Consider the following 214764-nt stretch of genomic DNA (forward strand, 5'->3'; position numbering starts at 1 on the left):
CTTAACACTCAAACTTCAGGTAAACTGACTTATTCTGGTCTTTGGCTCAATTGTGTTTTTTGCCAAAACACCATCCTGGTCACCAGCATCACCACCTACAGTCCCACATATTTTTCAGAAGAAATAGCGGTAGTGACAGGTTGGCTAGGTAGCTAACATTAGGGGTTGGTCTGTGTAGCAAACGTTAGCAGTTGGTCTTACCTGTAAATGTTTCTTTAAATTAGATGTTGTGTTCTTGGATGATGACAGTAATTTCAAAGCTGAAGGCAGAACTGTCACTGTACTGTGATTTTTGGAGCCTTTTTTCACTTGAAGCCATGGTAATGAATTTAGATTAGTTAGTTTCACTAAAACTGGTGTTGTGAGACTTGGAATAGTAGTATATTTTTCTTTATTTTACGATGTATTTTAAATTGGAAACCTGCTAATTATACCCCCAAATGGACTAAATTTGCCTGTAATCTGATTATGTCTTTTTTCTGGTACTGGTAATGTAAAACAGTTGCCTTTTTTTTTGAATCCTGCTTACTCCCCAAGACTGATCAGCATGATACAGAAATTTTCATTATCAATCTCACACATTTTCTCATGTGGTGTCATTTATCAACTTGTCTTGTTGATGTTACTGCCTCTTTAATGGCTTTACATTGAGTGAATCATTATTCTCCTAAATTAGAGAGCATGGTAATACTCCTGTCATGACATAAGAGAACACCATGACCACGACAGGATGTAAAATATGGGATGCATCCTCTCTCGCTGCATTGCTTTTCAGAGGATCACTCTATTGCAGCCGACAGCTGTCCAGGGATAGCTGTCCAAACTAATAAAGCAGAGCAAAATGGTCATTTGAAGAGCCTTGGACCAGAGTGCTCGAGTGGATGAGCAGCTACAGAAATTCATCTTTCTTCATCTTAGATCCCGATGATTACTCCTCTCCCAGGGGTTACACATGTGAGCATTGATTCTCTTAAAAGGCTGTTCAAGTCAACACATATCCTGTGGAGCAGCTGAGAGCTGCCATTGACACAGAAAACGATCGTGTGGCAGAGCATCACAGCTTTCTGGCGGACTGTAATTATGTCCGTATTGGTCCTTCACTGTGAAAGACCCGCATCTCCTGTGGGCCCATTAGAGGCTTTTGAAAATGAGAGGCAGGATGGCACACACAAACAAGTAGTTCCTCCTGACCTTTTGACACCCACAGGAATCCCAGGGTCTCTTGTACTGTTTATTAGTCACAACACCAGCCGCAGTGACAGTGTGTACTGAAAATAGCTTTTTAAATAAGGGCACAACGGCTGCCTGCCAAAGCTCAGATAATAAACCCACCTGAAATTACAGCTTGGAGAAGAACATTAAAGAGGAACATTAGGGAACGTGTTGCTATTGATTCAAATCAGAGGGGGAAGCAGAGGAGGAGTTTTTTTTTTTTTTTACAGCACATACATAATGCAAGCTTCATGAATTGAAATAATTAGTTTTTCAGGTTTTGTTTCTGCAGAATATGGTTTTCAAACATATTACATTGCAGAAAAGTATGCAATCTACTACAATCTTTACCTCAGCAGTTTAGTTTTATTGTTCACAAAGTGCCAAATGACTTTGTGCACAACAAAAACTGTAATACACTGATAAAGACTTTCTAGATGAGCTGCTGAATGCACAAAGGCAGTAGACTTTCGTAAACAAACCAGTCTTTATCAGGACTCACAAATGCCAGCACTGCAGTAGGGCTGGGGAGCTAAGCTAGCTAAATCTACAGTTAAGACAAAACAATCTAGGCTTCAGCAGAAAATGTCTTCACTGTGCTTCAACTTTTCAAACAGCTTTGGTAGTGAAGTTATGGTCTCCCTAACCCTTCAGATTTTTTGGGCTATATAGAGACAGTGGAAACAAGCTGTGAACACAACACTGACATATAAAGCTGTTGTGGCTAAACATGTGCCTGTTTGCAACAAATGATGAATGAAGGTGCAACATTCACTTTTTCAGCTTCTGATCTTGACTAACACCTGAGGGCAATATCATGCTGTTTAACTGCTAAATGCTCCACATTGTTCCCCAGCTAGTCGCTAATTTTGTCTGCTATCTGGTGCTGGGTAGCATAAAAATGAGTTTTATAGCTTCTTTGTTGAAAACAGTTGCCTGCTGTGAGAGTAAAAGAGTAAAGATGCGGGTCACAAAATCAAAATAATTGGATGAAATTTGTTTAAACACTGTAGTGTTGATAGAAACTCCCTATGGGTTTGTCACTAATCCCGTTCAGGTACCAGATGTGCTTGGCCAGCCAGATCTGCTGTGATGTGACGGACATATTATGATGTATGATGGCTGTATGTTGGAAAATATGCAATGTACATACAAGCAGAACTCAAGGCACCAAGGTTATGTCATTTAAGTACTGTAATAATTGGAAAAATTTGTTACCAACTGGCATGCATGCTAGGTTAATTGGTGACTCTAAATTGCCCGTAGGTGTGAATGTGAATGTGAGTGTGAGTGGTTGTCTGTCTCTATGTGTCAGCCCTGCAATGAACTGGTGACTTGTCCAGGGTGAACCCCGCCTCTCGCCCAATGTCAGCTGGGATAGGCTCCAGCAGCCCGTGACCCTTTGGGAACAAGCGGTTGCAGAAAATGAATGAATGAGCTACAAAATAGGGAAGTTCATGTGAACGCCACACAAAGTCAGAGCAATAATTCAGAAAGCCTATGAAAATTTTGGTACATGACTTGTTGTCTATTGACATCATGTATGCAGAACATGATGGGCTATTAATTTAGTTGCTGGCCACATAGCGAAATGTTGATGAGGTAGAAAAGTTATTGATTAGCAATAATCCTGTTAACCGGAAAATACATATTTTAGGTGTTTTAGGTAATGTATTGGTGCAGCAATCTGCAGTCTGGGGCAAAATCACTTTGTACTAAAAAGCATCAAACAGTCCAGTAAACTTGAGAGAGAGTTGTATAAACAGAACTAATGGGTTCTGTCTGTGTATGTGTCCAGTACGGTGAACATTCAACATAAATGTAAAGTGAATGAAGTCAGTAAAATCACACAGGCCAAAGCAAAACCAGACTTTCTGGACTGGAATGGGAATTTCAAAGTAGAACATTCTGTTGTCAGACAAGCCAGTAAATCAACTCCTTTCACCTTACACAAAGTAATTTAATTCATTGCACTTACATAAATATTGATTATAGCTGCTCTAATACACTGGGGGAAATATTTGTTTAGTAGACTGCAGTAATGCACCCTTCAACAGGCTCTAGTTGTTGTGCGTGCAAGTCAGTGGTTTTTAAGGTGGTGGTGGGGGGTGCAGTGACAGGTGCAGACACCAGGTAACTGACATGATGCAACGAGACAGGGCGATGAGTCACCCGGCCCTCAGCGAGCTCCTCTGCTTAACCTGCAGCAGCTTCTATACGATCACCTATTTATAGCCCTTCCACAGCAGTCCCACAACCACTGACACACTGGGAAATCTGGCTTCGTCTCAGCTCTGTTTTGCTCAGAAGCATATTGAAGACACAATGCTAAATCCTCCGCCGTTTAATAGACGGTTTAATAGGTTTAATGGAAAATCCTAAAGCGGAGAGCTCTAACATATGCAGGCTGGCCCTGTGACACACCAGGGGCTTTCAGCTCTGGCAGAGTTGGACACATTAAATTGTTAATTCTTCTTATTAGACTGATGGGATAGACTGTGAATAAAACCATTTCCCTGCAAGTCTTACAGCAGACTGTCATGGCTGGCTGACTCATCACCTGGTATACCTGCAAAGACACTCCACAGGATTAATGTGCTGTTCATTAGTTTTAAATGGTAATCCTCTGAGGTATTATTTCTCAAAAATTACTTAATCCCTTTAAAGACAGACAGACAGACAGACAGAGACAGAGTTTCAGTATCAAATCATGCCTGTTTTCAGTCTGAAAATCAATAATGCAAACAGAGCACACAGCTATTATATATTTTTTTTAACAGCAAGGACTTCTGGCACAGCATCCCCACATTAGAGGGAATCCATCATATTAATGATCCCAAGGCCACTTCATTATTCACAGAGAAGCAGCTCAGCTGTCCAAATAAATTATCATTGGTGTTCCATTAATGGAAGTTTTCAAATCTTGCTATGGAGGATGCCATTAATCTGCACGCGGCGTCTCTACCGAGTGGAACAGTCGGCTACTGTACCACTGCCAGCGATCTGTGAAGAAGAGAAGCTCCCCACTGTCCTCGTTCGCTCTCCTTCTGTGGGAGGAAGTCCAATTATGATTGACGTTAACTACTGCGCCTCCACGCCGGATCTCTCCCAAGTTGCACGCTTTGCATTTTTCAAGCACTGCTAAAGGAATATGTGCTTATAGGTGAAGGGAAGCGCTACAAAGTGGTGCTTCTGTCTGAAATTGTGGATGACAAACTCCGACCTCTCCCCTCCTGATGGAGCGCTTTCAGCTAATTCGACACATATTGCATTTGTGTGTTGGAAAATTGCGAAGCCAAAAAGCCTCCGCCAGTCCCTCGGGACTCCCTGCACATCCATTCCCCCCCCTTGCACCGGTCGGCACACAGACGTGGGCCAACTTCCAGACACATACTGTTAATATTCTGATTGAACATTTGTAGAAGGACCTTGAAAAGTCACATACTGTGCAACTTTCTAACACTTTAATGAAATTGCTTCTCATAATGTTGGCATTCACCGACTATTATGTTTTTCATTATGACAACCTACTGTAGGAGTCAAACTCATTTTCATTTTCTCGGGATGTAAGAGGGCAATAAATCCATTTCCTATAATGCCCTGCAGACCGCCTGGCTTCACTATCAGACCTTAACAAATAACTAAAGTGAAGTTCTGTATTACAGCTCTGAAATTAATTCTGTGGCAGCAAGATAGCAGCGTTTTATTGTAAACAAACTGAGTTATATAAAAGAGCTTTTGTTGTGCTTGTCGGCTCTTAAGCTCAATTTGCTCCTTTGGAAGAAATATCCACTGCCTGAAGCTGTTCAGCTGGATCTTTTATTTATTTCCCCACCTACCTACTATCTTATTCATCACCCACTCTGATTTACATACTCTCTCTCAGCCCAGAACAGGACGTGACGCTGCCATCCCCTTCGTGGCCAGCTCATTGTACCCCTGAGTCAGGTGGTGGTGAATATGAGGCAGTATTTAGCTGCTGCCGTTTGCTTTTCCACTGAGAGTTTTCAGTTGGAGGCTTGCAGCGTATCTCCAGGTCTGGTAGGAGCTCCAGCCCTCTGTTACTGCCAAAACCTTCCCATATATGCCGCACCTCCTCCTGCTCTTGCACCTGAACCCGGCGCTGCAGGGATTGAAGTCCCACTGCTTTCTGCAAACTGACCTCTTTGGCCAAATGCATGAGGTCCTCACACAGCACCTGATGTTTGCAGTGGAAATAACCACAGATATAAAAACTGCTTGACTCTTTTTGACATGAGACAAGTGAGACAGATACAATGCTGGTCTGAAATTGTGCTGTAAATGCACAAATATCTCGATATTATGCTGCAAATAGGAACTACCAAGTATCCAGACAGATTTAGAGGAACAGTTCATCCCAAGATTTTCCTCTTACTGGTCGTGCTATTTATCTATCTAGACTGTATTATAGATATCAGTCATAGAGATGTCTCTAGGGCTGTGATGACAACCACATTACTGCAATACCAAGGCCATGTAACATCTACCACAGGGTTGAGCTCATAGCCATCCTGATCGAAAATTTTATTTTGAAGGGTCAGTTTCATGTCATTCTGTTGCACAGTGTGTTTAAGATCAGCATGTGGATCTATTAATACATCAGTGCTGCCACACAAGACAAATCAGGAATACAGCCTCTGATTGGCTGACAGACTCAACCCAAGGTGTCATGAGACAAGACTCTTCTTGATTCTACTTTTTTACCGCAGTGAGAAAAAAATCCATACTGTCTGCCTTCTTGAATGGAACTCGATGGCACTCAGCTTGCTCAAAGCACCAAAACACAAATAATCACAACAAGATCTGTGAATTATCTTGAGTAACTGGGTTGTAATTTCTGGACACGTGGTTGAGTTTTTTTAAATCTATTTTTTGGTGCTTTGAGCACCACAAGCTGAGTGCCATCTGGTTCCTTTATATTTTTTGAGATGGCAGACATGTCTATGGCTGATATCTCCAAAACTAGCAACCAGCACCAAAACTATCAAGATGGGTAAGTAGCACTACAAGACAGTGGAAATACATATTTGAATTGAGGTTAACTGTCTCTTTAATTGTATATTTTGGCCTTAATGTCATCATTCCCACGGGCTGTGTCAGTGGTCAGAGGTCCTCTATTGGCACACGCTTTGTTTATGTATTTAATCAAACACGAAATAATGCACAGAACAGCCACATGGGAAAAGCTGCTTAAATCCCTCTTTTCTTCGCAAAAGCCGGCTAGGCCAGATCAAATTAAGTGGTTTGATACTTTCTCTGCCAATCGGATTAGGCTGATTAATTCCCAAAAGTGTTTAAATGATTAAAGCTGGTTAATGGGCCTTAGGAAAGTTCACGGTGTCAAGAGTTGGCTGAGATATCAGATGGAGGCGGAGGAACGTCAGGAGAACACTTTCTGCTTCAGTGTTGCTATTCGTCAATCAACTGCACATGAATACCTGCATATTCAGCTCCAATAATCTTTTTGTTTCCTGAAATTACATGACTCTGAGGGAAAAAAGTACTTGACAAATAGTGCATCTGCTCTGTAGTGACACAGTGCCTAAATATAGAGTGGAAAATGGAGCAGAAGAAGGGGGCACAGTGAGGACCATAAATATTCACAGTCCATCTAGAGAAAAAGCTGGCAAAAGCCTGGTCCGAGGAGAAATCTTCTCTTCTCATAAACCATGCTTAATGTGGCACCACTGAGCGATTCTGGTTACGCTTTTGTGGTGCCACATTTTAGATTTGGACGTGTTGTTCTTGTGCCGTTTTGATGCAGGTCTTCATTAGAAAATGTTACTCTAAATCCTGCTGTGAAGGCTGATGGAGCGTGAGAGAGACGAGAAAGAGGAATAATGGATAAACGGTTGCAGGTTCTGGTCCCCTCCTCGCCTCCTTTACTAATATACTCGTCTCCTGAGGGAGGGGTATCCATCATGGAGACGGCGGGGCTGTTATGCCACGTCGCCTCGTGCATGTGAACACAAGGTGACTCAGGGAGGGACGCAGCTTATGTGTGCCCAGTCTTATAAATGCAGCCCCATGTTTCCCCCATAAAGTGTCCATCAGCACCTTAATGCATCTCCCAGTGAAAGTGACAGAGCCTGGGCTTGCACATTATTAACTCCAGACATTTTTATGAGCCTGTGGAACAGAGTGCTCCTTCTGAATAAGATATGTGTCCAGGGTTCGGTGGCTGTATATCAGTCTTTTAGTTCTTGGCGTGGCATTGCAGCTTCACTGTTTTTAGTGTGTTTTTACATGTGTCTAAACCACAGACGGTGGCCCTCTAAATACTGTAGTTATGTCATTATTATTCTCCAGTGGGATCAAAATAAATAAGGCTTAGTTGTGCTGCTGTGTGGAATCTATTATGTCACCCATTTGCTTGCATGGGAAATACATCTGTATTAATGTTATGTAAACAGTGTTTACAATGATAAATTGTGGCATGGAATCATAAGCAGCTTAGCAGAGTGGGGTTAAAGGCACAAGCAAATTGGCAGGCTCATGATAAATGCATGGGATTTGTCTGAAATATTAATCAAATATAAATGTGCAATGAATTTAATAGTGGCTTATTCCTAGGCTATATTTGGAACCGTTTCACGGCCACGCACATCATAGAGACAAGGGACGAGGAAATTAAGGTAACTGGCACTTTATCTGAAACAGAGCTGAAATTATGTGAAGAAGGGGAATCCTGAAAGTCATATATCAGAAGTAGAAAAATCATCTGTGTGATGTGTGTTTTTAACAATACTGGCTGTTCTCAGTGGCGAAGAATGACACTTTAACATTCAGTTAAGCAAGCAAAAAATACAAGCAATGAAACTATTTCAGGACACAGAGCTTATGAGGATGGGAACTGGGGGAATTTAACACGGGGGACTAGTAACCACTTAATTCCTCCAATCAGAAACAAGCTAGAGTGATAGACTTACTCTGCACATGCTCAAATTTAAACTTACATCAATTTTATCTCCAATTTATTAGTTAAAAATTAACATGAACAAACTATGTTAATCTAACTGTTGCTAACTAGTGTGAGACATGAACCATGTTTGGAAGATACTGGCCCAGTGTAAGCACACTGTTAAGCACCAGTAATGTGATTACTTTGAGGTGTGCTTTTATTTAGCAACTCTGGGTTAATATGACGTTTTATTTTTCAGTATTACAATTGTCATCGACTGTCCTGTACTGTACTCTTCATCAATGGGGCAATTGTAACACTCTGACTTTAATATTATATTGCATAGTGCATTATACTGTTATACGTGGATTGAACGAGTTTACCTGTTTTTTGTTTTGTTTTTTTCTGATGTGCACTAGAAGTCAAGACTCAACCTGTGTGTGCAGGAGAGCAGAGAGAAAGGCATTTTTAAGTGTCTGTTTGTTCAGCTGTCAGTACTTTTGTCGCTTCTAACTGAATATCTGTGGTTTGAAGTTTAGTTTCTCTCTGTTTGTACTCATGTGTGCTGTCAGTTCGATAGGAGTCATGTTACTGCTGATGAAAACCAAACATTTTGTGATTCATAATTTACTTTTTTTTTTACAAATAGAGACAATAACAGCACTTTTATTGGTAAGAATTTAAAGCCCATAAAGAGGGCGCTGGGCTGACACAATGAGTAAAACTGAGTTGAGCCAAGTAGCACAAATGTATGAAAAAGAATCAGATGAATCACAGAAATTACTGATGGAACCAACAAGTCTTCATTGTCTCTGCCTGCAAGGGGTGAGAATCATCGTAACCACTGTCACGTTCACATAAATACCGTCATTTGACAAGGGACTTAATGCTGATTGTACTCATTCCCACTGAAAACAAAAGCCATATATTAGTGGTTGTTTGCCCAGTCTAAAAGGGGCTTTTGCAGTAACCTTATTAGTAAAAATATATCAATTGTATTATTAACAGTATGCATCTTATATCAAAAGATGACTAGTGTATTTCAAGTATTCTGTAAGTCATGAAGGAAAATGTAAAAAATGTTACAGTTGTCCCCGTTCTCCCCTAGGACCTAAAACAGTGGCTCCCAGGAGGCAGCCAACCTGTTTCCAAAGGACTCTCTACAAAAAAAAGCACCTCTGAGGGGGGCGTAAAACACCCCAGCCAGCACACGATGAGACACTGGGATGGAGGAAGACGCCCAGGCAAGGCAAGAAGAGTTTGGAAATGTCAAATCCGTGTTCGGTATTGGAGTGTGCAGCGCGCCTCACGCAGCCAATCAGTTGGCTGGAGTGAGCTCAGCCTCTGCCGGAGTTGTTTTGGAGCCTGAGCTCAGTGTGATACTGTGCGTAAAATCTACCTGTCAGACGCAGCGGCGGTGCCATGGCGGGCAGAGCTCCGCGACCAAAGTCCATTGTCACAAAGACGGAATAACTTCCCTTTTAAACGGATGCCATATGTTTGTTTTCATCTTAAAACTGAAAATAATGTGAAGTAGAAAGGTCTGTCTCCATCGAATGAGTTTGCGCCGAGGAACGATGCTGAACAAAGCTGCGGGAGGATTTTCCACTACAGGTAAGATGGTTTTCGGAGCTAGTATGCAAAAAATATTCTCGGTCTGTTTTTTTCCAGGGTAGATACGAGGTCTTTTTTTGATACGAAAAAACAAAACAGTGAAAAAATAAACAGATTTCCCTCATGATCAGCTCATAACATTTGTAAAGGAAGTATTTGCAGTTTTATGAGGAAAAAAAGGTCTGATCTCATCAACACTGAAATATATATGTTTCTGTGGGTGAGGGAAATAAGGATAGTGACAAATGTATGTATGAAAAATGTTCTAAATAGACTAAAACAGAGACAGAAGGCAGAGAGTGTGCTCATGATTATTAATAACTGTGGAGTCTAAGCACACACACACACATGCTAAGTGCACATCATCATCTCCTCCTGTCAGATGAATTATTTGTGGCTGTGGGATGTGGTTTTTGTTGTCTAATGTAGTGTGTAATGGAATTCCCTGTTATCTGGAGAGCTTCAGAAAAAGCATGTGAGAATGGAGACCGCAGGACACACGGTGTTGGGAGATACTAAGAGTCTCTGGATGTGTGTGTGTGTGTGTGTGTGTGTGTGTGTGTGTGTGTGTGGGCTCAGATTCAGCCACTGGCCCACATTATTCATGCTGCTTCTCCACGTCAAACAGCTACTGTGACTGCATGAGCTTTTGTTCTCCAGGGGTCACAGGGGCCAAAGGTCTTCTGTAGATCTACATGTCTTTACAGGGCAGGAATCGTATGTAAGAAATATACTGCAAACAAAAACAATATATATCAGCAGTGTGAGGGCTTTTATTTTGTAATTTTTTTGAGACATTGATACAAGTCTTGAGGCTATAGTTAGTAATGGTGCACTAGATGGCGTTACATTTTTGGGTTATTTTGCCGGGGCCCTGTATTTTTGTGTCCAGGTCTGTGCAGCTCAATCAACTCCCAAACCTCATAAATCAAACCCTGCTTTACCTCTAATGTGAGAAAAAATCTCTAAATGTTCTTGTGTGTTTCCACCCAGTGGGTCATTTCTCACCTCACTTTCAACTAAACAGCATGAAATTACTTGATTTTGTTACTTTCTACTATTTCCAAAATATAATGCAGCTGCAGCTTTGTGGCTATTATCTTGTTTCATCATAAGTCGGAGGATTAGGGCCGCAACTAGCCAATACTTTCATTAGCCTATTGATTTTTTATTTATTTATTTATTTATTTTTTGTGTGTGATTAATTTTTTTTACCAGAGCCCAAAGTGTTGTCTTCAAATTGCTTCTTTCGTCCAACCTACAGTCCAAAATCCAAAGATTTTCTTCAAGAAAAGCAGCAAATCTTCACATTTAAAGGGATAGTTCAGGTTATTTGTTGTGGGGCTGTATGAGGTGCTTATCAATAGTCTGTTGTAATAGTAGATGGTGGTCAGAAAGCTACCAGTTTGGAGAAGCAGCAGGAGTACAAGCGCAGAAGCTAATACTGAGCCCTCTGAGTACCATCATACTGTTTTCTTTCTTTTTTTTTTTTTCTTTTTTTTTGCTGTGTAGTGTGAGCAGGTCTGCACTTCTCTTAATCGTAGGATCCATTTCATTTTACCTCCACTTAGTATCTTACCATTACAGTTTAGAGTAACCATGGATGATGTATGCATGTTCTATATGTATGTTTGTGATTATGTTGAAAGCTGATACTGAGACAAAACTACAAGAAAGAAAAATACTTATTTTAAATTACATCTCAGTCATCAAATATTTTGTATATGCTTTTTTTTCTTTTCTTTTTTGATTGATTTATTTAATTTCTTAAAAACATTTCTGATATCCCTCTGCGTACCACTAACGGGAGCTTGCGTACCACCAATGGTAATGTGCTGCTATGGACAGGGTCAACAGCAAAGCATATTTTAGCGCACTTAAAAAAATCAAAATCAGTTTAAGTGTACTCAGAATATTTTCACTGCTGTATGTTGCCATCAGAAAGCCTTTTCTGCCAAGGAGACTGCCATAAACCAAATAGCGCTTTCTCCAATCCAACCAAACTCCATAGGTGAAGTTAGTAATTTTACCTTGCAGAGCACAGGAGGCCCTGGTGTAGCGTCGCTTCAGTTGGTTAGGGTTTGTGTTGTTGTGTGTCTTAAATGGATAGTTCAGTTTCACCGAAGTCCCAAGTAAGACAAAAAAAATCTAACAGATTTAGGTAGCAGTAGACCTGCAAGTCCAGTGTTCTGTGAGGTAAAATGACAGATTTTGCCTATGGAGTTTGGTTGGTTTAGAGAGAATAACACTTGGCTTATATAACAGTGGTTTTCCATAAGAAAAGACAGCAAGGTAAAGCAGCAAAAACATTCTTAATGCAGCTGACAATTGAACTGATGCTGATTTTTTTAGGTGGACTTCATCAAGTGGTTCAAATACACTTTTTGCTGACCCTGTTCACGGCAGTACATTGCTTACCTTCCATCCTGGTGCTCCTCTCTGCTTCTCCAAACTGAGGTTGTGCCGACCGCCATCTACTGCTGGTAATACCCTGACGATTATTAAGTACCTCATACAACCCCTCGTTGAATAATCTGAACTATGCCTTTAAGAAGCTGGAATCAGCAAATGTTTGACTTTTTTGCTTGAAAAATGACTGAAACAATAAATCGCTTATCAAAATATTTCGCAACTAATGTTCTTTCAATCGACTAATTGATTTATTGACTAGTTATTGGTGCTCTACATGGAATGCTAGATGTATTTGATGGATAAGGTCTTTGTTGGCCAAAAGGGACAGGCCACTGGTGCTGGATTTGCAAAACAAAGTAGTGTATTTGCTTTCTCACATGCTCAAATCACATGACATCTCATTGGCAGACTTGTTGCCTTAGTGACGGCCTCTCCTGACAGTGTTACTGTGCGTTTTTTTTTTTTTTAAGCAGATAAACCACTAATTTTTTAACTTCCACTCATTTAACCCACTCTTCAGTCACAGGAGTCAGGGAGGCCAAAGTCATTAGTATGCAGTGCAAAGTACAGCAGCACCTGCCACACTTTCCCTGGTTTTCCATATAGCCCGCTGTGATATGTGGGATATATTTTTTCCCCTACATGTTTATGTGAATTTGAGGGTGTGAGATGCAACAGTTGAACATGCAGCAGATGGTGATTTTATGGCTCAGACGGGTGAGAATCTGCGAGAGGAATGCTGATTGCCAAACAAGATGAAATATTTCCTCCACTGAATTCATGTTCTATGAAAAACCTAATGTTGGGTCTGACTGGAAAGCTCAACTGCACCTAAGATTAACTGTATTTTCCCAAGAATGTGCCATAATTTAATTGAACTGCTTATTATTTCTTTTTTAGAGGGGCAGTTCACCCCAAAATCAAAAATACATATTTTTCCTCTGGCTTGTAGTGCTATTCATGCATCTGAGATCCATGAACTACATGGCACTCAGCTGGTGGTGCTCAAAGCACCAAAAAGAGTGTGCACCCCATGTCCTAAAATCACAGTCCTGTGGCTTTGACTCCCACCTGCAGCCATTTGCTGCATGTCATCCCCTCTGTTTCCTGTCCTCACAGCTATCCAGTCCAGGCAAAAGCCACAAAACAACATGAAAAAAAAAACATTCAAAAGCAAAGTCTCTTTCCAGGATTCATGATCTGGTTACTTAAGATAATCCACAAACCTTGTTGTGAGCAATTTCAAAAAGGAAGGAAAAAGGAAGGACAGAGTTGACAGCTCAGCCAAGGAGGACACCATTAATGTTTACATCCTGCAACATCATGAACATGAGCCTCTCTTCCATGAGTAGATGCACACTTCCTTCGATATTGGGGAAAAGTAGAAATAAAGTAGCTCCTTCATGAAACTGCTTGCAACAAGGTTTGTGTATTATCTTCAGTACCCAGTGAGTGGTGGCAAAAGTACACACGTTCTTTATTCCAGTAGGAGTAGGAGTACCGATTCTACTTTTTTACTCAAGAAAAAGTGTAAAAAAAAGTTATTGAGCCTCCCTCTCTTGTCTGCTTCGACTTATGTTTTTTATATAGTTTTTGTCTTGTTAACGTCTGTTATGTGTGATATGCACTGATGGATACACCATCTTTTCTGTGTGTTACTTTCCCATCCATTGGGGTTGAGATGAGTTGTGATGTTGGAAAGTTGGTATGCAATGATGCAATAACAATCCAGTTGAAAATGAAGGGAGTAAAGAGTACAGATATTTGTGTTAAAATGTAGAGAGTAAAAGTAAAAAGCTTTCTGAAAAATAAATACTTGAAGAATGTACAGATACCTGAAAACATTACTAAGGACAGGAATGAAGTATGTGTACTTGATTACTCCCTTTCTCTGTAACTGGGTCATGATTTCTGCAAAGAGACATTGCTGTTGAGTTTCAAGCGTTTTTTTTTATTATTTTTTTCATTTTGGCGCTTTGACCACCACAAGCCGAGTGCCATCTGGTTACATTACATTTGAGAGAGGGCAGGCATCTCCAAAACTCTGCAACTCACTCCAAAACAATCTAGATGGGCAAATAGCACTGCAGGTACGAAGAAACACATGTAATTTTTTTATTTTGAGGTGAGCTGTCCCTTTCAAGTTTCTATTAATCAAATTTAATTGTACTCAATATGTATTTCCAGCTGCCAGACTGCCAAATCTTTTGGACTGATCCTCTAGACGTTTGAAGCTGCCATCATGGAGAGCCTGAGTGAGCTCCAGAACCCCCTGCTGGACAAAACCAGCAGGCACGCAGTTCCCAATGACTACCAGGGTTACCAGTGTGACTACCCGAGCCAGCCTTACCAGGACAGCCTCATTGGCTACTACTACACTGACACTAATGGCAAGCATAAGACTCAACAGTTCTTGGATGCCACGTCCCTGCACCTGGCCGTGGAGGCCTTCTATCGGCCCAACTTCATCCTGTACAAGGATGACGTGAGTCTCCACAGCAAGGACTCCAAGAGCGAGAGCTTTGAGACCACATTCACAGAGAGTAAGGACACTGTGTTGGACGGAGTTTCCACAGAAAATGCTCTGGACAGCGTACAAGGGGAGAAGGATGTGAAGATCCAGACTGTGTCATACGAGGTGGAGGAGGAGCAGGGTCCTGAGTATGAGGTCAGAGAACACACCAAAAAAAAAAAAAAGGATAAGTCTTACATATATACATACATCACAGTTTATAGTGCTTTAGTGGAGTTTTATTTGGACATGTAGATGTCTTATAAACTGGGTCACTGCACTATACTATAATTTTCAATTGTATCCTTGATGTAGGGAGAAATATACTCAGGTCTCTCAGTCCTGCTACAAGCTATATGGGGATAATTAGTGTGACTACACACGTTAAAGAACAAATTGATACAAGTAAGAGCCGTTTGGCAGTGTTTGACAGAGTAATTAGAATATTGAGTTGCTATATGAAATTAAAGGCGTTATAACACTTACTCAGAGCTGTCAGGGCCATCTTTCAGCAGAAAGTGAGTCATGGCGTTTATACTGATGCTTATTATTTCATTATTTCATTTTAATAGACTGCCAGTGTGATTCACGCTCATTTCTCACTCTGTTCTCTAAATGGTCAATTTACTGGAGTCTCTCAACTCCAGTGTGGGGTAATTGTACGCTTTTGTTTTATAATTACATTCTAAGAAAATGACACATCTGAGTTTATCTATCCAGGCTATTGTTCTTTTAGGAATAAAACTTTGCTCTCCAAAGAAAACCGTGACAGCAAAAGAGCAAAAGTCTTTTCAGAAGTGCTAAAAATCTAATTTCATCCAGGGACGTTTGTGAAATACCTAGGGCTCTGAGCTGGCAGAGGAAGAAGAATTGCGGCCTAACTGGGCTGATGATCGCGCCAGCGCTTGTCACTTGGAGGCCTGGCAGATAGATAGAGACGTGGCAGCGACTGCCATTAATGCCATAAGTAATGCCGTGCTGTGAGGGTATTAAGCAGGACTCCGCTGATGCATGGCTGCCGGAGCAGGTGAGCCTGGAGCTAAAGTTATTCCGTATCAATTCAAAAGACCAAATGAATCTGATGAACAGTGCTCGGATGAAAGTATGGTTTCCAGCAGGAATATGAGACTTTTTACTCCACACCTGCGTTTCTTCACTTGCTCTTACTGTGTGTCTGAATGTGTGTGTGTGTGTGTGTGTGTGTGTGTGTGTGTGTGTGTGTGTGTGTGTGTGTGTGTGTGCATTGTGTTACTAAGGTTAATTTGTTTTATGAATCACAAAAACTAATCGAGTTTAAAAGTTTAAAGTTTAAAATGAGTAAATCCAGATATTAAATTAAGCAGAGCTGAGCAGAGCATGATAATTAAAATTAAAAGAGTGCACTCAGTACAGTTCAGATTCCCGCCAGGCAACCCAAAAATAATATTTGAATGTAACCCCTTTGTAAGTGCCAAACATTTTCATTAGTAATTGTAATTTAGTTACATATTTTTGTTAGTAACTGTAAAAGATTACAATGCCATTTAATTTGTAATATAATTGCATGTTTTAAGCAGTCATTCTCCAGCATTGATAGTATTTCATTAGACATTTGTGTAAAATTTTGTCCTAATGAGAGTATGAATTCTTGAGTTATGGCTAAAAACAATTTCAAACAGTGACCTAGAGCACAGTGAGGTAACAGCGTCAAGTTTGAAGAAATTCCCTCAAGGTGCCCTTAAGACATTATGTTCACAAGAATGGAAAGACCCAAAAATATACCTCTGCCCATGGCTTTTGATGGTGTGGAGGCATAAGATAAGGTTTTTCAAGGTTTTTTTTTTTTTTTTTTTAAATTGAGAATCACAGAGGTCCTTCAGAATACAGCTGTGGATGTGCACTCACACACATATACATGCAAGTGATCACATGATCCCCTCCGGGCTTGTACCTGGCAGAGATTAAAAAACAAAGCAGTAACAGTAACTGGCACACTATTTCAACAGGAACAACTGAAGTGAAAGATGGAAAAGACGCATCATGAAACTCAGCTGGGTTGAATCTGACCCTTAACTTTCTACAAGAAAGTTTCTTCTTTGGGGAACTTGATTATCAAGTGTAAGCTTAAAGTTAATACTTTTGTGACAATTTGAGTTTTTTCTCGAACAGAATTCAATCTCATTTTGGTTTAGAATTAAAACTCAGCTGAGTTTTATTTTAGACTTAGTGGACTTCCTCAACAATGAAGACAAGAAGGAGCGAGCACAGCTGGTGAAGGTCTCATAGACATCGTTAAATTCCAGGATATAGTTCGTTGCAGTTTCCCATCATAATTCAACCGCTTGTTTTTGTCAGCAGAACAGTCTTTATACTCCTTATGGCAACCCATATCATCACTGTAGGTTTCCATGAAGCTCCATTTTTTAGCCCAGCAATGAAAAAACAACAACTTTTCTCTGCAGATGCTTGACATCTACGTGACAGAGAAAAAATAAATTGCAGGTAACGAAGTATCAAGAGCACATGGATGATGCCACTGCGACTGCCCCGAGTAACAGGGTGTGGGGGTCTGTGTGCGCCCTGCTGTAGAGTCGACTGTCCCCTCCAGATTCTAACGAGGCCTCAGAGAGAGCTGTGACAGGGTTGTTAAAGGCACTGGAGCCCTATCAGTTATACTGGCATCAGACCAGACTGCGAGTGTGTCCCCAGCCGGCTGGACTCGGTGTCAGGCAGACTGTCAGTAGGACTGAATGCACCAGTCACTCAGAGCTGTTATCAGGTCTTGCTACAAAGATAAAAGGAGATTACTGCTGTTTGTTCCCACCGGTTTATTCATGTGATGTCAGATTATGTGGTTATGACCAGCTGCTGTTTTGATGGATCACACCCGGCTGTCCAGGTGGACAGTGTTCATAAAGCAGATAACAGAGGGATTCATAATCTTTCCTTGGCTAAAGGTTGGAAACTGTTTGGATAGTAAAGCGCTGCTGTCCTCCACTACCCAATAACATCTAAATGAGGTTTCTACACAGAAAAGCCCCGAAAATAGCACAAAATAATTACATTAAAACCTGTTGTTTGGCAAATGAAGATCAGATTAGAAGCTAAAAGAGGAAATTTTGCTTAAAAATCTGGTTGTCAACGGATATGTATGGCTCCTTTTTTCAGTGCCTGCCTCCCTGACTGTTCTTTAATTACCTCTAAAATGGTTGGTCCAGTTCCTGCCTTACATATCGATTTCTATTTTGTGCCTTCCTTTTCCCCACTTTGATTGATCCCCGCGGGCAGCAGGACTAACAAATGAAACCTGCTCCTCACAGGGGCTATTTATTGAGACAAACATCCACTCCGTCTCTGGGACAGCCGAGAGAAGTAGAAGGCAGCGTCCTCTTAAAGGTCACATTGTGCAGTCACATTGCCATCCTTGCTGCAGGCGCGATGTGCCAATGTAGTCTGAGTAACGTTTGAATCTATCATTCATTCATTCATTCATTAGCCCACTCAGCCATTGTGGCCCTGAGTTGGAGTATTGAGGCACAGTATTGGGAGCTTGTTGAACACTCATTGCCTGGTAAGACACCGGGTGCATGAAGGAGAGATGGTGGAGGCCTCTCATGCCGTAGAAGCAATTTAGCACATAAATGACGCTGTCTTCTTGCTGTTTCCCCTGTCACCGTGCAATGATGGAACAATCCGTTAATCCTGTGTTATCTGTCAGGCCGCTCGTGGGTGTTGACAGAGGTACCAAATCCTCTCTGGCTGGCTGAGCACATCCTGTCCTGGGTGGTGGTGGAACAAGGGCAGATACACTGGCCTGGCCTGGGTGGGGGCAAGAGTTGTCACGCTACACCACAGTGAAGATGTCCAAAGTACACCGGACTATGTATACATGTCAACCTCTCCATTATTATAGAAATGGGAAATCCCTCTCCTCTCCTATGGGACCTTACTTTGGAAAAAGTATGAACGGTAGTCAGCTAGTCTAAAAGTAAGAAAATACTCAACAGTCAAAATTATTTTGCTTGTCTTGTTTTTACTTGTCTTTAATTTTTACTGTCTGAAAAAAATGTTCCATGAGCCATTTAAAGGCGTCACATTCTTCAAGAACCAAATCATATTTCAAATGCTGCTGACATGTGACACTCTGTGCCATGCTTTGTGAACAAATTATCCTACAAAGCATAAGAACAACTCTCTCTCAACTCATTTCAGACCACACACCATAAGATTAGCTGCCACACAGTGTGGCTAACGTTTATTAGTTTTATTAGATTAAAAAAAATCTAATCAAATTAAATCAGGCAAATGTTGTATTTTCTTTCTCAGTATTCATTGACAATGCAGTGTTGCACCTTCAAAGCATCAAGTTGATTTAATGCTGGCTTATAATTAATACTTAGATATATTTCCACGTCCTTGTTATGTACTTTTCATCTTTCTTTAATTAATTTTTATTTTGAACTAAACTAGGGACTGAAAAAACATTTTAAAATGATTCTGTTTCTCTCTTTACAGTAAAGGTATAAAACAATCCTTCATTTGAAGGGAATTATCTTAAAGTGTAATGATGTCATTTTCATGTTTCATGATGTGTTAATCTTACTACAGTTCACAGTAGAATATTATACATCTATATTAACATTATCATATTCCAATAATATTAGAATATTAAAATTAAGCACTTGTGTAAAAATGAACTGATTAAAAAATAGTACTCTTAATGTTACTGAATTACATTTTGGATTTTTTTCAATGAGCAACTACAGGCACTAGTTTTACTTGCCTCAGTAATTTGGATTCAGGTGCATCCAGTACATAGTATCCATGTAAAAAGTGCATCATCCTTTTCTTTTCTGACATTTAATTATTCTTCATCAACCCACTGTCTTCCAGAGTGACAGCTCCAGTGACAGTGAGAGTGAGGACAACTTCATCGTGCTGCCCCCTCGGGACTACCTGGGCCTAGCCATCTTCTCCATGCTCTGCTGCTTCTGGCCCTTGGGCATCGTTGCCTTTTACTACTCTCACAAGGTAAAGGCCCAGAGACCTCAAGCCTGTCATTAACTCTGATTACACTGCATTCTATTTAAGGTCAGCGAGCACAAGCGCTCAGACACAGTGCTACCGCAGCCCATTTTCCACCCTGTGACACCCCTCGCAGTTGTTTCAGATGATTGACTACGTAAATTCAGTTGGTTCGGCCCACTTGTCAGTCCTTCATATTCACTTTAGGAAAGCCATTAACATTGAGGTTTTGGTCTGCGGCATGTTCCGTGTGAGAGGTGCACAGCAATTATATAATTTTAAGTTGTCGCATCCATAGCCAAGACCACATTTGTAATTATAGCTGCACCTAATGTCAGTATCTTCCTGGTCCGGAAAGATTAGGCTCACGCTCTGCAACCTCAAACAAAGCACAGCACATCTTAGGGGGTTTGCAACATCCTCCTCAGTAATTGCAGACACAATTATACTGGAGCAGAAAATAATGTGTCAGAAGAATAAATAAAGGCCAGGCTCATTTTTTGATAGGAAACCAAAACACCCAAACAACACATTTGTCACTGTCAGAGGGATAATGACCTAATTGCCATGGTAACTAATGGCTCCCTGAGAGCATTTCTTGTTTTCTCTCTTTTAACTGTGGCTTAACACCTACTCATACACTCGGTGCTGATGAGTAACACACCGGCTCATTTCACTCTCTGCTTTGTTTTGTCAGACTGGCAAGGCCATTGCTAAGGGAGACTTCTCCAGAGCAGGAATGAGCTCCAGAAGAGCCCTGTTCCTGGCTGCCCTTTCCATCACCATTGGAACAGGGATGTATGTGGGGGTGGTTGTGGCCCTCATAGCCTACCTGTCCAAGCCTGGACATGTATAGCACTGGGACCAGCTCGCTTGTGGGGAGACAGAGATAAAGAAAGAGGAGGCGAGATGGGAGGAAGGGAAAGGACTAGGCTGGACAGATCTCTTCATTTCTCCCGAAGGCGTGTGCCTGTGATGCGTGGCTGTCTGTGAAAAGAAGAAAAGACTTAACCAGAAAGAAAGAGAAAACAAGATGTGTGGATGGAGTATTACTCGGACTGCGTATTGATCCAGACTGAGTCTTTACTTCTGGGATGCATTACTCCCACTGAGGTATTCCACCACCAACACATGAAGAAGAAAAGACAGCGCTGAGAGGGATGACTCCTCTTCCACAAGGGCCGTGCTGTACTTATATGTTAGAAAAAAAAAACTCAGCTCATAGCAGTTAAGAACTACCTACCTTTTACCACATTAGTCATTTACAGCAGTTTTATTTTACCTTTATAGTAGATGTATTCTCTGCCAATACTAGTGCAGATTGTGTATCATCCACTTTGTAATTTCTTGGAGAAACAGTCAGCCAGTGGGTTTTCATGTGATTGTTTATTCGAGGAATATGATCCAGTCAGTGAATAGAGAGAAGTGGACCATTAATAGCAACAGAATGATTGTTGCAGTGTACACAAAACTGCTGAGCCGTGGTCAAGGGGGTGATTTGTGTTTATTGTGTACTGTAAAATTAGTCAATAAATACATTTGGCATGAATAATAGAACATCCTCTGCCACGTCTCTCATCCTTTTATTCATTGTCTCTTTGAAAGAGCTTAGTGTCAGCCTTCCCAACCACGGACCCAGGGGATACCATTGCATTTTCCAGAGTGTATGTGAAAAGGACAACTAATAAACTAAAAGAAAAAAAATTAAAATTAGATTTTTGAAAAACACCCACATATTTGTGTTGTGGAGGAAAAAAAAGAAAATATGATTTCAAACTGGTGTGATGCTGATCTTTACTGATAAGCTGCCCACCAGTTGTAAACACTGGTCACGATGTGTTGAAAATGTGTAGCAAGCAAGCAGAGAAACAGCTATTGTAATGGACAATTTTAAATATCAGCTGTGAAGAGAAAGAACGAGTAAGACCTGTTTTTCTGTGACTAAATCTCGGTACGAAAACACACAGGCATAATAGCTTCAGGGGCTAACAGTAGTTTTTGGAGGGAGATACTGATGCCTTTACTCACACAACTTCTGGGGTTTTTTTTATTAAGTGTCTTTATAGTCTTATACTTCAGTGTTATAACAAATGGTGACTTTCTATATATAGAAAATATATATAGGTAAAATATAAAATGTAAATATAAAAATTATCTTTTAAATTGACAAACATCATATGTCTGATTTGTGACACAATTCAATGGGATCAAAAATGTAATAGTCCACGGACTAAAGTTTTTTCTTCCACCAGAAGGGATGTGACTTTGCCTTTATAGCTGCAGCCTAATGGATAAACAGTTGAAACAGCTTCCTCTAACAGTAAAGGATAAACAGCTGAAATTATTAGCTAAAAGTAATGGATAAAGATAATAGTAAGCTAACTTAAAAGTTAAGAATAAACAGTTAAAAATTTTAGCTAGAAGTTATGAATAGCTGAAACAGCTAACAGTAATGGATTAACAGTTGAATTGGTTAGCTAAAACTGATGGGTGCACAGCTGAAATAGTCAGCTGAAAGTAATATTGTAATAGTTAGTTAAAGGTAATAAACAGTTGAAATTATAAGCTAGTTTAAAGCTAGTTTAAAAGTTAGGAATAATTAAGCTAAAAGTAATGAATAGCTGAAATAGCTAAAAGTAACGGCTGAAACTGTCTGGTAATAAACAGTTGAAACAGTGAAAAACAGTGAATATTTGAATAGTTACCTAAAAGCAATAGATAAACAGTTGAACGTAGAAGCTGCACAAACTTGAGCACAGCAACCTGTACAATGAAAATTTGACTGTATGAAAAAAAATTGTAACAAGATTCACTTTTAATCTTGTTAGATAACATCCATTTAATCTAACCAGTAATATTTGATGGGTCGATGAAGGGCTAATTGAGCTCAAGTGATGGGGCTGACAGGTACATCAGACAACAAAGGTTGGGAACAACTGAACAAGACATGGATTGTGTGGTTAGAGAAACCTGTCAGAGCATATTGTCGATCACAGGGCGTTATATTGACTACAGCTTCTGCTGTAACTGGCATGGCTCTTCACCGTCTTCTGGCATCACTCACTGTCTGGCCCCGAGGTGACTTTAGCTGCCAGAGTGCTGTGAGTGTCAGAACAATGCCTGCTTTCTAAAGTCAGGATGTCAGAACAAAATGAGAGCAGCACTTTATTCCCCTGCAGGACTTGGCGGACCATCGTGCACGTCCCGTTGTCTTGCCCCACCTGCCATCCAATCAGAACATTAGCCTCCAGAGCCATGGCATCCTAAACCACTCCGTGCCCTTCAGGTTCAACTCGCAGACAGCATTGATCACATACTGAGCTCAAAAAGCGGAGAAGGAAAGACTTCCTACATATATACCTTATCATTCACTGCACCAGGATAAATGGAGCAGATGGCAAGGTAAGCAAGTCTTACTGGAAAGCCTGCACAGCCTGACCTCTCCTATATTTGTCCACCTTTCTCTTTTGCAGCTTCCCTTCAAGCAAGTCTCTAATGCATGTGGCTCGATGGGGGAGACGGAGGCGAAAAGTGCTGCTCTCATCAATGGGAGCTGTATGGGGTGCTGAAGTGGGCTCACTCTGCGAGCGAGTGCAGCACTGCATGTGTTTTCTCTCCCTCAATAGATAGGAAGCTTCACCCACGCCTGCCCGCACTCTCCCTCACAGCATCCATAGCTGGCTCAGACCACCAGAAGCAAACTGATTTTATTAGTCATCCGCCCCCATGTGAATAAAAAGTTTCCAAGAGGCAGCAGCAGGTTGAATTTAAACTTCTGCGAATATTTCATTACATACCTTTGTGTTAATACAGTTTTAGTGTGGGTATTACTATATACAGCAGATTGCGTGAGAGTAGTCTGGTTCCTGATTCACACCAATGCCAGGGTGATACATCGTTTCAATTTTCCAACTCATCTGATTTGCGTCCACAAAGGCAAAACTCAAATGGTCCAGAAACTGTAAAAGTATATATGACGCACTTGCTTTATGTCCAGCCGTAACATGATGGATGTTTCATTTCCAATAAATTCTTCACATTGTTGTTTTGTTGTTTAAAAGCTTTTATTATGAAGCAGCAAAATCAGAAATGCTGCGTTTTCATCAGCAGGAACAAATCCTTTAGTCTTCACCAGAAAGAACATGAAACAGTAAGATACCTGAATGCAACAAGAGGAAGGCAGGAGCCAAACTGAGCTTCAAACCACAGAGATTCAGTCAGAAGCTGCAAAAGTACTGAGCTGAATTCACAGAGAGGAACTGCTGTCAACTCAGGTCATATCGCTGTAACACTCCATTCATTATTGAAGCACAGGGGGAAGGAGAGAAAACAGGAGAAAGAGAAATGTGACTTGCAACTCTCACACTGAGCTGAAATGAAATGAGACATCCAGGTTTGTCTCCTGCTGACATTTTGGTAGCACACATGCTACTAGTTCACCAGTCACCAAAACAAAAGAAAGTGTTTTTTTAACCAATGAAATCACACATACAGTGGTACACTTTCCATGATTGGTTCAAAATGAGCTCATCAAGGCAGGAATTTCATTGATGCCACGAAGACCATGAAGGCCATGGCCACTGTGCCCCATCAATTTGGCCTCATGCCCCTCAAAAAATCATCGGCCCTGAGGCCACATTGGCCATGATGTCCTGTCCTTACTGCTGCTTTCTTCTCTTCCTCTTTCCTCTCAGTACAGTTTTTAGACACCAGTACCTGAACTACAGTTTGATAAATTAGCGAATAAATAAGACAAGAAACTCAACCTATAATGTTATGTATTGCCTGTATGTCGCTACGTTGACTTAGCTGACCCAGTAGCCCAAGAATTTATGAGCCTCATGAGTATTATAGCCTAATTTTAATAACATTAATATTAACAAACAGACAATAACAACAAATGCAATGACAAAGAAATCACGGTTGACTATGACCGTTCTCACAACGAACAGTTTAGTTGACACAAGTCTGGTGTGAACATGGCCTTAAAAAGATTATTAGTCAGTATAGTCAGTGCTTCTAAATATAATCCTTGTATCTAAAATTAACCATAACTGTTTTTTTTCTGAAGTTTGACAAAGTCATACCCCAACCTGTCACATCTAGCAAATGACCAAAAAAAGAAAATGAATGGGCCTTTGCACATGGAACTAAAGAGAGAAACACATTTGTAGAGGAAAAACGATGATGAATGGACTGAAACAAAATGGATAAGAAACTGTGAGGGAGGGGAAAGACAAAAAGACATTAGTGCTGAGTGCTGCATTAATAAAGAGCATGATGCTCTTGACTGTTCATGCGACTGAAAGGCGTTCTCAGATTCTTGTCGTTGCTGTGATGAAATACCTGTCACTACTCATGGACAATAAATGCATTAGAAATATCTTCAGTTTGTGCCATGCCTCTGCAAAAGAGGATTTATTTGAAGTGGCTGCAACAATTACAGTCAGAAAAAGCTGTGAATGTAGGCATTATGCTTTCATTTTTGTGACATTTTACAGAAAAAATAAAAATCCTGGAAAACTATCAAGGAATTTCCCCTGTGAAGAGAATAGAAAAATAAAGGGTACCATTCAGCAGACACATTTTCAACTCAGCGCCCAAAAGCACAATGAGAGGATGTGAAGGAGGAGTGTGAGAACTGTCATGAAATTTCAATCTGTTAGGGAAATAGTGTTTATCTTATGAAAGTGGAAAAAAACCTCTTGGCTCTGTATTGTTTGACTGATCTTAAATCAGAACCGCATGGTTAATTTGGTAGATTAGAGACACCGGGATGCTGTTTGAAGTTCATCCAGAGATCATTTTCCATGCAGGCAGATATATTTAATGTATATTTGATTATTCCAGGGACACTTTCTAGGTCAACAGCAGCACCACTGATGGATGGAATGAAACTCATGACTGATGCCCTTTGAGATTTCAACAGTTTATATGCAGATATGAATAATAATGAGCTTATAATAGTACTACCTCAGCATTTCAACACACCACGACTTTCAGACGCTGTTATTCTAACACGTTCAGAGCCAAATCCAGAAGTTTTCACTCCAGCCAGTGTGTTAATTTGATTTGACACACATATTAATTTAATGAGCTGGTGACCCAAGGGTGCACCTCTTATCCAGTGAATGCTGGGATAGGCTCCAGCTCCCCAAAACTCTCCACTGACAGGTACAGCATGGACGGATTAATTTCTAAAATCTTCTAGATTTAAGTCTGTCTGAAGAAATTATGTCGACATGCCTTTTGTAAGACAAAGAAAATACTTGCACAAAGTGAGTAAATAATTGAGTATTTCTTAACATCAGAACAATATGAAAGACTTCTTAGTTTTTAGGTTCCCATCAGTCTACTAATCTGAACCCGAGCTAATATTCACAGAGCCTTCAGTCTCTGCTTAACTGCCTCATTCTGCATGAAAAAATATGCAATTAAAACAATCAAAGAGCTAAAAGAACAATGGCCATGGGTCAGGGTAAAGAAAACACTGAATTTATAAAAAAAAAGAAGCCTATTAAGTATGTATGATTATTAAAAATTTAAAAAGTACACAATACAGACAGAGAATTCTGTTAAAGTTTTCTAAAGAATATCAGGAAAACTCATCTCTGATGCAATATTTACAGGAAATAATCTGCTCAAAATTCATCTGAAACTTGTTTCACACAAATGTCCTGCAGCTATTGTGTTCACAATTTGGGTTAATTGTACAATTTCTCAGTTGTAATGTTATTGATATACATTGAATATAATATGAAACAACTATAACATAGTACATCACTTAGTCAAGGCCAAATCATAACAAAAGTTATCTCAGGCCATTTTTCGTAGAGAACATACTCTTTATTATATTATTTACAGAAATCCAACAATTCCCACCAAGAGCAAACACTAAGGCAATGAGAAAAAAAGTCCCTATTAAGAGGCAGAGACCTCGAGCAGAACCAGACTCAAGGATGGCCGGGTCGGCCATCTGGTTGGGTTGAAATGATTCTGTTCATCTGATGTCCAATAAAACAACATAATATATTTACCAAATAATAACAGATTATTCATTTGCAACTATTGTTAATCTAGAAGAACTGTTAGCTTAATTGGTGGAAGTACACATATTCAAGCGCTGTACTGAAGTACAGTTACTTTTACTATGTCTGTCAAGCTTTCCATTCTCACACTGCGCATATGCAGTTTACAGTGATAATGGTGGCAAATTTATCATTGAAACTGGCAGTAATTTTTGAAACACAAGGTCAAGAGGGCTTCTCATTTTGAGCTGAGGACGCTGGATTTTGTCAGCTAAAACGATTAGTCTCACTAACAGATTTCATAAGTGTAGTTAGCTACAAGATCTGTAATAATGTAAATTATTATAATATATCAGTGACGGGGGCATTTTTTAATGCAGGATGAATACCTTTACCTTTGATACTTCAAGTACATTTAGCAGTCAATATTTGGTTACTTTCACAGCAGGATTTTGATCAGGACAAATATGTATTCCAAACAGGTTTTTCCATAGCACTTTTCAGCGTGCATGTGGAAATGAAGACATCCCTACAGCACAACAGATGTCGGCATCCATCCCTCTCTCCCTCTCGCTCCCTTTTCCTTTCAAACTCCACTTTAATATCAGAGTTAAGCTCATCTTTGAAGCATTTCACACATACATGCTTATCTGCCCTCACACCTTTGTCGCACAGCAACATGCCTCTCTCTGTGCCAGGACACACTCTGGACTGATAAGGGCCTCACAGCCTCATCTTCTGGCTTCACTTATCACTCTCAAGCAACAAGGCAGCTCTGTCTATCTGTTCATGTTTCTCTTCTCTTGATAAGTACAGACTGGACACTTTTTTCCCCCTTTTTTTTTTTTTTTTTTTTTTTTTGCTCTAGGCGTTCCTCAAAACCGCCATCTTGTGCCAGCAGCAGTATCTCATAAAAGAAAAGATGTGATGGTTTTTAATTGCAAACCAAGTACCTGACACTTCACAGGAAGGGGGTGACGTCAATACGAAAGATGAAGCAGAAAGAAATAAAAAGCTGGTGAGATAATGTTGGGTAACTCTTTATTTGAAGGGGAGTGCATAAGACTGTCATTACACTGTCATAGTGGCACCTGTCATGAACATGAAGGAGTCTTGAATATTCATGACTGTTATCTTTAGGTGTCATTTGGTGAATTATGTCATTTATAATGCAAAGTTTAAATTGTTTGAGCTATCTTGTTATGACAAGTTGACATTAACCAAGACATCATAACCTATCAATGTCTTTGTTATGACAACGTGACATTAAACAAGACATCATAACATCATAATCTATTAGTGTCTTTGTTATGACAAGACAAACACACTCTGTCAGTGTCTTTGTTATATCAAACTGATACTGTACTCTTTAAACTGCTTAATAACATCTATTTGACAAGTCCAAAATGTAATACTACTTGAAGTCGAGGAAAATATTTATGACCCGCTTTTAATGGTCTTATGACAGCCAGAGTCATAACCAACCACATAAAGCTAAACACTTTCTTTAAGTCTGATAATGTCATGTTGTCATGACAAAGACACTGACAGGTTATGTTGGCTTGGTTCATCAAGTTGTCATAACAAAGACAAAGACATTTTGAACAATGCCAATGTTGCATTAGAAATGATATAAGTTCCCAAATGACACTTAATGATAACAGTGATAAACATTAATAGAAGACTCATTCATATTCATGACAGTGTAATGACAGTCTTATGCACAGCTCTTTAAATAAAGTGTTACCTGGTACTGAAGCAAAGGCAGGCTAACACAGTTTATGTCTGCCTATATAACTGGAGCTGGCATCTGAATCTGCCCACAGATGGCCTGCTGAAAATATCGAGCAGTGAGGGCTGGAACTGGGTGGCTGCAGTGGACGGATGCTGGTGTTGTGCCACACGTCATCAATCTTTCTGGGACAAGCAGTCAAGTCCGACTTCCCGAGATAACCGATGTCCATTGCTAGAGAAGGCAGCGAGTGACAGAGAGCAGTCTCGGTCTATAAAGCTGAGCTGAGACAGTAAAGGTCATCCAGGGACACAGGCCTCCCATCACTCCACACTGTTAGAAAAAGGGTTCTACCTAAACGGTTGACATTCTACCCAAAATCATTTGCTTCTGATGAAACGTTTCAGAAAGAAATGTTCGTCAAGGGTTATTTGCAAGATGGTTTCATTAAGAATCCTTTTCATCAGTGTTTTTGGAGGGAAGTCCAGGAAAACCTGGAAGAAATCTTTCATCAAGGGTTCTTTGTGCAAGAATACAAAAAAGGTGTCAGAGGAACCTCGTGGGTGGTTTCTAGATCAAGCCCTTTCAATATAAAAAGGTTCTCGGTACAACCCACTTGGGTGGATTCTAGATGAAACCCTTGAAATATGAAAGGTTCTCGGTAGAAATCTCTTTGGTTGGTTCTAGATAAAACCCTTGGTATATAAAGGGTCCCTGGCAGAACCCCATGGGTTGTTTCTAGATGAAACGCTTGGAATATACAATGGTTCTTGGTAGAAACCCCTTGGGTGGGTTCTAGATAAAACCCCTGGAATAATTTCAGTTCTCTGTAGTGTTTTTGTTAGCACCCTTATAAGGTGAAGAAGTTCTGGATAGAGCCCTCAGAAAGGGTTCCAGGTAGAACCATTACACCACATAAGGACTGTCTGTAAAACCTCTCATAAGGGGTTGTGGGTGAAACCTCTCACAGATGGTTCAAGGTATAACCCTTTATGTCGGGTTCTAGGTAAAACTCTCTGAAGGAGTTTCAAGTGGAACCTTTATAAAAGGTTTGATCAGGAACCAAAAAAGGGTTCTCCTATTGGGACTAGCTAAGGAATCCTTTATGGTTCTATTTAGCACCTTTATTTCTAAGAGTGTACTGTAATCGGTCTAACCCTTTAATCCTGATGCATAATAGTTAAAGAGCTTTCAGAGTCAATGCCTTTTTTGGAAAAATAAAATCAAATCCATATGTCTTTTAGGGATTAAACATTTCAGACATTTCAGACAAATTCATTAATTTCACTGTTTGATTTTACAGCTGTAATGCTAAAGAGAATGCCAACAGGTCAGCAGACAATAAATTGAATTGAAATGAAATGCTGTTTACTTTCCATTATGTAACTTCCTTGTTTTCTCTGCTGCTGTAGTCAGACTTGAATCTATCATAATGAAAGCATGGAGTCACACTCAATAGGCAACAGACATCAACAGCAGACTTCAATCAGCTGCTTAATCAAAAGGCTTGTGGGGTTAAATTAGCATTATTATTTCACAAATAAAGCACTAATATCCTGCACAAATACTGAATACTGATTATTTCAGCCAGTTTGAAGCACTGAGATGACAATTGCTCATCCTGTGAAGGCTAAAAGAGAGCTGGTTGGCTCTGTGTGATCAACCACCGATGGCTTTGGGGAAAAAAATGATCTTGGAGATGAAATCAGCCCCCGAGCCAGGACAGATCATTTAGCTGCAGTATCAATCCAGTCTCCATTAACCCACAGCAGACAGCCTCATCACAGAGAGCACCGGAGGACTGACGAGAGATGACAAATATTGATCAAGATATCAGATCATGTCTGCTCAAAGGCTTGTAATGTCACCTCTTTTTTCAGCCTGACATGCATGAATCAATGTCAAGATGAACATAATGTTCCAACATCAGGATTTTCATATATTGACTCTATTATAGAGAAGATGTGATTGTGAAAGTGCGATTTAAATCACACTAATAAAAATTTACCAGGGGTTCTGGTTTTGAATTAAGCTCAAGACTGCCACCATGTGGATAAAGTACTGTACTACAAACAGTCAGTATTTTGAAGCATGTTTTGGCAAATTAATTTGCCAAAAATTCCTATCTGCATTTCAGACATGATTTTTTTTAAATTCTGGCAATGTGTTTTTGGAGGATTGTGTTGTTTACTGTTTATGTTGAATGTCCTCTGCCTTCTTTGTGGTTTCTTTGTCTTCTAATGTCTTGGAAATCACATGTTGGGAATAAGTGTTTTCACTTAAACATGTAATCCTTTGTATTTTTTGTCTCTAAAACAAATAAAGTCAATCAATCAAGACATGAAGAGAAACAAGCTCAAATGTTAACATGAATTAAGCACATGTATATTAACTGTGTGAATATGTAGGAATGTAAATATAGGAGGCAGATGTAGAGTCTAGTAAACAATATTAAATTCAATTCAAGCTTGAATCTCAAGCTTGAATTGAATTGGGCAGAGAGATTCATCTGTCAGTTCAGAGGAGGGGAGGTTTATGAAGGCTGGGAGTGAACAGCCCCTATAGCTCAGCTGGTAGAGTGTGTGAGAGTGTTTTACATGAATCCTTCATCTGAGGCTGTGCTACACCAGTTAGGTTTTTTGAAAGGATTCAGCCATGTCTTTTTAGATGATTTATTGCTTATATCCTTTGAGGAAGGGTTATGTCTGCACTTTATGCATCTTAATTTAGTGTGTGTCTCTGACTTCCTGATAGAAAATGTAAGTAAAATGGCTATATATATTTGTGTGTGTGTGTGTGTGTGTGTGTGTCTTTTCACCCATGTTTTCTATTACTAGGATCCTGGTGAAGGCTTGAAATATATAAAAAAACAACTTGCAAACATTTTATTTATTGTTCTTATTTATGATGTGCATGACAATTTATTGATTTGTTTCTTTTTTGTGCAGAAAAAAAACATCCATTCACCCATTGCTCTACCAATTCATCTACCCACTCCTTCCCTCAATAAATGGTTAAATGGATCTAAGATCATTGTGTTTAAATATGCACACCAGTTAAAGACTCCAGGTCCAGTCATCCTTATACTATCAAAACTGGCAATAATAATTTAACTTACATCATGTCTCATAGACCAGTGTTTCCCAACCCTGGTCCTCAGGGCACTGTCCTGCATGTTTTAGACGTTTCCCTGCTCCAACACACCTGATTCAAATGATCAGCTCGTCATCAAGACTCTGCAGAAGCTTGACAACAACCTGATCATGTGAATCAGGTGTGTTGGAGCAGGGAAACGTCTAAAACATGCAGGACAGTGGGCCCTGAGGACCAGGGTTGGGGAACACTGTCATAGACTATAGTCTTTTTCCAATATGCTTCACACTTTATGTTGCAGAAATATGTTTAGACTTGGACTGATCATTTAAATCCTTGTAATAAAAAAGTACATAGTGAAGTAGCAGTGATGGGAGTAACATTCACAAAAAATGGAGAACATCTACAATTTCATGACACCTGGGCAAACTTCATTTGCAGAGGAAGATCACATGATACGATAAAAAAGTCCCAGAGTACCTAATGATGATCCTTGTTGGGAGATTTTTCAGCTGGATATAGTTAATTTTCTCCCTTAACCAACCCATGTGGGGGTAACAGAGTTTGTGAAATACAATACAAACTGCCAATAGAAAGACACCGATCAGAAATTAATTCTCATTTTCATAGAGAACTCTCTTAGAGACATATTTGAAGGCAAATGGTGCCTAAATGGCCAAGAAATAAGTTATGGTCATTAGATTATGATTTTAAGAGATTAAGTTATGCAGCAGTATCTTTAGTTTCATAACTTGAAGTGGTTTTATTTCAGTAATTTCAGAGTTTAAAGCATTAAGGCTCAGTCCATTCGCTCCTGGACGTATATACAAAAAAAATCATTATTAAACTGAGACGTTACCACCAGTTTCTCTTCATTTCTTTCTTTTTTTTAATATATTTTATTGAATAGCTAGATTTCATTGTTTTAATATTCAGCTCTATATTAGATATGCAGAAGCTTCAGTTGTACTGATAACTCTGTGCAGCAGAGGGCAGAACAACACCACATTTCAGTTCTCCTCAGTCTAACTACATTTTGTCCTCTCATCTCCATTTATCTCGCAGGAGCCTTCCCAAAATGATCTGGATGGACTTAATCTCACCAATGAAATCATATTGCTCTTACCCTTATCAAAAGGAAATTGAATGTTAATATTGCATTAGAGGAAATCTTTCCATAAACCTCCCTCTCATCTCACTTTGCATGGATTGAGATGATCTTGTGATGATCTTCAGTGAGCAGACTGTCCATCATAAGGGATACTGTGAATTACCTCCTCATATCCAATGTAAACAGCTTGATCTTCAGCAAATCTGATCTATCATAACCTCCTATTCCACTCTCAGAGGATTAAATAGCTTTGCACTTTAGAGGAATAATCCTCACTCTGTATATGTCTTGGCCTCAATAACTGAATTGGGTTGAGGGTCTGTGGAGGTGAGCGCTCGCTCTATTGCACATCATTTCAGTCACGCAGCCTCAAATGCTTATTGGGCTCCATGAGAATTCCACCTTAAAAGAGGATGTACAAAATCATATTTCTTCTGATGTACATTGCTTACAATGTGAGTCTAATTTTCCAAAACTTAAGATTAAACCGACATGGAAGAAGTTGTGGGAGTTTAAACATACTTTTGGAAGTACTGCTGCCAGCGAATCCTTAAAGGAAAGTTCATCCCCATATCAAAAATAACCATCTTGATTGTTTTGGTATGAGTTGCAGAGTTTTGAAGATATCAACCAACTGTATCATGATGCAGAAGGAAGTATGCATCTGGGATGCAAACATTAATGACGTCCTGAGCTGTAATGTTAGCACCACTGAGCTGGCGAGCTTGGTGATGTGGTTGGGAAGGTATAGTTCAGTAGAAAGAAAATAGCTCTGGAGTAATCCGGTCATGATTTCTTGACACAAGGGAGAAGTTAGACTTCAGGACTTTCTGTCAGAAAGCCCTTTCTTAAAGAAATATTTCTGCTGAAAAGTGAGATTTTTTTGTTGACCTATTATTTTTAGCATTACTGGACTCATTATCTTAAGTTTTTTCTTCAGTTTTCTGTCCCAGTTTGGTCAGAGTTAGGCAGCAAAATAGGTAATTGGTTATGTTTTGTAACAAAACTACTTGGTTAGGTTCAGGAAAAGATTATAATAGGCCATTGACCATGTGTTAGAAAGGCTTTCTAACAGAAAGATTTTGTCAGAAAGGGCGACTACCATGTGAAACTCTTTGTTGACTTATTATTATTAGTATTTGTTGACTCATTATCTTCAGTTTTTTTTCAGTTTTCTATCCCAGTTTGGTTAGGTTTCGGCAGCAAAATAGGTAATTGGCTGTTTTGTAACAAAACTACTTGGTTAGGTTTAGGAAAAAAATCAAGGTTTAAAATAGACTTTTAATCACATGTTAAAAGAAATCTTTTTTGCCTGTAAGGGGAAGCATGATATGAAACCTTCTGTTGACTTATTATTTTCAGCATTCATTGACTCGTTATCTTTAATTGGTTGTTGTTGTTTATTTGCTTAATTTCAGTTTTCTGTCCCAGTTTGATTGATAACAGTCAGACTGAAGTTGCCATAGCTAAAAATTGAAAATCCCTTTTGAATATCACTTGGTGACTTAGAAAATGGAAACTGGACATGTTCTTCAGCTGCAGAGTGGTGAAACAAGAAACCAGAGAGATTAGCCTGTAACCACTGATGCTGGGTTCAAGACCACATGTAAGCAAGCACTTTCTTTGCTGAAGTGCTTGTTTAACAAGAGACTGAATCTTTGTCAGCTCACAGAGACTCTTTATGTTCAGCTTTCAAAATAAAATGTTTTAATGTATGATTATGCATAATTTTTTAAGTGCTCCAGTCTTTTCAGGTTTTAATATAAAACTGCACTTGCTTATTATTGTGCCATGAGTTTTCCATCACACATTCACCCTTTGATCTCAAGTATTTTACCTCTAACATTCTGCACGTGGTCAAGCATCTTTCCTAACATACACTAATCAGTGTTATTCCAACATTTCTTATTACTCTGACACACTCCAGTCCATTTTCCAGCCATCATTAATTATTGTGTGTATACTTATCTCTGTCAACAATGTAATTAGCAACCTTTTCCCCATCCAGTGACATTATGGTTCCAATCTGAGAGCCATTCAGTGCTGAGACATGCAGCAGCATACTGATAATAGTCGTCCCTTGCCCTTTGAAATTGCTCTCTGTTTAATTGGAGTAGAACTCAATTGTTCAACTCATTAGGAAGGCCCATCCGCTAACTGCGGATGAAGTGTAAAAATGTGATATGGATTACGGCTAATGCAGACACATAGACGTGTTGTAAAGCTGAGTTCAAGTGGCCTGATACAGCGTTTTATGAACAGCCTGTGGAAAACAGGAAGACTGCCAACAAATAAAGCTGTTAGACTGACTAAGTATTCAGATAAGAGGATGAAAACAGCTTGAGAGTCGGCCGGTAATAGCATCTATTAAAGTGATTTGAAATCAGGCTGAGGTCATCATACTTGGAGGGGGTGCTTTCACTCTTTTCTTGTGTCCCAAAAGCACCGGTCCCCTAGTTTAATCTGAAATTGAAGGCTCTCAACTGAGACGGATTATAGGGACTAACCCAAGCATGCAGCTGTGGACTCTGTCCTAATGAGCCCAGCCAGCAGAGCATCAAGTGACAACAAGTAGCTACTCCAACAACTTCATGTCATGTAGGACTTACACAAACGCCTCGACAATGAAATCATTTCACAGATTTAGTTTTAAAGGAAAGCAGAATAAATAGACACCAAAAATCCACATTTAATAAAAGATGATTTCTGTTTTATGCTTTGTCTTTTGAGTTATACATAATTTTCAATGAAAACACAAACATTTTTAAGACTACAAGAAGAAAACAAATTTCAAATTGTGCCTTAGTGAGAGTAGATTAATATATCAATTATATACAGCGGAATATAGGACAACAATTACTTTCTGTCTCTTAAAAGAGGACTGTCGGTGGGATCGTTCTTCTTTCAAATGTCACCATTTAGTACAAGCAACATTAAAAATGAATGCCAAGAATGAAATGTAGGCTGCTCATTGGTCATTTATAGTCCTAATTAATGTCTTTTACTGGATAGTCTTTCACTCATCTGGCTCTATATATAACTGTGGGATCTATATACACCAATATTAACACTTTTACTCCCACTCAGTCAAATCCTTTCTACTGTGCATGAGCAACAATGTACGTTTGGTGGAAGTAAATCAGAAAAAGTGCGTTTGCATCTTCTGTGCAGAGCCAGTTGAGTTTTCTTCTCAAAGAAGTCCAGCTGCAGGCCAGTTTAGAGACGTCAATGGACAGTGAGTGATGTTGGGTAAGTCCCTCCCTACACAGGCCACTGTATTCACTCAGTCCTCGGGAAGGTGATAGTCTCTATGGACTTTTCTCCTCCTCTGCTGGACTCAGGGGATCACTGGCTTTCTCCTCCTGTTTGCCCTCCAGCAGTCTGTCATGATGAGAAACCGTCCCCAGCACTTTGGCACTGTGCTCCTGTGCCTTGGCCCTGAGTGCAGCAATGCTGTTCTCCCTCAGTTCCTCTTTAGAAATGGTGGACTTGCCTTCTGACCTCCTCTCGTCCGCCTCAGCCTCCTCTGCCCTCTGAGAGCTTGGCTGCTGCTGGGGAGCGTCACACTTCCCTGTTGGCGGGGGAGCTGCTGCCTCTGCGGATTTTTTGTGCATCCCTGCAAAGAGTTGCGGGTATTCAGATTTAGAATAGCGTCTGTTGATTGGTAAGCCATCTTGGACTGAAAATAGCAAGCAAAAATAGTTCTGGTTTAGAATATAATGTTTGAATAGATGATGCATGACCAGCGTAGAGGTGAAAATATTTGTAATGCAAAATTTTCTCTATGTAGGATGATTTTTTTCCTTTAAAAGGTCATGCTTAGGAAATTGAGCCATCCTAAGTCACGCCCCTTTTTTTTTTAGCTATGCTTCAATAACAGTTGAGCAAATTTGGTACTCAGGAGAAACTTTGAGAATTTTCTCCTTTCCTCTTTCCTGCACTATGATATGTTCTGGGCTTGTCTATGTTGAAAAAAGTATTTTTTGAAAACTTTGCTGGAGGGCCTATAAAAGCTACATATAGTCTCATCTTAATTTATCTAATATTAGTAAATGCTAGCTAGCTAACTGGCTACCTGACGATTGATGTAGATTAGCTAGCTAGTCAGCAAGTGTTTTACTAGCATTAGCTATGAAATATAATGAACTAGCCGACGACTGATGAAGATGTTGACGTAGCCAGCTACTTGGAGTTTTGCTACAGAGCAAAACACTAGCTAAGGTCATAAATGCTGCCTCCCCAGTGTTAATAGATCATGGACCAAACTAAAAATTCATTTTTCCCAAAGATGGTTTCTGTCTTTTTAGGTAGCTCTTATCACAGTGGTGTTTGTGAAAGGCTTTGCTTTTCAGATCAGTTGGGTTTGAATTAGTTATTTCATGCTATAAAAAGGGGGTTTCACTTGAAAGTGTGACTCCAACCCTGATCACTGTCGTGCACACTCCAAATGACATCACCAGCACAAGATGGCAGCACCCGTATCAGGGATATTTTGGCTTCAGTTATGTTCAGTTATTTACAGTCACTGGCTTTGCTACAGAGCAAAACTCTAATAACTAACTAGCTAACTATTGATGTAGATTAGCTTGTTAGTTAGCTTATGTTTTAGCAGCATTAGCTATCAGGTATATCTGGCTAGTTAACAAATGATTAGCTGGTTGGTTAGTTAGTTATACTTTTGCCACAGAGAAAAACATCAGCTAACTAGCCAATTTATTATTTTTTTTTATTTGGTTTTCATATTTAAGTACAGGACACAAGAAAGGAAGAAATTTGACGGAGGTTCCAAAGGGGGCGGGACTTAGGAATGGTGACTTAGTGCATCTTCCATGCCTGCACTCAGTCCATCATTGTCCCAGTGACACGCTTCAATCTTTTTATGATTATGCATGAATAATTTGATGAATAGCCACATAGAAAATGCTGTACTGTTATTACTGAATCATGTGGTAAATATATGAGTTAATAATTCTTAATATTTGGAAATACAGTTAGACATAGAGCCTCACCGAGCAGCCAGGGGGCGCAGGACTCCATGATGCCATCCTTGGCAGACTTGAGGATGGACTCTGGCAGGGGGATTGAATGCCTCACCATGGCTCCATACAGCCCATATTCAGCCATCACGGTGCTACGGCCCCAGCATTTCTCCCTCTTCCTCCACTTGGCTCTGCGGTTCTGAAACCATACCTGCGACAGGAAGACAAAAAACACACAGATAATAGTGTGTCTGGATCTACAGTGGTTTTCCTGAAGAGCTTAGAAAATGGCTGTGATAAAACTAAATAAGACTGGTGGCCCTGATAACTTTAACTGCTACAGACTGGATGATGAGAGAAGTCTCAGTCATTTGTGAATGGCAGAAGTGGAACAACCTGAGGTTAGTGGTCTGTACACAGATAATGAGTTAATTCTAGGATTAATTTATCTTATAAAGGGATGCAAACAATCCAATAGCAACTTGCAATTTATATTTCCTTATGTGTCTGAGGGCCAGCAGAGGTTCCTGAGTGGGTTGTAGAGTCCTCAGCAAAAGGACAAATATTGATTGTAATTTGTAGTGATCCTAGTTAGATCACTGATTGACTATGAAGATTTTTGTTTTAAATCTTCAAACAGGGGTTTCATTAAGACAAAATCTTGTCATAGTGGGGATCTGTGGTCTTATGTCCATCTTTGCGGAGGTGCTTTTGGGAACCCGTGTTCAGAGGAGCAGAGGATATGGCACCAGAATCCAAACAGAAAGAATAAACAGCAACTTCCAACCCCAAAATGTATTCTTATAGCTTATAATTGATGTAGCGTTAATAAAAGATGTATTAATCATTAATAAAGCAAAGATGAAAACACAAAAAGCCAAAAATTCCTCAAGTCTAACAAACATTAGATTTAAGTCATTTTTTCCAGGTAACTATAAACTGTACTTGTTGGGAAAGTATTTAATTATATTAAACAACCTAAAATTACACACCAAGGCTACTACTACTTTTCCTGAAATCATACTGTTAGGTTGTTGGAGAGCAACATTTTGCTTTTGGGTGAAGCAAATAACTGAGTTGGAAAAATGGAAACTTTTGAGCCAACTTGCCTTGAACTTATTAAACTTAAACTTCTGACTAAAAGCAGTTGTTTCAATCTACCTTGTGAACTTGATCTGAAAAAACTTAATTAATTAATTACTATTATTATTAATTAAGTACTACTCACTGTAACTTTGCCTGGGAAACTGTAAACATTGGCTTGTTTCATCTGATTTAACAGAGAATCCACCTGGTGGCAGGCGTTAAGTATAATAATACAGAAATAGCCAATCTTCTCATGGATGGTCTTGTTAAGTTATGTAAGTCACATAGAGGCATCAGTAATAAACTGAGACTGATTCAAAACCAGCAATTCTAATTCTTTGAATTAGCCTTAATTAATTGTAATAAGATGTGAACACTTAAAATTTCTTTAGTTCTATTAACCCTCACTGGGATTTTCTTTCTTTTGTGTTTATTAAACTCATAATTTTTGGTTAATATATACTTAACATGAAATAATGTGTTTTTATGCTTAAAATTATTCAGTTTTCCACGGGGTTTCTGTTTATCCCTTCTATTTGGATTTTAGTCCATATCCTCTGCATTATCCTGACTTACTAAGAAGTGTAAACCCAATACTATTTATTAATGCATTACAAACACTTTTACACCGCTTTGTTAAATCCTCGATTCTGATTGGTCAATTACAGCATTCTGCGGTCTTTTATTTCTGAATAGCAGACTGTTGCTATGTATACCAAGCTGTTGCTATGAACAACAGACCATTGGTACGGACACAGATTCTGATCATGGACTCTGCAGGAGCAATAAAATAATTTTGTAATAAATAAAATCATTTTAAAATGAATATTTTGTGTCAAATTATTGATTTTTAAGCAAGTAGCCATGTAATAAGCAGGATAATGTACAGTGAGCAGATCATTATTGCAAAATAAACCCCTTCAGTTCACCAGGGTTTATTTCACAACACTGACCCGCTCACTGTACATTATCCCTTACTTAACTGCATTATAAAAAAAAAAAGATTATAAACATCATCAGAAGGGATTTTTCACAACCTGACAACCCAAAAGCTGTTATTAAAGTCATCTAACTGACCTGTAAAGCTTTAGTAAATCGTGAATTAACCATAGCTAAAGCCATTAGTTACAACATTTTAAAGGAAAGTTGCCTGAAAGTTCAATTTCAGCATTTCAGAAGTTATTTTAAAGACGACCTCTTTGGGAATCTCTGGTGTTATCCAAAGTAAGTTAAGAAAACGAGTCCTGTTTGGATGCAGTCCATTGATTTCCCATAAGCTGCTGGCTACAGGTGTGAAGGATCTCTGCCTCCTGTCAGAGCTGATCTCCAGCTACCTGCTGCAGCGTTATAGATGGTTTGACACATCAAGACACTTTACTTGGCCACAGCCAACAACTGCTTATAAGGCCCTGCAGGCTATCTGTCAGCCCAGAGAGAGGAGAGGGGCTAAATTGATTGTATAGCACAACACAGGATTGTTAAACACTCCACTTAGGGGCAGCAGTGAGGAGAGGAGAGGAGGAGAGCAGGGGGTCTGGGAGAAGATTCAAGTGAGGGGACAGATATTAAATTGAAAACGATCAACCCGTTTTCAAGTTTTTTTTCTCTCTCTTTCTGGTAATTCTGATGATAACCCTTATTTCATACAAGATACTTTTTCTTTTTTTTTCTAATGAGAAATTGCTTCTCTGCCCCTCAAAAGGAGCCAGTGTGGAAGCAGCGCAGGAGGAGTGACCCTGGGGCACGCCGAGGCTGATTGAAAAATAAGTTAATTTCAGGCCCAATCGATGGCGGGCAGGCGGGCAAATATCACGGGAAATTAAACTACCGGGACTCGGGGGAGCAGCGCTATTGACCCGTGCTAATAAATTCAATGTAGTTATTTCATTTGAACTCCCTGCGCCTCTCCAGCAGCAGCAGCCAGCAGACAGCAGCCTCCCTCCAGGAGCTCGTCTGATTTAACTAATTACACTCAATGAGAAAATTGGGTGTTAATTTTATTTAGGATAGGAGCAGGCCCCGGCTCTTATTTATTTATTTATTTCCCTTTTATTATTTATTCGCGGCTGTACTGTTGTAATGAGAATGAGATTAAAAGGCGCCCCGGCAGATGGATGGTCCAGGTCACACTGCAATCTTCTTCCGCCTTGATAGCTTGATTAGGTCGTTAGCGGCTCCTTCTGCGAGAACAAATTGTTTCACATCCAACTGCGCCTGATGAGAGATTATCTATCCTGGCTGCTGCTGGAGAGGATGCTGCTGCTGCTGGAGGAGGAGGAGAGGAGGAGAGGAGCAGGCTTTGTTCAGACAGGAGGGGAGCAGCTGATCGATTTACAGGAGGCTCACTTACAGACCATCTCCCCTTAAACACGAGGCAGCAGGCGGCCTGTGCTCAGATATTACAGCAGCTTATTAACGCTGATGGGAAACATTACAGGTGCATATTCATAAGGAAATCTATAATATTCGCAAAATTAATTAGGTTTATCATTTCAGAAATGTATCAGTTATGTTATTATTATTTTTTTATTAAACGAATAGTCTGATATGATGTCAGGGTGGAAAATTCACTTTTTAATATTTGAACATCTACATCTCATTATTTCGTGTCTGAAATCTAACAGCCACGTTCATATTTTACCAGCATTTGACTGGTGACTGCAGGTTCTAACTCTGTGTGATGCATAAATTGCTATGTGTCCAAAGGAATGTTATTAAATCGAATCTTTTAAAGAATTAAATGAGCAATATAAGACACTATGATTTCACTGTTTTTGGCTTGGGGTTTCCAGGCTTTATTTGCATCTGAAAGAGCTAAAAAAATAAATAAATAAAAAATTTTAAAATCAAACTATGCTTTTTATCGAATTATTTGTTTAGATAATTTTACGGACCTATTTGAGTATTTTGCTGTGTACATAGCCAAAAAATAAATAAATAAATAAATAAAACGACCAGTATATGTTTATTAAATAAGTGCCTTTATTTGCCTTTCAGTCGCCAGGCATTAGGCCTATATATTTTGCATCTGAAAGGGAACATATATCAAACTATGCTTTATTTTTAAAATTTTTTTGCGGACCTATTGAGTATTTTGCTATTTGTACATTGTCAAAAAAATAAAATAAAATAAAATAATAAAACGACCAGCATAGGCTTACTGTGTAGTGCCTTTATTTGGCTTTCAATTGCCAGATATTATGTATAGAATTTGCACCTGAAAGAGATTATAGATCAAACTATGAACTCTGAACAAACTAATATTTTTACATTTTTAAAAGGCTACGTTTACGGACCTATGAGTATTTTTGCTAATTGTAGCCAAAAATAAAAAATAAAATAAAATAAAACGGCCAGCATATCTTATGTCTGTAAAACGCATTTTTATAGGAAAATCTGAGTAAAAGTAGTACCCTAAAACATCTTGACGTATTCACGAACTGAGACATTTTAAATATAGTTTAATTCATGAGTTAAAGACTGTATTTAATTAATACAGGTTCGATATAATGGAAACAAAACATCCCTTGCACCCATAAAAACTGTGTGTACGAAAAAAAATAATAATAAGCAGAATGTGGGTGTAAAGTGAAACTTTCAATTGAATAATGGCGGATTATTATCATTATTATTATTACTATTATTATTATCATAAAAACACACGGTAGCAGAAAGCATCTGTATCACCTGTATTCTGTCTTCAGGGAGCTCTGTCTTCATGGCCAACATCTCTCGGGCATAAACATCCGGGTAGTGCGCTTCATTAAAGGCCTTTTCCAGCTCCTCCAGCTGATATGAGGTGAATATGGTCCTGTGGAAAACGAAATCATTTCAAATATTTGAACATATTGACTAGAATATATTGCATCCTGTAGAAATCATTCATCGTGTTTCAAATTAAAGGTATGAACAATTTAATTTTAATTATGATAAAAATAAAAAAAAATGCACAAAGTAAAACATCACCTAATATAGGTAATTTCCAGAAATAATAGGCACATTTATACATTTACTATTTTATTTTTTATATTATTATTCACGTTCATGGCTGAAAAAAATGTAGCAAATCAAACCTTGGTTTGGTTTGATTTGCTACATTTTTTTTTTTTTGAATGCCAGGCATTCATGCCAGTAATAACAGAAAATACATATAATCTGTGGCCACTTTGTAGTAAATTATTTTCAGTAAGTGAACACGTTTATTATCTGTATCAATGAGGCTGCAATAAAAACACAAAAAGAACAGTTACCATTGCACACGACGAAATAGTGCCTGTAAATGAAGCTAATAGCCATAGTTCTGCCATTTATTCAGCCACTATTAAGCAGAGATCATCACTAACCGGTGGCGTCTTTTCTTGCGTTTCTTGCTCTGACTTATTGATGACTTTGTGAGTTTTCGTTCATTTGAAGATAAATCCTCGGAGTCTAGATTAAAACAAGAAGAAAGCGTTAAAGTTAACATATATCCAATAAAAAGAAAAAGGTTAATATAGGTATATAAGAACGTTTTTAAAATGTCAGAACTGTTGACACTGACATAACACTGCTATTTTTTTTTTTCAGTCCATTATATTTGAATTATTTTATTTACACACAACAGGCATAATAATAATAATAATAATAATAATAATAATAATAATAATAATAATAATAATAATAATAATGCACAGCGGGCTGTACATATCTGTTGCAGTGAGATGAGTATATTCATGATGTTATTTGCAGCTGACCTGAGCTGGCGGACTGGCTGGTGTCCAGCGGGCCCTTGTTGGACCTGCTGTGGGGCTGCAGGTGAACATCTTGTGCGTCCGTCAGCACCGTCTCCAGAAACGCTGGTTGGCTGTAAAACGACGGAATTCCTCCAGGGCCGATTAATCCCATCCCGACACCCACACCCACACCAGCGGGGCCCAGCAGCGACCTGGCGGCGATCAGGTGCGCCCCGGCCGGCAGCGAGCCCAGCGGGGTCCTCGGGGCCGCGGACGGCTCCTTGTTGAGCCCCAGGATCTCCTGGATGCCGAAGCCGGTGCACCTGGGAGGCGGATGGGTCGCGCTGCTCTTCGGCTGGTGGCTGTTGTTGTTAGTCCCTCCATTCGCACCCAGAGAGGTTTTCTCCGACAGGTTTAAACTTTCCGACAGCACGGAGCCTTGTTTCCCCGTCATGATGTCTTCGATGCTAAAAGGCCTTTTTCCTATTACACCTTCGTCTTCCAGGAGGGTCCCCAGTGCATGATCCTCCGAATAACACACAAGAGTCCTTTAGAAAATGGTCCTTTTATCCAACAGGTCCATCCCAACAAGAGGCAGGAGCCAGCAGCCAATCAGCTGCAAGGATTCAGGATTCCTGTGGATCATGGATGCATTATACGCCCTCTCGGATACATATCTGCATTTTTCCTCGGGACTGTATGGATAAACGCGGAGGGCATTTAAGCTACAGAAAGAAAGAAAGGGAGCAACGAAATGACTTTTTTTTTTTCCAAGGCTGCAGGTTGTAGGAGGAGAGGCGAAATACTGAGAATTAAAATTAAATTAAAGAAACTGGAATTAGACATTAAATATTACATAGATAAGGAACTTAAAACATTGCACCATTAGATTTCCTTGTTTAAGTTATTATAAACTCACTGCTGATATATCATGTCTTATATCATTTTTCGTTCGGAAATCAGGCCTAATTAAATATTTCACACCTCTTACTTACCTTTGAAATGCTGAAAATTACCTCAATCTCCTAGAATATATCAGTATGTATTTGCCTTTTACTGAGTGGTTTTCACACACTCTCTCTCTCTCTCACACACACATATAGAGAGAGAGCCAGCTATGATCTCCCAACCACTGGCTCACACGGATGGATAATTGATCTCCAGATGCTATGGGAAACTCATCACACGCAAAATCAAAGGCCCTCCCAAAAACGACAGCTGGACGATATGGACCCACGGTGTGTGTGTGAGAGAGAGAGTGTGTGTGTGCAGCACGGTCCTGCACAGCCTTAATCTCACAGCAGCAGCAGCATCACAGGCTACAGAGCAGATTAAATCACAGAGATATTTCCTCCGAGGACACAGAAAATAATATAGGCCACAAGTGTAAGACTAATAAATAATTAACTAACAGATTATTAAATCGTATGTAATTATTATTATTATTATTACAATAATATAATAATAATAGGCAGAGAACCTTGACTAATTAAAACTCAACTAAACATTTGGACATTACACTGAATAATTGCTAATTATGGATGCTGTGTCATGTCCGGCCTAAAACATTAACTTAAGTGAAATTATGGTAAATGTATTGATATTTTGAGTAAATTCACTGGATTTAGTTTTCATCAGTCTTTGCATGTTGGCCTGATTTTAGAAATGTGAGATTTGTTGTTTTGTAACATAACTGCAGAGAGAAAAAAGAGAAACATGCTTAATTTGGGTTGTGTAATTATTTTAACAACCCATAATTTATTCCAAGAATATTAAAGATGCAACGAACCTTTGTTCTTGTTGTTTCAAGCACAAAATGAGAGTGTTGAGGGTTAAAAGAAAGGAATATTTTCACTATCATCAAGCTAATTTTGACATATGTGTGCTAAAAGTAAAACTCGTGGAGCGATACGGCTGCAAAATATCAGTATCATGACAGACATGGTCTTAGATTTTGTTACATCATGATATGCCATGAGTGTTGTGTTTTTCTGGATTTAAAGACTGTGCTACAGTGAAGTGATTTCATTCTGACTCTTATTTAACAAAAATCTCATTGTGTTAATATTTTGTGAAACTACCGATAGCCGCCCTTGTTGCAATATTGATAAATACTATTGAGATATTGGTCAAAAATATTGTGTTATTTGTTTTTGAATTTGTTGTTGTTTTCCTGTTTGTATATGGCATGATTTTAGTGTTATTTACTGGCATGAATTTGTTTGTAAAGAAATTTAGACAAAAATAAAGAATTGTCATATTTTGTATGTGTGTGTGTATAGTGTCTTCCAACAGATTTAATTTCCATAAAGTGATAGTGATAATACAAAAATAATTGAATAAGGAAAGTCTAAAGTAGAATTACAAATAAAAATACATATTACATGAATTACAGAGGAAATTTAAAGGCAGATTGCAACTCTATGAACTGTAACTGTGACAGAAGACAGATCCACCCAGAAAAATCACATTTTATATCAAACTGTATGAAATGAGCCGCTGTTTAAGAGGGAGAAAAATATTGCTGCTGCAATTAGTAGCTGGCCAGTTGAAACTAATTAGGGCCTATTTAGTGGAAATTCTATTAATGAAGAAATCAATGTTATCAGGATATGCTAATGACACCTCAGCCTGTTGGGGATCAAGTCATTTATTAACATGGAAGGGTGTGAGTCAGGATGATCCGTCAATTACAGGCAAACTTACTGCCCCCTCTCACTCCATCATCACTTCTGCTGCAATCTATACCTACAGGCACTTTTTTGTTTGTTGATAGTGCAACACGTCTCCTCTCTGTATGGCTTTTTAATAATCCATCTCCTGTGAAAATGGCTGCATGCTGATTTACATGCAGAAGAGAGAGGACGCCTAATAAGGCTCTAGATTAAGGGAAGATTTAGTTCAGTCACTCGTGTAGATTGGGTTGCCCATCAAAGACCTGCAGGATCTGACGGCTGCAGATTAAAAAGCAAACAGCTGTTTGGAATTTTTTTGTTTATCTGCCCAGAGCCTCCTTTCTCTGCTCCCTTCACTCCTCCTGTTCCTGCCATCAGACTTTTTAAGGCCTGAGGCAAAAATTAGGAACAAAGTGTCCTCAAATTTTCACTTTAAAAAATTAACTCTTTGTTTTCTTGTACAAAGACAAAAAAGTTAAGTGTCTGGGCAGCCTTAAAATGAACCGACAACTCCTCCGTCACAATGATGAACATTACAAATAAATTTGATTTGCTTTTACGTTTTCTGTTTGAAAAGACAGTTTGTCATTTCACGCAAAGAACTCATGTCTGACGCTGCTCCTGTCAGAGCTACTTTGTTCCAGCATTAGCACTAACAACCATTACAAGTTTTTGCTATCTATGTTTTCTTCAAACTATTAAAACGAAGAAAAGTTTTAAATCTCAGACAATGTATGCAGGGAAGTATGCTGATCATGTTTCTTAAGAAACTTAATTAATTGAGTTGACTGAAGTCTGGTACATTCATTTGACTAATTTCAAGTCAGAAGACTTCAAGTTGGAAGAACTCGAGTTTATGATTACTTTTCAGAAAGAAGTAGAAATTTTAAATAGAACTTATCTGAATAAATAAAACTTGTATATTTACATTACAGTTAATGAGAAAAGATTAGTTTATTCCAATAAATTCCTGAACATTTTTTTTTTTATTTTACAGTGAGATCAACAGTGATGCGTGTAACCTTCAAACAGGTGTATGACTGCTCCAGGCCAAAAACTCATAAGCAGCTGTAAGCAAAAACCGCCCACTGTAATGAATATCATATTCAGCTGATGTGACTGGTAAAGCCTGAAATTCATTTGTTATAATGAATAAGCAGACAACTTTTCTTTTGCAGGAAGGTCAGAGCAGAAATATAACTGAATGTATTAACATGAATATATATGAGGAACCATTTCTCAGCTATCATGGCATGAACTTTTCACTCATGCAACATTCGATATTTCTTTTTTTATCAGGTTGATTTAAGTGGTGTAAAACTCCTCATCTGCTGCTGTAGTGCTGAATCAAGCTGCACCCTCCGTGTTGAAGCAGGGTGCAGAGGCAACTTGATGACAGCACACATGTAGAGCCGAGTCAGGGGAAAAACTAAAGCACAGCCAGAGCCTCTGCTTTCCCAAAGCACTTGCAGGGCGTGATGTGATGCGATGCCTCCCCCAAATCCCTCCTCCCCCCCTTTTCCCCCAGTAGGCAACAGAAAGAGTTTGCAAGCCCCGCAGCTTTCTCATGGCTCCTCCACAATGGCATGTTTGGTAGCTGCCCGTCGGCATTGCTTAATTAGGCGAGGAGTTGATTAATTTGCACTAATTGACAGCTAATTTAAGGACTCAGGGCACATCGGATTGACGTTTGTCGGGGCACAGAGGCTATGTGAGGTCAAAGCAACACACTGCGGAGGGGTGGGTGAATGGATGGATGGATGGATGGATGGATGGAGCTCTCTCCATATGGATGACCAGCCCTGTAGGAGACTGACCCGTTTTTCTTGAGGAGGCAGTTTGGCTGGAGGGTGACAGGCAGCCACCAGTGCGTGCAACATACTGCGGATGTCAGGTTGGTTACTACGTCAACGCTCAGCAGACTGAGTGTTCATCAGTCAGCAGCAACAAGTGTCCACATGCGACCTGACCAATGACAGCAAGGTCAGGGCTAAATGTTTGGGAAAATGTACAAGTTGAACATTTTATACGAAATGTACAGGGAGACAGTCCCAGGTGAAAAGTAGTAGGCTGTAGGTCTATCAGAAATACAATTTAAGAATACAAAAGTTATTGCAAGTATACTTGTACATTTTGCATAGTTTGAAGTATATTTATAGTCTACTTCAAAGAATTGTACTTTAAAACATATGTCATTAAATTCAACTTCAGCGTACTACAATGTAGCTTACAAAGTAAATTGTTCCGATTTAGCACATCAAAGCACTTCAAGTGTACTGATGATGGCTGACTACAAGTACACTAAAATGTAATATATTTAGAATATTTATTTTTCAGTAGTTGGCTATCTGCTCTTTTATTGCACTACATTTATTTGACAGCTATTGTTACTTTACATTTTAAGGTATTACATCCAAAACATACGCTCACCTTTAAAATATGTTGTATTGTGATAGACTGAACTCCCAAACAATATGTAAAAAGTTAAATTAGCTCTACCTAAAATGCTACCTTCACATGGAGTTACTTACAGTGATACTCTGTGATATATATTAGACTACCACAACACTGTAAGGATCATTTTCCTGCAATACAAGTTTTTTTTACTTTACATATGGGCTACTTATCATTTTACTTGAGGAGCCTAACATTTTTAATGCAAGAGCATTTTTAACTTTTAAGGATGTGAATATTACCCCCAGTAATGCTTTTACAACCCAAACCACAGTTGGGTTGCCAGGTTTGATATTGTTTATCTTTCTACTTTCTCAACAAACAAGTTATAAATGTTGACAATGCATAAATAAATACTTTTCAATTTGTGATGAGCCATCAAGTCTGTTGTTACAAATGATAATAAATCATTTCTTACAGGGGTGACTGGGGGCTGTTTAAGCACTTTTTGCATTTCTGTTATTCAGAGACAATTTGGACTAGACCAGCAAAATCTTTATATATCAAACTTACTGCTGTCTCTTAATTACGCATACCATTTAAAGATGACATAGGTCTATTGCTCACAATATGTTTTTGAATGCAAGGAGTCAGACGTTACAACTGACCACAATCCACTCTAGCATCCTGCTGATTGAAGACTTGTTGCAACAGTTGCCTGTTGCAACTGTCCCCAGTCTACCATATTTTTTGCAACAACTCAATCAAGTCTAATGCTGATGCCAATATAGACAGGCCAAAAATATTTTTAACCATTACATCGGTTGTGCTCTACTTCTCATGTATCCATAGACAAGGCTACTTAAATGTGTAACAGTATACAAATCTTCAACAGTATTTCCTAATGGCCCATATTGTATTTTACAGAATAATTTGTCAGTTTATTGGGTTATTAATATGATTTGGGAGTCTAAACTTTTGTTAGTGTTTGGATCAGTTATTGTGCTTTTCTATAGCCTGTGTTAAAAAAAAAAGAAAATAAAGAAAAACTACAAACTACAGTATTTGGACGCAGCTAAGATTAAACATGCTCTCTGGCCCTCATCTTCCTGCTACCAGGCCATGCTGTGTTCAAGGATCCACACACTATCTGAAATCTGCAGACCTGTTAAATAATCCATATTTTTCTTTAGGGGTGAACCAGGGTCCGTGTGAGAGGCAGGGGGTGAAGCCACTGAGGCAATGGCGGCCTCTGTCCGTGTGAATCGGAAAGACGATTAGGGGCTTATTAGCGGCCTGGGGAGAAGTGTAACTTGTTGGGAGTGAGCGGCCAGAGCCCCAGCGACATCTCCAGCCGAGAACAGTCCGAGGCATTGTCTTACCTAATTATGGCGGATGGACTTCTTTTTGTTTCCCATTCGGCATGCCTGTCTGATTCTCTTTTTGCCCGGCCGCTTGCTCCGACGAGGCCGAAGTGTGCTAATTAGAAAAGAAATGGTCCTAGTAATTATGTCAACTCTCATTAACAGCGATGACAATGAGCAATATTATTTTTACGCAATGTTTTGTGTAGGGGACCCTGCTTCCAATGCTCATTAAATGGAAAACATGGCCTGGTAGCCGGGAAAGCACTCTCACGTCGGGGCTCCTAACATGTCCACAGTCAGCCGGAGAGGTGCTGCACTCTGAGGAATGAAAGGCATGAAGTTATTGCCCTGATTAAAAGTTGAACAGTCTCTGAAAACTGTTGCATCACTAAAGTTAGCAGCTTTCTTTGGCTGCAAACCTCATCATTCAAGGGGATTTTTGAATAAAAAGCAATCATCTTTTCATTTTAAAACTTTATTATACAACTTCACAAATTGCAAAAAATGTAAATCATGTTTAAAATAGAAATAAGAATAAATAGGGAACATTTAATCAAAGCAGGTCTATAAGCTACTGAGAGGTTCAGTGAGGAGGTAATAAATCATTTGAAGTTTCCATAAATGTGAAGGCATCTATCTATAGGGGGACAACAGGTGCACTGAGAACCTCGGTTTGTGTGTGTGTGTGTGTGTGTGTGTGTGTGTGTGTGTGTGTGTGTGTGTGTGTGTGTGTGTGTGTGTGTGTGAGCAGTTTGCTCCAATTTATGGTCTGAGTGCAAAGTCTCTGAACTTTGTTGTGAAAGTCTGAACAGATTCACCTTGCAGTCCAACATTTCAAACAAACGTGTTACTTCTTGGGCCTCTCCAAGATGTTCAGAAACTTCCCTCTGGTCATTTCTCTGGCTGGAAAACAAGAAGACACAACATCAGATATACAAAATAAACAGGTTAAAATGCCAGTTTCTGATTCACTGTTATGCTTGTAAGAGAACAAAATTTTAGTTAACTTCAGGGGTGATAAATGTACGGCCAGAACCGACTCGCAAAAGGGTCCAGTCCAGCCCACTGGATGATTTTGCAAATTGTAAAACATTGCAGAGCAGTCATTAATTCCAGACCAGAATATTGCTCTACAGTTATTGAACGTTGTTTAAAATATTGTCAATCAGCAACAAAATAATTTGTCTTACAACAGTACTGGTGGTAGGGGTGCAACGATTAGTCAAAGAAAACCACTGACAAATTTTGTTGACACAGAATTTCATTTTTGACAATGCATTGGTGATGTTATCACGCAGGTTTTTAACACTGTGTGGCTAAACTAAACATTATTTTCCCAGAGCTGATGGAAGTACCGAGTGAGCCATCTTTTCCATCTTTCTGTTCCTTCCCATCTCTGCTGAGCGGTGCACATTGCACATGCGCATTAGCAATCAGGAAGCGACAGGTAGACAAAGCATAGCAAAATGGATACATTCTGTGAGCATTTCACCCTCAACGTGACAAAGAAAAGGTTCACCTGACAAACCTTGCTTATCATGGGAGCACAACGATAATGCATGAACATTTGAAGAGGATGCACATTGGACATGTGGACAATGTGGACTCAAGAAGACAAGAATATTGGGTACTACACTGCAATATCTGTCAAAATAATTGCAATTTGATTTATTTTACATGTTGTACAGCCCTAATTATAATTCTTAGAAAGATACTAAGACTTTAGTTTGTTTTACATCCTTCCAACAATCTTTGATAAGTTGGTAAAATCTGAAGTCAGTCTTACACAACATTTGCCTGCAGCTCAAACCACCTCAGAACTGTTGTTTAGTAATGCAAAGCATGTATTTAATATCTGCAGTGTCACACTGGGAGGCAATTTATACAAACATCTGTTCATTCAGGACATGGAAAACAACATAAAATGGAGACGTAGCACCAAAGAGTCTTGCTTGATTGCTGTCTCAATGTAGTGAGGTACAAATACTGAGACGTACTGTGCATGCATGAAAGTGTGTTTGTGTGTCTACAATTCACCACGATGACAGACAATAGAGGCAAAATGTCCCATTAACCTCAACTTGTGATTATGGAATATGGGCATGTCTAAAATAATTGACTATTATATAACTATAAATATGGCTGTAATATTATGCCTTCTCCTGCTCTTGGTATTTTTGGTGTATTCTCAGTTCCAGGTGATTCCATGGTTATTGCCTTTTCCTCTCTATTAGCTAGACATTCAATTCCATTTAAATGGAAGGGTGTAAGCCTTCCATCACACAACCAACGGATCAAAGATGTGATGCCGAACATCAAGCTGGAAAAAAATCAAATGCACTTTCAACTTTGTGAAAAGTTTCCCTGGCTTTGTACGATGAACCACACCTCTACAGGTTGTCTATCCTAATTTGAATATACTATTTTGCACATACTTGTTTTTGATTGTTCTTTGTTGCAATCAGTCTGTTTTGGATGTTGTTGTCAGCTCTGTTTGTTTGTTGTTTTCCAGTATTGTCCATCTTTTTGTACATATTTTGCATTACAATGAAATACTATCATTTCCATATTCGCTACTGTTTTTCCTCAGACTATAACACTAAAAACTAACCCCTGAAAACAAATGTACTAATAAGTACACTCAGAACAGAAGAACAGGTGCAGAGGAGAGGGATGAGTGGACCAAAAAGGTGCAAATATATTAGTCCCTGTTGTGGGACTAATAAAGGATTATCTTATCTTGTCTGATTGGTTGCAGACTTACAACTCTCCCTATTTAAGATGGCTTCTCATTGTCACAAATCGATTGCCTGATGAAGGTCTACCGCTGAAACACTGCAAATAAATGTTACATTGGAAGAATACTAATAATTACTCTAAAATTACAGCTATATAACAGACTTCATGGTATTGAGTACAAATATTCCCATGCTCTGTAGAGTTTAAGTTATATCTGTGATGCAATTAAATACATAATTAAATTTGTTAAAGGTTCAAATCACCAAGATGATGGGTGGGATCCAGTGAAGTAGGTTTTGCACAGATGTGTTAACTCTGTGCCACAGACAGTCCTATAACAGAGCTGTCCCTGCTGAAGGCCCTTTGTGAAACTGGTCTTCACAGGGAGAGCAATCATTGCTGAGGATCTTGTGTCAAAGACAAACCTTTGTGTCACTATGGAGACCATGGGGACTTTCCTGCAGCAGCATCATAAACCCTGTGGAGGCGCCATCCAGGTACAGTAATTACTCTTTGTTAAAGAAAAGAAGAGGAGCGGGCTCTTGGCTCCACTGCAGGTTTTTACGAGCTGCAAAGATCACCTCTGTGGCTCCATTCAGTTTCTAGCTAACCTTGTACATTACACAAACATGAGATTACAGAGCAGCAGAGAGAGGACGGGTTTCAAACAGGCATTTAGCAGAAAGTCATCCACCTTCATCAGGATCTTAGCTAGCTGCTGTCTGCACTGTGAGCTGGTGTGAAGGGGCCCCGCCTCCCCCTGCCCACAGCGGCTAATGAAAAAGCCGGGCCAGTTAGTAATTTAGATGAGTTGCCCAACGTGGAATGATAATGGTGCATCTGGGCGTGGGGGCCACGTCACCTTGAGGTGTCCCTCATTAGGTTAAAGATGATGCTAATTGGAATGGGATGGATTCATTTTGCACTTTGCTGTCTCTTCAAATCACCCTAAACAAAGTCATCAGGGGACCCCTGGACATGCAGAGGGTGCTTTAGATTGAAATGAAGCCATCAAAATTAGGCGAGGGAAAGCAATTACATTGAGATGACCCTAAAGCTGCAAGCACCTTGGTGTCACTTTGTTATCAGGAGCAGTTACACCAGGAATGGTAAAGAGTAGCAGTTAATATTTTAGATTTTTAAGGTGTCATGCTTCTCTCGCTCTCTTGTTATCGTTTCCTCCGTCTCTTGATGAGCCCAAACTGTAAAACAGATCAAGGATGGCTGTGCCACTCCTCCCGAGACCCCTCGCCCCGCTGAGCGTCTCATTAATTACGGTTCAGTTCAGCCTCCCCCTACTCAGATAGAAATATCATTGATTTTATCGCATTAAAGACCCCATTAAACATAAATCAGTGCTCAATTTATGATGTGTGGCTCTGTTTTTAGAAAAAGGAATTATGGGGAAAAGTGTTGTGACTGGCAAGGTGAAGGTGGGCTCTCTGTTGGTGATGAGGTCAACTGAAAATCAAACATCAGCAAGTTATTACAGAGTATGAAAGGCTGGGAAGAATGCAACCAAAGACAAACTAACTAAATGCAGACATAGTGAGACCACTGAAAGAGCTACAATAGGCCTTTATCATAATAAGAAAAGTACAGGTGTTAATAACACTACTAATGGCTCGGTTCTAGTCACGTCTCCCCAATAATTTCCCTTTTTTCATTAAAAGAGGAGACACCACACCAGCAGCACACAATGAGCTCTGTCTTGGAATATCTTGTGTACATCAACTATTTTACAGAAAGCAAGTTAAAGTTAACAATGACAACCACAGAGATTAGGGGAAAGAAACTACCGCATTGGTTTATCAGAGGGGAAGCAACACGACCATAGAACACCTTGTAAAAATACCATAAACACAGATTAAGGCTCACCGCAAAGAAAATGAGGTGGATTAACAAACCAGTTAATTGTTTTCAGTTGTATTAAGCCTACTAGTAAGTGCTGGTGATACATTATGTAGACCGTAAGGCTGTCAAAAGTCTTGATACTTAAATACTTTCAATACTGCACAAAACAATACCAACATTTTATAGTGTGGAAAGTACCGAAAAGTGCTCACTCGAGAACCCAGGACACTTCACTCTTTGTCAAAATTGGTCTTTTTCTGTCCTTTTATGTTAATTTAAAAAAAATAGAAAAGAGAAAAAATATTTTGAGTGCCTTGGACTTTTTTTTTTCTTTTGCTGTGGTATCAAAAGAGGTATTGAATGTTATGAATGTTATTGAAAGTATTGTGTCAAAACTTAAAAATTCCAGTACTGCAACAACTCTCGTAGGCTTCAATGTGTGTTTTACATCAGATAACTATAATATAAAATGTTATGTGTAATAACTAAACTGACAAAAATTATTGGCCAGATAACATTAAAATGCCCAGACTTTTAGTCAACTATAACTAACTGAAAAGAAAAGAAAAAAAAACAAAAAGCAACAGGATAAGGTGGACTAAATATGACAAAACCTAAACTAACTAAGAACATCTGACAAAAGACTAAGATGAAATAAAAAAAAAAAAGCTGAAAGAATTATGTAATAAAAATAGATGGAATGGAAACAGACAGAAAATGAAGCCTGTGACTTAAACATTCACTGAAACTTCAGCTCCACTGAACAAATGAAAACATCAGATCTGTGTGGAGTGATACGGAAACTGCATCGTTCTTCAAAACGCGAAACAAACATTAATATCATAATTCCATCACATTTTCCATATTCTTTTTTATTTTAGTTTTATTGATATTCTTCTAATTACATGATATCATTGTGCCCTGTTTTTCTGCACCTGTCTTGAGAACTCTCTAGGAAATGTCTTGGAAAATAATGTGATGATAAACAGTTGATTTAAAGTAAATAAATAAATTAATAAAACTTTGAGTGCTCAATTCAAATTTTTTTCAAGATATCTCATTCAACAAAACATGTATCCAAAAAACTATATAACTAATACTATGAGGTTGGGAAGCCTGAAAAGCACGAACCCACACAGACACACACAGGCTTTGTCATACAACAGGGGGAGATCAATACTGATTAGGGGGACTTAGAGATTTGTTTAGTTGATTAGAAAGGTCAATTACTAATTTTGCACTAAGTTAATCAGCATCTTGTTACGACTGCCATCCATACTAAATGACACCTTATGGATTCTGTGGGCCATCGCCTTGCCCTGTTGATTTGTTGCTATCTAATTATCATTTAGCACCAACTGGTCTGCGATTCCGTCACAGTCTAACATCGTAGTTTAAGAAACACGGCCACATCAGACCAGGTGCAATAATTTTATACATATAAGATATTCTACAATGTTTGACTGCAGTAAATGTTTTTCTAAGCAATTTGAAATTATTTTCATCCATAAACAGGCACAAAATGTAAGCAGACAGGTTATCATCAGATTGAGGACTGAGGACACATTGGCAGAGAGGACAGTATGGAGCTGCTGAAGGCTCCTGTACCCCTCTGTCTCCAACATCAGCCCAGTAATCCTCTGGCTGTAGATTTAGGCCTGATTAATGCTGCTGAGGTACAGCGCAACAATAGAGATTAACCTATATTTGCAAACAGCTAAATATGCCCCGAGACTATTTAAAATGTTGCCCTTTTTCTAAAATTAAACAGCAAAGATTAAAACCACCAGGGATGTAACGATACCAAAAAGTCAAGGTACGATTACACCACGATACAAAGTCCATGATATGGCATCTATCATAATATTAAAAAAGTTAATTTGAATGAAGCCAAATATGATGATGTTAAAATTACAGTTTTACAAAAGGAGTCTGGTTAGTTTGGCGAGATCAATAAAACTGTTGCTACTACTGCTGTTTCTCGTTAAACCAAACTTATCTTACTCTTTAAAAAAGGTATCACCGTAGCAATTCTTTTACAAATGTTGTCAGACACTTATAATAACAATCTGAGCCTCTCAGAGGCAAAACAAGCACAAGCAAGCAACCTGCCCTGTGCGCCGCACTGTGAGCTCCGGTGAAGCGACTGGCAGCGCGTCATTGTTTCTGTCACTCATCTCTGCTTCCATCAGTTAGTTTTGTGGTGATTTTGGGATTTGGTTCATAAAGTTTACAGACTGCCGCGCTGTTGCACATCTCTGTGCACAAAGGCGCAGCTAAGAAACAAGAGCAGAAACTTGTTAACCAACCACTGGTTTCACCTTCTCTCATCAGTTATGTACCAGCACCTGTTGTCACAGGGATGTTTTAAATAAGAGAGCCAGGTAATATAAGAATATATTTGATTCCACTTATTTATAATTCCATTTCTGTAAGCTGCTATATGTTTTATTCTGTAACTGTGATGAACACTGACTGACAAAGGGAAAAAAAATGACTCTCAGCCAACAGAGGGGACTCTGACTGATGATTCGAATCTTTGACTTTCAGGGGTTAGACCCTAAAAATAATTAACTATGTAATATATGATAGATATCATCACATCCTTTATAGCACTGAGATATTTTCTTTTGATTTATCTTGAGATATCTTGATATTCAAAATATTGTTACATCCCTAAAAAAAAATACCGTAGAAAATTCTGTGTTGCAACCAAAACGTTTCTGCAATTTGTCTGTTCTGCACAGGCAAATGATTTTCATTTGGCGAATCCCAGGTGGCTCAAATGTAAATGTGGAGGAAAGGCGGTGGTGTAACATCTTACTTTCCTCTCGTTTACGGTGAGTGATCTGGGTGTCATTGTCACAGCCCACTCCCAGCCCCCACCACCACTCCCCTGTGTATAAAATGAGAGTAATCATCACTTCGCCCCACCCGCAACCCCCCCTGCACCCTGCCCGCCTCTCTGGATGGCACGCTCCCCGTGTGCCGATGGACCTCTGTTAGCTCCAAAGACAGATGACCACCTGGGTTAACTGGAGTCCTGGACCCCGGCCCCAACTGCCCCAATTCACTTTCATTAAGAGTTAAGAGGGACTTATCTGACCCTCACTGCCCATCTCTGAGAGCTGCTCAGCTATTACGGCCTGTAAGCTTTATTTAATGGATTTAACATCCTCTTTCACCGCCCTCCTCCCCGGGGACGAGGGAGACACAGAGGAGATGAAACACACAAGCAAAGAAACACTCGGAGGCGCTACGCTCCCCCCCTGCATCCCCTCGTCTTGCAACACATACACACGACGCTCATGTTTGTGTTCAAAATTCAATTACCCACTTATTGATACTTCACAGGGATATTTAAGATGCAGACACGAGCTGTGATTTCCCAGGGGAGCCACTGGTTCCTCTTTATGTCCCAACCGAGAGGGCCCACCCCTCCTCTCCTCCTCCTCCTTCAATGTATTTTCGCCTGGCTGACACACACACACACACACACACACACACACACACACACACACACACACACACACACACACACACACAGATTCACACACCAAAACAAACACATCTGCACCTCCCCAACCCCTGCCCCAGCCTCTGCCTGTTCAAGAGGTGTCCTTATTAATAGGCAATCAGTCAAAAATCATTCATTAAAAAGCCTAAAAGGTTTTACACCCGCACTATGATTAGCTGGGAAAGAAAATCCAATGAATTCCTAATGCCTTTATGGAAATGAGGTGTCATTTCCGATCTGCTCAGGGAGGCAGCAGGCAGGCAGAACTGAGGAGGGTGTGTGAGAGTGTGTGAGTGTGTGTTAAGCTCAGCTGCTTTCACACAACTCCGACACCGATCCTGCTCAAGATACACTCTTAGAGATAAGGGTTCCAAAAGGGTTCTTTCTGAACAACCCGCTTTTTGAAGAAAGGGTTCTTTGTCACACTAAAGGTTTCATTAAAAAAAACCCTTTCATCCAAAGAACACTTTTTGCAAGAAAGAGGTCTTCAAGATTATTGAAACCCTTGAAGGACTCTCATGTCAAAGGTTCTTTGTACCATAATTCAAAAGGGTTCTCGAACGAAAAGTTCCAGATAAAACCATTGGAATATAAAAATGTTTTCAGGAGAACATCGCGGGTGGGTTCTAGATAAAGCCCTCTGGCTATAAAAAGGTTCTATGTAGAACTTCCTGATTCAGTTATAGGTAAAACTTTTGAAACATCAAAGGGTTCTTGGTAGAACTCCTTGAGTGGGTTCTAGATGAAATCATTGGAATATAAAAATGTTCTTGGTAGAACACCCGGAGTGGGTTCTAGGTAAAACCCTTGGGTTGGGTTCTTGTTAGCACCCTTAGAAAATGCCATAGTTTCTGTACAGAACCACCAGAGAGGGTTCTTGGGTGGAACCATTACACCATAGGGGTTCTGGATGTAACCTTTCACAGATGGCTCTATGTGTACCTCTTTGTGTTGGGTTCTAGGTAGAACTCTTTGAAAGGGTTCCAAGTTGCAAGTATATTAAAGGAAACAAAAAGGGTTCTCTTGTGGGGGACAAGCCGAAAGACCCTTCACGGTTCTAGTTAGCACCTTCATTTCTAAGAGTGTATGATCAGGCTGCAAACTGCTGTACTGAGGAAGGAGACACGTGTGTCATCCCGTTACAAAATGTGTGAGTGGAGCTGCTGAAGATTTTCCAACAATGGAGCGTCACTACAGCAGCAGCACTATTATGAAACAGCACGTCCGATAATTAAAAAGATGGGAGCCAATTTGAGAGAACTAAGCACACAAAGCCCAAGGTTACTGAATATTAAGATGATAAAAACTAAACCATCCCGCATACTTGTTTCACTTTCCTCACAGCCGAGATGTCACCTTCAAAACGCCGCCATTCATCGCAACCACGAGCCCAGGGAGAGACAGCAGAGAGGTGAAAAGACGAGCACAGAAGAGTAGTAGAGGTGAGGAGGAGGAGGAAGGGTAGTCCTGTTCCTCATTCAGCGGCTGTCAGCTCAGGCACTTCATAACCGCCCGCCCCGCGGTCAGCCCGCCTGATGGATTGATGGAGGCACATTAGCACCAGTGGGGCCCAGTGAATGCAATCATATTCAGCAGCGGTGTGCTTCTAATAGGCCGGAGATTGATCCTAAGGGTGAGGAGGAGGTGGAGGAGGAGGAGGTGCTGGTGGTGAATGCGGGGGACCATTAGGAGCTGTCAGGGCAGGGCGACCTTCAGTCTCACCTTCACACAGACAGACGCAACAGGGGTCAGGCCTGGGTCTACGCCGGGTGGCATCACGATGGAGGACAGGTGCTACATGAGAGACAACAGGTGGTCCTACACCCAGAATACACTGAGTGATGCTGTTTTCAGATCAATATAAAAGTTTTTGATCACAGTCATTTGGTGATATTATCTGCATGTTTCCTGCAGCACATTTTTTTCCTAATGTGTTTGATAGAGATGCCTAGATTGATCAGACGCCGACCGTTATTAGCTGCTATCCAGTGAAAATACGCAATCGGGATTCATGCCTTCTAGTTGCCGACTGTGAAAACTGGCCAATGATGCAAAATACTTGAGACGATTCTCAGCTGAGGTAATGTCACACGCAAACTAACCAAAAGGAGCACTTTATTCCCAAAAAGATTTATATTCTAATTATTCCCCTTGACGTGAACATAAAAATATCAATTTAAAAACTCTCACACAAGTCATGGAGTATAATCACATAGTGAAGTCTCATTTTTTTTAGTTCTATGCTCAATACTTCCTAAAAACCTTGCATATGAAATTATTTTTGGGAGAAAACCTAATACTTCCATCAAAATCTAAAAATTTTTTTTTGTGAAAAGTTACAGTCAATATTTTAGTGTGATTACCATCACTAAGTATCAACTCATGAAACTATCCACCCACCACAATAAAGCTGGACTTTTAACACTGAGCTCTTCAGGCTTAATTTAAGGACCTTCATTAATCTACTATATTGCGTTCGATTTCATTTTAAAGGGCACATTCTAAATTTGTATTCAACTCCTGCTGAGAATCTGTCAAAAACACAGTTCACTTGAACTCTTAAATCTCACTGACATACAATTTTCTACAATCTCTGCCTTAACGGCATTTGAGACTAAAGATGAAACAGTATGAAAATTTCATATCACGATTATAGTGACCAAAACCATCAGTATTTTTGCAGATTTTGTTCAAATGTAATGAAAAGAAAGTACATACACTGAAATAATTTCACCAATATTACGTTAGAAACGTCTAACGGATTTTAAGTGGCATCATATCCTTTATGATGACAATGTTTTCTTTGGCGCAAAGCAAACCTAAGTTGCTGCTGCTTCTACAAGACTGTTGCTGCAAAGTATTTATAATGAGTGTTTCAAAGTGTGATAACCAAACATGGTTTCTGTTAATTATAATTTGAAACAGCAATTCTAATGGTCAGGAATTTTATTGTAGTTTATTTTGAAACAGTTCATCTTTTCATCCCTACGTCAGACTAACAAGACAGGCCCAAAAGTCAGTACCTACAAGTGACATTTTGGGAGCTGGTCCATGGACTGTTATGTAAATATCTCTGGGAATATAATTTCATTATCAGAATTAAGTCATTACTCTACAAGCTCGTCAGTCACATTTTTGTATCATTCTGTGATTGGTTTCAGTTTGTTTTCTGTAAGAGAGAAATCTAAGTTAACAAGCAGAGCAGCAGTAACCTTTCCTAACTAACAGCACGTCCAGGATGTAGTATTAAATAGTCTTCAGTGGCCTTGGGACCACAAGTGTGATAGAGCACCAACTCCAGCAGTTTGGTGCTGCGTCGCTCAGGCCCTCCAGTGCATCCCAGAGGAACACTCAGCTTTCAATTACCTCCAATAACAGCACTTATCAGAGTCCTCAACTCTCCCCAGAGACTTGCGGCTTGATGCCTGCGCTCAGCGGCCCACGACAGGGGCATTCATCACGGGGTGGAGTAACAGCTGGGGCCTGAGGAAGAGGCACGCGTCAAGCCCCTCTGGGACTAGACCGAGCCAGCTTCATGCAGACATTACTGGGGTGCTGGTGGGTGGAGGATGGGGGGGATTAAAGGTCTGTTACATCCCCCCTTCACGTCCATGTTAATACTTACAGTATGTAAAAACATGGCTATCTGCACAGTGTACAATTTGAAAGAAATAGCAGAAACCAACACTCATGCTGCTTAGGTGTACTCTAGGCAGGCAGAGGATAATGGTGTTGTTGTAATAATGTTTGGTCCATGTCCCCCCTCTCACTGCAGCAGGGTGGGTGAGTTTTCACTGCTTGATTGTGCTCTGCCCATTAACCAGCTTCCTTTTTTAATGGTCCACATGTTGAAGGGGGAGGGGCAGTAAATCCTGTCCCCCTGCCCTCACTCTGCTGCGCCTCTGCGGAGTCTCGTTTACGGCTACTGAAGAGTGCACAAACATGATGAAAAAGTAGCTGAGATTTACAAGGCCTCCCCTGACAGCCAGGAAAAGGAGAAAATTAAACCAGAGAGCATTAAACAGGCACCCATTACAGGGCTGCTCTGACACCAATAATAACCATCATTGTGTCCCGTCATCCCGATGTACATGACACGACTGCAAACTCTGCAGGCCTGCACCTGTGACAGCTAACATCTTTATACCAGCCAGATTACATGCTTCTGCAGGTTTATGGAAGTCAGGGAGATTAGACATTTTTTCAAAATGAATATGTGACTTGAGGTCTATGCAAATAAAAACACATGCTGTAGAAGCTATAGCCTATTAATATGTAGTTACGCTTATCTAAGCGTGTTTGACTGTTGTAGTACGTCTATTTGAATATTTGTGTTTTATACCACTGCAGCAAATGTTAAACATTTCAATCACTGTGGAGTCAACTCCCCTGCCTAAAGTTTGATGATCTCTTAAGATAATTAAAAGTTTCACCTTGTGTATCTCTCAAATTTCATCAAAGCCTTTCCAAATGATGTTTGGCATATGATTCATAAGTACAGGCTGCCTTTATGGAGTTTTACAAAGCAGTACGCTCATTACAAGCAGGCCGCAGTGCAACATTTCAACTCACTGTCTACATCAGATCATGTTGCCTGTGCAGGTCTCAACAAAAAGGACAAACCCAACAATAGTGCCCACTTGCTGGGGCAAGTAAAATGCGATGTCGGTCTACTAAATCTAGCAACTCACTTGCTTGACTGGCAGAGTGGTAAAAAAAAAAGAATAAAAGAATTAAACTTTTTATTATCAAGTAATTGTTAAAGTAACTTTTCATATTAAAATGGCAGAAAATGCAGTTTTCAGCCTCTCAGATACAAATATTTACTGCTTTTCTCTGTTTAGTATATTAATGAATATGAAATATGAATATCTTCGGGTTTTGGACTGACAACACAAGACATTTACAGACATCTCCTTGGACTTTGAAAAATTGGGATGGACATTCTTCACTATCTTCTGTAATACTGTAAACCAAATGCTTGATCGATTAATCTTGAAACTAATGGGGAGATTAATCAATATTGAAAAAAATCACTAGATGCAGCGCTACATCAAACATGACAATTTGCTTTAGTCTTTATATAGGACAGTTTGTACAGGGGCAAATAAAAATTGACTTCACATCTGTAGAATTATAACCCAGTTGTCTGGTCTGAGAAAAAAAAAACACGAACGTTGACCCTTGAACTATGTAAAGGGATTATGGTTGAATTTAACTGACTTCAAAAAGAGAATGTGCATTTGTTCATATATTCCATCCCAGTAAGAGCAGGAGTACTATTCCACAATTCTTCATAGATCGTGTGCTTTTTCACTGGATGAATAAATACCCATTTTTCTCTTAGGAAAATATGAGCACTTAGCTACATCTCTCTAATCCACCCTCCATAAGGATTATGACAATGGAGGCAGTGGGGGAATGGATTAAAAACTAGATTTTGCGTCCATCAAATGCTTGAGCACTTGTTGTATGGGCCCCTGCTAGGCATGCCCTTGTTTCTTACCTTTTCAAATTTAACAAGATTGACCCCAATTCATCATTTGGCGTGAATTAACACCTCAAAGCCAATCAATTCCTCGACAGAAAAGGAGAGGTGATTCTAAGTGTTCATTTTTAGCAATTTCAATTTTTGTCCGGGTTGTGGATATGAAAGCACACAAGGATGCTGTGAGGTCTACGGGCTGGATACAGAAAGGCTGTGAGCACCATCTAGTGGTAACATGAGACTCACTAAGCAGCTTGTGATAAACCTCAAATCATGTGTTTTGCAGCTGTTTTCTGTGCATTTATATACTCGTTACTTAGATTTTTCATAGTGTCTTACCAGAAAAGGCAACAAACAAAAACATTTTTATATCAAGGCATCTTTTTAAAAGGATAATCCAGAATATTTAATGTGAGGTACTTATCCATAGTCAGTGAATTACCTACAGTTGATGGACAGGAAACCACATATATATGCCCAGTATTGGTCCCTCTCACTCAACCATTTGCATAATAAATAATTTTACCATGCAGGGCTGATCTGCCGCTGCCTTGATCTATAGGATTGTTTGTGTTGTTTTGTGACGTCTGTGAATCTGAATTAACCTTTTAAAATGCTGCATCCACACAATTACACAAAAAAAACCCAACAGATGGAGGCAGCAGTAGACCAGCAACTCCAATATTCTGTGAGGTAACATGGCTCATTTTGTGTGTAGTTGTGTAGTTGTGTAGTTGGTTTGGAGAGAGCAATGATTGGCTTATATTGCATTATAGTAACGCAGTGAAAAGACTTTAAATATTATGTACACTTAAAGTTGTATTGAATATTTTAAGATGGCTAAAATATATTTTACTGCTGAGGCAGTCCACAGAGGTACATTGCTTAGCTTCCTACACCAGCTGTCCTCTCTGCTCCTTCAAACTGGGGGCGTGCCCACCACCATTTACTGTAGGTTATGCACTGACTATGAATAAGAACCTCATACAACCCCACTTGACATGATCCAAAATATCCCTATAGGGCTGGATCACCACCTGTTCCTTTTACATTTACAGTCTGTACTGTACACTGTATGGACTGTGTGTTGTTCATGTACTCACACTCCTCTAATCCCAGCTGGTAGGCGAGGTTCTGAAGTCCTTTGACCTTCTCCATCAGGTTGGCTGTGGTCAGACTCCCCAGCTCTACAGGAGGATAATGAAAACTCTTAGCTACACGTAACCAGTTTCACCAGAATGTTATCCCATTTGACAGGATTATATGTTAAAACTATTTTTGTCTGCAGCCTTCCTGTTTAACACCAACTGTTGCAGGTACATGCAAAATGTTACCTTTCAACATTTCAATGTCCTCACTCTCCAGTTCAGCCATCCACTTGGGGGGTGAATTAGTGATGGGCTGTGATGTAAGACACAACAAAGGTCTCAGTACACAACTTATGACAGATTTATAGATCAGGCCTATATATTACAGTTTGTCAAGCCTATTTAATTATCTAGTTTGTAAATCATAGAGAACCACAGTGAATCTAACTCACATTTTTACAAGATGCAGCAAATTCTGCAACTCCCGGCACTGTATGAGAGATCGCAGGACAATCAAGATTATAACAACATAAAACAGAATGCAGTTATTAATTACACAAGAACAGGGAGGATGTAAACTTACACTGCTCTGGCCACAGGTCTGGTGATGCTCTGTCCAGCTTCTCAAAACTCAGCAAAGAGGACTCAAAATCGTCACCTATCACGACACAAAATTTATTTATTTTTTTTTAACATTTTATGTGAAAATGCATGAAATGCATATTTGTAAATCATGTAAGGGCAGAATTTAAGAAAGCAAAGATGAAGACTTGTTTTACACTGATTTTATCCAAAGTTACTGAACCAGTATAGCTGGCCTTCTATTAAATATTACACACAATCTTTAACCACTGACTTGAACTACATTTTAAAATAATATACATATATATATATGTAGCTGTTCTGTTATTTCCACACAGCTGATGATTACTGATTCATAAAGTGCCACTGTATTAATACTTTGAGAAAGCACCAATAGTTATCCCTACAATGTCAATGAAAAATATTGTGATATTTGGTTTTGTCCCTATCACCCAGCCCTATAACGAGTAGCAGCCTTTTATGAAAAAAAAATATGAATGTTCCTTTATGATGTGAGAAATCTCTTTTTGTTGAGGCAAAGAAACCTGGCCAGTGGGTCATCTGAAAAATGCAATGCTACAAAGCTGAAAACTGTTTTTCTTAGCTCCTGAAGAGTTGAGTTTTACAATGGACAGCAACGATACACAAACTTAGCCAAAGTATATAGTAGCCCATAAACATGCACATACAAAACTCATGACATAAAATATATATGAAAGTGGCCATCATCATGGAAGACTAAATAAATGGATATAGAGTTATGTGTTTAAATTAAATTGTAAACAGGTCACAAAATGAGCAGCAGCCAAATTCTGGTAAAATATGCTGATACCCTGATTGTAAATGTACCAATGTCTTCATCACAGGTGGAAGAAGTAGGTCTACTCAGATATTGTGGTTAAGTTAGAGTAGCAATACTTATACTCCATTACAATTAAATTTTTCTGAATTTTACCTGAGTAAAAGAACTAAATTACAGGGTTCAATGTTTTCTTTCAAGTAGGTCAGAAATCTACCTGGTCAATTTATGCTTGTGCCTGTACAAACTACTTGATTTATCAGCTATTATCAAATAACAACGGTCATGTTTAATCTAGTGTTGCAAACTCTATAAAATGTAGAAAAGTGGTGTAAAATGTCCATCTCAGTCCAATGTGATCTCTTTAAATGTCTTATTTTGTCTAATGTCTAAAACCCAAATATTTTCAGTTTAACATGATATCCACTGGTCAGCTTGTAATCAATACAATTTTATCCTCATCTATAATATTACATCATAATTTATTTGTTGGTTATGTTTTGTATTATAAATCAGAATCTGCAAAGTAACGAGGAACTTAATTATGTTTTAAAATGTGGTGGAGTAAAAAGTACAGTATTTCCAGTACAATATATGTACAAATGTACTTAGAAATGTTCCAGTCCTGGTCTTCATTTATACACATACGTGAGTGTGTTTAGACAACTGCAGCTCAACAAGGGTATGAGGTCAAGGCTCGTTATAATGGCATATATACAGCAGAATATACGAGTGACTTCATGTAGAAATAAAAATAAATAAAAGACTACAAGTATACAGTATGTAATAATAACAATAACGTGATGCACGAGGCAAAGTGTGACAAATCGAAAGACTACCGCCAGTAAAACCTATAACTAATAACGATGTTGCCAAAGTAAAAACTGCAGCTGTCACCATTAACGTAAATAGAGGTGGTTCGGCCTGTATATTGAACAACACAAAGCCTCGGGGTGTAGCTTTGTTTCTAGCTAGCAGCAGCTACAGTTGGAGCTGTGTGAGTCAAACTGTACGATGTATTACAACCTGCTGTCCACTGTGTTCTTCTGTACACTGGTCAGACACAACACTGTGCTAGTGAACCTTTAGCCAAAGGGAAAAACACCTCCAAACAGTACAAATACAGCGCTAATGCGTGTATTCTGTCGCCTCTGGGTGTTCGTGTAAGACAGCAAAGTAGTCGCTTACGGTTTCGTGTCCCTAATAATGTCGAATTTACGATTTATACACAGCGTAGCAGGGTAAGGAATTAGAATTTACCTCCATTTGGAGACGCCATCTTCAGAATAAACACGTGACAAACGAGAACCAATCACAGCAGCCGTCCTCGGAGTTGACGTGTTGACGGCGCACTGCGCAAACACGCCACCAGGGGGCGCACATGGTGCGCAATCCAGCCTCAAAGTGATGACAGATTCTAGAGACACTTCAAAATAAGCTATTCAAAAAGCAGTCAGATAAAATACATAGAATATTCACCCTCTTTTGAAATATGTCATAAACAATTAAAATGAAAATCTTAAAAATACAAGAAAGGTAAATAAAAGATAATTGCTACAACAAAGATACAATGGGAAGAGAGTTGAGGCTAAAAATGGCCCAATTCCTTATTTTGGAGAATTTGCTTGGAAAATAAGTATGAGATACCTCCTAATTCCTAAAGTTATTCTTCAATAAAATGGAAGTTTAAGCACCCAGTGCTGAGGGAACTGTGGTGAAAATAGTGGAAATTATTCTTCTTCATTTGTTCATGCATATAAGTTTTTAAGTTTATATAAGATTTTAAAAAACTCTGAATTCTGTATCTAAGAGCAGAACATGTTAAACTGGAGAAAGCACCATATGGTCTCAGTCTAAGATGAAAATGATTTTTTCAGAACTTCAGAATCACCGCACCCAAGCAAAAAAAGAAAAGGGTGTGGAAATATCTATCCTGCTCAAACAGGGGAAAGGGGGAAAAACTGAGATGAAATATTGATGATATGAACACAAATAAGCACTGACTACAAGAATATCAGTTTATTGATCATACTGAAATGTACATTGAGAGTCAGTAGTAGTCTCATAATGTAAAAACAGAAGCCAGTACCGGACATCACTAATACAAAAATAGCGGACACCAAGGTCAAGACAGTCACAAACAAAAATACGGTCTCTGAGAGCTCTGAAATCTATGTTGTGTGTTTTCTTTAAAATTTCTGAACAGGGAGATGCAGCATTGAAACTTTTCAGATTTATTTTCACTCGTTCCTCCCAGGCACTTCAGTTTATTGTTGTGATATACGGTAAAGTATACACATACAGTACATACATATGTAAGTCCAGGATGTGAGACGTGTTGAGAGTTAAGGCAGCTTGGTGATGATTAGTGTCAAGATCTTTATCTTCAACAGTCTGGCTTTCATATTGCAGGGATTCAACTCTGTCTGATAAAGCATTCTTAACACGTTACAGATTACAACACTGGGAAATGCTGAGACACATAAACACCTGGACAGGTAGAGATTCTAGTGTGGACAGTCAGTACCGTAAGAAAATTATCTTTTTGTGTTAACACTCTAAGACCATACAATAAGTCTGTAAGACACATGCATGTTTAAAGTCCCTTTTAGTCAGAACAATTGTCATCATCACATTATTTTCTTCTTCATGCAAAGCTGACTAAAACTCCCAGGAGTCCATCCACTTCAGGCCGGCCATGATGCTGCCTGGCTCGTGCGCCAGAGGCCCCGTCATGCCGTAGGAGAGTGGATGGAACAGGTAGAAACTGACAGACAAAGAAAAGGTTACAGTGATTTATACAAAGTGAAAGAAGAGTCTTAAAAACTTTAAACAACAGCGTTGTGTTTTATATACGTGATGTGACTGTGGTTCATGAATAATTTGGGAAACATGCATCTGCTTTCTTGACAAAAGTCAGATGAGAACACTGGTACTACTCTCATGTCCCAAAAAAGTTGAACTCTTCATCTACACATCAACCCACAGCAGATAGAAGTAAGTGCATAAATGTTTTTTTGGAGCTTTTGAAATGCATTTTGGGAGTATCAAGTAAAAGTGCATATAAAAACCTCATTAAATGCAGTAGACATTAAATACTGATCTACTGTTCATGACAAATTATCTAAAGCATTTCCTACCATTGTAATTACTCTGACAGTCATCTTACCTGTAAAGAACACTGAACAGAAGTATCATCTGCCCGGCTCTCTGCAGCCAGTCAGAATAAGGTGGGCGGAGCAGCAGGTCAGTGCTTTTCAACAGTATGTCTAATGTAATTCCTGTGAAAAACAAACAGAAAGATTTTGCCAAAACCCCCACGACCAACATCACCGCTGTGTCTGGTTTAAGCCTCCATCAGACTATGAAGTTAACATTAATGAATTTTATCACTTCTAATATTATTCTTTGTCTTACTCCTAATTTGGGAATAACCATGCACTAACATCTGGAATATTTTAACACAGAAGAAAACATATCTCTGATGTGCATGGATATCCAAAATTATGATGTCCTCGGAAGGTGTCAGTCACACTAAATCTAGAAATATGTATCATTTCTATGTGGTCATATTTTACTTACTTTACTTAAGTAACCAAAACAAAGTGGTATTTGTTACCTGTTAGCATGCTGTTGAAGAGCATTGCGGGGAAGTAGTGGTGGTAGTAGAGCACGCGGCCCATCGTATAGAAAGGTGCATAGTGCAACAGCCAACCGAGGAGCAGCAGTCCTCCTTCTCCCATAAGCACACGAGAATGCTCTGAAAGACGACATGAATTTGATGTTTAAATCATAGTTTTACTCTTGTTGCAACCATGATCAGTCATTGCAAAAATGTGGGATGACACACTGTCAATAATCATACCTATTCTCTTTTGGCTCAATGAGAAACCTCTTTGAAGGGCTATGGCTGCCACTGGCACCATGACAAAATACAATCCCAAACTGGCCAGATTCGTCCACCACACCACCTGAAAAAGGACATTTGATCACGTGTGCATTAATGTGCGTTCAGACAAGTCAGACAAGAGTGACAACGGGCACGCTTCAGACAGACTTACAGGGTTCCCCAGCAGGTAAACACGATACTCAGTGTCATTCACTCCAGAGAACCTCAGTCCCTTTACAAAAATAAACCAAGAACATTTATATTAAAAATGATGCATTTAATCTGGCTCTTACAAAAATAACAACTTTATACTGTAGATCATTAATGCACCTGATAGTTGATGGGCCAGTGCCAGGGTTTTGAGTTCATCTCATTGTCTTTGGGTTTCAAGCCACTGTTACCCTAAAACATATTATTTATATCAATAATTGATTTCTGATGAAGCACATTCTTTAAGCAGAGCTGGTTTAACATATTTTCTTTCTTACTCTTATCATAACGATGTGGGACTCCAGTAAGATCTCCAGAAAATGAGGCTTCAGCACAGACAAACTAATGTTGGGCACTGCCGCAACACACAAGAGGAAAAGTAAACATGTTGGTTAGTGTTTCAGATCATAAAGCACAGACAAAGACATAGGAGCAGTAATGTGTTTAACGTACACTTGGGATTGATGTGATCCTCAATGTTCCACTGAGAGCTTGGAGTCTCCTTCAAGTAGGGGCTGCAGGTCACCTCCACCTGCTCCCAGCCCCTGGACAGAAACAAAGCTTGAGCTTTTCGACTGTCGATACACTTCATGAATTTTGAAGAGAAAGAGCAGAAGAGACTTGTCTTACCACTTTGGGAGAGTCTTGCCAGAGGAGTAAAGCACGCAGCCGGTAGCTCGGTGCAGAAAGCGGACTTTGCTGCGCAGCACCTTCACCAGGTCACCCTTCCGACCTCCACACACCTCCACCTGCCACAGGTCATTGGCGTCACCTGTGCCATTCTAAGAACAAGCAGATGTCACAGACAATCTGAACCTAGTCTGTTATTAATGCTGAATAAGGGAATTAGCACTCTGACATCTCTGAATTGCAGTGAAAAGTTCTTTTTTGTTCAGTTTTATGTTGTGGGTCCACTCACAATGCCATAGCCTGTAACCTGGAAGTGTTTCTTGGTCATAGGAGCCTCGTGGAGGTGACTGTGAAGGTTACGGGTTGTTCTGAAAGTACCAGGAGAAATGACATTATCGAAAAACACATGCACGCAATTTGGATCTGAATGACAATGAATCATTTATATCAGGGGTTCTCAAACTTTTTCAGTTTGAGATCAAAAAGAGAAATTTGGCGTCTCTGCAGAACCCAGACTTACAAAAACACATCACGAATTGACACAGCATCTACACTTACAAATAACAGACACAGAACAAAACAAATATATCAAATATATTTATTGAATTTAAAAGTACATTAAAGCAATAATCAAATTTGCTGAGAATAATGTTAAGTTTCTCAACACCTCACAATCAACTTGCACTGTCCACTGACACGCTAGTGGTTTTAATTTGAATCAGATACAGGGTGTGTTGAGTTTGTATTGACAGCTGTTGGTAGAAGTTACCCTTCAAGGCTTTCTGCCTGGAAGCCCATCTTGGTAAGGCTTAGGAGGAATCATGGTTTGGGTTAAAATAGCAAGACTTGTGCCAGACTGAGCCCTAACTTCTCCCATGTGCAAACTAACAGCGTAATGCAGTAACTACAACAGTTTAGAAAAATACTGTATTGGTTGTCTATTTTAAAATTGTGCTGGTTTATACTTTAAACCATTAGTGAGGTGGCTGTTACATTTCTTGACAGCTTTATTATAGTACATTGCTTCAAAATTCTTGTTGCGTGTCGAATAGGTCGAGAACTACTTCCTATCTCTTACCTGCCTGTCACTACTTGTGGAAATAAAGTAGGCGTTTTACTGTGGAACCCAGTAAAAAGAGGTCTGCAACCCATTTTGGGTCCTGATCTTAGCTTTGGGAAATGATGATTAAAATAATATGTTTTTCGTTTCACTGCTGCGTGGTGTCGTGATACTCACTCTTTGTGTTCCAGTCGAATGATATCACCATGACGAACCAGATCAGGTGCCCCAGATTGAGCTTAATAGAGATAAACAATAGACATTAACAATAAGACCCTCATACATTACTTACTTATGACTTAAATAAATGCTATGGGCATTTTCAAAGACTAAATGAATCCCATCTTCTCACATTCGTTATCACTGTGTCTGTGAACGAGCCACAAGTTGTTGTAGTCCTTATGAAGATAAGCGGTCACCTGTAAGGAAAAAAACATAAAAAACACTTAATTTAGGATAAATCAAATGACCACAAGTATTAGCATATTTGATCATGTTTGAGAATGTCTCACACTTGAAGCTGTAGCCTGACCTGTTGCTGCTTTGCACCCACTCCCTCCGGGTACAAGTGCCAATGAGAGTGCAAATAGCCTCCAGCTATACGGAGGTTTTTTATTGTAATTGTGGAGCCATATGCCAGATCTGCATCCAAAGAACAATGGGGAATTATCTCACATCATTACAAAGCACAAGAAACTATTTCATTTAATGAAAACGGAGCCACCACTCTCGCCTGAGCACAAAAAAAAGAACAACAAGCTTTAATAGTAAAACCCTGATTACTTTGTGAAGAAAGTAAAATGTAAGCAAATGTTTCAGACCATCTGGCTGTAATCAATACTAAGGCAATTGTTAAATATCTCTTAGACCTCCTTTTCCATTTTCTTATTAGTGTTTCAGTAAACACAGCTGCAGTATCATGTGGTTTTATTCACACGTGTTTGGGACTCACACTCAGGCATGGATGCGTTGTGTAAGTTGTTCCCGATTAAACGGGACTGAAAGGCCGAACTGAAGAAACCATCTCCTGGTCCACTGGTGAGAGAAAACATTCAAAACCCAAACAATTAAGAAGATGTTATCACACAGTATTCTGTGAGATGAGCAGTAATCTGTAATAGAACGATCAGATGCACCTTTTGTGTAACACAACAAAGTGGATTGCAAATATTGTAACGTATAAGAGGAGAGGAAGCAGGATGAGTCCAACAACCCGAGCCAGGAAGTGCTTGGCGATTTCTACCTGCAGCCAGAAAACACAACCAAAACTCAAGCATTACTCATCAAAACGATCAGTTATCAGTAACATTAAATACATGCTGATGTTTACCAGTGAAAGGCTCGGGTCTCCCAAAAGTCTCCAGAGGTCCCACACTGTGTTCAGTCCCACCAGCAGGATGACAAACAGACCCACAAACTTCACCCCTAATGCCCCGGCAAGGTTTATACCAGTCAGTACCAGCCAGAGCCACCAGGAGGCAGTAAAGGTTCTGAAAACAGCAGCAGACAGGGAACAGTCATATGTGCATTTACTACTTTAAAGAAAAATTACTACACTTTTACGCAAGATTTGTTCTTGATGGAAGACAGACTGCTATTGCTTTAGGACTATAACTACAATTATTTAATTATATTGATTAATGTATTGTTTTTTTCAAGTAATCAGTTAATCATTGGTTACTAAAATCTCCTAAATATAAACAGACACTAGAGCCCAAAGCATGATTTTTTTGAACAAATTTTGAAAAAAATCAGGATCATGGAGTTTCACAGGAAAACAGAACTGCAGAATCTCCCAAACAATGGAAGTGAATGGTGACCAGTTCATGTTCATCTGGCATCTCATCTGACATGCCGAGTTGACTAAAAAAATGTTATTTACACCATGTTTTTAGCCTGAACCCTCACAGTAGATCCTTAGCTTGGAGCCACATTCATGTGCACATACACACTGTCTGAACTGAGTGTGTGTTGTGTGATGGTGTGCAAATGGCATGACGGGACCTCAGGAGACTTGGATTACACCAGATGAGCAGTATGAAGGCATTTCATGTTTTTTTTATGTTTGAAAATTGGTCACCATTTATTTCTATTGTTTGGGAGAGTCTGGACTAACAAAATAAACCCTCAGTTGGCATGAGGGTGAGTAGATAATGACTGAATTTTTATTTTTGGGTGAATTATCCCTTCAATTGATAATTAATTGATTATCAAATGATTATCAAAATATTCCTGCAATTTAATGCTGACCAACTAATTGATGACTCAACATTACATGGGACAATATATATTAAAAAAAAATAAATAAATAAAAGCTGCAGTGGTGTCCTACCTGTGTCTCTGCTGGTTGAACTTGACCATGCTCAGCACCGCTGCCATGATGAAGAACATGAGTATTGGGTCTAATAGGATGTACTGGGAAATGGTGATACAGCCAGTGTCTGTCAGGACGAAGAAATATAGAACAAGTTAAATACATTCTGATAGAGTCAACAGTCAAACCACCAAAACACTTCATACATGCCTCAAAATAATTTGAGTAGAGAATAACACTTTTTCACATTATTGACTGTACTTAAGTAACAAGAAGAGGGAAGATATAATAACACAAGATAAACTTTAGTGATCCCACACCATATTTATAAAAATTGGTGTTAGTAAGAAAATGAGGGCTAATATGGAAAATGACTGAAAACTAATTTGAACATAGCTGCTTCTCTTCTGCCAAAATATATATGTGCAGGTTCCATCCAGAGCTATGCACAAGAGCAATATGTTTTTTGCAACTTTCACACGGTTTTGAGTTGCGCAACTGTTCAAATCAATTAGATGATTCCTCACCAAATATGAGCAGGATGGCAGTGATGAGAGCAGCAGTGTGAGACTGAGACAACTCCAGCACTATGAGGTAGGCAAAGATTGGGAGAAAGGAGCCCAACATGGCACAAAACTGTAAGACAAGAGACGGGACAGACAGGTCAGCAGCCGTAACACATTTTAAGATTATTTGTGTGTATTCAAATTGCATTACAGAGCAACAACGATGAGCTGACTAATAGATTAGTCAATAAAAATAAAATTAGTTGCCAACTATTTTGATTATCAATTATTTTTTTAAATAATTTTTCAAGTGAAAATGTCAAACATTTGCAGATTTCAGCGTCTTAAATAAAATAACTGACTGTTTTTTTTTGTCATTTAGGGTATCGTGAATGAAGTGTCTTTGGGTTTTGGATTGTTGGTTGGGCAAAAGACACTATCTGAAGACGTCACTTTGGGCTGAGCAGTTTCATTAGTTGCAGCCCTACTGGACTGTTAATCAAGAGAGCAGGTTTTATAGTGTGAAAAGTGACATACCCCTCTCATCCCCCAGTAGTTGTGGTGTTCATATTTATCTCCCGGCTTTATGAAAGGAAAGGTGCCATCATAACCGGTCATGTAACCGGCAAGACCAATCAGCATCTGCAACAGAGTTAAGATCAGAATTCATACTGCAGATGTTTCCATTAAGACACATGAGGGGATAATCCACCATCTCACTTTTCCAAGAGGAGGATGGACATCAAAGAAGAAGGTCCTGTTGATGTAGTAACTTCCCATCTTTCCAAAGTGTGTCTCATCCCAGCTGAAACACCAAAACAAGTCATCATCACATAAAAAGACTGACACACTACAATAGTATACATGAATGCATGTGGCTGACTTGTACTCACCACACATGAGGGGGCTCTGTGATCTTGTAGAGGCGTGTGGAGAAAGACAGCCCCACCACCAGCATCAGCAGCACCCTGCTTGGGGGCTCACTACTAACATGTCCTCTGTCCAAACACTGAGCTGAAGTCCCATTTGAGGACTGGGTGTCATCTTCTGATAAGTGTCCAGCAGTTGGACTCTTTATGTCCTTTGACACAGGAGTGGATGAAGTCTTTTCTGAGGTGGGAAACATTTTCCTGTTTCGGAGTGTTGAGGTGTCCCCTGTTTTCTTCCATTGTGTTATACAGTCTTCCTTTGCCATTAGGATATAAAACCTGTAATAAAATGACCAGACCCCCTTCCAAGACAGGTAAGTCTAATACTTTTGTAAATATTACCTAATCATGTGGTAAAAAATACCTAATTAATAACTGATATACTGTATCTCGATGATGGGGAGCTGTGCTATCTGGGACAATTAACTACATTTAACATATATTTAACACTGGAGCACTATTAGTTCTTAATGCTGCAAGTTATGTCAAGCAGGTGATGCTGACCGTGAATGTCACACAAATTATTAGGCATTAATAGTATTACATTGTCGCCAAGCTGTTGACATTTTCATTAATAACATACTTATCCTAGCTTATCCTAGCTTGCTAGCTACTTTCTAAGCGACTATCCACTCGTAAAATATCGGCATTTCAAACAATCAGAGATAACAAACTACTAGCGGTCACTATCGCCTCAAATTACCGTTTCATTATTCAAATATTTACATTAGCAACACAGCGAGAGAACCAGAGAGAGGTTGTAGCTCCAGTAAGGACACACATATGGACCGCAGTGGTTTCTGGGAGGTGTATTCCACCGTATGATTTACCACGGTATTGCAAGGAAAACACAGTTTCCCAGAAGCCTTTGGGAACATCCTCTCGTAACCAATGGGAAAGCAATATGGAAAAACAGGAAACGCGGAGGTGTGCTGTCATATTTGGCCACTAGAGGGGGATGTCGTATAATAAATAATTGTACCGCCAATCTTTCTTTCTTTCTAAGTGATCACATTCACCGCATGATCACTTCAGTGCTCACTTCTTATGCATACTATACGTACATCACTGTAATTTACATTTATTTTTTATATTTACATATTTATTCTATTCTCATTGTCTTTATTCCCCATAATTTCAGTCTCTCAGACTGCTGCACGTGTCTTTACTGCTATATATATTTATTGCTTATGCATATTTGCTGTTTGTTGTCCTTATTTTTTTAAAAATCTGTTATTATCAGGCCTACTATATAATTGTTGCTTGCCATATAATACAGTATAATACATTGCTCAGAATCGTTCTGTATTACACTGTGTATTTGGCAAATAAAACACTTAGAACTTTTGAAATGTCTTCCTTTCTGTTTATCTTTTTTTTTAATCGTTGTTAATGAGATTTTGACTTATTCATAGTCTAGACTCTAAAGAGGATGAAAAATCTGTGCCTCATCCACAGTCAAACACATTAACATCAGAGGTAAGAAACTACAGTCATTGCATGTTGGCAGTTGCAGCCATTTAGCAAATTCAGATTTTGCACTAGTTTTACAACCCAACAGCAGCAATATGAATTTGGCTGCAACATTATGCATCCTTGAACATATCAAAATAATGCTTCAATAATTTAATAACATTATGATTGCTTAAAGTACATTTTGTAGTAACTATTCTAAACTTTTACAAAAATAAATTCAGGTAAGAAGCTTTTACTTGTAACAGAGAATTTTTACATTGTGATATTCCTACTTTTACTGAAGTAAAGGATAAATGTCTGTCATCTCTGCTCATCACACACCTCTGACCACTTACATCCCATTTTCACAATCTAGTGTCAGTGATCCATATGCATATCTGCACCACACTGTTCAAAACAAAATATATATCTTTGTATTATGCTACAAACTACAGCTAACAAACATACAGTTCTTGTTTTAATCAAAATAATAAACTTTCATGCCAGCCAATGACTACGTGACTATATACATGGTAAATACAATGTGTGTGTAAGCCATTTTGCAAAGTAAATGATCAAAGAGATTGATATTTTCTATGTTTTTATTTTGATGACTGATAGTGATTACAGTCAAGAGGTAAACAAAATGAATGAGCATGATATTTCCAATGACCACAGCTTTACAACAAGACATTTATCTCAAGTTATTAGCGGTTCTGAAAGGCTTTAAATATTCCAACTTTGACCTAAATGTTACACGTCCAGTCTGGTTTGGCCGATGATTTGAACAGCACGGGAGAGTACAGTGGACATTAAGTGGAAACACTTGTACAACTGTACGTTTCCAGGTTATGAATGAATGCATGTGAGGGGCATAAGTCATCAACTTTAGTCATCCTCCAAAGTTAGAATCAGACTTTTAAGTTGAGTCCATCAGACAAATAATGCCATTGTTTTCTTGAACCTGAATATAAAAGACAAAACGGTATGCGTGGGTGCTGAGAAACCAAATGTGTAGACCGATGCTTTCTATGATACATTCATGACATGAGCACTAAAAGAAATAATGTTCACAATTACTAATATTTAGCCATAAAGTTGTGATGCACAGAAGTCGGTGCTTGCATTTCAAAAGCATTGTCTTTGTAATGAACTTGAAGAGACAAAATGTCTGCAATCAGAACAGTGCTGCCACTTCCAAAAAATATATTTCATTGTCTGCTCCACAGGGCAGGGTATACACACAGTTCCTCTGGTACAGTGTCAGCCACTCTCCTCATACATTAAAAGATATGCTTTAAAAAAACATTTTTACAGACATGTATAAATCTACAAAGCTATAATGCCAGATTTTTCTTACATTTTATGCTTTATGTCAAACAAAATATTGGTTGTGCTATAATGCATTAAGAGAATATGTAACAAAAATAATACATAGTACTAGATCTGTACAAAATATACCAAACCTCTCCAACGAAGCCTTTGTCTTTTACATGCACTTAGAGATGCACACATGGGAATGGTCTGATGTGAAAGCTGGGATGCAATTGCACTGCAGTTGAATGTAAAAATCCTTTTGCCTGTGTGACACTGGTACATAAAACCAGTCTTTTAATCTGTGATACTTGTGGATAATATCAACTTGTTCACCTTCCTGTCATTTCAGAAGTTAGGACAGAACCTAACGTTAAACTTTAATAAGTCATGTTTTTTCTTTACAGTATAAGTATAAAACAAGTTAATACTGTTAAAAAGAAAAAAAAAAAAAGGACCAGCAGCTGAGTCCATGTTTTCTACACCACTGCTGGCATTAAAGGGGTAGTTTGGATTATTTGAAGTTGCTTTGTATGAGGTATTGATCCATAATCAGTGTCGGCACACCCTCAATTTGGAGAATCAGAGAGGAGTACCAGCACAAAAGCTAAGCGATTTACTGCTGTGGGCAGAGTCAGCAACTGTCTTTTGCTCAACCAAACTCCATTGGTGAAATCAGAGTTGTTTTTCTACCGCTGCCTCAATTTGTTAGAATGTTTGTGTTACTGTGTGACTTTGCTGAATCTGAACTGACTCTTCCAAAAACTGAAACAACCACAACTAACTTATAGAGACAGCAGTAGACCAATAACTCCAGTGTTCTCTAAATTAGAATGAGCATTTTTGCCAATGGAGTCCGGTGGCTTTGTAAAGAGCAATATTTGGCTTATATAGCATCTGTTTCCCATCAGAAAAGGATGTATCACGGCAAAGTAAATCAGTTAAAAATATACTAAATACAGCATTCACTCAAACGGATATTGCTTTCTGAAATGGATAAAACACATTTTGCTGCTGACCCTGTCCACAGCAGTACAGTGCTTAGCTTCTTCTAACGGTAGTTGTGCTGCTTCTACAAACTAAGTGTGTGCTACCATTAATAAAAAAATCTATATCAGTTTAAGTGTATGCGATATTTAGTTTTTACCACTTTGCCTCGCTGTCAGACAGAATGTCTGATAGGAAAGCTGTTTTATATTAGCTAAATATTGCTGTCTCTCGCTCAACCAAACTCGACTGGTAAAATCAGTAAATTAACTCAGAACACGTGTTGTGGGTCTACCACCGTAGTATGTTTATGTTGTGTGACTTTGTCAAATCTAAACTAACCCTTTCAAACACCAAAGTCACACAGTAACACAACAAATTTTATTGCTCACCCTGTCCATAGCTGTATATTGCTTAGCTTCCCTGTTGGACTCTTGTCTGTTTTACCAAACCGGACAGCCATCTTCTGTAGTTAATACACTGACTATGGATATGTACCTCATACAACCACACTTCAAATAATTTAAACAATCCTCTGAAGATAGTAAAAAGGGTGTCAAACAGAAGAAGGCAGGTTATACCTATTGCACCTTTTTCAAAGCATTACATAGATCATCATATACATCTACAGTCTTTCAAGGTCCAGGTGAAGGCTGTTTTTATTGTGTTTTTAATGTGTAAGTTTGGCATGAGTTGACCTCCCAGTTCTTGGTCCAGAGATTCTTCAGCTCGCAGTTTATCTTGAAGAATAGAGAAGGCGGTTGTGGGAAAAGTTCTCTTTGAATTTCTGACAGTTTGTTTGTCAGCCCTGGCGTCCATTTAGTCCAAGGTCAACGCTAATTACAAAGACTGAGCGGGATAATATTGATGACAGTGAATCACAAGCTGATTTATGAGTGGCTGATTTCTTATGACATTCAAAAGACATTTATTATCTCCCCACACTGTCTCTGAGGTCAATTGGCGAGACGAATAAAACGAGAGCAATCAAGTATGCCCTCTGAAAATCGGTTGCTTTCTTAGTTTGCAGAGGCCCGTCAATGAATGTAAATGAAATAAATAACACAACAAAATAAAAAGTGACAGAGAAAATCATGTGGAAAATATATCTGCATATCAAATTGCCCGGGGTCACTGAATAAAAAAGATCAGTCCACAAAATCCCTTTAAGGCAAATGGATATCTGGTGAATTCTAAATCCCATGTAATACATTCACTGCACAATTCCTGGTCCTCTTGAGTGTGTGTGTGAGGGGGATCTGAGTGTGTTCTGTGCTGAATGTAAGTGTGTGTGTGTGTGTGTGCGTGTGCGTGTGTGTGTGTGCAGGGAAATGAGTTTGGACGTCTCAGCGTTATTGTTGGAGGTTTAGTGCCAGGCCCTTTGGGGGGAAAAAGGGCAGAGGGGGTGTAAGGAGATCTTTGAGGGAGCAGGAGAAGCAGGAGAAGTCACTGTCTCAGTTTCCCGTCTTCTCGAGCTCTGACTCCGGGATCGCCGGGATGCATTTGTGCGGCTTTGCGGACGCCACGAAGCCCGGCAAACAGGTGCACTTGTACGATCCCTCCGTGTTGGTGCACTTCCCATTCTGACACAAGGGCACCTTGTCGCTGATGTCCTCACACTCGTTTATGTCTGCAGGAGAAGAAGACGTGACGAGTTAGTCAGCGGGGAGATTTCACACAGCTGGAACAGCTGCCTGAGACACATCTGCTGCTCAGTGGCGGGAAACTGGAAGGCTTAAGTCATTCAGACTTCTGATTTCACTTAAACACTTATTCCTTTCTTTCTCCCTCTCTTCTAACTTTCTCTCCCTCTCCTGTCGTCTTTTCTCCTTCTCCTTCTCCCTCCCCCTCTCCTCCTTTCTTCTTTCTTTTCTCCCTCCCTCCCTCCTTCATTCATTCCTTCTTCCTTTCTTCCTTCCATCAATCCATTCCTCCTTCCTTTTTTCTGCCTTGGCTTATTCCCTATTTACTTTTTTCTGTTTCTTTCTTTCTTTCTGTCCTTTTTTTCTTCTTTCCTGCCTTGGTTCCCTCCTTCCTCCCATTTCACTTGGCTTCTCACCCTTCTTCTGCCCTGCCTCCCTCCTTCTTCCTCTGTCGCCCTTCTTACCTTTGTTCCTTTCTTAGCTGCTTTCTTCATTCTTCTCCCTCCCTCCTATATTTTTCCCTCCTTTCCTTGTCCCATAAGTTTTTCCTTACTTCCTTCCTTCCTTCCTTCCTTCCTTGCTTCCTTCCTTCCTTCCTTCAATTTCACTTAAATTTTGCTTCTCCTCACATCTTCCCCCTTCATTCCTTGCTTCCTTGCTATGTCCCTCCCTTATTCCTTCCTTTCATTTCACTTTGATTTTGCTTCTCCCTCTTCTTAAAGCCTCTTTCCCTCATCCTCCTTTCTCTCACTGCCTTCCTTCCTTCCCTCCTCCTTCCCATTGTTTCCTTCCATCCATCTCACTTTGCTTCTCCCCTTCTCCCCTCCACATTCTTCCCCCTCCCTCTCCTCCCTTCTTTCTATCGTTCCTTGCTCCCCTCCTTTATTCCTTCCTTTCTTTTGTCATGTCTTTTTTTCTTCCTTCTTTCTTTTATCCTTCCTCTCTTCCATTTCACTTAGTTTCTCCTACATCTCTCTCCTTCTACCTCTCTCCCTCCCGTCTTTCCTTCTTTAATTGCTTCCCTCCTTACTTCCTTCTTTTTCCCCCTTCCTTAATCCTGTTCTTTCTCCTTCTGTCTTTCCTGCCCTCATTCCTTCTCTTCTTTTTTCCTTCCTACCTTACTTTCTTTGAGTTTCAAAGTTCATTGTTAACCTTGGAAACAGCTGCTGACGATACAGCTTCACCTCAAGGTTCATTTAGCAGCTGCTCTGGCGCTTTCTATCATATCTCATGACCTTCATCAACAGATGGAGTTGAAACAAAAAATGACTTTGACACTCAACTGTTGTGTAAAATGTAAAATGAAAGAAAAGTCCTAATGCGGGCTCAGAAAAATGTAAATTTTAATTGAATAATCGATCAAAAGAATGTCTTTTATGTCATTTTCTTGCAAAAATGACAAATATTATCTGGGTTCATCTTCCTAACTGTGAGGATTTGCTGCTTATTTCTGTCTTGCAGTTAATTATATTATAGTAGTTTTTGATGTTTTGAACTGTTGATCAGACAAAAAAAGACTTCTGGGAAAATATCTGGCAGATTCACTGATTGTGAAAGTAATAGTTGCATAAAGTTCCATGACAACTGAGCAAACTCCATGTGCTGATAGAGATCATGTGATATGACTGAAATGGAGCTGGAGGTGAGATTGTTGAAACATTTTTTGTTGTTATGCAATCTTGTGAAAAGTAAACAAATATGTTTCAATTCGTTCCACAAATGTTCATATTTGGAGATGCAAGGTTTCCACTCAACACCAACAATATGTTGCATAATATTTCATCTTGTGTATCTTTAATTGAACATGCCGTCATGTTGCGTGTCTGTTGGATACGATGGGAACTTGAATCTCGAGCGCTGAACTGTTCAGAATGATGGTAAAATTAACAATTCATCGGATTTTGTTTCCTTTTGGCCTTCGAGTGATTTTTCTTTCCTCTTTTTTCAGCCCAGGAGGTCTGATTGTCATTTCATGGCAGTCAATCTCAAATGACCCTCCTTCTGTTTATGTCATGTTCTGTTAGTGGTGATATTTAGAAAAGGAGGCATGGCACAAGCTGCACAGCTCCCACATGTTTCCACAGGGTTGGAACTCAATCACTTTCCTTGGGAAAACGTCTGGCCTTGGAGCTGATAAGCTTGTATGGAGACAGAGTATTGTAATCATAGCATTTCATTACAACAAGACAGTCTCATTTTCATACAAAACAAACATTGTACACTTAAAAAGATATAATATCTCATGTAATACACCGAGTGGCTGAGATTCAAGGCCTCCTCGCTCTTGGCAGTGTGTGACTGGGGGATTTCAGACCAAAGGGTAACACAGGGTGGTTTCTGAGGAGTGGTTTCATTAGTTTCCCATAAAATATAACTTAATGCAAGGCTGTTAAAGTCAAAGCTTCTCCTTGAGCTTGATGATACACTGCGAGTTACCTCACTGAAATTAATCCAAGCCCTGGCTCTAAAGTGGCTTCAACCTGAAGGTAGAGTTCACTGCGGTTTGATTTCAAGATTCAACAGCACATTTCGAAACCTGATTAAATGGAGTGATTGATTGGCTATTGATTCGAGGAAGTCCCTGAACATTTTTACTTGGAACACAGTCGTAATGTGTGTGGTCTGTTGAGAAAGATGTAATACATGCTCGGCAGAGAACTCACCTATACAGGCCATCTTGCCCAGATCAAATTCATAACCGTCAAAGCAATCACAGGTGTAACCTTCCCGCACACGCACACAGCGGCCGTTCTCACACCCGTTCAGGATTCCACACTCCTCTGCTCGGAGACCCTCAAAGCCAGCATAGCGCTCTGATTGGACACAGAGAAATGGAAGGAAACATATTTAAAAAAAAAAAAAAGGAAACATATAAAATAAAATCTTGTGATGGTGTTGTTTTTAAAAAGATCATTGTTCTCTAATTTGCTACATTCTGCAAAGAGGTCAGAGGTCAGTAGATACATGTCCTCAAGCTGGTGGGAATCCTCATGGTAATCTTTATGTTGACTTAAGTCCTAATTCAAGAACTGCACATGTTCAGAGGGTTCCTGAAGAGTACATAACGAGTTTAGTTAGGGGAGGTTAAATCCTTCTAAACATAGTTAAGGGAACTTTCTTGTTTAGTACATCTCTTTTAAGAGTTGTGTTTCAGGCCATCTGGCAAATTTAAATCCAGTATTCACTCACCTTTGGCTCTGTCTTTGGTCTCCACCAACTCCTGAGGGAAAAACCTGGCACTTCAGCTGCTAAAAGCACCACTATGTTCACTAGCTGGTCTAGTTTTTCTCTTAAAAAAGCTTCCTACTGCAGCCACAAAGCAACTAAATCTAGCCCCATTAGATTTGGGTGACAATCCTCTGTAGATTCATCACTACAAATGACCACCTTCATATTGTTACTTGTCGGGTTTCCATCCAATCACAAATTTTAACTGAATTTCAACTAAACTGGCAAAAAAAATTGTGAATGAATGCTTGTTTCCATCCACTGTTGTTATTCGGAGTTGGTTCATCACGGTAAGCAGCAAAATGCAGCATTGCTTGAATAAAGACTGTTCTTATAATGGTGTGATTTGCCATTAGGTCACTGCTATTGATTACTTTGATGACTCTGTCCATCACTGGTCAGCTATGAGCAGCCATTAGTCACCGAAGCTCTTAGTTTACTCACATTTTATTTACCGCTGCATTACAGCTTATAGTATGCTCTATATTCTGTATAAATCCTCCTCTCATTCAGCACCCACCAGAATAAGGATCCACTGGTTGTGGCTGGTGCTCCCGTGGTTGTAGGATGGGGACGCGGAGAGGTGGCTGTTGGACGCTGTAGTCGTTGTCGTTGAAAAGAGGAACACTCTCAGGAATGTCGTAGGGTCCTGCAGGGTTGCCATAACTGTCAAAGTACGGAGGAGCAAAAGGCTCTGCAGGATCCTCTGGCCCCTCAATCCCGTACTCATATCCTGGCCGCTCCCGCAGACTGTCTGACCCTCCCCTCCGAGCCAGGTTGCACATTACTGCGTAGTCCTCTGAATACAGCAGCACATACAGCAAATATTAATAAAAGTTTATTTGTTCATATAAAGACGGGAGTAATTAAACAGTCTGTCTCACCAGAGTCTCTCATGGGACAGAAGGCACACTGTCCACTCCAGGCAATGCCGTACAGACAGCAGCATTCAGTGTATGTAGTCCTGCGTCCCTGGAGGGGCTCTGCGCACATGTTGTCCCCCTCCAGACGCTGCCAGCAAATATCCATGTGCACATCATGATCGGACTCCAGAGTTTCTAGGAGACAGAATGAGAAGACAAAAACATAAACTCAAGATACAGCTGTCTACACAACCCAAATCTCATCCTGTGATAGTGAAATGGAAAGTGAATGTATCCAAATGGTCCATTACAATCTTCCACTGCATTGAAAAGTGCATGCGTGCAACTCTAAGGACTGGACTGAAACCCATCTCCTGTTCCACTTAAACAGGTTGACAGATTAAAATATCTCACTACAGCATTTTTCCATTTGACCATAACACTTCTGATATCCATAAACTCTAAACTCAGAGCACACTTTGTTGTTCCCCAGCTCCTGTTGTCATTTTCATTAGAGCGGCAACAACCAGTCAGTTGGTTGATTGAAAATTAGTTGCCAAGTATTTTGATAATTTCTTAATTGTGTCAGTCAGTTTTTAAGCAATAATGTCAACTATTTGCTGGTTCCAGCTTCTCACATGTAAGAATTTGCTGGTTTCTTTGTCATTCATGCTAGTAAATGAAGAGTTTGGGTTCCAAACTGTTGGTGAAGCTAAACAATTACAAAATAAAAATAATCGGCAGATTAATTGATAATGAAAATAATCACAAGTTGCAGCTCTAATGTCCACCAGATTTGTTTAATGCATTTGTATACTTTTTTTGTGGACCATGAACATGTGCAGATTAAGAAAACAAATTCCTTACCAGGGAAAATAAAGCTTCTCTGTCAAAGTATGGTGGGTCAAAGATAGACCAGCTCTGCAAATTCTAAAAGAACAAGAGCTAAACCCAATCCAGCCCAACCCAAAACAGTGGTATTTCACAAACTGGGAATGAGACACAAAGATCAACTATCTTCCTGGTGTGTTTACAAACAGCAGCAATCAAATCCTGCATATAGGACCTTTAAGCTCTACACGTTTAATACAAACAAGTAAAAATTATACCACTGAGAAACTTTAAATTTCAATTTAAAATGCTGTAACACCTTCTGTGGTGTTGAGGCTGATGCAGCGCCGCCGTGTGCTGTCCAGGACTAATGGAGGACTGCAGAAACAGTTGAAGGACCCGGCCGTGTTCACACACTGTCCATTCTCACAGGCGTTTCCAAGTCCACACTCATCGTAATCTAAAATTTAGAGAGAGACACACACACATCACCATATCGGCATGATCTTTACAATACATTTTCACATTTTCTGTATAAAATGGTGGATTGCCGGAGATGTGTATGGTTAAGGATGCTGGGTGGATGGGGTGGAAAATCGAAATGCAGGCAGAATGCAATGAGCTTTATGGGATATGTGGTCTTCATGAGAGCATCCAAAACACTTGCATGAGACATGGGTGACCAATCATCTCAATACAGGCTCATTTGATAAGATATCTATAAAATGACACCCCAGCAGATCTCTTATTGTTGTATGTCTGATTTTAAATGTCAAAACATAGATGAAATTTCTTACCCACACACTCAAGTCGGATGTTGTCATAGTAGAAACCAGAGCGACAGTAGCAGGTATATGATGAAAAGAGATTTAAACACTGTCCATTCTTACAAATGTCTGATCCAAACATCTCACACTCGTTTGCATCTGAGGGGACAGAGAGATTCACACCGTACATAAGTGAAATGGAAAGTAACAACAGTCAACACTTTATTCTTGTAAGCAGCTGCCAGGACACACTATGGTTACAGTAATTAGTCAGGTAAGTGGGCAGGTATCCCATTAGCTGTAGAGACACCCTTGTAAATGTAGGGAGGGATTAAGTCTGTCTATCTGGCTTTAAAAGTTTATGCAGGTGGAAATAAAGTAGGCTTTCTGTGCCAATGTAAAGTTTAAAAGCTCAAGAATATAAATAAAACAAGTTGGTGTGTCTGAGAGCGAGGGTACCTATGTAAGGACGCTGTTCTCCCTGACTTTGTGTAGAGGAAACAGGCCGGGGTAATAATCCATTGCCATGAGGACACAACTGGTTATAATCATCTGGAAAACAAAAAGTGACTTCATTAGTGAAAGAGAAGGAGCAAGAAGACTAAAAATGTTATAACATGCACTGAATGATCTTAGTCCATTTTATTCTGATATCTCAGGCTCTTGTTGTACCTCTTCCTTGTATAGGACAGGCGTGGATCTCACAGTTGTCCCCCCAGCCTGCGCCTACCGTGCAGCAGCACTCTTGCTTGGTCGCGTTTCGAGACAAGACGTTGTCGCAGAAGTTGGCAACATTCAAGTTATAGTAACACTCTTTCCTTTCCTCGGCTGGTTGAAGGTGGACGGTTGTCACAGGGACTCGAGAAACTGGTTTCGGGTCAGGATCAGCTGTAGAAGAACAAAGAAAGCATTTTGTAGGACAGAACAGGTCAGAGGTCACGATTAGCTGCAGAAAACAGGGTAGGAATTATACCACTATTCAGTGGGTGGGATGGTCACCTATCTAGGCCCTTTGTGACGTCATCACAGGAGGCAAATCTGACTAGTGTATTGGAACAGAAATTTTCTGAAAGGGGATTATGAAAAAAAGAGAGGATGGGCTTTTCTCATATTTTGGGAGTCTTTGGAGAAATGCATAACATTTCGTGTAACATGTGCGACAATATTTTAGTGCAGCCACACAGTCCTTGTGAACGGCGTGGCTCACATGTGTCTCAGGCACGGCTGCTGCAATTTAATGGCAGCATGTGGAATGTTTTTATTTTCATGATGCTATTTCATAATGTTTATATTCCCATTCATCTACAACACATACTTCATGCTTTTGCTAACTTTAGGTTAGGGACAGGTTAATTTACCTGTTGGCCCACAGACTAAAGAAAATGACAAGGTGAGGTTAACCAAAAATGTATCTCTGCAATTCAAATCGACTGTCAGTTTTAGGGTGACCAAGAGGTGACTGTCATTGTTAGGGTGATTTGGTCTATAAATTTGTAGTTATCTAAGACCAAGTCGCTTAGCCCTCAAAATGACTTAGTTCCAGGCCTGAGAAAAGCACCTGTGGAGGTGGCAGGGAGTTGGTAATTCAGCTAAATTTCACACAGTAACACTGCTCTTCATCCTCCAGCAGGTAGTGCATTACCCTCGCCTGCCACTGCTGAGCCTGCTCATTTGTCCAAAGGCATGGGCTCAGGCATTTCACCGTTAAGCTGCCGGCTTAGCCAAATGGAAACACTGGCATGTGAGTCAACACACCATTCAGTCTCACATGATTGATTAACGCACGTCAAAAGCAAACAGCGGAATGTGGCAAAAAGGTACACAGAGGCATAGCTGGGGTTTAGTGCCCAGGCAGAAGGAAAAACATCCCCGCTGAGGGCGCGCCGCTTAATAATGTAAATACGACCAATTTGTGTACACATACGCCTATCAAGCTGCAGAGGTGATGGTGTTTCCATGACTCAGAAGGTCTTTTCTGTCATTCTGACACTGCAGTGCATTGCATATCTGTAACCTCTGCACTTCCAGATCATTTTAGCACGGAAGAGAGAAATGTGTCTTTAGTGCTAATGGCCAATAGCTACACCTTAGCCCTGTTTGTCTTGGGTTTGTAGTAACTAGGCCCTGAGGGTATTTACTTGGGCTCTACTGGAGGAGTTACTTCATCAGTCATTCCAGGGATTAGGCTAATACACATTTTTGTAGGCAACCCACCCAACCGTAGCTCGAGCCTATAAAACAAATGGAAACAGCCAGGTCAAAAGATACTCTAAGAGACGTGGAGTAAGTCCTGTCCACCTCGTCACCCTTGTTGTTTGGATAATGAGAGACGGCTCATTAAATCAGGGAAAACTCCGTCTCCCAATGATGGGATGGAGAATTAAGTCCTGTGAGTCACTGTGAGCGCTAGTCCTGCTCTATTACCCAGGGAGCGGCACTGGCTGGTTTTGGGATCAAATTCCTCATTGTCGTTGGTGCAGATGCACAGGAAGCTGCCATCGAAGTTCTCACACAGGGCCTCCCCGCACAGCGCCAGGCTCATCTCACACTCGTTTATGTCTGAGAAAGACAGGAGAGGAGGGCAGGAGGTCAGTGAAGGATCAAGCACGTACACACACACAAGCATGTGCTCGACAAGGCTGTGGCAAGGTCACACACAATAATCCTTTTCATCTCATTACTGGAAGAGTAATTTATATTTAATTGACATAAAAAACGTCCATAAGTTCATTATTAGGGGTGGGGAAAAAGTGATACATCACAGTATTGCGATATTGTGACACTTTGTGTGGTAATATTGTATTGATACATGAACCCCAAGTATAGATTTTTTTTTTTAGTGTGTAATTTATTAATATTGCAAATGCAAATTAATATATTTGGTACTAGAATAATAAAATTAGTTGCTTTATCAGTCATCAGGCGGTGCTGAGTTATTTTCTGGTGAGGTCAGCAAAGTTCAGGCTCAGTGGGATTAGGAGATTTTTTTTTATATGTTTCATGTCGGCGTTGGTCATCCTGTCTGCTCAACAGTTCCATTTTGTTTGTAATAATAATTACTTAAGTGAGACAGACTCAAATATTTTTTTTTGATCAAACAGATATTGAGAAAGTTTTCCTTCAGGGACATCATTTGCAGTTTATTAAAGGTAATAAATTACAATATATATTTAAAAAACTGTAGCATCTATTTTGGCTTCTGAAGGGGGGCATGCCAGAAATAGGCTGAGAATCTTTGTAGTAATATAATATAATATAATATAATATAATATAATATAATATAATATAATATAATATTATATTATATTATATTATATTATATTACATACCCCAAATTTATTCAATGAATCATTCTCCCTGAAGAAGATACATTTTTTTCTGTATGGTTGTTATCTAATTGGTTCTTTGGAACAAATCAGTTCATCTATCTAGATACAGACTTTTGGTCCCTAATGAAGATAAATCTTTAAAAATGGGTCACAAAATAATTTCCTCAAACAGCTGGTCACTGTAGTTTTCAGCAAATGTTCCTCAAAAAGGTGTAAATAGTACGTTTGTTGGGGACTATTTTCTTCTTTTGCTGTTGAAAGTATTTACAGCAGCAGGACAGAGTATGCGGGATTGACCCAGAACAACATCATGTCCATTGTGATGGACAAACACGTCAGCACACTAGAGCTTTGTCAGTTGTCGTAGCTGAGCGGTTAAGGCGACGGACTTGAAATCCACTGGGATCTCCCTGCGCAGGTTTGAATCCTGCCAACAACGTGAAGAAAATACAATGGAGCAGTGTGGACTGGTAGCTGGAGTGGTGCCAGTTCACCTGCTTGAATGAAGCACTGAATCCCTAACCGCTCAGGGTGAATATCAATGGAGCGAAAACATGTAATTTCCCCAAGAGGGATTAATAAAGCGCTTTCTTCCTCTATGACAAAGAGGCTTGGCTACACAGACAGTACTTGTCAGTAGGATCATGTAATTGTTGGTCTTTTCATGGGTTTCTTAGAAAAAATCCTTTAAGCAGTTATGAACAGTGAATATTTGTTGGAGAGCAGATACACACCAACACATTTGCTCATGTCTCCTGGCGGGTTGGTGTAGCCTTGGTCGCACTGGCAGCGGAAGGAGCCGTCTGTGTTCTCACAGAAGCCGTGGCTCCCACAGATGGTTTCATTGACACACTCATCAATATCTGCAGGGCGAGAGCGCACACAGAGATGAACACAACATTAATATTTACACCACTCTGCACAATAGACTTTCAAACTGCCGCGGTAAACACGGTGCTGCTTTTTTTTAAAATAAACATTACTACCATTCTGACCTTACAATAACAACAGAAATCAGTGCCATCATAACATGTCAGAGAGGGTGTACAGATTAGATGATTCATTAAAAGGCTTTTCAAACTCTGGTTGTTATGCAATAATTTAGGGCGACTCTCTCTCTCTGCATCAACACAGTGATCTGGAAAACTGTAAGTGAATGTTCTTTGGTTGTGTCAGCTGAGTGAGAAGTGACACTTAGGTCACTGGGATGTTGGCAAAATGTAAGAGATGGAGGAGTTTACGGCGTGTAGCCAGCATTTACCACAACATTTTACAAGCAGTTGCAGAAAGATGGCTGAGAGTTTAGGTTTGGCATGAGGAGATTTTCTGACAGCCTACTGACAGGAATTGCTTTCAATGCTAATTAATGTTTTCCATGTTTTTAAACCTATTCCAATGTCAACTGTTTAAAGTATCTGAGAACACACATAGATGACAGAGTTTCACATTCAACATTGTTTTTATTTTATTTTATTTTATCTAAGGTTAGTCTGAGACCATTTTTAATTAGGGGACTGAAGGGAACAATGTCCAAGTACAATATCCAAATTGCATAAGTTGCATTTTTTTCAGAAAGGAAAAATGTGTGACAGGGATGATGACAAGGATTATTAAGACAGAGAAGATAGCAGGCTGCCAACAAAAGCCCTTAGATGACCTTAACATGAAGGTTCTGTCAATTATCCATGACAGAAAACATCCCCTCAACCCTGGGTTTGAGTTCTTCCCCTCAGGGCGATACCATAAAATACCTCTGACAAAAAAAGATCTAAAAGGGTTCTTTTATTGCATACTTGCATATATATTTATTGTGCAAGTAATGTGTTCAACAAACTACAGCAAACTAGGCCGTACACCATGAGTATGAATTATGGTGACCAGATGTTCAAACCAGGTATTCCTAGTCTTGACAAATATTGGTAAAGCACTAAAAAGGGTTCAACATTCACTACCAAAATGTCCAGTTTTCACCACAATTAAACAGGCTATGAAGGTGAACATTTTACACTTTTATCCTCAGTTGAATATTTTGCCCTCACAGTTGAAATCTGAATAACCAGGCCGGACCTGGTCGGACCTGTTGGTAGGTGTTCTAAGTGCTAAAGTAACATGCAGATGAAAACAGCTGTGGCACATGCATGAGTGCATACAAGTGCACGTGCACGAACACACCGTACATTTAAGGGTCCCCAACTGAATGCTGTGCTGTGAGGAATCTTTCCTCTGCTAATGAGATGTTGTTTTTGTAAGACAATTTTCCTGCCTCGGCCGGACAATAAAGTTTATTGTATTCTATTTTAACATGTTTGACATCAGCTGTAGGTCTCCTTAGAATCTAAAATGGTACTATAAAAGGATTGTGAGCGTAAGACTTTTAGGGCCAAAATGATAGTTAGGGATCAAATCTGGCAGGCGGCAGCCTACAGTAGTTAATAAAATAAAACAAGTTTAATAAAACCAGTGGAGAGACTTTATGCTATATGTCAGTGCGTGTGCGAGAGAGACATGGACGTTGAGGCTGTTAACACTGGACCATGTAACAGCAGTGCTGCTTCCAGACCACTCGCTGTTTTAAAGCAACATTTGTTAGCAATTTCTTACACAACGATTTAGTATTTCTTGGCATCTCAAGTGCAGCAGGGAGGCCAAAGACTGATACTGCTGGAGGGCAGGTCTGATTATAATTGTTTAAAAAACAATCAGAGAGTTTAATGATCACACTTCAGTCACGTGAAGCTGTTCCTATAGCGTTATTGGCCTGCTACTGGTCGATGTTAACCTCACTGCATTTCAACACGTTAGCAAGTCTTATGAGTGGTGACATAACCACCACTCATCAGTGTTTACTTGATCTAGAGAGAATAAACAGCCACACAAAATGTTCTAGTCATTCGTTCCAATCTTGGTGTGGTCAAGCTTCTTTTGAAGATAAGTTTATGAGTAATTTGTTCAACAGCTCATGTTAGAAACCACATCTTGTTCTTTTCAGCTGTGACATAAAAACAGCAAAAACATCTCAGTCAAAGATACAATTAGGCCTGCGCTTCTTGTACATTTTCTGCAAGTCATTAAGTTGGGAACATTATGACAGACAGGCCTGTTATACGATACGGTATGAACTGCACTGATGCAATTACAGGACACACCACTATGTCTGTTTTATCGTAAGCATGATTAGATTTTTTGTTGACTTTTGTACTTTCATAACAAGCCTCCATGACCATTCCATTCAAAGTTTCCATGACTAACCGAAACTCCAGCGGAGTGATCGCAAGTTTTAGAAAAACAGGAAGACTCGTTTCAAATCCGGGAAAAATGCAGACAATAAAATCACAACAACTCAAATATTTAAATCAGATTTTGAACAGTCTCATGCTTGTAAAGCTCATTTTGGACAAGTCGGCTCCTAACATATGTTGGGACAAAAAGTAAAGTGACAAGCACCACAGATGTTTGGAACAATCTGATTTATAGAGTGTCATTCACATATTGTCTAAACCAGTTTTATTTCGCCTCTGAGCACTCATAAAGGCTGAATCAATTGAAGAATAGAAGAAAGTGGGCCAGAGAAGCCACAAGCCATTTGATTTGAACTGAGCGCTTGGCCAGGGTCCTGTCTTTCCCTCCAACACAGACAAACTACTTTCTCAGGCTTGCAGGGGGACAAGTCCCGTGTCAGTGTTCCTGTCCTGACTTGGCCACTTCTCTGACATGCCTCTGGGGTCAGAGACAGGGGCTCCCACAAGCAAATAAAACTGCAGAAACAAAATTATCTTTGTCGCTTTCACAGGAATTGCTGAAACTTGTGGGCTAAAATAGCTGCAAGACGATAGAGGGAGAATGGATGGACACATACTGAAAACCGCCAACCCACTGGATTTGCATTCTGCAGCTGCGGATTGAGATGCAAGCTGGCGGACTTTGGATACTGTAAGACACACTATTAGAAATAAAGGTTCTAACTAGAACTATAAAGGCTTCCTCTGCTTGTCCCCACAGGAGAATCTGTTTTGGTTCCTGATAGAACCTTTTATAAATGTTGTACTTGGAACCCCATCAGAGAGTTTTACCAAGGGCCTAACATAACGGTTTTCACATAAAACCCCCATATAAGAGGAACCTTTCTGTGGTGTAATGATTCCATCCTTTGTCTGGGTTCTATCAAGAAACCACCCAAGGGGCTCTACTGAAAACCCTTTTATACATCAGAGGTTTTGTCTACAACCTGCCCAGGGTGTTCTGCTGATAACCCTTTTATATTATGGTACAAGAACCCTTAACAAAATCCTCGATGAAAAAGTTCCTCAAGGATCCTTAAAGAATTCTTTCTACTGCTTTCAAAAAGGGTTTTTGGGTGAAAAGGGTTCTTAATGGAACCTTCCATCTTACAAAGAACCTTTGACAAACCCTTCCTTCCTCAAATGGTTCTTCAGAAGAAAATGGTTCTGGGTCGAACCTCAGCGCTACAGGAAGAAACTTTTTGGAACCATTATTTCTAAGAGTATTAAATTCAATTGAAAAAAATATATTTTCGAGAAGAATATTCCCAGAGCTCAATCAGAGTAAGGTGAAAAGTATTGTATATCAGAGTCTGAGGAACTTTTCCTCAAGTGTGAAGAGCTTAAGTGGAGTCTGGAATGTTGGAATGACAGCGGCCGCCAGCTGGGAGGTCTGGAAAGAAGGCGATGAAAGCACTCCGCTAATATATGAAATAATCAGTGTCTGCAGGCAGCTTTTCATTCATGTGTAACATGGAACAAAATCTGTTGCAAACCACATGTTGTGATGAGACGCAATCAAAGTATCATCCCGGGGAGAAATGAGAGCATCAAGAGACCAAAACAATTTTAATGGCCTTTGTTTTTCTGTGTATCTGTGTATCTGGTTGGGTTTGAGTGGCAGCATTACTTGACCAGCCATTTAGATCTGTCATCTGAGCAGAGAGTCAGTTTTGTGATCACAGCGCTAATGGTTTGTGGGAAAAATGAATAATACAAACTGAGATAGCTCCACCAAGAGCTGCAGTCTCCCACCAGCAGGACCCGGGGTTGCCTTTCTTAGTCTTTCCATGTACTAATCAGTTACGTCAGAACACATGCAGAGCTGTAAATTGCCTGGAGGGAAGAACTGAGGCAGGGGAGGAGGGTGAGGAGTTCACTCAAGATAGTAGGAGCTGACGTTAAGGCACGACCCGGACGAACAGGCACCTTTTCTTAATGGTCTGACCCGAGAGGACCTGCTTCCTGGATCCGGTGGTGTGGTGATTGTGGGTTGCGAGGGTTAAGTGTGGGTCTCTGTGCCATGTGTTAATCTGGAGCACATGGTGGCAGGCAACAAGAATATAGGAATCAGTGACTGTTGGCTCACCCTCCGCAGCCCACACTTCTCCCATATTCTCTGGGCAACCCCTTGTCTGATTGGACCCATATGCAGAGGTTATTTCACACACGACTACACAGCAAGGATGAGGTGAGGTATTTGTTTTCAGGGAAGCATGTTTGTATCCACAACCTGTCTTGGGTTAATGACAATGGAGGTCAAACTGTCATATCATGAGTGTACTTCTCAGAAAAGCCTCTTACATCTGCACAACAGCACAAGCAATCACACACATGGTAAAGTCTTTAGATTTCCATACATTCAAAGGAGTGGGAGGTTGGCAAGAGTGTGACCACAGACAATTTCCGGCTGTGGGCAAGCCTTAAAGACGAGGCATAGCTGGAGGGAATTTATGAGCATGATGGCGAATTAAAGCTAAAAAACAATGACCTGTGAATGCACACACATTGCTTTTTTCACATCCCCAAAGGAGCCCTCATAGCACTGCTGTAGCTGACGTGATGCTACGGAAAAAAGCCCCTGTTTTTCCCTTTTGTGTTATGGCCTCTAAATCTAAATGAGTGCTGTGAGCTGAGCCAAAGACAACCGCTGCCCCTCCGAAGGCCGGTGAGTAAAAATAAAACAACGCCCCTCACAGAAAAGGCAAATTACAGTGTGTCTGGCCTCTTCTTAAATATTTGATGATTTTTACAAGCAGACAAAAATGCCCCAGAGTAATTGAGCTCCTTCCCTTGACTTTTATTGGGGTGACGGCAGCATCTCCCACAAGTTGCCATCGTGAGGTGAAACAAGCCGCTATTGTGTGTAGCGCTGAGCTTCTGAGGGTAAGTGGGCTTGGTTCTCAAACTGGGGCTGTGAGTCAATGCTGAGCTGTATGAGTGTTTGTTGTGGGGTCGAGAGAAAATACGACCAGCTGGCGTCACAACATAGCAACAGGGGAAAGATGGTCATAACCGGGCGCTCATTCAGATGAGTTAAACTGGGAGTTTTGTGGCAACATGGGGAACAATCTAAAGGTTCTTCAGTCTGGTCCCACCTAAAGATTCCATCATCATCTACAGCACTGGTTTCCAATCTGGGGTTCCTGACTCCCACTAGGGGTGGCAAAAGCTTCACAGGGGGTTGTAAAATTTCTTGATTTTGTGCCATGCAAAAAAAAAAAAAAAGTATACACTAAGCCTATATCTCAATTTCATTCACCTCTGTGATGAAAGCTAAATGAAATAGTTATTTTTTAAAATTTCAGTAATTGTTTATGACATAAACTTCCCAAAAATGTAGCAAAATCAAGGCTTGCCTGCATCTCGGAGTTGAAACAGCACAAATATTTCAGTGGTTGCTGGGCAGACGGGGGCCAGTTGGAAAATTCTAATATATTGGCCAATCCTAGCTTTTATTCTCTGCTGAACAACCAGAGGTCATAGAGCATTGGACACATATCAGGGGGAAGAAAACACTGAATTTGTCAAAAAGAGAAGCTTATTAAGAATGCATGATTGTGAAAAGAAGAGGAGGAATACATAACAGACATAGAACTATGTAAAAATGTTCCCAAAAATATCAGGACAATGATGTACTACCCTATCAGTTTACCAGTTGTTCTGTACTGTTATTGTTATGCAATAAAAATAAAATTAAATATTCATAAAATATGTCCCCTAGTCATGGAAGAAGGTTGGGAACCACTGCTCTATGGGCTATGTCATGGAGGAAAAAGTGTAACTTTTACCAATGTAAGTCCTTAGGCGCTATAAAGTGACCAGGGATGTATATTTGAATCACACACCAATGAGCAGTCCACTGAATTCAACGTATATGAGCTGGTTAGCAGTGTTTTGACTCTGACACTGAGGGAGTGGAGGTGAGCAGCTGGTTTCAATCTGCCCTTATCACACTACAGGCCCCTGCACTCTTCAGCTGGTGCCAGACAGACAACATCATAAAGTGCAGTGAGGAGGCAGCCTCATGCAGCCGGGATCAGGGTGATGGAGGGGGCGGAGGTCTGATCTGTCACTGATCAGCGATGCAGCCGCATATTCTTCCCCTGATCTCCATCTGTTGATAGTCCAATAAAAACTCAGGGTCATGAGAATATGTGAAGCTGCACTGCAATCCGAGTGCATCTCTACAAGCGTTACAGTCTCTGGTTCTCTTCCTCTAACACAAACACACAAGTGAGGATGCAAAAACTCCACAGTTAACCACGTGCACACACACACACACACACTCACACTCTCATACACACATGATCACCCGCAAACACCCACAGCCTCCATCTGCAGGCCAACACATCATTCCAATGTGATGCTCTCATCCTTCTTTCCCCTCTTCGCCTGTCACTCTCCGGTGACTGTTTGGATTCTGTCTTAATATGAGGAAAATATTTGGCCTCTTGTTTTTGTCTCCCATAAACCAGACTTGTTGTTTTATGGTGCTATGAGAGAGACTAAGACAAGCAATACTGTGCTACAAAATAAAGAGTAATAAACTCAAATCCTTGTGCAACAAACCACATTAATATCCCAAACCCCAGGTGTCTAATGCTGCCAGTAAACACAGAAGGCCTCATGTATTCTAGAGGTCATGGACATGTGTCCGTTATTGTTGGCCAGCTGTGGGCCCAGTTGTAGCATAAGTACAGACCTAACCAGTCAACCCAGATGACCAGGCTCCTCCACAGTGGTGAAAAAAGAAGTAAGACAATCCTATCCCCTCTCAAAAGACGAACAGTGGTGATCAGGTTCCACACTGTGTCTCTGCCAGAGTCACTCCATTTGTTGTCAGGAGGAGAGGCCATTATCAGCTGCTGGCCTCACACACCGCCTCCAATGACAGTGCACTCCTCTTTCTAAAGTGCCCTAATTTCAGGGGCCACTTCTCCTCATCTCCCCTATGGCTCCTTGGGCGGGAAGACCTGGAGTACCTGATAGCTTTTGATTCACATCAGCCTCTTTGTGTCTGCATGCCTAACAGATACTGCACCATTATCCACACACAGACTGCAGTTCTGCAGAGTATGGAGAGTGCTGAGTTAACTTGAGGCTACGCTCTCCTCTAACTTTGAAGGGATAATTTGCATGATTTGAAGTGGGGTTGTTGTTAACATACCAAGCATACTTATCCATAGTTGATGTATTACCTACTATGGATGTTCTACAAGATAAAATTACCATTTGTCAGTGAAGTCTGGTTGAGTGAGAGAGAGACTGATATTTGGCCTATATAATAGCGATTTCCTATTGAAAAAAGGCTGTCTGACAGCAAGGTAAAGTGGTTATTGGAATATTCTAAATATAGGGTACAATTTTGAATTATTAGGTGGCTAAAACACAGTTTGCTACTGATCCTGTCCACAGCAGCACATTGCTGAGTTTCCTACTGTACTCCTACTGCTTCTCCAAACTGGGAGCATGTTGACCATCTACTGTTGGTAACTGTAACTGTTATAATTACCTCATACAACCAAACTTTAAATAATGCAAACTATCCATTTAAAGTTTGAGAGACTGACTTCTGACATGTTGCTTCTTGCAATTTTGCATTGAAAATGTTGGACATACAGCGCTGTATTTACCTGTTTGCTTATGCTGACATCAATCAAATTTGGCAGTCGCTTGATTTTGAGACATTCACGTCATAATACCCCACTTCAGATAATCCAAACTATTCCCTTACCTAGAGCCTAAATGGATTGAATTAGGGTATATACAATGCATACATCTTTTGCTTGCTAAAGACAGTTAACCTCAAATCTGCCTGTTTCTCTTAACATAATTAAGTCTAACTATATGTGGTTTGACCACTCACCACAATCTGTGGCGTCTTCCCCGTCGAGCCCAGGTTGGCAGCCCATGAAGCACCGATAGGAGCCGATGGTGTTCTCGCAGTGCCAGGTACCACACACTGAGCTCCCAAATTGCTTGCACTCATTCTGGTCTGTACAGTGAGAGAGTGAGAGACAGATGTTGGTTAGTCACTGACAAACAGAGGCACAAACGCAACCACATGTACAATCAGGCATTAACACGGACACATGCACCCCCGCACACACACGCACAACCTCATATTCCCTCCACTGCTCCTCTGCTCCCAGTCTAATGGCTGTAGAGCAGGAGTCGGCCAGGAGGCCTGTGGTGTGGCTGTCCTCAGTAAACGCAGCAGGCAACAGGAATGGCCAAGAACAATATTATCACAGCAACCAAAGAACTTGTGAAGGAGCTAAAGGGAGACGTTCCAGAGGGAGAAACACCTCCTGCTCACAATGGGGTCATTCATACTTCCCTCAGGGGAGAGGGAGTTCAGGGCTCCAGCCATGTAATCCAGGCACCCCTCAGTCCTGAGACCAGGGAGGAAAGCCTCTAAGCCAGGCTTGGACACTTTTACTGGAGCCCAGTCCCCATTGGCTATAGATAATCAATCATAGCCAACTGCACTATACTGCGTACGCTTAAGTCTAAATGTAGCGTGACGATCAAACGCTGACAAGTTGGTTTACTCAAAGAGTAGAAACCCTTTAGGGCAGAGTTTGGAGTCTATAATCACTATGACATAAACACAGTATAATGCATTACAAAAGTAACAAGTTACTGTAATGTATGACTTTTAGTAATAACACAGTAATATAACGTTTCCCAATAGGATTACGATCATATTAATACATTTACCATGTCACGTAAAGGTTTTTTTTTTGTCTCCTTTTATTTATTAATTATTTTTTCTGTTTCTTCATTAATAACATGAGACAAAACTGATTTAGTATACAGAGATCAGTATACAAAAAGGCAGCAATTTTTTTGTCTTCTTGTTTTGGTTCTTAAATGAAGCCATCAAAATTTAGCATACAGCTGGTGTCAATAAATGCAGCAGCCACGTCACTAACGCCTGAAACTCTAAACTATAAAAACTATTAAAAAACTGATGATGATGATTTCTGAACAGACACATTACAAACACAAAATAACATTTTGGAACATAGCAAACAAACTTAACAATCTGCACAGTCTGCTGAGATGCAAACTACTCAGCACTACACCTGAGGGTTAATGTGGACCATCTACAATATTTGGTAACACTTTATTTGAAGGGGTGTTTATAAGACTGTCATTACACTGTCATGGTGTTTGTCATGAACATGAAGGAGTCTTTACGAATGTTTATGATTGTTGTCATTCAGTTCAAGTATCATTTAGTCAGTTATCTTATTTTTAATGTAAAGTTGACATTGTTTGAGATGTTTTTGTGACGACAACATAACATAACAAAGCTGTATTTTCCTTGGTTAATGCCAAGTTATGATAAAAAAAAGACATCTCAAACGATGTGAAGTCACAGTCATTACACTGACTCCCTCATGTTCATAACAGGTGCCATGACATGGTCATGACAGTCTTGTGCACACCCCTTCAAATAAAGTGTTACATAATATTTTAACCTACATTACAAAGCGAAGCAGGCAGCCAGAGCCTGCTCAACTGAGGTCGCAAAATGTAGACAAATATATTAATTTATTGCCTTTTTATTGAGCATACTGTACTGCATACTGTTAACAAAAATGTGACTGAAGACGAAATAAGTAGCCCAAGTGGCAGACTGATTATACTGCCTATGGTGGCAGAGATAGACCAGATACACACTGAGTGGAGGAAAAGGTCAGCAGTGTAGTTGTCTATCATTAAATCTACGGTTTAGGTTTGAAGCGGACTGGCAGCCTCCATACATGCAGCAGACGCTCTACCAACTGAGCATAACAACCACCGCTTTGCAGAAAAGCGACAGTAATGACAGTAACAAGTATTATGTAATACATTACATTTTGAAAGTGACTTGCCCAGTGCTGTATATATTCACAACAGGACATCACATGTGGGTTTTCTTCTGTGTTACCTTCACAGTCAGCCGTGTCAGCGTTGAACTTGAAGCCAGCCTCACACAAGCACATGAAAGAGCCATCAGTGTTGAAACACTGGCCATGGACGCACACATTATCTTTACTGCATTCATCCACATCTAAAAGGGAGAGAGAAGTGGAACAGAAAAGCAGACAAATTAAGAGAGATAATTGGAGAAAGGGTGGGGTGGAGAAAGATTTATTACATATTGATTATCACTAAATATCCCCATATATCCTCTGTCTTTATTAAGTCCGCTGGGAATACCCCTCCTTTTCATAAGTTTCACAAAAAGAATGTGTAATCAAGCGCTTGCCTGAGCACAAGATGCATCGGCCATTCAGAGCACTTCGCAGTATGCTGGCAAACAGGAAACAGGAGGAAAAAAAAACATCTACCTCAGCTTTTCAGGCTGAGAACATTTCCCGCCAACTCGTAAAAATTAATAATGAATGCGACATGCTTGATTAGCTGGAGATGGGTGGATAATTGCAGCATTACAACATGACATGTAAGGTACTTGGACCTGGGGTAAAAGGTGGGGAAAAGGCAAGAAAGCGGGGAAATTCATGGCTGGGGAAAAGCCTGTCTTCCTTTCCCAACGTTTGATAATCAGATGAATCTTTCAGAGACGACAAGCTAAACACCCATTTGCAAAGATAGGGAGAAAAAAAACAACATCCCAGACTATAAGTAAACACATAAATATGCTGTGACTGGATGGTTTTGGAGTTAATTCAAGGACTTCAAAGCCTGTATTGAAAGGCACAGCAAGGATATGACACAACCTGTTGATTTGGATTAAATTTAGTTGTGTTTCATTCTGCTGTCAGCCCCTTTATTATTACGTATGTTCTGTTTTTGCTGAAAGACTGCTCCGGTCAAGGCCAAGCATCATTTTGGCCTCACCTGACTAAACCCATCTTTCATTCCCATAAACTCACATACCCTTATCCTCCCCCCCACATCCCCCCAACAAGCTCATGTCAAAGGGGTCTGGCTTTTATTGTGTCAGCGCTGTACACACAATGGCAGACTGCAAGAAAATATACGACAACTGCTGATTTATAGGATAATTAGAGGCCTGTATTTGTCATGGCGGGCAGCCAAGGTACCTGATGCAGGCTGGGTAGTATGCTCTGTGAGTCTGTGGAGGATATCTAGGCCGCTCCAAGGCCAAAGCCTCAGTGGGAGAACGTCCCTGTTCAAGGACTGACCTTATTCCTCAAACCCAGAGATCCAAACCTACCTGCTTCACATCACAACATGATATTTCACTACCAGACAACCTGCAGTTTATTTAAAGGTGTTGTATACAACCTCCTCTAGAGGTCGCAGTAGACCACCAACATCTCAGACCAGAACAAATGCAAATTTCGTTTACTCAATAAAGTAGGGGAAAAAAAGACACATTGCTGACAAAACTCAGATCAAACTGTCAAAATCAGCAGTGCTGATAAAATATGGATCTAGACTGTGTTACTATGCTGAGTGTTTCTCACTTTAAATGTTTTCAGAAACATTTTTGGTGTACTGTTTAGCTGTAATCCGAGAACTATTTTTACCATTTTAGCTCTGGTTTCCAACAGAGACTCCTGTAATTCAGATAAAACTGTGAAACTGTGCGTGTGTGTAAAACTGTGAAACTAGGATCAACATTGTGCTACTTCCTGCCTATGTCTTGCTTAAAATGTTTTCAGAAACAGATTTTGCTGCCCTGTTCAGCTGTAATATAGGAAATATTGAGACCAGACCCCCTCCATTTTGGCTCTGATTTCTACCAGACTGCTGGAATGCAGACAAAACTTTGAAACTAGGCAGTGCTGATCAAAGAAGGCTCAAGATTTTGTTACTGCATCAACTTTTTCTTGCCTAAAATGTTTTCAGAAACATATTTTGGTGTACTGTTTAGTTGTAATGTGATGAAGCTTCTCACCAGACCACCATGTTGAAAACAGAGGCAAAGATAGAGAAGGACTTGCGTGCACAAACATGCACGTGCAGCCGCCCCCAATAAACAGAGAAGCTTGGTTAACAATACACACACAGTATGACAGAATGGCGTCATTCATTCAGGATGCCATAACTCCACTACATATTTACAAAGCAAATAGTTGTTTGCTGACATCCAGTGAGGCTGAATGTTGTATATTGCACCTTTAACTTCACCTCTTACCACTCTTGCAAAGGCACACCAGCAATAACACTGATCCAATTCCGACATCCTAGCCAAACTTATATCATGTATTTTGACAGCGAATGCTCCGGTTTGTTGAAAAGAAAAGCCTTCCTTAGCTGATGATCAGGCTCCATTTTTTTTCCCATCGCTGGGTCACTGGGTGCGGCTGGAATAACATCAAACTGATGTCCGAGCGGAGAAGACAGAAAGAGCTGAGACAGTTGATGAGGCCATGGCCCATTACACAGAAAGGCTGGCCTGAGCACCCATGCCAGGGGTCCCAGTCCTGGCCTCAGCACCCAGAACAGTACGGTGAGGATACTGTCTGTCAGCCTGCCTGCACTGAGTGACTTGTGCGAGCCAGCAAGGTTACTGTAAAATGAATTGAGCAATGTGGGCTAAAAACCATTATTACGTGATTATTTTGTCCAATTTTGACCCTGCCTCACCCAATTACACAAAGCTCATAAAATCATGTGAAAAATAATTTCCCAGCGCTGTTAGTGCTCTTAGTGTGTTACTGTACCTTGGCAGCCGGTACTTCCATCAACGGTGGTATATCCGTTAGGACAGATGCACGTGTAGGAACCCTCAGTGTTCAGACAGTCTCCTTCTCTGCAGATCCCCATGATGGTTAAACACTCATTGATATCTGTCGCACACGAGGACAAATATACACACACAGCTGGGTTAAGATGCCAGCATGAGGTAAGCCACAAGAAACAGTTAACCACTAATGGTGTATTTCATGTGTCAGATGCCCCAGAACGAGGGTGTGTGTGTTTCTGTTCTGTTCCCCCCATGATCTGTTAATACACACATTGCAGGGACTCGCCTGCTTAATGGGGACATAACACAACAGATTTTAGGGTGAAAACTTGGGTTAGTGTTAGGATTATGTTATGTTTAGGTTAGGGTTAGAGTTAGGCAAATAGTCGGTTGAGTTAGGTCCCCAGGAAATGAATGTAAGTCAGTGTAATGTTGTGTGTGTGTGTGTGTGTACCTCTGCAGGATGTCCCTTCCTCCAGCTCCAACCCAGCTGGGCAGGAGCAGCTGTAGGAACCGATGTTGTTGGTGCATTGGCCTCCCAGACACAGGCTGTTGTCCTCACATTCATTCACATCTGCATTGACACACACACAGACGTCATCAGCATGACACATTCACACCAGCTGTAAATCACAGGGTCTCACTTCAGATTTTGCCCAATAGTTTTGTCATTTGGGATGAAGAGCTTCCAGACCGCAGCGAGCATGTCAAAAAAGTCATGGATCATCTGCATCAGCGAGTAATGACTTATCCTTACTATACTAGGTCATACTGATGGCTGAGAAAGTGACTGCACAGAAATCATAAATTTTAGTGACAGCAGCGAACCACCCGCTGTTGTGTACCTTCACATGAGAGGCCTTTGGGTGCCACTGTGAAGCCTGGGCCACAGGTCATACAGGAGAAGGAGCCTTCTGTGTTGGTGCAAACACCTGTGGGGCACGCGCCTGGGGTCTGGCACTCGTCAATGTCTAAGAGACAAAAAAGGAAGAAAAGGTTAGGAATAGGTTATCAAAGTCTGTGATTCTCAAATAGGAGACTTAATTTCTGCATTAAAATGTCTGTTTATATTTTGTTGATTTGTGTACTTACATTATTCCAAATGTTTCCAACAATGGTCAAAGCCAGATAAATCTGTAATTTATTCAAGGTACTGTGTGTTTTCTAGTACCCACTAGTTGCTATAAACACAGGATATTTTGGACAGGCATGAGGATGAGAGTGAGGAAGTAGGTTGGCGAACGTGACTGAAAGTAACGTAAATAAAAGTGCTCACAATACCCTGTCCATGAACATAATTTCTGCAAGAGTAACGTCTTATAGATTCTCACTGGCAGTAGCTGTTGTTTAAAAGTGAAGACAACAACTCCCATGATCCCACGCTTCCTCACGACATCATCAATCCACATCTCTTCTTATTGATTTAATGTGAGAGTAGCCCACTTGTGGCAGAACTTACATGCTGTGTTTCTAAATTATCATTATATATATATAAAAAAAACTATTTAGTTATCTATTTAGTTACAAAATGAAGGATAATTAAAAATCTAAAATAGTTTATTGATTATGTTCTAATCTAGCAATCTACAACTCTTAATAAAAAATATAAGATACAAGACATCTGAGTGAAAATGGGTTCTATGAGTCTCCCTTTTACAGACACATCCACTTTATGCTAATTCCATGCAATTTTGGGAAAAATGCAGCATAAAAGTGTTATTTCTGTTAGTTCGATTTAAACATTCTTGCATATAGTTGTTCCTAAACAATACTGGAAATACATAAATTGGGTATCACCAGAAAACTGAGAATCTGAGAACTGTGAATGAGCCCGAGTGTATTCATGTGTAATGTCAGTCCCATTAGTAGCCATTTAACTTTTTGAGACTTGGCCTCACTCTATAAAATGACCTAGGACGAATGGCCTCCCAACCACAAAGCAATTACGCTTAGAGCACCCAAATGTCCTCCAGCGACCCTGTGTGTGCGTGCATGCCAAATTATTCCATGGGACATACATGAGAGGGTCCCTGGTATGTTTTCGATCTTGTAAAGGGTCCTTGGATGAGAAAAAAATTGGGAACCTATGCTCTATAGAGTCTGATTTTTGATCGTTCACTGTTTTATCTGTTAAGAAATTATAAGGCTGCGTGTGTCTCAGCCTAACATACAGTAAGCAAAGCCCTCTTTATTAGATCGCACTGACAGTATTTTATTAAAAAGGGTGGAAAGATAAGTATGCGGGACGGTCATCGAATCCAAAACAGCGAGCTATTACAGGTGGCGTATAATTACTGTATCTACAAACAGTCACTGGCTCGCTGTTATGTGATCACTGGAAATTCCTCGAGCCGGTACAGATTGTATTTCTTATGGAGAAAATAGTGCGGGCCATTGTTAAGTGATTGAGACGGCTCCGTTTTGCCTTTGGGTGAACAGAGCGAGTTCAACAGGGCGAGTCCGCTGCAGTACGTGCAAGGCAGGGGAGTGGTTGACTTCATTTCAAATTAAGCCCTTAATATTTTCCATGGCATCAGAGGCATCCATTAAAATCCTATCAGAGGCCGACTTGGACTCAGGCATGTTTTGTAAAACTTTTTCCCAGCGCAAAGACACGTATCAGTGGGGGATCTTCCTCCTGGGCTAAATCCACACTTCCATTCAAAAACACACACCGCAGTATATATGACTAACTGAGGCCATGTTTGAATCCGTTTAAATAATCATTCCTTTTCTGCTTCCCATGAAGTCATGACAGATCTGACCTCCCTGGATTTGTCAAAGCGGCCGTTTCACTGCATTGATCTCATAAATCATGTCATGACAAATTACTGAGCGCTGTAAAGATTTTCTGTAATCATGTTCTGGGGCTAATGCGTTCCGTTTTTTACTGTGGTCTACTATAGCTTTGCTCTAATGTTTACCACAGTGACAGCTCAAACTGCTCCAAGCAGACAGGTAAAAACACAGAGGTGGTTTTACCTTCACAGCTGTAACCGTCCTCGGACAGCTGCAGGCCGGTTCCACAGCTCCTGCAGGTGTACGATCCAGGGGTGTTCAAGCACAGCTGGCGCGGACACACATTAGCCACCAAGCATTCATCCACATCTGGGCACAAAAACAAGGACACGTCATGCACTCGTAGAAATAAAGATGCTAACTAGAACCATAAAAGGGTTCTTCAGCTTGTGCCCATAAGAGGAGTCTTTTTAGTTCCATGCAGAACATTTTATAAAGGTTCCAATTGGAACCCTTTCAGAGAGTTCTACTTAGAACACGACAAAAAAGGATATACCCAGAACCATCTATGAAAGGTTTTAGTCAGAACCCCTATGAGAGGTTCTACAGGGAACCATTCTATGGTGTAATAGTTCCACTCAGAACCCTCTCTGGAGGTTCTTTCAAGAACCCTTCCACCCTATAAAGGTGCTAATAAGAACCCACTTAGGTGGTTATACCAAGGACCATATTCCAAGGGTTTTATCTAGAACCCACCCAGCAGGTTCTTCTGAAAACCTTTTTATATTCCAAGGGTTTGATTTAGAACCTATCCAGGGGGTTTTACTGAGAACCCTTCCATATTATAAAAGTTCTATTTAGAACCCACAAAGGGGATTCTACTTAAACAATTTTTATGTTCCATCGATTCTTTCTAAAACCCACCCAAGTGGGTTCTATTGAGAGCCCTCCTATTATTTCAAGGGTTTTTTCTAGAGCACACTCAGGGGATTCTACCAAGAACCTTTTAATATTATGGTTCTTGATAAGTTCTTCAAGGATTCAAACAATATTTGAAATTCCAAAAAATGTTCTTTGTATGAAAAGGGTTCTTAATGGAATCCATAATCTTACAAAGAACCCTTGGCAAACCTCTTCAAAAAAAGGTCAGAAGTAAATGGTTCCCCTCCCTTTTGGAACCCTTATTTCTAAGAGTAGAGCAGATTACCATCTCTGGCTTCAAATAAATAAAGGCCGCCAGTTGTAATCAGTTCGATCGGTAATCACTGGAACTAGAAATTACAAATGTCGACACTTCTATCTTTTTAGCTGAGCAATCTGCAGGACATCGGCCGGCCTGACATCATTCTGTTCTATTTGAGGGCTGGTGTCTCATCGTGTTGAGCAAGGATCAGATGAGCGGTGCCAGAGGCAGAGGGGTCCAGGATCCAGCTATGATGTGATGTCTAGAAGGAGTATTTTGGGATTTTGAGCTCAGATGATGAGGCTGTGGGGTCACACACCTGATGCTGTTTACATACAACCTGAACCAGCTGGCACATTCACCCTCAACCGCTACTTTGTTGGGTATTAAGGCAAGGTCTGGCATGTTTGAATAGAAGGGTAAGATACACACACCTGTGCTCAAGTACACAAACATGACAAAAGCGCATTCCTGCACAAACACAGCCAAAAGCCTCACCATCACACTGTTGTCCATCCTCAGAGACTCTGAAACCAGGTTGACAGATGATACACGTGAAGGAACCCTCTGTGTTTGTACATGTTCCCTGAGGGCACGTTGTGGGCAGCGCACACTCATCAATATCTGGCGTGAAACAACACAGACAGGGTCGTCTCTGCATCATATTCATGATTAAAGCCAAGAACCACTAACCCCACCAGCGTTTGTTCTTTCAGGCTGAATTCAATATACATGTGGTGTTATGCAGGAGTTCATTTAGATGAGCGGTGTTGAACAAACTAACCTTCACAGAGCTCCCCGTCATATGATACTCTGTACCCCGCAGGGCAGTTCTCACAGGTGTAAGAGCCCTCCGAGTTTAGACAGATCCCGTTGGCACAGGTCGACAGGGACTGGCACTCATCAATATCTGGACGACAACACAAGCACACCAGCACAGACATGCATGGGCATCACAAGTAATACTCAGGGAATTCATTTGCATGGTAAGTAGACATACTGCCCATATGTGTTGAGTGAGTCTTTAAAGGGATAACTTGGATTGTTTGATGTGTGCTTATATGAGGTTCTTATTGATAGTAAGTGTAGTACCTGCAGTAGATGGTAGTTTGGTGATGGTAGCCCCCAGTTTGGAAAGGCAGACTATCCTATCTACTATCCTTTTAACACATATAAGTTTTAACACAAACAAGCTAACTGATCGAGGCAGTGTTTGACCAGCAACTCCCATGTTCTGCAAGGTAAAATTACAGATTTCGCCTATGGAGTTTGGTTGGTTTGGGAAGAGTGATATTTGGCTCATGTAACAGTGGTTTCCTGTCAGAAATGATTGTCTGATGGAGAAGTAAATCAGTGAATATATTCTAAACATAGCACACACTTGAGCTGATATAGATTTTTTTTATATAAGTCATTTGCTGACCCTGTCCACACCAGTACATTTCTTAGCTTCCATGCTCAATTCCCTCACTGCTTCTCCCAACTGCATTCAGATAGCCATCTACTACGTGTAATATACTTAATTTCAGTAAGAACCTCATATAACCTCACTTCAAATAATCCAAAGTATCCCTTTAACAATTGTAAAAGCACTACTGGTTTTTACTGAGTGAGGAGTACAGTTGGAGTTGGAGTTGAACTTACCTTCACACCGCTGCCGGTCTTCAGACACTCTGTAGCCGGCTTTACATCTGGTGCAGGTATAAGATCCGTCTGTGTTGGCACACACCCCACCAAGGCACAAGTCATCCTGAGCACACTCATCCACATCTGGAAACAAAAATATGTACAGACAAATCATCACTATCTATCGGTATCTGTTGAAAACTGCAGTTTAGTGTAAATCAGTCGATTTCACACCTTCACATCTCAGTCCATCAGCAGACGGTCCGAACCCAGGCCTGCAATCCTGGCAAGTGTAGGAACCTGCGGTGTTGATACAAATTCCTGCAGGGCACGCATTACCAGTTGCACACTCGTTGACATCTAACAAAAAGAAATAATTTGCCGGCATTATTCTGGTTGTCGAGAGAGAGCTCCATGAGCTGAGAAGTATGCAGTGGTGAGTTACGCCCAACAGCTCTACATAATCCTTTGCAGACCTTCACAGTCTTTGCTGTCTGAGGTGGCTTGGTAACCATGGTTACAGGTGCATTGGTGGGTGCCGTCCAGATTGACACAGCGGCCGTTGAGACAGACTCCAGGGAGCACACACTCGTCCACATCTGGAGGGAGGATACAGAGAAAGAAAAAAGGGGGGGGCCCCAGAAAAGACAAGCGCTCACTCTTTGTAGCTTTTTCATAGGCCATAAACGGCGCCGCAAAGCTTCTGTAGTAGCACTGTGGAGAACTATTCACAGAGCGGTTACTTTGATATGAGACGTTAATAATTTCTGACTGAGCTTCTGACTGATAGTTACCTTGGCAAATGTTGTCTGGTGAGAGTTTGTATCCCTGGAAACAGTTACACCTATAGGAGCCCTCGGTGTTGACACACCTACCACGGCCGCACACTGTTTGGTTCAAGCACTCGTTTACATCTGAAGACAGAAACGGGTCAGGACAGGACACAACAAATATGAGAGGGGGATTTTAGGTTTCAATCTGCCACAATTACACTGTCTGATTAAAGGTTTGGTTCTCCCTAAAGTATCACTTATTGCACCTGTAGTGGTATCTGGCATTTAGATTTTTTTTTTTGTATGTGAGATATCGACCTCTGAGATTTTTGCTGCACCCTCATACAACTGAAGTAAACACAAAGGTGTGAGAAGAGTCTCAGTGGAGCAAATGATATTTTACCCATTAGTTGCAGAGAAGAAAAACACCTCAAACTCCCTCTGGGGGCTGCACCTTGTTGTTAGGCCTGGGACAAAAGTATCAGGGGATAGTTGCAACATTTTCTCTTGTAACACTGAAGTCACTGAGATTGACAGAGGCCAGTTTGATGACATGGAATACAGTACCAAGGTGATTTACAGCGGCACCGACCAGGACCCTGACTCTGGGGACAACGGAGACACAATGGTTTCAGGCGGTGACACGCATTAGGTGGTTGAAGAGTGAGTTTGTAGCGAATTAATTAGTAGATATACATCAAAATATGTATTTTTAAATGATTAAATTAGTATCATAAACATATGACAAATAGTTGACCTGACGACTACTAGTTGATGAGGAAAATCTTCCCTAGTAAATCAAATTTCAGTCGTGGTGCTCACGGCAAAAAAGGTGAAAGTCACAAACAAAATTCAAAAGACCATTTTCACGGCAGGCATATTGATATGAAGTAGTAGGGTAAAGACAGGTGTTACCAATGATACTTGCTAAGGTCCCTTTCCATGTAGTATATTTTTCCAGTGAGACAACAGGCACCTGAATGGAACAGAATATTAATTAATATCACCTGATGTGTGTTACTACATTAATTAGGAACACCTGTGTTAACCCTACTATTTCATGTCAAAATGGCTGCCGTGAAAAGTTCTGCTCTCTCCACTGTATAGAAGTGATTGCAGAAAACTTCATGCATGGCAAGATACCAGTAGAAGTAAGTAATAAAATATGTTATTTTTGTAATTTGGGTTCACTGACCATTTTAGGTCAGATAAAATAAGATGCAAGGGAAAAGGGGGAAAAGCAGGAAAGAAAATTAAGATACACAAAATACAAATACAGATGTGTATACAAAATAAGGCTCATATCAGTATTGTAAAGCAGTAAAGGGGAAATGATTACAGCATCATTAGTGCACAAAATGAGCAGTCATTAACTTCATCAGTGCAGAGACCCAAGCCTCATTCATGAAGGCCTTTTACTATTTGCAGCAGTAGCTGTCTTTTCCACTTCAGGAGTCCAAACAGTTTACCCAGGAATTATATTTATGGAACAACTCATGCAGAAATAATGTTTTATAGTGGAATTTATCAAGTGTTAACAATGGCAGTTTTTCAGGTTAGGTGAAGGTGTGGGAAGAGAAAGTCTGATTATGTAAGTGTAAGAGAGAGAGGGAAGGAGACATTAGGGGGAAGGAAAAGGGGGGAGAGGAAGGGAAACTATTTTTCTGCAAAGGAGGTGGAGAAAGGACGCTACTGAGCGGTGATAGAGATGCCGAAACAGAGAACTCACACACAGTGAAAACACCGCAAGAGAGTCACAGACTGGGTTTTGTTTGCCTAGCTGTGGGCACTGCCAGACGTCTGTCAGTGTGGCCCGTCGCTTTGTTTCTGCAATCATCCGGCATCTCTCCGGCCTCTGCGATAAGCCCTGACAAGGGAATGGAGCTGTTTTCTCTATCACACCAGCAATTAGGCTTATCCACGATTCGGCCAATTGGGCCCAAACCACTATGCTACCGTCAATTGACTGAAGCGAATACTGGAAACCCAGCACTCATGTTGCCTGCTTTATGTGACTCCCACAGCGCTAGACATATACTGTAGGCCTGTAAGCACTGCCTGGGTGGATGTTCGGAGTAAAAATATTTACCTCCGATGTTATCCCTCATTTACAAGCTTCCTCTCAGTTACTATTTATACAGCACAGATTTACACGAAGTGAATAATATTAGTAGGCTCACAAACAGAGAGTAGCTGAAGTGGTGTTTTCTTTGGAGACTTTAAACAAGGGCATCAGCCTCAGACCACTGAGAAATCGATCATGAAGAGCTCCAAATTACTACTAAAGTTAATTTCCATATTTTCCATCCTCATTCAGCTTTTCACATTTCTGGAATATTCACTGCAGGAGCTTAGGTTTCCAAACAAATTAGAGGGGTGCAAGGTCACAGAGAGGGGATGTGGTAAGTAACACCAGTCGGGCTCTTATGTAACAGGGCCACTTTCAGGTTGAGAGCTGCTAGCGTGTTAGCTTAAACAAAACCCAAACCAAATGTAGTTTGTTGGCCATCTGTATATTCAAATCTAAACTCTTAGAAACTCTTAGAAATAAAGACACAAACTAGAACCATAAATGGTTTTTATTCCTGGTAGAAGCTTTTATAAGGGATTCCACTTGGAACACTTTTAGAGAGTTCAACTTAGAACCCAACATAAAGGGTTTTACCTAGAACCATATATGGAAGACCTCTTTCTGGGGGTTCTATCCAGTATCTTGTCACCTCTAACAGTGCTAACAAGAAACCACCCAGACGGATCTACCCAGAGCCTTTCTATATTCCAACGGTTTTATCTAGAAGCCAGCCCAGGGGGTTCTATAAATAACCCTTTAATATTCCAAGGTTTTTATCCAGAACTCACTCAGGAGGCTCTACAGAGACCCTTTTCATATTCCAAGGGTTTTATCTAGAACTCAACCACAGGGTTCTAGCAAAAGTCCTTTTAGATTCCAAGGTTTTTTTTCCCTAGAACTCGCCCTACTGAAAGTCCTTTTCTTTTACTGAGAGCAAGAGCTCCTGACAAAAGAGGATTTCAACAATCCTTAAAGAACAATTTCTTCCAATAGGGTTTTTTAGATGAAAAGGGAACCTCTAGTCTTACAAAGAACACTTGACAAATCCTTTCTTCAAAAATGGAAGCAAATGGCTTCAGGTAGAACCTTTCTGGAAACCTTGCCTCTACGAGTGTAATAATTGGCTGTTGGAGTTTTACAGCGGACCACAATGACACTATGGGTGAGTGAGAGAAATTGTTTGCATGTCGGGACCTCTTCACAGTGGGGACTTGACCCTTCGACCTTCTCCTGTGACTTCTCAGCCTGCTCACCTAGCCCGGGGGCAGTGGTAATAAAGCCTCCGCTGCTGGCCTCCGCTGGGCCCGACAGTACAGTGGCCGGAGCTCTCCAACAATAATATGCTGTTTGTTCAAGGCTGTGGCCAAGAGAAAATATTTGGACTCTCCCAAATTGAAGTATTTTAAACAATCTTTTTACGGGGGCCAGTGATATCGAAAGATCAGCAATAACACGGTGAATGTGTTTAAACAATATTGGGGGATACACAGAGGCTGCTGGGTGGAGGAGCTGATATATCATACGTGGAAACAGTGAATGGAGAGTGAGGGCGGAGGGTTGTGCACAGTCTGTGCAATATAGCCATCATCACTGTGGTTTTGGGCTGTTGTGAGGGCCCAGTAGTGGTCCACACTGGACGTAAAACATCCAATATAAATCCTTTGAAGCATAAAATACAATTTATTTTATTTAATTTCCGCGCACATCAGCAGTTAAGAGTGTCCCCACTCAGTTAAACTAATTCCATTTGTGCTATTTGGTGAGCTGTAGAGCATCATAAGCTGTCAGGAAGTCATTAACAGGATGGCTTGTTGCCATGCCGATGCCGCCTTGGTTATTTCTGGTGATGCCAACCGGGAGCAGCAGCTTCGTTTACGTAAATATGAGCTAACACATGAAGCTTTTACAGTATAAGAGAGGGAAACCCAGTTTATTTCCGTGCAGCGGTTGGAAACACCCTTAGGAGTTTGGGTAGTGGTGGTGGTGGGGTTGCCTTACCCACACATCTGTCATCGACAGGCCTGAACCCCGGGCCGCAACCTTGGCACTGGAAGGAGCCGGGAGTGTTGACGCAGACACCATCGGGACAGGAGCTGGGATCTCTGCACTCATCTACATCTGCTCAGGGAGAAGGTGGGACAAGAAAATAATCATTTGAATTAGTTGTTTCTAAAACAATGTGCACAAGCATGGAGGAGGGAGGGTGTAAGGTCACAAAAGCTAACATATACAAACACACAGTCATGAACTCAGCATAGTTTTCTTCCTGGCTTTGACTAGAGGAAAATACATGTGTTTTGTTACTGGGCAGCAAACAAATAGGTCTGGATAGGATTGTGCTGTTATATGAACTTGATTATGTGTGCGTAGGAGCTTATGCATGCATGTCACCTTCGCATAGGCCTCTCCAAGACTTGGCGTAGCCACTGTTGCATTCACAGGTGTAAGAACCTTCTGTGTTGACGCATTTGCCATTCTGGCACTTGCTGGGCATGCTGCACTCGTTAATGTCTGCCAGTTTGAATGAAAACCAAGGAGAACGGAAAAGAAAGTGACTATTGTGTTCCACAGCATTAATTAGGCCACGATGCTTTTTAAATGAACAGCGCTGACAGACAAGAACTTGCGGCGCCCTAACAGAGTCAGAAAGCTAACAGCAGCCCATGGTGGCTTTCATCCATTGGAAACATTATGTCTCCTGCTGTCATTTGGGCTGCGTCTCACCTTGACAGAACTTCCTGTTCTGGGTGATCACCTGGCTGTAGCCGCTGTGGCATTGGCAGGTGTAGGAGCCGTAGCTGTTTATACAGCGACCCTTCCCCTCGCATGGGTCCTCGTCACACTCATTCACATCTGCAACCAGAGACAGAAGAAGAAAATAAAGGCAGAAGACAGAGAAGGAGAGGAGAAGAGATTGAATGCGACAGTACATTGCAGTTCCATTTCACCAGCAGAGATTGTTCACTTTCCAACTCCTCTACTGCGCAGCCATTCCTCAGCGATGGGCCTGAGCCCAGCCGAGGCAGAGCAGAAGCTGTGGCCAAGGCCTTCACCGTGAGCTAAAGGATCACAGTGCCGTGGCAGCTCTTTGGATGGCCTGCACGCTGTTGTCAGGCATCACAGAACAGGTCAACATAAACAAACGGATCCCTTTCATTTTGGCTCGCTTCATTTCTCAAGGCTTCTGTGCCGTGTAATGTTTGGTGTTGAGGACTTGCTTGCGCAGAAATGATGACAGACAGAGCTGCTTGGGGCCTCTGGTGTCAGCATGTGTGTGTTTGTGTGCCCCTCCTTCCCTTTGAGTGTCCCACCATTACCCCTGTGCTACTCCTTCTCCCTCCTTCTCTCTCCCATCGTCGCTTACCAATGCAGTTGGTCTGCAGGGCACTGAGCTTGAATCCTGGCTCGCATTGGCAGGTGTAACCAGTCTGCACAGGAATACATTTCCCACGGCCACATATAGTAGGGGTGGTGGCACACTTGTCAATGCCTATGAAAAACCACAAATATGTGCACAGTCATTACTCAGAAAGCAGAGGAGGATATTTTTGACCTAGAGTTACACAACATTACAGATGCAGAAAAACTGGGGCAGTATTGCAGATCCTATCATAACTGTTTGGTAACCATGGTAAATAGTGTTAGAGCCTGATTCAGAAAAAAAGCCAGTAAATGTTCCTATCCTAACTGTAGATGGGAAATGTGTTTTACACAAGCATCCTAACTTCCCAAAATCTTTAATAAACTCTTCTAACTCTAGGATTACTACGTAGCTGTTCCATTTTACACTTTGTGTATTCTATGAAATACAGCACACAAACTGGAAGCTGCATCTGCTGTCTTAGCCCACTCTCTTTCTTTTATCTCCCGAGTAAATGCTGCTTTACATTTCATCTCTGGATTTCTATACCGATGTTACCAACACCTATAACTCATCTGTCTGGAAGTTAAGTGCCCATTGTTGTTTCTGCTCCATTTTTGTATGTTCCAATGTATGTTTCATTCTGTTTCAATGACAAAAATCAACAGTTACAAATTTGTTTAGCTCAGCGAGATCAGAAAAGTAGTGTCACTTATTAGGTAACAGATTCCCTAACCTAAGAAGAGATAGGATGCAGATAAAAATTCCTGGAGTTAGTTAAGACTTGCTTCTACCAAATTGGGAAAAGTCCTATCTTAGGATAGTAAGTTTATGTAATGCGGCCCCTGCATTCCACTAACACATGTTGTTTTCCACGGGAACCCCGCTTGCTGTTTTATAGGTGGAGTCCTGGATGAGAGTACAGGTTTTACAGCACTGTAGTGTTCTAACAGGTGGTATGGAGCTCTTACAAAGGGGTCGGCGAGAAACAGGTCATGCACAGTAGAGCCTGACATTACTGTTGTTCTTGTCTTTTTTCGTCCAAATGGACTGTGGTACAACAGAGAAACTGGGCCCATATGTCTGGCTAAGGAGGAACAGCCCCACTCTGGAGCAGTATGTCTGTCTCTATAGGATTACTATAAGTTCTCCTTCACTTCCTTTATCTCCCTATCGCTCTTTCTCTCACTCTCTCTGTCACCCAAACACACTTTAACCCCGTCTTCCGCTCTCCCTTCATTTTTCATGAATCTGGCCTCTGTCCACTCAGAGGATAGCTTCCCCTTCCAAGAGGCACACTCTTTCTTGGTTTCTCGCCCTCTCACCCTCTGTGCAGCACAGCATCTTAAAGCCAAATTGGCTCTGAGAAAAGGGGTCAAATAAAAGCATAATACAAGCTCTGCTCGGCTTAAGTCTGGGTAAGCCTGAAAAAATGTCTTATGAGACGCACGGCTGTCTGCCAGCAGTTGACTGAGAGCATAAAATATGAAGAGTTGAGCTCTGTGCTGCTCTCGGTGGGCCTACAGCTTCATACCCACCTGCCAATTAAGCACTGGTGATTTCAAATATGTATACTGTTGGATGCGCTTTATTTTACAGTACACATCACAAGCCATATTTTATTAGACTTTATTAGAGAGTTAATTATGGGCACATTACAACAGACCTGTACTGTAAAGTAAAGTGAAATCACATATCTGTTATCTACCAAGCATTGGCCAAAATTACAAAGGTAGAGGAATGTTTTGTCAATGACTGCACAGATTTATTGTAATACTGTAGGCCAGTGATTCCCAAAGTGTGGGCCGCAGCCCATTGGTGGGCCATGAAGGCTGTGCAGGTGGGCCTTGAAAAATAAATAAAGAAATAAAAGGTCTTTAAGTTTCAATTTCATAAGTTTGAAATTACCATTGAATATTGTATGATTAATTTAAAAGAACTAATCAAACAAAGCCATGGGATATCAAATATGTGTTATTCTTCAATTATCTGACCAACTGTAGTTTAACAGGTCTAGAATCGGTCTAGAATTAGCAGATATGTGACTTCACTTAAGGTTTCAGTATGTTTCTGCTGTAGTGTGTCCAAAATTACCTCTAATAAAATCTAATAAGGGTTTAATAAAGGGTCTAATAAAAAATACCTCTTTTAAAACTTTTTTAAAAAAACTTATTTGATACAAAGTACAGCTTCTTGGATCTTATTAAAGTACTGTGAGGGTATAGCTGTGCTGTTCACTGACTAATTAAGAACCTATTATTCCTAGTTTTTGGCTAATTTAATACAAAGTATAGCATCTTTCATGTTATTAGTGTACTGCATAATAAAATGCAACAGTAGTGTTTAATACTATATTTTCTAATATATGTTTTACCTGTAAATGAGTCTGTGTGGGGGGTGGTTTCCTCTGAATCCGGCGTCAAGTTGCTGATGGAGGCGTCTGGAGACGTCTCTGTGAAGAGGGATTTTAGAAACACTGTGAAATGTAATAAATTTTCATTGTCTACAACCTAAACGAGACACCGCTTGTTTTCCCAACCACTCCTGTCACTCACTGGACTGCTATATAAAAATGATCTACTCTTTTCTCCAGGATAAAAATGGTACAATGACCAGAATAAATCAAGTAGACTCGTTGAACGTAGTCAGCCTTCAGACTTTAATGTCAATGTTTTCACTGGCGTTGAGGGCAGAGCAGACGTGGACTGAGACTGCCACCGCCGAGCAGGAGTGAGCATTTTATAGAAAATGCATCACATGTCTGTGCCTGACTGTAACTGCTATTGACACTGGAGCTTAGAGATGCTAAATCAAACCACAAGAAGCATTAAAGGGATAGTTCAGATTTTTTAAAGTAGGACTGTATGAGGTGCTTATCCATAGTCAGTGTATTACAGACACTAGATGGCGGTCAATATACCCCCAGTTTGGAGAGGCAGAGTAGTACTGGTGTAGGAGCAAGTATGACTGAGCAATGTATGGCTGTGTACAGAGTCAGCAGCATTTTATTCTTAGAACCTTATTCTTTAAAGGTTAATATCAGTTTAAGTGTATGCATATTTAGAATATTTTTATTGCTTTGCTTTGCTGTCAGACAGCCTTTTCTGACAGGAAACTGCTGTTATATAAGCCAAATATAGCTCTCTACAAAGAAACCAGGTTCCTTTAGAAAAAACTGTAATTTTCCCTCGCAGAGCATGGGAGTTTTTGGTCTACTACTACTACTACAACAGTACATTGCTTAGTTTTCTACACCTGCTGTGTCCTCAAACTGGAGCTGATGATGTACCCGATACAAACCCACTTCAAAAAATCTTATCTGTCCCTTTAAACCACCTCTGAGTGGCGTCAGTCCCTCAAAGGCATTAAAAACAAGGGATAAGCACTCAAAAAATATGAGTTTGGTGACTTTCATGTGTTATACATTAGTCCAACAGACAGGCTGGGGGTCCAGAACATCAGCTGGATTATTCTAGGGGGTAGTGTCTCAAAAAGGTTGCGAACCACTGATTTAAACAATTTGTGAAGGGTGATCTAGTAGTGTTGTAAGGTCTTTGTGAGTAAAGCCAAGATAAAAATACCTGGATATTTCAGTGGTGAGTCAGTCACAACAGCTGGCTAGAAAACAAGCAAACAAGTTTCGGTTACATTTCATCACCATATTCATGTTCATACAGCATGTCTGCTTTTGTCGTCATAGTCAATGCTAATTAGGTGTGTGTATCTACCAAAATGTGGTCTGAATAAGTTATATAATCATAACAAACCCTCCAGCTGAGATAGCTAGAGCATATCGTTCTAAGATAAACATTTCAGAAGCATGTGCCAAGAGGTTGACAGGGAGGGAGAACTTACCGGGCTCAGAATTTCCACATCTGCCACGACACAGAAAAAAGAGGAAAAGTTTATCAGTAGCAAAAGTTGACATTCTGTTCGCATTAACAAGCACCATTACTGACTGCACACAACATACACAACAACCAGCATTCTCCTTAGGCACTTGACTTACAGCTTTGGATGTCTTTATTTCTAATAAAACAAAGCTTATGGCACATTTATCCTCTAAGCCAGACAGAGAAAGTTGTATCATAAAAATTGTGCAGACTACTGGCCAAGGAAAAATGCAAAGAGAGACAAGGAAATAGATATCTCTGATAATGAAGACAAAAATCCCTAAATATTTACAGAATTGTCTCCTCGTATAAATCAAAATGTCGCAGCTTTGCCAATAAAGTATCTCACAAGCATTAAATCAGGAGGATACATTTACAGAAAGAATCCCGGGGATTTAGATGTATGGCCAATGTGGATTACTTGTGTGTGCTGCTGTGAAGCTCAGAGGGGTTTCACTTTGATGGATGGGGGACATGAGCACTACTCCGAATATGCTTGATGTTGGATCAAGCATTTATTTATGGGGATCAAAACATCCTGTTGATGTTTGGATCCTCAAAAAAGAAAACTAATCCATTTACATCCTGTAGGAAAAAAAAAATCCTATTGTGCATCACTCAGCTGCCCTGCATTGTTTATGTCATGGGTTGTGGTAAAAATATGCAAGTGGTTACCATGTTTGGATAAGTATGAGGCCTAACTGCATAATATGTACAGAACATTCAGCAGCAGCAACTATTCATCTCTTTGCCATGTAGAGTAAACATTTACCAACCTCGAAGTCAACTTGGCAAAGATTTAATGAAACAAACATTTTATGCTTACACTTTATTTGAAGGGTGTGCATACGACTGTCACTACACTGTCATAACCAGTTCATGACACCTGTCATGAAGTGGGATATCTTGGTGAACATGGCTAGTGAACTCAACCTCCTAGACCAAACGGTGGCCAGTTTGACAGGACCTATAGTACTGAGATGGTTTTCTTGCCAGGTTTGACTCCTGGGGGCTGAGTCAGCTAGTTCGGGAGCTAGCTCCATGGATAAATGAGCTAACTAAGCTAACTGAGATAACTAAGCTAACTAGCTAACAGCTACATATAAAAGCAGACAGCAGTTAGCCTACTTTAGTAACAAGTAACTAGCTAACCGCAGCCTGTCCTTGAGGTAACTCCGTAAGCTAAGTCACCTTGGAATTGTACTGTACCATCAAATAGACTTTAAAACATTTAATGACATCTTCATGACAAGTCCACTTTAGATACAGCCCAGGAAATTATTCATGACACCATCTAACAGTGTAACAAAGTTAATAACCTACTTATAATGAGTCCAAAATGTACCACTTTACCTGAGGTCGAGGAAAATATTTATGACACACTTATAATAGTCTCATAACAGCTAATGTCAAATCCAACCACATGTGACATTATAATATAGTATTTATATATAACTATATAACAGTTTTCTAAGTCTAGGCACTTAATGACAACAGTCATAAACACTCAAAAAGACTCCTTCATGTTCTTGACAGATGTCATGACATAGTTATGACAATGTAATGACAGTCTTATGCACACCCATTCAAATAAACTCTTACTCATTTTATTCTCACCTTCTGGTGGTTTAGGTGTCTCTCTGGCTGGCTCAGAGGGAAACTGAGGCTGCTGCGGAGTCAGAGGGAGCTGGGGTGCTTGTGGTGTCTCATGGTACTCTGGGTATTGGGGCACTTGTGGTGTCTGTGGGTAGCTGGGCTGCTGTGGCTCAAAAGGCAGCGGCAGTGAGGGGTGAGAGGATGGAGGCTGAGGGTAAACGGGGCTCTGCTCCTCCCATGACAGTCCTGTGCTCTGCAAATCATCTTCCCCAAGGCGTCTGAGAGAAATCTGCACATCAGAGAGCGAGTAGGTATATCCGTGACCAGCTGGGCAGATCTCCTTGAAATGATCTGCAGGGTAGAGGCAACACACAGCAGCAAATAATGAGCCATAGAAAATATCACCTCTGTATCCTTCTATCGGACTCCTAAGACGAACAAAAAATGCTGCCAGAGTGTAATTGCGGCTCATATTTCTGTCTGATGTTCATAGCAATACTATAAGCCATCCGTGTAATACTGTTATGTTGAACATGCTGTGTTTTACTGTGTGCTGTCAATGAGGGGGGCGGGTTTTGGCTATTTCTGCAGAACTACACTCAACAAAAATGTAACTGCAACACTTTTGTTTCTGCTCCCATTTTTCATTTTTCAAGAAATCAGACTTCACAGTCATTTTAGATGTTGTTTTAACTTTGAATCCACTGTGTTAAATGTTAGGATGCACATAATGGAAAAACTGACTCCGTGATTGCAAATGAAAAATGACTTTTTTGTGCAGAGATGGTCACCTGTAACTCAGTATCTGACTGAACAGATGAAAACCTTACAGATGATATCTATCAACACTATGCCCTTTTCACATAGGGATACAGATGCCATTTTTTCCCAGGAGGGCAAAGTCATGATTGGATCCGGTTGGCTGAACTAGTCACCATCGTTGGTTGGGGTGGTTAGGTTTAACCAAGAGGAGTGATTGGTTATGGTTAGAACGTCAGGGTAAGTCCATAAGAGCCGGAGTGGGCAGGTCATGACTTTGCCCTCCTGGGAAAAAAATGTAGTACCCCTAGTAATAGTAATTCCTAATAAATGTCTTTTTAGAATAGCCCATTATTGCGTCAGACCTAAACTCACTGCGCAGTAATCATGCTTATTAAATAGCATCTCTACATGCCACACCTGTCGGGTAGATGGATTAACTTGGTAAAGTAGATGTGCTCACAAACTTTCACACATTTGTGAACAAAATTTGACAGAAGTAAACCTTTTGTGTGCACAGGAGAGGTCTTGTAGTTTTTCCTCCAATTCAAAAAGGGGGGCGAAAACAAAAGTGCTGCATTTATATATTATTTTCAGCTAGCTGGCAGGCCAGTGACAGCTGTCCCAGAGGGCTACCAGCGAGGGTATTTGGAAAGACTTGGGGGGGATATCTGCACACTCAAACAGACACAGCCATGCCAGTGGGGGAAGTAGAGGATCATGTAATACCGGCTGACCTTTGAACTCTTTGGTGTAGAGGCGTGTGTGAGTGAGAGGCTAATGGAGGATTGGCGGGTTAGATAATAGGAGGGAGACTGCACCTCTTTGTGTCAGAGCCCAACAAACCTCAGCGATGGTGAATCCATTACAAGTGAGAAGCACTGTGTCCCCTACCTGACCTGAAACCAGCAACTCTACGCCAAAAGAGTCTGGAATAGAGATATGAGTAATGACAGATATGCGGTCGCTGTAAATGCTTGCGTAAATGCAGGAAACGTGGATTTGATAGGCTACTGAATGATGAATTTAAAGTGGAGGGAAATGGGGCTCTATATGATCAGCAACCACATCAGAGGAGCCGAAGTAAATATGGAATGAAAGTCACCGGGCTCCTGTTACCAAGTCACAAGTAATGGGCCTGGCTGCTTCATTCAGAACATGGCTCTAACAGCTTGTCAGGCCGTACAAAAGCCAGCGTCCGAAATAATCAGAGGCTGTGTGTCTGTGTGCTGTGTCAGTCCTGGCTGAGCAGCACCATGGAGGTCTGTGTCTGTGATATCTGATCTATGACAATCCCCATGAATCATTGGCCGGTACAGACACTCCATAAAACCAGCCTGTTTCTCTCAGAGACTTTGAAGATTAGATCGGTATGGAAAAAAAAAAAGATGACAACTACTTCCCATGTTTCACTTGGCCAAGCTATTTATTTCTGCTGTGAAGCCTTGCCGGTCTATTAGTGGGGTTTCTCTCTGAGGATTGGAGTGATAACACAAGACTGACTCCCACTATTATGTAGCCTCCAAAATATGAAAACTGTTATGTTTTTGGTCCGTTTCCACTTCAAACACATTTGGTTATTCTGAACTGCTTTACAAGCCTGGCAAAGAGCAGAACGGGTGACTGAGTGGTAAATATTCTTCGCCTGCACTTTCACTACCATTGCTAGCCCTTGCATAAGATTACATGTGACGTTTTATATCTGCAAAAGCATTTAATGTTGAAAATCGTTTTTTCAGCAAGTACAGTCAAACCAGAAATGGAAGGATAAGTTTGCAGATGGATGGCAAGATAGTTCTTGGATATAAACAGTGTTTAAGCAATGGAGGAGAATTCAGGACACATGCTGCAGCAGTACAGGCAGGGTTCAACATTAACCATGGCCTAATGGCCCATTGCCACAAAAAGTTATTCTGTGGCCAACAAATATTCCATGTAAGTGCGGCTACCAAGTGTCATTCTCTTACTGCGGTGACACAATGTTAAAATTCTAAAAAAAAAAAACATCACGATTCCTTCACATCTTTTAGTTCCACAATCTACAAAAGCTAGCTACCAATATGTTGGGGCTACTGAAGTCTGGGTTTACTAAGCCTAGCCAAACCGATCCTTACAAAAGAACCAGAGACACAAAAGGCGAACTATGAAAGAACAAAATGGCCACAAAAGTTTAGAAGTAAATTGAAGGAGGAGGATTGAAGGGTTTTAAGTGGCTAAAGATGTAATGTAGGGTGGTGTGTGCCACCAGTTTCCTCAACAAGCCGATGTCTAGCTCCTTTCTCATCTGAAACAATGCCTTCAGGAAACACAACATTCATGGGAAAAGTGGACAACACTGGCCTCACAGTTAAGGAACATTTTGTTGAATTGCCTTTTCTGTATTATGTATAAGTTTACATTTGGGCCACCAAAAATGTACTTTGCTGCTTAAAAATATCTACCACTGAATACAGGGTATCTTTTGGTGGCTCACCTGATCCCGGCAACGGACAGCGATCACACCCAGTGCCCCAGGCCTTGCCCACTCGGCTGCAGCAGCAGATCTGCTTGGTGATGTGTTGTGGAAGTGGTAGAGAGCATGTTCCTGCTGACAGTGATCGGTAGCATAATGCCCTGTGGTGAGACACAGCCTTGTCCGCTGTGGAGAGAAGTCAACACATCCATTACATTTCAATGTAATACATGAAAAAATGGCTACAGCCTTAAAGGTTAACTTTAGTATTTTTCAACCTGGACACTGATTTCCCTTGTTTTTCAATCCAAGTGACTAATGGGGACAACAAATTTCGACAATATCGGGGGAGACAGTACAGCTCTCAGCTGTACAACATGGAAAGGGTACCTACAGAAACAGACCATTCTTAGAGAGTAAGATCCTCCCTATGAATCACTGTCACACAAAAATATGGAAAAATAGTGTCCAGGTTGAACAATACCCTTTAAATACTATGATTCAAAGAAAAGGGGCTGATACTTACAGACACAGTGCTTGCTTTCAGGGTCTAACATGTATCCATGTTTGCACATGCACCTGTAGCTTCCTTTGGTGTTGAGACATTCAGCGTTCTTACAGATTCCAGGCAAGAGGCACTCGTTGATGTCTGTGAAATATGTAGTATGTCAGTCACAGAGTGTCTAGTACATTTCCTGATTATGGAAATATCATGATGTCATGTTTTTCCTCTGACAAGTGATTTTTTGTTTTGAACTTCCTAGAAGTATCAGTATCATATTTGGTGTTCTGCACATCACAATGAGTTTACAGAGCTCTCATGATAGCAGACCAGCAGAGATGATGTAAGACTTTAGAAATCCTTTACACCTTGTAAGGCGACAAAACATCGCTATCGCTCACGTAGTCAAAACCACCAGCTGCTCAGAGGTGATGAAATTCGGAAACTTTCAGGTTTCACAATTGTACGAAAGCGAGTGACAACATGAGGAAAACATGCACAATGAATGTGACCACTTCAAACCAGAATACACTCAATTATGTATCATTCTGGTGAACTCTCAGGGCTGTGGTAACCTTGACTTGGATAGTCAGCCAGATTCAGCGGAAATAGCAGAATGTTTTAGATTAGTGTCCTCCTCAGCATCTTTCCTTCACAGTGTCCAAAAGGGTCACAGCATCCTGCTCTTACGTCAATGAGTGAAAATCATAAAGAGGTTTTTTTCCCCTCTGTCTGGCCTGAACTATGTGCAGCAGTGATACAGTGGCCAGTGGAGTTTGTTTACTGCTCCAAAAGCTCCTGAGCCACGAAGCCAAGTGGAGGCAAGCTAGCCAGTTAATGTGCCAGCCAGGAGCATAGGGGGACATATTTCAGGCGCTTAGTCATGCGATCACATTGGGACCAGGCAAAGTTTGTTGTTCTACCGTGTTAAACAAAGAGTACATCATTAGGTCTTTTACCCATTGCTTTGACGACTGGAACCCGACAGCCTGCCACCACAGATTTTCCCAATTCTAATTAATCTGCTCTTGTTTTGTTGTTTTGCTTCCTGCTGGAAAAAGTGAGTTTATAAGGGATTGAGGCTGATAAATTCTGTGGACTGAAGCAAATCCAGGGAATACCTCAAGCTTCTTTTTGTTAGTTGTTTCTTCTATTCTATCTCTGTTGCCTTTTTGTTTTTCCATTTGTCTTTGCACTTTTCCATCTCCTTTACAAGGAACAAGTTCTAGAGCTAAAGCTGGCCTTATAATGACAAAGCCTCTGTGTTATGACAATGTAAACATGCCTGTTAGCAGAAGCGACCTGTTTGGATGAGTAAGGACAAGGTACAAACTGTAAAGACAACGAAGCAGACCACAGATGTCACGCCTGCCTCTGCTGATATTCCCGCTCTGAAGAGCGAGTAGCGACAATATTCTGCATGCAGGTACTGTGGGGACATAGTTTATCTGGTCAGAGTTCAGGTCAGCATTGGGCTCAGCCTTCATCACATGGGGTCTTTAATCCATGGTTCGGTTGAGTCCCAGATTAGTGCTATTGTTACAGTCTGCTGGCGGGTTGATCGGGATTGAAACTGACTTCCACGAAAACCTGTCATGACCAGCACTAATCTCAACGTCTATTTTGAACATATGCTTCATCGCTCTCATTGACAAACACTCCTTGTGGCAAGGGCCCACCAGTGTCTTTTATCATGGTTGTTTTGATTGTCTAATGATACATACTGATGACTGCAGTGCATCCAAGACCTTTCCAAACTTGGCTTTGAAGTTGAAATTAAATTTCAAAAAAAAAAAAAAAAAAGACAAGCCTTTTCAAACCCTTTAGATCACATTCCTGATCATAAGGTGCACCTAGCCTATATATATATGAATATGAATTATTTATTTGTATTTTATATAAAATATGATAAGATTTTATATCAAAATCTTCTTTTCTTCATCCACCCATCAATGAATCTTGAACTTTTAGTGGCACAGAGCTAATGCCAGGCATGAGGTGGTTTTGATCCATCCTGCGTCATTTTTCAAACGCATTCTCTGTGTCGTTCTTGTGCCTGACTTCCAGCTAAGCTCAGTTCGCTCTATGCAACTTGACACAGCATCTGTCAGTAATAGGCTTGGTGCACATTTGATGCAGAGCAGAGAGCTGCTACTAGGAAGTGCTGTGGTGCTGCTTGTGGAATCACAAGCATTTTCAAGAATGATAATTATCATGGCATAAACACGATGTAGCTGTGTGCAGTGGAATCGGGCAGTAAGATTCCTTAGTTAGCTTGCTAGCAACAGGACGGTACTTCGGGTTATGACACAATGTTCAAATTAGAGCAGCAATGATTCGTTGATCAAAAGAAAATTTGACTTTCAGTCATTTTTCAAGCAAAAATGTCAAACACTTGTTTGTGCCAGCTCCTTAAATGCAAGTATTTTTTGTCATTTATGACACTAAATGAAGAGTCTTTGGGTTTTGTACTGCTGGTTGAACAAAAGAAGCAATTTGAAGATGTCACTTTGTGCTGTGGGAAACTGCGATGAGCAGAACAGAGAGAGAGACAAAATAATTTAGACCAAAATCATTAACATGTTAATTGTGAAAATAATGTGCAGATTAATCAATTTCATTATGTCCTGCCAGGCTGTCCTGTTTAACTGGGACATTACGATAAGGAAGCTAGATGCTCTGGAAATTCTGTTTCATCTGGACTTTTATGTGTCAACAAGTCTGCTGCGACCTCACCTGACCTTACCCACTGTTTTGCGTCTGGAAAAACCAAGAATCACATAAACACCTGCAGAATTATTTATGGACACTGTAAAGGAAATTGGCAGTATCACTCTCTCAATATGTACTGGCTGTTTTGTCTAAAGGGAGTACCTTATGACTACTCTGGAAGTCTCAAAGCAGACATAACTTATGGGGCCAAAAATGTATCCATTTAGACACTCTGAATAAAGAGAATGAACAATCTGAAAATACAGCCAAAGCAGCCATTGCTGGGAAAAGTAAGTTTTCACAGATTCCTACTGTATAACCTAATATATCAAGGTCTCAACCTGCTGACCCAGGCAGCATTCAATATGATAAATGTCAGTGTTTTAAAATTGTGTGTAGCTTTTATTAAGTTGATCCAAAATGTCAAAAGAGTTATGTAAGACTTCCATCATCTCTTCTTTGAAGTGGTGTATGAGTAATATGACCTGCACCAGCACCAGTTTACCACCCACAACAGAGGCTGCACATGCATCAACTATGTGTGTCTTTCATTTAACAAGCACAGTTACAAATGGCCAATTCAGCTGACCTAGTTTCTGAGAAGCAGCCTCTGAAGATAAGGAAGTCAGAGAGCAGCGTATGCTCTTTGATGGGGCATCTTATCGCATCACAGAGCGGACGTCACTGACCGCAAAGGGTCAGTCGTACAGTGGAAAAGAGGTAAATCATGCCTATTATCGAACATGAGACAAGCTCTGCACTTTTGCAATAAAATACACTGTGAACAGCTCCGACTAGGAGCCCCAGTTTGGCAGGCTGGACGCCATCCTGATAATAATGACAAAATCCCAGAAAAAGCTATTTTTTTGCCTCCTTGGCGGTTGTTGCGAGCGCTGAAATTAGAAATAATTTTTGGGAAAGGAGCGGCAGCTGAACGGGACAGAGACTTTAAAGCACTCCAGTAAATATTGTGGGTAACTGTCAGCTTTGCTTTTTGGAACTCCAGAAATGAAAAAGGGAGGAACATCTTGAAACAATCACCAAAGAAAAGCATGAATAATAGAAAGATAAATTTCCACAGTTGTTGGCTAGTTGACACACTATTGGAAAATAAGTGTGTCCTTGTCCACAGCTCTTTGTTTTATTAAAATATGGTTCCCAGTTCAATCATTACCTGAAAACATCAATGGTCAAATAGCACCATGCAGATTAGAAAACATGTTGAACTTGCTGAACCAGTGGAGGAGGCCTGTTAGAGATGTAGTCAAAGCTGTCCATTGGACCGTTATGTTGTTGCACTCCATAGGCTTCAGTAAGCATTGCCCTTTGGATTATGACACCATTAATCAAGTCATTGACACAGCTCAAGTACGCTGTCAGAAAGACTACATTTTGTTATTGGAAGTGTCAGCATCAGTTGCATTGTTCACCGATTAAGCAGTGCATTTTTACTGTGTTTTTCAGCCAAGGTTTATTTGTTCTTGTCTATTAATTCTGGTGATGTTTACTAACACCAGCAACAAATATAAATAGTGTGAAGACAGAGTTGACACTGTGGGTGGTTACTGCTTCATGAACTGAAAGCCAGCTGACAGCTAGACACCTCTAGGATGCTGCAATGGGGGAAACTACAGTGTATATTTGTTTTTTACATGTGGATGGCTGGGTGAGCTGGCATTTTAGAGAGGCTGAGAAACAAACAGGTCTGCAACTACACCTCCCTTCCAAACACTCGGAGAGCCACATTTACCATAATCGCAGCCTTCTGTACCAGTCTCCACTCAGAACCCCATAGACCAATTAAAACAGCAGCCCCGGGTGCTTATTGGCTGCTGAACTCTGACCCTGGAGCAAGGCTAATTGTAGCCTTGACCTGGTTCCCATTGGGGCCAGACATACAGACAGAAATACTTTTATAGAGGTCCCCAGGGGTCCATGTAAGCATGGAAACATATGGGCAGTAAGTTTTTATCACATCCATGCCATTATATTTATTATGAGCTATGTTTTTGTTATGGGTAAGCTACCTATTAAAATATGCAGAGGCTTAAAGGCATACTATGAACATTTTCCTAAAAAAAAAACATTGTATAGACTCATATAAACACAATATCTTTAAATCATCACTTATGACCCACTGTAACTGTATGGTGGCGTCTGCATCTGCAGACACTCTGCCCTCTGCCTGTACTTTCTTACTGGCTCATGTTTAGGTGTATTCTGGCCTTTTCCAGGCTTCAGCCTGTTTGGCAGTGGTGTGTCAGACCCAACCAATACAGTGCACAGGTTTTGAGGTCGGGACTCTGTGAAAAATGAACCGTTACATCGCATTCTCCATCTCTTTCCTCTGCTCTCTGTTTGTGAGAGCTGCAGGAGTTTTACATTCAAACACACACACAGGCAGAGCAGACTGAGGATCACTTTAACTGAATTCACACATATTCTGGCATTGTCTGGAGGTGTGGATGTGTTTATTTGTGCTTTAGAATGCAACTGCTATGAAACAATCAAAAAATAATGTTTTATTTCTCTGATTCTTTGCTTTGTTCTCACTGACGTTCGTTCATTGAGCCAGTGGGGAGGGACCAACTTTGAATGGTGTATTTCCAAACAATGCTACATATTCTACCTTTAAATCATACAATAACATTCAGAAAATACTTTATTACATACACATTCTTCAACATATTTTATAGCTTACCTTGACAGTGTGTGACATTCAGCCTTTTAAAACCTTTGGAACATTCCACTTGTCCGTTTGCAATCACTGCGTATGCTGCAAACAGAAAGAGAAAGCACAGCTTTAGAAGAGTGAAATGATCTTACAGTGCCGAGTCTGTCTGTCACAAAGAATTGCATTCATTACAGGGGGAGGAGAGGAGCACAGCTTTAGGAGGGGACCATATAACTTACAGATGTGAGCATCTTGGCAAGAGGAAAAATGAGGGGACCCACAGCTGGGCCTCGTGGGACTCTAGAGTGAGTGTATGGAAATGGATCTCCATCAACCACATTTATAAGACAGCACTGCCATCCAGCAGAATGTAACGATAACACTCGACGTCATTCATAATCATATTACCTATAACTCTCCTCAACCCCGAGGGACAGGCGAAGGAAGTGCTTACATCATAAAATATGTTGAGGAAGCCTATGTGACAGCCTGACCTTTATCATCAACCACAGTGCGAATCTACTTAAACAAGAGACTAATACTTTAACTGTGCACACTAGGAATGACGATTAATGTACAGCTCACAGGTCGATGATAGGCCCAAAACTTCTTTTTGCTTGTTTTACCAAAGCAATAAATATCACATGACATGTGCTTCAGGTGTGTACATTAGAAGTTCACAGAAGTGCTGCAGTAAATAACACAATGTGTCTGTTAATGCCCCAGTGCGGCTGCAGTGACAGAGGCTTGAAAACATTATGTCATTACTCATTCGGCACCCAGTCAAGCCCCAGCATGCTACATTAAATATACAGAGGTCAATGTGACTATCACATGGCAGAGATGAAGTCTCTGTTTGTATCTGTATCTGTGTGCTTGACAGAGAAAGACCTGGTGTGTACAAGGTTCTATAGGCTTCTAAACAGAGACAGGGTGATTATTAGTAGCAGACCTTTCCATGACACAAACTGAGATGAAGAATTTTCCTTCATATTATGTTGAAAGATGATGATCTAACCTCTGATTTTGGAGGAGAAAATGTGTGTTTGGGTGAGGAAAGCTCTAAGAATAATGATGTACTTATTAGTGTGACAGAGCTGTTTCTCACTGTTATACTCTACTCAAATTACAGTTGTAAATCAGACAGTGTAAAGCAATGATGGTAGAACCTTGCTAATCATGATAGCCATGATTCCTTTTTGCACTTTTAGTGCATTGCTGCACTGGGAAAATTTTGTTCCTGCCAAGGTTTTAAAAAGTGTATCTGTCAGCTTATGCAGGCTTTTCAAATTCATGAACATGAATAGACATTTTACGTACCAAACCTCGATTCTTTAAGACAGGTGCTATTTGCACTTGGGGTGGAATAATCAATGAGGCTATTTGCACCCAGGGAGGTATAGGCAATATGACTACTTATACACAGGTGTATGTAGCCTAGTATGGCAGAGACAAACACCCAAATCAAATGTCTGTAGCAAAGCATCCAGGGTATAAATAGCCAGTGTGGCTATTTACACCTGGATGGCAGAAACAAACCATGATCTTTTCCTAAACCTAACCAAGTTTTTCTGTTGCCTAAAACTAACTTAACTGCAACTGGAGACTGAAAATAATAATTATTATTTTAAAAAAACTGTACATAAGTCAACACAGTCTAGACGCCTAATTACCACTGTCCCTCTACTCACTCACTGGATTCAAACTGTAGTTGTCCAGGACAGGGTTTGAACCCTGCAACTTCATAGGAGAAGCCTGTGCTCAACCCACTGATCCACAACCTCTACTATGTGCCTGTTTTCACCCAGGTGCAAATAGACATGCCGTAAAGGGATATATATTACACCTTTGCATTCATTTTAACTTGCATCATTATTCAGTGATGATGCAAGTATCCAAGATTTCACACTCTCAGAAAATAGGAACAAATGACAGTGATGACAATCTTTGGGTTTGCACAAAGGCCAGAAAAAATAAGATTTTACCAAAGTCCAGCATTGCTTCAAACTTGCAGCCACAGCGACGAAGGGTTGAAAACAGAGGTGACGCATGCAAGAAACTACGGTTACAGCATTTGCCAGCAAAGAAAACACATCTCTTCCCCTGGCAGAGTGCTCTGGAAAAGGGAGAAAAGTTTCACTGCGACCAAAGCTGCAGAAAATCTGAGAAATTGAAAGGGAGCTCTGGTCTGATGTGAATGGCGATCTGGATGCAAGAACGACCAGACAAGATGACACCTCAGTAACTCCTCTGTCCTCCTCCGTCAGGACAACACCAGAGATTATAATCTCTGGTGGTGTCCTGACACAATAGTGAATAGTGTTGCTTGGCTTTTTCTTTCACAAACATGATCATTAATTTTTGAGGTGAGTAAATGGAAAGAATAAGATACAGACTGAGGTTCCAAACCCAGTGGCCAAAAAGCCTTCAATATGTACAGGACACCAACATAGCAATCCAAAGCAAAACCCAGAAATCAGTCGTGAGTTTGTGTCATTTTCCCAGGAGTAACTGGAATGTGAGCCACATGGAGGCTTTCTGGGAACGTGGTCCTGAAAGCTGAGTTATGTTTTGGTCCTGCTGTGACCCAGTGGACCAGGCAGGGTCAATGTACCTGAGGGTTGACAAAGCAGAAGTGGGTCAGCATGAAGGCGGCAATGGGGAAAAGGGGGGAACTGTGTCAAAGCGACGCCCCTGTTCCTGTCTGCCCACCTCCTCATCTTCCTCCGCACCCTCCTAATCCGCCTTTCAAAGTTTCTGAGTAATGAGCTGTTGTGGTAGGGCAGTGGGCATGCCCTCCTGCAGTGATGGGATCAGGGAAAGTCTGGCCTGAGTGACAGCAGGGCGCACATGCCAAGGGAAGCCCAGTGGGGGAGGTCCGGGTGTCTCAATAAAGCTTATTAGCAGGGAGGTGAGGACCTCTGCAGTCAGTAACAACTTCAACATGAATCTGAGAGACAGCTCACTTCAAAACTCCACTTGTCTTAAAATGACTTGAGGGAAAAGATTGAGATGTCACAGACGTCTTGAGCTATAAAAACTAATTATGTGAAAAGTATCGCACAGACATTTAACAGTGATGTAAAGTTGGCATGTTTCCACATATACCAGACGCATTTACAGTATATGTTCATAAAACTTTATTGGCACATTCAGTAGATCTTTATTGTTCCCTTAGGGCATTTTTTAAGTAGAGTTCTCACGACATCAGATTTTAAACTTCAGTACAATTTCAGTATTAAAAAAACAGAATAACATTTTTTATTTTTTACATGATAAACCTGCACACAGTGCTGGTACAGAAAAAGTCACAGAACAATGTCTGGTTTTGCTACAAGACAAATTTCAGACAGAAGCTTTGGTACGTTTGGTACTAGAATTAATGAATATTGTATAGTTTAAAAGATGTTGAAGTAAGGTTTAAAAATTTGCTGCTGAAACCAAATATATAGAGGTTGACCATAGCCCTCCCAAAAACTGTCTGCCTTCTGTAGGATGCATTTATTATAAAATACAGAGAGTCTTGGCTACTTGATTCATGTCCTATTCATTCATTTTGTAATTTTGATAAATCACTGTAATTGAGTCTTGTCATATCTTCTTGGTGTGGCAGAAAAAGTATGCTGAATCCTCCCTGAATTGATTTTCTATGTCTATAAATAACTAGTGCTTAGTCTGTTAGCTTCCTTAAAATTTGCAATGGCTGTAAAAAAAAATACATGCAGCACTTTGCTTAAAAAGTGGTGTGCAGTGTTTTTCAAAATATGATGCATGATATACAGTCACTAGAAGTGACAATAGTACAATAAATTGTAATATCAAATGACAATCTTTGTAGAATCAAAATACTTAAGAATCACAATATAAATTGAATCTACATCCAAGTATCTTGATAGTATCAAGTCAGAGCACAAGTGATCGTTCCAGCCCTAATGTCTTCTGAACACTGACTTCAAGATGAATCATGTTTATAAGAGCCAAGACAAGAAATCAGTGACAAACCTGGCCACGTAGTGTTCATTGTTGTACAAAAAGCTAAGAATTACGTTACCCTCAGAGGGTTTAATGATGTGTCCGTCCGTTCTCATGCTTGTTTCTGCAGTCATTTGTAGAAAGCAGAGTTATACAGGCAGTGGCTTGCAAGAGTGAGCTCAAGCTGCGCATCATTAGTGTCACCCTTGGTTACAAAGACTGTAGACCCAGACTGGTATGTATCCACTGAGGGTACAGACAGAAACTTCCAATTGTTGTCTATCCATTTAGCCCTGTTCAACAAAAGACTTTGTCACCCCTTACTAATTTATTGTCCGTCTCCATTCAATTGTGTTTCACATTCCACTGGCAACTGTTCAATAATATTTGCTCGGATTCCCTGACCGGAAAGTGCAATTCAGATTCCTTGGAACTTCTTGATTGGTGGCGCAGTCCTAAATTAAATCTGAATAAATCCTTTTAGTCTCTTTTCAACATGAAAGTAAAGTTTGCACCATGCAGAGCTCTCCTAAGGATATTCAAATGAAAGGAGAGCTTATGCAAAATGAGAGCGAGAGTAAAGAGAGGAGTAGGCAGGAGGCTGAGAACGGAGAGAGTTTATAGTCAAATGGCTTCCTCAGCTGTACAGAAATCTATAATTGCTAATTTGGTACAATCACTCCGCAGACCACCCGGCCCGGAGGCTGTTCTTCTAAGGCGATTGAGACTTCTGGTCCATCAATCACAGGGCTCAGAGCCCTTCACCAGCTTCCCCAGGGACTTGCCAGGGAGGCAACCTCAGTGTTGGACTTCTCTCCTTAACTGGCTGGAAAAGCTGAGAACGCGTGGGAGACGGGAGGGAGGAAGGATTGATGCCATCCACAGGACGGGAACAGGAGACTTCCTTTCCACTCCATTGGGGGCCACTCTATAGGAAAACAACCCACATACGCCAAAGCCAAGTCCTCCTCAGGATCCTTTCCAGCAATTTACTTTCTGACATGCCGCCACGGGACAAACTGGTGCCGGAAAGAGAAAACTAGGAGCAAAGAGAGCTCTTTAATCACCATGGAGGGTTTCAGGTCCTTTTGAGTCTCTACGATGGCAAACCCATCTCGTCTTGGCCTTTATGCCCATGCTTGATTGGAGCAAACAGCTTAAAGGGAAGTCATTTGCTTTCAAAACAGAATGTCTCCTTGGCACGCGCCACATTTGCCATTTTGGCACGGTCCATATCACATGCCCTGTAAATAATGTGTCCCTCGGACTGAAGTGAAGGCTAATCAGTTAAGACACATGGGACTAATATCAACATTCTCCTGCTGATACAGTCATAGAAACAAAACCAATGAACAAGCAACAATCATTAACAGTCCTTACTGTGTATCTGTATCACATTGCTTCAATGCTACCATCCCGCAGCACATGTGATGCAGCAACAAAAAGGCTTTGATCAAGGGATTATTTCATTTTTCTGCAACATTTAATCTGCACTCAAAACATGCTTTTCATTGCTTCTATTCATGAAAGTACGAATTTTACATCACTGTTTGTAGTTTGACAATTTTGCTTTACGCCCTTCTCAGAGATGCTGATGGCAACGTAGCCCGCATCAAACACACATTTAAAACAGACCCACATTCCTCTATAATCTCCAGTTCACTGTGGAATATTAACCAGCTGGGCTCATTCCAAAAGAAGGCATGCCACGGTACATTCCCAATAAAAATGTGCTTAACTCGCTTGTATCCAATTAAGAAACGCTGCACAAACTTCATATCCATCTGCCTCAAACTGGGATTTATTTCTCATGGTGGTTAGCTCTGTTCAGCCCTGATTAGCTCCATGGCTGCCCGACTAATAGATTCCATCATTCTAGTTGTGAAGGGATAACACTAAGTCAACATCAATGAATCAAATGCTGTCAAAGATATGTGACGTCTCTATCTAATCACCATGAGAAGCTGCTATGGAGCTGTTCCAGTGCATCTGTTCTCTTGCTGCCTGTTTCTGAGGCATAGTCATTGCATCTCTGGTTTTTGTTGGTCATTAACAAGTGTTCATGTTTGATCAGTGCTAATAAAAAGCAATATGCACAGGCTTTGGTCCCTCCATGGATGTCAGATTAAATGTCTAGGGAATAGATGGGAGATTTGGGGGAGATGAGTTCATGTGGGAAGATCTGGAAGACTTTATTGATGTAAACCTCACGAAGAGTTGTGTCCTCATTGCAGAGAGGCACAGGCAGACAACTCCCATAGACAGAGGTAGAATAGAGGCACATCTGTGAAGGCCCCGTTAATACTGAAAGGCACGTACAGATTTTGGAGCAGCATATGCTGGCATCTAGACAACGTCTATTTCAGGGACGTCCTGTTTATTTCAACAAGACAATGCCAAGACATATTCTGCATGTGTTACGATAGCGTGGCTTCATAGTAAAAGAGTTTGGGTACTAGACTGACCTGTCTGCAGTCCAGACCTGGTGGTGCATTATGAGGCACAAAATACTACAATGAAGACCCCAGACTGAAGTTGTATATCAAACAAGAATGAAAATGAATGTCCCCTTCAGAATTTCAACAATTAGTGTCCTCAGTGCCCAAATGCCTACTGAGTGTTGTTAAAAAAAAGGTCATCTATCACAAAATAACTTTTTTAGAACATGTTGTATGCATTAAATTCAAAATGAGTGTACATTTACAAAAAAACAATAAAGTTAATTCATTTGACCATTAAATATCTTGTCTTCGTACTGTATTCAACTGAATATACATTGAAAAGGATTTGCAAATCATTGCATTTTTATTTATGTTTTAAACAACGTCCCAACTTTTATGGAATTGGGATTTAAATGATACAAAGAGTCTTGGCTGTTTGATTAATTCATTAGTTTTTTTACTTTTAGAGCAAGGTCTAACAAAATTCTGTAGTTGTTATTACCAGCTAATCAAAAGGCATGTCTTCTTAACGTTCACCTCAAGAACCAATGATTAGCATGAGGACTAGAAATCATGAGTTAATGTGGGCAGATCTGGAAGAATTTATTGGTCTAAACCTCATGAAGAGTAGTGTCCTCATTACTGAGAGACACAGAGAGGAGGAGGGGGGTGAGCGAAACAGGCAGACAACTCCCACAGATAGAGGTGGAATAGAGGGCGGGGCGAAGACAGCGCTAGCTGGGGCAGTGACATCATGATGACCTTGATGACCCAGGAGGAAGAGTTAGAGGACGAAGCCAAGGCTCCTGTGGGTGTGGTGGTTACTTTAGACCCAAGGGACGTCTGATCTGGCTCCCTGGGAAGCCTCCCAGCATCGCAGACGGGGAAAGTCACAGAGGGAAGCTGCCCAGCAATGACAGATGGGGAGACAAACGGCTTGTGGAATTCCATTAGCTGTGAAACTTACAGTGAGGGAGGGGCTGCCAGCACAGTTATACAGAGTCATGCCAGCACTACAGTATGGGTCAGGCTAGGGCAGCAGCAAATGGCCTTCAGTTGGGTTAGGGAACATTCTTTACTGATAGAAATCTATTTAACTAATTACAATCTTAGACTGCACTAATCTCTCCAAACCAGTGGTTTTCAAGCTGGGGTCCAGGGACCACCAGGGGTCTTTGAGTTGGTTGTACGGGCTCCACAGCAGAAGGAGAAATATATGAACTTTTATCACACTATTTGAAGCTGGAACAGCAAGGGAGTGGCCCTTTTGTTTTACTGGAATTTATAGTGATCCTAGTTTGGCCATTGATTGACTATGAAGACTGTATTATCTTCAAACCTAAAAATGAAAGAAAACTGGGGGTCCATGATCTAATGTACATCTATTGTAGGTGTCTTGATGTGAAAAAGTTGCATATGAATGTAGAATCTGTAGACAAGGCATAAAATTTTGGTATCAGAGTGATCGAGTGTTCTGGTTTTCATTTGTAATCCGTTTATATTCTGGGTAGCATGAACCACACAGTCTATGTTGAGAGCAAATGAGGTGGAACCCACTGGCCGAAATACAGTCTCTGAGTATACTGGTTATCACCTGACAACAATTTAGCTTTTTATTTGCTGTTTTAAATTGTGTCTTTTTTAAAAGTTGTCCACCATTAAATTAATTGTCCACTGTTTGGATTTGGATAATCAATTTCTAAAAAAATATCCAAATGGTCTTATTTCAGGTCATCAAATGTGAATATTTTCTGGTTCTTGTCCTCTATGACAGTAAACTGAATATCTTTGGGTTGTGGATAAAGCAAGATATTTGAGGTCATCATCTAAGGCTCTGGGAAACAGTACTCAACATTTTTCACCATTTTCTGACATTTTATGGACCAAACAACTGATCAACTAAATGAGAAAATGATTGACAAATTAATTGATAATGAAAATAATCAGTAGTTGCAGCCCTACTAGAGATTAGCCTCCAACTCCAGAATGATGGATTGAAGTCTTGACCTGAATATCCATTATCCTTTATCTGGACATCCGTTGGCTCTTGCTCCTAGAGGCTTAATTTTCGCCAAATGATATTCGGTGTGATCCAAGATTGAGACTGAACTAGTTTGAAATTCAAACAAAATTGCAGTGCAGGTTTTTTTTTTTCACTCCACCTCATCATCAGACCCAGAGGGACGGAGCAGACTCAGCCTGTTCTGGTTGATCTGGATCTCATTACGACCCAGGAATCCTCAGCATGCGACTTTTTAAAGGCACTGGCTCCTAAAGGCTTCGGCTCCCACTGAGATGGGACACGCTGGCATTCGTGCCTCCATAACGTCAGCCCTCCTTCACATTCACACACACACACACACACACACACACACACACACACACACACACACACACATCATCTCCCCCTTTATTGCCACAACATTGACATAAAGTCCTCAGTGGATAATAATAAATAATATTCAATGATATAATGTCGTCAGCTGTGCTGAAAGGCACATATATTCACAGACTTCACATAGAGACACAACCAGACTGCAACAACTGCAATATGTAGACCCATGATATATTAGAACAACAGCAATATATTATGTGTGTATGTTATCTGTGTAAAACCCTGTGCCGGTTCTCAGTCGATACTACACACTTTAAGACATAAGGGTTCCAAAAAGTTCTTCCTGATGGGCTACAGTTCTAACCAGAACCATTTGACTAAGAGTTCCATAAAAAGCCCTTTTCATCAAAATTCCTCTGTTGGGAAGAAAGATTACAATGATTGTTGTAATCCTTGAAAACCTCTTTTGCTAAGGGCTCTTTTCACCATGATATAAAAGGGTTCTCAGTAAAACCCTATGGGTGGAATCTAGATAAAACCCTTGGAATATAAAAAGGGTTCTTGGTGGAATCCCCTGGATGGGATCCTGTTAGCACCCTTAGATGGTGGAAAGATTCTGGATAGAATCCCACAAAGAGGATTCAGAGTGGAACCATTACAGTATAGAAGGGTTCTTATTTAGAACCTTTCATAGGGGTTTCTGGGTATCACTCTCTATGTTCTATGTAATCTCTGAAATAGTCACATGTGGAACCTGTATAAAAAGGTGCGTCCTGAAGCAAAAATGGTTCTCATATGGGTAAGTAAGATCACTTTATCAAGTGAGGTCGATGCAACTTTATTGACAGGAATGTGGAGGCAGAATGGGCCTAGACTTGAAATATAGATATATCTGAAGTAAATCCAGGGGGGGAAAGTTATTAAAAACTTACAAAAGATCCTGTCTGCAACAGAAATGTAGTCATCTAAGTGTGGTCATGTTGGCATCATCTATAAATGTAATAAAATAAATGAAGTAGCAATGCTTGCTCTCAGTCAACAGTGCATTTTGTAACCAGCTATAAACTGACCAATGGTAGTGTTACACCCCTAAACACAAACTGGGCTTTCATGACATCATTATCACATACTCAACAAGAGACACGGGAGACTCTTATAAAGCTATATGACTTTTTCCCCACAGTGCAAGCCGACAACTGACCCATTTACTACGAAAAAAGAAAGAACAGCATCATTTTTCAGGGGCTGTTGTCTCCAGGTTGTATATCATTCCTGTCAAACACGTAAGGAAGCATAAGTCTCGGCCGGTAGGGGAGGAATGCAACTGAGAGATCTCGCCAAGTGTCTAAACTGAGAACAATAACACTCTGGAGGAATTCAAAGCATTTCTCTTATTAAAGCTCCCTCTAAGTCTTCTGGGACATAGTACATGACTTCATTTTGACTTAATTTTTCCTCTCTTTCATTCTCTCTCTAGTCCCCTGCCTGCCGTGTGACCTGGGACCTAGAGTATCCTGCCCCCCCAAAGCATCCACAAAAATGAGCGAATGGGGTATTCACTCGGCTTCTACCCCCAAACTTCAAAGGAGAGAGCAGAGAGAAACATCTGGGAGCCAAAAGAGATCGTGCTGGGGACTTAGACAGAGCGGGAATCTGGCATGCTGAGGGAGATAGAGAAAAGAATGGATCGGCATCTATGATAGATGGAGGGATGATGTCTGCTTCTGATTAAAGTCCGGTCAGACATTAAACAGGGTATGAACACTTTGACAGCCAGTTGACATGTGCGGGCAAGGCCGTATAGTTGCGGGAAATAAGAGTGCCACCAAAACTGCTTCCCACAAGGCCTCCAAACACCACACAGAGCTGTCAAGCCAAGTAAGCCTCCACCTACAGTGAAGGGTGTCACCACCCACCCTGCCTGCCGGCATACAACCGCCCTGCTGCTGTTTCTCAAACCTACCGCAGCTCTGGTTGGGAAGCAGCTGAATCATGGCGGCTCATTTCTTCACTCTTTCAAGGCCGCGTTGGCTCGATCCGCCCGCAGGGTGGGTGGCACCACTGCCAGGCTCTCATCTTCATGCTAAATGTGTTTTCATTTGCTTCCCAGCTTTGGTTTTATGGAATCAAACGCAGCTTCATTTTTACAACCAGGTGAATGGGCGAATCACACAGCTGCCTCAGAGGAGTGTAGGAATCTAATGAAGGCTGCTATTTGGTAATCATCATCAGTTCAAGTTGTTGTTTAGGCCTGTGATAAATGCTGTAAAAATCCACCAAGCATAAACAACTGCTGCTAAGGGATATTATAGGCATCACTGATAGTTCAGATTATTTGAAGTGGAGTTGTGTGAAGTACTTATCTGTGTTTCCTACAGGAGACGGTGGTTGGCATGTCCCCAGTGTGGAGAAGCAGCAGGAGAGTTGATGTATGAAGCTAATAATGTACTGCTGTGGAGAGGGTCAGCAGCAAAACATATTTTAACCACCTAAGAAATTCAATTTCAGCTTAAGTGTACACTATAATTAGATTATTTTGACCGTCTTACCTTGCTGACAGACAGCCTTTTCCAATGGGAAAACTCCATTATATAAGTGAAATGTTGCTCTTTCCTAACCAACCACACTCCGTTGGAAAAATGAGTGATTTTTACCTCGCAGAACACAGAAGTTTCTGGTCTACAGCTGCCTCGATCTGTTTGTTTGTTTAGTGGTTTTGTGACCTTGTTGAATCCAACCTAACATTTTAAAACACAAAAGCCACACAAACAAACAAACAGATCGAGGCAGTGGTAGACGAGCAATTCCTGTGTAAGATGACTTATTTTTCCAATGGAGCCTGGTTGCTTTGGAGAGAGTAGTATTTAGTTTACAAGATGGTGGTTTCCCATCATAAAAGGCTGTCTGATGGCAACGTAAAGTGGTGAAAATATTCTACACAGTATACACTTAAGCAGATTTTTATAAGGTGGGCCATAAATAGGTGACTAAAACACATTTTGCTGCTGACCCTGTTCATAGCAGCACATTGCTGACGTTCCAACACCAGTACTCATGCTGCTTCCCCCAACTAGGTGTGTCCTGACCACATCCACGTTTGGTAGATACTGACACCGACTATGGATAAATATTTCATACAACCTCACTTCACTTCCAAACTAATATCTAACTTGTGCAGTGAGATTTTAGATTAAAATGAGTCCATACTTCCTCTATTTGTACAAGACATGTCCTCCTATATTGTAAAATACTACATCTGACAGGTTGGACTAAAGAGAAGTTGACAGAAATGCTGCATGGAACCTCTGTAAAATTATCCCATCTTCATATCGACATTAATTTTGAAACTGTTCCAAGCAAGTAATTTATTGGACCTCTGTCTTTTTGAGGCCCTTATGACTACAACTATTGACCCCTGCCCTTTTATAGCTCTTTTTGGAATATCCTCTGACTGATTTCTGGGCATTCTGTACACTACTTGCTCATCATCTAATTCTACTAAAATGGAAAGGCGCAATTCCTCCATCTACAGTGGATCAGAAATATTTTATATTTCATGAGGACAAAAGAAAATAGGCACACACTGCAAGGTTCATCTGGCAAATTCTGTAAGATTTGGCGACCTTCTCTGAGATACATAGAGGAGATAGAGTAACATGAGAACGCCTAGTGCAAATGTGATTATAGGATAATGGTGCTGGCTAAATATCCCACTCTGATAAACCCTGAGAATTAGGATAGTCTCTGCTGAATTTAATCTTTTTTTGCATTTGGTCCTTTCTTGTTGTATTGTATTTAATTTACCTTATTTAGCTATTTATGTACCTGTCTTGGGGGGTGGGTCACATGTCTCTGTATGTGTTTTGTGTATTTATTACATGGTAAAGCAATAAACAACAATTAACATACAGCACTATGAAAGAAGAGCCCAGCTGTGTCTCACTGTTGTGAAAAACACTGCAAGAATACCAAGAGATCAACATACCAAAAGCACAACAGAATATAATACCAACAGAATTAGTCCGGATTAGAAATAGATTAGATTTAAGCATGTAATGGAACAGAGCGGAACAAAAAATTGCTCAGATCTGATGGGTTTAGTCAGGAGGGCTTACCTGGTTTGGTTGGACACTTTTGGCACTTGTTTAGACCCCAGGAGGCACCCACACTTCCACAGCAATCATCCTGTTTGGTTAGGCCTGGCAGAGGTTTGCCACACTGCAAAAACGCACATCTGTGTTAAATCTAAGGAACGAGTTTCGAGAATGAGTGTTACATGTTTGTGCATGCATGCTTGTTTGCGTGCAAAATAATGTGCATTGGCGAGGGCAGATTTTGTACGTGTGTTCGTCTCAGATTGTGCGTGTGTGCGTGTGGGTGTGTATACCTATCTGGAAGGACAGAGTGAACAAGACACATCTGAGACTAGTTAGTTGGAGGAGGACATAAACACTAAGTCTCAAGAGCAGCTATGAACCTCCTGGCATGCCTCATTAAGTCACTTGGCTAATTGTGAGGAGAGATTCCTATCAGACCTTACTTATTGGATTTTTGGCCAATAGAGATTTATGAAATTAAAGAGGCAACAGAGAGCACATTCTTCTGGAAAACACCACCCTGGCATACTGGCAGGAGAAGAGGGAAAACTACAGGCTAAGCCTTTTGTACGCTACTTTTCTGGGGCAGTTCTATTGGGGTTCAGAAAAATCACTGACTGGAAGGTTTAATTTCAAGCTCTCTATGTAACCAGAGTAGAGCTGCAGCTCAGTACAAACAAGGAATAATGTTGGCAAAAACAACTCTGCTGCAGATCATTAGGTTGTCGCAACTGCAAATCTAACGGCTAAGAGTCAAACATAACGCCTTATCACAGCCAAGTAAGCAGATGCAGTATTAAGACTCAGATTAGCCTAACTCACGCACTGCCACTTACTGTTTGTCATTCCCTTTCCTAGTTTCATTTTCCCTTTGACCATGGTGCAAAAAACAAAGGGTCTTGGGGGGTTCGTGACCCCTTGACTGACACTGAAAACCACAGCAGCAAAATGTTGGGGGATCTCTAAAAAAATCTTTAAAAACTGTCACTCTCAATTGTCAGTAAAAATGTATTTTAAAAGCTTTATGTCCAATATTCATTATTTAAATCCAAAAACATTTATTCATAAAGATGTTCTTGTTTTACCATTGAATACACAGTTGTTTCTTGTGAGGTCCCCTGTTTTCTGCTTGGAAATCATGGCACTTGATTAAAAATTCAGACTCAATATTCAAATATGTCAAAGAGAAAGCAAAGACATAACAAGTACAAAGTACTTTAAAATAAGGTGCGACCACTAGTTGATCCATAACACTGGAGCACTTGGATCATACAGACCATGAAAGCCTTCCCATTTGAGCCACAAAGAGGAGCACATGGGCTAAATTTCAAGCTTAACCTTTGTCCTGTGAATGTGAACATGCCTGCGTTGGGGAACTGGTAGAACATGAGATGACCAGTGTGGTCAGAGTGCATACATCCTGGACATGACAGGCCCACTTCCTACTTGAGACAGCAGGTATCAGAGAAGGTGATGGGATCATAATGGTCTGCAGTAAAACAACACATTCTTCAACACGTACGATGGGCTCGGATAGACCAGGTGGCTAACATCAGCCTGTACCTAGTGTGTTTTAAAGTGGCACAGCATACTTAAATGTGATTTTTGAGCTGTAAACTAAATTATATTACTGTCTGGGACATATATATTAGTATTTTTTCAGTTTTTGCACATTTGATGGCTGTAGAAGCACCACTGAACTGTATTCTTTCCCTTCATGGTAATCTGATGACAAACAGCGGGGCTACAGCTCTGTTCTGACCCGCAGATATTGGAGAGCCTCTTAGTCTCTCCGAGCTTCTAGTGTTAGCTCAGCTAGCTAAAACACAGGCACAACACACAAACTTTTTCAAAAAGGGCCACAACCATGCTTGTGACTGTCAGAGCTCCTGCTGACTTTCAGAGATTCCAACACTTTCTGGTGTTTCCTCTGCAGACTCAGAGTCTAACAGCAGCTGCCCATGGTTGGTTTGCTCTGACAGCTAGCTCTTATTGCTACATTGAGCGCTGTGTCTCACACTACATAGCTATGAGGCCACACTCCTTTCAGTGGTTGTCCTGTGTACCCCAGACAAACCCCCTCCTCAGCACCTTTGGCCACTTTTTAGTATTTATTTGCAGTTACACTTTTTTGACTTTACACAATACCTGTCCATCAACTGTTTCCTGAAAACATCTTCCCACATGTCCGTTCTGACGGTTGTGCGGTCTGGTGTGGCCATGACCATTCCCATTGGTGTGGTGGTGCCTGCTGCTGTGCTCATTGGAGGTTTCGTGTCCATTCCCTGGCTGGGAGCGCTGCTGGACAGAGTGTGCCCCTTCCGTGGTGGCCGGTCTCTGCCCAGGTTGGACACGAGCTACTTGGTGGATGTGGACTTCAGCCTCTGGAGGGTGCTGAATGTGGACGTTGACCAAGGATGGGTGGAGAGACACTGGAGAAGGCAGAGAGCCACAGTTTATACAATAATAGCAGGCAGTTTATAGTTTCAAATTTTGAATAATGTAAGTAGAAGCATCTTCAGCCAAGGGATGAAAGCTGTGTATATGTACTGCAGTTCGTGAGCTATCAGCTAACATCCTGCACAAACTTGTTCAACACACACTTTGCTTGCTTCATCACCAAGTTATGTATTCCCTACATGGGGAATTCCCGGCAGAGAAGACGTTATTAAGATACTACGAAACAACAACAACACAAGAGTTTTGGATTCTCTGGTTTAAATCAAATCATCTTAAAGACCAAAAACAGATTTGCAGAGGAGATGAGAAGATGTTGCAATGTGGAGAATGAGCTCTTTTGTCCCTCTGACAAAGGGGAAGCATCTATCTTAAGGGAGTGCCAGGGTTTTTTCCCAGAATCCTGACCCACTCTCATAAATCATATCCTCGCAGACAGGCAGCAGGGAGAGTCCAAGGAGAAGAAGTAGACCTTATCAAAAGGTCTGGACATGAAACTGCCTCTGTGCATATATAAACCTTAAGGAGAGGACAGATAATTTCTTTCTTGGGACATGACAATACAAAAATTGTACTGGTGTCATTTCATCATGATTATTTATGTAATTTAATTCAAACTGAAGGAGGATGGAAGATCTCTGATTGAAATCTAAATTAACGAAGACAAAACTTCTGCTTCTACTTTGTTTTAAACAGAGCGAGACTCTGAGTCAGACACAAGCAGGAAATAAAAAAATGATATTAGAGGTAGAAATGGAAATCTTTCTTGTTTATAGTCTTCATAATGCTGCCTTGCCCTGTTTCTAATATCCACTCCTGTTTGATAAAAGCAGCATTGTGCAAACAATACGAGGACTTCCACTGAGTCATTATTACTCCATCTGCTCAAAATAGAGTCTGACCTCCACTGCTGGCCGGCACAGGCAGAGCACTACATGATAAACACGGATCAAAATCAAGGAGCAGACTTGTGTGCATTTGAAAAAGATAAGCAGTGATGATTTTGGCACAGTCACACCAGCATTACAGAGAGTGAGATTCTGCAAAAATCCATTCCAGTGAAATTGTTACAATCAGAGGATTAAATCTTTTGTGCTCAGTTCAACTGATCAATAGCAAATTGTCTTGACAGCGCTGATGTTTGGAGGAAGGAAGAGCCAGATAATTTACAATGGAACAAGCTATGGCGCCAACATTATTAAACACAAACTGTGACTATACCAACATGCAATATTGTTGCATTGATAAAAAAAAAACTAAAATGTAGTTTAAAAAATCTAAACTATCAAAAATATCTTTGTTTTCCTTGAAAAAGAAAGACAAGATGAAATGTTACAGACTAGCATGCAGCAGTTTTGTGTTCTGTGCTGCACCACGTCAGGGCTACACCAGCTGTACACAAATGAGCACATTCAGGACTAATTTACATGAACTGTTTTACAGAAAACAAGTTAAAACTAACAATGAGTAAACAACAGGGCTTGTGAGAAGAAACAAGGTGATATTTGGCCCTTTTTCATTGCAATGAGGCTCAGAAAAAATGAGTGCATTGCCTTATTTAAAGGGAAGAGATGAGCCATAAAATAGCTGGTACGATACCACAAACCTGATTGAGCTGTGATGTGGATAATTAAACCCGTGTTTTTCACCAGATTATGATAATCTTAAACTATGTGGAATAAGTTTGACTAAACGATGATGAATACCATTGGTTCTGCACTACACTAACTGAAATGTTCAGTATAATCTGAGTGCTGAAAACTAGAAATAGTTATGGTTTTCTATGACTAATGTGAGACTAAAATGCCTAGACTAGCCTACTCAACTAAATATTGACTAAAATTAACAGGATGAGCTTGACTAAATATGAACACTTACAAGGACATGTGACACAGAACAAAGATTGAGATTTTAAAAAGCTAACAAAATGAACACTTTGATAGTGTATACACTACTCTACAAAAAAAGGAAGGGTTTGCAGGCAGTTATGGAACCAAACTGGAGTTGACATCTTAACTGACAGTAAATGAAAACTTACTTTTCCCTCTTCAGCATCTAAAATCCCCTGAGCAAAATATCAGGGGGGCAGTAAACAGCACATTGCAGAGAACAAAGATATTGAGACTGACAGGCGCTAGCACATTAATGGCTAGCTCACCATCTCCAGCAGTTCGCCAACTATCTCTCAAATAGTCACTACATCACCAAGCTTAGATTAGAGCCACATATTTCATGATGACATGCAGATGAATTTTGCCATTCCACTATAGTTGAGATGAATTGAAGAAAGCCTTTTTAACCCTTTGAGATCACATCCGTAGTCATAGTGTACACCTGTTTAACAATTTTTGCAAAAAAGAAAAAATCAATTTCTTTGTATTCTTATATCAAAATCCAGTCATGTTCTCCTTCTGTAAAACAAAATATGACGTGTACTTATGTAGGATTGAACCAACCAATGTCAACCAATAACATCACGATATCAACCCATCAGTGAGCCAACTTTTAGCAGCACAGAACTAAGATTTATTATGACAGGTTATAACAGGCCCACTTTTCAACAATCAAGTCAAATTCCTCACAGCATTATCTCCCGTCTGCCTACCCTCTTTCACTCAGAATAATCTCATGATACTGAAGCTAGATACTCTAAAAATACTCTACTTAAAAAGACGTCTGCGGCAGAGCAATGGCTGCCTTCTGATTGGCCACAGTGCTGAAGGCTTACCTTGCTGATTGGACAGTGGCAGAGTGTACATGGAGTGGGAGGGAGATTTTGGTCCCTGGTGGCTGGGATCCTTGTGGCTGTGAGGGGTGGGTCTGGGAGGATGCGGGGCAGGCAGGTGACAGAACTTCCCTGTTGAGTTTGATGGACACCAGCACTGGTCCCTGCCGATGCATCTGCCTCCATTAAGACAGGGTATCTGACAGAAGACTGCAGAAAGAAACACGGGGGTGGGTGTGTCAGAGGTCAAGAGAAAAAGATGAAGAGGTTATTAGAAATGAGAGATTCGTTAGCGTACACAACATGCCACATTTAATTGCACAGATTTATGCATCCTCATACACAAGGATCTGGTAATAAGAAACAGAACGGGTAGCCCTAATAGGAAGGGCATGTGGACAGACTTTGCAAACAGTGAGCAATGGTCATGCTGTTCTCTATTTCGGCACTAACAGACACCTCATTCGACATGACGATTATAAAGTTTCAACTTTGTCCTGAGGGCAGAGCTGTCTCTCATGTGGCACCTCCTTCGCTGGCACATTTTGCCTCCAATCAGTGAATACGTACTCCTGTGCAAGGCGAAGAGTGATGACTCATCCTGTAATAATTCTGAGAAAATAACAAGTGCACGGATCTGTACGGAACACTTGCCTGACTGGCAGTAGGAGAAAACTGCAAATGTCCCAAAATCTTCAAAGGAGGGCAACAGGCTCTTAACCGTGATAGTAACCTGAATCAGAAAACGTGCTCAGCCTACAGTTTGATTTATAGTTTGCAATTTACCATCGGGAGAGAAAAAGAGGAAAGGCCAGTGCTGTCCAGATGGTGTTTGACAGTACTGCTTTTCACAGCCCTTTCATTGGCCTTATCTTTTGGCATAAGGGATGGGTGCCAGCCCTGCACCCTACATACCTGAACCTGCTCCCATGTACAGACTCACTCTGACCTGACCTCACCTAACTCAAAACATCAAAGCCTATCAAATGAGAAAAGTCTATCCAACCGTGACGGATACGAAAAGAACCATTTTTGGGTCATGAAGGATGAAAATGTGAAGCACTGCACTTTTCTGCCTCAGCAGTACCACACACCACAAATATGGGAGCTGCTTTACAAGACAGTTGGAGATACAGATGGTCAGCATACTACGAGATGAAAGAGGACGCTAGTGATGGAAACATGCTGCGAGCTGCATCCTCTTTGTCTCATCGAGACAGACAGCAACACACTAACAGGGTGAAAACATGGAGCAGAGAGACGCTGGACAGTCTCGATGGCATGTGGGGAATGAGCTCCCTGTCACATGGCATTAACAACAGTGAGGCTGGAGGAGGAAGAGGAGGGAGGGATGGAATAAGAATAGAAGAGCAACAGATAGGGGATGAAAGGGATTAGGAGACGAGAATGTGGACAGAATAGATTGAAAACAGAAAACAGACAGCAATGGAAGGAAATAGGGAATAAGTGTTCATTTTATCTGTTTGCTGGAAACAAAAAAAAACATTTTAAACTCCATTCTGGAGCTGCACATTCTCGTTAAGGACTAAAGTATCAGGGGATTGTTGCAACACGGACCTTTTCTCTTGTAACACTGAAGTCACCGACACACTGTGGTCAACTGTGCTGGTTCAATACTATACCAATACCAGTGCTCTTTTTTTCTTGATGTTTATCATTATCATTATTATTATTATTATTATTATTTCATTTATTTATATTTTTTTAGTAAAATTAGTAGTAGTAGTAGTAGTAGTAGTAGTAGTAGTAGAAGTAGTTGTACTAAGAATACATGAGGCTGAAACTTAACTTCAGTCTGGAAAGCTTGTGTAATTTGTGTAATGCAACTGAGGTGCTGAATAGTTGTGGATGGTTTTCTGTGCTCGGAGGGTTTGTTAATGTTCAACAGGGGGGAGGGACCCACTTTGTTTCGTTCACCCAGGACTAGCGAGCTGACTTACGATGACGACTTTGTTGGTTCTGTGCTTTTTTTTTTTTAATACTACCCCCTACCCTCACCCACCCCTGTAACTATATCGTTTACAAAACATCCAACACAAAACTGACAAAAGGGTGGACATAGTCGCAACTACAAATCCATCTGCGACTTCAGCACCATGGACAGTGCACCGGATATTTCAGAGTCTTAGTTGATTTTAACTTGGACAAACGTCATTCAGACAAAGGATCAATGAATCAGGCAATCTAGATTAACGAACTGAGAGAAGGAATGGCAGGCTAACAAGGAGAAGGCATTTGGTCAGTTTTGCTACCAAGAGAGATGGCATCTGTGTTTTCTTATATATGTCATATATGTCAAATACATTGGCATTAAATTGAGACTGTACTAGGTTAAAAGAACTAACTGATATCATGAATGTACAACGACTAGTTCACTAATGGCTTGAACTAATGACTACCAGTTGACTGGGAAAACCTTGACTCGAGGAAATAAGCGATGAAATAAGAATGATGAGGAAAGACAGACAGAGAGACTGAGAGAGGTCCAGAGTGGTCCAGTGTTGGTGTCCACACACACACACACACACACACACACACACACACACACACACACACACACAGGAAGGCCTCCTGTGATCAGACATGCTGGCTAAATTATCAGCTCCAGGAGGCTATTAAATCCTCTAAATGTGGGATGCAGGTCTGCACTGGTCTGTGTCAGGCCAGTCCCAGCCCAGCATGGGGCAGGAACTATTCTTAGACAACAACCTACTGTCGGCTGCACACTACGCTGCCCGACTGTCTGCCTATCTGTCTGTCCATTTAACAACCAAACACACATGCACACACACTTCTCACTCAATAAACAGGCTTCTAACCAATCTAATATCAGGCTTTAAAGCAAGTGTCATACACAGGGTGCGTATCAAGAGAGCCTGTTGTAATTATCCATCCAGATTTTACTGCACCGTGTAAGGAACATAACAACAGCATGAGATAACTGTTTGCTGTCCACTTGACATTCCTCGACGAACACGCACGCCTGAGCAATAACAGGATGCAAGCCTAAATGGAAAGCAATCTCTTTTTAACACACTCTTTAACACATAATGAAGGGGGACTTGTAGAGAATTAAAAAAAAACAAACAAAAAAAAAACGGGGCATAAAAACAAACTGGTGCTTAGGAAGAAGCAGTGGTGCCAGGAATGTAATCTTGTGGAAGGCCTCTGCCAGGACGCTGAAGTGTTTGGAATATCTATGCCATGTTCCAAAGCCCCATTAATGGGCACATAAATCTGCAACATCAACCTGTTTATATATTCATAAGTCCTCCCAAAAGAGTCTGCTGCACTTAGGTGAAGATTGCATGTTCGAATATGACTGGAAAAGACTTGTGTGTGTATGTGTGTGGTATGTGCACCCTCTAATCCACAAGCCATAATTAGTCTGGGCCTTAACACTGATGAGAAAACTAAGAATCGCACAGGGGTACGACCCTCGCCTTGGCATTGGCCGCCCCCTCCCTTCCCATGGACACTCCTGTGTGAATTTGGAGCAAAGCCCCCTGGATAAATGGAAGGTTTAATGTAATCCCTATAAAATCCTGTTCATGCTGCTACTCTTTCTCTCCTCTCCTCTTTCATTCATTCCTGTTCTCCCAGGGAGCACGTTAAATGGTTAACGGCGGGGCCAACCGCGAGGTGTAAACCGCAAAGAGATGGGGGCTAAGTGTTGGGAGCGTGGGACCACCAGCTCCACACGCGTGTGTGTGTGTGTGTGCAAGGGGAGATTAGACCCCTTTTAACAGAGCCCGCTTTTAATCTGGTCTACCCCCGTCTCTCCTGCTTTTCCCTGTCTCTCTTTCTCTGTGACAGTGAGAGTTTTGAGCATAGCTCTCAGCTTTCATCTCCACCACTCTGCCTCCTCTCTGTGCTTGGTATTCAGAACTAAAGCCAGACCGATACTGGATTTCTGGAGCCGAGTTACAAAAATATTCCAATATCAATATATCTGCTGATATTCTTTATATAGACTATAATGTATTTTTGCAATGATACCTGAAGAGGACACTTTTGACAAAGATATGTAATTGGGGCTGGATATTTTACAGTTTAACAATAAATTTTATTGTCCAAAATGACATCAGGGTACTGAAGCAGTCAACTTTCACTGATACTTTTTAATAATTATAAATAAATCCAATTTTTAAGAAGACACACAAATAAAACAAAATATATGCACGAAAAAAATGCAATATATTTAAAATTAAGGGTGGGCTGAATTGATTTTTATATATGTAAATCTAAGTAATAAGCGCTTAGTCTGTCAGCTTGATGCTAACACTTAATGGGAATTCCCATTAACGCGCTAACAGTAATTAGCATATTATCTTAACAAACAGATCAATTTTACTTAATATGCTTAACATAAAATGTGTGCTCAGACTTTCAAGCATATAATATATATTCAGTGTTCTGGGGGAACAAACTAACAGCTGCTGACTTCATATTGCTAACTCAGTCTGGTACTCTGGCATCAACACTCCACACTGAGCAGCTACAGCAACCTCAAAGGGTCAAAACTCAAACTTGTATTCATGTTGGCGTAACATCTCATTTTATCTATTATTTTCTTACAGCACTAACTTGATGAGCAGGAAAAGCTAAATTTAGCACTTTACTTCCAAAATGCAGTGTAGCAATGACACTGCTGAAACAAAACTCAGAAAGAATGGAATGTGCTGTGTTTTTGGAAATATGAATTTTTGTTATACAGTCTCTAGAAGTAGATGATTCATTTTTTTCTCATTTAAAACAAGCAAATGAAAATTGCAAAATTGGCACCCTAGTATCGTGATTATATTGACTCAGGCAATAAGTGTATTGCCCCAACCCTACATTAAATGCTGCCTATAAAGCTAAAATCTAAAAGCGGTCTTTATTATTTTTGTGTTTCTGAAAAAAAAAAGTCATATTGGCACACATCAGACAACAAGATTGGGCCGATAATATCGGTCAAACCAAATATCAGTCAGGCTCTACTCAGACCAGACAGCATGCCATTGGGATCCAATTTTGTCAAGATCACCCCCAAAGAAATGAAGAGAGTAGGATGGAGGCACAGGGGAAGTGTGTGAGATTAAGAATGTAAGCAAGAGAGAAGAAGAAAAAAAGAAGAAGAAGAAGTAGCAGGGAGTATGACGAGCAGACAGGCAAGAAAAGGGTTAATGGTAATCAGAAGGCCCAGAATTGATACTCACAGAGTCGGAAGCCCTGGTTCTTTGGCTGCTGCTGTTGCGAGGTCTCACTGTAGACCGTGGTGATGTCTCCCTTCTCACAGCTGTTGTAGCAGCGGCCGCCACTGCATACCCTGCGGCACAGCATGGGAGTGAAGACAATCTTGATGCGGTCCAGGTTGGAAGTGAGGTTGGCCCCTGGAAAGCACACACACACCTGGATGAGAGGGAGCAGCAGCAGAGACGGCCCGGAGACGAGCTGCATCCTTCCTCCGTCAGCCTCGTTGTGACACACTCCCCAGTCTGGGCAAAAGGGAGGTTTATAAGTGTGCGAGGGTGTGTGCTGACGGTTGGCCAGTGGCACGCTGCAGCTGAATGAGCGATGTGCCACAGGCCAACAAATGAGGGAGAGAATACTATTAGGTATTGGGCGAGCCTCCAAGCCCTTTATCTTTGGGTGAAGGTGTTTTGGATGTGTGTATGTGTGAAGGAGACAAAGAGAGCGTGAGTGCAAGTGAACGTTGTGTAATGGTGGGAAGCAGTTCAACAACCGTTGCTCCGGTGCAGGGCTAAAAAACAAGAGAAGCTTGAACAGCAGACAGCTGTGTGTGCTGGAGAGTGGATCAGAAGGGGATGAAGTAGTGAGGGGAAAATAAAAATTAGGAAAGACAAGATCACATTTCTTTTTGTTGTGGGTAGAGGCACCAGGGTTCAGTGCCTGTCATGTCAAAGAGGTGACAGCGCAGATTCCCGAAGATATCAAAGCATAGCACTGTGCAAACACACAAGAACAGACACACACTGCTCGGACTGTGGACACACACATGCTCACACACATTATATGCAACTTAGATATCAAGCATCTGTCTGTCTTTCTGTCTGTCTGTCTGTCTGGTGTGATGCAGACCACAGAGGGGCTGGGTTGGATGGACAGTGGGAGAGGGGAAGTGCATTCTGGGATGCTGCCAACTTTATTTTTTCTAGTGGCTAATGTTCCATTTAACAATGACACTACAGGATGTGTATGTATGTATCCTAGCCTTTGTGAATTGAACCAGAGTGGGTTGTGTTTGTTTTGACATGGCTAGGAAGAGTGGAGATGTTACATAAAGTCATAGTTCGAATAATTTGAAGTGGGGATTTATGGGGCTTATCCATAGTCTGTGTATTACCTATGGAGGTCAGAATAACCCCAGTTTAAAGGTGCAGCAGATGTAGGTGGTACTGGTGTGGGAAGCTAAACTTTTAGGATTTGTTTTTTATGTAAAATTTCAGCCTTTGTGATGTCACTGATGTACTAATTTAAACTGTCTAAGATTGAACTCTAGTCTCTCCTAAATATTTTCCACATTGTGGATAATTAATTGTTTTTTACACAGTCTAATTGTCCTCATTTGTACTACTGTCTTATTTGTGGTCAATGTTGAACCTAATCCAACCTAACCTCCTAATGTAATGTAAGGTAACATAAGGCAACATAAGGTAAGGTAACAAACGAGAAGTAGCATAACATCACGTAACATAACATGATCTAACCTAACAATGAATGACATTCCTTTCACAGTGAGCAACACATATGTTTAGTTTTGTTCTTACCTGCTGGTAATAATGCATTGTTGTACTGTCCATGTATCAGGCTGTCTCCGGCGGGCCTGTGTGTGTTAAAGGAGTGTTGCCCATTTCTGTGTCCGTGCCAGTTCCTGTGCTCGTTGCCATGGCCATTAGCATAGCCATTGCCACTGGGTAGAGCGTTGGAGGTAATAGGCCCAGAGGATGATGGATAACGTTTCACAGTGCGGGAGGTCCCGGTCTGCTGAGGGGAGGAGTCAGGGGGTCCCCGTCTCACTTGGGTCCTGTCAATCACATCATCACAAGACCATAAACACATGACCTCAGCCAAAAAGCTAATGTCCCGCATACATACACTCCAAAAGATACACCCATCAGCAACGTATGTGCATCACCGTGAAATCCATTTAAGCCCGGTCAGTGTGTGCAACAGAAAATAATATTCCTGAGAGAAAAACATGCTGCCTTAGGTCATAGTTTGGCTTAATTGATTTTATAGATGAGACACAATCATTTGGAAATAATTTTCTTTTAATTAAATTAATAATACCATATCATTTTTTAAGCACATAGGGTTTCAAAACAAACATTTGCTGTGCGCCAGAGAGCCATGACCCTCACTAATTAATGGGAGAAAGAATGTTTGACATTAAAAGAAATTTCGCAAGACAAGATTTTTCACCACTGATTAACAAAAAATAAAGTATCAGAGACTCTCAGGGCCCAGTTTGTGAGTGTCTCAGTGTGTGGCTGGAGGAAGAAAAGTGTGTGATTAGACACATTAGATCTTTCCATCAGGACTACAAAACCTTTCCATCACCCATTGTGTCTGCTTGGCTAGATTAGGAACTCCCTGTTCTGTCTGACTGTGGCCAACCGGGGAGCAACATCCTGGAGTGTTACACCAGGCCAGAGGAAGTATTAAAACCAGGGTCGAAGAACAAAGCTCAACCAGGGCTGCGTGGGGCACGTTTTTTTTTTTTTACCAGTGAGCATTTGATTTGGGTCATTTGCTGAGCCCGTGTTGCACGACCTGGAAGCTGAGCTCATGTGAGCGACCTGGGGGAGGCGCGTGCCTCTCAGACAGACAGGCAGACGGGCCTTCGTTGGCTCTGGGGGTCTAAGACGGCTTGGGGGAGTGCAGGGATTCAGCCCTGCAAAAAAACATCTGGATCCCACTGATCTGCCCTGACAGACAGGCAGCAGAGCAAGACAAAGATGGACTGTGTCGGGTACAGCAGAGAAACAGCTCTACAAAACACACCTGTGGCCCTGTAAGGTAATTGAAGCTGTAATCAAAGCCTGAGTGAGGATATAAACCTCGCATTAACATTTATTACATGTGGTTGTTAGCCACACACCACGTATTTACACACTGAATCAGCTCTGTCGACTCGCAGAGACACAACAATAATCAGGCAAATAAACACATGTGTGCATGCTACACACAAATGCATATGTGTACACACACATGAAAACACAAACACACACACACACACACCCTGTCCCAGCTGTGCTAGATGCAGCACAAGCCTATACATGTCTCTTTATTCGCAGAGTACAAACCGCATTCCTGCTGCCAAGGGGAATAGGACACTAAATGAGAAGGGGAAGAAGGGAGACAAACATTTGATAATGGCCTCTCACGTCATCTGTTCAAAAGACGACAGGCAGCAGCACCTATAGCTGACAGCTGTTGACCCAGATGCTGAATCTCCAGGGTGGAGTCCCGGAGATAGGATGTGATACAGGGAAAGAAGGTGCAAGTGTCAAGGTGGTAAGGAACCGACTAAACCGTCCACTCCAAATTATGATTGGGATTTTCCATCACCAACAGTGACACCTGGCCTGCGAGCATCCTGTCTCACTTCCGACAGGCTTAGCCAGATGTTGCTCTCTTAGTCTCTCCCACTTTCAATGGCAAAGTGACTTCCTCCCAGTATGAGCTCACTGCTGCCCTCTCTGCCTGCAGATCAGGGGGCGGCGAGGGGCAAGCACGACTCACTCTGAACGTTTGATGTCATCATTAGGAACTTCAAGGCCCTGGCGATCCAAGGAGGAACCATTCCTCCGCCTTGTTATGGGTGACTTGAAAGCAATTTCGAAGACCTCTGCCAAGATTACATGGAACATGGTTTGAGCAGACAGATGGAAAATATGTTTTTGGGTATCTGATGATGGACATACAGTTTTAATTAAATCTCTGATGGTGCTGATAAGAGAGCTGCTGAATGAGCATATGGTACAAAGACAGAAATGAGAAAAATAAAAGATAGTGAATATACAAAATCTGTGTTTCATAAGTGCTTATTCCTGATGGTGCTCACTGTTAACTGAAACCTAATATACATAAAAGCTGAGCGTTCCTCAGTATTACCATAGTTCCTATCATCTGACAAAAATATAGAATATTTCTTTTAAAGCAACATTACATAACTATTTATCTTCTTCTAGTATCCAAATCATTTTGATGGTACACTGATCTCTAACAGAAAGAATAGTGCCTCTATGGCACTGATTTTCCTGAAAAGAGAACATAGTTTATGGAGAAAATCTGTATGGTTGGTTATCTGATTATCTGGTTGATGTCATTCAGCTGTCTTCTGATGTCTTCTGGTTGCTCTGTCTCAACTCACAGTGATTTTTGGAGTTTACTGATGGATGGGTAGCTTTATTTAATGCTAAAGTAACCACTAACTACTTCTAACTGTAGGTTAGTTCACACCACAACTGTGCAGTCCAGAGTACACCATCCAGTTATAATGATTTTTAAAACAATATAATAACAATTACATTAATTGTTATAGCTATCGTTCCTGGTGTGGGTGGTCCTTTAGCCATACAGTTGGCTGACTCTGCCTAGACTGGAGTAGGAAGTCGAACCACCCTGATGTCTTAATCTTTACACCGCTGCAGCCTTGCAAACAGCAAAGGACTTGGAAGAGGGATCAGTAGCCTCTACGTCACTGAAGAGGCAAAGAGACCAAAGAGGATGTTGACAGAGGAAACTAAGGGGAGAAAACAAGAGTGACCATGCAAGAGGCAGGAGACAAGAGTAAATGTCCAAATGGCTTTTCGTCGCTGGCGACAGCCTTGTGAAATAAAAGGCTGAAGACAGATGCGGAGCTGGCCCTCTCACTGTTGGAATAGAAAGTAATATTAGCTGGCTTGCTATGCCTTGTTTAATTGAACTTGCTTGATGCTTGGCTGTGTTAGCAAGAGTGTCATAAGCAATGAAACCATAACAAATACACGTGGACAACAGCAGTGTATAAGTGAAATGCACTATAAAACCTGTGGGGGCACCAAATGACAAGAAATTTCAATTCTTGCATAATGTTGTTTTAATTAAATGCATGAGCAATGGCCAAAGAAAAAGCATTATGGACCCACATGATGTTGAAATCGAGGCCAAATAATGTTTTATCATGTAGACACTCTGATTACATTAGGGAGATTCACTTGCATCAAGTGTCAGCCTTGACTCAGGTTTATATATTATTTCATGTTCAGAACATTTGCTAAATAATTACATTCAAAGAGAAACAATCACTTCTTATACACTGATAAATCTCAGTCCAAACACTTGATCAAAGTTATATCTGATAGCAAAAGAGGCCTCCAACTAAGACATAAAGCCATTGGCACTGTCCACTTTCACTCATCATCATCATTCATTTCATATGGCAAGCAATTCAAACTAAACCTAATCACATTAGAGGAAATTACAAATCACAGTGATGGCCAAGAATCCACACTGTGCATGAAACAACTGCAAAACTATTACTTGGCACTTAGTTGCTATGTATGTTTGAACTCATTGCAGCATTACGACATGTGAGTATTAGCTCCCATGAAGGAATGACAGGCAGCATGAACGGCAGTTCCAGCCGCGCCTCTTGACCCAGATGAGTTGGAGGCAGGAGGCAGTTTTAGAGCACAAACAGCACACAGCCAAGCAGTGGGAAAACACAAGCCAGGACCAAGAACTGGAGGACAGTCAAAAAGGCTACAAACCCTCTGATGTCTGAGCTTCTGCTGAACATAAACCATGTTGTTAATAGAACCCGATGAATTACGCTGCCAAACACAACGCTAGGTGCACTTTGAAGTTTTGATGAGAGTGCGCTGGGGGGAGAGGAGAGGTTTACGTGGAGAAATTCAGTTAGGTGGCTTTGTTTAAGTGCCAGGAACCTCCCGTAATGGGGGCTTGGAAAACACCACTTCCCATCATCCCAGCAGTGACTCTGTTGTGTCTTTAAAGTTTCTCTGAAGTCTAAGTGGATATTTAAGTATTTTTATCACATACGTACTGAACTGTACATCACCTGTATGCCAGTATCCGGCCCAACAATGACAAAAAAGTAATTTCGTAGACTGTCATTTCCTGGGAAATGATTAAAAACCATTGATGTCTCATGGGACATACACTAAATTGGCATCCAATAAAACAGTTTCGTTTCTTTCCCTCCTAATGTCTACTGGCTGAGCAGCTTCAACTCTCCATTACTTAATTGCAGAGTTTCCAGATAGACAGTGTGACAACTGTAACTGTTAGCTGTTAGTTACTATTAGCAGGCAACAGACCTGTGGTCAGCAGCCTCCCATGAACACGGCTGACTTTTAGGATGAACTTAGCCTCCAACACTGACAGAGAGTAGAGTACTCAGATCATTAATGGAGTTTCCTGACTGAAAGATAGCTTTACTTGTTGCTGAATTAAGTTAGCTAACTACCGTTAGCTCGATTTGCCTTAACTCAGCCCTGGGGCACTGGCTAAACGCAGCAAAAAAAACACCTTGGTATTATAGCCTATGATCACTCTCTCTCCTACAACATCCACTGATTACTTGGCTGCATATTGGGAGGTCACAGTGCAGAGCACTATTGGCTAAAGTAAAAGGCAATCAATGTCTGCAAGATGTCCCTCCCTATCAGGACACATACAAGCAACAAGCTGTTTTATGGGAATTTTAAGTTGCCCACTGGGAAACAGGAGCCTCTTACGATGTAGACAGACATGGAAATTCTGGATTTATCTGATGATCCTGTTCACTCCAAACATTCACACACACACGCTCACACACACATACATGCAGTGACCCAGATCTGCAGGAATAGGCCTATTGTTTACATCTTAAACCATCTCTGTAGCCCACTCTGCATGACGAGGCCAGAACACTGTTTATGTGAAGCATTGCACAGTAACGTATGGCCCACAGCTGATTCATTCACTAACAGTTCAGGCTCTGAGGTGCTTTCCTTATCTTCTCCCTTGATAAATCTATAATCTATCATATGAAATAAAGCACATTTGTCAGTTACAACTAATGTATTTCAGACAGAGAACCTAGTTTTCCTGGGCTCAGAAGGGCAAGTCGGTTGGAAAGAGGTGAAGGATATTAAATGGTTTTTCACCGGCCCTCTCAGCACTTGAAGCTCGGCACAAATCTACCTTGGCAACACTCATTTTTCATTTTGATTTGTTTGAGAATACCAAAGTCCGAACCCACATCTAATGGCTTGGATTGTTGGCTTATTGCAGCTAATGCAGAAAATAGCCTGATATGAAGAGCTCGTCTGGTTGTTGGATGGAGCCATTTGGCTTTGAGCGGACTGTCTAAACAAGGCGGTGTGACAGCAGGCAGAAGTATCTGGCATGAGCATCCCAGTCTGGGTCACACCGCACAACCCGATAGCTCCCAGGCCTGTCACTTCGTCCCGTCACTGTTCTCTTTGTGTTGGACGGGACCTGACCTCCATGAGTGACGAGTGGCAAACCTCTGGAACCATCAGTGGGTTTACGACCAATCAACACAAGAGCCATTCTATCCTGCTGAGGAAAATCGAGTCATTATTCTTTTTATTTAAACAAAATGTTTAATGGTTCCATTTACCTCTTTCCAACATGAAGCGTCAGCCAAAAACCCCTTATTACATAAGAACTGCACATAATTAGGGCAATTTGAAGGCTACTTGGTAAATGGGAAAGTAAATGGCGGCCATCAAAGACCAAGTGTAAATCAAAGCCTACACACATTCATCTCATTCAGAGGAAGCGTTAAAGACTATTGTTCATTTGAAAGCTTGCGCTCGGACATGCAGATCATCAGTCTAACTGGAGGGAACAGCAGAAAATCTAAAAAATTGAGCAAACAGCAGCTGAAACAATGAAAACCTTGTACTGCTCAACCACTGCAAACAGTGTTGGCAACAAAGGAGGGAAGATTTATGAGCGTATTTGGGACATGCACTTTTGCAGTCAAAGAAGGGAGGACTGTGAGCTATAAGGAGCACAGTATAAAGGGTGCAAACAGTTTTTGGATGCAACAAAGCATGTTGGCCCTATTCCAAAGCAAAGTGTTGATATGGTTTGCAGCCCAAAGAGTTTCCAAAAACACTTTTCTCAGGAGGCAACCATTAAACTGGGAAACACCTCGAAAAGGACAGAGATAGTGTATCTTTCTGCTCTTGAATCAAGAATGTCAAGAGAGAGATGTTTTTCAGCGAAGAGCTCAACAACAGATGGTGCTCCACATTTCACAGACTGAAGCTCGCAGACGAGGAAGGAGAGCGCAGACTGTTGAATCTGGTCCCAGGAGGTGTTATTCAAGAACATTAGCAAAGACACACTTGACTCTTGTTCATGTTTTGTTATTCAAAGCCCAACAGCGTTATGAATCTCTGTGACGTCCAAGACATTAACTACGATGTAGCTATGAAAGAGAAACCATTCCAGATTAGCAGTAAAGATACTGATCATAGATTGACTTGAGTCCTGTTCCAAGTATGACTTGTTTGCCTCAGAATTTGATTTAACAAAATGTCTGCTTTTACATCTGATATTTGATAAGAAATGAATTACTAATTGAAAATTTTAAGCCTATTTTGTTTGCACATTGAGAAGATGGGGTTGCTTTCCCATGTTTGATCTAGCTCTCAGGGCCCGCAGGCAAAGAAGTTTAATTCAGAATTTGGTCTGTCTTAACAGCCTTGGTGTATTTTAGGAGGTGAAAGCAGCCTCTGTGGGCTGAGAAAGAATTAATCCTCCCCTACCCACCCAGTCAGTGCAGCAAACCATCTGTACCACCAGTGGTCAAACCCCGTTGTGGTCACACATATCATTCCTCAGGCTTTATGCAGAACGCCCTCATCCATTCATCATTCACCGCTGAGGTCCCTGTGTGTTTCTTTCAATAAAACTCTGAGGTTTGAACCTTAGCATGCACCAATAAATATAATATCCAAGGGCATTTTCATTATATTGTTGTTGTGTGTTCTTCGTAGCAACATGGTCCTGCAATGGCATGGTGGTAAACTTTGTGTTCTTTAGAAATTCAAAAATAACTCAACAGCAGCCTCTGTCATATTAAAGTCTTACCCCAAATTACAGCTTGTTGTGAATGTTTAATCTCTGGTAGTAAATGTTTTAACCTCCTCTGGCTATTTTCACAGTTTGTTTTTGCAAGATAATCCTGAAGCTTGCACGTCAACCTCGTATTGCATCATTGAAACTCACTGAAAAACTCCAGAGGCTGTTTGAAGGAATAGTTTCACAATTGTGGAAAATACACATTCTCTGTCTTGCCATGGGTTAGATGAGAAGATCGATACCACTTTCATGTTGGAAAATGAATATGAAGCTACAGCCAGCAGCCAGATAGCTTAGCATAAAGAATGGAAAAGGGGAAAGAGGCTACACAATCTGCCCACAAGGATCTCTAAAACTCACTAATTAACATGTTACATCTTGTTTCTTCAATGCATACAAAAACTGAAGTGTGCAAATGATATGTTGTGATTTTATGGAGATTATTTCTTGGCCTGGAGCTGTGACTTCCTTGAAACTCAGCTGGTTTCATGACAACTGTTCACAGCCAAGAAACACCCATAACTCCTCGTAAAGCAGTCCATTGATGTTTTTGCACTTTGATTTCATACAGATTAGTGAGCTTCAGAGCTGCTAGGCTAACTTTCCCCCTTTTTTGCTAAGCCAATTGGCTGGTGGCTTCAGCTTTATGTTTACTGTGCAGACAACTGAGGGGTATCAGTCCTCTTATCTAATTCTCAAAAAGAAAGCAGACTTCCCAAATAGTTTTAGTATTTCTTTAGAGAGTTTCCATTACATATACAATATTTGCCAAGCAGTATACTCCAGGGCAAAAAAATGAAGCCAACAAAATTCCAAAATGCAAAAAACTGCAGTTCCTCAAATGGCCACTTGAAGACGACCCTAAAAGTGTGTCAATCCCCAAAGAATCCCATAGTAAAATGTCCAAAATTATAACAGAAATAAACATGTTTACAAACGTCTACAAAAAATGGTTTTGGTCTCATAGCTCATTCCCCCTTCATGATTGCACAGGGAGTGAATCTTTATAAACATACCATGTCTATTAAGGCGAAAAGTTATGTATAATTAATGCCATGGCCCCATTTAATGACAGGTGGGTACCATCACAGGTGGCTAACCTTCATATGTCTGCCTCTGCTCTACCCATACCCCTCACCCCTATCCCATTTTTAGATTAGCCAGGAGTTAACTGATAGCGACGCCCAGAGCCACCACACCAAGGCTCTTCAGATACCTGCAGGCAATGTCACAGGGACTACATCCATGTTTTATAAAGTCTATATTTGCAGCATCACTGATTAGACATAAGGAGAAAAACACCTGTGTGCCTTATAGTAAAATAGTCAATGTGCTCAAACCAAACTAGGGTTACATATTGGAGAGGTAATAAGATATATGATAAGGCTGGATACCGATCAGCACCACGTTAGCATCAATGAATGTGTAAAATCAAATGCATACGTCTGCAAACTGACAACAAACAACAGATTTTATTCTTGGATACATAACAAATGATTAATGGAATTTACTAGTGCTCATTTAATGGTCAGAATGCACAAAACTACAAAATGATAAATTTTGACTGAACACTGAACACAGAAATGAAATTTAACATTGCCAGTAGTCCAATGTGTCCAATACTATAAACAAGTAATAACAGGAAAACACCTAGTCACAAAAACATGTGCAGAGCTTTAACGATAAGCCCCTTTCTCCCGAAACAAGGACAAGTTATTCTCAAATACGTGGCCGCATAAGGCCAAACATCGGTGAGCAATTAAGGCCCAGTCTTTCTTTGATAACATCTCTAGTCATTATGACTTGGATAATTGTGGGTCCTGGCAGAATATTTCCCCTTGTGAAAATCTGGGTGTGTCTGAGGGCTTATCGCACCAGCCACAGAGGCTGGATTAAATCATGTTCTCTCTGTCTGGACGGCCTTCCAGGAATCCCGCTAGTAGCAGCCAGAGCCATGGGTAAAATGAATTACAGTGGGGCTGGATTGATTCAGAAAGATTTTTTTCCCGCCCCAGGGGATAAGGCTTATATTAGAGCAACAACTGGGCCTAGCACAGAATTGAAAGCAGCAAAGGTTCTTGAGAAATTTATTTAGCAAACGCTATTATTTGGATCAGCCAAAGTGTGACACAGACAAATGAAGAGATGAAGTTCCACTTAATTTTATAGGTATAACTTCCCCAAATGCCTTCATGAAAATAGATTTTCTGTAAAGTCGACCTCATTGAGGTTTTCAGACACTACGTGATCAAAACATATGACTACTGCCGTCTGTTCAATCACAGGCCAAAAGCTGTGAAATAAACAGTTCCTTTTTTTATCTCCAGAGGGCCGGCACCAGTGCCAATCTGTCTGTTTTCACCTCAGCATTCTCAACGTGAGGTTTTCAAGCTCTAAGAAATCCAGAAAGCAGTCCAGTGTGGTCGCTGTGGTCCATGGGCCAGAATCAAAATGCCTGGAGACATGGTGAGCTGAGAGGCTATTCAATACTCTCCAGTTTATTGTAGTTCCTCTGATCATTCACTTAGTAAAATGCCACAAGACAGGTCAGCAGGAAGAGCCATTACAAAGTGCTGACTGAGGCTGTGCCTATGCTGGTCAGTGTCATATGTCAGACACTACTCTGACAATAAGCCAAGGAGGGTTTCCAATGATAGAGGTGATTGAGGGAGGTTTTGAACAGGCCTGTAACATCGGTTTGAAAAGCATTAAAAGCTTTACCAGAAGTTTAAACAGAACACATGGAGAAAATGCAGACCTGAAGAAGGCCAACACAAGCTAAGCTTTGACAAGGGATGTCATGAGATCCCATACTTTGGCAGAAAGGTGATGCCAAAATTCTTAAAAACATGACAGAACTTATTTTTCTACAACATCATGTAGGGGTACCATATTCTGCTTGACTTTCGATTTTAAAGTAACAATTCAATTAGATTTTTGATTTAAACATATTTTTGTAGATCTGGTGGCGAGTCTTTATTTGTAAAGATCAACAGATCATTGGTTTTATGTCCTGAGAACTGACAAAATTCTTCCTAAAAAGATGGTCTATATGGTACAAAGAGTGATTGAGGGAAAAAAAATCGCTAATTCTTAATTTGATTTTTATTATTGAAATTGAAAGCTCATTTCAATCATTTTTCTATTTATCTTTGAAACCCCTAATACCATAAGAATTTAGGTACCAGGGATGCAATCCTTCCAGACCTGATGGGGACAGCATATAGGCCAACAAGTGTTTTAGTCTGCCTTAAAGGAAGAATACGAACATCTACCAGCATAGGTAAGACAGTGAGAAGTGCAGCTACAGTGACAGCTCCACCTCAATCTGTCAAACACAAAAACAGTCAACAAAGTCATGTATTGGAGTACTTTGCATTTGAGGCGGATCATCAGGGATAAATTAAATTAAATTTTGTGTATGTAAACAGTGGCATCAAACTTGTCAGATTACAGGAGTAAAGACTTTCAACTTAGCAAAGCACCTCAAAGACATGGTGAGTGAGTTTCAATTCACGTTAACATTACAGAAACAATGTATCCAAAATATTCCCCTTCTTATCCTGATCCTAAAATACATGTTATTGTTAATTTTGTGTGAAACAGCTAGCATTGTTGTGTAGACAGCTACGTTCCATTATATTTGCAATGGCTAAACGCTAAGGGCTACCATGTTCCCACTAACATACTGTAACCACAGCTCGTAGTAATAGGCTACCATCTCTGACCATGACTCCTCACCGATCCTCTGTTATCTGTCATCAAAATATAACAGTAGCATTTTGTCTGTCATCGTGTCAGTAAATTTAAACTACTGCCTGAATTCGGAGGTCAACATATATTCAAAGCTCAGTGGCAGAAATCACTTTTGCACTCTGCTATTTCTCTGTTAAAACATATTCCCCCGACAGTGATTTGTGTCAGTCTAATAAATATCCCCCTCAGTCTTTGTCCCAGAAGTTAAGAAGAGCTTTTATTTCCGATGTCAGAGAAAAATAACAATGGCTAAATTTCATTATTGTTTTTGTTTTTTACCGGGGAATTGTATTGTGTATCGAGAATAGTGGAAATTCACTATGAAATTTCTGGTATTGTGGCATCCCTAGTTTTGACGTCTGGATGCGAAAGAAGAATTTCATGTGTCTGGGACTTGAGCATGTCGAATATGTATGTTTGGTGGTCTTCTCCACCGCTTGGCCTCACAGGAACCCTACATCCTGACATCTGACTGGATTAAGCGGTTCCACGCACAGCCATACTGCTAATTCATGCTTTCAACACCACGGCCCATATCTGGGAGATGAGCCTGATTGATGCTGTCTGCATCTGCCTCAGCTCCGGAGCTGGAGGCTGGAGTGCATTCTGGGATAGGCGCCCCTCTTCCTATAACTGCCTTACAGTATTTGTCCCTCCAACAGCTGCATCTGCACAGGCCCGCTTGATGAGATGGATTTGGCCATGGACGCCGAGCCCGCTGGCACTGTGGCTCAGAGAGTGTGTTTCGGATGGGGCTTTGGAGAGTTGGGATGGAGGGAGAGAAAGACATATCTGTCCCACGCTGAGCGCTGAGTTCTCTATGGTCCTTTGTTCCCTCTGGCCTAGCAGGAAGCCAAACACTCATGGGACTCGTTTGGCTCCACGTTTGTAGAAAGAAACACACCAACTCTTCCTGCCCTGGCTCAGCCAATATCATTGTATGTTGAGCTTGTTCACATCCAAAAACATACTGTAGATTTAGAAACACATATTACAAAGTCTAAAATCATATCCTGAATCAATCTTGCTTCATTTTCTAGCATCCTATATTATGCAAAATTCAACATTTGCTCACCTTGCGTAGCATGTAGAGAGTTCACCTGAGGACAGGGTGGCCTCCACAGTGCAGTTTGTTGATGTTCAACCAACAGTAGCAGAAGTACACAATAGGTCTCATACATGAACCCTGTCTTATTTTTCTCTTGCATTTGTTCTTAAACAAAGCAGTGAGAGGAAAATGAGAAAATCCTATGTGAGATTCAAGAAACATGCACTGAGAGCTAAGTTGAATAATTTTGAAGAAAATGAATAGTTGTATAACGCTACTGTAGAAGAAAAACTCAAAAGTCACAAAAGTTCAATCAGATCTTTTGTATGGATTTATGCAGGAGGCCCAATGTCCCCATAATACCACAAAACCATGGCAGAGAATGTCCAGCCAGGCGGAAATGCTCACCAGGGACTGGGGTCAGGGCAAAGGTAAAGTTTGTAGAACGGCCATACAAGACAAACACGCCTGCAATCCACAAGCCAGTTAACCTGACCCCGTTCAAGTTCATTAACAGTCCACCCATGCAGGGATACAAATCACAGCTCTAGACATACGGCCATATGCCTGGTTTAGAAGCCAGATAGAGCTCTCTATTCAGGAGAGAGCAGCACATACTACCTGTGGGATTCACCCTGCATTTTACTCCATCTACTTTACTTCAGCCCCACTCTCTGTCTGCAGGCCCCCACTGTTTTGGCAGCAGTCAAAAAGGCAGACAAGAGGATGATTCTGGACACGTCCTCTATGAGTAGCAGACTGAAGCAGATTGCCAGGTGGTACAGTAGGAAAAGTTTCCCAGGCTGAATGTTTAGATATATATTTTAGTCTTAAGAACACACACATTTGATCAAAGTCAGAGGCTTCAAGAGTATTACGACATGGAAAGCTACTGTGGGATTTAGGATCGTCTTTTAATTTATTATCCTCTCAAGTGAGTAATGAGAATGCTGGTGAGCAAATTTCCACTGCTTTCAACATTTCTGATGATATTTTACTCTCTGCCTTTCTGCTACACTTGATACCTTCAATGAGCATTACTACCAGGAACACTGGTGATGATAGTAAAACAATATTTCCATACAGGTGCTGAGGTCACCCAGAGGATTTTGACAGTGGCTCCCGTCAGCACTGGTGGTGTGGTTTGTCTGGAGTGGGAGTGAAAGCGATCAGTGATCCATGATTAACATGGAGAACTCCCACTGTAACCACAATTTCCTCTGAGAAAAAGCTGTGTGGCTATGTGCAAAGCCTTGAGTCAACAAGCCACATAACCGCCAGCCCTATTAGTCACCGGGTAAATGCTGGGGCTGATATAAGCATAACAGTTAATGCACAGAAAACCGTATGCATCACCCTCTTAAGGGTTGTTCTGCTCCATGTTACAGGGTGTTTTTGTTTTTCTTCTCAATATGTTACTGGGTGTGACCACATTTGTCATCAACCATGAAGAAAATTGCACTTTGCAAAATTCTAGAGCAATTATTTTAAGTAATGAGCCAAAATGTTGATGCATTGAAATTAAAATTGAAACATTTCGAATAAATAACAAGTGCTGATATATAAGGATAAACTGATCCAACTTTCTCTCTTCTGATTCAGTACCTCAACTTGAGTATCTGCTGCTCTACCCAAATTTAAATTCTCAACACACTGCCGACGACTCTGTTTTTGATGGATGATCTGTCTGCACAGAACAGATCAAGCCAGTCAAGAAGTCAGACACAGGAACACCGCAGCAAATTTGGTCAATTTTCAAAATAACAGACTCCCGATCATAAAATAAATAAATAAATAAATAACTATGTAGCCTCTTTACCCGTGGTAGAAGCACACAAACCAAGAAGAATGAACAAATCAACAAAATCTGCAAGGAACTCCTGCCCTGTGGAGGACAGATCAAAAACATGACCAGTGGAATCAAGGCATGAATTTTATATTGTCATTGACATAGAAATGTTATTTAATGTGGATCTGTCATGGCTGATACCTAATCCATTTAATAAGGTCAGTATCTGTGCTGACACTGATCCACTGTGTTGGATCCGTGCATCTGAATTATGGTATATTAGCAAAAGCAGATGAGTATAGGTTATCACTAATGATAGTGTCAGTTCATATCCTTTCTCTACAAAAGCACTGTATTATATTCTCATATCATATTGTAGAGTATATACAGATTTAATTTTATGGTAGCACATTGTACCAAATCACATCAATCGCCAAGTAAACAGTATGTTATACATCATTCCAGTTACAAAGTAATGTGTGTGCTTGCTCATTTTTGATTGGCCAATGCAGTGCATTGCCAGATAACATCTGATTTGTTATGTGGAAAATGTTGAGCCAGGTTCAGCGTTTCAGCTGGGATGATCCTGTGTTTTCTTGGTTGGAGCCCTCTGATTTGGCACCCTTCCTCTGGCCAAGGTAGACCCTGAACATCATTACCATTTCCAGTTATAACATGAGATTTGATTGGCTTGGAATTTCATTAAATTGTTGTTTGTGTTTGACTGTATCAAGAAGCCTGTCCCATAGCAGAAAAGACGACCTTCTCAAGTGAGTACAGAGAATCCTCACCACCTCACTCACTGTAGTCGCCGCCACTTCCTACTGTTGCTCTGCTGTTCCTATCACCAGCAAAGGGAGTAGGCAGACCATCTCTCCGACATCCCCTTGCCAGGTTTAAAAGGGTCTATGTGTCCACACCACATGTCTGTAACTTAATTACGGCCCAACCATACATTGAGGAATACCACCTTTGTGCTTTAACAGAACTAAAAATAACAGCTCTGAATGCAAACCCCTTCCCAAGACCAGATAATTCCTTCTCTCCATAATAGAATTAAGTATATAATCTAGTTATCAAATCTACTGCATGTTTAAGTTCTAAAACAAGATCCATGACAACTTGGACTGTATGCAGTGTGACTGTACAGCTCTGTTATCCAGGTAGCTGCTGTCAGCTGTCCATAGTCTGATTATGTAACACAGACCAGAGCGAGATGACCTTTGGAGGGACGACCTGCATGCTGCACACACACATCCTGCCCTGCCCTGCTCTGTATCCTGCAGAGGGCTGATGTCAGAGGACGGCGGGGGTACGGCGTTGATATGAAAGACTCATAGGAGGAGCTGAATACGTCCTCTGTGCGTTATCGCGGTCCCAGCTTAGCCAGGAGTGTTCGCCACTGGCCCTGACCTTCATACTGGGAGCTGACAGACTCGCTGTGATCTACAGGATCTCGTGCTGACAGGGACAAGCCTCTCTCTACTGCTGAGCACAGCACTCACAGGAAACGCTGGTTTACAGTGAAACGCATTTGCCCTACAGCAAAGACAGCACAGGAAAGAGGAGGAAACAGTTATTTGTTTGCCAGCTGTATATAGGATGTGCCTATTTTAAATTTTACAGTTTTAACCCAACAAAACAGGCAGCTGGGACATTTGGGACGCAGTTCAAATGGTCAGAGGAGAAGTGGAAGACTGGAAGAACAAGAAATATATACAAGAAAAGGGAGTAGGGTATGGAGTTGTATTCCCATGTCCTAGAATCCTCATATGTTTTGTCCATCCTGACAGGACTTTTATTCTCGGCCGTCACTCATAAATGGATTGCTGGATTCACTCAGGACCATTCATGAAACAGTTTACTGTTTAAAATAACATATCAGAACACAGCTGTGCCCACACAGGATTGACAACATCACAGTCATCTTTTAAAGCAACAGTTCTCCCCAAAAATCAAAAATACACATTTTCCCTCTTACCTGTGGTCCAATTTATCCATCTAGATTGTTTTGGTGTGAGTTGCTGAAGAAGCTAGATGCCACTCAACTTATGGTGATCAAATAACCAGAACATCAGGTCTGTGTTTGAGAAACTCGACATGAATCTTTCCAGAAATCATGGCCCAGTCACTCACGATAATCCACAGACCTTGTTGTGTGCAGTTTGATGTAGGAAATGTTAGCTTTCCATCAAACTTCACCTGTCAACTGTATCACCATGCAGATGGAAGAAAACCAAATTAAAGTTCTTTTTTTCAGTCTACGTAATAAATGTAGTTAATAACTTTGTTTCAGTAACTGTGTGATCAGTGAAAACATCACTGCAAACTGGGGTGTAAATCCAAACCTGTTTCTGGGTGGTGACATTCACACACTTTGAACATATCTCCAAGTCATGTTTTAAACAATATAAAGTGCTCTACAAGAATGTTTTTTGCTAAACAAGTTCAAATACCTTATTAAAATGGCTTACATATAACTCTACACCTTGCCTTCATTCAGTATTCAAGAATTCATGAATATGCAAAGAGCCCATTCCATACAACCCACATTTTAGGTATGCCTTTGGGTAATACAAACCATAATATAAGTCTATAAGTCTATAAGTATATGGTGCATGAAAATAAAAAAAATGTTGCTCAACTCTATATCAGTTGGTGTTTTTTAAACAAAATGTTTAAAAACATCCACTGAGAAAGCCACACCAAAGAGATGAGGGCCACTTCCGCTGGTAACCATGGAGACAACACAAAACAGCAGGAAAATGTTGAAATCCTCGATTTGGTTATAAAGTAAATAGTTTATTAAAAAACACTTAACCTCTGACAAAGGAACCAGACCACAAAATCTCTCTCGGTTGCTCAATGTCTAATCAACAAAGCCGGTGTCTAGCCGCAAGAGTTTGAGATGCTGACCTGCTGAAAATTGAGTTAAGCATCATCCTGAGTTGTTGACAAATCTCTTAAAATTGACAACAGACACTAAACTTTCACTGTCTGAAACCTGCTGACACATGCACACGGTGGGGTTTTATTGCTGTGGACCAGAGCTGACTGGACAGTGAGTCATAAGGCCAAGCAGCAGGTCTGGAAAGCAGAAGATCGACTGATTTTTGTGGAATTTGAACCAAACGATCACTTTACCTCTTTCAGCTGCACAAATGACTTTCTCTATCTCTAATTGATGTTTTCTCTATTATCAATGTTTTTGTTCTCTCCCTCCTTGTCTGTCTCATTCCTTCTCTACACTATTTCTTGTTCTTGGCGCCACTTGACAGGCTGGGTCAGTAACAGGGTGCCGCTGACATAACAAGCCAAGACCGCTCCAAGAAAGACATATATAGTACCTCACACCTTCTCTAGTAGGGAAAACGGAACAGAGATTGGCTGGGTGCTGCATGTACAGGGTGGCCTTCACTCCCCGAGGATATAAGTGGGGGCAAGGCCGACACGATCTATCTGAGGCTGAGCGTCTGTCCTCCCCGCTCCTCTTCTTACTCCTTAATTGAGCCTTGGCACTGGTGTTGTCTCCCTATCTGACTCTCACTCCCTGTGACCTCACATTGCTCGTGCTTTCCTGGCTTCACAAACAGTGGAACCTCAGCCTGATATATGAAACCAGGACTTGCATCCACCACTTCTCCAGGGGGAACACTGTTCCACCCCTAAAAGATCATTCTGGGCCGAGAGAATGCAGAACATTTGCAGCAGTTCACGGGGGCTGAGCTTTAAATGTGAATTACACAAGCGCTCAAACAGCTTCCTGGAAGCAGCAATGAAAGAGAGTCAAGTATTCAAATAATTCTTTGACTAATGTTTAAATGATGACATTTTGCAATTTTGGCAGAAGCTTTTATATTGTGCAAATTTAAAGTGAAAACAGACAACTTTTCAACTCTCCCCCTACTGTTTTCCATAAGTATTATTGTTTAGTTGTTTCAAAGGCAGCACCTGTACAAAACACCAGATCACTCTCCGTTTCCTCTGAGCTGAGCTCCATGGGGAAATGATCATTACCACTTTGTAAGTAAGACAGAAGAAAGAAGCATGTTCACCAAAGAGGGAAATCAAAAAAAATATAATACAGCATAGTTTGAATGTTAGCCTATTGCTTTAAACAAACTAGTAACTGTAGCAGAAGTTGGCATTAGAGTGAAAGGGGTGTGAGAAAGTTACAAGAAAAAAATTTAATTTGTTCATTAATGTTGTCTGCACTGGAGTCTTCATTTTCCCAGGAGAAATCATACCCATTGGCAAACAGAGTCACCACTGGGATTTGAAAATTAAGAAGTATGGAAAAAATCTTCTAAATTAGGCTCCTTATCCACACCCACTCCAGCACCACCACCCATCCATCCATCTTAAGCTCTAAGAAAGCTAAAAGTATTGATCAAACAGTGAGTACAACTGAAATACTGTATGGAGCCTATTATTGTTTAATATTTTCACTTTTTTCCAACATTAATGTTATTTTGATTGGCCTTTATCAGTGTGAATAGACTCCTAAAAATCATGGGAAATCCATTATGATAACTAATGTCACATCTGGAGTCTATGAACAGCAGGGCACAGTGAAGGAGCTGGTTACCTCACTGAGAAGTTAGTTGGCTTCTCACCAAACAGCTAACTGTGGCTGCTCCTTTTTGTTCCATTACTCTGCTATATTTTAAAATGATCCAGTGTCAAAAAAAAGACTGCTGTCTTGTTTTGTAGATGCATTTTTAATGAATGATAGCAGTAAAGCTAAGGTTACGCTAAATCAACTCTTGTTTTGCCAGTTAAGTCATTCTAATAGAGAGAAGGAAAAGAAGGGAGAAATATGTGAGAATACCAGGAAAGATGGTGGGGTTGACCGGTATGGATTTGGATTGTGAAAGCAAGGCTTATTATAGGGAACCAATCTAATCAACATTTACTTCATGATGATAAATTGAAGCAAAAAAGTTTTCTATTTCAATTTTAAGAAAAATCTGCTGGTTATAGACACAAATAATTGGATTAGTCTGAGCTCTATGCTTGGAAATGTTTGTAGTCCACCGGGGGACATGTATCATTTTGAACAGAACAGAACATTTTACAAACAGTTAGTCAGCTTCAGCAGAAATATGAATAGTGGACACAGTCATAGCAGGGTCATCTGTGACTCAGAAACACTGTCTGCTCCTCACAATGTCGAACCTGCAGCCTTGTCTTTTTCTATTTGTCCTAGATCTGTGACTCAGGGCACAAAAATGTCCTGTGAGTCAAGAACAAAGAAAACATATGCATAGCAACTGTGCAGTCTGCAGAGGTCTTGTATTGATTAGAAGATTTACTATGACTCCAAGATAATCGTTTTGGGAAGGAGAACGTATTAAAACTCTTTTATGAACCATCTGCCAAAACATTTAGTAGAGTTTCAATGAGCTACCACAAACACGCGGATGGCTCAGCCAGCCTAATTCCACAACACCAGCAAAAAGCACAAAATGACACAAGACCTTCACAATTAGCAAGAGGGGCACCATAAATGTCAGATGTAATTGAGAATGTTTAAGTGGTTTGGTTGGGGAGAAATTACCCAGATGACAAACCAGCTAAAAAGTGAATGATGACCTCAGTGCCCAAACAAATTATAGCACTTTAACCGCCTGTGAGCAGATTAGAAAAGCACTGGGCCTGAGTCCAACATGGAGCGCAATTTGACAAGATAAGTCTGAACCTGCAAGCAATAACAGTCCATCAAAATATTCCCGGAAACAATTACTCCCTTTCAACATCGTTGATCAACAATATGGTTCTAGCCATGGTAAAGCGATTAATCAAGCCATTTCCAACAAGATTGGAACTAAAACAGTCAGATGTTCAAGCCAAGAAACTATTAGGCCTGTCTGATTAGCAGTCTTTGGAGAATTTGCTGAATGCTCTGAAAGAGGCCTTCGCCCGAGCAATTATTAGTTGGATACATTATAGTCACAGTTATTCCAATAAATCAAAAAACAACCTGAAATGGTCAGAGCTTAAAGAAAATATAACCTTCCTGCTCTGTTTTCATAGCAAATAGCATGGGCTAATACTTCTGTCTGGTAAATCTCATATTATATTTTTCCTGCATTTTGTAGATTTACTTTAATACTTTTTTAAGCATGGCAGCACATGGCAGCAAATGCTTACTTGCTTGTTTTACTGAGAGTGTATTAAAGATTTAACATATGAACCCATTCATCTGGTTTGATTTATTGCAACGATAAACACAACCAGCGTTGAACAGGAGCATAATGAACTACTGTTTGTTTAAGAGCATTTAAATAATTTCTAATAGTGTAGTGTATCAATGTGTTTTCTGTGAGCTTTCCTGTATGACAGTAATGGTAGCTTAAATAAACATTTCTTGTTGAAAAACCACAAAATACTGCACATTACATATTATGCATTCACCAAATCCCCACACAAAAAAGTGTTTTTTATAAAGCAGCACTGTCAAAATTAGACACTGGGTGAAAGCCAAGGTTTTATTATATGCTGAAATGAGGACGTACAGTTGTAATAAATCTCTGGCTGTGGTTGCAAAACTGACATTTTGAATCAGGAGATGTAAATGCTGCTCATGTTTTAAGTTCTATTATCTCATAATTTTTGACTTGCTCAAAACCAAAATTATAAATTATTATCAATGGCTTCAAAATGAAAGCGTAAAGGCCCAGTCACTCCAGCATTTAAAACAGCAAAATAAAATAATTTCAAAGGAATGGCTTCCTGAAAAATTTTTTCACATGAAGTTCCACTTTGAAACTCAAATTTGCGCTATTGACTAATAGCAAAACATCTGGACAGTCCTCAGATTAGAGCCGTGAGAATGGAGAGTTAAAGATACTAAAACAGACCCAGAGTTTGAATCAGAAGTGAGCTTCACTGTCACCGACACTGTGAACAGGCTCGTCTCTTTAAACAACTGGCTCATTGCAAAGAAGATTTTTTTACTCCAAGTGCGATTTGTGTACTTTTAAATACTTAATTACTTCATGTTGATTGATCATAACAGCGAGGGAGGAGAGACGAGCTGCTGAGAGGAGGGAGGGGAGCGAGTGAGTGAAGTACTGACCGATATAGAAATGATGATGATAAAAACCTGATGTTAATGTTCGGTTCTGTGGTTTAAACACTACAGATTAAAATATCTGTCACTGTAAAGACCAACCTGACAGATTGTTGATGTCCATGATGGCACTGCCTGGCAACAGTTTTCTCACAACTTAATGTGCATAGCATATTGTGTTGGTAACTATGACGTCACGATTTGAAGACGGTGTCTAAATTACAGGGAGCTATCATAGCTTTTTTGCGTGGTTGCTCAATCCACTTTCATCACGCCAAAGTATGACTGTTCAACAACAGAGAATGGGTTTCTAGATTAAGGTTTATATATCTACTCAATGAAATAACCTATAATCATGTAAACAGTGGGATGTAAACAGCACAGTATTGAGAAAATAGAAAGAAGCTAGTGTGACTAACATGTACTAGCATGTTCCTGGCTTCCCAGTGTGATAGCTGTTAGCTCACTAGCGACAAGTAGTCCTACAGTGTGTCACCACTTTCTAGTGTGCCTGGGTCATAATTTAGAGGTAACAGAAGACTTCTTGTAAAATGTTATTTTTTGACCCATCCTTATTTGGCAGAGCTGAGGCTCTTTCAGGCTAAAATAAGCAGTGATATGGAAGCACAGCTGAATCACTCACACAGCGTGGACAGGCTGCCTGGTGGTCGCAGGTCGTGGGGTCTGGACCTTGGTGGTATCGGTGGTCTGCTTTTCTGAGGGCCTTCTCCGCGGTTGGTCTCTCTGGAAAGGGTTGGTCCCGGGTCGAACGCGTCTCAGGCCGCCTCCGTCACGGATGTACACCTGCTCTGGAGACACCTCCTCACAGCGGGGCCCCTGGAAGCCGGAGCGACACACGCAGGTCTGTGGCCGGCTGCAGGAGCCGCGGTTCTGGCAGGGTGGCTGGCAGTCAGCTGAAAAGAGAGCACAGATGGAGATCAAGTTTTCAGCAGGTCATGTTAGAGCATGTGCCCCCCTTGTATGAAGGAGCAGTAGCAGAAATGACTTCCCCTGATCTCAACACCGGGGCTCACTTTAAATTGATTCAATCAAGGGGCCATTAGTTTCACTTCTCAATCCTCTCTGTCCTTTTCGTTCAGTGGAGAGCCTGGAGGGGCTGTCATGTTCAATTTCTCTTGAGTCTTTAACCGCCCTGTTTAGGCTAAATGTATATGATCACCTACATTAAATCCTTATCCAATTTCTCGCTGAAGTAAAGCCTACACTCTGCTTTCACGGCTCAGTTTAGCACCCTCCGGCATTTCTATAGCGAGTGATTTCCTAAAAATATATTTGGTCGCTGATCTAGAATCCAGTGTGCGCTTTCACTGTAACACAGGCAGCTTAAAAAGGTAATAAAAGTAAGAAGTCATAAAAATATGAGCGAATGGGAAAAACTGGTTACTGAAGGCCAACTGCAAATAGCTGACACTTCATCAAAGAAATGGCCTGTAGGGCTGTATCTTTTATTTGAAAAACAAGGAAATCTGAAGGGGCTTACTGAACGGAAAAGACGAATGTGCGCATAATATTTATCAATAGTCTGCAAATACACAGCGCTGAGGTCATTTCATGGTCATGGAAAAATAATCGGTGTCACTCTTACCAGCCCACCCCCACATCATCTCATCACACTCCAGATACTTGAAGCACTGGAAGACCTGCGGCACACAATTTAAAGTAAACCACCTCTCGATCTTGTGACACAAATGTATGTAGTAGACGGCACTTGAGGATTTATGACATTGTCCTCAAACAGTAAATCAGGCCACCGGTCTGTGGTGGCTAAAGCAAACAGCGGCGCTCTGTCAACAGGGCTATGGAATGCTATTGACACAGATGCTGTGGACACTGACAGATCACAGGCAGGAACGCTGCCACAGCTCTTGGCAATGAGGAGTGCTGGCAGTTGAAAAAGGGCCCCACTGAGTGCGAACAGCGCTCTACCTGCTGCACGCTTCCTGTTATTGCGATACTGCTTAGACTCTGGGGCCGCTTTATGTTTGTTTTAGTCATGAGTGAAAGCACGCGGGACCCCGAAAATGCTGTTCCTGATGACGTGAGCTCAAAACTAAAGTGACAGAAGGAAACATGACAGCATTGCGTAGCAACTGTATTTTTCCCACAGAGAAAGCCAAATCAAGCTCTGTGTTTTAGTTTTCTCAGATCATGCAGCATGCTAATTGAAAGACCACTGCATTAAGGCATCGTCAGCCTGTGGTATGATGAGAAAAGCTGACAAATTGAGGATTAAATATCAGACAATCACCACTCTCTTCTGCTTTATGGTGAAACAAAATTTATTTAAACCAACTAAATCATTCAAGTATTTCCTTTTAAGTACAGTGAGGAAAATGTAGACCATATTCTGATGAAGCATACACATTTAGAGAAATGTGGTTGTGGATTTGTATAACTTGGTATTAGGGCTGTGACGTTAACTGCATTACTGCAATACCGCAGTGATGTGATGCCTACCGCAGGGTTGAGCTCATTACTGTCATCAGTGCAAATTTTATTTTCACCCCTGTCACAAAAAATCCATACCATCACAGCCTTATATGAGAACATCACCATCACCCTGAACATCCCGCAAAAGCCTGTTCAAATATATGACAATTCAGTTAAGTGTTGCTTGGCGGTCTATACCTATGAAAAAGAAGAACAAATACTTGAATATTCGTATTAAACCACCAAATCTGATTCGACTTATAAACCTGAGTCAAATGTTTTACATAAAACTGTACGACACATCAGAGACAAGTGTAAAAGTCTTGTGACTGTACGTGTCTCAGACCATGACGCATGCTGCGACCACTGCATTAAGGCATCGTCAGCCTGTGGTATGATGAGAAAAGCTAACAAATTGAGGATTAAATATCAGACAATCACCACTCTCTTCTGCTTTATGGTGAAGCAAATTTTATTTAAACCAACTAATTCATTCAAGCATTTCCTTTTAAGTACTCTGAGGAAAATGGAGCCCCTTTTTGATGAAGCATACACATTTAGAGAAATGTGGTTGTGGATTTGTATAACTTGGTATGTGATCTGAATTTTCCATCATGGGATAAAATAGGAATTGCCTGAGCTCTGTTTGGCAAGGAGTTAAATACATCATCTAACTAAAGTACGGGCTGGCTGGGTGCCACCGCCTTGTCCGGAGTCTGTTTAACCTCAAGTGTGGGGATGGAGCACTGGATCAAATAGGACACAGATTCCAGTGACATGCTGAAGGGGGAGAGTTCGGTAATGTGTGAAACTGCATTCTTCAAATAAACCATCTGAATTGAAATGAGAAACAGCGCGGGGCAGAAAAATAACCCAATAAATGGAGGTTCACGGCTGACTTACGATGGGATATGTGTTCAAACGTGTGACGTGTGACCCGTTTCCAGCTACAGCACTGACACCAGACAAACATGTCGTCTGTGCTGACAATAGCGTGGACAGGTCAGTGACTCCGAGTCTGACATGTGGCCCACATGAAGCCCTTTGCATGGCCGGGGCATACACTGTCACTGCCTGTCTGTGTTGTCTCAGGGCCCTGCCTCTGGGCTGTTGAACACAATGTCGCAGTAATTGCTGTCATGCAGATTTGTCTTGCACATCATTAAAACTAATTGCCTCACATTCCATCCATTTCACAAATATGTGCAGCAATTATTACTTTGCGAGAGTAATAATAAAATGGGAATCCATCGGAAATAAAAGAGAAGAAATGGCAAACATTCCTGGCATTGCCACTTTAGCCTTAATTACGACTGAGACAGACCGGCCAAGTTTTGGGAGATTGTGTCCAGATCCAGTCATCTGAAAAGAGGAGACGATTAGACTGTTGTTGGCAGCTTTGAACCTTCCAAACAAACATGCTGATCCAGCCGAATCCGTTATAAAACACGGAATTAATATGGAAGCATTTTCATTGGGCTTTACTAAAAAAGTCTTTAACTTCATATTTGAGCAAGTCTGAGGTCTGTGTATCTACTTCCAGTCCAGGCAAACTGGAACTTTATCTTTTTGGGTAAAAATGCATATATGATATCAAAAATGTCTCATAAAGTATCTAGGAAAACAATCGGAGTGAATATAAACATTTATAACTATTTGAAAATCTAGTTTAAAAAAATCAGCTCATTTTGGTGTTTAGACCATTCTCCAAGTGAAAAACCATGTTTTGTCTCACACTAATTTTGGGGGTAAAAATTACAGAAACTTACATAAAAATATATTGAATTCGTACTAAAACTAATGTCCAATACTTTAGATGCTTACTAGCCTGTACACAAGACCCTAAATCATTTATTTAGAAGGCTATTGTGGATGTGGTTTCCAGAAGCTTTAAGCTAAGAATAGTTTAAGGAGGTCTTTACTGCCTGAGTAAGATCTCTATAGAAATGCCTGGCGGCTATGGTTAATGCAAGAATCCATCCTTTTATCCAATCCAAAATTGGATTGGATTAGATTCTACGAATGGTATTCACTTGGGGGTTAAATATTTACTTTTCTAATAATATAAAACTATAAAAAGAAGTTAGTTCTATTGTTAAAGTTCTTGGTTGGATTTGATGCAATCACACAGTAATTTTGTACATATAAAGCAACTCCAGGGTCTTTATTGAGGTAAGTATTGCTTATAATTTCTCTAGTGGGTTACTGTTACCTGTTATAAGCTTAGGTTTGCATGTGCGTGTATATCTAGGGAAAATTGCCATTCTCGTCCCCCCTGCACTGCACTCTCATTTCCAACTCAGAGCTCGTTTCCAGTCCATTACAATCCACCAGAGATTCACCTTCGCCTCTCTCTGACTCACAGTAACACAATCCATCAAATCTTTTACAGTCCTTTCATTCAGCGAGGGGCAATTTGAAACCAATATCTGACATTACTTAAACATGTAGAGAATTCGCTTCACTTTACACAGGTCAGCAGTGCCACCAGAGGTAACTTGACATTTTTGAAAATAATATTGATAATGAAAGCATAATCGCAATAATCTTTCATGGACTGAAGGACTCTCTGCAGGGCTGAGTGCATTATGTGCCATTATGAGATTTAGAGGCTGTGAGCTGCTCCGGAGATGAGAATTTAGTAGAATATGACAAAAGGCTTGACTAAAGACCCTTTCAAGCCCTGAAACTGAGAGACAGGAAGTTAGGTAATAAGAATGAAAGATAAAATGGCATTAGAAATCATGGTTGCAGCAACTTGGCTGTTGCAGTGTGGCCATTTCTCAATATATTACAGTAGATATAATAATAGTATAATATGTAACATTCTTGTATTAAAATGTCTAACAACAACTAGGCATGTGTTATATCTTTTGTTGAGCCGAGTACTATCCAAATGTTTCCAACTATTGTTTTAACCCACAGAAATCTGTAATTTTCTCAAGATAATGGTGTGTTTCATTTGGATGGCATTAGGCTTGGGTGATTGGATGAATATGTTGGCTATCAGTGATTGGTCATTGCTGATTTTCTTTTGTTGTTTTTTTTTTTTTTCAAGGAGGGATCTTTTGAGTGATTTTGTCCTTTTAACCTCTAATACAGCGGCAGAGTACACACCCACTGAGTCAGAAAACAACTGGGAGGAAAACAACCTGTAGAGCCAGAATATTTTCACATCTAACATGGTGAATTAAGGACTTATTTCAACCAAACCAGAGCTGGTGATAGTTATAACAGTGGAAAGATTGGCCAAGAGGGCTTTCGTGAGTTTTCCTCTTGGGTTTGAAAAAAAGTGTGTTCTACAATGAGTTAACAAGACAATTAAACTTGTGTTAGTTTCGCTGAAAGAGGGAAACTTGACTGACTTTATTTTGACTTTTTTAGTGAACTTAACATAGCAAACATGCTGCTTGTGCGCACACACAGACCCACCTGCACAAAATAATAACCGCCTACTTTCGATTATTCCTAGGAAACATGGGATACGGGGCTAAATATAATGTGAATAAAGCTTAAATAAATAACCTTGTCCATAACATGATTGTATGATGCATACTATATGCATAATATAATATTGCATGATGTCAAATAGATTTTCATCGGCAATGGTAGTTGTTTAAGAATGAAAACAACTCCCATGATTCCACATTACTTTGTGACATCATCAAAACTATGTTGTTGTTTTTGTTTTGATGTAAGAGACCCTCTACAGACAGAAATTACATACTGTTTATTTAATATTGTAGAATGTGTATACATACATACGGGCAGATGCAATATTTGTGGAGAGGCTAAAGTTTAGGCCAGAAAGTCAAAGATTTTAATCATCAGTCGAAGACCCCCCAGTCAGCTGAGGGTCGTCAAGTCCAGCAACTGTGTGTGTGGGGGGGGTTGTTGGATGTAGACATAGCTGTAGGGTGAGCACCCTTTGCTTTTTCTAAAATCATTTCACTAAGTCGTCCTGTCTGCTCAATGAATGGTTTTGAACTGGTTTTGGGCAGGTATGAGCTGGTTTTGGTCTGTCGTTGGGCTGGTTTTCTCACACAGACCTGACAACCCTGCACATTATAGTGAATGAGAGTGAGACAGCAGTCTGGAAGAAGAGGGGCCTTGCCCAGGCAGGCTCTGTGTCACCGTTATCTTCTACCTTCTGTCTGGATCTGGTGAATTTGCAGCTCATAGCAACTTAATATAATAGAGTCTGACTTTTTTTTTATCTAGTGTTGGCAAAAATAATGTAGCCTTAGCACACAACAGGTCACAGGGTGTCTGTTTGGGAGTATAATCTAGGCTTAGTATCCCATTAAACCCTGTTCAAAAAGTTGGCAACTCAGGTGTTGATAGTGTAAAAAAAAGAACTTAATTGTTACATATTTATAATGAACTGCCAAACCCACTTTGACTCACAAAATTCAACAGGTCAGGTACAGTCCAAGCTTTGACTGCACAAAACTGTACAGAACACCATAGAGAAGCTATCAAACTCTTGTGTCAGAATACGTAGTCTGGTAAACCTCCTGTGATGACAACAGGACCCTCTCTTCAGGAGTCACCACAGAGTCTGACAGATCTCATGAAGTAGGTCAAGTGTTTAAGATTGTGGGAGGCAGCAGCTTGGAGAGACAAGCTTAAAAATTCACCTCTCATCCGGACTCGGTGTCCGCTGAAGAAGTAAGAATTGGTCTATTGAGCAGTTAATACAATTGCCTCTCAATGCTAATCATTTCAAGTGAGTGTTAATCTCTTTACAGCATGTGATTTCCACATGGTTGCCAGTGAAAGTGCTATCATTTCAGGCTTGCCAAAACACTAACTTTGCTGTCTACAACCAAACTGCTGTTACGGTAACTCTAAACTTCAGAATCAAAACTTCTCTATTGTTTCACAGTAATGAGGACCAGAAGGGATTGAGACGCTGACACTGTTTGACTGATCCTTTATTTTCTTTTTGTGGTAAATCTTACATGGGTAATATTTCACCAGATTAAGGTGCCTCTGTCACAGATGCACATTTTTCAATCACAGTGTGGGTTTCTTGGTCATATACAGTAGTTGTTGGAGGTTTTATTCTTCCTAACCCACCTCAGCTCTGTGGGGGGATTTTGTTAACCTACAGCTGACCCATGACACTGTGTACATTACTTTTAGCCATGCTATACCTCTACCGCACCCCTCAAACTCCCACATTCAGCCTCTAATGAGCCACATGCTGGGGCGCTCCGTGGAGGTTTTCTGGATCTGGGGGCGTGCGCTTGCAACTTGTAAAGCTGACTCTGAGAGACGTGGTGTTCACCAAAAAGCCACAAACCCCATCCTCCTGAGGAATCACATCCCAACAACAACTTCCATATGGTCTTTAAGCAGGAGGGTGCTATGATATATGGTTGACTACGGGCTGCCCTACCAACACCGCGGCCTCACTGAGTGTGTGTGTGACTGGAGGAGAGGGATGCTTGTTGTTAATGTTGCTTTGTAAGTGTCAATCAAGCTTAGGCTTGCTTTTTAGAAATCTGCTTGAGCACGTGCATGTTTTTGCGTCATGACGCCATGAAAAAAGAGAAGCAAGCATGTGTTATTAAACTCAAAGCCCAGTTCTCTTCATTATTTCCGTATTATAACAGCTCACGAACAAAGACGTACAAATAAACAAAAGAGAAATTCTACAGGAAGACGTCTCGGGTCCAGACGCTGAGTAGTACCTAATTTTCACCACACTTTAGTCTATGGTAGCAATTAGAAAAACATGTGGTGCAGGAGGCCAAAACAGGACCCAATTGCAACCTACAAACAGACACACCAGCTGGAGCAGAGAAAGCTGCACTCCTGGTTCAGGGAGACAAACTAAGAGCAAGCTGTCCAACATCTATGTTAATGAAGGGTTTTGGGATGATGGGGTGTGTATTGATTACAGGAGCCGTCTAATGGGCCATAAATCTCTACTGGGCTGCCAAAGCTTGTGTTGTGCCCCTGTATTGTGAACTGCGCAACCCCCACAAACCCACACATGACATATAAAGCTGAGGACAGCCCTGTGGCTGTCTGCGTAGCAGTAATTTCAAAGACGTCACCAGAACTGCCAGAATTTTTAAAACCTCGTCCTGTTCTTGTAAAACAGAAGACGCTGCTCAGGACGCTTGGTTCTCATCATTGTTAGGTCTCTTTTTTCATGCTTAATAAAATAACATTTGTTTCTTATTCTTTGTCATTTGAATGCCTTACTGCTGCAGAAAAATGGCAAATGTACAATTTAATTACTCTTATTAATCATAACCAGAATTGTATGACTCCAGTAAATAATGTCCAGTGGAGACACGCTATCTTCACTTAGAGATTATTTTTAGTGGAGGAGTACAGAAGACAGACAGAAAACTTCAAGTGTTTTTGCTCAACATTATGGTGAAGTTGACCTTTGAGCTTTGGGATATAAAACGTCATCACTTCAGCATTTTATTATTTTAGATACGTGTGTGAACTTTTGTCACAATTAGCATTTGAACTGTTGAGTTATGGTCAAAAACATGTTTTCTGTGGTCTTGAATTTTGACTTCCAAAATCTAATCAGTTCATCTTCGAGTCCCAGTGGACATTTGTGCCAAGTTTGAAGAAACTCTGTCCCAAAAACATACTGCCTTTGGCCACAGCTGTTGCCACCGTGGAGGCAAAGAAATCTTCATCGTATAAACTGACAAGTAAACTCTCAGCTGCCTACAGAATGCTGTAGATAAAACAAAAATGCACATTTTCCACAGGATACTGACTCGATATATCCACAGTAACTCTTAAACACTAATGCATTTAGCAGTGCTACAGTACTGGTGTCCTGGTGACTCAGCAGGTCATAGTGCACACTGTATCATGTGCTTGACTCTGGCTCATGACCTCTAACTTCACGTCACATATTATCCTATGAAGTGCACATGTTGTAACCCCCATATAACACAGTTCAAACATTTGTTATGCACAATAAATCTCCTTTCTTCCATCAGAAATACATACATGTGACTAGTGTAGATAACAGCAAATATCATGGTGCTATTGATGCGAAACTGCCTTTGAGCCAACTTCTTGAAGTTCAACGTGAGTTTTTGTCTGAGTGCTGAGGACAAATCTTACAGTAAGATCGGGTCCAATATATGTGGATATGCTGTTGTGTGTCAGGGAGGTTAACAAAAAGCAAACTGAGACGTCTTGTATCTATTAGGTGAAGATGGTGGACCTACATTTTTGGGTACTGTTTTGGAGGTCAGAAAACGTTCACATGTGTATGTCCTTGATACTTTACCAGCTGCCTCACACATGTTGTAGCAGAAAAAGAGCATTAAATGAGTTTCATACACAAGATTGGGTTTAAATCTGAACAGAAATTGTGATAAATGATCCAACAGATAGACAGAAGGGTGTACTTTATAGTTTTGCTATAAATATACTATTATTTAATTAATTAATTCACAAAAAACTCACACTGCGATGGTGATGATCTCATGATGAACAGCTGAGTTGAGTCCTCAACATGACTTACATGGGTCTCTCAACACTGCAGGGCTTTAATCCCTCTCAAGCTACACTGGGGACATGACGGAATTGGAGAAACATGCTTCACGCTATATTTTTTGTTTGGTAAGACAGAGAACGTTACCTTGTGATTGAAGAAGTAAGCAAGAGAGAAAGAGACTTAATGCAAGAGGAGTTATTTTGGGGTTGGGATGGGGCCCTGAGCGGCACAGCAGGCCAAAGAAAGCTGGAAGGCAATCAAAAAGAAACTCCTCTACACCACGTTTCACTCTGTCAATCACCAACCGCTTAAGAGACTGAAAACAACTTTATTCCTCCACGTGAATGATGCACCTTTCATCTGTAGTCTCTAAGACAGCAACAGACGTAAATCAAGGGCCATCTGTGGGCTTTTTTTTTTGGTGGGTTGTGCTCTCACCCTTGGCTGTACTTGCAGCATGTTGCCATATGTATGGCGTGCTTTCGCCAAAACATTGTGATGTATGGCGTGGTGAAATGAATTCCACTGCAGAATCTGAAAGCCTGTGCTTTAGGGAGCACTATGAGCTCAGGTTAAACGTAAAGCCAGTTCCTGTCTGTGCTGCAGGGAGTCTTTTCCCACTGTTCCCCAGTTTGAAGTATTCTATATTGTCCCAAACATTAACTCTGTGTGTGGTAGACCATGCCATTAATCCAATTACTAAAACAGCCATGTCAACTGGAGAAGCCAGAGCAACACAACATAACTCTGATGCATAGTGACCCTGCCAATGTGAGTCACGCCGACACGGACAATTCCTCTTTATGAATGGATGTGAAAGTCGGTGTCAGACTGTAGGCTGGTCACTCTAGCACTTTGTTCCAGACAGAAATATCTCAAAAATGATTAAACTAATTGCTGTGGATTTTTGTACAGATATTTATGCTTCCCTCAGAATGAAGTTTAATAACTTTTGTGAGCCCTAACTTTTTGTCTAGCACCACCATCAAATTTCAATTTGTCCAATACCACCAATTACCTGCAAAACTGACACTCCTGCAGTTGCAACTGTACTTTGTGTTTAATGCTAATTAGCAAATGTAATCATGCTAAACTGAGATGGTGTGTGAGCATGTTAGCATTAGCATTTAGCTCAAAGCACCACAATGCCATTTCAGTATTCCTGAGGTATCGCATTCACAAGAATGGGACGGGTGTGAGTTCTCAGTGACCTTAACCTCTGACCACCAAAATCTAATCTTAATCCTTGAGTCCAAGTGGACATTTGAGCTCAGCTTAAAGAACTTTCCACAAAAATGGGATGGACAGAGGGACAGACAATCCAAAAACAAAATGTTCTTTAAAACGTTCTTTAACAAGCACAAAAGGAAAATTTGCAAAAGTGAGCCTTTCATTAACACTCAAGAAGCATTCTTAGTTTTCATTTACACCAGCTAAATGAATATACCCAACAAAGAAGACACCTAAAAGTGCTGTCTGACATGTAATGCATGCCCAGTGAATATTACATGTATTATTTTTCTTTGGATAGTCTGCAGCTATACTAAGCTATAAGTGGATAGATGGTTATCTATCATCATCGTTAACAAAATATTTTTACATACCAACCAACAGCATCAAACCTATTTTGCTACCTCATTTTGGCATAAGGTAATATTTATCAATGCATCTTTTAGGTTAATGTAGCTATGGCCTACAGACTAGACCTTCCTTGTGTGGTCGTTTAAGGATTTAATGTCAAGAACATTTGTTTGTGACTTGGCATTCCCATTCTGGGAAAAAAAAATCACATCCAGTAAGTACGACTTCACAGAGCTGCCTGCTTGGCTGTAGACTCTTGCGGTAGATACCTACAGTACACTTGCCAAAGAGCTCCTTTAGCTGTCTGTGTGCTTCCTACCTATCAAAGAATCCATTTACAGCCAGGTATGAGCGAAAGCCACATTCAAAGGTGCAAAGATAAGAGTGAAGCCTCTGAAAGCAGATACAAAGAAGAAAAAATAAAATTCAAATCTATTCTCCGGTAACACTGGGTTTAAAAGTTTTTCCAAGAAATGTTGTAAACCAAAACTTAAAAACAGTAATTCTACACTGATGTAGGGATACAATACATCTAATTTAGGGGTACTGTATTTATCCTAAAACTTGTGAACACTTTCATCCTAATTCCACAGCTAAGTATCTTACTATTTTGTAAACAGATTTCTGTGGCCGTTCGCAATACAAACTGGTGGTACAAATTTTACTGAAACAACTTGTTATTTTCCCTTTTTGATAATTACTGTCAAGTGTGTAACATTCCCACGCCTTATTACTCCCAGTGTATTTTATGAATGATGTTGGTGATCTGTTGGTGAAGCATTTTACTGTAAAGTGGAATTAGATTCCATGAGAACCAGTAGAGAGATTTTCTTTTGAGATTTGCACGAAAGGGATATTTTGGATTATCTGAAGTGGGGTTGTGTGAACTAGTGTTTCCTACAGTAGATGCCTATCAGCATGCCCTCATTTAAAGATGCAAAAAGGAGTGCCGGCACGGAAACTTAGCAATGAATTGGTGTGGACAGGGAAAGCAGCAAAATGTATTTCAGCCACTTAAAAAAGTCCACCAAAAGTTTAAGTGTATGCAACATTAAGAATATTTTTTGCCACTTTACTTTGCTGTCAGACAACCTTTTCAGACAGGAAACCACTGTTATACAAGCAAAATATCAGCCTCTCACGACCAAACAAACTCCACAGGGGAAATCAATCATTTTAGTTGCTGGTCTCTGGTTCTCCAAACTGGGGGTGTGACGACCTCCATCTAATGTTAATAATGTACAGATATACTGATATGACACACTGTGGGCAGCCTGGTAGCTCAGTTAGTAGAGCATCCGGCCCATGTATTGAGGTTGTGAGTCCTCTGCAGTGGTCGTGGCTTCGATTCCCACCTGTCCTTTTGCTGCTCCCACACTCTCTCTCCTCATTTCCTGCCAGTTCTTCAGCTATCCTATCTGGTTAAAGGCATAAAAATGGCCCAAAATATATATATTAAAAACAATGAACTATCCGTTTAAGGCTGAAGACACTGAACTGACCATCTGCAGCATTCAGCACAAACGTTTAACCAGTTTTAGTGTTCAGACCGTGTTAACAGCTACAGTAATGCAGCTGACAGACAGTCTTGTATTACAATATAACTCAGACAGGACTACTGCTGGGCTGTGACTGGGTGAGGCTACAATACGGCCTCCCTCTGCTCTTCATTTCAGCAACAATACTTTTTGATGAACAGATGTGAATCTCAGCACAGTGGGAAATAAGTGTAAGCACTGACCTAAAAACAAGATGCTCCATTCATCTCGACGGGAGCTTTGATTCAGCTTGCAAGTAAACAGACGGAAGTGCAGCCAAGCTTACACCTGGCCTCACTTTACTAGCAAAATACACATGCACCTTTGGTTCATGGCCATGATTAATAAAACTAATATCGGTTAGGTAAAACTTAAGTCATAAAAATCTATGAAGTTAATTTGTAATTACAGCAATTTTAGAGGAGAAATAAACATGACGCACAAGTGGAAATGCAATGTTCTGTTCTTCTTAATGGATCAAAGCTTTCTATCGCACAACACTGGCTATTTTCAGCACAAGGAATTTACTTTAATACACAAACAAGTCTGCTAACCATCCATCCTGAAGCTGAAAACAGAGACAGTCAGCACCAAATCCTTCCAGGACTGAGTCTTTGGAGAGCCAGACAACAATCTCCAACCAGACCCACGGAGACCCAGACGTAGACCGTTTTATAAACACATTTCTAAAGACATGTAGGCGCACTCCCTGGACAACTAGTGATCCAATTCCTGTCATATATTTGCTCTGAGCTCAACCCAAATTGAACAAGGAGGTATTGTTAGGAAGCCATAACTCTAGACACCCAATCCAGCCTCGCGGGTGAAGCCTGCAGCTGACACTTTTAATATTAGACATTACTTCAATCCCTTCAGCGAAAATTTCCTCGGCCACGATATGTTTTTACTTATGTTCCCACTCGACAGGTTTGTTCCTTTTCTTTCCCCCACTGTGAACATGTTTTCTCATGCTGCCATCTCCTAATAAAGCAGCCTGGGTCTCAGGCGGGGATGGAATAAAGATAGCCAGGGCCTGTTTTCCTCCACGGAGGTCTTCTACGTGGGGGCTTCCAGTCCCAGCTCCAGTCTGGGGCCTTTGTGTTGGCACCTTGCCGGCCGTGGGGCTTCACTCAGCTGATGATAGCATAGCCTCCAGTCAGACCTGGGTGAGGGCCAAGCTGTAAGAGGGTCCAGATGGTCGGACAGACCCCTGGCCTCCTGCTCAGATGCACTGCCTTGTTTAACACAGGCACGTTAAACTGGACCTGTTACTTTCTGGCAGATTAAAAGTATTTACCCTTTTAATTTGTGTGACTGCAGCTCCATGTTAGATGTAATTTACACCTTAGTAAGTGTGCCTTTAGCTGGGACTTGAGAAAAAAATGGAAGGAGGCTTTGCACTGGGCAGGAGGGAAGGAGATCTAATTAGGAGGCTGCTGGGGCCAATCAGCTTGTTGTGTAATTGACTGGCTGAAATGTGTGTTAAGTCTGTGTGTGCATGTGTGTGTGTGTGTGTGTGTGTGTGTGTGTGTGTGTGTGTGTGTGTGTGTGTGTGTGTGTGTGCATGTGTGTGTGTGGGGGATAATTAGCAGAAAACAAACAGGGAAAACAGTAAACAAGTCAAAAAGTACATAAGAAGGATAGATAACAGACAGACAGACAGACAGACAGATAGATAGATAGATTAAAAAAGAGTGTGTTGCCAACTGCTGTGTGGGTTTTACTTCACTCGTAAAATTTAAAGATAACTTGCTCCAAAAAAGCTCCAATTCCAACCTGTTATTTCAATCCACAAAAAACAGTGGAGGTCATGAACATAAAATATGCCATGCAAAGAGTAAAGAGTAAGCTGTAGCCACTTATATATTGAACTGGGCCCCCTATCAAGAACAGGTGAGTGATAACTCTGAGACACCAGCCCACTTTGTCTTAAAGCTGGAATGTGTAAGACCTTAGCTTTCAAAAAAGGCTTCTCCAGTCCGAATAGCGAGTTGGCCCTATAGACTGTATATTAAATAGGTTGATGCAAGTTGATGCAGACTCGAAACTCAGGCAGGTTGCCTGCAGGCTGCACTGACTTTGAACATCAATGTGTCGAACAGTGTAAACTGATCAGCTGTTTCTAACTCTCAACTGTCTGTGAATGTAAAGCTAAATCCACAGTATCCCATTGTTCCGAAAATACAGTTAGAGTCTGGTGACCACCTGCCAGACTTTAGATATTTTGTTCGGTTTAAAATAGAAATCTGTACTATATTTGTTGAAATTTACCATAAAATGAGTGAAGAGGGTGGTGAGAAACAACTTGCTTCAACTGTAGAATGAACATAAACAGGCATTCAACCTATTTAATATACAGTCTATGGCTCTAACTCACTATTTGGACTGCTGTACTCATTTTTGGACGTGCAATCGCTACATATTGATCCTTAAACCGTTATAAACGTCTACTCTTTATTTTAAAGATTATTAATGATTTCTTACGACTCTAAACAGACATTAGCTCATTCGGCGCACATTCGCTTTTAATAATAACTCCATGTAAAGTGAATAAATTTGGAAATGGTCGTGTTGCCAAAACAAAAACAGTCCACACCAGAATGGAAACTTAAAAGGAGAACATGCTGGCTGTAACACTGTTGTTGGAGAAGCCAGCATTTCAACTTAGCATTTTTCCCTAATCTCAAATGACATACCATGATTATTTTATGATTTATTACAGTAAATATATTGCATTTTTCTCCTTTAACTGTCTGCATGCAAAGACGAGAACATCAGTGCTGTAACAATATTTTTTTAACATTGCGTTTAAAGAAGTGGCCGATTATTCATCTGCAGCCTGTGTATTCTAGTCCACTTTTAATTATCTGGCAGTTAGGATATCCAATACTGTTGTGGTCAAATAAAAGAAGAAGCTGTTCCACCCATAATTAAGGGCTTGTGTCAAAAAGAGAGCCAAGTGCTAAGTGGTGGTAATTTCGGTGCACGGATCTTACATGAAGAGAAAAAGTCAAACACCACATGATGAACATGACCATGGGGGCAATAACACACTAGGAAAACTTTCATTGGGCAATTCCACTTGACAGGATAGTCATTAGGAGCCATTTACTGTGTTATTTTTTTAGTCTGTATGCTTAGGATTGTAAAGCCTCTCTGTCTGCAAATTTTACTAGCTCTAATATACTTAATACATGTCAGTTTGCTTGTGTGCTGCTTCAAGACTTCAAAAACTAGTATAACCTTAGTTTGTAAAGAATAAAAATGTTGTCTTTGTTAGTTGAATGAAAGAGCATTCTGACAGATTACATATATTTAAAATGTACATACAACAGTAAAGTTTTTTTACTTACGTTTTATGCAGCGATTGGTTCCTGGTGCCAGAGCCCAGCCTGAGCAGCACTGCTGACCTCCACACACATTAGGCCTGAACAAAGGAAGACATGCAGACATCAGGGTGATATGCAACATTAACGGTACTGTTTCAAGCATGCATTAATATAGAGGGCCTCCTCATAATCCACAGAGCCATAACAGTGAGGGTGGAAGGCCTCAAACCTTTGCATGACAAACTGATCTGATTGCGAGCACTGTTTTGGTTTCAGATCACTCTGATGTGTCTGGCCCATTGATATGAACACCATGGAGATTACACTATAATTGCATATTATTTGATAAAAACTTCAGGGCAAGTCACGAAACTCTATCTGAATGTGGATCCACAAGTCTCTCCTTTTGTTATGCGAGAGTCCAGAGTGAATACAGAGTTATCTGAGCCGTGGAAGGATTACTCGAGACACACGGGACACGGAAAGCACCCTGCATCTTCTATAAATCAGTGAGCAAATGAGAGATGACAAGTTTTAAACAGTTATAACTGGATTCTTTGCACTCTTTAATCCGCACTTGCAGCGCAGGCCAATTTCTGCAGCGCGATAGATGAAAAGGCACCAGACCGCAAGAGCAACTTCAGGGCAACAGTCAAGGCACTGGCATGGATCTGTGCCCCATCATCTTTTCACAAGATATTACAGTAAGTGGATGTCTGACTCATGGTGATTCAAGAAGATAACGGGAGTTGACTCATTGACCCCAGTCGGATTGCGCTCATTAGATTCTGCGAGTGTTACTGAGGCGTCACAGGGATAACATGCCGGTGTTTGGGCCCTCTGGCAGGCTTAGCTTTGTCATAAATCAAACACATCAGGCCAGGGCCGTGCCAAAGACATCAGTCATCACATTCAAATTCCATCAGGGGATATATGTATGTAATGGAGAACTTTATACAACATAATGAGGATCATGCCCCAGGTTAGAATATAGATAACACCATGTTCACACTTAGTTATATTTTTATTTAAACCCCAACATGAGGCGGTGCAGTATTATTTCACCACTGAACTATCTGAATCAGTCATACATTTGACAGGTGCACTGAAAAGAGAAGGAAAGTCATACTGAGTCAACACGAATGTAAAGGGCAGTTAAGTGAACCCAGCACTGCCAGTGCCGGAGGGTACAGTAAAAGAGTATGTTGAGTGGGAATTCCAAGAGGAAATGTGTCATGAAACACTTTCTCTAACAAGCGGCGGATGATTCATCTGAAGCTAATGAATCAAAGTGCTAAAATCACCATGCAGACTACTATAAGGTAATGTTCCCACAGAGTTACGCAGCACCACCTTTATGCTTCTTTAAAACTCAAAGAACACCATTCATTCAACACTGGAATATGTTTTCTTGGCAATGTCAAGCAAGGCATTCGTCCCGCAGTGCAATAAAGCATGTTGGATCTAATACTGCAGGCAGCTATTTTCTTAATGCACCGCTTTAAATAGACAGCACCTGAATTCAAGCATGGATAAGTGCAACTGACTGGCTGACGGATATGTTGGGAAATGTTGTTTTTAAGGTGTGATGGATCAGGGCATGTTAATGGTGAACAATATGACACATTTATTCCATAGGCAGAGGCAGTAAAATGCATACATAAGTTGCACGGCAACAATTAATCAATGAACTGAATCGCCAACTATTTTGTTAATCAATTAATCAGTCTAAGTAATTAGACTCTTTTCTCATTGACTTAATGTAATTATATATGTTTTATTTATTTAAGTAGATGAAACTTAAAATTTCAAGCTTTTATTTTCAGAACACTTTGATGAGTTGAATGAACGTACTATACAGAGTTCTATCAACTCATTTAATTGAGCATCTGAAGAAACATGATCAGCATATTAGCAGACTTCTTAGCATGCATTGTTTTAGAGTTAAAACTCCTGAGATGCTTCTTTTCTTAAGTTTGAAGAAAATGCATATGATGAAAACTTGCCGTGTTTCTAATACATTTTAAGATCAATGTAACGATTTAACGTCATAGTTGTTTGTTTTCATAATAATGATTTTTCGCATATAGAGTGCTGCAAGGAATACATATTGTTGTGGGTCAATGTGGAAGTTAGCATCACTCTGATTCCCCCTTTTTCCATTGGATTTTGGAACAGTGCAGAAAATAAGCTCTGTGGCTAACATTAGTATATGATACTGACACATTTCGTTCAGCATGACAATCTGCACAAATGAACATTGCTTTTATGATTTCTGAAGCATAAAAGCAATCATCAGAAGTTAAAAGCTAACATTCAGCTATAAACAAACGCCACAATAATCACCTGACTCCACGTCACCCCCACGAAGTGACTAGTGTTTGGCGTGATGGCATTTAGTCTCATTTAGCTACTTGTTGACAACCCCTGTTTCTAAGACAGGCGAAAGCTTAAAAAATTCATGAGCGTGGTATTTACTGACGTATTTTAGGTCATTGAACAAAAAGTGAAAATCTCTTAAGCTTGTGTTGATCACAGACATTATTTCAAGCAGATAATGAAAAACCCATTCAAAAAGTCCCCTGAGAGCTGTTGGTTCAACTTAATATTTTAAGCTCACTGAACATGATTTCTCAAGTACAACTGAATTATTACCAAGTTTTTAGACTGAGAAAGTTTATTTGGTTTGAACCATTACAAAATTACCACAGCTTGTCTTTTCAAATTCAGGCAACTTAAAAGTTTAAGGCAGCCTGGATCCTAACTTTTTAAAGTTAAAACAAATTTAGTGTATCAATAACTAGCAGGTAGACAGTGGGGTCAGACTCAGGGCATTAACTTAAACTCAATTGGTCCTTTTTTCTCCTTTTTTTTTTTTTATCATGGTTGAGGCTTGAGGCAGGTGAGTGCACATTATATGTATGCCTGCAGATGTTGAACCAATTGGTTGAATTCTCCTATTGCTTGTAAAGTGCTCCCCATAAATTGGCCATATAAATAATAATCCATTTCCCAAAGGCCAGACGCTCTGTTATGACACACAAAAGAGATATTTCATCTACATTTTAGTGTCTGACTGCAGCCCAAGGTGAAACATTCAAATCCCCCTCTGATTATTATATAAACACTCTCCCCTCCTTGTGTGTATCATGCTTTGTCCCTATGGAACAAACAGGACTGGATGCACAAGGGTTCATTTAACAAAAAGAAAAGGGCCTTAATATGGAAACAACCCATCGTCCTGTTTGGAGTTTAACAGAGACAAAAAAACATAGGGATTTGCAGCATCGAGAGAGGACGATCGGAGGAACAGGTGTTTCTGATCACTAAGCAAAATTGCAAATGTTCACCAGCCAAGGATCCGAGTTGAGCCGCTACAACACTTGGCCACAGGCAACTGCACAAAAGTGGGGCACACACATTGAAGCAGTCTGCACCAACTCTCCTACTACGGTTTAAATATACTGTAATGTGTAGTAATGGGAGGAAATGGTGATAATGCAGAGTTGCATTAGTTCAGATGCTGTTCACCCGTTCATATACATTTGCTGTTCATTAGAAGTTTCCTCTATCAGTCTGGTAATCAGCACAGTGTTTAACCTCAGCTATTATTCCATGTCCTGCCATGACCCTGCTGACAAAAATACATATATTACAGTAATGTGAGTTTAGTTGGAGTGCAGCTCTTTCACCTACTGGATGGCAGTTTCATGCACTGTGCAGTACACTGTAAAAAAGAAAGAAGTTGAGAAAACTTCAAGGCAATTTACTTTAACAGATTTTTTTAGCTTTGAGCCTAACTCAAACCCTTAAAATTTGGAAAGGTTTTACAAACTAATAATGTTTTGATTAATTAACTTTCCTTCCTAAATAAGAGTTTTAGAAACCCCTACATTTGCATTTCAAAAATTGTCTGGTAAACTCACTGAAGTGAAGGTGCATAGGTTAATAATTTAATGTTTTGCCAACCATTTAATTTTTAAGCACCCAGATAATGACAATTCAAGTTCACTGTGAACCACACTTTGAACAATTTTTTAAATACTATTTTTGGAGAGTTTCTAAAGCTCAAAGATTGAAGTTTATCTTCAGTAAATTATCTTAACAAAAACTCTGTTTAGTTTATTTCCAAATCGAATGGATGAGTTTGTTTCAAAACTCAAAAATCTAGTAAAGGCAGCTGCTTTGAAATTACAACTTTCCAACTTTATTTTTACAGTGTATCCGAGCAGCTTTGTATTGATATGGAGCAAAACTTTGTATCCTTTTCTGTGGGTTGTTATTAATGTTACATCATCTCTTGGTTTGCCTTACAGGAAGAGAGTCTCTGCTAAAGTGGGCCACCACTACTTTACAGTAAACCACATGGACTCAAGTACAGTAAAATAGGTCACACAAATTCCTTGAAAATTCTGCTCCCACAATTCAACTGAATGGCTTAAACAGCCTGATAAAGTAACATTTTTATAGTGGACTGTAGAGCACATGGCTGTCATTCTTACCCAACAAGTCTCCTTGTGCTGGCAGAGTTGGGCTTGTTGCTCTGCCTGCGGTTCACTTTGGTTCTGTGCGGCTGGCTGGCCGGGTGTCTGGCGGTGCGCAGCGCACCATCCCGCGGCGCAGTGGCGACGTCTTCCCGGGAGGAGCCTGCAGCATGAGCCGGTCCTGCTACGGATGAAGTGCCCCTGGGCAGACGGACCAGAATCCTAGAGTGGCTGGACCCAGGAGAGGTTTCAGTCATTCTGGAGGATGTACCGTCCTCTGGTCCCCTTGGCGAGTGACCTTGTCTCGTCACCCGGGACTGCTGCTCGTCCCAGACCGCCCGTCCTGCCTCTGGACCCTCTTTCCTCCCACCTGTTGTGTCCTTGTGACTGTCACCAACTCGTACCAGTGCAAAAGTCAAAAACATTAAAACAGCAAATCCTGCACGGTCCATCTTGAGCATGCAAAAGTTTTGAAACTACCGCGTAAAAGCGCAGATCGCGTAATAGAGAGCCACTGAAATATGAGCAATTAAAAAAAAAAAAAGAAAAATCCGCGATTAGACTATTCAAGTTCAGCAAGACGGCATCCTCTCCCAAGAGTGAAAAAAGCCTGGATACCTCTTCATAATGGCCAGGTAAGACTTAATGCAGAATGTCTTCAGGTTGTCAAATTAGCACCTAACTTCAGTCCAAAGTGAGAAACTCTACGCCTTTTTCTCCTTCCAGCGCTGAACAAAGTGTTATTTTAAGCGCACATTAATCCATGTGTTTTAGTTTATGTTAAACAAGAAAAGAGTTGCAAAGAGAGCAGCACGCTGGCTCCAGGGCTGCTGAGGCTGCTCTCCTATTCCAAGTGAGAGAGTTTGAATCGTGCTCCCATGAATATCACCACCTCCTTGGATCTGAAGTCACCGGGAATTTTTGTAGGGATTGCATGCGCTTTGCAAGAAGAAACTCCCCCTTGTCGGCTGTATTGTTGCTCCACTCACGGCACCGCTCGGTCCATGTGCCCACACGCACTTTCTCTGCCAAGTTACATCATGTTACTGTGCGTCTTTTAACTGGGATTCCTTTGAACAAGACTACTGGAACGAGCATGAATGCAGCTGCATTAATAGTTACCTTCAATGTGGATTTGAATTGACAGGCTACTACAATATCATAAAAATGTAGAAACCAGATGTTTTTCTTTAAGACTCTGCAGCACTGATTGCTGGATTGTTTAAGTTAATGCAGTTTTTTAAAGATGATTTGAATTAAGTGAGTGCAGGTTTATTATAGCAATGCAACTGCACAGTGTGAAGCTCTTTGAATTTAATTTATTCTCCTGAAGCTCAGTTTGCAGATTATAACACATAAAACGTGCATTCTGGCAAATTGTTGACTGACAGGCACTAAAGTGACCAGATTTCTGGAATGAAAACAGGGATCATTTCCATTTTGGTGCTCAATATATCAATTAATCATATCATCAATAAAATATCAATTAAATTACTCTAATCATTGTCTGCCTTGCTTTCACATTTGCACCAAACTGCGCAATACACAGTTCCATCCTGTGATGCCGCCGAACTAAAATCGTGTTTCGAGGATAACTGAAATGCCAGCTCACACTTCAGCTCATAAACTTCGTTTTTACCCACTGCCATTTTCTCATGGGGGCTTGGTTGGTACTGAACAAGTGCAATTCTCAAGACAGATGGCTTACTCCTTAGCTACTTCCATCATCAGCTCTGGAAAAAAATACTGTTTAATTTTTTTTTTTTTTTTACATTCTTGAAGGGGCAATTTCACTTGCCCTGGGCAAGCAGTCAATCCTTATTGTTGAGCCCTTGTTGGATTGTAATAAACTATTGTGCAAGCCAACTGATGAAAATTGGTACTAACTTAGTAACTTTGTCAGACTCATAATTCAAAGAAGGCTACCATGGGGAGTGAAGCCATGGCAAACTATGGACCTATGTTCTCATGTACACAATCTTACAGTTTATTTACACCTGCTGTGCTTTTCCTGTTTTCACATTTTCAAAATGTTTTGAGTACAAATAGCAAGCAAACTATGGCTTGGTTTAAAATAAAATGATAAGATCCTTTCTACAACTATGCTGTGGATTCAGATGTCAAGTGGTAGGTTCAGCGGTCGGGTCTCTCGCCATGTAAAATATTATTTCACTATGTGGTCTGTTTTTAATGAATGGTAAAATAAACGTAGACAGCTCCAGCCAGAGACAGTCACCAAAAAGAGGGCCTGTCCCTGTAAAATGGGGACGTATGGTCACCCTAACAGACGCGCTTTGATCTTGCAGTAAAAAAGGTATGGGGAAGCTCACAGTTCAAACTCAGCCTGAAATCTTGGAAAACTGGTCAGGTTATGTAACAGATCCCATTCATCTCCCCCTCTCATCCATGCTGCATCATCACTTTCCTCTCTGACTGTCTGGAAACAACACATTTCTCTTCTCCCATAAGATCTTAAACAACCCAAAGAGAGTTGGCTCCCTGCTCTCATTCAGCCCACAAAGATGCACGCCTGTCTCTCTCATGAGTGGTCCCCGAGCACCATTACCACTCACAGGACTGCCATCCAAAACACACAGCAGCCGAGAGGAAGACCAGTAGTCTGCCCATTCATTCTCTTTCCCAGTAGCTGGATACACAAAACTCTCAATAGGGACTTTTTTTTACTAGGAAAACTACAGAAAAGGTTACTGAATGAACAATTGTAAAGACAAAGATGTCCTCTTTTCAGATCTCCAAGGAAACATCATGTCTGTATGGATACTTGGGCCGAGCGCCACAGCTGATTACAGCTCATCTTGCAACCCATGAGAAATCTAATTAGAGAAGGAGACTGCATTTGTCTTATGACTGTCCAACAGTCTCACTCCACCCCCAGGCATGTTGCCTGGCTGGTGTCGATGTCGTAGATCATGGCCAGTTGACCCCAGCAGCCTTGAAGGTGACCGGAGCATGCACAGACAAATCCCTAAATGCTATCTGCTCAGAGACCTGTCGGTGTGAGCAGCTGGCTGCAGTTCAGCTGTTGCTGTACTATATAGTCTCAATCAGTGTCTTAATCTGTCTCTGTATCATGTTATAAGCCTCGTGTTGTGTAGGAGTAGAGCCGTGGTTCCCAGACTCTTTAGCCAGATGTACAGCAGAGCTACAGCCCAGTCAGATGAACTCATCAACCACCTGTCATGTTCCAAATGTGCTAACTTTCATTAATTTTTAACTTGATGTTTTTAACACTATTAGTTATATAAGAGTGGATATTGTTACAATGATATATTCACACACTTTTGTCTGTATGGTCATTTTTATTTGGCCTGAAGAGGTCAAAACTGCACATTTAAATTATTTACCAGTTATTTTAACTGTCTACACCTTCTGTGTAATACTGAAACACTGCAGCCTCCAAAAATGATCATAAAGTTGAATCAGCACAACTAAAACATTTTCAACAAAAACGTAACATCATGAGCTACATGTGAAGACTTAATGCAGGACTGGTGCAGGCTGTATCAGTTTTAGCACATTGCTTTTGGCTATTTCAACAAGTTATTCATTACTTTTAGCTAAATACTTAACTGTGTACCCATCACCTTTAGCCCAGTGGACTATCAACTTTAAACAAAAACTGAACATTATAAACTGTATTAAGGGAGGGCTTATTGCAGGACTGTTGTATGCTGCATTAGTTTTAGCTAGCGTTAGGTTTGCTTAAAAAAAAAAAAAAATGTAAATGTATTTAAACCATTTATCTATTACTTTTACTTTTTAGCTAAATACTTGACTCCATTATCTTTACTTGGTGGACAATTTCAAGTATTTCCGTTACTCTTAGCTAGCATTTCTAGGGCAAATTAATCCATTGCTTCAAGCTATTTATTCATTATATTTAATGCTAGCTAGCTGACTATATCAAGTGTTTATCTATTACTTTTAGCCAGCCTTCCAACCCTTTTTCATCAATTTCAAGTATTTATCCATTACGGTTAATGCTCGCTACTTAAAGTCTCCATCAGTCTACTCTTCACCAAGACCATTTAGAAAACACAAATGCACTGCACAATATTTCCCCTGACTAGTAGATCATAAGCAAAACTGCTGTGCTTGTATTGTATTGTATTCCTCTGTGTCCCCTGTGTCTCTACCTCATCAGATGCATGTGCTGTGTAAAATTCTGTCAGTTGTTATTTTCAATACCTTCATAATGACTTTGTAAAAAATTATGATCAAATCAATACAAATCAATACCGAACTGTGTGACATCACTGGACAAATCGGACACACCTCTTTTTTTTTTTTTTTTTTTTTTATCTTTTTTATCACTCTGTAAGTGCCTTTTATTTTCTTCAATGATTCTATTCCAAAAAGTGAAATTGGGGATTATTTTTTGTTTTCAGGGCATCTAAAGGTGTGTTCCCAAACTGTGTGCTGCACATGCTATGCACATTCTCCAGCCTTTGCCACCTTAGGCTGAAAAACATTGATGGCAAACTCTGCTAGATTGTTTTGAAGTGAGCTGCTGAGTTTTGGAGAACTCCATTACTTTTATGGACATGTCTGCCTTCTCTTGAATATAATGGAACTACATGGCACTTGGCCTGTGGTTCTAAAAGTGACAGCAACTTGTCTCTTTCCAGAAATCATGATCCGGTTACTCAAGATAATCCACAGACTTTGTTGTGAGAAGTTTCATGAATGAACTTTTTTTCTACTGAACTATACTTGCCGACAGTACAGAAGAACAGAAGTGTGTATTTTGCTCATGCAGCAGGGGCTCGTGCTCATGACAGGACAGGTTGTAAACAGTATTGGCGTTCTTCTCGGCTGGGCAGTAAGCTCTCATCCATGAGTAGATGCACACTTACTTCTGTGTGGTGAAACGGTTGATGGGGTCATTTCGGCAGTCAGAAAATAATTCCTACATGAAACTTCTCACAACGAGGTCTGTGGATGATCTTGAGTAACTGGGTCATGATTTTTGGAGGAAGACATTGCTGTTGAGTTTTTCAAATGAATTTTTCAGGGGGCTTTGAGCATCACAAGTTGAGTGCTATCTAGTTCCATTATACTGGAGAGAAGGCAGACATCTCTACAGCTGACATATCCAAAACTCTTCAACTCACACTAAAACAATCTAGATGGATGAATAACACTGCAGGTAAGAAGGAAAATATGTATTTTGAGGGGTTGAACAGTCCCTATAAGCTATCGGTTTTTACCATTTATCCATTACTTTTAGGTAACGACCTCAACTGCTCCATACTTTTAGCTAACTTTTAATTGTTTATTCATTACTTTTACTAAGTTAACTGTTCAGACCTCTCTGCTCATCTGCTAATTAGTTTTCACACACTCAAATGCAACACATGGTGTTCAGATGACTACAACCGACTTACCGTGTGGATATAATTTTAAATTAATTAGCTGAACTGTTCAGTAATCTTTCACATACCCCTGGAAACTGCAGAAGTACCCCCTGGGGCACTGTTACTGCTGGTTGGGATCACTGCAGATCTGTGGAGCAGCTATCCGTGTTATGAAAGTGGCCTTAATGTGGCCCAATTTGATACAATTTGCAGCATCTGGAGGAACTCTCGAATAAATACCAGGAGGATGTCTCTGGCTATGACCGACGCTTCTACACAAAGAGTCCTTTGAAAAGTCTGGCATGACAACCAAGCCACTCCTATCATCTTTCAAATGCAGAGCAGAAATATAACTGCATTACACTGCACAGTTTCTTACAAAGGACAGGGTCACAGTAACAATAACAGTATCCAAATCTTGTAATTACACTGATGCAAACAAGTTGTGTGCTTGTCCGTGTTTGACAAAGAAAAGCTCAAGGTGGATTTGGTTTGTCCTCAGACTACTTAGTGCCTTTAATTGCTCCATTTCTTAAATGGCTATCAGTGTGTAGCTGTAAGACAATGTTTTGAAGCTACTGGACACACGTTTGATGCCTTCTAATGAATGCTATAAGTGGGAACATACTCTGTATGTCAGCATAGGGCCAGGTATAAAGGAAAAAAGAACATTTATTTTACATTTTTTAGAATAAAGTCAAGATGTTATAACTAAAGTCAAAATGTTGATATTAAGTTGAAATAATTTTTCAACTTTATTCTTTATTTTCTTGACATTTCAACTTTATTCTAAACATTGCAGCTTTACACTAAACTAGACTTGCACCAATTTATCAGCAATGCTCAGAATCGGGCCGGTTTTCACGTGACAGGCTCTGACTGGTGACCGACCGGTCAGCGTTACAAATCCGATTCTGTGCCGGTCATTGTCATACAAGTGTTCTGCACGATGATCATGATCATGCAGACAAACTGACCATGATATCACCACAGCGCTTATCACAGCTACACACACTCAGATTCCAAGAACAGGATAAAAAGAAGACAGACAGTCTACAACGAGACAGAGCAGCTGACAATCACAGAACAGCCCTAAACTCTCTAGCTCTTCAGGCTAATGTTAGCCAGCAGCAGACTGCTGTTCACAGAGGGACAGTTAAAATCTCACCTCCTGTTCTGACTGAAGAATAAATAACCTGTGTTGATGTGTCTCCTCAAACATTTTCTCATCCAGACTCGTTTAACTTCTGCGTCTGTTTTTCTCACGGCAAAGTTTTACTGCAGCAAACTGTTGCACCGCGTCTGTCTCCAGTGTGTTTACATCTGCTTCCACAGGAGATCACGTGAAATCACGTCCCGCAAAATCCCACGTTCACCCGATTCATAATCTTAATATAAAACTGTAATAAGGCCTGGCTGTGACCTGGAGGACTGGAGGAGGAAGAAATTTTAAATAGTATTTAATGAATATTTAATAGTCAGTGTCTTATTATGAACATCCAATTTAATTTTTACAAGAAAAGTTGCAAAAATGTTTGTGAATGCTGTCAAATCGGTGCATTTCTACTCTAAACATTTGGACTATATTCTTGACAACATTTCAACTTTATTCTCTATCTTCCTTCCATCATATTTTTTTCTTTATGCCAGGCCCTAATTCTTTTCTATACAAGAGAGACACATTTGCATCCATTTAGTTGAAAGTGACTGCTTTGTCACCGTTGAGCAAGAGACGGGTCAGAGTTCAAGTGTACCCATTAGAAAGCCAAACAGTATCACTAGACCAGAATGCAAGGCTCTCATTATAAGCAAGCATCGACGAGTATTCTTAGTCTCGCCTGCAGAATTTTAAGTGATCCATGTGAATCGGTCTCTGTGATGACTTTCAATGGAGACCACCAAAACAAGGAACGTCAATCTCTTCGTTAGCTACCTTTTGCTGTTTGTATCAAAGCCCTCAGCTCTCCTTCCTCTTTGCCCAGGAGTTAACATAATACTGACATTGTTCAGTCTGGGCAGCAGTGAGGACCTGCAGGGAAAACGTGGAAAAGGGAGGTTCGTTTGGCTGAGAATCACTTCATAAAAAGCTAAAAATGATGTCCTTTATTAATGTAGCTTTTGTTCATTGAACATGACAGCTTTTCCTTGGAAGGAATATTACAGAAGACCTCCATCACTTTGTAACAGATTGAGCAGCATACATAAAACAGGCATTCACGCAACAAGAGGAAACAGTTGAAGATAGAGCAGGATAAATGTAATGTGCTTAGGCCAAGGACTACAGGGTCTTTCCCAGCTTGTATGAATGAGGTGCTGTCAGCTGGGTAATAGAAGTAGGTCACATGGGCGTTATTTAAGACAGGCACTTCCACTTCGCCTTTCATGATATTCATACTTGTTTTTTTTTTATTACATGGGTGTTACAAGCACTGACTTGAAACAAAAAAATGACAACTGTATGCTTCAGAGCCATACTGTACATGCAAATGTTACACATTACAGGAGACAAAGGGAAAATCGATTACAGTACCTCCATCTACACTTTCAAACAGTAGAGCGCTCCAGAAATATGTTCAAGTCAGACAGATTTTAGCACCATTGGCTATGTTTCAGATGCATGTCATAGCATTGGCAATACATCCACCCAGCATTACTTCACAGCTGAGTGATCAGCTCATTCATTTATATGGGTGTGAGCTGTTAACTTAACAAAGGCTTTAAGCTGCCCGGGATGTCAGTGCTAAAACAAATCGGCGAGAAAACTGTAACATAGATTAGATTAAGCACTTCCCTTTTACACATTACCCCTTTGCCCCCTCTGAAAAGCCTTACCAGAGGACAAACGGTTTTGGCTTTGATACAGAAGTCATTATACATCATATATTACAACACAGTCTGTGATATGGATGGACTCATACCATTAAAATAACCAACCAGTTGCCAACTTCATCAAATGAAGTAAAGCCTTGTGTCAGATGTCATGCTGGAGACACAAAAGAAGATAAAATTCATCTTCCTATATTTGAGGTTTTGTTGATTTACTGTATGAGTCAGTGATACTATCAGCATGGTGCTGTGAGGTTTAAGACGAGGTTGAAAGTGTAGTTTTTCAAAGGTGGGACCAAGTCTTTCTTTTCTTTTTCGATCCACACATTTTGCATATCGTTTTTTTGTTGACCACCTTGTACTTTCTGTACGCATATAGAATCAGCTTTGGTATCATTTTTGCTGGCTCGAGCTCAGTAATGTAACGTTAGCTGGTATTTGTAAGTCAAAAGGTGAAGTGAAGTTATGAGTAATTGGTGTTAAACTACAAGTCGAGTTGCAAGTCTCTTTTGGTTTTCTCAAATCAAGTCAAAAATCATTATCAGTCAAATTTGTGACTTGAGTGTGACACCTCTGTAGTTTTCTGCCTGACTTTATGGGAGCTAAACTTGTGCCAAACAGACTCTTTCTCGTTACTGATGTTTTGGGTTAGTCATCAGAGACTTGGAGGACAGATTTGTGTGTTTTCTGCTGGTGTAATAAACTATAGTAGGCACGGGAAAGGCAAACACTCTAATTATCCACTGGCACATGAACCCCCACGGAGCTGGTGCCCCAAATAGCTCAGCTTCTTGTATATTTGGATGAATGTGGTTCTGAGATAGGAACTTTAGAGAAGATGGACAGACAGGCAGATGTTGCCCTCCTGCTTCCATATAGGGGATAAATATGTAAAAGGTAAAATAGTTCTCTCGTTGGTGATGTTGTATCAGGGTCTGTGAACCGACAGAACAATCTCTGCTATATGAAATGTGATCCAGGAGGCTGCATTACATTATAACTAAGAAATATGATCACAACTTTTCCAATTATCTCCCCAATTTAAAGGCATACTGTGCAGGATTTTCCTGGAAAAAAAAAACAATGTATAGGCTCATAAAAATAATCCCAATAATCACTTTTGACCCACAAGAAGTGAATAGCAGTGTCTGTATCTGTATCTGCCTTCTGCCTGTATTTCCTATTTTCTCATATTTTGCAGTGTTTGGGATGTTTCTGGGGATCAGCCTTTGGCAGATATGTGTAATCCCCAGCCAGTAGTCTGTGGATACCAGACAACGAAAGATCTCGCCACCTGCCAATTCTCTGGGGATTTCTAAGCGCAAGGTAGTTGCTGATACACTGCTTTGTTTTACCGTTAATGTAGCTCCATCACTTCATTCACTCTGTATGTCACTCAGCCACCACTGCTCTTCCTGACTCTCACTCTCGTTCACTGAGCCAGCATCAATGAGTCAACTTTGAATGGTGTATTTAAGAACAGCAGCAACAAATCCTGCATATTCTAACTTAAAAGTTTCCATGAAGTCAGAATAGATGTTTAAGTGTTTTTTTCTTATCACATATGTATTTTGCTGCAAGAAATTCTTCAGTATTTTTAATGGTATTTCAGTCTTTGTCTTTTCCTGGAAGATGATTAAAAACTTTTGATGACTCATCTTTCACTTGGACTGGTACTTAATTTATGTCCAAGAACAATAAATCCATTCGTCAGTGTGGACTGCAGTGTTTCTGGGGGCTTCACTGTACAAAAGCCCAACTTTAAAATTTTATTCACTGATTTTGGTGAAACTGGATCATATTTTATGGAGAAAATATTTTCTCGTTTCTGGTTGATGTCCTCCAGCTGCTCAGCTTCAACTCTTGGTTATTTAATAACAGACTTTCCTGATGGACGGGTAACTTTAGCAGCTTACTTGCTGCTAAAATAGCTAACTGTGACTTTTAGCTGCCATTAGCAGGCAACATAACTGGGCTCAGCAACCTCCTAGTGAACACGACTGGTCACCAGAACAAATACAGCCTCCAAGACCAACAGAGAATCCAGTACAGAGGTTTTCTTGTTGCAAAAGTAACTTTGTTAACCACTAACTGCTGTTATCTTGGTTTGCCGTGACTCAGCTTTAGAATATCACAAGCTAAACCTGGCCAGCAAAACACCTCATCAGTGTAGCCTATTCCTTGTGGTCAAACTGGCCTCCACTGATCTTGGATGCTTTTTGGCCCCAGTCAGGCTGTGTTCACTTGTCCAACACTCTCAGTTCTTCTTCCTCAGAGTGTTATGGTGGTTGGCATCCATATGAGTTGCAATGAGCTCTAAGTCCGGGAAGAGTCAGCTAATATGACCACTCTTCCTCACCAATCGATGACAAGTCCCTCCCTAGCTGCCTGCAGGAAACACATGAGCCATAAGCACACTGTGAGCTGTTTCATGGGAACTGTAACTGAAAGTGAAATTTGTTGGAGCAAGGGAGTTCAAACAGAAACACAGAAAGAGGAAGATTCCTGTGGATTTATGAGAATTTATGGTTCTATTTATCACATTAAAATTGTTTTATCGATGGCAGCCTCGGTGGGCTTTTGAAATACGCGCTGGCTAATGTGTTCAACTCTGGTCAGTGAGAAAAATCTACTGCTCAATTCTGTAAATGTTTTCTAAATCCTCCGCTTCAGCCTTGAATTTTGTGGTGTAGTCCTTCTGTCTCTTGAAGTTTGATTTAAAAGTGTCTCAGTTGAACAATGCACAGAATGATGTCACACCGCTGCATGATAAATGCCACTGGAGCCCATTCAAAGGGTGGATCAGGCTGGCAGCCAATTAAGTCAAATAAGATGTTGCCATAACTTTTCAGACGACATACATTTTCCAAACATGTGAGGCCTTCTAGTCATTAGCCAGATGTAGTCTGAAACAGTCAGAATCACATGAAATCAATCACAGCATAAATCAATACTGGCAGTAATGTCTAAATAAGTGTAGGATGGAGATTGTACCCTCTCGACATGCATTCTTGTAAATTCTGAGTGTTTAGTCATTGTGTTTTCTTAGGCTCTTAGAGTAATTTGACAAAAGAAAAAGCAGAGGGAGGGGTTAATGTGTGTGATAGATCATCCTGGCTTTTCACTCGGAGCTTTCTCCCTCCTTCTCCCCATTTGTCTCTCCCCTCCCTTTCAATTTTCCTGGCCCCTCACCCTCGATTCAGTGTTCCTCTGTAACTGTTGGCCCAGGACCCATGGGCTCTCCTCCTTTTGGTCCTCCTGGCTGTGACCTGCATGGCCACAAGGCCCGCTGGACCGGCTCAGCTGTTACTTGTCCTGGAGGGGTGATAGATGGCCGCGCGCCTCGCCGCTTCACGTTGTTTCACGGTGTCTCCACCAACCGACCATGGAAAATCAAGGTCAAGCATTTTCCACATTAGCAGCTTTAACCAGGAGGACAGAAATGGATATCTGCTCCAATTACCCCCCCCCCCCCCCCCCCCACACCACCACAGAAGAGAAAAAGGCTCCACTCACTTATCTCACAAAAGTACTAACTGATGGCTCTATTCAACACAGTTTCATAAAAGACAACATGAATGATGCAGAGGCAATATTGGATGAGATATTTTAGAAAATGGGGCAAAGGTGAGACAAGCACTTCTGAGTTCATGCCAACTGTCTGGCACCAAACTGCCAATGACTTTCCGGTAGTTAACCATCTAAATCCGGTGTGTGCAGTTTTCAGACATGCAATCAGCGCATTAAAGAGCAAAGAGACTTACTGAAGACTCTGATCATATTGTAAAGGAAATTTACATTTCTTCCCACCGAGTTGACCAGCTACATTGGATCTATTTCCTCTTTTTATTTCTAACTTTAATGAGAGTCATGCATATCGTATAAAAGTGGGTTTATTTTTGAACCAGGGCCTGTAAAAATACTGTTCACACCAGCACAGAAAGTGTTATATTCTACTCACTTAACTCCCTAATTGCCTCCAGAGGGTCACTGCTTTTCAACACATATTCAACCAAGAAGCTATCAACCCATATGGAAAAAAAATACAACAAATTTAACTTTGCCTCCAAGAGTAAATGTTTATGTTTTACAATATGCAGTAAGACTTATATTGTCTCAGGTGAGCTTTAATTAAATATTTCAATTTGTCTCAGTTGTGAAGATGCTTTTATATATATAAGGGACTATATACCGCTATAGGTTTATTTCATAGTATATTCATAAGATGTGAAAAGCTGTAAAGCTTTGTAGTAAATTAAAGACATTTATTAGACAGTATGTGACTATTTATTAGACCCTTATTAGACTTTAATTAGGGATGCATTAAAACAGAGCTATACTGTAAACTAAAGTTTACAAAATATAAAAATGAAAACAAATATGATACACTTTAGTTTACAGTAAAACTCAGTTGTAATGTGTCCCAAATTACCCTCTAGAAAAGCAATTATGGTCTAATTAAAGGTCTAATACTGTCTAATAAGGAAAGTACAGTACCATCGAGTGTATGGTTACTAATTAACATATAGTTGTGCTTTTTAAGTAAGGGATACTGGACAGTGAGCGGGTCATTGTGATATAAACCCAAATGCAGGACCTGAATCAGCCTGAAGGGATTTCATGGCCCACTCACTGTTCATTATCCCGCTTATTACATGGTTACGTGCTAAAACAAATCAACATTTTTTAAAAGTAGGATTTTGCTGATTTAAAAAATGTTTTTTTTATTCCTCCAGAGTCTATGAGCTGAACTGTGTCCATAGCAGTGACCTGCTATAAAGAAGTAACAGACCTTAGAATACTGCAAATGACCAATCAGAATTAAGTATTTAATAAAGGCATGTAATTATATCTAATAAAGTCTAGTTTTTGTCTAATTTGATACAAAGTAAGCTGTAATATAGTAGTACATTAATATGGCATAACAAGCATGCCTTAATAATATACTGTAAAATAAAATGTGACCCGATTAAATATATGTTTATTGTTTTGTTTTATGTTTTCATTATTTGCATTATTCATATATGTGACATTTTACATGTCTTGTAAAAAATACTTTTGGTTTAGATAGATTCTGGTTTCACTAATGGTTGCCAAACTCATACATGTTTGATATTACACATTTCTAGGCAGAAATGATTCAGAAAATAGGCCCAAACATACTGGAGAACACAGACCAGGGTGAAAAAGTTTTATAAAATAAATTAAGTTTTGACGGCCACTGCGTCCCGTATGTTTGGACATATTTTCTATATCTTTTCTGTGACAAGAACAGAGTAGGAGTTCTTTCATCTAATACACATTGCTACTAAGGCTATGGTATATAGATTGAGTGACATGTATAGTACTTACTTACTTACTTACATAAGTTTCAGGTAAAACAATCTATAGGGGAAGAAAACAGCCTATAATGCCGATCATGTTGAGAGTAAAGCATAGATTTCAGATGCCCCACACATTTGCTTTAGCAATCTTGTGTATTTGCAACCTTGTCTCCTCTAATCCACAATGTTTTGTGGAAGCTTTGAATGTTATTCTTGCTCGTCTAGACTTACAAAATTGCATTAAGGTTTTAGAACAAACAGTTGTGGCACAGAAATTGTAATTGTAAAGTTCTTTTTTTTTTAAAATTTACCCTCAAGCCGCCACCTCAACATTCTGACCGCACGCAGGATCAAGGAAAGATTTACCAAATTGTCAGTTGTTTTGATATTAGACTGCAGCCTGTTGAGTAATACAGGTTAAGGTCTGTTTACCTTGTCTGCTGGGAATAGATGATGCATAAACCACATTTTGCTGGTTGACTCACTGATGACACGCGCCTTCCAGCCCCCAACATGACAGCACATCAATTTGGTATGGGCCAAACTAATTGCTCACTGTGTTTTCAAGCAGTGCTCCCCTTCCCATATGTAGCGCTCAGTTTCATGTAATGTTCATACTTGATGGCTGCAGGTCCCGCTGGACTGGCCTCATGCTTGGTTAGCTGTGAGCAGAGAATCATGTGCTTTCTCTTCAGCAACAGTTAGGTGAATGAAAAATCTTCTTCACTGCCCCCAATTAACAGTGAAGGTCGAGCGCCAGAAAGTTATGATGCGATTTAACCCCCCGCATGAGGTCAATTTGACCTGAATAGCTTCCTATTAAGCATGATAAATTTGTTATTTTTCAATCCATTAAACCTTTTCCCCATAGTCCATTTAGTCAGAACAAACTGCTGGCCTGCCATAACCCACGTTCAGTTTACCGCAAGCACACTTCAAGGAAAAAAGGGGATGACACAACAATTAGCCAAGATGAGTTCAAAGTGTTTTCTGCCACAGGCTTTCGCTAATTATCAGTCACCAGTGTTGGGTGGGGATCCCTCCAGCGTGAGGGTCAATAGGGTAACATCAACAGCAGCATCTCACAAAGACTAAACTCCAGTGCAGCCGGTACGACAGTCATCAATGAAACCTTGTTATGACCATGGGATCCATGGGACAGGACTGAGGAGAAGAAAAGGCATGTGAGGCTCAGGGAGGAAGCCTCTCTGACTGGGCTGACCTGTCTGCTACAGCCCCCCAGGCAGACAGACACCCAGGCCTCTGACAGATGTTTGAGAAAACTGCCCCATTCATCACGGCACTTTGGTGGAATCTCTTTGAACTGCATTTTTATTTTGTGTCGAGCACGTCTCAGGCAGCACCACAGAAGTTCAGAGAAATAGATTGATTCTAGAGTCACAGATGGACCTACACTCTGAGAAATAAGGGTTCCAAAAGGGTTCTTCCTGAAGAGCTGAGGTTCTATCCAGAAATGCTTGCTTCTGAAGAGCCATTTTTTAAAGAAAGGTTTGACAGGAGTTATTTGTAAGACAAAGGGTTCCATCAAGTACTCTTTTGACCCAAAGGAGCCTTTGTAGAAGACAGTGTTCATCGAGGATTGTTGAATTCCTCAGGAACACTTTCATCAAGGGTTTTTGTACCATAATATAAAAGATTTCTTTGTAGAACCCTCTGAGACAAGTGGGTTCTTGGTAGAACCTCATTGGAGGGATCTAGATAAAACCTTTGGAATATTAAAAGATTCTCTGTAGAACAGCCTTGATGGGTTCCAGATAAATCCCTTGAAATATAAAAAGTTCTCTGTTGAACCCTTGAGTGTGTTCTTCGGCAAAACTCTTGGATTATAAAATGGTTGTTGGTAGAACCCTCTGGGTTGGTTATGGATTAAAATCTTGGAAGATGAAAAGGTTATTTGTTAAGGTTCTCGATAGAACCACCTTGGTGGGTTTTAGATTCAATCCTTGGAATCTGAAAGGGTTAGAAACCCTTGGGTGGATTCCTGTTGACACAGAAGGTGAAGGTGGAAAGGTTCTGGACAGACCCTCTAAAGAGGGTTCTGAGAGGAACCATTACACCATAGAAGAGTTCTCTGCAGAACTTCCCGAAGGGTGTTCTGGGTGGAACCTTTCACAGATGGTTGTAAGTATAACCATTTATGTTAGATTCAAGGTAGAACTCTCTGAAAGAGGTCCAAGTGCAAGTGGAACCTTTATAAAAGGTCCTATCAGGAATCAAAACAGTTTGTCCTATGAGAACAAGCCATAGAACCCTTTATGGCTCTAGTTAAAACCTTAATTTCTCAGAGTGTAGATAGAAACATAGATAGATAATATTCAGAATGGGATTTCCACGTCAGTTAAGTAGGCCTTAGTTCCTGGATGTCTTCCGTCACTGCCCAGCTCGTAAATCACACCCCGCAGGGAGCTGTTGGGTCGGACATGTTATTGTGCAACACTGTCTACAAGCCTACACCACACTCCATTTTCTTCAGTGCTCACATAAACACACACACACACATACACACACACACACACACACACACACACACACACACACACACACACACATACACAAACATAAATTGGCATGTTCACAATGGAGTGTGAAGTCATGGCATGGTTGCAAGGCCTCTGTCAGCCCATGTGGAACTGCCTTTTCCTCCCACTCTCCCATGCCGCAGCAGTGGGGTTTAAATCACCAGAGGCAAAGATGACAAAATGACAACGACAAAACTATAAACAAGAAACAGTCGCCATGCCAGTAAAACTGCTCTCCCCATCAGATCGCAAAATTAATTTCCGCAAAAATAAAACACAGAGGAAGGACCACAGAATTTATTCTGCGGACTGCCTTTTGTTAACATTCCAGTTCACTGTAATGTAAAAGTGTTTATATGACTCTACCCCAGCCTGCCGGTACAGCTGAGTTTTATACTCGAGCGCTCCGTGGGGAGCAGGAAGAGAGGCCCCGTGTGTCCAGAGCCCCGTCTCCTGAGCAGCACTAAGCACTCAGCAGGCTTCAAGGGCGAATGTTCATTAGGGAGCCAAGTTTTAATAAGCCCGCAGACAGACATGCTGCTAAACAGCCTCAAGTGCCAGAAGAGGTGAGTTTACTTATCCTGCTGATCCTCGTGACTTCACATGGCATCATGAGCAACGTATCTACATAGATAACCCAATGGTCACCGACTGCTGATCATTTACCAACAGGTCAGGGAGTTAAGTATGTGAAATGCATCAAATACTTGCAACTGAATTGAGACTGATGGGTCAAGCTATGTATATTGTACTTCAACCTTTATTTCTCCAGTGAAAGTTGACTGGACATGCACCGAATGTGCCTCACACTCACACAGCTATGCAGTCATACCAGCTCAGTGCAACTACACTGTAGGGTTAAATGGCTTGCCCAAGGGCACCTATGAGAGTGACAGGTATAAATCATTTACTTGCCCAAAATTATTTTCCAGCAGGTCATTGGATGTAAACCAGCAACTAATCTCTGCCATCACGCTTTTATTTTCTCATTAGCAGAAGATGTGTAAAAGTGGCAGTATAGTAGTATTGATAATATAAAAGTAAATTAAAGTTAAAAATATTCCATTACTGCCAAACACATGGAATCATATTCTAAACTCACAGGCCATACATCTTAAAACTAAATCAAATTGTTTGGCATTTTGGAAATGTGCTTATTTGCTTTCTTGCCAAGACTTAGATGCTAAGGTTGATTTTATTCTCATGTCTGTCCAGTAAATGTTATAGGCTACAGCCAACAGTGGTTTTGTCTGAAAGTAACAAAATCGTCCTACGAACGCCTCTAAAGCTCACTAATCGACATGTTATATGTTTGTTGAATGCATAGGAAAAAGTGTGTGCTGCTCATATTCTTAGCTAGCTAGCTGACAAGACTAATCCTCCAATCTTCGGGCTAAGCTAAGTTAACCAACTGCTGGCTGTAGCTTCATTTTAACACACAGACATGAGAGTGCCATCCATCTTCATTAGCAAGAAAGTGCTGCAGTGCTGCAGGGATGACCAACCTGGAAATTAGCATTGCTCTGGTTCCCTCAAGTTGCAAGTGCAATTTTCCTGTTGGTAAACAAAATCTTATGAGACACATTTATAATCTTAACAATTTAACACCACTTTAATGATTTCTCTAGTGTAAATGAAATTGCCAGAAATAAAATGCTAATCAACATCTATTGCATGCCTGTCCATCTATCTTCTTTTTGGACAAACATGAGACATCCATCTTCTTATCTAACTTGACATGAAAGCAAATTAGCATACTGGCATTTTCAAAATTGCTGACCTAGTTTAATCTGAAAAGTAACCAGTAGCAAGCTG

At 40.5% G+C, this 214764-nt stretch overlaps 5 protein-coding genes across 8 annotated transcripts; 1 reads left to right on the plus strand and 4 right to left on the minus strand.

Annotated features, from left to right (window-relative positions):
• Window positions 1-9382: 9382 nt before the first annotated feature.
• Window positions 9383-21233, plus strand: LOC146310637 (synapse differentiation-inducing gene protein 1-like). 2 transcript variants are annotated; one of them, XM_084742458.1, is made up of 5 exons: window positions 9383-9748; window positions 14151-14250; window positions 14348-14828; window positions 19545-19682; window positions 20374-21233. In XM_084742458.1, the coding sequence occupies exons 3-5, from the start codon at window positions 14403-14405 to the stop codon at window positions 20530-20532; spliced, it is 723 nt and encodes a 240-aa protein (XP_084598584.1). In that variant the 5' UTR covers window positions 9383-9748; window positions 14151-14250; window positions 14348-14402; the 3' UTR covers window positions 20533-21233. The 2 variants fall into 2 exon arrangements, with proteins under 2 accessions (XP_084598584.1, XP_084598583.1); XM_084742457.1 differs by lacking the exon at window positions 14151-14250 and having other exon boundaries at window positions 9385-9748.
• A 14072-nt stretch (window positions 21234-35305) lies between these two features.
• Window positions 35306-49993, minus strand: vsx2 (visual system homeobox 2). Of its 2 annotated transcripts, XM_084742140.1 has the most exons (6): window positions 49869-49993; window positions 43439-44052; window positions 43049-43133; window positions 42393-42516; window positions 37650-37830; window positions 35306-36319 (listed from the first exon to the last, which is right to left on the minus strand). In XM_084742140.1, the coding sequence occupies exons 2-6, from the start codon at window positions 43869-43871 to the stop codon at window positions 35949-35951; spliced, it is 1194 nt and encodes a 397-aa protein (XP_084598266.1). In that variant the 5' UTR covers window positions 43872-44052; window positions 49869-49993; the 3' UTR covers window positions 35306-35948. The 2 variants fall into 2 exon arrangements, with proteins under 2 accessions (XP_084598266.1, XP_084598267.1); XM_084742141.1 differs by lacking the exon at window positions 49869-49993 and having other exon boundaries at window positions 35306-36256; window positions 43439-44843.
• Window positions 49994-50033: 40 nt separating this feature from the next.
• Window positions 50034-67226, minus strand: lin52 (lin-52 DREAM MuvB core complex component). 2 transcript variants are annotated; one of them, XM_084742143.1, is made up of 7 exons: window positions 67181-67226; window positions 65123-65197; window positions 64992-65029; window positions 64786-64852; window positions 64555-64638; window positions 50672-50756; window positions 50034-50171 (listed from the first exon to the last, which is right to left on the minus strand). In XM_084742143.1, the coding sequence occupies exons 1-6, from the start codon at window positions 67197-67199 to the stop codon at window positions 50701-50703; spliced, it is 339 nt and encodes a 112-aa protein (XP_084598269.1). In that variant the 5' UTR covers window positions 67200-67226; the 3' UTR covers window positions 50034-50171; window positions 50672-50700. The 2 variants fall into 2 exon arrangements, with proteins under 2 accessions (XP_084598269.1, XP_084598268.1); XM_084742142.1 differs by lacking the exon at window positions 50034-50171 and having other exon boundaries at window positions 50657-50756.
• Window positions 67227-67924: 698 nt separating this feature from the next.
• On the minus strand, window positions 67925-75895 carry pomt2 (protein-O-mannosyltransferase 2). The gene is made up of 21 exons (XM_084742910.1): window positions 75423-75895; window positions 75250-75334; window positions 75067-75171; window positions 74551-74659; window positions 74042-74150; window positions 73040-73199; window positions 72846-72952; window positions 72662-72744; window positions 72242-72351; window positions 72062-72128; window positions 71887-71947; window positions 70939-71017; window positions 70650-70801; window positions 70473-70564; window positions 70298-70374; window positions 70140-70211; window positions 69982-70041; window positions 69786-69891; window positions 69540-69680; window positions 69090-69201; window positions 67925-68687 (listed from the first exon to the last, which is right to left on the minus strand). The coding sequence occupies exons 1-21, from the start codon at window positions 75722-75724 to the stop codon at window positions 68582-68584; spliced, it is 2295 nt and encodes a 764-aa protein (XP_084599036.1). The 5' UTR covers window positions 75725-75895; the 3' UTR covers window positions 67925-68581.
• A 3780-nt stretch (window positions 75896-79675) lies between these two features.
• On the minus strand, window positions 79676-198251 carry LOC146310641 (latent-transforming growth factor beta-binding protein 2-like). Its single transcript, XM_084742909.1, has 41 exons — window positions 196900-198251; window positions 192422-192495; window positions 176650-176920; window positions 154994-155250; window positions 153422-153595; window positions 148203-148409; window positions 145166-145449; window positions 143036-143138; window positions 130200-130274; window positions 124811-124933; window positions 124306-124470; window positions 121095-121424; window positions 119440-119459; window positions 119166-119202; window positions 117959-118036; window positions 115588-115713; window positions 114948-115076; window positions 114615-114734; window positions 114222-114341; window positions 110174-110293; window positions 109856-109978; window positions 109614-109739; window positions 109398-109523; window positions 108538-108663; window positions 108252-108377; window positions 106814-106939; window positions 104677-104802; window positions 104286-104405; window positions 103809-103934; window positions 101099-101221; window positions 99023-99151; window positions 90610-90738; window positions 88971-89105; window positions 87219-87434; window positions 87006-87098; window positions 86577-86705; window positions 86099-86239; window positions 84970-85143; window positions 84606-84884; window positions 83521-83670; window positions 79676-80844 (listed from the first exon to the last, which is right to left on the minus strand). Exons 1-41 carry the CDS (start codon window positions 197340-197342, stop codon window positions 80669-80671), a joined length of 6255 nt encoding a protein of 2084 aa, XP_084599035.1. The 5' UTR covers window positions 197343-198251; the 3' UTR covers window positions 79676-80668.
• Window positions 198252-214764: the final 16513 nt, after the last annotated feature.

Source organism: Lutjanus erythropterus, chromosome 18 (genome assembly GCF_056507025.1).
Source record: "Lutjanus erythropterus isolate fLutEry1 chromosome 18, fLutEry1.hap2, whole genome shotgun sequence".
NCBI classification, from domain to species: Eukaryota; Metazoa; Chordata; class Actinopteri; order Lutjaniformes; family Lutjanidae; genus Lutjanus; species Lutjanus erythropterus.

Coding starts and splice junctions, on each gene's coding strand:
- LOC146310637 (XM_084742458.1), top strand. CDS start 14,403: ATGGAGAGCCTGAGTGAGCTCCAGAACCCCCTGCTGGACAAAACCAGC. Junction 14,829..19,544: donor AGCAGGGTCCTGAGTATGAG/GTCAGAGAACAC, acceptor ACTGTCTTCCAG/AGTGACAGCTCCAGTGACAG. Junction 19,683..20,373: donor CCTTTTACTACTCTCACAAG/GTAAAGGCCCAG, acceptor TTGTTTTGTCAG/ACTGGCAAGGCCATTGCTAA.
- lin52 (XM_084742143.1), bottom strand. Junction 65,030..65,122: donor AGACCTGTGGCCAGAGCAGT/GTAAGTTTACAT, acceptor TCTCTCATACAG/TGCCGGGAGTTGCAGAATTT. Junction 50,757..64,554: donor CCAGCTGGGATTAGAGGAGT/GTGAGTACATGA, acceptor CTTGTTTTCCAG/CCAGAGAAATGACCAGAGGG.
- pomt2 (XM_084742910.1), bottom strand. CDS start 75,724: ATGGCAAAGGAAGACTGTATAACACAATGGAAGAAAACAGGGGACACC. Junction 71,018..71,886: donor ATTCGACTGGAACACAAAGA/GTGAGTATCACG, acceptor TGGTACTTTCAG/AACAACCCGTAACCTTCACA. Junction 70,565..70,649: donor GGCAAGACTCTCCCAAAGTG/GTAAGACAAGTC, acceptor GTTTCTGTCCAG/GGGCTGGGAGCAGGTGGAGG.
- vsx2 (XM_084742140.1), bottom strand. CDS start 43,871: ATGACGGGGAAACAAGGCTCCGTGCTGTCGGAAAGTTTAAACCTGTCG. Junction 43,134..43,438: donor CAGCCAGTCCGCCAGCTCAG/GTCAGCTGCAAA, acceptor GTTTTAATCTAG/ACTCCGAGGATTTATCTTCA. Junction 37,831..42,392: donor TCCCTGAAGACAGAATACAG/GTGATACAGATG, acceptor TTCCTGTCGCAG/GTATGGTTTCAGAACCGCAG.
- LOC146310641 (XM_084742909.1), bottom strand. CDS start 197,342: ATGCTCAAGATGGACCGTGCAGGATTTGCTGTTTTAATGTTTTTGACT. Junction 124,934..130,199: donor GAATGTCACACACTGTCAAG/GTAAGCTATAAA, acceptor CATATTTCACAG/ACATCAACGAGTGCCTCTTG. Junction 121,425..124,305: donor CTGTCCGTTGCCGGGATCAG/GTGAGCCACCAA, acceptor TCTACCCTGCAG/ATCATTTCAAGGAGATCTGC.